The following is a 273,334-nucleotide window of genomic DNA, read 5'->3' on the forward strand; positions in this document are numbered from 1 at the left end:
CGCTGTGTCTCATCCTGGTGTCCTGGCAAAGAGCTGCCCCGGCCTCCGGGTCCCCCGGGCTGCGCCGCCGTTCTGCTGCCGCCCTCCTGTGGCCGCTGCGAGGCGACCTCCGGCCGCGCTGCGGGCCCCCTCCCTTGGCCGGTGACATCACCGCATTCCCGTCCCGGCTCCTCCCGCCTGCAGCTGCAGTGACAGGCGAGCCGGGCCCGGTGGCGAGAGGAAGTGTGGGGCCGCCGCGCCGAGCCCGTCCCAGCCGAGGCCGGCTCCCCGGGCGGCTCGGGTGACAGTGTCGCGGCCGCCGGGCGCAGCGCGGGGCACGCGCCGGGCAGAGCCGAGCGCCAGGAGGACGCTTCAGTAGAGACGCGGGGAAAATGGCTGATGACTTTGGCTTCTTCTCGTCGTCGGAGAGCGGGGCCCACGAGGCGGCCGAGGAGGACCCGGCGGCTGCCTTCCTGGCCCAGCAGGAGAGTGAGATCGCGGGCATAGAGAATGACGAGGGCTTCGGGGCACCTGCCGGCAGCCATGGGGGCCTAGCGCAGCCCGGACCCACGAGTGGGGGTGAGTCAGTGCAGGGGCCTGGGAACTGGGGGCCCTGGGGCTCGCACCCGGGTACCTGGCGGCGCAGACCCGGCCTCAGGGCCCCGCGGGGGAGTGAAAAGGGCCTGGTGTGGCCGGTCAGGTGCAGGCCTGGGGCTGCGTGTGTTTGAGAGGGACCTGGTGGAAATGGGGAGGAATCTTCTTGGAGAGCTTCATCTGAGGCCCTGCCTGGGGCTGTGAACCCCGTGGCTCTGCGCATAGGAATTTGTCATGACATTTCAACCCAGGGCCAGTTCCACCACTGCCTGGCTCCGAAATACAACACAGTCCAGCTCTAGAGTCCCTCCCCAGCCGCCCGTCGGTCTGGTCGTCCCAGGCCCCCAGCTAAGCCCTGTTGGTCGTCCCAGGCCCCCAGCTAAGCCCTGTGGGTATGGGCAGAGCCACAGACCTCCCAGCCCCTCAGTTTTAGCTCTTTCCTACAGCTGGCAAAGCAGGGGACACTGGGTGCTCCAAGAGCTCACAAATTTGGGGGACCACCTGCATCCTGCTGGACTAGGCACTTTATTTACATTTAGTCACTTCATATGCATTATTAAACCCATTTCAGAGAAGGCAAAACCGAGGCTCATAGGGTACACTACTGAAGCAACTAGTAAGTGGGCAGTGAGGATTTAACCTGTTTCTGTCAGACCGGAAACTCAGTCTCCTCTTGACCACACTGTCTTCCATATGCCTGGCTCTGGGTTAGAGACCAAGGCGGGGGGCAGGGGCACAGATGACCTCAGTTAGATGTTGTCCTGCCCTCCTGGGGTTTCTAACTGTCCATTAATGGTTGTCTAAAGGTGGTCCAGGGCTACTGTGGCTAGCTTTAGATCCGTGTTCAGGGCCTGCTCCCTGTGATAGCATGTTTATCAAGGATTTTCCTGTTCTGGTTCTGGCTTGAAAGGACAGTTTCTTAAAATATTTAGTTAAAGAGTAGATACCTTCATGGGTGCGCCCCAAACAGCCTGTGCTTCTTGTTAATGTTGTCGTTTTGGTGGGTGTTTATGGGCCTGTTGGAATGAGTGATAGCTTACATATTAAAAAAAAAAAAGTTTATAAGTTAGGTTCCTTATAGTCATATTTGTATTTATTCAACTTTTATTGAGTGCCTACTGTGTGCCAGGACCCCTGGGGATACAGAAATGAATATGACAGTTTCTGTGGCTTGAGGAGTTTGATGTATCTTTATATCCCTTGATATAAGACATGTAACAAGTGTGGGCACCTGGGTGGCTCAGTCAGTTAGGCATCTGCCTTTGGCTCAGTCATAATCCCGGAGTCCTGGGATCAAGCCCTGTGTTGGGTTCACTGCTCAGTGGGGAGCCTGCTTCTCCCTCTCCCTCTGCCTGCTGCTCCCCCTGCTTCTGCTCTCTCTCTCTTTCTCTCTGTGTCAAATACATAAATAAAATCTTAAAAAAAGAAAAGAAATGTAACAAGCTTTTTGTAACATCTAAGAAACTGGAGGCCCAGAAAGCCTGAGTGTCTTACTCAAAGCCACACAGCCATGAGTGACGGATCTGGGACTTGAGCCTAGCCTTCCCAACTCAGGGCCCCATACTCTTTCAAACACTGTAACAGTCACCCTAGGAGGTGATGGGCTGGAGGGGTGGCTTTTGCTACCCAAGCAAGCCAGAAGTGGAGGGCTTCTGTGGTCAGCACAGATCTGCACACATCCCAGGGAATTCAGAGGAAACGCCGGCCTCTAGTCATTATTCACTAGTCCGTACCGCCTTTGTGAAACCACCAGCTTTCTTGGTCTAGCTTGGCCTGGAGGAGGCCCCACTGAGAAGGACTGATACCAGAAGCCCTTGAGAGAGAAGGGCAGGTAGAGCTTAGGCTGAGCACAGTCAGAAGCATCTGGGAGTTTGAGCAGGTTGTGGCCTCTCCCAGGACAGTGGGGTTCCAGGGGGTGACAGCCTAGATGGGAGTTTCCCTCTGTGGCAGGATTGGCCCCAGACCACAGAGGGTAGGGGGAGAAGCAGAGACATGGCCCTCTGAAGGTCTTCCAGACCTATACCTGCTGAAGCTGCCAAAGTTCAGGGTCAGGGAGGTATTACAAGATGGTGGCTCAGTAGGTGGCCAGACAGGATGGAACTGATCTGACCTACCTAGGCCTTGAGGGTGCTGAGCAAGTAATCTTCCTTGACCAGTGGTGAATGCCAGAAGCTCAGATGGGGTGGAGAGACAGTGCCTTGGCCTGCTGGGAGCTGGGAGAAGCTGGCTTCCGGAGCTGCTGCCCATCAACACAGATGAGTCTGTTCTCCTAGACGATGCTCCCGTGCCAAGTATCCCCCTATGGGGCTCCCTGCTACACCAGGGTGCAGGGAAGAGATGTCTGGTCTAGATCAGAGCCTGAGCCGCATTGAATCTCTCCTCTGGAGCTGCATCTGGGGCCAGTCAAAGCAATGGACACTTTGTTTCCATTCATCAGCCTTGGGGAGGGCCTAGCAGGTTTACATTTTCACACCCAGATTTCTGGGCCCCAGCCTGGCTCTGCCTCTGACTTGCCCAGTCAGTTCCTGGCAAGCCTGTTTCCCCTGCTGGGGAAAGCTCCCAGGAATGTTCTGGACCCTGTCTACCCTTGTTCCCAAAAGGGGTCAGGAATCCGAGGGAAGCAACGCCCACGGGGTTATCCGTGGCACTTGTATCTGCCGCGGTCCTGTTCTGCAGGCCTCTGACTGTGGACGTGTGATTGTAAATGTGCAATAATCAGAAAGCACTGTGGGAACAGATACTCGACTCTATGTGTGGGTAGGTGTGGATTCTCAAAGCGGCTGAGATTTCATCTCTAGAGGAATGTCCACAGGACTGAGAAACCGAGGCAGAGAGACTTTCTGAAGACCAGGGGAGACACCGAGACTGTGGACCAGGGGCCCAAGACTGGTCCGGTCAGAATGGGGTGGGGTGGGGCAGCTTGCACGTCAGGAAGGCCAGGCGTCCCACCTGGCACATCATCGTGAATGGACACTGATAATTTCAGGCCCTGAGGAGGTGCCCCAGGAGAAGAAGCCCCTTTGCAGATGTTGCCACTAAAAATCCCATGGTGCCCCCCTTCACCCCCTGACTCAGAGACCAGGCCGCCTGTGCAGGAGTAACCCCAGCTGAGTGAGCAGGGATGACAGGAGACATAGTTGGTCAAAATCAATCACTGTTTGAAAATTTCTATCAACCGGGGATAATTTCCATTAGATTAAGGATCCCTCCCTTCAGTCCCCAGGCCGAAATCAGTGTAACTCCTACTCACAGCCCTATCTGGCTGGAAAAGGGGTGCTTGTCCGTCTGTCGGAAGCTCATGTCGCTTCCTGTGGCTCTTTGCTGGGAGGCATCACGGTTTCTGAGAGGCCTTAGGCAGGCTTCCAGGTCACGGTAGACTCCCAAAGAGGTGTCATCGTCCATTTAGCCAGCATGCCCTGCTCACCTGTTCTGCACAGGAGCCCTTAGGAACTGAATAGGATACAGAACCCGGCTTGATAGGGAGTGTATGACCCTTGGGAGGTCACAGATAATTGCCTAAGAGGGTGGGGAAATGCTGTGCCATATTGTGGGATATCCCAGAGGTGAGGCCTTTCTTCAGGGCCTGGAGAAGCAGGGGAAGTAATGGAGGGCTTCCCAGAGGAGATGACTTGTGAAGTGGGTCTTGAAAAATAACTGACTCCAAAAGAGCGTTGGAGTGTTGAGAGAGAAGGAGAACAAAATGCATGGGGAGCAGACTGGTGTGTTTGGGGAAGGAGAAAACCAGAATAGGTTGTTGTTGTTGCTAAAGAGTTTTTTAAATTTATGTATTTGACAGAGAGATAGAGAGAGCCAGAGACCACAAGCAGGGGGAGCAGCAGGCAGAGGGAGAAGCTGGCTCCCCGCTGTGCGAGGAGCCCCATGTGGGACTCGAGCCTAGGATGCTGGGATCATGACCTGAACCGAAAGCAGGCACTTAACCAACTGAGCCACCCAGGCACCCCCCAGAATAGTTTGTTTTTTTTTGGTTTTTTTTTTTTACGATTTATTTATTTACTAAAGAGAGAGAACATGAACGCTTAGCAGGGAGTGGCAGAGGGAGAGAGAGTCTCAAGCAGACTGTGCCCTGAGCACAGAGCGGGATGTTGGGCTTGATGTGCTCAATCTCACGACCCCATGATCATGACCCCAGCCAAAACCAAGAGTTGAATGCCCAACCGACTGCACCCCTGAGCCGTCCCCAGGATAGCTGGTGAGAGGGACTTGTGGGAAGCAAGGCAGGAAAATGGGCAGGGCCAAGGGGTAGAGGTTCTCACGTGCTATGGTCTGAGGTTTGGTGTACTCATTCAACAAGTATTTATTGAGCCCAGCTATGTGCCAGGCACTGTTTCCGATGCTGGGCACTAGCACTGGGTGAAACCAAGTCCCTGCCCCTCACGAGGGGCCATTCAAGTGGGGAGGATAGATAGTAAGCCCCTACACAAAGAAGCATACCAGCCAGTGGTAAGTACTATAGAGAAACACTGCAAGGGTGGGAGGGAGGGTCCCAGAGCGGCAGGTGTCCCAGAGGGTCTGGGGAGGCCTCTGCTGAGACAAGGTTTGAGCAGAGGCAGAAAGGAGTGAGGGAACAGCCCACATGGTGTGGGTAGGAAGGCCTTCCAGGCCGAGGGAAAGTACCTGCTGGTCCCCAAGGCAGGAGCCGACCCTAAAGGCCACTGTGGTCCGTGGGAAATGGGTTTCTTTTCGGCTTGCTGCAGTGACATAGGTAGCTGTACGCTTTACAAAATATCAGTGCTGGTGGCTGGTTTGAAAGAGGGCTGGGAGAGGGCGAAGATGGAGTCAGGGAGGCCTGTGAGTGGATAAACGCCGTCCGTTCTTTTTCTGCTGCATTTATCCATGTTTGTTTAACACATACATTTCCGAGCTCTTACTGAGTAGCGGGCGCTGGGTACCCGTCTGGAAAGGACAGTGGTGAGGAGCAAGGACCCAGGTCTGGCCTTCTAGGTGTCTGCCACTAGCAGGGTAGACTGACTGGACAGGGGACAGAAAGCAGAGGGCAACTTGGAGGGTCACTGTTGCAGCAAAAGCCACAGGAATTTGTGACTAATCAGCTGTCAGGGAAAAGGGACCGGGAGGAGTTATTGTTGAGGGCATAAGAAAATCCTTTTGGGAGGAGCAGAGGGAGGAAAAATAGGCCAGGTGCTGCCTGGTGGGGGCTGCCGTTCCTGCTCTCCCAGGCGGAGCAATTGCTCGAGGCACCGCAGGGACAGGCAGCAGCGCGCTAGGCCCCTCTCCATAGCACACGCAGACACCGCCCTGAGCCGACAGCCCTCTGCGGGCTCACTGGGCCCAGGCTCCACGCACAGTCAGGCCATTCCTAGCCATGGCCAAGCGTGAATCACTTTCAGGTAGGTGAGGGGCTGTTACTGGCTGGGTGGCTGTTGGGAATCACCTAGCCTCTCTGAGCCTCAATTCCAGTATCTGTAAAATGGGTAGATAACTTCATCACAGAGTAGTGGTGAAAATCACATGTGACAATGGCTGTGAGAAGGCTTTGTGAACAGTCACGGCTTGAGTCCAGCTTATTTATGTATCCAGTATGTCTACATGGGGAGCGGGTGTTATGACACGCCTGGACATAGACGGAGGTTGGCTGGGGCACTAACGTAGGACCGTCTGTGTTTGCTTTAAACTGCACAATGAGTAATGCCATTTCTTTGTTCTCTTTCCAGCTGGTTCTGAGGACTTGGGGACCACAGTCAATGGAGACGTGTTTCAGGTAAGCAAGATCCTGCCGTAGCAGTGGTAGGGACTGACAGCTGGGACTTGCTAACTTATGGCCCCATCACTGGTAGTATTAGGGCTCCAGGTTATTCTGTTCTGCATTGGAATGGGAACATAGGCAAGGGTTTTGACATGTTTTCTTTTCTTTTCTTTTCTCTTCTTTCTCTCTCTTCTTCCTTCCTTCCTTCCTTCTCTCTCCCTTTCTCTCTTTCTTTTCCTTCCTTCCTTTCTTCCTTCCTTCCTTCCTCCCTTCATTCCTTCCTTTCTTCCTCCCTCTCCTGTTATGTAGGGGAAAGGCACAAAGAATAAGGACCACTATAGACTGGGACTGATGGCGTGTGGTCTCAGGTTGCCCATGGTGATGTCTCGCAGGGAGAGAGAAAGTGGCCCAGAGTGGCATGCATGCCACTGGTGGGAAGCAGAACTGAGTGGCCATGTCCGAGCATTTTAAGTGGGCAGGCTTTTGATCCAGAGATTCCACTTAGAATCTTCCCTAGGGAAAGAATTAGCCAAGGACTCCCAGATTTTTGTGGGATTATTTACAATAGCAGACAGACTATGTGGTGAGCATAGCATGACATACACAGAAGTTGAGTCACTATGTCCCTCATGCAATTAATGTAACATTGTATGTGAACTGTATCCAAATAAAAAGGTAAAAAAAAAAAAACAACAACCCAAAACCAGACAAACTGCAATGACTTAAGTATCCAGTGTCAAGGGCCTGGGCCGATAAATTGGAAAACCGCACTATTATTCAAAAGAGCAATCAGAGCTTTCAGTATTGACGTGAAAAGATGCCCACGATATAGCAAGTGGAAAAGTCCCTTGCAGAATAACTTACACAGTTTTTTACTTTTATTTTATTTTTATTTTTTTAAGATTTATTTATTGATTTGTCAGAGAGAGAGAGAGAGAGAGCGAGCACAAGCAGGCAGAGTGGCAGGCAGAGGCAGAGAGAGAAGCAGGCTCCCCGCTGAGCAAGGAGCCTGATGTGGGACTCGATCCCAGAACCCTGGGATCATGACCTGAGCCGAAGGCAGCGGCTTAACCAACTGAGCCACCCAGGCATCCCATTTTTATTTTTTATTGGGCCAGTTTTTTATTTTAGAAAAATGTTTGCGCAAAATCTCTGAAAGGATGTGCCCCAGCTGTTAACAATGGTTAAGAGTGGTTAGCCCCCAGGTTGGGGTGGGGAGGGGTGAGATAAGAAAAGGAAAAGGCTTTTACTTTCACTGGATTGTTTTAAAATTCCTCATAATGATCTTATACTACCCCCCCACCCCAACACACACAACTCCTAGTAAGGCTGTTTCTAGTTAAATTACTTCTATCTGGGGGCGCCTGGGTGGCTCAGTGGTTTAAGCTGCTGCCTTCGGCTCAGGTCATGATCTCAGGGTCCTGGGATCGAGTCCCGCATCGGGCTCTCTGCTTGGCAGGGAGCCTGCTTCCTCCTCTCTCTCTCTCTCTCTCTGCCTGCCTCTCTCTCTACTTGTGATCTCTGTCTGTCAAATAAATAAATAAAATCTTTAAAAAAAAAAGAGAGAAGAGGCACAAAGACCTCACTCTCTGCAAAAAAAAAAAAAAAAAAAAAAAAAAAAAAAATTACTTCTATCTGTACCCACCTCCTCCTTCCCCACATTCCTACACAAATGGATTTAAGAGTCCTTACACTGGGAGACCTTGGACCACAGATGGCATCCTAGGATCCTGCAGACAAAACAGTCTCCCCCTCCCCCATGCTTGGGCAGCATGAAGTCTTCACTGGATGAGACTTACTTCCCACTGGACTGGGCAGAAGACCCTTGACGCCTGGGGCTGCAGCTTCAGGATCTCCCGAGCCCCACCCCATCGAGGAGCTGGCCTCCCAAGTCCTCAGTGGGGAATAAACAATACTTTCTTATGTAAGAGGGCTAGGCTGGTACCTTACACGGGGAACCTAGCCAAGTCCCGTTTCTGGAAAATTACTCAACTATCAGCAAGCTAGAAAAGTCAGTCTCCAAGACTTCGGGGGCTTTGTGTCTCCTTGGGCCTGAGAGCACCCGGTAAGCAGTGTTTACTTCTCTACAGTCCGGTAGATCATGGAGACCTGGGCAGCCCCTATCCTGGGCACACTCAGAAGGACTTCACTTGACCCAGAAGGTCTATATCCTAAAGTGGACCTGGACCTGGAGGTACACTTAGAACTGCAGAAATATCTAGAACACTGTGATCAACCTAGTTTCCCCTTTCTGTAGCTAAGGATCTTGAGGCTTCTTCGACCCTGACCCCCCCTCCCCCGCCGCCAGCCTCATTTTGTATTTGGTAGATACAGGGAACCCCGTGCCTCCTTTCCAGTGTCAGTGGGAACTCTTATTCTCACTGCTACTCATAACCCACGTGTGTTTATTTGCAAATCATTCCACTCCATGCCATCCTAGAATCCTTACAGGCAGGGGAGGGGTCAAGAATGAGGTGAGTCACTCGGGAACTTAGTGATCAAGCTCAAGTTCTCTTAGATCTCCTGCCCCTGATCTGGTGCCCTCTGTCCCACCCCTTGGCTGGAACTGGCCAGCCACAGCAGCTGGATCTTTCATAGAAAGTCCCTGCAGACTTTTGTAGGATTGACTGTAGACCAGGGTCTGGTTTGTGCTGCCAGAGGTGGGTGGGGGGAAGCCTTGCGTGGACATGCCAGCACTTTCAAGGGTCTTGGGCAGAGCTTTCTTGCTACATTTCTTATTCTATCCTGGCAACCTCTGGGCCGCAAGGGGGTTCAGCTATAACCCTGGTCCTCGAGTTGTAAGGGTAAGTCTGCCTACACCTATTCCAGTCCCATCTGGCATTGCCAGGGACAGGGATAGAAAGCCCCTGCAGGCCTCCCTCCCCCTGCACAAACTCTCTCTCCCCCCACGCATTGCCATCATCCCCCTCTGAGCTACTTAGGGGAATCAACAGCGCAGCTTAGCTTTAGCTGGACAATCCCAAAGACGGATATGCCTCATCCTCCTGGCTGTCTCTGGAGCCGCCAGCCTGCCCCACGGAGGCTCTCATGGTTGTGTCCAGCAGAGGGGTCCCCCAGGAGGGGGGGTGCTAGGGAATTGGAGCAAGATAAGCCTGGCCTGACTGTAGCCTTTTGGTCCCAACCATTCCTGCCCCCTTCCCTGTTGAGCTTGGGGACTGAGGGGAGAGGGGGCGCAGTGCTCAGAGCATTCCTGCAGCCCCTGGGGAGCCCGCCTGGGCTGCCAGACTGTAGCTGACCAGCTTTCCTCTCTGGGGCACTGAGTGATTCAAGAGGAGCCCTGCTGTGGCCCCTGACCTCAGTGCTCACTGGCAGGGGCTGGGGCAGGAAAATGAGTCCAGCGGGGCCAAAGAAGAGGAGCCAGCAAACCGCTTCTCAGGACTCCGTGCACCACCCACACGGCTGTGCTGCTGTGCTCTTCCTAGCCCGGCTGCAACTCCGCCCAGCGGGGTGGCCGGGCCTGCTGGGGGGGGGGGGGTTTACTGGGCAAACGGTGAGCCGCACAGCCCCGCGAGCCCTCCCCGGGCTCGAAGGAGCCCGTCCTCTGCAGCTTAACAGCCGACCCCACTTCTCACTCCCATTTAATAGGCGATGAGACACAGGAGCCCAGGGAAAGGACTTCTCAGAGGTCACCCATCCACTGAGTGGCAGGAGGGGACCTAAAGCCCAGACCCTCTGATGCTGCTTGTGGTGGGCTTTACAGACAGCCGCTGGGCCCCTTCATTTCGTCAGCTCCCAAGACGTGAGTGCCGCGCACTGTGCTCGGTGGATGTAGGCAAATCCCCCATTGTCCTCAAAGAGCTGGCTTCTGACAGAGGACAGAGCCCTGGACAGAACTGATAGTAGTGCAGGAAGGTAAGGGCTCGGATGCAGGGGTGGTATCAGGAGCTAGGCGTCTGAGTTCTTAACAATGTGTCAGGCATCACCCAGGAGCTCTCCGCGGATGCGCTCATTTCATCCTCCCAGCACCCCCATGATGGAGATTCCGTCTTTACCCCCATCTCACAGACCAAGAGGAGGATGCCCAGGGAGCTTTCATAGCTCGCTGTCGTTCCGCAGCAGGGCAGAGCTGGGACTTGAACTGGGATCCTGCTCCAGGTGCCGCACTCACTCACTCAGCGTGTGCCACCGGGAGAGGCTGCTGGAAGTGGGTTTCCAGGATGCCCAGGGGCACATGGGTGTTCTTGGCTGGTAGGAAAGCACGCGCAAAGGTACAGAGGGTCACAGGCACTCTCTGTGGACCTGGCCTGGGGCCAGTGGAGTGCTGGGGGATCCCAGAGAGGCCAAAGCCTTGGGGCTTATGTGATGCGAGCGGAGGACCCCTCACCCCTACCGGCCTCGCGGGGCACAGCTACCATGCAGAGCCTCTTAGTGGGCCCTGCTGCCGATGTGCAGGTAGGGGAGGCCCATCTAGCTTGGCCAAGCTTCACACCCTGGGCCTTGGGCATGGCTGCCTCTGGGTACCGTGTGCTTGAAACTACACTGAGCAGTGCTCGGGGATGGGTGGTGCCCTTGGATGTGCTGCTCCAGGGCCCAGGAGAAGCACCCATGGGGGTCCAAGTGGCTCCTTGAGGCTGCCCCCACACCCAGGCTGGGGTGCTGTGGTGGGCTGTGGCAGAAGAGTCTGGAGTGAACCAGAAGGCCCGGGCTTCAGTTTCTGGCTCTTCCCAACCAGAAGGGCTACTCTCAGACTGCCCTCTGAGTTGATTTCTCACTTGTCAAAAGGGGATTAGAGGCCCTGCCCTGCTGTCCCCCACTGGCTGCTGGGAAAGGTGCTCTGCCACCCAGGGAAGCTTCTTCTAAGTTCCTGGCCATGCTTCTCAGTGAGCTGAGGGGTGGTAGTGTGTGGGTGTGAGACATGGGGGATGCGGCAGGGGACACTTGGAGGAGCAGGCACCCTCTCTGATCTTGGGGAAGTAGACTTATCAGGGAGCCAGAGAGTGTGTCACAAACCACACGACACAGAAGTGACTTTGGTCCCTGCTGCTATGTGGCCAGTATGTTTCACATCCTGGAATTCAGTTGGAGTCTCAGTGTTGCCAGTTCCCAGGCCGGTGACCTTGGGACTCTGGAGCTAGACTTTACCTATAAAACACTGATGATAAAACCCATCATGCAGGGTTGTAAAGATCAAAGAGAACTGTTTAATTGTGATTTCTCTGCAAGTTTTAAAGCACTATAACCTGGGCATCTTAATTTTAGGGTAAGCTTTATAGGGATGGTGGGCCGGAAGGATACCAGTGTGACCAAACTCCCGCCAAAGAGACCCTTCTCCAGCCCACATACCCCACCCCTTTCCCTCCCACACCTGGAAACATCGCTGTACTCAAGAGTTTCCCACGGGGTGCCTGGGTGGCTCAGTGGGTTAAACCTCTGCTTTCGGCTCAGGTCATGATCCCCGGGGTCCTGGGATTGAGCCCTGCATGGAGCTCTCTCTGCTCAGCAGGGAGCCTGCTTCCCTTCCTCTCTCTCTCTGCCTGCCTCTCTGCCTACTTGTGATCTCTATCTGTCCAATAAATAAATAAAATCTTTAATTAAAAAAAAAAAGAGTTTCCCAAAGAAACAGGCCCCCCGGGTCCTTAGGCTTCCAGTCTGGTCTTTCCTGGTGTCTTCCCGCCCTACTCTGCCCCAGACTAGAATGACCTTGTGCCCGGTCTTTAGCTGGCTTGTTTTATAGCATGTACCCTAGCCATGGTCCTCGCTTGTGAGAGACATTTCCTGCCAGACTCCCCGGGGACAGGTGGTCTCGTTCATCCATGGCCCAAGCCTGAGCAGATGCTAATTCATTCAAGAAATGTTCTAGAGATCCTCCTACAGCCATTCCTTCCCTGTTCTAGATACTATACAAAGACAGGTGGTCTCAGTCCTTATGGGGCTCCTTACTTGTGGCTGGTCGGGGGAGGTCAGTGGAGACAGAGAGTAAACATGTAAACAAGTCATTTCAGATAGTCAGAAGTGCCACGAAGAACATGAAACATAGCCCCTTAATAAACACATATACACAGAAGTAACTGCCGTTGTCTGCAGATGGGACATCCTATAGGATGCGCCCCCTCCCCCCCCCCCCCCCCCCCCCCCCCCCGGTGGCCTGGCCTCAGGACAGGGTTGTTCCCGGAAGGGAGCAGGGTGGGGCACCCTCATAGTCAGTGACCAACTTGGGTTCTCCCGATTAGAGCCTTGGAAGGGCCCCTTGGGTGTGGTGAGAGACTGTCTGAATTGAAGTGTAGTGCTGTGCCAGAAAGAATAGGGCGGTGCTCCAACCCTCCCACCCAGGGGTGGGCCTGACCCCAGAGACGTGCCAGGCTACCCGCCCTGCCCTGGGCCCATCCTTCCCTCTGCCCGGAGACAGCTGGAGACAGCAATCCTCCCATTCCCGCTGTGTGCTCCTTCACCGGGCTGCCCACACTCCTTTGGACAGGCATTTACCCAGCACATCTGGCTCCAGGGGTATGCATCTATGAAGCTACTGCTTACTGAGCACTGGTGTGTGCCAAGGACAGTGGGGAGCATCCCTGGGCGGAGGGCGGCACCAGACACTGTCTTGTGGGGAGAGGATATTAAACACCAATGTTCCTGACTTTTTTTTTAAGATTTTTTTTTTTTTTATTCATTTGTGAGAGAGCACAAGTTGGGGGGAGGGGGCAAAGTGAAAGGGAGAGGGAGAAGCAGACTCCCCTTTCAGCAGGGAGCCTGATGCGGGCTCGATCCGAGGCCCCTAGGATGCTGACCTAAGCCGAAGGCAGATGCTTAACCCACCGAGCCAGCCCTCGGTCCCTGTTGCTGACAGTTTTGATGAGGTATTGAAGGAGGAGCACAGGGAGTGGTGAAAGGATGGGGCAGGGGTTCAGAGACTATAAATGAGGCCCTGCTCTGCCCACCAGGAGCTCCTGGTCCAGCAGGGAGACTCGAGCAGAGCGTGAAGGCTGTAACAGAAGCACAGAGAAGAAGGAGTGTGAAATCTGCCGAGGGGGGGTGGATATCCTAGAGCTGGCAACTCTAGACGGTAGAAGATTTCATCAGCTGCAAAAGGGAGGGGAGGGCAACAATTGCAGCTAAAGCAGGAGGAGCCAGAGGCTTGGGGCTGCAGGAGTGTGTAGGGTGTGTGCAGACTGGAATGTGTAGGGGCGGAGTGTCGGGAGGGTGGGGTGGCAGGAGATGGGGCTGAACTGGGAAGGGCCCATGGCTTTGCAAGACCAGAGGGGAGTCACAGCCTTGCTGGGTTGAGCTCTTAGTCCCCAGAACTTGGTAGTGCCTAGCTCTGGCAGGGCAGCCCAGGGAAGTGGGCAGAGCCCTGGCCTGGGAGTCAGAGACCTGGACACGGGCCACGACATCATGCCATCACTCCTGGCCTCAGTTTCCTCCCCTTGAAGATGAGAATGAATAATGATAATAATTCTAGCTACCACTCACGGAGCCATCACTCCACACCAGGCCCGCTTCTAGATGTCCTACAAAGACGGTCCTGTTGAACCCTCAGAACAGCTCTTAGAGGTGGTTTTATTATTATTCTCATTTGGGGATGAGAAGACTGAGGCTCAGCAAGGTGGAGCAACTTGTCCCTGGTATACGGGCATCTAGTCAGCTGTGGAGGTGGGATGTGGACCCAGACCGTCTGCCTGCAGTCTCAGCCGTGGCCATCCTGCCTGTCCCAGGGCTGCTCACTCACCTAGCAGATGTTCATTGAGTGTCTTCTGTGTGCCAGGCTGAACAAAGGGGACATGGCGATGAGCAGGCTAGACAAGGACCCTGCTGTCATGAAGGTAGACAGTGGACCAGCAAACATAAAGTGAGGTCATTTCAGACTGTGTAAGTGTTAGCGGGTTAATAAGACAGCAACAGAGACTTTAAGAACAGTAACACGAGGGACTCACTGTGTGCCAAGAAGTGTACAAGGTTCTTTATATATTCAAATTCCTTGCCTCCTCCTATCAGCGTGAAGGGGTGGCTGCTCTTACCGAGCCTGGAGCCTGCTTCCTGACCAGGTGAGGCACACAGAGGCCCTGTCACTCGCCCAGGTCCTCCATGGGGGAGCGTTGTTGGCAAAGGGCACAGCAAATAGAAAGGTGGGGTACGGTCCCAGGAGGTAGCAGGTGGGAGGCTGTTGGAGCCGGCTGAGGCAGCCACACGTTGGGGGTATCCAGTGCTCAGGCAGCAGTGGCAAGAGGGCGGGTGCACAGGCTGTGCACGCTGCTGTGTGTTTGTGCCCTAGGAGGCCAACGGTCCAGCAGATGGCTATGCGGCGATTGCCCAGGCTGACAGACTGACTCAGGAACCCGAGAGCATCCGCAAGTGGAGAGAGGAGCAGAGGAAACGGCTGCAGGAGCTGGGTAAGGGCAGGCCTGAGGCTGGGAGTGGCTCCCAGCTGGGTTGGCTGTTTGGGACATGTGGGACTGGGGCAGCCTTAGGGTACAGGGTCACCCCCCTGGCCCCCTGCTCACACTGCCTTAATATGGGTATTGGGTGAGCATGGGCCCTGAGGCTGCCTGCCAGGGGCTGAGGGGAGGACTAGCCAGGACAGCTGGGCCCTCACATTCCTCTGGAAAGCTGCCACTTACTCTCCTGTTGGGGTCACAGATGCTGCCTCCAAGGTGACAGAACAGGAGTGGCGGGAGAAAGCCAAGAAGGACCTGGAGGAGTGGAACCAGCGTCAGAGTGAACAAGTCGAGAAGAACAAGATCAACAACCGGTGAGAGGCGCTATGGGGACATGAGAGGCGCTGTGGGGACACGAGGGGACTATGAAGACATGAGGCCATGTGGACAGTAAGGGAAGTTATGGAATGGGGACTGTCTTGTGGATGGGTGATTTGGGGGCAAGAACATAGAGGCAAGAGGGGCGCCTGGGTGGCTCAGTGGTTTAAGGCTCTGCCTTCAGCTCAGGTCATGATCTCAGGGTCTTGGGATCGAGCCCCGCATCAGGCTCTCTGCTCAGTGGGGAGCCTGTTTCTCCCTGCCTCTCTGCCTACTTGTGACCTCTCTCTCTGTCAAATAAATAAATAAAATATTAAAAAAAAAAAACAAAAAAAACATAGAGGTAAGAGAAGCTGAACCCCTAAGGGTTGCTTCCTCAGTTGCCTGTGGAGTTCAGAGCCCTCCAGAGGCGGGACACTGTTGAGCTGTCATCTCAGCATGACAGAGAGAAGCAAGTTCTGCGGTCAGCAGAAGAGGTCTCAGGACCCCGGCATGGGAGCCAGGCTGCCCGGGGCCCCACAGTTAGTGTCACAGAAAGCACAGGCCTGGCCGGGAGGGAAGAACCAACCCCGGCACAGGATTTTACTGCTTGTAGAAGTGGCAACACTTCAACCCAGAGAGGCTAAAGAATAAAAGGAAGTTGGTGGCCTGTATGACCCGAAAAGGCCAGGGATGGGCCTGCAGGACTAGACTTGGGGGCTCAGACGATGTCAACTGGCACTCACTTTTACTGTCTCTCAACGCTGCTTTCCTCTCTTATCTGGAATAGAACAGGGGGCTGGGGGGGACAGATGGCCACCATCAGCTCCAGGCTTCTGCTATACTCTTTTGGCAAACTCTGTGAAAATAGCGTCTTGCTCCCAATGGTTCCACTGGAATCCTCGACCTGACCCTCACTGGTTTGGTGTGGGTCTTGTGCCCATCCCTGAGACATACCGGGCGAGGGACTCTCTAATGGATCCAGCCTGGGCAATGGTGCCATTTCCTGGGTTGTGCATGGGGTCAGTCTCACCCAAACCCCAGGGGCTGAAGTGGGGCCAGCCTGATCCTGCCAAAGGCAATGAGGTTGCCCTTCCTGGGAGGAAGGGGCTGGATGCTGGGCAGGCAAAGACAGTGGATGCCCACCAGAGAGCAATTTCAGGGAAATGGTCTCAGACCACTTCTGAAACCCTGGCCAGCTGCTTTGCCTTTGGAACTGTGTCCTTCGAGGTAGTTGGCTGGCCTGGGAAGGCAAGGCTGGCCCTGGGAAGCTGTGGGCCAGGCTCTGGGTTGGGACCGGGGAGACTGATTGGGGAAGGATGTAGTCTGTATCCTTAAAGAGCTCAGAGGAGAGAAGCACACACGTGCACGTGAACTCGCCAGTAGGACTTTCTACAGGAAGGCTATGGAAGCAGGGGGTGTGGGTGGGGGAGGGACCTCTGTGTCTAGGACCTGAGCTTTGAAGGATGACTGGAAGTTCATTAGGGCAGTCTTGGACGAGGGTGTTCTAGACCAGGGACCAGCATAATGTGAAAAGCTGTTGTCTTGGGCACTGGGGAGTGGTAGGAGAAAAGGCAGCAATGAGGAGTCCCATGGGGAGGGCCTCCAATAATGGTATTGGACAGATGGGGGTTGGAGCCTTGGAAGGCTTGTGAACAGGAGAAGTAACATGATCAGGGCAGTTTTAGAAAAGGTGTTCAAGCTGGCCCAGAATCCGTGCTCTCCTTTCCGGGTCATGGATGACTGCTGAGACTCACAGGACTATGCTTCCTAACGCTCTCCAACTGGAAATACTAATGCTGTCTCCTTTCTCTTTAACCCTCTGCCTGTCTGACTGCCATCTGTCTTCCCCCACCTAACCCTTTCCCCTCAAGGATCGCTGACAAAGCATTCTACCAGCAGCCAGATGCTGATATCATCGGCTATGTGTACGTGTCTTCTTTGCTCCTCTGTCAGGGGGAGTGGGAGAGGGCAGGGGCCCCTGTGTATGCTTTGAGTGTCCTACTCGTGGGGTATAAATGAGTGTGGCCAGGCGGGGAGCAGGGGGCGGGGATGGGGCAAAGATCAGAGCAGGAGGTAGTACAGGCACCCACCTTCACCCCTGTCGCTGCAGCAAGTGTTTATTGAGGATCTATTCCGTCTGAAGTCAGCTTTGCTGAATCAAAGCAGAGCAAAGAAAAAGAATGCACTGGCTATCTCAGGTGGGAGGGGCAAATGGCAAACAGCCCAGATCCGTCCTTCTGAGATGCCTCTTAGGGTTGGGAGGTGGGGTTGAAGGAGTCTTTTGTTGAACAAAATATCGAGTGCCAGAGGCATAAAGAAGAGAGGCTCCCCCAAATAACCCCCGTATTCTACTCCTGCCCCCAATGCACTGCTCCTCCTCAAAGCCTCAGGCCAAATTTGGTGACCAGACCCTGCCTAGACCATGGTGGGCCCCTCTCTCCTGTTCCTGTTTTGGGGGCTAGCCAAGACTATGCCTAATCTGGATCTGAGATGGCAGATGGGGCCCCCGTTGATGGGTGGTTGACAGCCTGAGGGTACGTTGGGATGGTGAAGGGGAAGGAAAAGCAGGGATGAATGAGTGATGCCCGCCACGGGTGCATGTGCCAAGTATTTGGTGTCCCTCACTCTGGGGTCACCCTCAGCAGGCCTCTGATGCTGTCTAGGCTGGCATTTCTCTCGCAGGGCACAGGGCCCACCAGAGAAACAGCCTCGTGTTCCTTCCTTCTGTCCACTGTCCCATCTGTCCAGTACTTAGTGGGACTTGCCCAATGCCAGTCTGTGTTGGAACAGGAATAAGACATGCCCTGTCCCCACAAGTCGCTCATGGTCAGGACAGCATTGTCCTAAGGGCCGTGTGGAAGGACACACTGAGGCCTGCGGGGGGAGCCAGGGCAGGCTTCAGAGAGGCAGGCCCTTCAGCTGGACCTTACAGTGTGAGAAGGGATGAGCTTGGTGGTGATGGTGGAAAGAGGGCAGGGACAGCCTCTCTGAGTGGGGCGTGGGGCCATGGGGATGGCCGGGACTGAGGACAGGTCAGCTTGGGGCTAGTTGCAAAATGCCTGTTGGGCGAGGTGGGCCAGCTGGGGCTCGATCCTGAAGGCAGTCAAGATCTACGGGAGGCTTCTGACGGAAGAGTCAGGGTGACCGGAATATCGGAGCTGGGGAATACGCTATATGGGGGATTCAGTGCTCTCGCTGCACTTGAGGAAATACCACCTGGGGGGTCCTGTAGAGGGGAAGAGCCTGGACCAGTGCTTCTCAGACTTTTCTGTCCCCTAAAATCACAGGGGGACCTTATTCAAAGGAGATTGGGATTCAGTAGGGCTGAGGTGAGGCCTTGAGTCTGCATTTCTAATGAGCTCCGTGGTGAGGCCAATACCACTGGTCCATGCATCACACTGAACAAGCAGGTTAGAGGACAGTCTCCTACTGATCTAGCAGGGATGGCTCCTAAGACAGCACCCTTCATCCCACCGGTCATCCAGCTCCACACAGTGCTTTACTCTTTCCCAAGCCTGCACACACCTTGCCACTCTGTGAGATTCTCAGGCTGGTGAGACAGATCAGCAAGGCAGAAGCTCTGCTCCTCTCTCTACAGGTCAGGAAATGAGGACGCAGAGAGAAAGGAAGATCAGCAGGCGGTGGCCAGGTCACACACCCCCACCCCCAGGGCCAGCTCATCCTTGGCACAGCCTGTGGGGATCACTGGGAGAGCTCCCTGCCTGGCATATGGCAGAGCTGATCCTGCTTGATACACAGAAGGGGCCATAAGGAGAATGGGGCTTTCCAGGGACCCTTGCTGGCCAAAGAGGACACAGACCCAGCCCTCTTCATGGAAGATATTTTAATTGTTTTCCTCTTAATGAGTCCCGCATTTGGGTTTGCACTCTACATTCTATTTCTCCATTGTTCCTTAATCAGTGGCTTTTATAACTGTCCACCAGAACTACTGATGAAGAAACCCCCAGTTTTCAGCCTAACCTTATTCCAACCAAAAGCAGATACTTCCATGGAGCATTCCCCAGGCTGTGGCTCCACGGAGATGAGTCATTCCGGGCTAAAAAGAGTGCTATAGTCAAATATACTTGGAATGTGGTGGATTCTGTCTGCATCTTACAGTCTGCCTGGGAGGCTCGGGGTGCACCCTGGCACATTAGAGGCTTTGGAAGTTTTGCTTTGAAGATCCTCTTTAACTGAATTTTCCATGTGTATTTGACCACAACCCTTTTCCGGAGAACACTTACAGGGTCCACAAGGCAATGCTGAATCAGGTACTTCAGTTAGTAAGGTGGTTAGTTAATGTCCTACCTCTGCTAAGTTTTTGGAAATGTTTAAAATAGCTAGGTACTGCGTTAGTTCCTCCAAGGGTCTTTAGGTGTTGGGATCCCCAGGTTGGGAACTCTGGCTGGAGAGGTAATGAACAGAGTGCTAGGCTGGGCAGGGGTAGGGGAGAGTGAAGAGGCTACCGTAGCTAGGCTGGCAAGGGAAGATCATTCTGAGAAGGTGAGGCCTGCACTCAGACTTGAATGAAAAGAAGTGACAAGCTATGAGCAGGTCTGGCGGAAAGCATTCCATGGAGAGGTGACAGCAAGTGCAAAGGCCCTGAGGCAGAACCAGAGTAGGCTTCCTCTGATGCCAGGGCTGTTCCTGGGGGCCTGAGGTCACAGGGCACAGGGCTAAGAACTCTGGATAGACTACCTCAGAGTAGGCCAGGCAAAGCAGCCTTCCTCAGTGGGAGCAGAACATCACTGATTCAGGGGAAAGGCAGACAGCAATGAAACCTCTGTCCTGTCTCTTCCTACAGGGCATCTGAGGAGGCTTTCGTGAAGGAATCCAAGGAGGAGACACCAGGCACAGAGTGGGAGAAGGTGGCTCAGCTCTGTGACTTCAACCCCAAGAGCAGCAAGCAATGCAAAGATGTGTCCCGCCTGCGCTCGGTGCTCATGTCCCTGAAGCAGACACCGCTGTCCCGCTAGGTGCCTGTCACAAGCATGGCCACAAAGCATGGGCTGGGCCTGGGCACAGGAGGAGCAGCTGCTTCGGCCAGGGTTGGGGGACAGCGCCTCCAGCAGCTGCTACATACAGCCTATCTGTTCCTCCCCATCTCCCAGGGCTGGGAAGGGGAACCCTCCCCACTCTCACCCCATTCCCTCCTGGCCCTGTGGCCCAGCCCCTCACACCTCCTCTCAGTCCACAAAATTGTGACTGTCCCTCCTGATGTATTTTTTTTTTTTTCTTGGCTTAAAGGGTGTGTTGTTAACTCTTTTTACACTTATTTATTATCATTCTCATTTCTCTGGAAGCCATAACTGGTGTCAGGGCTGTTTGTGCTTAGAATTTTTCCCAGCTTCATGGCCTTGAGAGACGGTGAAGCTAGCCTCCTGGAAACCGTCCCAGCTGGAAGTAGGTGTCCCAACTTGTGTATGTCTGTTGCCTCCCTCTCCAGGAAGAAAGACAACCTCTAGTGGAATGCTTTTGCAAACTTGATCCTTTCTGATCTTTGAATAAGCCTGTGAGGTAGGGACTCTATTGTCGTCATCACATAGCCATGGATACCAAGGCTCCCAGAGAGTAAGAAGGTTTAAGTGGGAGGAAAGAGGCAAGACCAGAGGTTCCGTGTGGTGGCTCCGTCTAAGCCTGGGTCAAGGCTGGTGAAGGTTGCTGCTGCCAAACTCCTTTCCTTGGGTCTGGCCAGTACCCTCTGGATGTGGAAGGCTCTTTGCTTTCCTTCCTTCAGATAGCTGTCCCCCCTTATAGATTTGGGATAAATACTCAGTGACCATACCTTCTTCAGCAACCTCTACTGAGGTTAAACAGGCTGTGTTTAAGTCACTGTGACCTGTACAATGTTTAAAAAGATTTGAGTAACTGCCAACTGTCTTTATTTTATTAGAGCTGCCATAACAAAGTACCACAGTGTCTGGCACAGAACAACAGAAATTTATTGTCTCACTATTCTGGAGGTCTGAAGTCCAAAATCAAAGTGTCAGCAGGGCCACAGTCCATCTGAAGGCACTAGGGAAGGATCTGTTGTACAGGCTTCTCTCCTAGCTTCTGGCAGCCTCGGGCATTCTTTGACTCGTAGGTGCATCTCTACAATCCTGAGTTGATCTTCATATCATCTATGCAGTCTATCTTTATGTCTAAATTTCCCCTTTTTATAAGGAAACCAGCCAGAATGGATTAAGGCCTACCTTAATGACCTCATTCTAACTTAATTACCACTGTAAAGACCCTATGTCTTTTTTTTTTTTTTAAGATTTATTTTTTTGACAGATAGAGATTACAAGTAGGCAGAGAGGCAGGCAGAGAGAGAGAGGAGGAAGCAGGCTCCCAGCCAAGCAGAGAGCCCGATGCGGGGCTCGATCCCAGGACCCTGGGATCATGACCTGAGCCAAAGGCAGAGGCTTTAACCCGCTGAGCCACCCAGGCGCCCCCTTTTTTTTTTTTTTTTTTGACAGAGACACAGCGAGAGAGGGAACACATGCAGAGGGAGTGGGAGAGGGTAAAGCAGGCCTCCCGTCAAGCAGGGAGCCTGACGTGGGGTTCGATCCCAGGACCCCGGGATCATGACCCGAGCCAAAGGCAGCCACTTAACCACTGAGCCACCCAGGGGCCCCAAAGACCCTATTTCTAAATAAGATCACATTCTGAGATACTGGGTTAGGACTTCAACATATCTTTTTTAGGGGAATACAATAACACCACCAGCTAAAAATAATGGCCTTCCTCTTTAGAAGTGCCATAGTCCTCCCCCCTTCCTATCGAGTCCTTGAAGCCATCACCACAATGTTCTGCTTCACATTTATAATCTCTGTCTTACAACTGAGAGACCATAATGGGAGCAAGAAACTTAGCGGGACCCTACCCATACACTTCTCCACTTAGAAAGCTAGAGGGTGTTAGGGGGCCCAAAAAGTGAGTGTGTCTTCCTTACTTCCTCTTTCTTTTCTGGCAGCTTGCAGCTGTTGTTGAAATTGATGGAGTCACACATGGAAGGAAACTGGGTCCCGAATCAACACTTTAGATCTAACCACAGTCCAGGAATACTTGAGACTTTGCATGAATGAGAAACTCACAGGTTGCCTCTTGTAGAGTTCGCTCAAGTTCTCCAGCCCCTTTCCTTCCTTAATCCTAAAACACTAGATACACAGACCAATGGCAAGCTTTGTGACTACGATCTTACTACTCCACCACGCTGCATTCTCTGAGCCTGTTTCCTGTTCTTTAAGATGCATCAAGAACCAAGTGGGGGTGGTCTACATCAGTGGAGCCTAGATGCTCTCAGGAGGTGGGAGTGGGGTGAGGAGCAGAAGCAAAGTGGAGGGCAGAACCTCCCTGCCTGGGACAGGGCCATGGCCAGCCTCATCTGAAGGAAGGGTTTCCTGTTGAAAGTCTGAAGATTGTTGGAAAGATTTTTTTTTTTTTTTTTTTTTTTTTTTTTTTCAAAATAGCATCACTCTACCGAATATCTACCTTTAACAAGTTCCCCCGGGTGATTGTTACCAGAAAAGTTTGGTAATCATTAGACTATAGGATTTCTAAGGGCCCCTATAATCTTTAGACAATCTCCTAAAACCAAAGATCAAAAACCCTGGGGGTGCTAGATTGAGAATGAATTCACCAAACTACAAGTGGATCAGTTTATTAAGTAGGAAGTGAAGAGAGTGGGGCACAAATACACGTATGCAACACCCAAACTGAACCGAATCCGAGATTCCTGAAAAAACATCTGTCAGTTACACAATTGGCCACTTCCTCCCCCGCTGATAGGGGGCCTTGTCAGGGGAGACGAAGGGATAAGTCAGGTAGTGGCGCCGGCGGTTGCTCCTGGGGCCGGGAATGATCTCTGTGTAACGTTCAAGGCCAGGTCTCAGACTCAGGATCGAGACCTCATAGCAGATGCAGCCAGACCCAGCAAGATGGCTACGACCGTGAAGCCCTGGGCAGCGATCCGGGTGCGCATCATGAGCTGGGAGCGCTGGCTCTGACCCCGGTGAAAGCAGTAGAGGCCGTAGGTGAGGGCGGCCGCCGTGCCCAGGCAGCCTGAGGAGGGGACAAAGTAAGAGTGGGGGAGTGGCACGTTCCTGCCCTGGAGGCCCCTCCCCGCTGTGGGCCTCGAGTACTCCGGAGTCCAAAGCTCTGAATAACAGCGGAGGCAAGGGGGCCTAGTGGGAGGGTCTGGTCGAGGAAGGGTCCTCCCAGTTACAGGACTCGCCCCATCTCAGCCCCCCAATCCCGCCCAACTCCTGCTCCAATCAGGATCACCTCTCACCGCCCGGCCTCGGTGCCACAACTCTGGTCCGCTCTCACTCCCTTCCCTCTTGGCGTTCCCGGTCCTCCCCTAATTCATTCCCTCAGACATCACTATCCTCTCCGTCCACAGTTCCTACGACACCTGCTTACCTATGGGTACCATTGGGTTCTCGCGGGTCTTGCGAATAAATTTTTCCTTGAAGCTTTCTTGAGTGCTGTAGATACTGGGGCTAAAGCCCTCAATGACTGGGGGCTGTGCTGGTTCAAAGGGTGGCCCCGGAGTCACAGGACCAGGAGCCGCCATGTCGTGGGAAGCTGCTTCGGGGGAAAAAATGCGAACGCTAAGCTCCGCCTTCTGATGAGGTCATTGAAGGGGAGGGGTAAAAAGGTATTTGCTGAGCTTGTACGCAGGCGCCAACCGCTCGTTGCATTCTGGGAGTCGTAGTCATTATAGTAATCTGCATGATGTCTCTATGGGGTGGACTACATTTCCCGAAAAAGCCCGCAAACCCTTGCGACAATCCACAGGAAGTAGTCTGAGACACGAGGCGCGGCGTGTGAGAGGCACCCAGTTATAGTTGTCGGTTCGGTGGTTAAGGAAATGCCCAAAGCCAAGGGGAAGACCAGGAGACAGAAGTTCGGTTACAATGTTAACCGGAAGCGGCTGAACCGGAATGCTCGACGGAAAGCAGCGCCACGGATCGAGTGGTGAGGGGACCGGGGTTTGGAAGGCAGGGGACCTAGGCTGGGACGACCGGCGAGATGACGGTTCCGCGATCTCTTTCTCTTTGCCTGTAGCTCCCACATCCGACATGCCTGGGACCACACCAAATCCGTGCGGCAGAACCTGGCCGAGATGGGGTTGGCTATGGACCCCAACAAGGCGGTTCCCCTCCGTAAGAGAAAGGTACGGACATGACAGGGTCCCCGCCCTTCACCCCTGTTTGCCACCATACTTGGCTGAGTTTAAGAACTTCTTCCGGTGAATTGCCACGCTTACGCCTTTCCTGGGTTTGCGACCTTCCTATAGCCAGCTCCGGCAGCTTGTACTGACTGTGGTTGAAGGGCTCTTTACTACTCCCTCCTACTTCCCATCACACATTCGACCTGGGTTGGAGCTCCCCTCTTTTCTTCTCCACTCATTTTCTTTATCCCTCCGAAATGAACCTGTTGGGTCCCTTGGGATCTCAATGGTATGTCTCAGGATTTATCTTTTTCTGCCCTTCACTTTCCTAATAAGGACTCCCCAGTCCTTACTAGGAAATCCCCAGGGATTTTTACTTACTCTTACACCTTCCTCCAGTCATCTAATTATCCTTGGTCCTTGGCTTCCTTAGTTTCTCCCAAATAAGTCTTTTCTGCACCACACTTTAAAAAATAGAGAACTCTTTTACCCAGTAATTTCTTTCCAGCTTTAACTCATAGCACCTGTAAATAATTGATGGTGTTTTATATATATTTATTTGTTTATTGCATGTGCCTCTTTCCCTCAACAATCTTCTTGGGGACAAGGACCTTGTGTTTTGTCCAGCGGTGGTTAGAATGTGACTAGTGCTCAATAGTTAACCTAATGAATGGACTTTCTGATTGGATTTGTCCCATTGCTTTCATTTATTTGTTTATTTATTTAAATAATTTTTAAAGATTTTATTTATTTATTGCGAGCCAAGAGTGGAGCACGGGGAGGGCAGAGGAAGAGGCAGACTCCCTGCTGCGTAGGGATCCTGACACGGATCTCCATCCCAGGACTCTGAGATCATGACCTAAGCTGAAGGCAGATGCTTAACTGACTGAGCCACCCGGGCATCCCTGTGCCATTGCTTTTAGATAAGTTTCTTCTTATCCCTTCATGCCAGAGGAAAATGGCACTACTGTTTCTTGATCAAATGTGAAGCTGTAGCCAAACACTGTCAGGTTGCTCCTCTTCATAGAGAAGATATCTGATATCTTTTCATTGTAAATTATAAAGAGCTTTCATGGGCATTGTTTCATTTGATTAGCACACATGAGGTGAGGTAGGCAAGGAGCATTATGCCCATTTTTTAGATAGGCACAGAAAGATGACTTGCTTCCTTGAGTCCCTTTTGGAAACGACAAGGCCTCCGGGGCTTTGGTTCTCTCAGTCATCTGTTCCTGCCTGAATATGTGTAGGGATTCTCATGGATAATCAGTTGTGTTGGGATGGGCAGAAGCCTCTAGAATTTTCCCTCATCTAAGATTCTTCCTTTGCCTACTGGTCTCACAGGCTCTGTTCTCTGCAGGTGAAGGCCATGGAGGTGGACATAGAGGAGAGGCCTAAGGAGCTTGTGCGGAAGCCTTATGTGCTAAATGGTGGGTGCTGTCCACATTCCTCTAGGTCTCCATGCTGCACAGTCAGGGCCAGAAATGGCCCTCAGATGTCTTCATTGTACAGATGGAAAAACTGAGGTTAGGAGGGAAGAAGGGAGCTGGTCCAGGGCTCACAAAGTTAAGACTGTCTCTGACTGGGATATTTTCAGTCTACTTAATAAACTCAAACATGTGAAGTGAGGCCAGAAATGTTCAGGGAGGATGCAGCCAGGTGCCCGAGAGGATAGAAAAGAAACCAGTGTCTCAGGCACATGTTCAGCTTGTCATGAATTTAAGGATGAACAGATTTTTATAGAGTTTCCACCGTCTTATTTAATCTTTTCAGTGACAAATCGGTTTCATGTATATTAATGCTGTAGAGATTGAATATTAAAAACAGAGTAAATTTTGCAGGGAAGCAGGAATACTCTGGAATTCTCCACTCATCTTCCTCTTACCTGTCCAATATGTTAACGGTTCTCCTGAAGTTAAAAGGGTTTTAAATGGCCAGACATTTGATAGAGAATTTCTTGAGTTCCTATCAGTGATTCTCGTAAGAATTCTCATTAAGAATTACTGCACAGGGTTGCATGAATAAAATCAGGTGTATTTTCTGTCAAATTTCTAAACTTTTTACTTCTCATTTTTTAAAAATTGTATTTATTTTTTACTTCTCATTCTTTAAAGAGTTTTTAAAAATTGTGGTAGAAAACGTATCACGTCAAGTTTACCATCTCAATCATTTTTAATTATATGGCTCAGTAGTGTTAAGTATGTTTATGTTTTCATGCATTAGATCTCCAGAACTTTTTCATCTTCAGAAATGGAATGCTACCCATTAAACAACTCCCCATTTCCCTGCCTTCCTCCCACCCCAGCTCCTGGCAACCAAGTCAAAGATAATTTTGACTATAAGCAATTTAGCACTTGACCACCTGGATAACATTTGACCACCTTGTTTCCCTGAGCTGTTTTTCTCCTACTTGAGAAATGGGGAGTGTTTGCCTACCTATTTAATTAAATTAATTAATTTTAAAGATTTTATTTATTCCAGGGAGTGAGGGAGAGAGTGAGAGTGGGGAGAGGAGTAGAGGGAGAAGTACACGCAGACTCCAGATTCCCACACGGGGCTCAATCCCACGACCCATAAGATCATGACCTGAGCTGAAACCAAGAGTTGGATGTCTAACTGACTAAGCCACCCAGATGCTCCTGCCTAGCTATTTTAACAGTGAAGCCACGACTTGTGGTAGACAGTATACCTTCACTTTTGTCCCCAGGACCCAGTACTAAGTAGAGATTATTAATTTGGTCCCTGCCCTTTACCCAGCTGGGACCCAAAGAGAGATGATTTACCTTTTAGGTAGTTGCCACAGTGATAGAGATGATTGTGTCATAGGCAGGGCCTGGAATCCCAGAGGCTGAAGAGCACTGAATTTGGGGCTGGAGAGGCAAAGCCCATCTAATGGCCTTGGTTTGGGATGGGGAGAAAGGGTGATTGGGCAACTCAAAAAGTACGGGAGGCAAAACATCGTTTTCTGTGTCCTGGTTTCTCTCACCCTAGACCTGGAGGCAGAAGCCAGCCTTCCAGAAAAGAAAGGAAACACGCTGTCTCGAGACCTCATTGACTATGTGCGCTACATGGTGGAGAATCATGGGGAGGACTATAAGGTGAGTGGTTCAGGCCTGGCAGGAAGTACCACTTGGGTCTGTTAGGAAGGTGCCCTGGACCATTTGGGGTCTGATCTTGTCTCTTGCCTGAGACTGAGTGCAAACAAAGGAAAGAGAGACTTTAGGAAATTGATCTCATGGACAGATGCTTGTAGCCAGAATAGACTGGCCTGTGGTTCATATTCCACTCAGACATGTAGTTTCGTTTGCATGGTATTTTTAAAGAACTTGAACTAGGTGCCATTTTAATTATGAAAGTTTTCGAATTAAAGTTAATATTTTTGATAAAAATTGGAAGATCTGGCTGCACTGGGTTCTGGTGCCCAAGTGGGATCAGTCAGCTATGGATGGAGCATTAGCCACTCATATCCTGCCTGGTTCCCAAGGGCATTTGCACTCATTTCCCCACATACACCATGGTTTTTGAGGTGAGGAACCTGACTTCAGGGACACTAAGTGGCTGCCCAACTCAAGCAGTACTAGGATTTGAACCTTTGCTTGTCCAGCCCTCCTCAAGTGGCTTCTCCCTTCTTAGGCTATGGCCCGGGATGAGAAGAATTACTACCAAGATACCCCGAAACAGATTCGGAATAAGATCAACGTCTATAAGCGTTTTTACCCAGTGGAGTGGCAAACCTTCATTGATTCTTTGCAGAAGAACAAGATGGAGGTTGAATGATTGGCTTATGCCTGCCCTAGGCTGAGGTCTCCTCCTGGACCGGAGAAGCTCAAAGCCAGGGTTTAAGGCAAGGTGGGGCATGTGGCTAGATGAGGCTTGTCAAACCTCATGGAATCAAAGGTTACACACACATGCACATGCGTGCACACACTCATACTCCCTTTCTGAAGGGAAGGAACCGTCTCCAAGAAGCTTCTGAGTACCCTGAGAAAAGCCAGAACCTACTGTTTCCAGAGTGGGTGGGTGGTTTATGTATAGCCTGTACATAATAAAAGGACTATTTTACTTCTCTGGTGGTTGTGTGTTCCCTTCCCAACCAAGCTCTGGGACTGTCCCTGTGAAAACCCACTCGACCGGGCAGAGAGACCATCCAGCCCTTAATGTGCCACAGTCCTATTCCCCTCTTAGGTGTGGCCTCCCTCCTCTTGTCCCCTGTTCCGGTTCCATTGCTCTGCTTGGTTTCCTGCACAGCATTAAGCCTTCTACACCAGCCTGCTGCTACCTTGGGCTGCTTGGGAGGTATGTCTCAGTAGATTGGCTCAAGGGCCAGAGGGGAAGTAACTGGATTGCTGCCTCCTTATGACTGGCCTTCACTACTCGTCTTGAGATTGCTTGCTCTGAAAGGACCCGAGGCCCCCAGGTCCGCTCAGACTGGTGGACTGCTGAATAGCATCTGTCTGCCGGGTACTGGGTACACACTGTGTGACCCTTCTCTGGGGCAGGCCTGCCTAATTTGGCGATATGAGATGATGACACATAACAGGATCACAGGTACACTATGGGGTGGACACTGGGCATTTTCTGCTCTTGAAACTTTGAGCTATTGTAATACAAAACCCCTCTCATTCCTAATGTTTCACCTCAAATCTGTTTCTCCTTATTCCTCTTAAAACAGATTTGGTGTTTTTATGTAGATCATTTCACATAAAGTCCTGCAGGGTGTGTGGCTTCACCATTTACAGGAAGGAAACCGAGGCTTGAGAGGCCAGTGTGAGGTCTGAAGTCAAGTCAGTACAACCGCTAAGCCTGGGTTTTCACCTGCTATCCTCCCCATCAGCCCCTGAGAAGGCAGCCCATCCATCCCACGCTATCAGGGCAGGCTGGAAACGGCCCCAGAAACCCCTCCTATGCTGGCTTAGCCCCCAGCAGTGAACTGGCCCTTGTAGCAGTGTGCACACAGGCTGTGGAATCTAGTCTAGTAGGGGATTCTGTATTTTCTTTCAAGTATGCTCCATGTCCAATGTGGGGCTTGAACTCGTGACCTTGAGATAAAGAATTAAATGCTGTACCTACAGACTGAGCCAGCCAGGCACCCCACTCGTGAGGGCCTTTATTTGGCCTCATAACGTCCTCCATGGCATTCCAAATTCAGGCCTTTGACAGCTGTCCCTTTGTTTCTTTACCCAATTCAGGTGCCAATTTTGGAAAGGCTTTCTGCCACAATCCCCATCCTTATGCTGTGTAAGTGTCCCGCCCCTATGCCCCAGCCTTCCTGTAGCAATACATACCAGTTACAACTGCTTTTTAATCAGCTTGACATCCCCTGGCCAACTGGGCTTGAGTGCAGGAATCTTCCCTGGGCATCCGGAGCTGAGCCCAAGGCAGGTGGAGGGGTAATGCTCCATTCTGACTTCTGGCCCCATCAGCTAGAACTCCCAAGGAATGGCCGCCAGGTACAGATACAAATGATTTTGTTACTGAAACTTCTGGGACCATCCCCCATACCTGCCCCTCACTGGAACTATAAGCACCCAGGATATACTCCTCAAAATCAGAATTCAAATGAAACCATATTTGAGTTTTTGGCATTTATTGTGGGTCTCAAACAGCCACTGGCTCTCCCTTATGCAATCTGTCCTCGGCAACCCTGTGGGTCTGGGTTCACAGGGCTTGGGCTGGGATAGCAAGGCCTCTTCACTTCCAGATCTTCGATGGGAATTCTCCTTATGTACCTCATGGGCCCACCTCGCAGAGGCAGCAAATGAGGAAAAGTTGGAGGTTCTTCGCACAGCTGCTAGAAACAACTGAAGATGTGTGAGCCAATGAATGTGACAGGAAGATGCTCAGACTATTCCAGGCCTGAGATGTGGGCAGGTGCGCCAGGATGAATACCACGGGTAAGTTTCAGCAGCTAGTTCAAAGTGCTGGCAGTTGCTATTAAGCAAGCTTAAGAACAAAATGTTTTCCATAGACAGGTGGAAACGTTTTGCAATCTAGTGTTTCATCCACGCAGACAGGCAAGAGTCCTCAGATTTTTTTTTTTTTTTCTTTTTTTTTTTTTAAGAGTCCTCAGATTTTCATCAAAACCTCTCCGTGGAGGGAGGGGAGCGCTGTGACGGGCTGATTTCACCACCCACCCCTGTCCTTAACAGCTGGATACCAGTGTGTCAGTGCAAGAGGTACCAGAGGAGGCTCCTTGTGGATAAGCAGCCAGTCAAGGTGGTGGTCTTGGAGACTTCTTGCATAGACCATTCACATGACCAAGCTTTGGGCCAAGTCAGCCTCTCCTCAGAGGGTTGGCAGCAGGTGAGAGGATGGAAAATCAGAAGCCACATTGCATTAATTCTTAAGATCAGAAGCCGTCAGTGCCAGGGTGAATGATCAGGCATCGGTTCAACAGGCCGGCAGAAGCAGAAACTTCTTTTCGATGTGGAGTGCCCACCTGCTCTCTCAGATCCAGAGCCTGCCTTCCAGTTGCCTTCCTTAGAAAAGGAGAGGGGCTGACATTTGACCCATATCCCATGTTCAGGTAGGCTGGGAGCTATAGTGTTGGGGCAGTCTTGGGGGGAGCAGTGTCACCCAGGCTAGCTCAGAAAACTCACTTTGAGAACTCCAGATAATGGCTGGTTCCCAGGAGCAGGTGATCTGGGCTGGTGAATCAGAAAGTCACATTCAGGAGCAACTGGGTAAGAGCAGCATGGGCCAGGCACTCGGCTGTTCACAAGAGAGGCCCATTCTCTACTCTGCCCAGTCCTGGCAGAAACCAGAGCGGTTGAGCACTGTTGGCACTCTGCCTGGACGACAGGCCAGCAGTCCTGCCAGAGGAGTGCAGCAGTCAGCCACAAAAGCCATGAGGCACACCCACGGGTCAAGAGAACATCTATATTCTGCACAAGCATCAGGGTGGTACTCTGGACCTTTAGGCACCCTCAGTGGTTTGTGTCTTCCGGTGTACCACTGGGACCCGTCAGTTCTGGGAGTGGTCTTCAGAGGTCACTCAGGTAGATATAACTATTCAAGTTCACTCCCCTCACTGCAGACTTTGAAAACTGTATTACATAACAATACTCATTAGACCAAAGGGAGATCTTAATTAGAAAAGGGTCCCCCACAACGATGCTGGTTCCAGAGGTAAATGTCAAGCACTGGAGAACAAGGTGAAGTTTATAGAACAAAGACGTAAAGTTTCACAATCTTTAAATGTCAAAATGAAAAGCTGTCGGCAAAAGTTCAAAGGGTACTCTAAAAGTCAAGTCATTCCTTAAATATTTAAGATAAAAGCAGACAAATCACTTCTTTCTTCTGCAGAAAGTTAATTAGAATTTCAAAGGACAGTGATTCTGTCATACACCCACAGCCCAAGAGCACAGCAGGCCACCGTAACTTGTCACACTTCTGGATTTCTAGAGCGTCCATCCCACCTTCCTCCCTGTGCCTCCCCGTGTAGGCCGCAGCATGGAACTGAGGCATGCTGAGTCAATGTCAAGTGAAATGAAGGCACATCATCTCTATTCTCAATTAAAAAGCAAACTGAGTTGGCTATCTCTGCTAAAAAAAAGTCCATCTGTGGCTACTGATTATTCAGCAGCAACAAAAGGCTCCGTCCTTGGCCTGCACTAAAGTGTCAGCATACAAATAAACTGTGAGTGTGCACTGGAGAGAATAGAAATTCTGTCCAACTTTTGGCTGGTGAATCAGCAGGTCAGAAAGACTAAGGTACCCAAAGCCTCAGGTATCCTACTGGCTGATCTGCTGATTCCCATTTTTGTTTACCTGGATTTACATGATTGAAATGTCCTCTCCTACAGTCACCAGTTACACAGGAAGGGGTTGTGTCCTTTTGACATACTGGGCCAAGTGGCGGAGTTTTATGTTCATGTGGGTCACCGTAAAGGGGGATGCCGATTATAGCTGTAAATGTTGGGGAAAGCTAAAGCTTTGTCTCCACTGACAGGTGTTCACATATCACATGTCTCACAATTCCAGCTGTTTTCCTCAAAGACACAAATTTTCCATTGCAGTCATCTGGGGCTTTGATAACAGCACCTAGAAACAGAACCTGAGACTTTGGTCTGTTCCTTGTATAAATAAATAAATAATTAGAATGCAGTTCTGAGGCCAAAAACCAGCTCTAGGTGACCGTCTTCTCCCCAGGGACACAGGCTCCTTCCCCAGACTTCTGTAAACGTAGGCACTAGCACAGAGCAGCAGTTTCTGTCTCCAGACGAGGGGGAGGAAAGCCCTCTGTTTCTGCTCAGGGCTGAATACCACTCGATGCTGTAGTCTGGCAGGCAGGCCTTGGCTTGCAGAAGCACGGAGGTTTCAGAAAACTCCTTGCTAGGATCTCCAGGTTCATCCCAGCCCTTCTTATCTTCATGGCTGGAAAATCTATCTCCAAGTGAGAAAAAACCATGGAAACCATCTCTTTAAAAATGATGGTCCCAGGGCCAGAGAGGCAGAGATAGCACAAGGCCTCGAGCCAGCCTGGCAGAGCTGGGGCTGCAAGACATTGTGGGCCCTGGAGCCAAGGCTAACTGTGTGCTGCCCAGAACCTGCCTGCGTGACGGGCATGAGGTCACCAGGAGGGAACGGTTTTAGACTGGGAGTACTTCTGACACTGTCCCGGTTCTCAGTCACTGGGACCTGCAGAGAGGAGAACCAAGCCCACTGAGCACCTTACTGTACACATCAGAGAAGGAGGTGCCTTCAGTGGTGAAAGCCCGATCCACTTCCAGCCTGGAGTGAGCCAGACACTATGTTCTTCCACTATCTGCCTCACCCGCCTCCCCACTTCAGCCTCACGGCCACCTCACCGTTGGAAGGTTTCTGTGCGGTTCCTGGCCTTGCCCAGGCCCTGCTCTGGAGGGTGGGGGGAGAGAAGGGCAGTTCTGCTACATGGCTCCTGCCTCGGGCCCACACTGGCAGTAGACAGGAGGAGTGGCAGGACTAGGGTCTTCAGGGTTGGGTGGCAAGCTGGTGGTAGCCGGCCTAGGAGAGAAGCTCCAAGAGCAGTCTCCAGATATGCACGGTGCCAGGGTTTTCAAAGCCGGGTCCTGCAGGGGCGATGCTGGCTGCCAAGAGGAACACCTCCCGCTGGCTATCGAGAGCCCGCAGGCCCAGCTCCTGCTGTAGCTCCACCATATTCATGGACTCACTCAGGTCCTGGGATGAGACAGAGAAGCCAGTTGGAACAGAGCTCACAGTTTCCCAGCACCCACACTGTCATCCATGAGAAGTGTTCTTAGCTATCCTGGGGCACACTGGGGCCTAAGTTCCCAGAGGTGGCCTCTGGGCCTCTTGGTCTAAATTCTCTCATCTCTGACTTTCCTTTGTACCAACCTCTTTTCATACTACCATTAGCCACTGCAGTGAGAAACAGCTCTTCCTATAAGCCAGGCATTGTGAGAGGCACTTAGACTTATCCTCATAATTATAGTTTATAAGTAGAATGATGATGTGATTTATCATCCAAACCAGGGTACTTCTGAGACTTAAAGTGGGCACTATTAATAATTATACCAGAACAGTCATAAATGGGGGCCATCCCAGGCAGACCAGGACATATGGTTACATGCTTATAACTGATTGTCAAGGATATCCTGATAGGCAGAGGAAACTGGGATCAAAGACATATAGCTTGGGCGCCTGGGTGGCTCAGTGGTTTAAGCCACTGCCTTCGGCTCAGGTCATGATCTCAGGGTCCTGGGATTGAGTCCCGCGTCGGGCTCTCTGCTCGGCAGGGAGCCTGCTTCCTCCTCTCTCTCTGCCGGCCTCTCTGCCTACTTGTGATCTCTCTCTCTGTCAAATAAATAAATAAAATCTTTATAAAAAAAAAAAAAGACGTATAGCTTCTCTCCAAGTCAGGTTGGAAACAAATGCCATGGCTCTCAAGAACGTGGGCCAGGCCACAGGAAAAATGACAGAACTCTGTACTGTGGCAAGGTTTTACCTGGCATGTATTGAGACTGGCACCTTCAGTCTGTGATGCTGAGGGTGGCTGGGCCAAAGGCCCAAGGGAAGTAGAGCATGGTTAAGAGCAGAATCTTTGAGGAAGATCTGAGTTTAAGTCCTGGCTTTGCCACATACCAGTTTTAACTTTGGGCACTGAGGATAATAACAAGGCCTATCATGGGGTTTTGCAGGATTTAAGCCAGGTCATGACTATCAGGCGCTTAGCCTGGCACACTGTAAACACACTTATAAATGTTATTTGTTATTATTTGAATATGTTCCACTTATCACTTCCCAGCTTAGGACTTTGATCTAGAGCTGAAAGTCACAAGGACATGGCAGAGTGGAAAAGGCACAAGTTTTGGAGTTAGACATTGCAATTCCACTATCTTCCAGGTGTATAATCTTGGGGAGATAACAGAACCTCTCTGAGCCTCAGATTTCCAATCTGTAAAATGGATCCTGTTGGATCAATTAGAAGCATAATGTGAAATGTCATTCAAAACCATACCTTATATATAGTGGATGCTTAGTATTTTTCTCATTTCTTCAGGATAGTGGGTGACAGGGAGGCGAGGAGGAAGGCAGACAGAGAATGAGGATCAGGGATGAGGAAAAAGCACAGGTAGAAGAGTTGGGGACAGTGTCTCACCCGAGTGCTCCAGATCACAGGCCTGGGCCTGAATCTCTCTCCTGTGCTCCCTGCCCCTGCCCAGGGATCAGTGGATCAAGCCCAGCTGGTCTAAGCCAGCCTCCCTCCCATGGTCCTCACCTGCTTGTTGGCCACCACAACGACAGGCAGGTCAGGGTCCTTGTCCAGCAGCTTGTGCAGTTCCTGCCGGGCCCAGGGCAGCCGCAGTCGGTCAGCTGAGTCCACCATGAACACCAGCACGTCTACTTCATTCACAAACTCCTTCCAGTAGAAGCGTAGGTTCTGGCTGCCGCCGACTGAGGAGAGGCCAGGGGCCAGCTCAGAGCCTCCCTGGGCCCCGGCTCTCTCTGTATAGCCCCATACCACCCCACTTACAGCTTCCCAAGGCTCCACCAACCAGGGGCAAGGAAGACCACAGGTTCTGGAGCCAATCTGGTTTAGCTCTGGCTCTGACAGCTGGGGCTCCCTAGGCAACTCACTACCTTCGAGCAGCAGCGTTCTCCTCACTGAACTTACCTACTAACAGGTTGCAACAAAACCCAAAGGTACCATACACAATGCGCCTTTCACAGACCACCATACAAGATGCCCATTAAATTGTACTCTCTGGTTCTTTTTCCTGAGCTGCTTCCTGCCAGTTCCTAGCTTTCTCCCCCAGACAGTAATGGCGTGGTCAGAAGCCAAGACTCCCTGCCCAGCCTGTACATAGTCATTCCCCATTCAGTGTTTCATGTTCAGTCTGGTCACCGCACTTTCCTTCCTTGAAAACAGCATACTCAGTCCTACCACCACATGGCTGCCCACATAGTACCCCCAACCTGGGTTGCCTTCTTGTCTCTCTACACAGTCCCCATTAGCTACACTGTATCCTAGAGTTTCTGGATATACTTCTGACACTTGAGGACTCTGTGCTCTTTGAGAGTTAGAGCTGTTTACATCTGGATCCCCCCAAAGCCCTCAGCACAATGCCTGGCACATAGCAGGCACTCAACAAATATTTACTGAGTGCTTACTAGGTGCCAAGCACTGATCTGGGTGCTGGGGATACAGAGGTGAGCAAGGCAGACAGGGCCCTGCTCTCAAGGAGCTCCCTCTGTAACCAAGACAGACACAGCAATAGCACATAAGCACATTTCAGAAAGGAAATAAAAAAGAAAAAGTGAAAATGGCTTGGGGTGGCTTTGGATTACGTGGTCTGGGAAGGTCTCCCTGAGGAGGGAGCATGTGAGCTGAGTCTGGGATAAGGAGAAGGAGCTAGCTAAGGGAAGAGGGAGAGGAAAGCATTACAAACAGAGTGAAGAGCAAGCTCAATGTGTCTGAAACAGAAGACAGCCAGGGTGGCCAAGGCAGTGCCAGAGGGAGAGGGGAAGAAGCCACAGCTAACAAAGCTGGCCAGGGCTTGACCACATGAGGCTGTCAGGCTACAGTGAAACTGTGGGGGATCCCCTTAAAGGTTTTATGCAAGAGTGACATGGGTTTCTGAAATATACTGCTGGCTGACAGTAGGGGACAGAAGTGAAAGCAGGAAGACCCATAAGGAGGCTATTATAGTACTGAGATGATGGTGGCTTGGACCAAGCAGGCAGTGGTGGACGTGGGGAGAAGTGGACAGATGCAAAATCTATTGGAAAATAAAGCTGAAAGAACTAGCTAATCAAATGGGTAGGATATAGGAAGTGGGGCAAGGAAGGGAAGAGCCATCAAAGATCAACAAAGGGCTCATGCTTGGCTGGCCTCCAGGGCAGGCACTGTAGACCATAGCCAAGCGAGTGTCATGGGAAGGGAGAGTTCCAGGGCTTGAATGGGAGATCTGGGTTAGAATCCAGGAGTGACTCTATTGAACCTTAGACTCCTGGGTAACATGAAAACACCAACCCCCTTCTCCTAGGTTTGGGGGGTACTATCTCTGCCAGAGTGGGAGTCAAGTGCAGAATCCCACTTGACCCTTCTGCATCCCTGGCACAAGAAAGGGAGACCGGTAAAATCTTGTTTAAAGGACCAAATTCCAGGTGAATATCAATGTTTGCACAAGCAGGGAGGAAAGATATAGCCAGGCCCTCAGAGTCTGATCCCACCAGCTGCTGCTTAACTAAACCCACCTAGTCTTTATGGTCTGAGCCCTTTGGCTGACAGGAAGTCCACTACTCTCTTACACCCAGTCTGCAGTTGGACACAGGTGGCTAAGTACTGCTGTCTTCTGAATAGCCCCTCTGCCAACCTCTCCTGGAATCCCAAGAAACCTAACACTGAGGACAGGGGCGGCCCAGACCCTTTCTGATCACTCACTCAATGAGCTCTCCCAGTTACTTGCTTGAGGCTGGGCACTCGGGACCAAAGCTGGATCAGACTCATCTGTGCCACAGCAGCTTCGTCAGGGACATCAGCTGGTATGCGGCAAATGCCAGCTCAGAGGAAGAGCCCCTAACCTAGCTTGGGAATCAGATAAGGATTCATAAGGATATCATGTTTGATTTAAATCTTTTTTTTTTTTTTTTAAGAGTCATTCTTTGTTTTATTTTTAGTAGACTCCACACCCAATGCGGAGCTTGAACTCCTGACCGTGAGATCGAGTTGATGCTCTGTGGACCGAACCACCCACGTGCCTCTGATCTAAATCCTGAAAAGAGGTGTAGTAGTTTTTGAAGGGAAGAAGGGCTTTCCAGACTGAGGAAACAGTGCAAGCACAGACAGAAGAAAGAAAACAACAAGTACCTTTCAGAAACAAGCAATGTAGCAGCATGCTGCTTAAAATCAAGAGCCTCCAGCCAGAGAGTCTGCATTAGCAGACTAGCAAGCTGGGTGAGCCAGGATTTTATTTAACTTGCTGGGCCTCCCTTTCCTCATGCATGTAACAAGGGTAATAACTGTTTCCAGTTTTTTGTGGAGTTGTTGGGAGGATTTTATTAAGTAATGCCTGGCAGATGTTTGGACATTTTAGCTTTTGGAATCTCAGTGTTAGGCATGTGAGCTTCAGCTAGGGTGAGGGACAGGCAGTGACCAGGCTGGAATTGCCCAATCATGAATGGCCCATCATGACAGAATACAGAGTGTGGACTGTATCCTGTGCCCCCAGAGAGGCAGGGGAAGAATATCATACAGGGATATGTCCTGCTGAGATATACATGCTGGAGACACACCCAAGCAAAGACCCGGCTTGGGTCCAACTGAGGTGATGGGGAGACGGTGTGTGTGTGGGGGGGTCTGCTCACTCTCTAACAGGTCCACCTCGAAGTCCTTGGTGGGCAGCCTCACAGAGTTGAAGCCCCAGGTGGGGATGTGGCCTTCCAGCGGTGGCTTTCCGGACAGCACGCGTAGGAACGTGCTCTTCCCTGAGCCGTCCAGCCCAAGCACCAGCACCTCGCGCTGCTCCAACTCCTCCAGCGCTGGCTCTTCGTCCTCCTCGTCTTCAGGCTGTGGGCACAGGTCAGGTTGCGGCCGGCACCCTCCTGCCGGACCCTCCCCGAGGGAAGACCGAAGACACCAAAGCACCCATCCCCGCCCTCCACCGATCAACTGGCAGGAAGTCAAGGCCTGGTGCAGTGGGACCAGCGCTGCCTTCGGAGTCCTGAATCCCAAACCCCGTTCTTCTGGCTTCTCCAGAGTGACCTCGGTGAAATTTCTTCCCCTCGCGAAGCCTCAGCCTCCTCAGACTAACAGTTCCTACATCCCAGGGTCGCAGGGGACACCAAAGGGGATAAACTCGCATCCGCGCCGGGGAAGGGGGCGGCGGCCTCTCCCGACATGCCCTGGGCCGCGGGCTGTGCGCACTGCGCAGGCGCCGGGCGAGCGCGGGCTGGACCAGGCGCGGGCTCGACTGAGCTCCGGGGCCGCGCCCTCGGGGCTCCGGCGCCCACGAGGAGGCCCGGGTCTCGCGGCCGCGCAGGGCGGTGCCGCACACCCTCCGAAATGCCCACCCATCTCTCCGTTGTGGGGCTCACGACGGCCCGGCTACCACTGCGCGCCCTTTCGCGAGGGTCTGCGGGCTGTGGCGCCGAGTCCCCGACCCAGGCGCTTCTGCCCTCGCGGGGCGTCACACCCCTCAGCCGCACACGCGGAGGCCCAGACCCTCGCCCGGCACTCACGTCCCACTCGTCCCACTCAGGGAGGCGGGCAGTCTCCGCGCCCCACCAGGCCTCGCCCCGGTCCCAGCGCCGCTCGCGTCCGCGCCCGAAGTAGGCCTTCCAGAGGATGAAGAGTACTGAGCCCAGCACGGCCGCGGCGCCACCCAGCGCCAGCACCAAGGGGCTCAGCGGCCTGGGAGCCATCGGACAGGGCAAGGGGCACGGGTGCGGGCTGCACAGGCCGAACCAGCCGGCCCGCCGAAGATGGCCCCGCTGCGACTGCGGCGGCCGCGCCCACCCACCCAACCCCAACCCCACACTACAAGCCCCACAATGCACCACTGCCGTCGCGACTGGCGGCTCGCGCCGGGGCTGCTGGAGTGGGGGGCGCTGACCCGAGCGCTGGCACGTCCCACTCCCACTGCTACGTGCGGCGGGGAGCTAAAGGATGTACCTGGGCGGGACCGGAGTCGGTGATGTTGGCATCTCCCGAGCACTTGCTGTATGCCTAGTGGTTAGCTGACCGGTGTTCTCGGTTACTGAGTAAAACGGTGTTGCCTAGAATGGAAAGCGGAGGCCCAGTTGCCACCGTAGTGCATTGGTATAGCCGGCACTCAAACCCCAAGCGATGTTTCCTGGGCATCTCAAGACTTCGGGGATCAAGTTGAGGCAAGTAACACGGCTATCGGGTGTCAGGTTATGGAATGGCAGAGACGGAACTGGAACCCGGGCCGCTGACTTTTAGAACTCCACCCTCTCTTGGCTGCTTCTCAGACCCCAGGAGTTCTGCTCTCTTGGGATCCTGGGCATGCTAATGAAGCAGGCAGGATTAGGGGTCAGTGTTTAGATCTCATCGCCTAGTCCTATTCGACTTTCAGTGGCTGCCAAGGTTTCCAGGTGTAGCAGGAGAAACAGCCTGAGGTACTTCAAAGGAGGACTAGATGAGGGACTACAGAATGGATAGGTGTTTTTATTGTAAGCAAACCCAAGCCATCTTGATGACCAGGAGGGACTCTGGGTTCTTTTCCGGTCATTTGCGGGTAATGCTCAGATCTCTTTTGTTTCAGGAAACTGTCCTCCCTCACTGGTACTACCTTTCCTTTTCATTGCAGTCCTACTTCGGATAATGTTCATTTCCTATTCTTCACCCAACCCACCCAAGGAAACTGCTCTCACCCAGTCTCTAACAAATGCTTCCCTGTTAAATCCGTTGGTAACATCTTAGTTCTTATTTTGCTTGACCTTGCAATATTTAACACTGTTAAATCTTAGCAAAGATGCCATTCAAAACCTGGCCAGGGTGCCAGCTCATTCCTTGAGGGATCACCTCCCTGGTAAGACAGGAGTGCAAGGTTCCCAAAGAGAAAAATTAGCACCAGTGAGTATCTGAAACTTTGCAGTCGGAAAATTAAAAAAAATATATATTTTTAAAGGGATTTAGTCTTGGCATTCATGTAAGTTTTACGTCATTTCAAAATAGAGAACCTTTATCCCTTGAGCAATAAAGGCTCCTGGAGGTCTAATTTGGCCTTACCTGACCTTTCCTGCCTCCTGACACACAGTGGGTGATCATCCCCTGTCTCTCAGCTGGAATTCAGTCACCCTGGGTGGTCACAGTCTCTGCCTGAAGATGTCTGTCATTCCACTTGAGGATGACAGACCAGGCCTTTGTCTTCTTGGGGGTCTGATGTGTTCAGTACAAGAATGAGGCCCAGAGTTCACACTTAACATATATTTGGAGAATTGAATCAATTGCACATTCTCCTCCCTTGGCCTCTATGACACATTCTTTTCTTGATCTTTTCCCTCCTCTCTAACCAATCCCTTTCAGTCTCCTTTTGCCTGGCATTGGCTGCCATTAGCTGAAACTAACTGGACCATTTGGCAAGGAAACTCTGGAAATGAAATTGTCGGGACTTAGCCCCCTGTCATGCAGAGCAGAGCAGGTGAAGGGTGAGGAATGGAGCTTTAATTAAACAGACATATGGCCAGCACAGTCCACCCTTTTGCATCCAGTTTTACTCTTCTTTTTTTTTTTTAAAGATTTTATTTATTTATTTGACAGAGAGAGATCACAAGTAGGCAGAGAGGCAGGCAGAGAGAGTGAGAGGGAAGCAGGCTCCCCTCAGAGCAGAGAGCCGGACGCGGGACTCGATCCCAGGACCCTGAGATCATGACCTGAGCCGAAGGCAGCGGCCCAAACCACTGAGCCACCCAGGCGCCCCCATCCAGTTTTACTCTTATGTCCATTTTTAACTTTGTGCTTCCACATTCCATGATGTAATATCCATTAGAAAAATAGTCACTCTTTACCTTCTGAAAAAAGAGAAGACAAAGTCCCAGCTGTCAATATGTCCATCGCTGGGTGATGCTAATTCCTCTTCAGTCATGACCCCATCTGGATATTCTACAATTAAAGATTAAATTATAGGGGTGCCTGAATGGCTCAGTTGGTTAAGCATCTGCCTTCAGCTCAGGTCATGATCCCAGGGTCCTGGGATCGAGCTCCACGTCCTCTCCCTCTCCCTCTGCCTGCTGCTCCCCCTTCTTATGGTTTCTCTCTCTGTCAAATAAATATAACCTTTAAAAAAAAAGATTAAATGGGGTGCCTGTGTGGCTCAGTTGTTAAGCGTCTGTCTTCAGCTCAGGTCATGATCCCAGGGTCCTGGGATTGAGCCCCACATTGGGTTCGGCAGGAAGCCTGCTTCTCCTCTCCCACTCCCCTTGCTTGTGTTCCCTCTCTCGCTGTGTCCCTCTGTCAAATAAATAAATAAAATCTTTAAAAAAAAATTAAAAGATTATAAAGATAACCACTGCCAACTTCACTTATACAGTCCATCTTCCATATTGCTACACAGCAGTCTTTACAAAAGAAAACCTGGCAATGTCATTTTCAGGTTAAAATTCCTCAGTGGCTTCCCATCTCCACCAGGATAAGTACTACAAGTCTCTGATGATGGAGCAAGAAGGGCAGCAGGGAACTGACATTTAATCAACTAGATATCAACTGTACATTAGGCTTTGTTCTGGTGTAAAATGTACTGCTGTGCAAACATTTGTCTGTCTTCATCTTCTGGGAATAGTTTTCCTAATGATTGAATTCACTGAAAACCTGCCATTTTTCTTTTTTTAAGATTTTTATTTATTTATTTATTTATCAGAGAGAGTGAGCACAAGCGCACAAGCAGGCAGAGGTAGAGAGAGAAGCAGGCTCCCTGCCAAGCAAGGAGCCCGACGCGGCACTCAATTCTAGGATGCTGGAATCATGACCTGAGCCGAAGGCAGTGGCCCAACCGACTGAGCCACCCAGGCATCTTGAAAACCTGCCATGTTTATATGACACTTGGCATGAATAATTAGTCCAAGGGTAATGACTTGGATCAAGCTGAACCAAGGAGACTGTTCCATGGGATTCTTAAATGTGGTACCCAGCATCTTGAGATCCGTCTGTCTTGGGTGGATTAAGAAATAAAACTTACCAGCTATAGGTAACCATTTCCCCACATATAAAGAAGAAGGCTTGAGGGCGAAGAGGCTGAGGCAGAGCAGGAAAGTCAAAGTCAGAAGGCAGAGCTGGAATCCTGGTGCCATTTGCATCCGTGGGTACTGTTATTCCTAAAGTCCAGGGTATATTTGTGTTCAACCCTTTTGAAATTCCTTCCTTCCTTCCTTCTTTCCTTCCTTCCTTCTTCTCCCATCACTATCTGAGGGATCAAGTATGCCCCATCCACAGGGTGCAGTCACAAACAACATAGCCTCCAACGAGGGGAACTGCTTTACAGTGAGAGGTGCAGGAGTGGCTCCCTGACCACGGCGTCCCCTGGCTATATCATGTGCCATGCTATCCAGGGATAGCCAGCTTCACAGAACACTGGCTTAACCTTCTGCTTTTCAGTTATTTATACCTTTGTCATGCCTTTTAGGGAATTTTCTGAACCTGGTCTTCCACTTGTTTATTTGGTCCTTGGCTATACCCACTCTGCTATTCACCCCAGTCTTTCAGGGCTTTATTTCATCTATAACATTTTTCATGTCTGGTTCTGTAGTTGGTTCCTTATGATTTCTCGTTTCCCCCTTCATCTTTCCAAAATCCTCTCTCTTCTTTTTTAGAGTAATATTTTAAATGCCTTTTTATTTTTTTTAGATTTTATTTATTTATTTATTTATCAGAGAGAGTGAGCACAGGCAGACAGAGAGGCAGACAGAGGCAGAGGGAGAAGCAGGCTCCCCACGGAGCAAGGAGCCGGACGTGGGACTCAACCCCAGGACGCTGGGATCATGACCTGAGCCGAAGGCAGCCGCTTAACCAACTGAGCCACCCAGGCGTCCCTAAATGCTTATTTTCATTCGTTGTCCTGCCAAGTCCATTAACTCTGGTGTGTCTGGATAAGGTAGTCCTCTATGGCATCTTTTCTCTCATTGGGTGTGTGCCCCTCAGGCATCTCTTATCTGCCCCTGGGAGCTCCTTTCCTTGGGGCCAGGACTAAGTGCCTGGGGGAGGTGGCATAGCCCAAGTGTAGTGTATTGCTGGTGAGTTTGGAAGGAGACTCTCTGGGGTACAATCTACATCCCTAGTTTGTACTGTGCTGAGCAGACAACTACATCTCTGGAGAAAGTCCTTGTTCCTTTCGGCGCAGGTAAGTCTCTTTCTAGAAGCTGCCACCCCCATTGCTATAACTTAGTGCTTAGGTTACAGGGAGAGGGAAGAGGAGTGGTAGGAGAGGGAAGAGGAGTGATGGGAGAGGCTGCTGAGGTGCCGGCCAGTCACTGCACTGGAGTTTGTTACTGACTTCCCCACCCAGCCACTACCTTCTCAGCCCTTGGTAATGGTGATAGGACTGGCCAAGGTCTGCCCAGTGCTAGGTGCTAGGCAGGGAAGAAGTAAGGGTCTATCTGTCCGAGAACCAACAGGGCCCGATTCCCTTCTTGGAGCTCTGTCTTCGGCTCTGGGTTGCCATTGTCCACACCCAAGCCCAGCCTTTTGCTGATGGCCACAGGGCTGGTCTCTCTGATCTGCCAGCTTCCCTTTGATTCTCAGGTATCCCTGGATCTGGGGCTGGTTTGTGCTATCTGCCATCTGGTCAGCTTATCTCCGTCTCATAAAAGAGAAAATCAACATGAGAGAGGGGGTGATTTCTCCAAGATCATTTAATGAATAAATGAGGCAGCTACGATTTGAACCAGGTCTGTGTGTCTTGAAAACCATGCTCTTAATATCTTGTATCCCCCTGTACAGACCCTGGAATCTAGGTCCACTCATTTTATCAAACTTTTCTTCTGAAAAAGAAGGAAAACTCAAGGGAATGGCTTTGAAATCTCTCACATGGGTCCTCAGTTGGATTTTAGGATGTTTCATTTTCACATAGATGAGCTCTTGAGTTGTTCATCATTTTAATTAATTGGCTCTTAATGTTTTTAAAATTATTAAATGTGTCAAACAAACATGTTCAGATACCCCTGTATTGACTGAAACTTGAGAATTAGCCTTTTGCTGTATTTTTTTATTAAAAAAATTTCAAGCATAAATGAGATGGTATTCCTATCTCCAGAGATAATCGTGATCTCCAAGTTGATGTGTATCATTCCCATTTATGTTTTTATACTTTTATTACATACATATCAAAATATTTTTTGGTTTAATAATATACATAAATGGTAATGTGGCATATTCTGATTGGATGGGGGCGGGCGCAGGCGGTGAAAGAATACACCCAAGGCAGAACCAAAGAGAGAAGAGTTTATTGAATATACTGCAAGGGAGCAGAAGGCAGGACAGCAAAGGAGAGATTGTCTGCCATGAGGCAGTCATGAGGGGCTATAGTTATAGGGTGGGGTGAAGTAAGGGACTGTATGGAATTTTCCCTTTTCTTGTAACCTCTGGAACTGTGCCTGGTTGTAATTGGTCAGTTAGGGCTTATGGTTATTTTGAGGTGGGTCCCTTGATGAGCCTGTTTCAGCTTGGTGGTCACTGTGGGCCCTTTTGCCTTGTTTATGTTTCCACTGCTCAAACCTGTTGCCTAAAAGTGACCTCTACAGGGGTGCCTGGGTGGCTCAGTCAGTTGAGCGGCTGGCTCCTGAGTTCGGCTCAGGTCATGATCTCAGGATCATGGGATTGGCCCCATGTGGGTCTCCATACTCCGTGTTCAGTGCGGGGTCTGCTTGAGATTTTCTCCCTCTCCCTGTGCTCCCCACCCAGCACTCGAGCTTGCGTGCTCTCAGTCTCTCAAAATAAATAAAATCTTAAAAAAAAAAAGTGGCCTCTACTGGTAACATACTATTATCTTTGTTTAACACAACATAATGTTTTTGAGATTGACCATGTTGATACCTGGAGATCTAGTTCATTCGTTTCTGATGTTGTGTAGTATTCCCTTGCGTGACTATATCACAGTTTACTTTATTATTTTTCTGTCGTCAAAATGTTTGCTCTCACGAACAGTGATGCAGTGAAGGTTGTTATAGGTGTCTCCTTGAGCACATTTGTGAGAACTTTTCTAAAGTATATTCTGGGAAGGGAGGCCTGGGTGGCTCAGTTGGTTAAGCATCTGCCTTTGTCTCATGATCCCCGGGTCCTGGGATCGAGCCCTGTGTTGGGCTCCCTGCTCAGCGGGGAGTCTGGTTCTCCCCCTCCTGCTCCCCTCCCCTGCTTGTTCTGTCTCTCTAATAAATAAAATCTTTAAAAAAAGTCTTTAAAATAAAATAAAGTATATCCTGAGGAGTGGAATTGCTGTCATTCTGTTGTGCATCTTCAAAGTTAAGATTGCCAATTTGCTCTTCAGAACGGCTGTCCTAATTTGTAATCTATTCTAAGAACCTACTGAGTCTCTATTTCCCCATATTCTTGCCAACATATAGTGTCATCAAACTTAAAATCTTTTGTAAATCTGACAGAAATGAACTTAAATCTCTTGATTGGTATTTTTCGCATTTGGAGTGAGGCTGAGCAACTTTTTATATACATATTTTAAGATTTTATCTATTTGACAGAGAGAGAGACAGTGAGAGAGGGAACACAAGTAGGGGGAGTGGGAGAGGGAGAAGCAGGCTCCCACTGAGCAGGGAACCTGACGCAGGGCTTGATCCCAGGACCCTGGGATCATGACCTGAGCTGAAGGCAGACGTTTAACTGACTGAGCCACCCAGGTGCCCCCCAGATTTATTTGAATTTAATTACCCTTTAAAGACTTTATCTCTAAATACTGTTCTGTTCTGAGTCACCGGGGTTTGAGACTTCAACATGTGACTTTTGGGAGGACACAATTCAGCTCATAACAGGCAGGGGCAGTGTCCTCTTTCCCAGGGTATCCCTTGTGCAGGGGCTACGCTCGTCTCTTCTGTATCATTCCAATTTTAATATATGTGCTGTTGAAGCGAGCATATCCTCCCTGGTGGATCTCATGCTCTGAGCATCCTGCCTGACGTTAAGTAAGACACAAGAACACTTTTTCTATTTAATTCACTGCTAACTGTGTGACATGGGCCTGGTTCTTCTATCCTCTGTACCTTAGTTGTGCCACCTGTAATAATACCAGGCTGGGGAAGTTGTTCTCTAAGGACCTTCTTTTTTTTTTTTTTTTTAAAGATTTTATTTATTTATTTGACAGAGAGAGAGATCACAAGTAGGCAGAGAGGCAGGAGGAAGCAGGCTCCCTGCAGAGCAAAGAGCCCGATGCGAGGCTCGATCCCAGGACGCTGAGATCATGACCTGAGCCGAAGGCAGCAGCTTAATCCACTGAGCCACCCAGGCGCCCCCTCTAAGGACCTTCTTGACAGTTGACACAACCTCCTTTAATTAATCTCTTCAGTGAAATCTTTCCCCCTCACCACTAGAGGGAGATGTGGCTTCTAGTTTTTTTTTCTCTGTGGGTGGTGCCTTCAACCCTCCTGTCCCTGGGATATTAAAAGTGGAGGAGCTGAGGCCAAGGACACCCAGGAGCCAAGCAATCAGCAGGGTGTTCAGCCCTGGGATTGAATTTCACCTCTGCCGTTTCCTGGCTGAGGTATCTTTGCCAAGGTCCCCTTGAGAGTGTTAGTTTTCTCTGCTGCTGAGTGGGCAACGGGAATGCCTTATCCATGATGATATGCGGGGCAGGCTTCCAGATGGAGCTAGCTCCCAGTCTAGAAACCCCAGAAATGCAAATGCCCCACTTGCTTCCTTCTCAGTAAACAAGTTCCTGTCTGCTGATGGGTCGTTGAGAATGTTGGCAAGTCTGTCTAAGGAATGGGCCTTTCTGAGGGCTTGGACTGGCCAGGGAGGGCAGATGTCCAGAGGAAGGCAGGCAGGCAGGTTCGGTCCTGCTGCCTGCCTCCTCTCCCATGAAGCAGGAATGTAAGATGCTTTGGCACGGGGCGCCTGGGTGGCTCAGTCGCTGAGCGTTTGCCTTTGGCTCCGGTTATGGTCCCAGGGTCCTGGGATCCAGCCTCGCATCAGGGTCCCTGCTCAGCAGGAGACCACTCCCCCTGCTTGTGTTCCCTCTCTGTCAAATAAATAAATAAAATCTTTTAAAAAAAAGATGCATTGGCGCATCCAGTGTGGATCTCTCTCTGTCAAATAAATAAATAAAATCTTAAAAACAACAACAACAACCTGATGCCTTATCATTCATATAAGGGTGCAAAGTCCTGTTTCTCCCCCTTGACTGAAATGTGCCTTGTAGCCTATCCTCTTGATAGAGGAGGACTAGGGGACAGCTTTACTTCTGCAGAACATAAAAAATTATAGCATATTTTTAAAATTCCAGATTAACAAAAGTAACATTGGGCGCCTGGGTGGCTCAGTGGATTAAGCCGCTGCCTTCGGCTCAGGTCATGATCTCAGGGTCCTGGGATCCAGCCGCATCGGGCTCTCTGCTCCGCAGGGAGCCTGCTTCCTCCTCTCTCTCTGCCTGCCTCTCTGGCTACTTGTTAGCTCTCTCTCTGTCAAATAAATAAAATAAAATCTTAAAAAAAAAAAGTAACATTTTTAATTTTTAAAAACATTTTATTTATTTTTGTGGGGTTTTTTGGTCTTGTTTTCTAAAAAAGATTTTATTTATTTATTTTTTAAAAGATTTTATTTATTCATTTGACAGAGAGAGAGAGAGATCACAAGTAGGCAGGGAAGCAGGCAGAGAGAGAGGAGGAAGCAGGCTCCCTGCGGAGCAGAGAGCCCGATGCGGGGCTCGATCCTAGGACCCTGAGATCATGACCTGAGCCAAAGGCAGCGGCTTAATCCACTGAACCACCCAGGCGCCCCTATTTATTTATTTATTTGAGAGAGAGTGAGCAAGGTGGGTAGGAGGAACAGAGGGAGAACGACAAGCCTACTCTGCGCTCAGGGCAAATAGGAGGCTCCATCCCACAACCCTGAGAACATGACCTGGATCCAAATCCAGACTTGGTGGCTTCACTCACTGAGCCACGCCCAGAGTAACACTTTGTTTTCCCAAAGTAACACTTCACACTCAAAAAAAAAATCACACTGCAAATAAATAAATAAAATAAAAATCACACTGCAGTATAATTGTGCTTTTCATAAGCGAATTCTAGAATCATAAAAGACTTGAATTCATGGTGCACTCAAGCACTGTGGTTTGGTAATGGCACTCAAAGTTTAAAGTTGCAGGAGTGAAGCCTGTGGGGCCTGCCAGTAGGCCCAGCAAAGGTCCCAGGCAGAGTCTAAATGTAAGATCCACCCCAGTCCTCAGAGGCCTCCTGAGATGAGCCCTGATGGCAAGCTTTGGACGTGGAGTAGAAACCAGGATAGGGGCGCCTGGGTGGCTCAGTGGGTTGGGGCCTCTGCCTTCGGCTCAGGTCATGGTCTCAGGGTCCTGGGATCAATCCCCGCATCGGGCTCTCTGCTAGGTGGGGAGCCTGCTTCCCCCTCTCCCTCTACCTGCCTCTCTGCCTACTTGTGATCTCGCTCTGTCAAATAAATAAATAAAATCTTTAAAAAAAAAAAAAAAGGAAAAGGGGATAGATTTCTTTTTTCATCTTCTTTTACTTCCTCAACCTTGTTGTTTTGTCATATTTGTAAACACATTAGGGGGAAAAAGAGATTTCTTTCTTCGGAATGTGACTTTTTTTTTTTTTAAAGATTTATTTTTTTGACAGATAGAGATCACAAGTAGGCAGAGAGGCAGGCAGAGAGAGAGAGAGGAGGAAGCAGGCTCCCAGCCAAGCAGAGAGCCCGATGCGGGGCTCGATCCCAGGACCCTGGGATCATGACCCGAGCCGAATGCAGAGGCTTTAACCCGCTGAGCCACCCAGGCGCCCTGGAATGTGACATTTGATATGTCATCTCTCCAAGTGTCACTTTCCTTAGTGTAAAAGGGAAATGATATTAGGACCACGTCACCGAGAGGAGAGCAGGCGCTCCTCTCGGAGCTGTTAGTTGTGCTGTTAGTATGAACTCTGCCTAACCCAGCTGTTTCTGGAAGGGGGTGCCTGCTCACTTCACCTCTTCTCGGTCAAGTGAGGTCTTATCTCTGGGCCCCAACTTCACCTCCGCGAAACGGGCTTAAGGGTGTCACTTTGCAGTGCCACTTCCATCTTCCTCAGCCTGTCGCAGACCAAGGCAGAGGATGGTGGTAAAGGGTCGCTTTTCTTCAGGGAGTTGGCTGGTTCTACACTCGGAACTGTAGTCCTCCAACTCACCCTGCAAATGAAGTCGCGGAGCCTTCCCGACCGTGAACTACAGCTCCCAGCATGCCCTGAGGGCCTCTCGGGCCAAGTCTCGCGTAATGTGACGAGACCGCGGAAGGCTTTACGGGAAGGCTGCCGGCTGGCCCGGCGGCCAGTGTTCGCTTGTTGGTACCTGGGGCTTTCGGTGTCGCCACGGGCATAACGCTGCTCACATCATGGCTTGGGTCCATACTGTGCCACAGCGTCTCGTGAGACGTGGGTCCTCAGAGCCTCTTTAGTGCCAGAGCTCGGGCCGCAGGCAGCCCCGCGGCGGCGGAAGAACAGGTAATCAGACGGGGCCTGGACTTCCTTGGGGCTCTGTCCTTCGAGCATCCGAAGGGGCGCGTCTCTGGATCCTTCACCGAGGCGCTGACCCGGGCCCTCTCGGTCCCTCTCCTTTCTTCACTCCCCAGGCGCAGAGCTCGGCCCGGCCTCCCCTGGCCTCTCTTGCCCCGCCTTCTTGGGTCTCCCAGTGGGACTTCTCTCTGCGGGTCCCCCTGCATCCCCAGTACCCGGCGTAGCGTCTGCTTCCTCAGATTGGCCTAGGCCGGGACCTCCTCGCCGTCACCCCCATGCCTCCGCCTTGCCCTGCCCTCGGAGGACCTTCCGCTTGTGCCAGGGCCCGGCCTTAATCTCCTTTTCCTTAGTCTCGCGGGGTAGGAGGGGGTTGGCCTTTCAAATCCTAGTGGGTTTGTTCCGTATTCCGTGGAGTCGCGTGAGCTCTGCAGGGGAGTGGGAATAGGGAAAGGGAAGGGGAAGTGGAAAGGATGTATGTGGGTCGGAATGTTTCCTGGACCCGGGGGACGGGTGAACTTTGATTTTTGTGATGCTCTTTAATGAAGAACTAACTAGTTTGTCCCCTGAACTTAATCAGGTGGAGGGGCAGTGTTGCAAGCTGAAAAGCAAATAACTTGGTTTTTTCAGGGCTTTGTTTCAATTCCCCTGAAAATGGGGGTGAAACCACCGGCCTTGCAGATCGGCTACTTATCTGTGACCTTGGACAGATCACATAATCACATCTCCTGATTTTTAGTTTCCTCCTTTTAAAATTTTAGGGGATAAATAATGTGTGCCTTGCAGAATTGTTGCAACGGTTAAAACACAAGATAAGTGTTGTCTAAAACCCTTAGGAGTATTAGTGTTAGCAACAAAGAATGGGTTTACCCATTATGGTAAGTAGCCTCTTACAGTTGGTTAAGTAAGTCCTAACTTACTTAAAAATGGGGGGTATAATCACTCTTGCAAGGTTGTGGGGAATACATGAAGGTCAGGAAGGTGTTTGGCAGACTCTGAAGGGCTATACCAATGCTGGTTGTTTGTCACTCTTAGAACCTCTGAAATGGATGGACTCTTCCCGAGCAGCTTTACTAATGTGCAGCAGCTGGACAATGTTCCTCGTTAATACCTGTCTGTCATCATAATCAATCATCACATCATTTCACTCTGGTAAGGTGACTTTTCTACCACGTATAGTGTCTTTGTTATATCACAGGTGTTAAGATCAGCCACAGGTGAGACCTTTGATTTTCTCCTTAAAAAAAAAATTTTTTTTTTTAATCTCCTTTGGCATGTTTGTCACCCATTGGCTCTGTTATGTGTGCTTCAACCGTGTAAACAAGCCATAAAACTCTGTGTGCCTGTCAGAAGAACAGCACTGGGGCTATTCTTTGGTGTTCACTGTAAGAAAATGCCCTTTGTTATTTTTATTAGGTGGCAGGGACTCAGCTCCGAATTCTATATAGAAAAAGCATCTGGATCCCAGTCTTTCAATGGCTTCGAGACAACCAGAAGTGCCTGGTAAACTTAATTCTTTTTGATAAAGTCTTACTTTGCCCTTAATGTTTTAAGCTAAATAGAAACCACTTTTTTTCTCAACCGTGTATTGGTGGTTACTTTCTGCCACCAGGCAGGTATTTAAATCTAATAGATTGGCATCATTTAAATATTATTTTATTAACCACCCAGACAGGGTATGAACCCAAACCCTAAACTGAAAGAGAACAGTCATTTCATACTTAAAGTTATGCCAGATTTGTCACTTTCCTACAGATATCAAATAAGAATCCAGAATAAGTTGTGTAGTTCTTGTAATATGTACCAAAGCGATTGTATGTATTCCCCTTTTTGGAGGGGATTGGGGGTGGGCAGAACAGAGGTCTGGGCAAAAAGTCTCCAGCCTAATTGAAAGGCAGATTAAACTTGGGGAATTAGGAAAGTGCTCACGGTAACATTTAATGAATCCTGGGTTTGTGTAGGGCAGTACTTTCTGCGTTACTGAAGTCATTGATTCCTCCCAGGACTGTTTTAGTGGGAAGGGCCAGTGATTTTTAATGAAATCTGCATCATTCACATTTTGATTCTCAGTAAAGATAGTGCCTCTCTCTCAAGGTTGCTCTGAAGATGAGCATTACATACGTGGAAATGTGAGTTAAAAGTTAATGATGAATATATATTTACTGCTTAGACAATTTTTTTGGTCTCTGTCTGTAGGAGTATATTACTTACTGAATTTTAGCTGGCTTTATTATTTTTAGGAGGGCTGTCGGATGGCTGCTGGGAGGAGTCTTTAGGATGTTTCGAAACTACTCCCAAATTAAGTGGATTAATAGAAGAGTTTCCCCCATGTCTCCTGATGTGTATCCATCTCTGGTCTCTGACATCATCCGTTTGTGTTTTAGTTTGTCTTTCACTGTTGCTGTGGTTACCATAAATTCCCTATAACCCCCTGGGTCATAGGGTTGCGCTCAGAAGGTTAAAGCGTTGTAGTGTGGGGAGCATGGAGTATTGCATGTAGAATGTGAGCACTGGCTTAGATCTGTTATGCCGGGTGTCACTTAAAACCTATTCTCAGTTTTCTGAGCTGGAAAATGGGAAGAATAACTGCTTACTTAGGATCAGGTAAGATGAGGGCTGTGGCTGGCCAGCAAGGAGGGGTATTTGGTAATCATTATTTGCTGATGCCTTTGTTTTAATTGAGAGAATACAAATGTCATAAAATTCCCATTTAAAGTGAACAATTTCGTGATGTTTAGTATATTCCCACGGTTGTACAACCATCACCACCATCTAATTCCAGAACATTGCATCACCCCAAAAAGAAAAGCCTGTGCCCATTAGCAGTGACTCTTTATCTGTCCCATCCCAGTCCTTGGCAACCACCAATTCTTTATTTCTATGGATTTGTTAATAATTATTATTAATAGTAATAAAAATAGTAGCTGCTTGTTCCCCTTCCTGTTTAAATGAAGTGTCTTTGCGGGTTTGGGACTTACTGCCATTTGAAGTTGATGCCTTAGGTTACGGTATAATTTTAAGCAGGAAAACATCATGCTGAAGGCAGGATCTGGACTGATGTTCTGCTATAAAAGGATTAGCGGGCAAGCAAAATGAACTTTGCTTCCTGGTCTGGCAGAACTGAGAGTGCCCTTGAAGTGGGGTGCCTGCGTCACCATGGGACATTCGCCAGTCCGTTCCAGTCAACTGGAATGGCAGGATTGCCTGGCAGTGTTCTGTGAGAGTGGTTGTCAGCAATTTCAGTGATGGAAATTGGCTCTAGTGTTTAAATCACACAGAATACTCGAAACTAGAGGTGACACTGGACAGCAAATTTTTAAAAATATTTCTTGTAATAGCACTTTTGTTTTTGGGGTTTTGTTTTGTTGTGTTTTGGTAGAGTTAGATAGGGAAAGCAGAAGATTCGCAGTTGAGCCCCAGCTGGCTACTTTCTGTATGAGCTTTGGCAAATCACTTTATACCGCTGGGGCTAAGTTTCCTTATCTATAAAATGGGATCAAGAACTTCATATCTTTAGTCCTGCATGAATCGAGAACCTTGGCATCGCGTGGGGTGGCTTCTGTGGCATAAAGAACATAAGCTTTGAAGTCAGATAGGTTTAGATTTGGATTCCAAACTATACTTTGAAGTTGTATGAGTTTGCTCAAGTGAATTTAAATGGAATTTTGTTATTCTACTCCATAAAAATGTATTAGGGCTTCTGAATAGGTAAAGTGGAGAATTCAAAGTATCATTCATAAAGAAAGGACTTAGTACTGTTACTTTTCCTTGAGTGGATTAGCTATTCCAGAATGAGCTATGGCTCTGTCCTAGCATAAGAGTGTTTTAGAGCTTTCCTGCCTAGAGATGAATTTAAAGATATTAGCATGTTCAACTGCTGAACCCATCCTGACAGGTATCTCTGTTCTTAGCTCTTGAGCCTAGTGGGCCTCTAGGCAAGATGTCCCTGCCCATCGGGATGTACCGCCGGGCATTCAGCTATGATGATGCCCTCGAGGACCCTACACCCATGACTCCTCCTCCATCGGACATGGGCAGCATCCCCTGGAAGCCAGTGATTCCAGAGCGCAAGTATCAGCACCTCGCCAAGGTACCTGACTCCACTGACTGCTTCTGGCAAGCCTGACCTCTTTGTTTTCCTTCCTCTGCTCCGGAAGCCTTCAGTGGCCCTGGCCCTCATAGAATTGGGCGGTCACCAATTCTTGTATGTTTTCAGTGCCTCAGCTGGAGTTGGTGGGCCTTTTTTTTTTTTCTTGTGAATTCAAATGAAAATGGTCATGTCTGCTACCTGAGACTCTTCTGTGTCATCCCTCTGCCAGGGATCCAACCATGCGAATTATTTAAGATTTCTTGCACTTACTGGGTATCTTACGCCTCTAAGCCTGGTGTCACACTGCTCGTTGTCTGGAATGTTTATAGTCCCCATCCTGTTCTTTCACCCCTCTTCCCACTCCAGCGGCCTGATAAGTGGTATCCTTTAAGTCTCAGCTCAGATGCTCAGACGTCTTTTCTGTGAGGGTTTTCCTCCATCCTCCCGATAAGACTACTGCCTTTCCCTTTGAACTCTTCCCTATACCACAGACCCTTGTTGTAATCCCTACATTATTTTATCACCTCCCATTAGCTTTTTGAGGTCAGGGCCGTGGCCAATTTTGTACTCCAATCGGCAGTACCTAACAGAGGACCTGGCATAAAGTGGGTTCCCAAAAAAAACTTCATTGGGTAACTGGGGGAAAATTGGCTCTTTTCTGAACACATGCTGTGCTTTTCCTCATGCTGTTCCTCCTGCCTCAGGTGCTTCTTCCCACTGCCATCTTCCGTAAAAGCTTCCTCTTTCGGGTAACTGGGTGGCTCAGTTGGTTGAGTCTGCCTTTGAGTCAGGTCATGATCCCAGGGTCGGGCCTCACATCGAGCTCCCTGCTCAACGGGTGTCTGCTTCTCCCTCTGTGTTCCGCTCTCCTGCTTATGCGTTCTCTCTCTCTATCTCTCTCAAATAAATAAATAAAATCTTAAAAAAAAAAAAAAGCTGCATCTTTCCTAAGGCCCAACACACACACACACACACACACACACACACACACACACACACCCACCCATCCTCCCCTAAACACATCCCTAATTGCACCTTGATCTGCTTTCCAGTGCTTTTGTGCAGTTTGGCTTCATAGGTTCTCACATGCTCGTGCAGACTTGCTTCCTGCCTGCAGGGGCTGTGTGTCTCCCTCACCTCTGACTCTCCAGCCACCAAGCATGCCTGAATAAACCAGGCCTGCCAAGTTCCGCGAGGCCATTTAACCTGCAGCTAGTTTGACTGAACTTTGAGCCCTGTGACAGCTCAGGGCATGGCAGGAAGTACACAGTAAGCAGCTGCTCAAGCAGACCTGGGTGTGAGTCCCCTATGGGACTATGTACTAGCAATGACCTTGGGGACACAGCTTTGCCCCCAAGTCACAGTGTTTCTCATCTGAGAGCTGAGAATACTTTATGGCATGGACGTGTTGTGGGGATTACATAGAAGAGGATTAGAAGGCTTGACATACTGGGTGTGTAGCTGGTGGTGTGACTCCTGTGACTTGCTAAACTTTCACTTGGTAGAGCTGTATTTAATCTTCCTTTTCAATGAGGCCCCCTTCCCTTGCCCATGAAGCTTTCAAAATAGGGAGCTTCTTTCTACAAAAACGTCCCTTACAGCTCTGAGGGAAGTTTTCCGAATCAATTATCTACTGAAATCTGACCCAGTCATTTGTTGAAGAGAAACCATTTCCTGTTGAAAGTCCAGGTAGTGCTAGGGAGAAGGGGCCTGGCAGCCTGGCTGTGAGGCCAGAGCAGCAGACTCGAGGGACAAGGGCAGAAAACAAGCATAGCTTCTTCCTTTTTTTTCCCTAAAGATTTTATTTATTTATTTTAGAGAGAGAGGCATGAGTGGGGGGAGGGGCAGAGGAAGAGTGTGTTTCAGGCAGACTCAGTGCTGATGGAGCTGGACTTGGGGCTTGATCTCGTGATCTCGTGATCCCGAGACCATGACCTGAGCCAAAACTAAGAGTCGGATGCTTAAGTGACTCAGCCACCCAGGCGCCCCAAGCATGGCTTCTTAGAGTGCTTTGGCGGAGCACACCCATTTCATGGTAAAGGCTACTGCTTATTCCACTGGGCAAGGGATGGGCTTCCAGTTTTCTCTTGTGCCGTAGCTGGAACTGTTGACAGTTTGGAACAGCTGCTCTCTCAAAGGAAAGCTTGGCTTGACTCATTACATGCATTCTTTTATTTGTCCTGACGCTCCATTGCCAAACTCAACCATGCTGCAAGTAAGGAAGCAGAGATCCCTTTTATTCAAGTAGGGTTACAGCTAAAAGATGTAAATCCTATTTTGTAACAGGGTTGCAGCATTTCAGGACGTTCTTCTGCTGTCCTCCTTTTGGACCATCTTTCTCCTCAGGTCCTTTGGAGAAGCAGAGAATGGAATAAACACAGTTTTTTCCCCTGCTACTCCTGAGCCTGGTGTCCAGTGTTTAGATAAACAGAAGGTGCTATGTCTCAGCTCTCTCATGTGAAAGATTGGGAGCTACTTAGATGATGATGATGATCATTATTTTGGTTTGTTTTGAAAGACCATTACTTGAACCTTTTGGTCTTGGGCACCAGCAGCATTAGCATCACCTGGGAATTTGTTAGAAACATGAATTCTTGAGGTGCAACCCCCCGCCCCCCAAAATCAGTTCTGGGCTATGGCCAGCAATGTTTAACAAGTCCTCCTGTGGGATTTTGGTGCTCAGCAAACTTTGAGAACCACTTAGTAAATGCACTGATGAAGCAAAAGCCAGCACAGTGCCTGGTACATGGTCAGGGCTTCGTAATGAGAGTTTCTTCTGCATTCTTAGGGACACAGTAGTATAGGATATTGGACAGACAGGGGCTGGGAAGGTAGTAGACCTCAGAGTTTCAAATTCTGGCTTTCCCATGTTTATAGATTCACACTGTGCGTATAATGTCTTTGTGTATTGTCACTAAAGATAATACCTATGTAAATAGGTGGAGACAGCCAACCCCACTTCAGATATTTCCTTATGTATCAGATGAAAGGTAGTTCAGTACTTCTTCCCCAAAGGAGTAAATCTGGTTGTGTGACTCCCCTGCCCAGCTCAAGCGCCTCCTTACCTCTCTTGAACAGGCGGAGGAAGGGGAGGCCAATGTCTCCTCCCCTGCCATGACCGTGTCATCGGCCACTGACAGTGCGGACAAGGCCCCTGTGGTGAAGGCTAAAGCGACTCATGTCATCATGAACTCTCTAATCACAAGTAAGCACTTTGTGTCCTCAGAATAGAGGGCCGTGGGGGTGGGAGGAGTTGGGGCTTCCTGCAAACTGGCTCTGGGGGATGGCGCAGCGTCTGCGCCTTTGCGTGGCATGGCCTGACAGCCTGGCGCTTGTCAGCGTGCTCGCTGACGCACCGGTGCTGGAGATGCATTTAGGTGGAAGATTGGCCCAATATGAAGCATCTCGGTTAATTTAGGTTCCCTCCCGGTGCTCTGTCATTATTTTCCCGTATGTGTCAGTATGGCATTGGGCAAGTGACTTAACTTGAGGCTGTTTCCCTCTCCATGAAATAAGGAATCTGGTGCTTGGTGGCCGGGAGCCACTGCCATGACTCCTGGTCTGTCCTAGAGAAGGAGACACAATGGCCTCTCCCACCTGCCCTGCCTGCACCACCACCACCACCACCACCACCACTACTACTACTTCTCCTCCTCCTCCTTCTTCTTTTTTTGTTTAATTGAAAGGCTCCAAGTTGTTTCTCTTTCTGGACCTGAGGCAAGTTCCCTCAAGCGTTTTTAGCCTTAAGAACGAGTGGTTTGCGGTTCTGGAATAAGAGAGCCTGCTTTTCTTTTTCTTGCTTTTTTTTTCTTCCTCTCTTTTAAAACCTTGTAACAAGTTAAGGGAACTTGTCAGTTCTGGAGGGCGCTTCTGGAGGCTGTGGGAAGTTACCATCGATCAGATGCACAGCCCTGCCTTTCTGCAGTAGCTCGCACGGCATAGGGAGGTGCTTTGGTTGGCTCAGTTTCCAGGTCGGAAGCTCTTGTTCATCCGCTCCAGGAGGGCATCTGCTTGTCTCGAGCAGTTCTGGAGAATTCACTGAAGAACCGAGAGTCCAGACTCTTACTCAGACTCTTGTTTTTTCCAATGTAACGGCACCATTGGACTCGGCAGATAACTCTCTGTGCGTTGCCGGCTTGAGGACATACCGTGGCAGGGCTCGAGAGCTCAGCCTGTGCTCTCTTAGCACAGGGTCACTCGGTCATTGAAAACACTGCCCCTTGCTGTACGGAATGTGCTGGCAGCCCAGTGTGCTGTGTCACTCAGATACTTGCCTGGTCTCGTCGCTTCCACTTTTAAACGTATTTTTATATGGTCACAGGTAGAGTAGACTTACCATCCTATTTTTCTTGACTAGTATTTCCATGAACTTTGCTGCTCTGGTCTTAAATTAAAAACAAAACAATAACTTGAATTTAAAATCCTGGTACTCATTAAATCCTTTCCTGCTTTTTACATCTTCAAGTGGCTACCTGGTAAGACCGGAAAACATCTTCATGCCTTTTTTATCCCTTTGCTTCGATTTCTAATGATCATAAAAGAGTTCCTTAGGAGGGGAACGACTAAGTCATAAAGGACATCTAGCATCTAGGCTTTGGGTCCACAGCCACCACATTCCTGTATGAAGGGGTGGATTACGTAGTGTGGGTGCTGTGGAAGCAAAAATGCGGCTGTCTGTCATTCCACAGGCTCGCTGACTTACTGGTGAGCTGTCAGGCCAGACTGAGCTAACACTGAGTTCGGCCCGTCTGTTACGCCAGGTGCTGGGATGGCAGAGCTCATACGTGAGAAACCTTGGCCAGTTCAAGGCATGTTCTCTGTGGTTTGGATCTCCTTGGTATGTTGGTGCCACGCAGCTGAAATGTGGCCCGTTTCTCTTTGGTGGAAGTCTGTGTGTGGGTGGTGAGTTGAAGCTGAGGAAGCTTTGCGCTTGGAGAACTTGGACTTTCCAGAATGTCAGCTGCCTTCTCCATGTGTTTCCAGTACATGTTCCCTTCTCCATGTTTGTTTCTCAGTACAAAGAAAATGTCAGTGCACCAATAAAGGAGGGTGAGGAGTGTTTCCCTGGAGGTTACCTGACACTCCCTTTAGGAGTAACCTGTTCTTAGCATGGTGTAAGGGAGGGCTTCCTTCTCGTTAGAGAACTTTTGTACAAGGTTCATTACTGCTGTGATGCTTGTCTGGGGGACCCCTCTTCCTCAGGTGGTCAGTGTGGTTGGTCTCTTGCTTCTGGGGAGAAAAGTGGCTGTCTGTCTTGAACTCCCCCAGTTTGTGGTGGGAGGGGGGATGGGTATGACCATCATCTCCTCTGTTCCCAGAACAGACCCAGGAGAGCATTCAGCGTTTTGAGCAGCAGGCAGGGCTGAGCGATGCTGGCTACACACCCCACAAGGGCCTTACCACCGAGGAGACCAAGTACCTTCGAGTGGCAGAAGCGCTCCACGTAAGCTTGTTTCTTAGGAAAAAGCCCTCCCTGTTCATAGCTTGAGGTGTGTCTGTGGCTTAGACATTACTGGCTCGCTTAGCTGGGGGATGTGGAGAGCAGTGGAAAGAATTAGGCGAGCAGTTCAAATCTGGTTTAGTCCCACCATGGGGGCGCTTTCTGGTTGAAAGCTCCAGGGCTCTTAGTCTGTGGTTTCCGCTTACCCGTCTATAAAGTGGGGGGATCTGCCTTGTTTCCTTATGGTTTGGAGGAGCGGCTGAAACTTGGAGCTTATATGTATGCTGTGTGTGAGGACGTTAGGGCCCACAAAGCAGGTACTTGGTGTACCAGAGTAACCAACTTTGAGGGAGAAAGGAGAACTGGATAATGTTAACAGAGGTAACACTTCAGCGGGAAAGGAAGATCATGCTCTGTGTTTCCTTTTTACAAAATTAAAATCAGATGTAGAATGGAAATGTTTTTGCCTTTTCATTTCTAAAATTGTAAACGAGTGAAAAATAATTTTTGGTAAGGTTAATAACGACCAGTCGATGGATGACATAGTTTCAAGGCATTTTCTGTCACGGAATACCAGTTGGTACTTCATAGTGATCTGTGAGGCACTTGGGTTCACTTAATCTTTGTATTGATCCTGGAGGGAGATACTATTGTTTATATCTTATAAATGCAGAGACCGATCCAAGGTCATATATTTAACCAGTCATAGTACTAGAACTCAGGTCTCCTGTTTCCCTATTTCCTGGTGTTCCCCTCCCCCCCCCCCCCCGCCATATTCCAAAGTTGTCTGAGAGTCTGGCTCCTGAAGGGGCTCCCAATACACAATATATAGAAGGCTCTGCAATAATACGGATCTGGTGGCCCATGGCCAAGGATAGAAGACATTGTGGACTGTTTGCATTTCACAGTGAGCATCTCAGATGATTCTTTGCATTCTGTGTTTAAAAACCACTGCCGCAGGGCATTAAGGTTGGGTTGCTGACCAGCTCAATCTCTCAGACAAGACAGAAACTTCTGGAGAGGGACACTCTCAGTCTTTGAGAACTTCCCAGGAGAGGTGTGAGTCAGAATTCCTCAGTTTGGCAGTTCACTCTGTATAATGGTAAAGTTGACTTCGGCTCATTTTCTGCATCTTGGCCACACGAGTAGAACACGAGGATGGCTGAAATGCCAGCTCACGTAAATTGATATGGTGCATGTTTGAGAACATTTAGACATGTTCATTTGTTTGAAATACAGCTTGGGCTTACTAGACATGGAGCACAGAGACAGTGAGGGGGGCGGGCTTGATCTAGAAGAACTGAGAGGTTGACTTGTGTCTCTCATTCTAGACAGCTAGTCTGTATGTCGGAGGCATGTTTACAATGCCTAGGGAACCCAGAGTCACTGGCTGTGGGAGGGAAGAGGGAGAGAAGGGGACAGGCACCACAGAGAAAGCATTTAGCTGGAGAGGAATAGCATGCCTGAGTCTTCTTGGCTTTAAGACTCTGGGAAGGTCAGCGCTTGTACTTGGTAGAAGCAGCAGCCTAAGAGCTCAAGGCCCTACTTAAGAGGCCTGCAAAGTCTCCAGCTTGAGTTCTGGTTCTTCCACCAAGTAGGCAAGTATGGAAAAATTAGTTCTCCAAAAGTAAAAGCTCTAGTGTGATATTTAGTACAGAGCTGTTTGAGATATGTTGTAGAGTGAATAGATTTTCTTAAAGATGGAATTTTGTCTAGTATGGCAAAATCAAGGAATATGTGTTCTATAATCCAAAATTATTCTACGTACTAATGTGGTTCCTTTTGCCTGAAGTTGAAACGTGAACCAAGTTATTTACACCCAAAGGAGCTATTTTATATTTGCTTTGATTTTAAAAGAGTTTCTCTTCTTACCCATCTGGACAGAAACTAAAGCTACAGAGTGGAGAGATAACGAGAGAAGAGAAGCAGCCGGCCTCAGCCCAGTCCACCCCAAGCAGCAGCCCCCACCCTTCCCCTAAGCAGAAGTCCAGGTGAGCCCTTCTCATGAGCCTCCCGTGCTGCAGTGTGCGTCTAGAAAAGCTAGTGCTGCATACAAAAGTGGACTTTAAGCCTAGTGGTTTCGGGGGGCAGGGGGAGTGGAGTTCTCAGTCTCTCAGCATGAGACGCTTCTAGAGGCATAGGAAGAGGATATAACGATATGCATTATTCTTTGTCTTCCAGGGGCTGGTTCACTTCTGGTCCTTCCACAGCCTTACCTGGCCCAAATCCTGGCACCATGGATTCTGCAGGTGGGGACAAGGACAAAAACTTGGCAGATAAATGGAGCCTCTTTGGACCAAGATCCCTCCAGAAGTCTGATTCAGGTAATGCAGCTCCTTCCAAAAACACCCATGTGGATGGCATTTTACCGTGTCCATTGCGGGTTGCCTACTAATTTAAAATAATTTGCTTTTTGGTTTACTTCTGTAGGAGGTTTTGCCACCCAGGCTTACAGAGGAGCCCAGAAGCCTTCTCCAATGGAACTGATCCGTGTCCAGGCCACCCGAATGGCCGAAGATCCAGCAACCTTCAAGCCACCCAAGATGGACATCCCAGTGATGGAAGGGAAGAAACCACCGGCACGGACCCATAACCTCAAACCCCGTGACTTAAATGTGCTCACACCCACTGGCTTCTAGAGCGCTTTGTATTCCAGGGACTCTGGATAGAGGGTATCTTGTACCCAACTCCCCTTTTACCTTGGCTTTGACATAGGAAAGGTTTTTGTTTGTTTGTTTTCTTTTAAAACCCTTAAACCAACGCTAGAGCTGGAGATATACTTGGTTTTTGAGAAATGTTAGTGCAAAGCTTATCCTTGTGTGGAAGAAGCCATGTTATATGGTTTGAAGTTAAATAATCCTGGCAGTGATGTACGGGGGACCTCATTACTCATTTTTGTATCATTTACCTTAGACAAGAACTTTGATCATTGCTTACTAGGTAAATAACGTTTGTGTTGTTACGGAACTGAGGTTTCTTGACTTCTTTACCACTGTAAACATGTGCGTGGCCTAGTCATGGAATCGAGCTGTGCCCGAACTGAGACTTTGACCCTCTTGACTGTGCACTTCTGTGTGCTCCAGTCTTGTCAGCTGGGGGACCTGAGATCTGTTTGGTGGCCAGACTTGGCAGGGACCCCACCCTTCTGGGGCCGAAACTGGAGCATTCTTGTGTTTGGTAGCCTTCCGGGTCACTTCACCTGTAGCCACTTCTGGCCAGTGCTATTGGAGGGATGCTTCGTTTTTTTGTATCACAGAATAAACACTAGTCTTGCATATCCTATTTTGTACTTTTAAAATGAAAATAATTTATCTTAAATTTGACTGAAAACTTCCTAAGGGAGAAAATTCAGTCTACTGGTTTGGTATAGATAAATGGATGTTAAACTTTTTTCAGGTATGCACAAGGCGGCACCTACATTTAGGTGGTAGTCTTGAGGTTCCTGTGAAACTAGCGTCACCCTGTTTTGATTTTCTTGTTCAGGTCAGGCATAAAACTTTTTTTTTTTCTGGGAAGTGCAAGAATATAAAATTTTCCTGTATGAAATCATTGCCCCCCAATAAAGAGCTGCATAGTTTTATAAATACGTAAGTTACTGAGGGAAGGAACTAAGGAAGCCACTCTATTTCTCTTCACCATGTATGTGTTCAGTCATTGTCTTAAATGCGGTCTCAAACTCCCACTGTTGGTTTTTTTTTTTTTGGATACTATCGTGTCTACATAAGGAGCTGAGCTGACCTTTCCATAGAGAAGCCCTGGAGTCTAAAATGATCAGAATAATTAATTTATTTGTGTCTTCTGTTATGCTTGTATCTCTTATTTGTTTCGACAATAAACTTCTGAAACTGCTTTCTCAAATGTGGATAGCCTTTTTTTTTTTTTTTTTTAATTTAAGAGTTGTTCTTACATTCTGCCTACTCACAGCCATAGAACCTAAGCACGGTAATCTTGGTATTTTGAAAAACCATTGCCTTTTTATTGTATCCTTTTAACATCAAATTATTTGTAATACACTCAGTCCTTTTGTTTCTACCCCCCACCCCCATTACATTAGATCTTAACAGACTGGCCACAAAGTCAAATTCATAGGCAATATAACAGCTCTAATATAGGATTGTTTGTGTTCCATCAGGGATAAATGAGTCTGTCTTTCTCTTCTGAAACAGGTTGTCCGTACCTCAAATGACATACACTGATGTCCAGAATTTGTTCAGCAGAGGGCTTCTTTTTTCACATATTGAATGGAAATGTTAAACATATAGTGCATATAGTATTAGCTGTTTCAAAAAAAGTATAGACAAATAATTTATGAAAAAATATATACACCTTGTATATTTAAGCCATATCTGAGAATGGGCTAGGATAGAATATCAAAAAAAGATATTTACTAAAGAGTTAGAAAGTCATTATAACCTACAGATAAATAAGACAGGTTTGGTCCTCTAAGATTTTTAACTACTTCAGATACTTCTAGAACTTCCAGGTAGCTGGAGCTAGAGTTCAGGAGGTATTCTTGGTGTTCAGTGCTTCGAAGGACCTCAGGGGCTGCTCCAGTTCTTCGGAGGAGGCTCTGCGTCAGGGTTCAAGTCGGCAGCATAGAAGAGCAGGAGCTTCAACAAGTGCACCTTGTCCTGGAGCTGGGGTGCCAGCGGCTCGCCCAGTATCTGGGTCAGGCGGCCACGGAAGGCCTCGATCTGCCTCTCCACGTCCAGCGCCGTGATGTCATCCCCTTGCTGGGGCTTGGGCTTAATCCTTTTGATGATCAAGTCTTTCCGATCAATCACTGAACTCCGCAAGTGCTCTGCAAGAGGGGGAAAAGTCAGTGGAATCTTCTGAACTGCTTTATATTCCTTTACTACTTAAGATGAAGTCCAATTTTAGTAGGTAGGGTCTAGGCAAAGACTTAACTGGTGGTTACTGGAGTACACGTCAAAGGCCATTTGAATATCTGTGGTCACTCAATTTCTAAAAGGTCCTCTGTTCTTGGTTCTCTCTGGTCCTCAAGTTTTGCACATTAAAATTGTACAAATTAAAACTGTCTTAGTTTTCTCCCTTTGTGGACTTAAGCAATGAACCTAGATTAAACAGTGCAACTATATACTTCAAGTTAATATAACCACTTGAAAAAGACCCATGTGAGTTTTTAATATCTTCTGGGAGATTGATTCTAAGTATAAAAAGAATTGCAAAGAAATACTGAATTAGCTTTTTAGTTTAGTGTTGGTCTATCATAAAACATACACAAAATTGTTTCTTTTAAACAGAATTACTACAATATGTGTATGTTGTATGGGAGACCAAATAAATATATCCATGTTCAAAATAGGGGTTCTTGCTGTGGGAGAAGAGTGATTCAGTTACGGAATAGGAGGAGAGGAAGAATTCTGAGGGAGTGGAAATTGAGGAATTGTTATGAACACCTATTTCTTAAAAAATTACGTAATTTACTAACTCTGTTGTTGGAGGGCCTAGAAGCAGGTCCCCAGTAGTAAATTAGCATATTTAGCACCCAGATCTTGATTTCTTAATGCTTTTCCTCACTCCTTGCCAAAAGAAACCAAAATTTTTTGGGAGGAAAGGGTGATTCTAGGACCACAGAAAGGAAATAATAAGGTGAACCTGGAACATCTTTTATAAGAAAGTAGGAATGCTTAAAAACAAGGTGGGGGTAAAGCAAACGTACACACACACACACACACACACAGAGGGGAACACATCAAAACGATAAAAAAGCCAGCACGATCATGGCTGGCTATGTTTGGGGCACGATCATAAAAAAATAACGACAGATATGGATTATGCACATTAACTTTTATAAAGTGCCAAGTCCATAATAAAAAAGGAGGGGAGGAAGAAGGGAAAGTGGACTTCAGTCATTCTGCTCCAGTTGGCAAGGCCTTGGATTTAATGCTTTGGTAGGCATGGGAGGTCTTAACATCAGAGGCTGTTGGTAATACTGTGTGAGGTGATTTATGTAAAGGTTTTAGCACAATGCCTTATACAAGATGTTCTGGCTCATAGTATTACTGTTAGGTTCCCAGATCAGGTTCCCAGGGGTAACTATTATTATTACCATTTTAAAATTAGGCTATTTATTTACTTATTTATAGTAGAGGGAGAGGGAGAGAGAGACTCTCAAGCAGACTCCATGCTGAGTGCAGAGCCCAGTGTGGTGCTTGAGCTCACAGCTCTGAGCTCAGGACCTGGGCCGAAACGGAGTCAGAAGTTCAACTGACTGAGCCACCCAGGCGCCCCCTAGGGGTAACTATTATTATTTTATCATCATCACTATAGGAATCTCCAACACAATAGCCACACCCCACTTCTCTCTAGATCTATATCTTCTTTATCTTTGCTTACTTCTCTGTAGATCCTTCTCCATTTATGTCCTTGTCTGCAATGGCAGAACCTTGGAGCCACATTTCAGACTCAGTCACCAAGGCCTGAGAAACTGATCTTCAAAGTGCATGTGTCCCATTCACTGCGTTCCCTGCTGCACACAACCCACACCCTCACCAACATGATCCACCCCCCCCAACCCCCCAACACACATCTCTGGTCTACCAAACGACTCGGCCTGAGGGCAGAGCAACCTTACGCAAAACCACTTTGAGGGCTAATCTTCACTCTTGGAATTGAGTTGGCATTTCTTAACATGGCCCAGAAGGCCCTACTATTCTAGTTTCATCTTGCTATTCTCCCCTTGCTCTCTACATTCCAATCTTACTAGCTTGTTATATGTTCTTTAGACTCACTAAATAAATTCTTGCCTCAGGGCCCTTGGTCATGCCATTTTTAATTTTTTGGAAAACTCTGCCCTAGGTGTCTGGCTAACAGCAGTCCTGTTTTTTTGTGTTTTTAATTTTTTAAAAATTTTATTTATTTATTTGACAAACAGATCACAAGTAGGCAGAGAGGCAGGCAAAGAGAGAGGAGGAAGCAGGCTCCACATGTAGCAGAGAGGCTGATGCGGGGCTCCATCCCAGGACCCTGGGACCACGACCTGAGCTAAAGGCAGAGGCTTTAACCCACTGAGCCACCCAGTCGCCCCTGTTTGTTCATTTTAAAGATTTTATTTATTTATTTGAGAGACGAGAGTGAGTGGGGGTGGAGGGGATGGGGGAGGGGCAGAGGCAGAGGGAGAAGCAGATGTCCCACTGAGCAGGAAGTCCATGTGGAGCTCCATCCAGGACACCACCCCCCCCCACCCCCCCCACCCCCCCCCCACCCCCCCGCCGAGATCATGACCCGAGCTTAAGCTTAAGGCTTAACCGACTGAGCCACCCAAGCGCCCCACCAGCACTTCTTGGCTCAGCTGAAGTATCACTTCAGGGAGGCCTTTGCGGGTCCCTCCGGAAATAGATTAGGTGCTCCTAGTTAACTTCTCCTTTCCTTCGGAGCATTTATTTTAATTGTGATTATATGTTATTTATGTGATTATCTGTTTAGGGTCAATCTCTTCACAGTGAGCTCTGTGAGGGCAGGGGCCGTGTTAGTCTTATTCACTGAAGTTTTCCCAATGAGCCAGGCACCCAGAGGGCATTTTGTAAGTATTTATTGCCTGGATGAATATATGGCTTGACCTGATCATGCCTGCATCTGCTTTTCTCTCTTCTCTGGATAGGGCTCCTTGTAAAAAGGCTGTGTGTGTCTCTCCTCAAAATGAACTGAGGTCTGACTTCTGTAGGCCATCCTGCCCAAGTTGTAAAGCCAACTGGAATTCAGGAGAAGGAGATGTTTTTCTTCCTTTAAATACTGTATGTTAAAACTTCTAGCATTCATAGTTTCAAAATAAGAGGCATTAATAATTCACAAATACCAGGAAAACTGATGGCATAAAGCAATTTGCAATTTCGCTGAGGCTCACACTTGAGCTGCATGGCTGTGGAACTGCTCTCTCAGCCAGACAATGTGAGCTTACCTGGCAGCCTAGCATCTATGCCTCCACGGGGCTGCTCTGCCTTCTTTGGAAATATTTACAAAGTATGGGGTTTCGGGATATACTTTTCCCCATGCAAAAGTAGTTTAACCTGTACAGAGAGTTTAGAAGACAGGGAGTTGGAAATTCCTTAGACTCTCACCTTCTAATCTCATCCAGTGATTTCATAGAACAATAATTCCTTCCAGTGTGTTTTCATTGCACACAGACTTTGGCAACAGACCTAGGTTTGAATCCTGGCTCTGCACATACTTTTCTCTCAGCCTTTTGTTTCCCCATCTATGAAAAGGGGATGATACCTTCACCAGGTCACTGAATTACATACACCAGGGTGTGTGAATTTCCCTAGCCATTCTTCTTCTCTGCCCCCATGCTAAGATGTTCCCCCAAACAAAGGACAACCTTGGGCTGCCCAACCTCTTCCCTTCTTCTCCTTCCTGTGGAGCTGGACAACTCAGGCTGACCCAAAATGCCTTCAACAATGTCCTTAGACCACTTGCGGAGGGCAGGGATGACTAAGGAGCCCTCCCAGTAAAAAGCCTACTGACAGGGATCCTGATGATTTCAGGGTACCATTTAGCTGTCTTCTTTGGTCTCCAAAGAAAGTGGAGAGGATGGTAAGGCTAAAATAGCATTGGAACACACCTATTTATTCTTGGCCAATGTACACTGGTCTAAGGCTTTCCTCTCCTTTGTTAGAAGCATAAAGATATTCTGGAATGAAAGTGGATCCCATGTCCATGTTAAGTCACTATTGCCCAAGGACCAGCTGTATTCCCTGGGAAGCAAAACAGAAGTAAACAAGGAGTGTTAAAGGTGAACTTTCAATGAAACCAGTCTGCTTTAATATTAACCTTTCTGCTTGATTTCCAAAAGAACAATTATGTAAACCTTGATGAGGTTAAATACAACATGGAATTTGCCTCTGGGGCTTCGCTCTGAGAAGGATGTGTACCTTTCTTTGAGGGTGCTAAAAATGCACAAACAACACAACCACAAATGTGATGGCCTTGAAAATGCACTTTTAAGTTTTGGTTACAAGAGCCTGAAATGTAAAGATCTAGTAGCTTACTCCGGGCTGAGCAAATAGTTAGTCTGAGATTTCACTAACACCGATTGAGTGCTCACTATTTTTTCTCACATCTATTAACAATCAGTCTTGAAAAGTTCTATATTACCATCTCCACTCCACAGAAGAAAATGAGGTTTAGAGACATAAAGTTAGCAGAGTAAGTGGTGGAGTTGGGATTCAAACCCAGACCTTCTGTCTTAAATTCGGTGCTGTATTTTTTTATTTCTCTACAACAGCTTCCTCAGTTCTAGGTCCAAAAGGGTATAAGGGCTATTGTACCTTCCCCAGTGCCATTACTGAGCTAAAATCAACCTCAACATGATGACGGCAAGTAAGTATAAAATGTGGGGGCACCTGGGTGGCTCAGTGGGTTAAAGCCTCTGCCTTCAGCTCAGGTCATGATCCCAGGGTCCTGGGATCAAGCCCTAAGTCAGGCTCTCTGCTTGGTGGGGAGCTTGCTTCCTCCTCTCTCTCTCTGCCTGCCTCTCTGCCTACTTGTGATCTCTGTCTGTCAAATAAATAGATTAATATATATATATATAAAAATGTGGATTATATAGAAATGCATAAATTTACATATAGTTACATATAAATACATACTATCCCACCCCACTGTTTGAGAAGAAGTTGAACATTGTGCCCTTCTACCCCTCAGTACTTCATTCTGGATTTCCCAAGACTGAGGACAATTATTTTCACAGCCAGGTTTGTTATCAAGAATAGGAAATTTTAATATTAGTATAATATTATTTAATCTATTTAAATTTCATCAGTCATCCCAATAACATACTTCATAGCTTCTTTTCCCTGGTTCAGGAGCCCATCCAGGATCATGTTTTGCATTTAGTATTAATGATCTTTAGTTTCTTTCTAATTTGGGACAGTTTCTTGGTCTGTCTTTGTTTTTAAGACACTGGCACTTTTGAAGAGCACAAACCAATTATTTTGGAGAAGGTGTCTCCCGTGTGAATTTGCCTGATGTTTCTTTGTGATTAGATTCAGGTCATGGATTTTTGGCAAGAACACTACTTAACTGATGACGTGTCCTTCTCAGGACATCATATTGAGAGGAATGTGTTTTCTCCCCTAAAAAGTTACTATCTTTTGGGGCATGTGGGTGGCTGAGTTGGTTAAGCACCTGACTTGGTTTCAGCCCTGATTGAGCCCCACTTTGGGCTCCGGGCTTAGCGGGGAGTCTGCCGGAGATTCTCTCTCTCCCTCCCCCTGCTCATGTGTGCTCTCAAGTAAATAAATAAACCTGTAAAAAAAAAAAAAAAGTTACTATTTTTCCTTTTGGAATTAATAATTTACATCAGTAATTGGGAACAAGGGTCTTATTGATCTTTGGCTAATAAAATCATTCTCATTTGAAGCAGCTATTTCATTATTACACTGGTCAATATTCGCTTCCTGAGTGTTAGTCTAACTCTCCTGGATCCTCCTTGATCACTGGCTCCACCTGGGACTGGAGCAAAGCCACTTTCACAGTCTGTAGAGTGTCTTACAACTTCCGCGAGGTGTATGCTTTTTCCTTCCCACTGATTGGCTCTGGGTTTGTATCCTACTGACTGATGTTGATAATGTCCACAGTCACTGAGCAAATGACCCAATAAAGACTTCGCAGTGACGGGCCAGGGCAAAATGCTAGGTCTAATCAGGTCATTACAAAGTACTTCTGGTATGATGGCTGCTGCTTGCCGGTACAGCCTAATAATTGCAAGAACCACCATATTATCTGCCACGAAAAAAGTACGTGATTTCTTCTGTTTTATAGCAATGACGCCAAAGAAGTCATTCCTTGCTCCTATAGTTATAACCAAGGAACGATGCTTTCCTTAGGCTAACAAATTAGAATCCCCCGTGTAACTTCAATCCATGACAGTGGCCGCTGTGAGACTCCCATACAATCTCGGCTGCTTACCTCTTAACACGTGCTGATAGCTGGACAACAGGAACTGCAGGTGCTCAACCAGCTCGTCCCACATCTGCCACTGGGTTTTATCTGACTGCGGAGAAGCGAAAGCAGTTGGTAGAGGGTGCCTTCTTCAGTTACATGCTCAAGGGTGAGGGGGAAGGTGTTCTAGGCCTCCCGGAGGCAGGGAAGCTCGTACCTGACACTTGAGCAGTGACGTGGAATTGTTCAGAAAGTAGAGGGCCTGGGCCAGAGACAAGGGCAGGCGGGTGGGCGTCTCGCAGCTGTGGAGGAATATGATTTCTAACACTTTGCAGCGCAGAAGGTGGCTTTCCATGGTAGTAAAGAACATCTCCCTGAGTGGGAAAGAGAAAGAGGGTAACTATCACTGCTGTCACTTCAAGGAATACACACCACAGTCCCCTCTGAAAGCTCTAACCTTTGCTGCCCTAAACCAGACGGCTAAGAAGGAATGTGATAGAGACCTACAAATTCGCAAACCTTGTGAACAGGACAGAGGTGGGTTTGTTCATGAATTAACAACTGCCAGGAGGAGGGAAAGGTCCTTGATATTTGGAAAAGTTTAGGACATATTAAAAAGATTAACTTCATATTAGCAGATAATTAATACTGGGAATAAATATTTCTAAATGTCCACAATGTGCCAGACACTGTTTGGCACAGCAAAGAATATGAAGATAAGTAAAAGAAGGCATTTCTCTCAAAAAACTGACTGTTGACCAGAAGCAAAAGGTATGCTTTTTTTAATTTTTTTATTTTTTAATTTTTTTTATTTCATTTAAAATTTAAAATTATCATTATTTATTATGCTTTTTTATTTCAGTGGGAACTGAAATAAAGTGCAGGCCCGGGCATGCGGGCTGCCTGTGGTGCTCCAGAGATACACACGGGAGAGAGTACATTTGGTCAGGGGACCAGAAGGGGCCTTCTAACGGAGGAAGAGGCATGGGATGGTGGTCTAGGAGGAGGAGAAAAGGCTCAAGGCAGGAGGCATTTCACCAGAGGGGAAAAACCTGGACAAAAAGGAATAAGTAAAAAAATACACAGCTGTGGGCATTGCACCTTCTTAAATTTCAAGTCTAGGACTTGAGAGTCCCAGAGGGACTCTTGCCCTTGACTTTGTCACTTTACCTAGCACAGGACTTGACCAGCAAGTGGTGGGCTGAAGTATATTCAGTATATTCTGAACCTGAGAGAGGAAGAGCTACAAAACTGCAGCTGTGTTTCAGGAAGGTTAATCAAGCTCATTGTTCTAGGGTCTTTTAATTATTTTTTTCTTAAAGTAGGCTCCATGCCTGGCTTGGAGCTTGAACCCCTGGCCCCAAGATCAACACCTGAGCTGAGATCAAGAGTCAGTTGCCTAACCGACTGAGCCACCCCAGGTGGCCCTCAAGCTCATTATTCTAAAAGCAATGTCAGCTTCCAAAGGAATGTTAGAAATCGTGCATCTCTGGACCGCCTGAAGGTGTAAGCTTAAAGGTCTGTTTGTCAGTCCTTGTCAGGTCTACTGGTCATAGCAGTTCCAGGAGAAGACAGCTTGTGAGCACATAAGGAGGTGCAGCGATGAGGAACAGAGCTAGCCCTGATCCAAGAGGGTTTTCTCCTATAACATCTTGCCCCTTTGTAGTTTTGCAACATCTGGAAAAATAAGGGGTTCTTCGTGCCACTGCCATTTACAAAAATGATAAATCGTAAAGTATCTATTCATTTCTCTTTTCTCCCTTTCCCTTTGCTTTTGCACCAAGCACATACATTATTTGTAGAAAAGCAAAGTTTATAAAGCAAAATGAGTATTTTTAACTTTTCCCTCTTACTATTCAAAAGTTTTGAAAAGTCTACACTTTTGTGAAAATCCATTTTATTTCTTTAACGATGCAAAAATCACTGTATACTTTCTCTGACAAATTTTCTTCTTCTTCTTTTATAAGTAGGCTCCACACCCAGTGTGGAGCCCAACACAGGGCTTGAACTCACAACCTCAAGATCAAGACCTAGACTGAGATTTGCAAGATATTCCCCAAATTCTTTTAAAATTTCAATTTCTAGGGGCACATGGATGGCTGAGTCGGTTAAGCATCCAGCTCTTGGTTTTGGTTCAGGTCACTATCTTGTGGGTTGTGGGACTGAGACTCACATTGGGCTCCAAGTCCAGCGAGAAGTCTGCTTGAGATTCTCTCCCTCTACCTCTCCCCCTACTTGTGTGCTCTTGCTCTCTCTCAAATAAATAAATGAAATCTTAAAAAAAAGAAGTCAAATTTCGGGGCACCTGGGTGGCTCAGTGGGTTAAAGTCTCTCCCTTTGGCTCAGGTCATGGTCCCAGGGTTCTGGGATCAAGCCCCATGTCGGGCTTTCTGCTCAGCGGGGAGCCTGCTTCCTCCTCTCTCTCTGCCTACTTGTGATCTCTGACAAATAAATAAATAAATTCTTTTTTTAAAAAGTCAAATTTCTATTCTGTATTTGGCCTATTTCTCTTACAGGAGAGTTTTTCTATTCAATAACCTTTTATTTCAAACTGTATTTTCTCTTCTAATTTTATTTCCAGTGCCTGTGTTTGTCTTATGAGGTTTTTTTTTTTAAAGATTATATTTATTTATTTGACAGAGATCACAAGGAGGCAGAGAGGCAGGCAGAGAGAGGAGGAAGCAGGCTCCCTGCTGAGCAGAGAGCTCAATGTGGGGCTCGATCCCAGGTCCCTGGGATCATGACCCAAGCGAAGGCAGAGGCTTCAGCCCACTGATCCACCCAGGCGCCCCGTTTGTCTTAGTTTTATAATACACAGGTGGCAAACTCAGAGATATACAAAGGACAAAAAGATAATTTTAGTGCATTGGCCATAGTAGGAAATGGAGTTACAAAATCCATAGTAATTCAAATTTGAATTTCAAAAACAAGATAAAGAGGAAGGCCAACATCCAGATTTACAGAATACTTGGCATTGGATTTACCCTCCTGTCATAAACAATTATAAAACTGGAGAAATATATGCAATAATCATTTTCAGGCATTGGACCAGCTGCTTCGAAGTACTGTTGTGAAAAGAAGGGAAGTAAAAGTGGCAAACCCCACATTTATCCCGGATTTCTTATGAGGGGTATTTTCTAAGGCAGAGGAAAGTGTGGGTCCCAAACACAAAGCAGTGGGCTTGCTGGGCAGAGCAAAAAGAGACTGATGGTCAAGACAGCTGAGGCTGGAATTTGTGTTAGAGGAGGAGGAGCTCAAGAAGTGTGTGTAAAGGGGCCCTTGGCACACGTGCAGGAGGAAGCTCAAAAGCCCGAGAGAGAACAGCAACTGGAAGGCTGGGAGCCGAGTGGAGATTCTGGAGATCTTCCAGTGCGAAGAGACACCGGGGTTTCGGTGAGCCAGAGTGGAGAAACCTCACTGAACACCTCGGGCCTCCAGTTGAGGCCCCAAAAGGACTAGGCCTCAAGACTCAAGCCCTTTAATAAGGGCTGCTTTAGAAGCACCCTTACAAATCCTAGAAGCAAGCCTCAACAGGAGAAAACTAATCTGCCAACAAGTTGATCGCCCGCCAGAATAAAACTCAACACTCTTTAAAAAAAAAGGCAGCAAATTTCAGACCCTCAACAACACAGCATTTATAATGTCCAGCATAGAACAAAAAAATATTAGCCAAGGGAAAAGGCAGGAAAATATGACCCATAACAAGGAGCAAAATATCCAGAGAAACAAACAAACAAACAATATCCAGAGATGTTAGAATTAGTAGACAAGGCCTTTAGAACAGCTATTATAAATATGTTCAAGATTAACCAACAGACCAAGATGTATATAATGAGTGACTAGGTAGAGACTATCAGCAGAAAGAAACAGAAACTATAAAAATGAACCAACTGTAAACTCCAGATCTGAAAAATACAATATCTGAAATGGGGGGGGGGGGGGAAATGACCACTGGATAGGCTTAACAGCAAATTGGGCACTGTGAAAGAAAAGGTCAGGAATCCTGAAGTCTATTCAAACTGAAATAGAGAAAAAAAATCAAGACAAAACAAAGCAAAACAACAATAGAAAACATCATAACCTTAGTGATCTGTGGAACAGTGTCAAGCAACCCAACATACATGTACTCGAATAAGGTAAGAGTTTGGGGCAAAAAAACATGGTCAAAATGTTTCACGATTCGGTGAAAAATATCAAGTCACAGATTTAAGAAACTCAATAAACCCTAAGCAGAATAAATGTAAAGAAAACTACATGTAGGTATCATAATCAAATTGTTGAAAATCAAAAATAGAGCAGCCAGAGAAAAAAGACACATGACATATAGGGAAACAACAGCAAGATATTCTAAATTTAAAGCCAGGACTTTTTAATCCCAAATTCAATGTTCAAAGGAAGCAATATGCTATAGCGGTCAGACCAAAAGAAGTGTACATAAATGTCATGCTTGCTCTGTCACTTTGTCATGAATATTTCATTTGGGTCCAAATCCCATACTGTTCATTCAAGCCCAGATTCTTATGAAAGATGGGAAGTCTAAGGAATGGGTAACTATAAACACATATAGACTTAACATTGACAAAAATGTAACTTCTCATTAGCAAGCTAGGAGAAGATGGAACATCTTTAAAATAAAGAGGGGTGCCTGGGTGGCTCAGCCAGGTAAGCGTCTGCCTTCCGCTCAGGTCCCGATTCCAGGATCTTGGGATCGAGTCCCGCATCAGCCTCCTTGCTCAGTGGGAAGCCTGCTTCTCCCTCTGCCCCTTCATACTTTTCACTAAATGCTTATCACATCTTCTCTATCCTTCTCTTTGTCTTTCAACTGTTTTCTCTGAACTACCTGAGAGTAAGTTGTAGACATGATGCCCATTCACCCCTAAATACTTCAGTGTATAATTCCAAAAAACAAGGACATTCTCTTAGATAACCAGATACAATGATCAAAATCAAGAAGTTAACTTTACTACAATTCACTACTATTTTATTATCCATAGACTTTAAGCAGATTGTTTTCATTGTCCACATGATGCTATTTATAGCAAAAGAAAATCGCAGATTACACATTGCATTCAGTTGTCCGCTTTTGTAAGTCCTTTGATCTGGGACAGTTCTTCATCATTACTTTGTCTTTCATGACATTGACATTTTTAAGAAGTGCAGTTCGGTGTTTTCACAGAATATTTCTCATTTGGGATTTGTCTGATATTGCTCCACAATTAGACTGAGGTTATACATTTTGGGGGAAGAGTACTGCAAGAACTATATTTTGTTTTTCTCAGTGCATCATATTAAAAGGCATATGATGCCAACTTGTCGCATTGTTGGTGTTAACTTTGAACACTTAGTGACGAAGGCAGTGCCTTCACTATAAAGTTATTACTGTCCCTATTATAATTAATGAGTATCTTGTAGCAATATAGTATGAGATTATGAAAATACCTTGATACTCCACAAACTTGCACCATTTTAATATCCACTCATACCTTAATGAACTATCATGATGGTTATCTTGATGGATGAACTTGTGATTTCTTCTCACATTTATTAGTTGGCTTTCAACTGTAAGGAAGAGTGTCCCTTCTCTTCCTTCCTTCTTGTATTAGAACCGTACTTTCTTATTTTATTTAATAGTTTATAGTTTTTTATTGTCAATATTTATTTTGATGCTCAAATTATCCCAGATTTGATAAGCAGAAGCCCTTTAACTTGACATGTTCTGAACATTCTTTGACAATTTCCTTACTTTCTTAGCACGAGATGTTCCAGGTTCATCTTGTACTTTTCCCTACGTCACCTGTGCAAATATCTTTTTCTTCAAGGAACTCTGGTTCCTTTTAGGGTAAATTGGTATTTAGAAACAAATTCTGGGTACAAGGTGAGCTTAAAAGGGTGATTATTTCTATACTCTCTCAATGGGTAGGAGTAGGAACAAGGTGTATGAATAAATAAATTCCTTTATTTACCTATATTTATTAGAAACACCAAGTTCATATTGATATCTCCAATTCCAATCCAGCACCTCAGGGTTCCTTCTATCCTTCCCCCTTTTCATATGCGTAATTCTCTTCTCTGACAGTGACAACCCTGCTTCTCATTATCCACAATACATTTATTTGTTTAATCCTAGAATACACATAACGTAGTTTTTGAATTGTTAACTCATACCTCTGTGAAAAAGATATCCACTAACTAGAGTTCAAAATTTATTGACAGTTCATTTTTCTCTTTAGCCTGAGAATACTTAGTCCAAATACTGTGTTTTAAGTTACTTGGACAGGTTAGTGGTTGCCAGGGATTGGGGAAGATGGACAGTGTGGCCATAAAAGGAAAGGGCTCCTTGGGTGATGAACAGTTCTGTGTATCTGGATTGTGCCGGTAGTTACATGAATCTACACGTGTAATCACACGGCACACAGATGAGTGCATATAAAATGTGTGAAATCGGTATACGTTCTATGGATTCTACCAATGTTAATTTCCTATTGGTGGTACTGTACCATAGTAATGTATGATGGAATCACTGGGAGAAAGCAGGGTGAAGGTACATAGGATTTCCCTGTATTAGTTTTTGCAGCTTCCTGTGAATCCATAATTGTTTAAAAATAAAAACTGAAAAAGAACTTACTTGGGCTTGTTCTCCCTCATACCCCTTCCCTTACCCCAGTTATGTTATTTATTAAAACAGGTTAATTTGCATCTGTAGTAAATGTTAGGCCTTCCCTTGATAGATCTTTTAACTCCCTTGTTGATTTATTTTCCTTTTTTGAGACTATAAACACTGATATGGTTCCCAAATTCTAAAAGTTATAATTATACAAAGAAGTACACTTGGAAGTATTATGCCACCATTAACACCATCACCGCTTCGGCCCGTACCTGTCTCCTTTCCAGCCCATTCCCATGTACCTCTTGTATGTAGGCAATTTGATTAGTGTGCCATTTATCTAAACTTTGTTTCTTTTTTCACATCCTATCATAATTATGTACATGTTTAAATTCTCCATACAAAAAGATACTTGTATTGACTATGCATACTCTTTTGTATTTTGCTTTTTTGACTTAACGATGTTTTGGAAATCAGCTCAGAAATTTTGCTCCTATTTAAAAAAAATTTTTTTACAGCTGTGTAATACTCCATTGTGCAGATGTACTATAGATATTCAACCACTGCCCTATGGATGGGCATTTGGGTAGTTTCTAATATTTTACAATTACAAATAATGCTGTAGTGAACATCCTACATATTGTATTCTCATACTGTTAGAAGGGTGTCTTCAGGGCAAATTCCTAGAAATGAGATTGCTGGGTCAAAAGGTAAATGTACATTTAATTTTCCTGATAGGTTTGTACCATTTTGCATTCCTATCAGCAATGTGTATCTGCTTTCTTAAAACCTCTCTGATGGAATGTATTTATTGTTCTTCAAAATTCTTACTATTTGGATAGGTGAGAAATGGCATCTCACTGTAGTTTTAATTTATATATATATTTTTAAAGATTTTACTTATTTATTTTGACAGAGATCACAAGTAGGCAGAGAAGCAGGCAGAGAGAGAGGAGGAAGCAGGCTCCCTGACAAGCAGAGAGCCCGATGCGGGGCTCGATCCCAGGACCCTGAGATCATGACCTGAGCTGAAGGCAGAGGCTTACCCCACTGAGCCACCCAGGCGCCCTTAATTTATAATTCTTTAAAGATGGATGAAGTTGAGCATTATAAGAAAAGGAAATAATAGATCAATATCTCTATAAACATAGATGTAAAAGTTCTCAACAAAATATTAGTAAATGGAATCTGTCAATACACAAAAAGGTTAACATATCACAATGAAGTGTAATTTCTTTATTCCAGGAATGGAAGACTGGTTTAACATTAGGAAATTAATCAGTGTAATTAATCACATCAATGGAATAAAGGAGAAAAATTATGATTATCTCAATAGGTGCAGAAAATATTGTATTACACAAATTTTAATACCTATTCTTCATAAAAACACTCCAGTCAGTAAACTAGAAACAGAAGGAAGCTTCCTCAATCCGACAGAGGACTCCTATGAAAAGTCAACAGTTAACATTATACTTACTGGTCAAAGACTGAATGTTTCCCCCCTAAGAGCAGGAATAAGGCAAGGGATGTCTGCTCTTATCACTTCTTTAACATTCTATTGGATTACTTGTCCATATAATAAGGCAGGAAAAAAAAGCAAAAGGCATATAGATTGGAAAGGAAGATGTTAAGCTGTTTTTATTTGCAGACAATATGATTGTTTATGTAGAAAATCCCAAGAAAACCACAAAAAAATTCCTAGTAGATATAATAAGTGAATTTGGCAAGGCTTCAGGGTTTCCATGTACTATCAATAAGCCACTGGAAAATGATAGGTCACATGAGTTATGTTTTTGTCAAAATCCATGGAATACTTATGTAAATTAGTTATATGATTTAATTTTATGCACACTTACCTAAACTTAAAAAATTTTAAATAAACCAAGGCAAAGGGTATATAAAGTATATTCTAGTATAATTTGGGTGCTTGCCAATTTGCCCTCTCTGAGTTTTAAAATAGGGCCAGGCTTTATTTAAATTATTTTTGTCAATGTTAAGTCTATATGAGTTTACAGTTCCCATTCCTTAGACTTCCCATCTTTCATAAGAATCTGGGCTTGAATGAACAGTATGGGATTTGGACCCAAATGAAATATTCATGACAAAGTGACAGAAGCATGACATTTATGTACACTTCTTTTGGTCTGACCGCTATAGCATATTGCTTCCTTTGAACACTGAATTTGGGATTAACAAGTCCTGGCTTTAAATTTGGATTATGAATCTAATTAGTTGTGCAAACTGGATTAATTACATCACAATTTTGAGTATTTTTCTCATTTGTTCAATAGGAATAACATCATAGTTTTATGAAAATATGAGAGTTAATGTGACAATGACAGCCACACAGCAGGGACCCAATAGATGTTTTTCTTAATCTTAGTGGGGGTATTTTCATTAAATCTCTATTACAGTACTATGTAATTTGACATTTTCTTCTACTAGAGGAACCTGAACCATATAATAGTCTTGGCTGCCAACTGGGAGTTTAGGGGATGGGCGTGAGAAGTCTAACATAGAGCTGACAGCGATAACTTCCCCGAAGGTCACTGTCATACAGTGGCTTTCTCATAGTTATTTCCTGTGCTAGCAACTATTCGTGAATTCATATTCATTTAATTTCCTCTCTAGATTCTAAAATTACTGGTTAAAAGGAGGAATCATTGGTTAGAACTCTGTTTCTTTATCTCCTAAGGGAATACTTCACTAATTCACTCATAGAGAAACTGGGTTCCTTCTTCGTAAACTCCATCTGCTTTCATTCTTGGCTCACCACTTCTTCCCCTAATATGGGACATGCCTATTTCATTCACCCATCAAGACTTTAATGAACATTTTTATCAGGCTCTGTAGTTGTGGATCAGGGAATAGATGAAACTTGTGGCATAATAAGGTTTTTAGCCAAATGAATAAAGTAAGAAACTGTAGGCTCCAGTTATGGTACCCAGCCTGTTTCAAGAAATTATGCCTTGGTTGCAAATAATTTGTTGAGAACCTCTTTTTTTAAAAAGCTTAAAGAGACAGAAACTATCTCTCCACCTCTTACCCCCCCCCCCCAATTTAACTACTGTTTGGAATTTTCTTTTGAAATTCTGTTCCCAGGGGCACCTGGGTGGTGCAGTCGGTTGGGCATCTGATTCTTGGTTTCAGCTTAGATTGTGATCTCGGGGTCGTGGGATCAAGCCTCCAGTTGGGCTCTGCGCTTAGCACAGAGTCTGAAATTCCCTCTCCCTCTGCCCCTATCCACCACCCTGCTCACCCTCTCTTTAAAATAAGTAAGGAAATCATAAAAAAGAAAGAAAGAAAGAATTTCTGTTCCCAGAACCTAAAACAGAAACAAAACTAAGACTCACCTCTGACTCCTTTCAGGAATGTCCAGCACAAACCCAAACATCATCTCGGCAATTTTATTGGAGCTGCATGTGGGGGTCCTGTCCACCTCTACGGCTATGGACAGCATCCTCTGCAGCTGACACACAATCCTGTGTCCAGAACACAGAACATAAGTAAGTGGGAGAATCTGGCAGGAGCCACCCGGCCAGCTGGGAGGTCCCCACCCATGTACTAAATGATCTTGTGAAGCACACACTAGGTCACAAAGAACTACTCAAGCCATCAGCGTGCTTTTATTTAAAAGTCTGATGCACTACCGACTGAGCTATCCGGGCTCTTAGCTTGCTTTTATTTAGCAGTTTCACCTACCTGAATCCCTCTTGCCAGATCATACTATCTGAACCTCTCAGAACCTGTGGTTGAGCTGGAAAAGCAAGCTACTTTTAAATTCAAAAACAGAAACATCTGATCTTAAGGACCTAGAGAACTTTAAGGATCATCTAGTCTATAACTTTGCTATTTTCCAGATGAAAAAACAGGTCCAGAATGACTATTAGTTATTCAGATTTCTTTGATACGGAAGAAAATACATATTTACCATATGGTTTTCCTGGCATTGGTTCCTTTACAATTATCTTTTACTAAGTTCAGTCTCAGAGCTTCAACTGGTGGACTGTGACCCTCTCTCTCATCCGACCTAAATGTGGGAGAAAGCCAGGCTGATGTGCCAGAAAGAATCTAGGCTACCCCTCAGAAAGGTGGGCCTGGCCTGAAGCCAGCCTTTTTAAACATGCATAATTATCTGTGACAGAAGAAAGGGCTCTGTTTTCAGAAAATCTGCAGTCAGTAATACAATAGGTGGCCCAGGGGGTTTGGCATCAGATTCTGGCTCTGCAATGACAAGCTGGTCAACTTTTGACAAATTACTAAACTGCTCTGAGCCCAGGTTTTCTCCTCTCTAAAAAAGGGAGAATAATACCACCTATTTCATAAAGTTGTGAGCGCTATGTGAGATATTGGCAGATACGCACTCATTAATAGTAAACGGTAGTGCCTATTGTTGTTAACATCATGATAAATTGACTTTTAGAGGACCTTATTTTTATTTCTAGTAATATTTACTTACAATAAATAAAAATATTAATTTAGATTATAATAAAATAATTTAGATTATAATAAAGATTTTTCTCCCATTGAAGGAACAGTGTCTGTCTCTCTCTTGGGTCTGTATACTGGGGTTCTAGGATAACCCAACTTTAGGGCCTCCCCCACTCTGTCAAGCAGATGCTTTATTGTTCTAAACATTCTCCTTTTACATACAAGATTGTCTCTTAAGTTAGTTAAAAACCATAGACTTTATATGAAAATCAGTTTGGTGCAACTAGATTATAAAATAGTGTTGTGCATTTAGGCACAAATGCTGTATTTGAAGTACCAAGTATGACTGGCTTTTAACAATATGACTGACATGGCATAGGAGGTTACTTGTGCAAGGACAGGTCTGGATCCTACAATCCTGGCATCTCTCAAAAAATGCCAAAACTACTCCCAACTCCCAAAAGAAATGCTAGGAATCTCTTTTCAGTGTGGCCTAAAGTTATGGGACCTTCCCTGGTCTGAGCCATTGTTGTTATAATCTGTTAGAATCTGCAGGTTAAACTGCCATTCTTCTCCCAGGACTGGAGGAGAGACACGAAGGTCCTTGAGGACTAGAGGCTGCTGGAACACCTACTATCCACGACTCCTTCTTTTCCATCAGTGGTTAGCTGAAATGATGAGTAGCTGTGAGCTGGTACTGTCTCCTGGAATCAGGAAATGGAATCCCTCCTCCCCCCCTTTTTTGGTTTCACTTTAACTTTGTAAACTTATGTTCATTTAGTTAAGTCCTATTCATCTGAGAGGGAAAGCATCTGCTTGTTTAACTCTGGAATTAGAATTGAGCCTGTAGCCAAACTAAGATAGTCTTTAGTAAGAATCAGCCCATGTTACAAGAGCTTGTTAATTTTGTGGAAACTTCTTTAAGGAATGCTGCTGTTCTCTAAAGCAATAAATCCCAACAGCCCTGGGAAAGACAACTTGTGCCTGCCCCTTACAGCTGATTGGTGTTCTTTGTCAGGTTGGGCTGGGGAGAAGGATGGCTACTGCTGGCCTTCAAGATTCCTGTTCCTGAAGAGGTTTGATTCCCATTTGGGGACTGAGTTAATCCGTCTTCAGTTACTACTTTGACCAGCCACTTGATGACATCCCTGCAACGGAAAAAAGATATAAAAAAAGTTTAAACTTCTGTCCTTTTTAAAAAAAAAAAAAAGATTTTACTTATTTATTTGACAGAGACGGACAGGGAGAGAGGGAACACAACAGGGGACAGAGGGAGAGGGAGAAGCAGGGTCCCTGCCAAGCAGGGAGCCCGATGTGGGGTTTGATCCCAGAACTCTGGGATCATGACCTGAGCCAAGGGCAGACACTTAACGACTGAGCCACCCAGGTGCCCTTTAAACTTCTGTCTTATTGTATGGTGCTCAAAACTGCAGCCTTAACCTGGGCTCCGAGACCCCTAGATTTCCCCAAAGGCAACAAAGAGGGTTCTGAGGTGATTTTCAATATTTAAACAATCTAACGGAAACCCCACATTTAGTTGTAGTAAGGTTACAAAAGCTAAAGAAATATCAACATTTTTCTGAGTTATTACTGAGAGGTACCTCTGGGGTCAAAGAGTACTATCCATGGCTTCCTGATTAGGAACATGCATTGAGCAGACAGAAAGTTAGACTGGATGACCACAGAGATCCTTGCTGGCTTTCTATGATTAGGTGTCATCTACTAATGCTAATAACTAAAGTTTACAGTATATGCAATGGAGTCATACTTTATGCAGGGTGAAGGCTCTAAAATTTAGTAAGGTAAAAACATCTCATATAGTCAAAATTACTTTTGAAGATCATTTAGGTAACCCAGGTAAAAATGGTGGATTTAATACACACTTCTAATTGTGTTCCTTCCTAAAATCCCACTGATGCTACTGTCAATAATTCTTTTAAAAATCAACAAGGAAGAGGAGAAAAGGAAGAGAGACAATAACAGTGAAATTTTAGAAGATGGAAGGGAAATGAAGTATAATCACAGTAGAATATTACATAGTACTGAAAATGATACAGTGATAAGTAACAGTATGGACAAACCTTAGTACTCTATAATATAAAGTGAAAAATTAAAGTCCCAACAGATGATGTATAGCATGATATCCTGTAATATACAGTAGGAAGGAACTAAAATATAAACATATACTTTATAGGCATTTAGATATAACAAAACTGGGGCGCCTGGGTGGCTCAGTGGGTTAAAGCCTCTGCCTTCGGCTCAGGTCATGATCTCAGGGTCCTGGGATCGAGCCCCACATCAGGATCTCCGCTTGGCGGGGAACCTGCTTCCCTCTCTCTCTCTCTCTCTACCTGCTTCTCTGCCTACTTGTGATCTTTCTGTCTGTCAAATAAATAAATAAAATCTTAAAAAAAAAAGATATAACAAAACTACACAAAAATGGAAAGGAAATGATGAACATACAGAATGCTGATCACTTTGGATGCAGGAAGGTGCAAAAGTAGGTGATGGGGGATGGATGTGTGGTTAGATGCAGGTAATTGTCAAGGTCCCAGCCTCTAATTTGGGGGGTGGCTTAAGAGATGCTGATTACAAAACCAGGAGTGACCAATTAACTAGATAAGGCAAGTATGTCATGTTTTAAGGATGATCTTTTTTTTATTTATTTGAGAGACAGAGATCACAAGTAGGCAGAGAGGCAGGCAGAGAGAGAGAGGAGGAAGCAGGCTCCCCAATCAGCAGAGAGTCCGATGTGAGGCTCGATCCCAGGACCCTGGAATCATGACCTGAGCTGAAGGCAGAGGCTTTAACCCACTAAGCCACCCAGGCGCCCATGATTTTTTTTTTTTTTTTTTTTTTTTTTTAAGAGAGGGAGAGAAATGGGACGGGGGCAGAAAGAGAGGGAGAGAAAGAATCTTAAGTGGGCTCCATGCCCAGCACAGAGCCCGATGTGGGGCTCAATCTCACAACCCTGAAATCATGACCTAGCTAAAAATCAAGAATCAGATGCTTAACCGACCTTGTTACCCAGCTTCCCCTTCAAGGACGATTTTTTTTTTTAATTAACATATAATGTATTATTTGTTTCAAGGGTACAGGTCTGTGATTCATCAGTCTTACACAACACCCAGTGAGAGACAGTAAGAGAGGGAATACAAGCAGGGGAAGAGGGAGAGGGAGAAGCAGAGTCCCCGCTTAGCAGGGAGCCTGATGTGGGGCTTCATGTGGGGCTTGATCCCAGGATCCTGGGATCATGACCTGAGCCAAAGGCAGACGCTTAACCAACTGAGCTACCCAGGCATCCCCAAGGATGATTCTTAATCTAAGTCTATGACTTTAGCAAAGGGATGGATTTTAACTGACTCAGCAGAATTGAGAAAGCTGAATCGTAAACCAGCAATAGAGAAGAAAAAAAGAAAAAGAAAAAAAGAATCTTCAATAAGCTGTGCAAATGGCAGTACAAAGCTTCTTTGAAGGAGAATGAAAGGATATAAGGGAAAATAAGCATGGATGGTTTTTACACTCTTAAAGAACATTTTAAACTCTCTACTACAGGTTAACACTGTGGAGCAATTAAACAGAGGGTCTTAGGACTAGGACACCAGACAGAGCTGGGAGGCAAGGGCACCAAAACAAAAGAGCAGCATGAAGTGAACACACACATGCTGAACACAGAGACCCTTGCTATTTCCCCACACTTGTCTTCCAAAAACCTGGCATCCCAGTCTTTACCCTTTCTGTAGGAGACTGGAAGTCTTTTCTGAAAAACCCATCCAGCCCAAGAGGAAAGACCTAGACACCGAAGGTATTTTCTAAGAAACGGGCAGTCAGTTCCACCTACAGGGAAGTACAGAAATGACAAGTCCTCCCATGTACTTGGAGCTTTCATCAGCGGTTGTCTGTCACCCTTAAACTTGGATAGACTACCAAGGGTTTACCAGACATGTATGGAAATGTTCTACTATGAGAGACAAAGACCAAAATAACCAAAGCCAACTCTCCTCTCCCCCTAAAAAAAGCAACTTGGGCGAAAATAAGACTATGCAGAGAATAAACAAAAACAAAAGCCATCATTAGTATCACTGAAGATAAGAGAACATATGGATCCATGAAAGAAGAAAGAACAGAATACTATTAATTAATTTTAAAAAGGAACATTAAAGACAAAGTAAAAAAAAAAAAAAAAAAGCCCTTGGAAATTAAAAACACAATAATGGAAATAAAAACTCTATTTTCAGGAATAAAGGATGTTTCTAGGCTGAATGCCCAGAACAATGGATGAATTACAGACCTACAACAAGCATACTGGGCACAAAGATTCTAAAAATTTTCAGAGTTAAAAATTAGGGCATATACAAAAAAATCAGTAATCGAAGTAACTTATGACTTCTTAACAGTAATTGTGGAAGCTAGAAGAAAATCAAAGATTTCCTTCACTGTTCTGTAGAAAAGCTATTTCCATCCTAAATATCTATACTGTTATCAATCAATATATGAGAAGATAAATATTTTCAGACATATAAGATCTCAAAAATTTTACTTCCCACACCCATTTCTAAGAAGCTACTGGAGACTGGGGCGCCTGGGTGGCTCAGGGGGTTAAGCCTCTGTCTTCAACTCAGGTCATGATCTCAGGGTCCTGAGATCGAGAGCATTGGGCTCTCTGCTCAGCAAGGAGCATGCTTCCCCCTTTCTCTCTCTGCCTACTTGTGAACTCTGTCAAATAAATAAATAAAATCTTAAAAAAAAAAAAAAGAAGATACTGGAGACTGATCCATCAAAATGAGGGAGTAAACCAAGAAAGAGAAGATATAGGACACACACACACAAAAGATGCAACTTTGGAAAGAAGTAAAGGAAATTCTCACATTTATGATAAAAACTGGCAAAGAGGACAACCAATCCAGACTGAAGGAGGTCTTTAAGAAGAAGAAGACTACCCAGTGCTAATGAACATCTTTAGGGGAGATTTAGACCAAACAGAGAATTTGGGGTTGACTTCCAATATGCATAAAGAATACAGGGGAGCTAAAAATAAGGCAATTATTAACTCTAAGGAAACACAAAGGTATAAATGAAAGGAAAAGTAATCATAGTTTAGCACTTGGCTCAACTCTGAGTAGCACACATAGTCCGGTAATAGAAACATTGAATATTTATCTGAAGAAAATTATGATATAAATCAATTAATAGTATGGGAGCTGGGAAATGTGTGTGTCAGGGAGGAGATAGGGAGGAAAATGAGCTAACTTCTTATCCTTCACGTAGAAAGTCAACAAATAATAGCTTATAATGAAAAATCAAGAATCAGCAACACAAGCACGTTATTTAGTCAAACAGAGGTAAATATCAAAAAAAATCACTTAAATGAGTAAAGTGATTACCCTTGTGGGAAAGGAAAATGCAGGGGAAGGTACTTGGGAACTAGTGTATTTCTTAAATCTTATAGAACTAGTTTACTCTTCGTATGCACAGTTAAAAAAGAAAAGAAAGCCCCATATGAAAGGGTACTACAGGGACTGACTTGCTAGCTCTCCCTCTTTTTAAAAACTACTATCTTTGAGACAAGAAATAACAAATGTTAGTGAGGTTGTGGAGAAAAAGGAATCCTCATGCACTGCTGGGAATGTAAATTGGTACAACCATTGTGGAAACAGAATGGAGGTTCCTCAAAATTTAAAAATAGACATACCATTATGATCTAGTAATCCCACTACTGGGTATTTAAAAAAAATGAAAACACGAATTCAAGAAGATACATATACCTGTTCTGTATGGATAGATGTTTTTGTGATTTCTCCTACATAACCGACCATCTGGACATGCATATACACAGGCAGGCTAAAGAATGTTGTTTGTGAGACTTATGCTGTGTGAATAGCCTTGGGAGCCTGGTTGTTGGACATACATTTTCTGGCCTCTGGGTCACAACTGGCTCTTCTGTTCTGGACACCAAGGGCTACAATTCTTGTCTCACATGCCCTCCTACTCTATGCTGGGCTGGCTTCCTGGAATGGAATCCTGGAGGGGAGGCAGAGACACAAAGCCCAGGTTCCTTGAAAATACAGAAATACGGTAACATGGAAATGCGGCTTGCTCCAAACCACATGTAGGCAAACAAATATTTAACTTCAAACCCTGTTATTTACCCTATAAATCTGGCCCTTATGGGAATGGTCAGTTAGAAGTTTCGCCCAAGGGGAGGATGCTCTGCCCAGGCTTCTCAGTTGGGACGCCAGCCTGGCTGTTTCCATGGGGCTTCCCCAGCTGATGAGGCTGGATGTTGTTAAGTACCTGATCTGATGGGACTTTGCCTTATTCTCATGTTTTGACTATTATTACCTTCATCTATGCATAGATCCATTTCCTTTTCTGTTTCCATTAGGCTTCTATAATAATAATAATAATAATAATAATAATAATAATAATAATAATAGTTTTCTTTCCTTTTTGAGAAGGAAACATGGCTGCTGTGAATCTTTTGTTCAAAACAGCACCCCTATGTTCTATGTAGCATTATTTATAGTAGCTAAGACATGGAAGCAACTCAAGTGTCCATCAATAGATGAATGGATAAAGAAGAAAGAATGAGATCTTGCCATTTGTGAGAACATGGATGGACCAAGAGGGTATTATGCTAGATGAAGTAAGTCACAGAAATACAGATATCATTTGATTTCACTTATTTGTGCAATCTATAAAACAAAACAAAAAACCAGAAACAGACTCATAAATACAGAAAACAAATTGGTGGTTGCCAGAGCACAAGGGGTGGAAGGATGAGGAAAGCAGGTGGAGGGGGTTAGGGCGTACGGGCTACCAGTTTTGGAATGAATGAGTCACATGGCTGAAAGGTACAGCATAGGGAATGTAATCAGTGATATTACAGCAATGTAGTGTGGTGACACATGGTGGCTACACTGTGGTGAGCATAGCACAACATACAGACATGTCCAATCAGTACGTTGTACACCTGAATCTAATACAACATCATGTATCTGCTATATCCCAATTAACAAAAACTCACCTTTGAGGTTTACGTACAATAAATTGCACACAGGTTTTTACTTGATAAGTTTGATAAATATATGTATATATCTGTGTAACCACAACCTCAATCTAATATTCATCTCTTAGTGAATCAAAAACGACAGGTTTTTCCTCCATCTGAACAGATGATTATTCTCGTTGATAAAAAGCAAAATAGAGGATCTGGCTTGACTATGAAGCCACAAATGCCTATCTTTAAACCTTAAACCCAAGATCATACTCTGCATAGTGCAAAGTAGAAACGAAAGCAGCTGACATGAGTGGGTCAAGTAGGTCTGTCCCTCGTCTTCCACTCAGTCCAGTGCCTAGGCTCACAGAGCAAAATGGTTGCTAGAGTTGCTCTCATTAATTAAATTGTCATTTTTCCATTTAAAACACAACTATGCTATTCTGTGCTTTTTGTAGATTCTCTACTTACTGTTTTTTTTTTATCCTACAATCATTAACATCTAAGCTACATAAAATGCCACATCTCGGAAAATGAATACAGCCATGCAAACTAAGCAGGGAATCTGGATGATGCTCAAAACAATATGAAGGTTCCTCCTTTTCTTTCTTTTTTTTTTTTTGGTTCCTCCTTTTCTATTAAAGTAATTATAATAGTTAATATTCTACACTGGCCCATAGAATACTATTTTTAACAAACATGCAAGAACATATGGGAACATAAACATGAATGGAAGAGTTTCAATGATGCTGGTAAAAGAAAGGATGCTAGTACTTCAGTCTGGTGAAAACCATTTCCAAAAAAAGCAAGAGTTGTAGTTCGCAGAGGAAAATTCCAGCCTGAGATCACCACCCCAGAAATCACATTTTCTCCCACTGATATAAGGATATGGTGTCTCCCTGCTCTGAAGCTTCCAGAAGCTCTCTCTTGCCCTGATTGTACAAGAAAGAACACATGCTTCCTAGCTACCATTTTGTCCTGGATTCTTAGCCACATGACCTATTATCATATATTACTTTTCAGAAACTAGTAGTGACAAATAAGTTATTTTGAGTTACTCAGGAATATGGAAATAAATTGAGGTTTATGAAAGCTGTGAAAAGTTTTTTTTTTTTTTTAAAGATTTTATTCATTTATTTATTTGACAGACAGAGATCACAAGTAGGCAGAGAGAGGAGGAAGCAGGCTCCCTGCTGAGCAGAGAGCCCGATGCGGGGCTCGATCCCAGGACCCTGAGATCATGACCTGAGCCGAAGGCAGAGGCTCAACCCACTGAGCCACCCAGGTGCCCCCGAAAGCTGTGAAAAGTTTTGCATAGTTAGGATCTCCTGGACAATTCTGAAATACTCCAAAGAACATATGACGGTCTTGAGAAAAACCACGAAGGCTGTGGTGCCTAATATAGAGCTGGTATAGAGAGATTTTTCTTTTAGGATCACCTATAGTTTTTTTTTTTTTTTAAGATACTTATTTATTTATTTCACAGAGAGAGACACATACAATGAGAGAAGGAACAGAAGTAGGGGGAGAGGGAGAAGGAGAAGCAGGCTTCCCACCGAGCAGAGAGCCCAATGCGGGACTCGATCCTAGGACCCCAGGAACATGACCTGAGCAGAAGGCAGCAGCTTAGTGACTGAGTTGCCCAGGCACCCTATAGGCTCATCTATAGTTTTTGGTTTTTTAAAAGATTTTATTTATTTATTTGACAGAGAGAGACACAGAGAGAGAGGGAACACAAGCACGGGGGCTAGGAGAGGGAAAGCAGACTTCCCGCTGAGCAGGGAGCCCGAAGTGGGGCTTGATCCCAGGACGCTGGGATCATGACCTGAGCTGAAGGCAGACGCTTAATGACTGAGCCACCCAGGCGCCCCAGATCATCTATAGTTTTAATAGCTATCCCTGTTATACTATCAAGTGACTCTAGTCTCATCCCCTCAATGTTCTCGAGGCTTGAGTCGCTGCCCACCTATGTTCCCAACCTCTCGTCAGCCCCAGGCTCAGATGCTGGTTACCTGACATTGTGGGGCTGCTTGTCACAGGACAGCACAGTGCTTGCAATGGACTGTTGTAGGTGCTGTCGCTGCCTCCTCAGGATCTGCTGGAAGTCATCTTCCAGGGTCTGTACCACATAACGCAGAAAAAGGACTCGCCCAGGCAGATTCTGTCCCTGTGGGGAAAAAAAGAGAAGTATTTCCTCTCAATTTCCTGATGACAGTGAGTATTGGGCTCTCATAAATACGAAGTCCAAGGGAAGGCCATGCGGCAACAAGTTTGTACCTAAAAGAAGTTCCTGAGAGCAGGTGGTCTACGTCATTAGAAAAAAGGGAAAATAGGGCAGTCTTGGAGCCTGGAGCCTCAGGACTATAGGCTTCCTAATTTTAAGAGACAGATAGCCATGAGAAGTCAGTCTCTCACCGAACTTGACCATCAGTCTCAGGATAAGCCCCAAACTGTGGCTATCAGAACAGAGAGACAAAAACTGGTTCCCAAATGACCCTCCTGAGCTGCTGACTGAGCAGTCAAGATGTCCATACCACTGCTAACCTTCTAGTAATGTGAACTGATGCATACTGTCATTGTTCTAGCAATGAGTTAGGTTTTCTGTTACAGTGAAATGATCCTAACTCAGAAAGCCCAACTGATGTAGATAAGAATGTAGGCTTTGGGGGCGCCTGGGTGGCTCAGTGGGTTAAACCGCTGCCTTCGGCTCAGGTCATGATCTCAGGGTCCTGGGATCGAGTCCCGCATCGGGCTCTCTGCTCAGCGGCGAGCCTGCTTCCCTCTCTCTCTCTCTCTGCCTGCCTCTCTGTCTACTTGTGATCTCTCTCTGTCAAATAAATAAATAAAATCTAAAAAAAAAAAAAAAAAAAAAAAGAATGTAGGCTTTGGGGGCGCCTGGGTGGCTCAGTGGGTTAAAGCCTCTGCCTTCGGCTCAGGTCATGATCCCAGAGTCCTGGGATCAAGCCCTGCATCAGGCTCTCTGCTCCGCAGGGATCCTGCTTCCTCCTCTCTCTCTGCCTGCCTCTCTGCCTAGTTTTGATTTCTGTCAATTAAATAAAATAAAATTAAAAAAAATAATGCAGGCTTTGATGGCACACAGATCTTATGTATTTATTTTTGCTTGACTGTTTTAAACTCAGATCCACACCTTATTCAACTTGCCCTTCTGAGTCTCAGTGTCTCTATGATTTACATGGTGATAACCATAACCATACCAAAACCACTGTAAGGACCTGTGACACACCAGGCAGACATACACCATTTGTTGGTTTCCCTTTTGTGGGAGACAAGTGCTGGGACCCAGGTTCAGGAGCTCAGGCTTTGAAAATTCAAAGGACAAGGCCCTAAACCACTGCTGGACTCTTAAGGAGCTTTTCAAACACTAGGGGGTATGCATATACTCTGAGAATATATACTCAGGGACTAGGGTATGGTTTAGTCAGCAGGAAAAAGAATAAACATGGTAAGCACAAAAAATTTTTTTCTTTTTGAAGAGGAGGTGGGGATGGATAACCTTGTCTTCCAAATGTGCATATTTTTTCTCTTATCTTTATTAATTGGTACAAATGATTTTTTAAAAATCAAGTACTTGTGCTAGATTTATGGTGAAAGTCTTCCACTAACACCACTCGCTCTCCACTACTGCTTGCTCCCTGCAGTACCTTAGAGGGAAATTTTAAACTCTTTCTTCTGAAAGTTAACCTAATAATCTCTAAAAAGACCCTCCTACACTGTTGGTGGGAATGCAAGCTCGTGCAGCCACTCTGGAAAACAGCATGGAGGTTCTTCAAAAAGTTGAAAATAGAGCTACCCTACGACCAGTAATCGTACTACTGGGTATTTACGCCAAAGATACAAATGTAGTGATCCGAAGGGGCATGTGCACCTGAATGTTTATAGCAGCAATGTCCACAGTAGCCAAACTGTGGAAAGAACCCAGATGTCCATCAACAGATGAATGGATAAAGAAGATGTGGTATATATATATATTTACATATACAGATATACACATACACACAGTGGAATACTATGCAGCCATAAAAAACCCTGAAACCTTCCTATATGCAACGACGTGGATGGAACTAGAGGGTATTATGCTAAGGGAAATAAGTCAATCAGAGAGCAACAATTATCATATGATCTCACTAATTTGAGGAACCTGAGAAACAAGACAGGGAAGGGAGGGAAAAATGAAACAAGACGAAACCAGAGAGGGAGACAAACCATAACAGACTCTTGGTCTCAGGAAACAAATTGAGGGATGCTGGAGTGGAGAGGTGTGGGAGGGATGGGGTGGTGGGGTGATGGACATTGGGGAGTGTATGTGCTATGGTGAGTGTGCTGTGAATTGTGTTAAGACATGATTCACAGAGCTGTTCCCCTGAAACAAATAATACATTATATGTTAATTTAAAAAGGGGCAATGTCAAATAGAAAAAGAAAAAAAAAGATGCTCATCACTATTTCTTGATTTATTAACTTTAGACATTACCTATTGGCTTCTGCTGTGCTAGATAAGGATTTAACTCACTATGCCACTTCCCTCCTTCTCTTCCTAAAATAACTATTTCAATTTATGTTCCAACATCTATAGATAGTATCTCTTGACTCCCCACTTGGGATAGAGATAAAGATGTTATAGCAACCCTACTATTCTCAGAGATCCTATCCCTTTTCATCCCCTAATCTTTATCTTCTATGCTTTTCTGTTTTCCACTGTCAAGGCTAATAAAATTCTTTAATGCCTTTTTTAAAATTGATTCTAAATATTACAGTGTTTACAGTATGAATACTATGTTAAAATTATTTACTATGGCACAGGAGAGAGACTGCTGGCTATGATTCTGAGAGAGGGAAACATCTGGGTTACAAGGCTTTTTATGTGGGGACTAGCAGTCTTCCATGGACTGATGATGGAAATCTATATAATAGTATACTAGGAAAATCATTCTTTTCTTCTGAAGCTTTTTGTTTTTCCTAAAATTTCTTTTTTTTATTCTCTATACACTGCCTACAGCGAACACTTTGCTTCTTTCAACTCCTCAAGAATGTTTAATCTTGAGAATACTCATCTTTTCCAATTTTTTTTTCATTTTTAAAAAACTTTATTATAAAACCTCAACAATTTACCCATTTTAAAAGTACAATTCAGTAATTTGTTGTAAGTTTATTGAGTTTGGCAGCTATGAGCATCAATTTTTAGAACATCTTCATAGGGGTGCCTGGGTGACTTAGTTGGTTAAGTGTCCAATTCTTGGTTTCAGCTTAGGTCATGATCTCATGGGTCATGAGACTGAGGCCCATGATGGGCTCCATGCTCAGTGTGGAGTCTGCTTGAAAATTCTCTCCCTCTGACTCTCCCCATATTCATGAGTGCTCACTTATTCTAAAATAAATAAATGTTACAAAAGAACATCTTCGTAACTGAAATAAGATTCCTCATGCCTGTTTACAGTTCATTCCCATTCCCACCTCTAGCCCCTGGTATAAACACTCCTCTACTTTGGGCTCTACTGCTTTACCCTTCTGGACATTTCATATATGCAGAATTATACAGTATGTGACCTTGTGTATGTGGCTTCTTTTTACTTAGCTTAGTATTTATTTTGAGGTTTGTCCATGTCATAGCATGTATCAAGAGCTCATTTTCAAAAATTATTGCGTTGTATCCCCATGTATAAATATAGCACATTTTGCTTATCCATTCAACTGATGATGGACATTTGGCCAGTTTCCACTTTTTGTTAGCATGGATAATGCTGCTATGAACATTCACATGTTAGCCTTTATTAGACATATATTTTCATTTGGGTGGTAAGTATCTGAAGTGGAAGAGCTAGGTCATATGAAAAGCTTATGTTTAATTTTTTTTTAAGATATTATTTTTATTTATTTGACAGAGAGAGATCACAAGTAGGCAGAGAGGCAGGCGGAGAGAGAGAAGGAAGCAGGCTCCCTGCCGAGCAGAGAGCCTGATGTGGGGCTTGATCCCAGGACTCTGGGATCATGACCTGAGCCAAAGGCAGAGGCTTTAACCCACTGAGCCACCCACCCAGGCGCCCCTTATGTTTAATTTTTAAAAGAAACTGCCAAACTGTTTCCTGAAGTGGCTGTACCATTTACATTCCCACCAACAATTTATGGGACTTCCTGTATCTCTACTTTCTTGGAAACATTTGTTATTTCCTGTTTTCTTTGTAAATTAAAAAGAATTGCGGTAAAAAACATGTAACAAAGTTTACTATTATAACCATTTTTAAGTGTACAGTTTAGTCTTGTTAAGCATATTCACATAATTGTGCAACAGATCTCCAGAACTTTTCCATCTTGCAAGATGAAACTCTACATACATTGAAAAGTAACACCCAATTTCCCCCTCCACCTAGGCCCTGGTAACCAACATTCTATTTGCTTAAAAAAAATTTTTTTTTAAATTTAAGTAGGCTCCATGACCAGCACAGAGCCCAGCGTGGGGCCCAACATGGGGCCTGAATCCACAACCCAGAGTTCAAGACCTGAGGTGAAATCAGCAGTTGGACGCCCAACCGAGTGAACCACCTGGGAGCTCCCATTTCTTTTTTGTATTAATATAACTACTATAGACAATTCAGGTACATCAAATTATATACTATCTTTTTGTAACTGGCTTATTTCACTTAGTATTTTGTCTTCATTAGGCTACCATCCATGTTGTAGCATATGGGAGGATTTCCTTCCTGTTTAAAGCAAAATTAATGTTTCGTCTTATCTGTATTACCGCATTTTGTTTACCTAGTCATCTGTTGATGGACACTTCAGTTACTTCCACTTCTTGGCTATTGTGAATAATGCTGCTATAAACATGGGTGTGCAAATATCTCTTCAAGACCCTTCTTTCAATTCTTTTACATATATACCCCTGTGGGAATATATGAAGTGGGATTAATGGATCGTATGGTAATTCTATTTTAATTTTTTTAAGAAACACTATATAATCTTCCATAGGGGCTATACTATTTTATAATCCTACCCACAGTGGGCAAGTGATCTAATTTCTCTACATCCTTGGCACTATTTATTTTCATTAAAAATTTTTGTTTTAATGGTACCCTTTCTGATGGTGTGAAATGATATCTCATTCTAATTTTGATTTGCATTTCTCTGTGATTAGTGATGTTGAGCATCCTTTCATATGCTTACTGGCTATTTGTATATCATCTTTGGAAAAATATCTATTCCAGTCCTTTACCCATTTAAAAATCAGGTTAGTTTGTTGTTCAATTTTTCCTTTACTTCTGTCAGTTTTGTAGTAAAATGTTTAAATGTTGTTAAGTTATAGGAGTTCTTTGTATATTCTGGATATTAATATCAGATGTGATTTTTAAAAAATATTTTATTTATTCATTTGAGAGAGAGAGCACAAGCAGGGGCAGCAGCAGGCAGAGGGAGAGGGAGAAGTAGGCTCCCAGCTGAGCAAGGAGGCTGATGTGGGGCTCGATCCCAGGACCCTGAGAAGGCAGATGCTTAACCAACTGAGTCACCTGGTGCCCCCAGGTATGTGACTTTAAAATATTTTCTCCCATTCCATAGGCTGCCTTTTCACTCCTGACTGTGTTCTCTGATTCACAGAAGTTTTAAACTTTGATATAGTTCCATTTGTCTGTTTTTTATTTGTTCATGTCTTTGGTGTCATACCAGAGAAAACAATGCCAAATCCAATGTCATGAAGCTTTCCGCTATACTTTCTCCTTAAAGTTTTATCATTTTTGGTCTGATGTCAGAGATTTTCATTCCATTTAGAGTTAATTTTTGTATATGGTATTAGAGAAGGGTCCAACTTCATTCTTTTGCATATGGCTATCCAGTTTCCCCAAAACCATTTGTTGAAGAGACTATCTGTTCTCCATTGAATGGTCTTGGCACCTTTGATAAGTATCACTTGACCATACTCACAAAATTTTGGGGGGGGGGCGGTTCTCCATATTATTCCATATGTCTGTATGTCTATCTTTACGAGAGTACCACACTGTTTTGATGACTGTAGCTTTATATTTAAAATCAACAAGTATGAATTGTCCAATTTTGTTCTCCTTTTTCAAGGTTGTTTTGGCTATTCAGGGTCCTCTTAAATTCTATATGAATTTAGGATAGATTTTTCTATTTCTGCAAAAAGTACTGTTGGGATTTTGATAGGGACTGTGCTGATTCTGTGCATTACTTTGGGTACTACTGACATCTTAACAATAACAATTCTTTCAGTCTATGAGCATGAGATATCATTTATTTATGTCTTCTTTATTTTCTTTCAGTAAAGTTTTATAGTTTTCAGTGTACAAATTGTTCATCTCTTTGGTTAGGTTCACCCCTAAGTATTCTATTGTTCTTGATACTTTAGTTAATAGAACTGTTTTCTTAACTTCCTTTTCAGATTGCTAGTATACAGAAATGCAATTGATTTTTGTGTCTTGATTTTGTATCCTGCAACTTTGCTGAATTTATTAGCTCTAACAATTTTTCTGTGTCAAATCTTTAGGGCTTTCTTCATATAAGATCATGTTGTCAAAAAAAAAAAAAAAAAGATCACGTTGTCTATGAATAGAGATAATTCTGCTTCTTGCTTTTCAATCTGGTTGTCTTTTATTTCCCTTCCTTGCCTAACTGCTTTGGTTAGAACTTCCAATACTATGTTGGGTGCAAGAGACAAAAGTAGGTATTCTTACATTATTCCTAATCTTAGAGGAAGAGCTTCAATATTTCACCACTGAATATGATGTTTGCTGTGGGCCATATAGTACTTTTATGAGATAGTTTCCCTCTATTCCTAGTTTGTTGAGAGTTTTTATGATGAAATGTGTAGAATTCTGTCAAATGCATCTTTTGCCTCAACTGAGGTAATCATGTGGTTTTATCTGTAATTCTGTTAATGTAGTGTATTTCATTGATTGATTTTTGTAGATTGAACCATCCTTGTATTCTCAGATAAATCCCACTTGATTATGATGTTTAATCCATACAATACGGTGTTCAATTTGGTTTACTAATATTTTGCTGGAGATTTTGCATCCCTGTTCACAGGGATATTGGACTGCAGTTTTCTTCTAGTGTCTGTATCTGGCTTTAATATCAGGGTGATGCTGGTTTCATAGAATGAAGATACTTTATATGGTATCTATCTTTTAAAATCTACTGGGACTTAATTAGTGGCCTAACACATGGTTTATCCTGGAATATGTCCCATGTGCACTAAGAAGAAGGAGCATGCTGTTATGGTAGAATATTCTGCATATAACTGTTAGACCTGGTTGGTTTATTGCAGTGTTTATTTAATTTTTTCTCTTTCCTTACCTATCTTCTATTCTGGTTATTTTATTCATTAATGTGAGTGGGGTACTGAAGTCTCCAATTATTTATATAGAACTCTCTATATTTTCTCCTTCAATTCTGTCAGTTTTTGCTTCATATCCTGATTGTCTATCATTAGGTACATAAATATTTATGATTATTTTATCTTACAGCTGTATTGAATCTTTTAATTAATATATAATGTACTCCTTTGTCTATTGCAACATTTTCTGATTTAAAGTTTATTTTGTCTCATATTAGTACAGCCACCTGTTTTGGTTACTGTTTCCATGGAATACCTTTTCCCATTCTTTCACTTTCAACCTACTTATGTCTTTTGATGTAAAGTGAGTTTCTTGTAGATAGCATGTAGTTGGATCATCATGTGTTTTTATCTATTCTGCTAATCTGTGTTTTGACTGGAAAGTTTAATTCATTTACATTTACAGCAATTACTGATAAGGAAGGATGCACTTCTGTTGTGCTGTTTTCTAAATGCCTTACAGCTTTTTTGTTCCTTATTTCCTGCATCATTGTCTTTTGTCTTAGTTGATATTTTTATAGTGAATATTTTAAATTCTTTTGTCATTTTCTTTTGTGTATTTCTATAGCTGTTGTCTTTATGGTTACCATCATGACTGCCTTTAATATTCTGATGCTCTAATTTGAATTCATGCAAGTTTAACTTCAATAACATAAAAATTGTTCCTTTATAGGTCTGTCACCCTTTTGATTGTTGATGTCACATAACTATATCTTCATACAAATAAATTAGTAATTCTTTTAAATGCATTATTATCTTAAATTATGTAGAAAGCAAAATGTGGAGTTTCAAAGTTTTAATAATACTAGCTTTTAGACTAATAATTATGAAACTTGAATTAGTCACTTAACCATACACAAAATCAAATGTTATAAACTGTTGTTATAATAATAGTAGTTTTTATAATTGCCCATATATTTACCTTTACTGACACCTTTATTTCTTCTCATGGCTTCAAGTTACTATCAGTGTTTCATTTTACTCTGCAGGACTCCCCTTAGGCTTTCTTGCTGGGCATGGCTGGTGGAAATGAACTCCCTCAGCTTTTGTTTATCTGGGGATGTATTTCTGTCTCACTTTTGAAAAATAACTTTGTTGAATAAAGCAATCTTGGTTGAGTTTTATTCTTTAGCGCTTTGACTATATCAGCCTACTACCTTCTGGCTTCTAAAACTTCTGATGAGAAAGCTGCTGATTATCTTATTGAGATCCTGTATGGGATGTGTTGCTTCTCTCCTGCTCTCCCTCATTTTTGAAGGATGGCTTACCTGGATATAGTATTTTTGGCTAATAGCTTTTTATTTTTCCTCCAGCACTTTGAATATCTCATTCTATTGCCTTCTGCTTGCAAGGTTCTGCTGAGAATCTTCCGAAAATCTTATGCAAGCTCTCTTGTATATGGTGAGTCACTTTTCTCTTGCTGTTTTCAAGAGTCTATCTTTAACTTTTGACACTTTGATTGTAACATGTCTTGGTGTGAGTCTCTGGTTTAACCTCATTGGAATTGAGCTTCATGAAATTGTGTATATTTCTTTCCTCAGATTTGGGAAGTTCAGGGTCACTATTTTTTCAAATAAGCTCTCTGCTCCTTTTTCTCTTCTCTTCAGACTCCCATAATGCTTATATGGTCCACTTAATGATGTCCCATAGTCCCTTAGGCTCTCTTCAATTTTCTTCATTTTGTTTTCTTTTTGTTCCTCTGTCTCAATGATTTCAAATGACCTTTCTTCAAGTTCATTGACTGTTTTCTTCTGCCTGTCAAGTCTGCTGTTGAATCCCTCTAGTGAATTTTTCAGTTCAGTTATTATACTTTCCAGCTCCAGAATATGTTTGATTCTAATAGTGTTTTAATATTCTCATTTTGTTCATCCATCATTTTCATGCTTCAGTTAGTTGTCTATCCCTGTTCTCTTTTAGCTCCTTGTGCATTTTTAAAGATTTATTTATTTATTTTAGAGAGTGAGAGTGTATGCACACGTGTGCATGCATAGGAGCAGGGAAGTGCAAGAGCAGAGGGAGAGAAAGAATCCCAAGCCAACTCTGTGCTGAGCACAGAGCCTGTTGCAGGGTTTGACCCCATGACAACCTGAGCCAAAATCAAGAATTGAACGCTTAACTGACTGAGCGCCCCTCCTTGGGCATTTCTGAGATAGTTTAAAAACATTCTTTGTTAGGAAGTTGAGAGATCTGTGTTACTTTATGGTTGGTTTCTGGAGCTTTATTCTGTTCCTCTGACTGGGACATACTTTCCAGTTTCTTCGTATGCCTTGTAATCTTTAGCTGAGGCTTAAGCATTTGGAAAAAACAAACACCCTTCTCAATCTATTCACTGAGTTCATGCAGGGTAAGATCTTCTCCAATTAGCCTGAATAAAGGTTCTGGACTTTCTCAGAACTTTCCTGGGGATATGTTTTCTCTGGGCTTGTATCTGTACTTTTATCTGTCTTAATTTCCTAAATGGCTTGCCTTTGTTTCTTCTCAGGAATGCAGCCTTTTGCTCCCCTGGTACTTGCCTGTGGAGCTACAAAATTCCTGAAGCTCTAACATGTGGCAGTGCTCACCTCTCTTTTCAGCAGCTTTCAAATTATACCACTATTCCCATCAGTAATTTGAGTCAGGTGAGACAAAAACTATCCGTTGGGAAGCTCCCTAATAAGCCAGGGCACTGGACTCAAAATCCACTCTTTTGTTTCCACCTTGAGGGAGGAGCTGTGGTGTGTGAGGTTTCCTACCAGTTGCACCATGCTAAGGTGTGTAGAGGAGGGGCACGGACACACAAAATAACCCCAATTTCCTACTCCTTGCATTGAGTCCTTTCTTGATTATGTATTTTCGTGGGTACTAGAGATTCTCAATTATCTCCAGAGTTTTCACAGAAGTATACTGGTCCATATATTTTTCTTAATTTGGCATTTCCATTGGAGAACAATAGCATGGAGCTCCCTTGTCTATCATCTTGGTGATGCTTCCCAGATAATTCTTAAAGCCCTAAGTTATTTTGCTCCAATCCGGACTGAATGCTCTCTAGGTCTACTATTCAACATAATTTTAGGAATTCTATTATTCTCTTGGAGATATCTCGTGTTCCCTGGATCCTGTGCCTCCCTCTTTATTACTCCTCCATTCTCATTCTTTTGATGCATACCTTTAGGTAACCAAAGAAATGAGGCGTTGGAGTATTTTTTAAAGTTCCTACATGTCTTTATGTTACACTCACACTTGAATAATAGTCTGGTTGAATTTAGAATTCTAAGTTGAAAGTAATTTGTTCCATCCAAGCGCTTTGGGTGAGCAGACAGACAGCTGGCAATTAAGTTTAAGGATCCCTAGAAATCAGAATGCAGAAGAGTTTTCCGGGAATACCAACTCTACTAGATGCCTTCGTTTATGACAGTTGGTTCATTCAATGTTTTTAGACAATAAATCCTCTGACTTTCCCCCTGAAATTAGGTAGACTGATGACTGAACTTTCTGTACTCAAGAATGGAGAGGATGTCAGTTCTACCTACAAACTTTTAACAAAGTTATGGCCTATCTCTGAATCCAACCCTCTTATATATATTGTGTTTCTGAGTTGAAAACTCTCTGCTCTAAAGGGTAGATTTCCTCACTTCTTGGCTGCATGTATTATAGCCTGTGGCTTTCTCTGCTTAGCTTCACCAGTAACAATCTTACTAGTTTTTCTAGTTTTCATTCAGATCTGTTGCCCTTCCCCTTATCTTCATTGCCATGGATTTATATCTTTATCTATTCCTTTACTATTCTTTTTAATGGAATCTTAAGAAGGGGAAGGATAAGAGAATGCACTTAATTTTCAAGTAGAAGAAGCATATACCATTTTAATAGGGATTTTTTGGTGGGGATGGGAGTACAAGGAGGGAATAAGGTCAAGGACTTTACTAGTAGATTTGCCATCACTTCTGTTTCTAATTAAGACTTGTTCAGAAGACACACACTCATAATTGTTATGTTACCTCTTCCTCCATGACATAAGTGAGCAGTTTCCAGTCCCACTCCACTGTCTTGGCATTAGCTGGATGTAGCCTGAAAGTCAAGTGACACGAATTAGAATTCTAGAGAGTTCAGTGGAAGAGGGGATGGGATGTGGAAGATGACAGAAACAAGAAACCTCCTTTTATTCTCACTACTCTTGCCTATCCTTTGACATGATACCATGTCACCTGAGGGTAGTGGAACTTTCACTATCCACTTCTCTTTTGGAAGGCATTAGTAACCCAATTTTGCCTTGAAGAAATCAATACTTTATTACTCTAGCCCATTAGCTTTATCTACCAGGATCCGATGATGAAGCCTATGAAGCATATTTAGCCAATCATGATATTCTATCCTTCAGTTCACAGTGATTGGTTAAAAAATGAGCTCATGCCCCATGTTATGGCAATTAAAGCCTATAAGACTCAACTTCAGAAATCTTGTGTGATTATAAAGGAAGTGGACTCTCTGCCTCATAAAAGCTGGAAGCTGGAAAGACTACTAAGTTGATCCTGAAAAGAAGAGCAAAGTGGGGCTGAAAAATGGATCCTGGTAACAATTTTGAACTGAATTAAATCTTATTCCTAGGTTTCTAGTAACATGAATAATCAAATTCTCTGTTATCAGCTGTTAAAGCTAGTTTGGATTGGCTTTCCTGTCACTTGTAGCCTAAATAACACTGACATACTAAGTCACACTCTTGAATGGTTAGCTGAGTCAAACTTAGGCAAGAGAAAGCTGTGCCCTGAGTCCAGGTTCCCTAGGGGAGTCACCAACATCTAAGGTTCATACTGTTGAATTTTCATGAGAAGCATATAGGCCTCCTTTAGGACATCCACGGTCTCAGAGCCACTGAGCAGGATTTTCTGGATGATGTGAGCCACAATTTCTCTGGGTGGGTAATGCTGGGGTGACACAAAGTCCATCAAAAACTGCACAGTCCCCAGGGGAAAATTTTCTTCAATGGTGTTTGTTACCATTCTTAGTCTTCGATGAGGAATGGGTTCTAATTTTTGACCCTTACTCTGTAGAGATAAAAAGAAAGAAATTAGGATGGGTTTCTACAGACATAAAAACAAAAGGTTCTGAAACAGGTTGAAGACAGCAAAATTTTCCATGCATCTGAAATATTCATAATTAAAAAAGAAAAAGACTGAAAAGCCTTATCTAAAAAACTTTAAAGGACATGGGAAAATACTTAATATTAAGTTAAAAAATAAGAATTTGAAGTTGTACATATAATGATTGCATTTGTGCTAAAATATAGCATAGAAAAGAAAGTACAAAAGAGTCAAGAGCTAGCCTAAGTTGATTTCAGAGTGAGGGTGAGAAGATAGTTAGGGGTAGTTATGATACTATATCAGATACCGAAATAAAGAGTGAAGAAAGATGTTTTAAAGTTTAAAAAAGAATCCCATTTAGTTGATTTACTGTCAACAGTAAATGTTAGGTTACTTCCCCTATACCCCCTAAAAGTAAGTATCTAAAAAGACTGGGAAAGAAGGGGCGCGTGGGTGGCTCAGTGGTTTAAGCCGCTGCCTTCGGCTCAGGTCATGATCTCAGGATCCTGGGATTGAGTCCCACATCGGGCTCTCTGCTCAGCAGGGAGCCTGCTTCCCTCTCACTCTCTCTGCCTGCCTTTCTGCCTACTTATGATCTCTCTCTGTCAAATAAATAAATAAAATTAAATTAAAAAATCTTTAAAAAAAAAAAAAGACTGGGAGAGAATATGTGAAAAGTGGTTTTCTATTTTCTGGGTGGTGGTGGAATAATGGATGACTTTCCTTTATATGCTCTTTTGCATTTTTCCATAATAGATACATATTAGTTTCAAAATCAGAGGAAAAAAGTTTTGACAGTGGAATATAATAACAACAATAAGAATAATTTTTGAATATTTGACTTATCCTCACTTAAATTCTCACAACAACCTAATAAATACATACTATTATTATTCCTATTTTTATAGATAAGGAAACAGATTTAGAGAGTAACCATTTGGCATGTAGCAAATGGCAGAACCTGATTTCACATATGGGGTGATATAACCCCAGATCTACCCTCTAAATTCACACTACTTCTAAACAATAAAAGTAACAATAACTATATTTTTGTTAAAAATATCCATTATTAAAAAATTTAAAATGCTTATGTATAAAAAGGCAACTTAGCAGGAAACACACCAAAATTATTAACAATAATAAATGCTGACTGATAGCATAATAAGTAATTATTTTTTAATGTTTTAAAATGTTTTATACTGGGGCGCCTGGGTGGCTCAGTAGGTTAAGCCTCTGCCTTCGGCTCAGGTCACGATCCCAGGATCCTGGGATCAAGCCCCGCATCAGGCTCTCAGCTCGGCAGGGGGCCTGCTTCCCTTTCTCTCTCTACCTGTCTCTCTGCCTACTTGTGTTAAATAAATAAATAAAATCTTTAAAAAAATGTTTTATATTAGGGGCGCCTGGGTGGCTCAGTGGGTTAAAGCCTCTGCCTTCGGCTCAGGTCATGATCCCAGGGTCCTGGGATCGAGCCCCACATCGGGCTCTCTGCTCTGCAGGGAGCCTGCTTCCTCCTCTCTCTCTGCCTGCCTCTCTGCCTAGTTGTGATTTCTCTCTGTCAAATAAATAAAATATTTAAAAAAAAATTCTGTTAAAAAATGTTTTATATTAAACAAGCATGATTTTTTTTTAAATCTGAGAATAAGTATTAAATTTAAAACATCAACTAAAGATTTGACAGCTTAGTATTAACAGTAAAACAGCAATGGCTAGAATTGTCCATTCAGAAAATCTACATGAGTCCAGTGAGCTTTCCTTATGTCTCAAATCACCTGAAGGTTACCCTGATCTTACTGACCAAAGATCAATACCGTATCTGGCAGGTAATGAAAATTAAGAGCCAGAGAAGAGAAAAACAAAAAATCTTGCTTTGGTGACTATTTTACTTGTGAGGCACTTTACCTATATTTGAACTTAATCATTTCTTGCCTACAAATGGGGACATCTACAAATAGATAAAGTTTACAAAATCTTTTGATGCCCATATACTTAAGGGGAACGAATACTTATAAAACATTTCTTTAGGACTTGAAAAGCGACTTTGTGCTTTATGTGTTTTTGGTTTTGGTTTTTTTAAAGACTTTATTTATTTGACAGAGAGAGACAGCGAAAGAGGGAATACAAGCAGGGGGAGTGGAGAGGGAGAAGCAGGCTTCCGGAGGAGCAGGGACCCCAATTCAGGGCTTGATCCCAGGAGCCCCAGATTATGACCTGAGCCAAAGGCAAATGCTTAATGACTGAGCCACCCAGGCGACCCTGTGCTTTATGTGTTTACTTTTAAGTCAAACAACTTTATGATATGGTCATTATGACTTATTTTAGAGCTAAACCAAGACTCAGAAGATTTAGAGGCAATTAATGATATGTATGTGGCAGCATGGGGACTGGCTAAGAAGTTCTGTGGGAAAATGACCTAGTGAAGAAGTACTTATTAAAAGCCCTAAAGAAATCATAGGAGAGACAGAAAAGATTTACAGGTGAATGCTAGATGGCCAAGGTTCTTTAAAGTAAGAAACTGAGACAAAAAAAAAAATCCCTTTTGTTTGGCCTAACCATCATCTTTTTACCTAAGCTATATTTACATAGAAAGGGAATGTGGTATCCCCATTTACATCTACTGGTGGCTTCTCTAGTTGTGCAGCACCTACAAAGCACTACAGCCTTGACTAGGGAAACACAACCTCTCTCAAGTTCCCCAAATGCTCTTTATAATGGCCTAATGTAGCACCAGGCAAACCCAGAGGAAAAAAGAGAATGAGCTAGTGGCTGGGGAGAATCATTCAGAAGAAGACCTAAAACATAACAAAAGATATAACAACAATAAAAATGAGAGAAAAAAATTCACTCTTCAAGGCCAAATCGACGTGAATGCCTGATACATACTATGCCGGATTGCTGATTGCTCCAAGAATGCACCTTTTGAATTCCTGTCCTACCTCAAGCCAGTCCTCTTAATGTTGACAGTAAGGTTATGAATAATGAAAAAATAGCTTCTATTGTAGGACTCAGCCACAATTTTTTTTCCCTTACATCTGCTAAGACAAGCATCTGGTTTAGGTTTCTTAACTAAATAAAGACCGATGGGAAGTAGCATTCCCATTAAAATCTTAAAATTGGGGAGGAGTCAAGATGGCAGAGAAGTAGCAGGCTGAGACTACATCAGGTAGCAGGAGATCAGCTCGATAGCTTATCTAAACATTGCAAACACCTACAAATCCAACGGGAGAGCGAAGAGAAGAAGAACAGCAACTCTAGAAACAGAAAATCAACCACTTTCTGAAAGGTAGGACTGGCAGAGAAGTGAATCTAAAACGACGGGAAGATAGACCGCGGGGGGAGGGGCCGGCTCCCGGCAAGCGGCGGAGGAACGGAGCACAAAATCAGGACTTTTAAAAGTCTGTTCCACTGAGGGACATTGCTCCAGAGGCTAAACCAGGGTGAAGCCCACGCGGGGTCAGCGTGGCCCCAGGTCCCGCAGGGTCACAGAAGGATCGGGGGTGTCGGAGTGTCAGAGAGCTCGCAGGTATTAGAACGGAGAAGCCGGCTGCAGAGACAGAGCCGAGGACTGAACTCTCAGCTCGGGGTTACCTTGAACCGGTCACGGGCTGGGTGAGCTCGGAGCGTGGCTAGAGGCTGGGGATACGGGAGTGATTGGGTGCTGTCCTCTGGGGGCGCACTGAGGAGTGGGGCCCCAGGCTCTCGGCTCCTCCGGGCCGGAGACTAGGAGGCCACTATTTTCATTCCCATCCTCCGGAACTCTACGGAAAGCGTTCAGGGAACAGAAGCTCCCAAAAGCGAACCTGAGCCGATTACTTAGTCTGGCCGCCGGTAAGGGCGGTGCAATCCCGCCTCGGGCAAAGACGCTTGAGAGTCACTACAACAGGCCCCTCCCCCAGAAGATCAACAAAATATCCAGCCAGGACGAAGTTCATCTATCAAGGAAAGTAGGTTCAATTCCTAAGACAGCAGCGCAATTCCAGAGGAGGAGAAAGCAAAGCACGGAACTCATGGCTTTCTCCCCATGATTCTTTAGTCTTGCGGCTACTTCAATTTTTTTTTCTTTTTTCAATTTTTTTTCTTTTTTCTTTTTTCTTCTTCTGCTAAATTTTTTAAAACTTTTACCCTTTAATTTTTTAACGTTTTTTGACTAGTTTATCTAAATATATATATTTTTTCTTTATTTGTTTTATTTTTTAAATTTTTTTCTTTTTTTTTCTGAACCTCTTTTTATCCCCTTTCTCCCCCCCACAATTTGGAGTCTCTTCTCATTTGGTTACAGCTCCTTTTTCTGGGGTCTTTGCCACCCTTTTAGTATTTTTTTGCTCCTTCATATCCTCTTATCTGGACAAAATGACAAGGCGGAAAAAATCACCACAAACAAAAGAACAAGAGACAGTACCGAAGGCTAGGGACCTAATCAACACAGACACTTGTAATATGTCAGATCAAGAGTTCAGAATGACGATTCTGAACATTCTAGCTGGGCTCGAAAAAGGCATGGAAGATATTAGAGAAACCCTCTCTGGAGATATTAAAGCCCTTTCTGGAGAAATTAAAGAACTAAAATCTAACCAAGTTGAAATCAAAAAAGCTATTAATGAGGTGAAATCAAAAATGGAGGCTCTCACTGCTAGGATAAATGAGGCAGAAGAAAAAATTAGTGATACAGAAGACCAAATGACAGAGAATGAAGAAGCCGGACAAAAGAGGGACAAACAGCTACTGGACCATGAGGGGAGAATTCGAGAGATAAGTGACACCATAAGACGAAACAACATTAGAATAATTGGGATTCCAGAAGAAGAAGAAACAGAGAGGGGAGCAGAAGGTCTACTGGAGAGAATTATTGGAGAGAATTTCCCTAATATGGCAAAGGGAACAAGCATCAAAATCCAGGAGATGCAGAGAATCCCCCTCAAAATCAACAAGAATAGGCCCACACCCCATCACCTAATAGTAAAATTTACAAGTCGTAGTGACAAAGAGAAAATCCTGAAAGCAGCCCTGGAAAAGAAGTCTGTAACATACAATGGTAAAAATACTAGATTGCCAACAGAGTTATCCACAGAGACCTGGCAGGTCAGAAAGAGCTGGCATGATATATTCAGAGCACTAAATGAGAAAAACATGCAGCCAAGAATACTCTATCCAGCAAGGCTATCATTGAAAATAGAAGGAGAGATAAAAAGCTTCCAGGACAAACAAAAACTGAAAGAATTTGCAAACACCAAACCAGCTCTACAGGAAATATTGAAAGGGTCCTCTAAGCAAAGAGAGAGCCTAAAAGTAGTAGATCAGAAAGGTACAGAGACAATATACAGTAACAGTCACCTTACAGACTAATAATGGCACTAAATTCATATCTCTCAATAGTTACCCTGAATGTTAATGGGCTAAATGCCCCAATCAAAAGACACAGGGTATCAGAATGGATAAAAAAACAAAACCCATCAGTATGTTGCCTACAAGAAACTCATTTTAGACGGGAAGACACCTCCAGATTTAAAGTGAGGGGGTGGAAAACAATTTACCACGCTAATGGGCATCAGAAGAAAGCTGGGGTGGCAATCCTTATATCAGATCAATTAGATTTTATGCCAAAGACTATAATAAGAGATGAGGAAGGACACTATATCCTACTCAAAGGGTCTGTCCAACAAGAAGATCTAACAATTTTAAATATCTATGTCCCTAACGTGGGAGCAGCCAACTATATCAACCAATTAATAACAAAATCAAAGAAACACATCAATAATAATACAATAATAGTAGGGGACTTTAACAGTCCCCTCACTGAAATGGACAGATCATCCAAGCAAAAGGTCAACAAGGAAATAAAGGCCTTAAATGACACACTGGACCAGATGGACATCACAGATATATTCAGAACATTTCATCCCAAAGCAACAGAATACACATTCTTCTCTAGTGCACATGGAACCTTCTCCAGAATAGATCACATCCTGGGTCACAAATCAGGTCTCAACCGGTATCAAAAGATTAGGATCATTCCCTGCATATTTTCAGACCACAATGCTCTGAAGCTAGAACTCAATCACAAGAGGAAAGCTGGAAAGAACCCAAATACATGGAGACTAAACAGCATCCTTCTAACGAATGAATGGGTCAACCAGGAAATTAAAGAAGAATTGAAAAAATTCATGGAAACAAATGATAATGAAAACACAACAGTTCAAAATCTGTGGGACACAGCAAAGGCAGTCCTGAGAGGAAAATATATAGCGGTACAAGCCTTTCTCAAGAAACAAGAAAGGTCTCAAGTACACAACCTAACCCTACACGTAAAGGAGCTGGAGAAAGAACAAGAAAGAAACCCTAAACCCAGCAGGAGAAGAGAAATCATAAAGATCAGAGCAGAAATCAATGAAATAGAAACCAAAAAAACAATAGAAAAAAATCAATGAAACTAGGAGCTGGTTCTTTGAAAGAATCAATAAGATTGATAAACCCCTGGCCAGACTCATCAAAAAGAAAAGAGAAAGGACCCAAATAAATAAAATCATGAATGAAAGAGGAGAGATCACAACTAACACCAAAGAAATACAGACAATTATAAGAACATACTATGAGCAACTCTACGCCAACTAATTTGACAATCTGGAAGAAATGGATGCACTCCTAGAGACATATAAACTACCACAACTGAACCAGGAAGAAATAGAAAACCTGAACAGGCCCATAACCAGTAAGGAGATTGAAACAGTCATCAAAAATCTCCAAACAAACAAAAGCCCAGGGCCAGACAGCTTCCCAGGGGAATTCTACCAAACATTTAAAGAAGAACTAATTCCGATTCTCCTGAAACTGTTCCAAAAAATAGAAATGGAAGGAAAACTTCCAAACTCATTTTATGAGGCCAGCATCACCTTGATCCCAAAACCAGACAAGGATCCCACCAAAAAAGAGAACTACAGACCAATATCCTTGATGAACACAGACGCAAAAATTCTCGCCAAAATACTAGCCAATAGGATTCAACAGTACATTAAAAGGATTATTCACCACGATCAAGTGGGATTTATTCCAGGGCTGCAGGGTTGGTTCAACATCCGCAAATCAATCAATGTGATACAACACATTAATAAAAGAAAGAACAAGAACCATATGATACTCTCAATAGATGCTGAAAAAGCATTTGACAAAGTACAGCATCCCTTCCTGATCAAAACTCTTCACAGTGTAGGGATAGAGGGCACATACCTCAATATTATCAAAGCCATCTATGAAAAACCCACTGCAAATATCATTCTCAATGGAGAAAAACTGAAAGCTTTTCCGCTAAGGTCAGGAACACAGCAGGGATGTCCATTATCACCACTGTTATTCAACATAGTACTAGAAGTCCTAGCCTCAGCAATCAGACAACAAAAAGAAATTAAAGGCATCCAAATTGGTAAAGAAGAAGTCAAACTATCACTCTTCGCAGATGATATGATACTATATGTGGAAAACCCAAAAGACTCCACTCCAAAACTGCTAGAACTTGTACAGGAATTCAGTAAAGTGTCAGGATATAAAATCAATGCACAGAAATCAGTTGCATTTCTGTATACCAACAACAAGACAGAAGAAAGAGAAATTAAGGAGTCAATCCCATTTACAATTGTACCCAAAACTATAAGATACCTAGGAATAAACCTAACCGAAGAGGCTAAGAATCTATACACAGAAAATTATAAAGTACTCATGAAAGAAATTGAGGAAGACACAAAGAAATGGAAAAATGTTCCATGCTCCTGGATTGGAAGAATAAATATTGTGAAAATGTCCATGCTACCTAAAGCAATCTACACATTTAATGCAATCCCTATCAAAATACCATCCATTTTTTTCAAAGAAATGGAACAAATAATCCTCAAATTTATATGGAACCAGAAAAGACCTCGAATAGCCAAAGGAATATTGAAAAAGAAAGCCAAAGTTGGTGGCATCACAATTCCGGACTTCAAGCTCTATTACAAAGCCGTCATCATCAAGACAGCATGGTACTGGCACAAAAACAGACACATAGATCAGTGGAACAGAATAGAGAGCCCAGAAATCGACCCTCAACTCTATGGTCAACTAATCTTCGACAAAGCAGGAAAGAATGTCCAATGGAAAAAAGACAGCCTCTTCAATAAATGGTGCTGGGAAAATTGGACAGCCACATGCAGAAAAATGAAATTGGACCACTTCCTTACACCACACACGAAAATAGACTCCAAATGGATGAAGGACATCAATGTGAGAAAGGAATCCATCCAAATCCTTGAGGAGAATGCAGGCAGCAACCTCTTCGACCTCAGCCGTAGCAACATCTTCCTAGGAACAACGGCAAAGGCAAGGGAAGCAAGGGCAAAAATGAACTATTGGGATTTCATCAAGATCAAAAGCTTTTGCACAGCAAAGGAAACAGTTAACAAAACCAAAAGACAACTGACAGAATGGGAGAAGATATTTGCAAACGACATATCAGATAAAGGGCTAGTATCCAAAATCTATAAGGAACTTAGCAAACTCAACACCCAAAGAACAAACAATCCAATCAAGAAATGGGCAGAGGACATGAACAGACATTTCTGCAAAGAAGACATCCAGATGGCCAACAGACACATGAAAAAGTGCTCCACGTCACTCGGCATCAGGGAAATACAAATCAAAACCACAATGAGATATCACCTCACACCAGTCAGAATGGCTAAAATTAACAAGTCAGGAAATGACAGATGCTGGCGAGGATGTGAAGAAAGGGGAACCCTCCTCCACTGTTGGTGGGAATGCAAGCTGGTGCAACCACTCTGGAAAACAGCATGGAGGTTCCTCAAAATGTTGAAAATAGAACTACCCTATGACCCAGCAATTGCACTACTGGGTATTTACCCTAAAGATACAAACATAGTGATCCGAAGGGGCACGTGTACCAGAATGTTTATAGCAGCAATGTCTACAATAGCCAAACTATGGAAAGAACCTAGATGTCCATCAACAGATGAATGGATCAAGAAGATGTGGTATATATACACAATGGAATACTATGCAGCCGTCCAAAGAAATGAAATCTTGCCATTTGCGACGACGTGGATGGAACTAGAGCGTATCATGCTTAGTGAAATAAGTCAATCGGAGAAAGACAACTATCATATGATCTCCCTGATATGAGGACATAGAGAAGCAACATGGGGGGTTAGGGGGATAGGAGAGAATAAATGAAACAAGATGGGATTGGGAGGGAGACAAACCATAAATGACTCTTAATCTCACAAAACAAACTGGGGGTTGCTGGGGGGAGGTGGGATTGGGAGAGGGGGAGGGGGTTATGGACATTGGGGAGGGTATGTGCTATCGTGAGTGCTGTGAAGTGTGTAAACCTGGCGATTCACAGACCTGCACCCCTGGGGATAAAAATACATTATATGTTTATTAAAAAAAAAAATTTGGAAGGGGAGGCAAACCATAAGAGACTATGGACTCTGAAAAACAACCTGAGGGTTTTGAAGGGTCAGGGGTGGGAGGCTGGGGGAACAGGTGGTGGGTAATAGGGAGGGCACGTATTGCATGGAGCACTGGGTGTTGTGCAAAAACAATGAATACTGTTACGCTGAAAAAATAAATAAAATGGAAAAAAAAAATCTTAAAATTGAATTTCCTCCCCCAAATCAGAAAGTAATGATTTTGGAGGCACCGAAGTATCCAAAGTATCACATCAGGAAGGGGAAGGCATAGGAATTGAAGAGAAGTAATTGATGAAGGCCTAGAAGGAGCCCAGACACTCTAATAGGCACGCTCTCTCTCTCTATATATATATATATGTTATGTCATTTAATAATCCTGTGATGTGTGTTCTTATCTCCATTTTACATCTAGAAAAGCTAGGGCTCAGAAAGGTACAGTGACTTCTACAGTACCAATTGCTAATTGAAATTTGAACCCAAGTCTGACTCTACACTAGATGATTCCACAAGAGGAAAGATAAAAATTTCAAATTTATCCTGGGCCTGTTCTCTCATGCATAAACTCCTTACAGCATAGTGACTTCATGCGAGGCCTATACACAGGACACCTAATTTCTTGGGGAAGATATGTTAGCTCACCTCTCTTGTGTCTTTATCTGGTATTAGTGTCTGGAAGAAGAGGTGATGCACTGGAGGTCGTAAGAAGTACTTCAGTCTATGCAGGCATGGTCTGTTGTATAACCCACCTTGTGGTGTTCGTGCTTGTACCTGGGCAGACCCGGGGTTAGCAGGCTCTGACAGAGATCTCTCTTTTCTGGCTGGAGTTTCCGTGATGGGGAACCAAGGAACTTTCTCTAAGGAAGTTTCAGACTGTGAAGACTGTGAGCTGGGAGAGAACCTTGGTGAGGATGGAGCTGAGACTTCCATAGGAGTGTCATGGTTCTGTACATCATTTTGGAGAGAGAAAGACCTGTCTCGTGGTAAGTGAGGCAAGTCTCCAAGTGAATGTGGCATGTCTCCAGGCAAGCATGGCATGTCTCCAGGTGAATGGACCATATCTCCTGGGAAGTCTGGGACTTCTCCAGGGGAATGCGGCACACTTTCTGGTGATTGCGGCACGTCTTCTGGTGACTGTGGCCCATCCACTGGTGATTGTGGCACGTCTGCTAGTGACTGTGGCACATCTGCTGGTGACTGTGGCATGTGTCTTGGTGACTGTGGCACATCAAATGATGACTGTGGCATATTTTGTGGATAAGATATGTTTTGCGGTGGGCCTGGAACATCTTGAGGTAGGCCCCGAGAGTTTTGAGGTGGGCACAGTGATTCTTGAGGTGGGTCAGGTGAGTGCTGAGGTTGCCACAATGAGTCTGGAGGTGGGCTTGGCACATTCTGCTGAAGGCATGGCATAACTCGAGAAGGGCAGGGAACTTCTTGAGGCAGGTGAGTCAAAGCTTGTACTTGGCACTGCACAGTTTGTGATGGGCATGACAAAGCTCGTGGTGGGCATGACGAGGCTCGTGGTGGACATGGTGAGGCTCGCAGTGGACATGGCAAGATTCGCAGTGGGCATGGCAAGGCTTGAGGTGGGCAAGGCACATCTTGCTGTGGGCATGGCAAGGGTGCTCTCTGATTGCTGCTGCTACCATTATTGCTTGCTGGGGAGAAGGAGCAAATATCTGAAGATAGCTGTAGGGTTGCCAAGAAGCCAAGGTCACCTTTGAATGATGTTGAGCTACAGTTTGGCTCTGCTGGATAAACAGAGTCCCCACTGATGGATGTAGGGGGTTGTGGACTTTCAAATGTGGTTTCTTCCAGAAGGTCCAAATCCACAGGATCGCTGTTAATGATTCTCCGTGCTGTAGGCCAAGAGCTTCTGTCTACCCGCCCTTCTGTCACCTCTTTGCTGGAGAGGCTGGCACATGTCTGAAGACTGGCTGGCTCTTTCTGGGAAGGAGCAACAGGTTCTAGAGTCAAGTCAAGAGTGGCAATAGGCCTGTTTTCTTCCTCAGTTCTTGTCAGGTCAATCACACAGAGTCCATTGCGATCCTTTGCCCTTGGTCTGGTTTCTCTAGTTAAGTCAATGAAGTCCTGTTAAAGGATTGTGAGAATATAAGAGGTCAAGTATGGAGACTTTGCTTTATCTAAGAAGATTTAAATCTGAGCTTTTAAGGATAATCATATTTTACCTTTTCAATTCATTGATAATTTATACATTTTATATAACATAAGCATTAATTTATTTCCTTTGGTCGAAATTTTGCTACTGTCAATACTGCCAATTTCTATACCTTCCTAAATTATCCAAGTGCCACATGCATATAATTGAGGGCATAGTGGGAAATTTTCTCTGATCCAAAGTAAACAGGGGAGAAGTTGGGAAGATTTCAACCTTAAGTCACAAGGGAAAAAGCAACCTTTGTTTCAAAAACCAAATACACAAGATAATTTGCAACAGTGACCACAGAAGGAGGTAAGGTAACATAAGAGAATCTACTATGTACTAAGAACATATTGAGTGTTTTCCTGTATCTTTAATTTTCATAATATTCCTACCAGGTAGGCATTATAATCTCCATTATACAGATGGGGAAAATGGAGTTCAAAGGGGTTAGGTCATTACCTAAGGATTATATAATTAAGTCACAAAGACAGACATTCAAATCCAGGTCTGTATCCTTCTTTCTCTGTACAATTTCATTCAACATATAATCAGTCAGATATATAGAATAATACAATAACTGTTGCAAAACCAACACAGTAAGTCTGAATCCTAACTAGGTTAATGACTGGAAAACCTCCTATCTTTACCTCCATTCCTTGCCAAAATTATTAGGCAGTTCATAAATCCTGATGATGCCAGCCAACAGTACTATAATCAATCTCTATGCCATAAGCCTGGAAAAATATTATACTCCCTTTCATTCTCAAAATTGTCTCAGTGTGCAATGAACACTGTTATGCTGTAAATAAACAAATAAAAATATAAAAAAAAATTGTCTCAGTGTGGATGACAAATAATATCACCCTAATTACTGATCAGTCTCATTGACAAATATGAATGTAAATATCCTCCATAAAGTATTAGCAAATTGATTCCAGTATTAAAAAAAAAAATAGCTCCATTTCTGATCAGAAGGGCTAGCTAGATACTCTGATTACCAACTGAATAAAAGCTAGAATTGATATATAAATGTAAAAACAAGGGAGGAGATATAACAAGAAAAAAACAACCAAAAGAAAGCCAATATAGCTATATTAATATCAGACAAATTAGATTTCAATGAAAACAGCATTACTAGAGATAAAGAGGCCACTGTACAATAAGACTTAGTTCATCAAGATATAATAATTTCAAAACTGTAAGCCTAGGGGTGCCTGGGTGACTCATTTGGTTAAGTGTCTGCCTTCTGCTCAGGTCATAACCCCAGGGTCCTGTGTAGGGTTCTTTGTTCAGCAGGAAACCTGTTTCTCACTCTCCCTCTGCCTGTTACTCCTCCTGCTCATGCTCACTCTTTCTCTCTGGCAAATCAATCAATCAATCAATCTTTAAAACTGCATGCCTAATAACATAATCTTCATAAAACAAAAATAGATACAGGTACAAGGAGAAAAAGGAATATCCATAGTTATTGTGAGAAATTTTTGCATGTCTCTCTTGACTGCTAGATCATACAAATAAAAAAATTATTATGGATACAGAAGATATGAACACATTTTTTTTTAAATATTTTATTTACTTGACAGAGAGAAATCACAACTAGGCAGAGAGGCAGGCAGAGAGAGAGGAGGAAGTAGGCTCCCTGCGGAGCAGAGAGCCGGATGTGGGGCTCAATCCCAGGACCTTGGGACCATGACCTGAGCCGAAGGTAGAGGCTTTAACCCACTGAGCCACCCAGGCGCCCCAGATTTGAACACATTTAACAAGCTTCATCTACAGGACTCAGATAGTTATTCACAAGTACATCAAACATTTACAAAATTTACCAGATACCAGGAGTCAAAGTACATCTTAATCAACATCAAAGATTATCACTCAGATCAAAATACTATTAAGTTAGGAAGTAATACAAAGAAGTAACTAGGATGAACTCCATATTGCAAATTAAGAAATATGACCAAATAACATATAGGTCAAAAAGGAAATCATAGAAATTAGAAAAATTTTAGAACTGAACAATAACAAAAATACTAGGTATTTCTGTGTTACATGCAGCAAAAAAACTGTATAAAAAAATTCACACTTAGACATTAGAGAAGGAAAATGGAAGAAAGTTAATGTTCTAACCACACACCTTTAGAGAGCAGAAAAAGGACAGAATAAGCCCAAAGAAAGCAGAACAGAGGAAATAATAATAGTGCAGAAATGAATGAAGCAGAGAACACGGAAGAGAACTGCAACAATGTCACAGGTTTGTTCTTTTAAAAGATTATTAAAATTAGCAAAATTAGCAAACATGATAAGAAAATTAAGACAACAAAGGCACAAATAACCAATATTAAGAATGAAAAAGGGACAAAATTACATACATTTTTAAGATTAAAAAAAGATGAGAAGATGTTATGAACAATGCTGTCAAAAAAGCTTCGGATCTTGGATGAAATAGATAAATCCTTGAAAAAATAAAGCTTACCAAAACTGACTCAAGAAACTGGATGATGGGTATGTGGGTGATCATTATATAGGTTGCTTTATTTTTCATGTTTGAAATTTTTCATAGGGGAAAGTTATTTTTCAAGTTGACTTAAGAAGAAAGAAAAAATCAAAATAGCCCTTTAACCAATAAAGAAATGAAAACAGTAGTTGAAATTTTTTCCTTCAAAAAATTCCAGACTAAGGTGATTTTAAAAGGAGAGTTCTGCTAAAAACTCAAAGAAAAAAATGATTCTACTTAACATAAGCTATTTAAAAGAATTTAAAAAATGAAGGGATACCTCCAACTCATATTATGACTTAGCATAAACTTGATCCAAAATCTGAAAGTACAAGGAGGAAATATGTCATTATCACTTCTGCACACAGACATAAAAATCTTAAACAAAATGCTATAAACTTGGTCCAGCACAACCAAGGTGAGTCTACCTAGGAACCATACCTAGTTTAGCATTAAAAAAATTAATATAACTTGCCACATAAAGGAGAAAATCATATGATCATGTGAAGAGGCCAAAAAGCATTTGATAACAAATTCAAACTCTAGTCTTAAAAAGAAAAAATAAATTCTTGGGGCACCTGGGTGGCTCAGTCAGTTAAGAATCCAACTCTTGATTTTGGCTCAGGTTGTGATCTTGGTCCTGAGTTAGAGCTGTGCACTAGGCTCTGCACTAGGTGTGGAGCCTGCTTGAAATTCTCTCTCTCCTTCCCTCTCTAAAAAAAAAAAAAAATCTCGAAATAGAAACAGAAGAAAACATCCTTAACTATTAAAATTTACTTACAAATCACATACAGTAAACATTATACTGAAACACTGAAAATATTCCCTTTAGGAACACAACAAAGGTGCCTCTGTCACTAATTCTATTTAGTACTGTACCAACGCTATACATACAATGCAGGAAAATAAGAAAAGATATAAAAAGTAGAAAGATTAGAAAGACTAAAAATGTCCTTCATGAATGATTATTTATATAGGAAACTCAAAATAATCTCTAGAGAAATATCAGAATAAGAACATTCATCACGACTGTTGGATATAAAAATTACATTTTTTTACACTTCAACAACAGTACCACCATGTTGCATAATTCCCACATCACACAACTTCAGGGGAAATCATTCCTATATTCTCTATGAATTGCATCCTCTAGGGCAAAACTCTAGGCAATCCACACAGCAACAATACGAAAATCTTTATATACATGCATACATGTGTTTTTTAAAAAATTCTTATTTATTTATTCATTTGCTAGACAGAGAGAGCTAATGAGTCCAACAGGGGGAGCAGCAGACAGAGGGAAAAATCAGGCTCCCCTCTGAGCAGAGAGCCCAATGAGAGACTTGATCCCAGAACTCTGAGATCAAGAGCTGAGTCGAAGACAGACACTTTTTTTTTTTTTTTAATTTCTTTTCAGTGTAACAGAATTCATTGTTTTTGCACCACACCCAGTGCTCCATGCAATGTGTGCCCTCCATAATACCCACCACCTGGCTCTCCCAACCTCCCACCCCCCGCCCCTTCAAAACCCTCAGGTTGTTTTTCAGTCCACAGTCTCTCATGGTTCATCTCCCCCTCCAATTTCCCTCAACTCCCTTCTCCTCTCCATCTGGAGAAGACAGACACTTAAACTGACTGACCCATCCAGGCATTCCATATGTTTGCTTCTTTTTAAAAGATTTATTTGTTTTAGAGAGAGAGAGAGGGAGGGGCAGAGGGACAGAGAGTCTTAGGCAGACTCCATGCTGAGCATGGAGCCTACCCGGAACTTGATCTCACAACCCTGAGACCACCTGAGACAAAATCAAGAGTCAGTTGCTTAACCCACTGAGCCACCCAGGTGCCCCAATATGTACACTATATATATTTATGAGTGCGTATGTATATATATCTATGTATACACACACATGCATGTACATGGGTACACACACACACACACACACACACACAGTACATGTGGCAGTTATTTTTGTGGGCTGCCAAACATTTCCAGTTATTTCCTTAATGGTACATGGTAGACTATACTTCCTGAATCCTGTGATTAGGTGGGGTTATGTGATTAATTCTGCCCAATAAATTATGAGTGGAAGTAACATGTATTACTTCTGGGCTGGGCCCTTTAATTTCTGGATGCAGACACTGCAAAGTCTTCTTTTCCCTCTGATATGTCTCATGCCCATGTTTAAGATAGTGGCAGCTCTGTCAGCCTGTGTCCCCAAATGACTATGATATGTGGACATACTTCTTCCTCTGACCAATGTGTAAAGGACAGTGGTAATGTAAATGAAAATAAACCTTGTTTTAAGCCACAGTATAACCTAGCTTATCCTGACACACACAGTACTTGGGAATAAATTTAACAAGAGATGTGTAGGACCTGTGTGATAAAGTATTACAGAAATGTACTGAAGAACACTAAAGTAGGCCTAAATAAAAGTATATACCATTGTTCATGAATTAGAAGACTCAGTGTCATAAATATTCCAATTCTCTCCAAATTGATAAATGAATTCAATACAATTTCAAAGTCCAAACAGGTTTTATTGAGGAACTTGAGAAATGAACTCAAAATTTGAATGGAAAAACAAAAGACCAAGAATAGCTAAGACATTTCTGAAGAAGACAGTGTGGTACTGGCACTAGACAGTCAAACAGATAAATGGCACAGAAGAGCAAGTTCACAAATAGAGTCATACATATAAGAAAATTTGATTTATGTCAGAGGTGGCATTAAAGATTAGGAGGAAAAGATGGAACTTTCCATTAATGGTACTGGTTATGCATTCGGGGAAAAAATGAAATAAGATCTTGACTTCATGCCAAAATCATAAATCAGTTTCAGATTTATTAAAGACTTAAAATTAAAAAACCAACTAAAAATTTTTAGAAAAAAATCTGAGAGAATATCTTTATAATCTTTGTGTAAGGAAGAATTTCTTAAAATACAAAGTAGAAACCATAAAAGAGTAAGTGGCTACAGTAAAATTAGAAATTTCTGTTTATCAAAAGCACCATGAAGTTGCAAAATAAGCCATAAACTAGAAGGTTCTTGGTAGCCTGATTTGGGAATACTATGTAGAGAAGAAAATAATTAAAGTCACATGCAATAACACTGATTAACTTTATAAGCTTAATATTGAGGCCAAAAGAAAAATAAAAGAGAATAACGTACTGTTATTCTGTGATATGATGTAATATGATTCTGTGATAGTGGACTGCAGGGGATACATTCCAAGACCCCCAGTGAATGTTTAAGACCACAGATGGTACTGAAGCCTATACATACTGTTTTTTCTATACATACATACCTAAGATAAAATTTAATTTATAAATTAGGTAAAGTAAGAGATCAACAATCATAACAATAAAATGAAAAAAATTATGACAATATGCTATAATAAAAGTTATGTGAATGTGGTTTCTCTCTCAAAATATCTTCTTGTACTATACTCATTCTTCTTGTCATGGTGTGACAGGATAAAATGCCTGTATGAAGATGAAGTGAGGTGAGTGACAGATATAGGCATTGTGATGGGAGTGTTAGGCTATTATCATCCTTCTAATGATATATCAGAAGGGGGTCATCTGCTTAGAAATGGCAGTTGACTGGGTCACTGAAACCTTGGAAATTGAAACTACAGATTAAGAGGGGACTACTGTCTTGGTCTTCATCCTTGGCTCCAAGGAGAACTCCAGTAAACATAATTTGCTGAGTAAAAGAGGAGGGTCTTTTGTTATTCATAAGCCCCTTTCAACCATACCTCAGTTTGCTAATGACTAATGACTGAAATCCCCTCTGTAAGCTTTAGGATTGGGGCTAGTTGTTACAGGAACTAACCATGTGTTTAGAGGGTTAGAATTTTCAGGCCCACTCCTTCAATCTCTGAGAAGGGGAGAGGAGGTGGAGACTGAGGTAATCACCAACAGCTAATGATTTTAATCAATCTGATGCATGTCATGGAGTATGCATAAAAATCCGAAACAAGAGTTTTGAGAACTTCCAGGTTGGTGGATGCATCTATGTACCAGTAGGGAGGTGTACCCCAAACTCCAGGGGGACAGAAACTCCTACACTCAGCACCCTTCTGCACCTTGCCCTATGTCCCCCTTTATCTTCATTTGCATCCTTTATAATAAAGTGGTAATAGTGAGTAAAGTGTTTCCCTGAGTTCTATGAGCTGCTATTATCAAAACTAAGGAAAGGAGTCATGGGAACCCCCAATTTATAGCCAAGTTGGACAGAACGGTGGGAACAAGGGCCCAACTACTCACAATTGGCATCTGAAGTGAAGCCACCTGGTCCTGAACTTCTGGGTTTGGTTTTTTTTTTTTTTAGGAGTTTTTTGTTTATTGATTCAACTTCTTTGCTGGTTATCAAGTCTGTTCAAGTTTTCTATTTCTTTCTGCTTCAGTTTTGGGTTTTGCATATAGGTTATAAGTTTCTAGGAATTTACCCATTTCTTCTAGGTTGTCTAATTTGTTGGCATATAGTTTTTCAAAATATTCTCTTGTCATTTTATCTCTGCAGTGTTACTTCTAATTTGCGATTTTGAGTGATTTCTCTTCTTCTTGATAAGCTGGTACTAGAGTTCTATCAATTTTATTGATTTTTTTCAAAGAACCAGCTCCTGGGTTCACTGATCTGTTCTACTGGTTGTGTTTTGTTTTGTTTGTTTTAGTTTCTGTATCACTTATTTCTGCTCTAACCTTTATTGTTTTCTTCCTTCTGCTGGTTTTGGATTTTGTTTGCTCTTTTTCTAGCTCCCGTAGTATAAAGTTGGGTTATTTATTTCATTTTTTCCTTGCTTCTTGATGTAGTCATGTATTGCTAATTCCCTGCCACTTTTGCAACATCCCAGAGGTTTTGGACCACTGTGTTTTCACTTTCACTTGTTTCCACATAATTTTTTATTTCTCCTTTGATTTCCTGGTTAACCCACTCATTGTTTAGTAACATGTTGTTTAACCTCCATGTATTTGTGGTCTTTCCAGATTTTATTCTTGTGGGTGACTCCTAGTTTCATAGTGTTGTGGTGAGAAAAGATGCATGGCATAACTTCAATCTTTTTGAATTTGCTGAGGTTTGTTTTGTGGGCTAATATGTGATCTATTCTGGAGAATGTTCTGTGTGCACTTGAAAAGAATGTGTATTCTGCTGTTTTAGGATGGAATGTTCTGAATATACCTGTTAAATCCATCTGTTCCAGTATGTCATTCAAAGCCATTATTTCCTTGTTGATTTTCTACCTAGATGATCTGCCTAATGATCTAAGTGGGGTATTAAAGTCCCCTACTATTATTATATTATTATTGATTAGTTCCTTTACATCTGTTACTGTTTTATGTATCTGGGTGCTCCTACGTTGGGTGAGTTATGTGATTTTTTACAGAAATGTTCATTTTTACTGCTTTTGTGTTTCCTACCTTTACACTGTCATTTTTGGTCCTTCCTTTCTGCTCAGACTCTCCTTTAATATTTCTTGCAGGCTGGCTTAGTGGTCATGAATTCCTTTAGTTTTTGTCTGGGAAATGATTGATCTCTCCTTCTATTCTGATTGATAGCCTTTCTGGGTAGTGTATTCCTGACCACACATTTTTCCCATTCAGCACTTTGATTATTATCATGCCACACCTTTCTGGCTTGGAAAGTTTCTGCTAAAAAATCCCCTACTAGCCTTATGGATTTTTCCCTTGTAAGTTACTGTCTTCTTTTGTCTCATTGCTTTAAAAATTTTTTATCACTAGATTTTGCCAATTTAATTACAGTATGTCTTGCTTTGTTTTTTTTTTTTAAGATTTTATTTATTTATTTGACAGACAGAGATCACAAGTAGGCAGAGAGGCAGACAGAGAGAGAAGGCGGAAAGCAGACTTCCTGCTGAGCAGAGAGCCCGATGCGGGACTTGATCCCAGGCCTGAGCTGAAAGCAAAGGCTTCAACCCACTGAGCCACCCAGGCGCCCCAGTAGTATGTCTTGCTTTGGATCTGCTTTTGTTGATCCTGTTGGGTGTTCTCTATGCCTCCTGGATCTGGATATCTGTTTCCCTTCTCAGATTAGGATAGATTTCAGCTATTATTTCTTCAAAAAATTTTCTGTCCCATTTCCATCTCTCTTCTTCAGGGACTGCTATAATATGTTATTATGTTTGACGAAGTCACTGAGTTCCCTAAGTCTGTTCTCGTTTTGCATAATTCTTTTTTTCTTCTCTTTTGTTCAGCTTGATTACTTTCCATCACTCTATCTTCTAGGTCATTAATTCTTTCCTCTGCTTCTTCCAGCCTGCTGCTTGTTCCACGAAGGGTGTTTCTCATTTCATTTATTGAGCCCTTTATCTCTGCTATGTTATTCCTTATCTCTGTGTTAAGGATCTCAGTCATGTCTTCTAATCTCAAGTCCAGTGAGTATCATTATGATCATTACTTTAAATTCTCTATAAGGCATGTTACTTTTATCTGATTCACTTAGAACTTTGGCAATGGCCTTGTCCTTGTTCTGTTCTTTCATTTGGGATGAATGTCTTCTCATTTTGTCTAAGTCTCTGTGCCTGTGTCTGTGTGTTAGGTAAGGCAGTTATAGCTCCCGTAAGGACCTATGTCTCCTGAAGATAATGGCCTTAGGAAGAAGAGGTGCTGTAGTGTCCTGTCATGTAGTGTCCCCTGTTCCCCAGGGCCTGAGGTTTCTGGGATTGTCTTTACCATGTGCTGTATATGCTCTGCTGTTTTATCCGGGCCACTTTATCTTTCAGGCCAGTCATCTGCAGAGGCGCTCTTTGCCTGTAGTGGGCAGTGTTTTGTCCATGGCCTGAATATGGCTCATTTTAGTTAGGTGTGCTCTGGTCTGTTTGTGAGATAAGACCTGTCACCACTGGCACCAAAACTGAGGCTCTGCAAAACTTCTGAGTTGGGAGGCACAGTGTAAAGAGGGGTTTGGCCCAGTCTTCTTGGGGAGGGAGCCCACTGTGCTGGGAGCGAGCCAAGTGTGACTGGAAGTGGTGGTTCCACTGGAGTGTGTGTGTGGGGGGGGGGCTTGTTGTAAGCAAGTTGCGTAGTGAGTGTTGGCACTGCTCTGGTTCTTCCATGTGGCTCTGTGTTTATGTTGAAGGGCAGGGGAGGGAAATGGTACCAGCCAATTCCTTTGTTTCTAGAAGGGTCTCTCCACTGACAGTCTCTCTGGGATGTACTCTAAGATGAGCGAATAACATGCCACTGCGTGCCCCAGGTGCTCTTCTGATTGCTGTTTCCATGCTGTACGTCTGTGGGTTTTCTGCCTGCTTTATCTCCAACAGCAGAGCAATGCCCTCTGGGTTCTATCCCAGACAAACCTGCTGACCTTAAAACCCCAGGCTTTAAGCCCCACTGGTTGCAAGAACTCATGAAATTTGGACCTCTCACTTTCTAAGGCAATTGCTAACTATGGGATTCGTTTTCCCTGTGAGCTCTTCTGTGTCCTAGGCAGTTGCTCACCCTTCTCTGTGACCGTGGCTCCCTCCCCACTATAGCAGCCACTGTTTCTGTCCCAAACCAAGTATCTGCACTTCCTACCTTCTTCAATGTGGCCTCTTCTCTAATTTTAGTTGTGGAGTTTGTTCTGCCAGTCTTCAGGTCAATCTGAGATTTTAGGATCATTTCATAGTTATCTAATTGTATTCATGGGATGAAGTGAGTCTAGGGTCCTCCTACTCTGCTGCCATCCTTCCCACCCCATTTTTTCCCTTCAAGATTTTATTTAAGTTCAAGTTAGTTAATATGTAGTGTAGTATTAGTTTCAGGAGTAGAATTTAGTGATTCATCACTTACATATAATACCCAGTGGTCATCACAAGTGCCCTTCCTCAATAACCATCACCCATGGTGCTCTACAGTTAAGAATCTCTTATGGTTTGCCTCCCTCTCTGTTTTTATCTTATTTTTCCTTCCCTTCCCCTATGTTCATTTCTTTTGCTTCATAAATTCCACATATGATGAAATTCTACGGTATTTGTCTTTCTCCGACTGACTTTTCTCAGTTAACATAATACACTCTGGTTCCATCCATGCCCTTATAAATGGCAAGATTTCATTCTTCTCGAAGGATGCATAATATTCCAATGTGCATATACCACATCTTATAGTCTTATAAGAGATGTCTAGAAACACATCTTATAATACAAAATGACATTTATTTTTATGTCTTTTGCACATTTCTTAAACTCAATTCTTTGTTTTTTGGGTGTTGAGTGTAGTAAAATCTTTATAGATTTTGGATTTTAGCCCTTTATCTGACATGCCAATTGCAAATATCTTCTCCCATTCCACAGGTTGCCTTTTAGTTTTGCTAATTGTTTCCTTCTCTCTGCAGAAGCTTTTTATCTTGATGAAGTCCCAATAGTTTATTTTTGCTTTTGTTTCCCTTGCCTCCAGAGACGTGTCTTGTAAGAAGCTGCTATGGCTGAGGTCAAAGAGGTTGTTGCCTGTGTTCTCTTCTAGAAGTTTGATGGATTCCTGTCTCACATTTAGGTCTTCATCCATTTTGAATTTATTTTTGTGTATGGCATAAGAAAGTAGTCCAGTTTCATTCTTCTGCCATGTTCCTGTCCAACTTTCCCAACACCATTTGTTGAAGAGACTGGTTTTTTTTTTTTTCCCCATTGGATATTCTTTCTTGCTTTGTCAAAGAATAGTTGACCATATAGTTATGGGTCCATTTCTGGGTTCTCTATTCTGTTCCATTAACCTAGGTCTCTGTTTTTGTGTTGGTACCATTCTGTCTTGATGACTAGAGATTTGTAATATGGCTTGAAGTTCAGAATTGTGATGCCTCCAGCTTTGGCTTTCTCTTAACATTACTTTAGTTAGCTATTTGGGGTCTTTTGTGGTTCCATACCAATTTTAGACTTGTTTATTCTAGCTCCGTGAAAAACGCTGGCACTATTTTGATGGGGATTGCACTGAATTTGTAGATTCCTTTGGGTAGTATAGACTTTTAAACAATATTTCTTCTTCTAATCCATGACTATGGAATGTCTATTTCTTTGGGTCTTCTTCAATTTCTTTCATAGTGTTCTATGGTTTTCAGAGTACAGGTCCTTTACTTCTTTTGTTAGGTTTATTACTAGGTATTCTCTTGTTTCGGTGCAATTGTAAATGGGATGGATTCCTTAATTTCTCTTTCTGTTGCTTCATTATTGATGTGTACAAATGCAACAGATTTCTATATATTTATTTTATATTTTACTGAATTCATGTATCAGTTCTAGCAATCTTTGGGTGGAGTATTCCAGGTTTTCTACATAGAATATCATGTTGTCTATGAAGAGTGAAAGTTTGACTTCTTCCTTGCCAATCTGGATGCCTTTTATTTATTTTCGTTGTCTGACTGTTGAGGCTAAGACTTCCAGTAGGATGCTGAACAATAGTGGTGAAAGTGGACATCTCTGTCATGTTCCTAACCTTAGGGGAAAAGCTCAGTTTTTCCCCACTGAGGATGGTATCGCTGTGAGTCTTTCATATGTGGCCTTATGATGTTAAGGTATGTTCCTTCTATCCCTACTTTCTTGAGGGTTTTTACTAAGAAAGGATGTTATATTTTGGCAAATGCTTTTTCTGTATCTGAGAGGATCATATTGTTCTTATCCTTTCTTTTATTAATGTGGCATATCACTTTGAATGATTTGCAGATACTGAGCCTCCCCTGTAGTGCAGGAATAAATCACACTGGACTGTGAATAATTCTTCTAATGTACATTTGGGTTTGATTAACTAGTATCTCACTGAGAATTTCTGCATTGAAGTTTGTCAGGGGTATTGGTCTCTAATTCTCCTTTTTAGTAGGGCCTTTGTCTGGTTTTGGAATCATTCCTCATGGAATGAATTTGGAAGTTTTCCTTCCACTTCATTTTTAGGAATAGTTTTATAAATTTTTTTTTTTTAAGATTTTATTTATTTATTTGACAGAAAGAGAGATCACAAGTAGGCAGAGAGGCAGGCAGAGAGAGAGGAGGAAGCAGGCTCCCTGCGGAGCAGAGAGCCCAATGCGGGGCTCGATCCCAGGACCCTGAGATCATGACCTGAGCCGAAGGCAGCGGCCTAATCCACTGAGCCACCCAGGCGCCCCTTAGGAATAGTTTTAGAAGAATAGGGATTAACTCTTTAAATGTTTGGTAGAATACCCCTGGGAAGCTGTCTGGCCCTGGCCTTTTGTTTGTTGGGTGATTTTTGGTTACCGACACAATTTCTTTGCTGGTTATGGGTCTGTTTAAATTTTCTATTTTTTCCTGTTTCAGTTTAGGGGTTTATATGTTTCTAGGAATTTATCCATTTCTTCCAGATTGTCTAATTTATTGGCATAAAATTGCTCATAATATTACCTTATAATTGTTTGTATTTCTGTGGTGTTGGTTGTGATCTCTTTCATTCATGATTTTATTTATTTGGGTCCTTTCTGTTTTCTTTTTGATGTCTGGCTAGGGGTTTATCAATTTTGTTAATTCTTTCAAAGAACCAACTCCTAGTTTCGTTGATCTGTTCTACTGTGGTTTTTGTTTGTTTTTGGTTTTGATATCATTTATTTCTGCTCTAGTCTTTATTACTTCCCTTCTTCTTCTGGTTTTAGGCTTTATTTGCTGTTTCTTCCTCAGGTCCTTTAGGTGTAAGGTTAGGCTATGTGCTTGTGACTTTTCTTGCTTCTTGAGGAAAGCCTATATAGCTATATACTTCCCTCTTATGACAGCCTTTGCAACACCCCAAAGGTTTTGCACTGTTGTGTTTTCATTTTCTTTCGTTTCATGTTTTTTTAAAAATTTGTCTTCTTATTTTTAAAGATTTTAATTTATTTATTTGACAGACAGAGAATAAGCAGAGGGAGCAGCAGAGAGAGAGGGAGAAGAAGGCTCCCCTCTGAGTAGGGAGCCTGATGTGGGAATTGATCCCAGGACCCCAGGATCATGACCTGAGTTAAAGGTAGATGCTTAACTGACTGAGCCACCCAGGCATCCCTCTTTATTTAAAGATGTTCCATTTTCTCCTGGCTTGCTAGTGAGACGTTATTAGAATATCTTACTTTTGTTTCCCTATATGTCATGTGTCTTTCCTAAGTATGTAAGACTAGTTCAATACTTAAAAATCAATTAAGAGTGGGAGGAGTTAAGATGGCGGATTAGTAGAAGGGACCCTGGGGTTGCCTCCTCCCTTGAACACAGCTAGATTGGCTTCAACGTATCTTGAACAACTAGGAAATCAATATGAGGATTAAGAGAACAATCTCCTGATTGAGAAGAGTTTTTTCTTTCCACATAATTCTAGATGATTAAAATGTTAGACTATTAGATTTGGCACAAATCTAATTAGTTTGATAATATCCAGTTGGCCACAGTATAAGAAAACAGGTATTTTCATATATAGTTTGTATAAGAATATATGTTATAACCTTTTGGAAGTGTAATTTGATGGCTATGTATCAATCAGTGATTTTAGCTATAAGCATAAAATGAAAGAAATCACCCCCCAAAACCCCTCTAATTTAACCACAAAAGAACTTATTAGAGGATAATGGGTAGAACTTAGAATCCAGACAAGAGCCTAAAAATTAATCTTGGAATCTACATGGCCAAAATCTGGTACTCTGAACCATGCTGCACAACTGAATACCCCATTATCACGGTCACTGGGCATAAACACCCCAGCTTGTATGGCCAGCAGCACAGTGTTGTACCCTGCCACCAGAACCTTTATAACTGCTACATGTCATTGCTGATGCCATCTCACCAAAATGGAGTGCACTGACTCTGCTTCTTCTCAGCACCAATTCTAATTTAAAATTTGGAGTAAGTATGTCTGACTGGTGTCTGAGACTGAAGCCTGAGAATGTATCTGGCATTTCAGCTTCTTTAGAAAGAAACAGACTGTATCTCTTAAGGTGGGAGATCTGCAAACATAGTTGAACTATGAATAACTAGAATCCCACAAAGAATGACACAATATCCACAAAAATGGTATACATTAAAATTATAAATACATACTACTCTTTAACTCCAAAATTCTGCAAGGAACTTGTCCTACAAACATGTAGAGAGCTCATCACATCATAAGTCTATAATAGCAAAAAAATTAAAATCAGTAAGAGGCTGGTCCCATAAATTATGGTATTTTTTAGAATATTAGATAACAGGAAGCTCATAAAATATTTATTAAATGAATACTATTTGTCAAGAATCATATTATACACTAGGAATACCACTGTAAGCAAAATGGGCAGTAGTCTGAGTGAGGTACCAATATTTTTAAAATTTATTTATTTGTCAGAAAAAGAGAGAGAGCACAAGCAGGGGAGCTGCAGGCAGAGGAAAAAGCAAGCTCCTGCTGAGCAGGGAGCCCGAAGCAGGACTCAATCCCAGGACCCTGGGATCATGACCTGAGCCAAAGGCAGATATTTAACATCTGAGCCACCCAGGTGTCCCTTTTACTTTATATTTTTAAAGATTTTAATTGTTTGAGAGAGACAGAAGTGAGCGTGAGCAGGGCGGGGCACAGAGAGAGAGAGGGATAAACAGACTTCCTGCTGAGCAGGGATCCTGATATGGGGCTGGATCTCAGGAACCTGAGATCACAACGTGCGCCTAAGGCAGCCACTTAATCAATTGAGAAACCCAGGAGCACCCCCCACTTCCTAAAGATTTTATTTATTTGAGAGGGAGAGAGCACCAACAGCGGGAAGGGTAGAGGGAGAGGGACAAGTAGACTCCCTGCTCAGCTCTATCGTAGGACCCTGAGATCATGACCTAAGCAGAAGTTAGATGCTTAACTGACTGAGCCACCCAGGTGCTCCAATGTACTAAAACGTATGTATTTTTTAATGCCTAAAATATATTTAGAGGTAAAAAAATTAGTGTAACTTTATTAGGGAAAAAAAGACGTTTATGCATTTTTTTTTTTTAAATATTTTTTATTTATTTGACAGAGAGAAATCACAACTAGGCAGAGAGGCAGGCAGAGAGAGAGGAGGAAGCAGGCTCCCGGCAGAGCAGAGAACCCGATGTGGGGCTCGATCCCAGGACCCTGGGATCATGACCTGAGCCGAAGGCAGAGGCTTTAACCCACTGAGCCACCCAGGCGCCCCCGTTTATGCATTTTTGTGTAAACAGAGAGAAATTTCCTGGAACAATACACAAAAACTGTTGGTTATCTCTGGAGTAACAGTGGATGGGGGAGTTTTTTTTTCTGATACCCTGAATTTTTTTTACCTCTATTTAAAATTTTAAAAATACCTTTTATAATTTAAAATGGAGAAATTTTATTTTCAAATGATATGATTGAGTACCTTAAAACAAACAAACAAAAACAAAGAGAACCCATTGGAGAATATAGGGTTTCTTTCTGGAGTATGGAAAATGTTCTAAAATTAGACAGTGGTAAGGCTTAAACAACTCAGGGAATTTTATGGGTGATTTTTATGTAAGGTATGGAATTATATCTTAATAAAGCTGTTAATGGAGAATGGGGGAAGTGATCTTCAGGCCTGTGTGGGAGCTGTCCCTGATTTAAGATTTGAATTAGTTTGGCATTTGATGTTTTAAATTCAAAATGTAGGTGAACTTTGCCTTTTACTCTAGACATATACATATTTTTTGTTCCAAAAATCTTTATTAGTCTGGGGAAAAAATTAGCCTGGGATAGGTTCCATATTTATCCTTTGGCTTTCCCATTACAGAAGGTTATTTTGATATAACTGTAACAAAACTTACCAGGAGAAAAAGATTCCTCAGAAAACCAGTAACAAGAATTCTGTTTCTCCTTGAACAGTTACTGAGCACCTATTCTGTTCAAGGCATTAAGCTACTTGCTGGGGATATGGATGTGTCCAACAGTGAACTTATTATTTAGGGGGAAGAGATTGAGAAAAAGATGATTTTAAAAAATATTTTCAAGTAGATGATGGAGTTTTAAAAAACAATTTTGGATAAAAAACCCCAATGGTGGGCACCGGGTGGCTCAGTGGGTTAAACCTCTGCCTTTGGCTTAGGTCATGATCTCAGGGTCCCGGGATCCAGTCCCACGTCAGGCTCTCTGCTCAGCAGGGAGCCTGCTTTCCCTCTCTCGCTGCCTGCCTCTCTGCCTACTTGTGATCTTTCTCTGTGTGTCAAATAAATAAATAAAATCTTAAAAAAAACAAACAAACAAACCCCAATGGGCCTATTTTTACAAAATGACACATTTAAAGAATAGAATTATATTTTATAATTCGCTTTTTTCAATTATCCATTTATTTCTAGCATCTCCAGAGGATGTGTCCTTGGAAACCTGGTAACAGGTTTGCAAGTTCACCTCAGGATTTTCAAGATTGAGAGTAGTGGTGGTAAACCATCTCTACCAGTTAGCACCTGGTCAACCCTGCCTCAAATTCTTCATCTACCAAATAGGGGTAATAACAGTATCAACCTTATGAGGCTGCAGTGAAGATTACATGAGTTAATCCATGCAAAGTACTTAATTAACATGCTGCCTGGCATAAATGCCAGCTATTCAGCTATTCTTACTATGTGAGGCTCACCGTAATTAACATGTTCAACCCTAAGAGGCAACCAGTCATTCAGAATCAAAACATTAGCTCCAGGAAAAGAAAGGCACAGGATTCAAAGAAAGTTTTACTGATTGCCAAAAAGTAAACCCCATAAAATAAAAGTTAAACCATGTTTCTAATTAGGAAGACAGTATTATAAGGATATTAGTTCTTTCTTAATTAACTTCTGAATCTGAAGTAGTGGTTCTGAACCAGTGGCAATTTTGCCCTCCAGGAGACATTCGGCAGTGTCTGGAGACATTTTTGGTTGTCACAAGTGAGGGGAGAGAAGGGCCGCTGCTGGCTGGCATCTAGTGGGCAGAGACCAAAGATCCTACTAAACATTTCACAGTGCACAGGAAAGCCTGCCACAGAAAAGAATTATCTAACCCAAAGAAACCCTGATCTAATGTAATCCTTGACAAACTGATTCCAAATTCTTTTGGAGGACTAAATGGGCACAATCACCAAGAAATTTTGGGTAAAAAAATAAGGAGAGGTGATTGCTCTATTAGATAACAAAAAAATTACCAAACTACAAAAATAAAACATTAGAATTCTGTCACTGAGAATAGACAAATCAATGAAACATACACAAAAAAAAACCCCAAGAAACAGACACAAGTGTGTAAAATGATTTGGTGTTAAAATGTGTTTCAGAGGTTGCCTGGGTGGTGCAGTTGGTTGAGGGGCTGACTTTTGGTTTTGGCTTAGGTCATGATCTCAGGGCCCTGGGATGAGCCCTGAGTTGGGCTCCAGGCTCAGCAGGGAGTCGGTTTCAGGATTCTCTCTATCCTTCTACCCCACCCCACTTACTCTACCCCCTGCTCGCTCACATGCTCGCTCTCCCTAAAATAAATAAATAAATTGTTAAAAAAAGATTTTATTTATTTGACAGAGAGAGACAGCAAGAGAGGGAACACAAGCATGGGGAGTGGGAGAGGGAGAAGCAGGCTTCCTGTTGAGCAGGGAGCCTGACTAGGGGCTCGACCCCAGGATGCTGTTATCATGACTGGAGCTGAAGGCAGGCATTTAACAACTGAGTCACCCAGTCGCCCCTAAATAAATATTTTAAAAATATGTGTTTCAAATAAGTGGAGAAAAGATAATTATTTGAGAAATTATTCTCAGACAATTAACATCATATATTATAAACTCTAATATCTAAAATATTTCCCCCATACATCTAGAATCAGGGTACATCTAAGAGTTGCTCTCACATTTCATCTGTTAGTTTCTTTTTTCCTGAAAAGCTGTTTATTTTAAGTTAACAGCAAATCTTAGATTTGATGCTATCGTAGAAATATGGTAATAGAGTATGTGGAACATGGTAAGTATACTTCACACCATCTAAAATCTTAGGACAACAAAGATCTCTCTAAACATTAAACAAACAAACAAAAAAACCCATAAAGATAAAAGATGCACAGATACATACATAAAAGTGTAAAACTTCATTAAATAAAACACCACAAACTATGGATTTCTCAATTTAGTGTAATCCCAATTTTAGAAGGAGAAATTGTTTGGAAGTTGACAAAAGGACTTTAAAGTTATCTGACAGAATAAATATATAAAAACTAGTCAAAAAATTCTAAAAAGAGCAACGAAGAGTTTTTTCTATTTATTATCATTATTATTATTATTTTTGTTTTAAGTAGGCTACATGCCCAAAATGTGGCTTGCACTCATGACCCTGAGATCAAAAGTCATGTGCTCTGTTCACTGAACTAGCCAGGTTTTCTAAGCCCCTCTTCTGTTTATTATTAAAGCAGCACTGGAGCACCTGGGTGGCTCAGCTGTTAAGTGTCTGTCTTCAGCTCAGGTCATGATCTCAGGATCCTGGGATGGAGCCTCACATCGAGCCCCACATTGGGCTCTCTGCTCAGCAGGAGCCTCTAACACTCTCCCTGCTTATATTCCCTCTCCCTCTGCCAAATAAATAAATAAATAACATTAAAAAAAATAAAGTAGCGGGGCGCCTGGGTGGCTCAGTGGGTTAAGCCGCTGCCTTCGGCCCAGGTCATGATCTCAGGGTCCTGGGATCGAGCCCCACATCGGGCTCTCTGCTCAGCGGTGAGCCTGTTTCCCTCTCTCTCTGCCTGCCTCTCTGCCTGCCTCTCTGTCTACTTGTGATCTCTCTTTCTGGCAAATAAAAAAAAAAATAAATAAAAAAAAAATAAATAAAGTAGCATGTACCAAGGCCAGAAGAGAAAGTCCAAAAATAGATATAAAATATAGAAAAATTTACCATTTGATAAAGGTAGTATTTCAAACCACTGAGTAGACACAGTAAAAAATTCAATAAACAATGTTGGGACAAATAGCTAACCATCTGGAAAGAAACTATTAGATTACTGTTCTCTGTCTTTTTTGAAACTAATTCCAGGTGGATTAATAAATTAAATGTAAAAATACCTTTATAATCTTAAGAAAAAAGCCTTTCGAAGGAAAAAAAGTGATAGGACGGACTACATAAGAACTTAAAACTTCTATAAAGGGACGCCTAGGTGTGGCTCTGTTGGTTAAGCATCTGCCTTTGGCTCAGGTCATGATACCAGGGTCTTGGGATCTAGTCCTGTACTGGGCTCCTTGCTCAGTGGGGAGCCTGCTTCTCCCTCTGTCTGCCACTCTCCCTGCTTGTGCTCTCTCTCCCTAACAAATAAATAAAACCTTAAAAAAAAATAAAACTTCTGTAAAGAACCCAAAAGAAGTAAAAAGGGGGGGGGAGCAATGTGTATGACACAGGGAGCTGTATTATTTTCCTAGCACAAACTACTGCAAACTAGCTTAAAACAGAAATCTTTCCTCTCACAGTTCTGGAGGCTTAAAAGTAAAAATCAAGGGGCGCCTCGGTGCTCAGTGGGTTAAAGCCTATGCCTTCGGCTCAGGTCATGGTCCCGGGGTCCTGGGATCCAGCCCCGCATCGGGCTCCCTGCTTGGCAGGGAGCCTGCTTCCTCCTCTCTCCCTGCCTGCCTCTCTGCCTACTTGGGATCTTTGTCTGTCAAATAAATAAGTAAAATCTTTAAAAAAAAAAAAAAAAAAGTAAAAATCAAGCTGTATGCAATGCCACGCTCCCTCAAAGTTGCTAGGGAAGAATCTGTTCCAAGCCTTTCTCTTAGCTTCTGGTGCCACCAACAATCCTTGGCATCCCTTAATTTGCAGTTGCAACTCCCATTTTTGCTTCCACTGTCACGTGGTGTTCTTCTGTCTTCATGTCTTCTCATAAGGGCAGCAGTCATATTGGATTAAGGGCCCACACTATACTGTATGATCTCATCTTGAATTATAACATCTGCAACTACCCCATTTCCAAATAAGGTTACATTTCTGTAGTGGTGGTTAGAACTTCAACATTATCTTTTTGGAGGACCGAAGTTAACCCATAAAAAGTCTTTAATATGTAAGGAAAATGTACAAATAACACCCCAATAAGAGAGCAGGTAATTTTCACACGCATACACCATCTCCACCGCTATGTGTATATATATACCCAACATGTCTATTGGCGATAGAGCTGTGCAGCTCTACCACGTGCTGAGCACACTCTCTATCTCCGACCTCACTAGCTGCTCCTCCTTCCCTTGCCTTCACCTGAGGCAGACATTGTGGTGTGTCCTACCACTGGGTCCAGGATGCTCTTCCTCTTGTAGATTCTTAGCCTAGATGATCTCACCCAGATCAATGATTTTATTACAGTCTATGTGCCAATGACACCAAATTGTGTCCCAAGTCAGAACTTCTCCCCTGGTCTGCAAACTCAGTACAAACAATACACCTTGCATCTCTAGCTGGCTATTCCATAAGCATCTTAACTTATAACACCTTCAAAACAGAACTCTTGAATCTTTCTTCCAATCCTGTTCCTCCTCATGTCTTCTTCATTTCCGTTAATGACAACAACATGCATCCAGTGGCTCAGGCCAAAACCAGGGCATCATTCCTGATTCCTCCCTTTCCCTCACTATCCCCATCCAAGTTCTCAGGACTTGATTTTACTTCCTAAATATCTACTAAATACTTCCAGTAACCCAGCCCACTCTATTCCAAGCTACAGTTATTTTTGGTCTGGCCTATTACAGCAACCTCAAAAAATGATTTCGCTGATTCCACTTTGGTCCTCTTACAGGAACATGATTATACTTCTGGTTTGTTTGGGGAAGTTCCAGTTTTTACCTGTTGCTTGACCTTCCCTCCAGTCAGCACCCGCTTCATTTTCAAAATGATTCCCATTTGAATACTACATTATGTGATCACCTTACCTTACAATCCTATCTTCTCATAGTAGCTAAAGTCACCTTTTAAAAATATAAATCAGATCATGTCATTCCAGTGCCTCGAAACCCTTCAAAGACTTATTATATAAGGATAAAATCTGAACTCCTTATTGTGGTCTACAAAGCCCTAAATGACCTAGCCCACCTATTTCTCATCTCTCAGGGACTCTGTTGTGCAGCCATTACATTCAAGCCCCACTGGTCTTTTGATTCCTCCAACTGGTCATGTCATTTCTACTTCCAAGACTTTGCTTTAGCTGCACCCTTTCCTGCTACCTTATTCCCTTAGAACTTCTCATAACAAATCTGTTCTGTCATTTCGTTCTCAGATCAAATATGAACTCTTCAGAGAGAGGTCTTCGTTGAAAACACATCTAAATGTTCCCAACCCCACCCAAGTTACTATTACATTGTTCACTTATTTAATAGTTGTTTATTACTTATATTTCCCCACTAGAATGTAGGTCCCTTGTTACCTTGTTTACCTCTGGTCCACAGGGTCAGAGCATGTGCTCAATATGTATTTACAGAAAGAATGACTTACAATCAAAGAAAAAAATTAAAACTGTAATAGCTCAAAGAATTTGGCTATCATACCAGCAAAGAGTAAAAGAACAATAATGCCTATTTTCCTTTCTAATGCTTTGCATATTGTCTGAAATTACATTTGTGTGATTATTTATTGTTTGTCTCCCCCTGACTAAAATAGAACCTCCACAAGGCCAGGGACTTGGTTTTATTCACATCTGTATTCTTAGCACCTACAAGTGCCTGGCATATAATAAGTATTCAGTAAATATTTACCAAAAAATTGACAATATCTGGGGTGACTAGATAGTAGAGAAAAGGGTATGGTGAGAATATAATTGATGCATAATTTCTGTAGGAAATTTGGCAATGTATATCAAAAGCTCTCAAAGGGGACATACCTCTTGACTTCACACTTTCACTTCCAAGAGGAACTTATCCTAAACAAGCAAATGAACAAGGGTACAAAAGTTACTTATGAGGGACTTTATATTGTGTTGTTTATGACAGAAAATTTAGAAATGTCAGCATGATATCCTTTAATAGGAGGTTATAAATATAATTGTAAATCTGTACAATGAAATACATTAAAAATATTTCAGAGGAGGAGAACCTGGATGGCTCAGGTCATGATCTCAGGGTCCTGGGATCAAGCCTCTTGTTGGGCTCCCTGCTCAGCAAGGAGACTGCTTGTCCCTCTGCTCCTCCCCCCGCTCATGTTCTCTTTCTCTCTCTCTCAAATAAATTAATCTTCATAAAAAAGTTCCACCTTGTTAAAAAAAAATATTGGGGAGGCATGTATATATTGGTGCAGCAAGAGATAAAAAGTATATTAAAGGGCAAGCTAAACAACCCCACATGTAGGGGCACCAGGGTGGCTCAGTTGGATCAGCATCCGTCTTCTTGGTTTTGGCTCAGGTCATGGTCTCAGCGTCCTGAGATGGAGCCCTGTGTTGGGCTCCTAGTTCCAAGTGGAGTCTGCTTGCAATGCTCTCCCTCTTCTCCTTCCCCTGCTCTCTCTTTCTCTGTAAAACTATGTAAATAAAATCTTAAAAGAAAACCCCACATGTAGAGCAAAATTTCATTTTTGCAAAAACAATGTATGGGAAGACACATGGCATTATGTATGAATGTACACACGCATTTACAGGTAAGTTTGGACAGAGAGACTTCAAAATGTCAACACTAGTGATCTTTGGGTGGTGAGAGTAATGGCAATTTTAATTTTCTTCTACATACATTTCTAAACTTTTCATAATTAGGTCAACAAAATTACCTATGTTCTGCTTTTTAGGTGGGAAACAAAAAGCAATTAAGTATTATGGAAAACACAGACACACTTCATAAACTTAACGAAGACTAGAACCCAGGTTTAGAACCATGGGTTCAGAAATGTTAACTCCAGTATTGGAGATGATTTTCTGATTTCCTGAGTTCAAGCAAGTTGTTTTCTCAGTCAATATTTGTAAAAAAGAAAAAAAATAAAACTTGTTTATTTCATTGCCTGCCAAGCTTGAGAAGGTCAGGCTTGATTGAGAAATAACACAAAATGTAGCAAAAGCTACCATTGATCACTAGGCATTTTCCTTGCATTGCCTCATTGAAAACCTTCTAATGGTCCTGCAGGTATCAACACTCTCAAGTGCAAAAGCTGAGAGAGGTGACAGAACTCGTCAAAGTTTTCCTAGATGCTATGTGGAAGATCCTGACTTGAAGAGGTCTCTCTGGGAGCACCTGGGTGGCTCAGTCGTTAAGGGTCTGCCTTCAGCTCAGGTCGTGATCCCAGGGAAGCCTGCTCCTCCCTCTCCCACTCCCCCTGCTTGTATTTATTCCCTTTCTCACTGTCTCTCTGTCAAATAAATAAATAAAATCTTGAAGAAGAAGAAGAAGAAGAAGAGGAGGAGGAGGTTTTAGAAGAAGAAGAAGAAGAGGAGGAGGTCATCTATCTGACCTCAAGGCCTTCAGGGAAAGTTAGACAAAGGAGCTTTAGGCTTTAACCTTGCAAGTCTCTTAATGCCTCTGATCGTTTACATGGCTATCCCACTGCCCTATTTAATTTGCAAGAACAATAAAAGGAGAAGAGCCTGGTGTTTCTAAGAAAACTGGAGTAAATATATGGAGAAGCAAGATTTACAGTGGGTACTACTCAAAAGACTCAAGGTCAAAATGCTTGGTTGGGTAGTTATAGGGGAGAGGAGCAGTTTGAGAGTGTACCCACGTGTGTGTGTATGAAGGGCCACAAGAGACACCACAGAATGGGATAAGGATGACATCTCCGCACTTGAAGGGAGCTGGGCCACGATGAGGGAAGCTGGACAGTACCTGGGAGGAAAAGGAGCTGGTAGACTGACAGAGTGTAAAGAATTGAGAGAAGTTGCAATAGGAGAGAGGAAGAACTAGGAGGAAAGGCAGTTATAAGTTATTCTGCAGTACTTTTTCCTTCCACCTTTTTTTCTCCCTTTAGTCTCTTCCTTGCTGGTCTCAGTCACAATTCGGCCCTCAGTGCTCTTTTCTATCTCGATGATTACCAAATCTCTCCAGTCCTGACCTTCCTCGAGAGTTCCAGAGTCCCCTCCTCTGAGGTCCAAAATGAATGCAGCATCCCTTATACCTCAAGTCTGCTCCTACCCTTGTACTTGCTCTCACTTAATCAAACATGTTCTCTCTCCTCTCTTCCTTCAAGCATTCTTTCATCCGACAAACATTTACTGTGGCTCTATTATGTCCTACACACCGCCATTAACTTACCAAGTTGGCTCACTTCTACTTTGAAAATCTTGTCTGTCCATCTCATCTAAATTCTTACCTGAGATTTACTGAGAAATCCTTCATGCTTCAGCCATGGCTACACAGGACTCTAAGTTAATTGGTTTGCATGCCCTTCATTTTGTAATGACCACCTAGCGCGCATAGCATTATACCTGGGACACAGAAGGGGCTCGCAGTGGAATTACCGACTGCAAACTAGTTGGGATTGGAGGAGCAGAAGCTAGGAGATTTGGCTTGAAGGATTATTTGCATATGAAGAAAGATGTCTTCCTTAAACTCTTGGTTACAGATCTGTACAAATAACAGCAGCGTCAGAATTCTTTTATTTCTGGGGTGTGGCCATAGGAGGCTGGGAAGACCGCTTAAACCTGATGTTGAGAGTCTTCTGATAGAAAACCTGTCCTCCTCCCATCCCTTGAATACTCAATAGTCACTTGTTGAATCTATCACCTTCCATGAGAGGAACCACGGATATTGTGTTCTCCTTTGTATCCCCAGCGCCTAGCACATCGAGCCCACATTAGGGGTTCAGTAAATATCTGTGGAAGATTCGAGAAAGGCAGGGACCATAGATATTTCATTCATCGTCTCAGGAAGGACAAAGACTAAGGGGCTCGAGGGAAAAAGAAACAGTGCAAGATATTTCCCTCCCTATTCCTTTAGAGGTTGGTAAATGTTTGCTAAGCAAAATAAATCGCCCTCTTGCACAGCTTCAAAATCGGGCCCCTCGCTCGGCTGCCAGGCCCTGGAGCGCGGCCACCATCTCTGGCTCAGGCTCAGGCCCGCGCTTCCCTCTCTCCCAGCTCAGGCTCCTGTTACCTCCCTGCACACATCTGTACTCAGAACAGGCCCAACAATTACACGCTCCCGCGGCCCTGCCTCGAGATCCGGGACAGCCCCCAGGACCGCGTCCCCTCAGCCCCCCGCCCCCCACCCTGTGTCCCGGGGAGCCTGCGGCCCGGCCTGAGGCCGCCTACTGCAGCGGGTTCCCGCACCCCCAGCCGCAGGCGCGCCAGACTCGGTCCATGTGCTCGGCCGCCGTCGCCAGCCCCGGCCCGCTGCGGCTGGAGCGGGGAGCCCGGGAGGCCTGGCCGCCGCGGCCCTGGCCCGCCGCGCTCCTCCGGGCGGGAGAGGCCTGCGGGCGGGAAGCGGCTGCAGCTGTGAGGCACCAAGGGACGGGAGGCGGGGGCGCAGGGAACAGCGGGCCAAGCTGGGGTGAGGGGGCGGCACCCCCGCCGCGGTGGGGCTTGGCGAGCGGCGGCTCGCTCACTCACCACAGTTCGGCGGGGCAGCGCGCCGGGGGTCCGGGACAGGGCCCGGCGGAGCCTCCGTGCCCTGCCCGAGCGGGCCCCTCCGGAACTCTCGGAGCCGCTGTCGTCCGAGATCACGATGAAGTCCTCCATGGCTACGGGCCCTAGCCGAGGCAGTGCGCGGGCCGCCGGCGACCCGGGCGGCGGCGGCGGCGACTTCGGCTCCCGCTGCTGAGACGAGGGCAGCAGCGGCGGCGGCAGCGGCAGCGGCAGCGGCGGCGGCGGCGACAACCGGAGCCATCACCCCGCCGGCCCCGCCCCTTCCCGCCCCGAGCCCCGCCCCCGCCGACCGGTCCCGCCCCTCCTGAGCCTGCCCCCACTCCGTCCCCAACCCCCGCGGCAAGCGGCGGGCGGCCGGGTCAGGGACGCGGGCGCCGGTCTCGGCGGGGGCGCTCGCCCTCCCTTCCCCGAGAGTAAAAAAAGAGAGAGAGAAAATCAAGTCGCAGCCGGCTTGGGCCAGTGTTGCGGGTATGCCTGCGTGACGCTAAGGCTGCAAAGGCTTCCCCACCTGCTTACAACCCACCCAAGTGTGAGGTGAGGTGTGAACAGGCCTCTGACTGAGCCCGCGCCCCAGGGGAGGGACTTGGCCTCCGGCAGAGGGATGAGGAGACCCTGAATGACTGAGGGTAGATGGCCTGGCTTGTGGCCAGGTGGGGCACAGAGGCCCCACTTCCTTATGCCCATGTGCAGTAGGTCTGTAGGATAAATTCCTAGAGTGGGATTACTGGGTCAAAGGTGATGTTTCTGCTGTTTGAATAAATGATGCCAAATTACTTCTAAGTTGTACCAATTGGCAGTTTCACCAACAATCTGTGTCACTCAGGAATTTACGCTGTGAGATCTAGACACTTGTACAGTTGATCAAAAACTGTATCAAAAAACAGGATCAGAAACTTGAAAAAAGGCACAAAGGGAAGCCATGAGGTGGCACACATCAGGAATGATAAGGTGTTAAGAATGAGCAAAGCTATAAAGATAAAAAGAAAGAAATACCCCATAGAGGGCGAAGTGGTAGGTAGTTGACTGGTTGTACGTTACCAACGTTAAAATCAAGATAGGATCTGTGTTACAAGAAACGTGGGGTATTGACAAAAATCCTGTGGCTCATGTACCAGCAACTTGATAATATGTGTTGACAGATCCAAAGGGAAATTGTATTTACCTGAAGAGGGTTTGGTTCTCAAAGGAATTGTCATGTGCTACCTAAGCAGTGTCTAGGGCAGTGATTCTCAAACTTTAGAGAGCATCATACTCATGAAGGAGAGTTGCTCAAACACCAACTGCTGGGCCTCACTCCAGAGTTTCTAAATCTGGGGTAGGAGGTATGAGGCTCTGAATTTGTATTTCTGAAATTTCCCAGGTAACGTTGATGCTGCTGTTCTGGGGACCATGCACTGAAAATCACAGGTCTGGTGGGTGAGGAGTCCACGGCCAATGGATTTCAAGTTCTGGTCAAATGACTGAAATCATCCCTTTTGTGAAGGGCTTTATTAAATTGTCTGCACCAAATGCCATTAGACATTTGGTTTATTTAACTCTTGGTTTACTTAACTTTCTTTTTTCTTCTTCAAGTTTTTATTTATTAGAGAGAAAGAGAGTGAGAGAGAGCATGAGAGAGGAGAGGATCAGAGGGAGAAGACTACTCCCTACGGAGCCTGAAGCTGGACTCATCCTTGATCCTTGGACTCCAGGATCATGACCTGAGCAGAAGGCAGATGCTTTACCAACTGAGCCACCCAAGTACCTTTAACTTCCTTTTTCTTGAAACACCGTCTTCACAAGACTTCTGTGACTCTGCATCTCTCTTACCACTTCTTTTTAGTCTCCTTCGATGACTCCTGCTCCACTACTCACTCCTTAAATCTTGATGTTCCTCAGAGGTCTGACATAGGCCACTGGCACACACCTCGCCCTACACAATGTCAACTATTCTTGGGGCTTTAAATGATAATTTTCATGCCGATGACTCCCTAGGTTTATCTCAGGCCTGTTCTCAAAGCTCTAGATATGTATATCCAAATGTGTATCAAATCTCACAGGCAACTCAAGTTGAAAACCGAACCCTTGTCCTCTCAAAAAAACCTGTTTCTTCTTCTTTGTTCCCCATCTCATTGCATGGTGGTACTACGAGCCAGCAAATGCTCAAGTGAGAAATCTGAGCATTATGCTTGATTTCTACTTCTTTCTCACCAACAAGTCCTGTCACTTTATCTCCTAAATATTTTTTGCACCCCTTCACTTACGATTCTTTCTCCTTCCCTACGCCCCTCCCTCCCCAGTTTGAGTGCACATTCTCTCTCTCTTAAAAAAAAAAAAAAGAAAAAGTGGGGTGCCTGGGTGGCTCAGTGGGTTAAAGTCTCTGCCTTCAGCTCAGGTCATAATCCCGGGGTCCTGGGATGGAGCCCCGCATGGGGCTCTCTGCTCAGCAGGGAGCCTGCTTCCTCCTCTCTCTCTGCTTGCCTCTCTGCCTACCTGTGATCTCTGTCAAATAAATAAATAAAATCTTAAAAAAAAAAAAAAGTGATAGGACTCTAGGGGTACAGCAGTGTTCTGATTTTATATATCTTTCTCATCAGCCATCCAGCCTGAAACTCAGGAAACACAGAGTCCTTGGTTGTGTAATAAGAGTATACTTGAAAAGTACCCTGACCTTATCTGACAACACAGATGGAAGAGTACTGGCCCTGAAGCTGCTTTTCTTAAAACTGTAAGTAATGTTATTTGGTCATACTGGATCTGTCTTGAAATATTCTGTTTACCCAAGGCTTCCAAATGATGGTGTCTTTTTCAAAAACTAGTTTGTGTGTGTATTTTCCTCTTCTTTTTTTCTGGGTGACTTGTCTTATTTTATTTTTCCAGATTTATTGAAATACAGACATATATTTATTGAGATATTGACATATAACATTGTATAAGTTTAAGATATATAATGTGATATATTGGTGTGCCTGGGTGGCTCAATCGGTTAAATGTCTGCCTTGGGCTCAGGTCAAGACCCCAGAGTGCTGGGATGGAGCCCTGCATCAGGATCCCTGCTCAGCAGAGAGTCTGCTTCTCCCTCTGCCTCTGCCCCTGCCCCTGCTTATGCGCGCTCTCTCTCTCTCAAATAAATAAATAAAATCTTTAAAAAAAGTATAATGTGATACTTTAATACATACATATTATGAAATGTTTGCCATAATAAGGTTAGTTAACACATCCTTTACCTTGCATAATTATCATTTTGTTGTTGTTGTTATGGTGAGAACATTAAAGCTCTACTGTTATAGCAACTTTCGAGTATAATAGAGTATTACTAACATTATCAACATGCTGTAAATTAAATGCCCAGAACTTACTCATCTTAAAACCGAAATTTTTTTCCAATTGATTAATAGCTCCCCATTTCCACCACCCCCACCAAACCTAGCAACCACCACTTGCCTCTTTGTTTCTGTAAGTTTAATGTTTTAGATGCCACATATAAGTGAGATCATAGAGTACTTGTCTTTCTCTGAATTATTTTACCTAGCATAGTGCTCTCAAGGTCCATCCATGTTGCTGCAAATGGTAGGATTTCCTTCTTTTTAATGGCTGAATAGTATTCCGTGTGGGTTTCAAGGTAATACTTCTTCATAGACTTATTCCTCTTAATTCATGCATCAATCCCATGTACATTGAGAGGCTAGTGCAGTAGTCATTTATCTACCCAATGAATACTCCCACTTTTTGGAAGTTTCACATTATACCGCTTTGCTTTTATGGATGACCTACAGTAGTATTTGTTTTGCTAACCAAAAGAAATCTGAATAGTATTTTTCACTCTTTTTTTTTTTTAAGATTTATTTATTTATTTATTTGGCAGAGACACAGCGAGAAGAGGGAACACAGCAGAGGGAGTAGGAGAGGGAGAAGCAGGCCTCCTATGGAGCAGGGAGCCCGATATGGGGCTCGATCCCAGGACCCCGGGACCATGACCCGAGCCGAAGGCAGACGCTTAATGACTTGCCACCCAGGCGCCCCAGTATTTTTCACTCTTAACGAGAAAGGCAAAAAGCAAACACAGTGTTCAGCACTGGTTTTTCAGCCAGCCATTATGGAGACAGCAGCAGCCCCAACAGTGAGAGTCACCCTGCCGAGCTCTGTCCCTGGCAACCACACTCAGCATCCCAGCGTCCAGCCACTGCAGCTTCGAACTATATCTTTGAGCATCTGTGTTTTCTCTCAATTTATTCTGTTAACTTGTAGCAAGATGTGTCCTGTGATAATAGAAAAGCCTAAGAGAGGTTATTTTTTGGGTCTGGGAATACTCAAAATATTCCGTATAAATTAATGGTAATTGCTTCTTTGCTTTATGCCACTTCAGCTTACAAAAGGTTTCAGAGGAGCACTCCAGTTTTGGGTGGCAGGAAAAACTTGTAGTCCTGAGTGCCCTCTGGGTGCCAGGCACCTTGTTAGGGGCTGGGAATAAAACTGAGCAAGATAGGCGTAGCCTCTTTCTTAGAGAGCGTAGCAGCCCTAGTTTGTGAGTGCAGAAAACAAATCTCAATCCCTTACTTTCTTTCTTTTTTTTTACTTTAAGATTTTATTTATTTATTTGACAGAGATCACAAGTAGGCAGAGAGGCAGGCAGGGGGGCGGGGAGGCAGGCTCCCTGCTGAGCAGAGAGCCCAATGCAGGGCTCCATCCCAGGACCCTGAGACCATGACCTGAGCCAAAGGCAGAGGCTTAGCCCACTGAGCCACCCAGGCGCCTCCCCTTACTTTCTTTTTTTTAAGATTTGATTTATTTATTTGTCAGATTGAGCACAGGCAGACAGAGTGGCAGGCAGAGGCAGAGGGAGAAGCAGGCTCCCCACGGAGCAAGGAGCCCGATGTGGGACTCGATCCCAGGACGCTGGGATCATGACCTGAGCTGAAGGCAGCCGCTCAACCAACCGAGCCACCCAGGCATCCCCCGCCTTACTTTCTTTTAATTAAAAACTTGGATATGAAAAAAATATGTGAAAATGGAAGTCAAAACCATTTCACACCCATTACAATGGCTATTATTTAAAAACTATGGAAAACAAGTTTTGGCAAGGATGTGGAGAAATTGGAACCCTTGCTCATTGGTGGTCGGAATATAAAATGGTGCAGCTGCTGTGGCATACAGTTTGGCAGCTCCTCAAAAAGTTAGACATAGAATTATCATAAGATCCAGCAGTTCTACTCCTGGGTATCTACCCCAAAGCATTAAAAGCAGGGAGCCAAACAGATACTTTTCCACGTATCTTCATAGCAACATTATTCATAGTAGCCAAGAGGTGGAAATAACCTGTGTCCATCAGCAGTTGAAGGAATAAACAATTCTATTCAGCCTTAATTGAAATTATGACACATGCTACAATATGGAGGAGACTTGAGGACATCATGCTAAATGAAACATGTCTGTCACAAAAGGACAAGTATTGTATGATGCTACTTATATGAGCTAACTGGAATAGGCAAATTCATAGAAAGAGAAAATGGAATAAAATTATTGGGGGTAGGGGAAGGGAGAATGGGTGCTATTTAATAGGTGCAGAGTTTCTGTTGGGAAGATGAAAAAGTTCTGGAATTGGATAGTGGTGATGGTTACATGATATTGTGACTATATCCTAATGCCACTGTATATTACACTTAAAAATGGTTTAAGGGGCACCTGGATACCTCAGCCAGTTAAGCGTCTGACTCAGAATCTCAGCTCAGGTCTTAATCTCAGGGTTGTGAGTTCAAGTCCCATATTGGGCTCCATGCTGGGCCTGAAGCCCACTTAAAAAAAAAAAAAGAAAGAAAGAAAAAAATGCTTAGAGTAGTAAATTTTAGCGTATATTTTACTACAATAAAAATATGTGAATATTTTCCTTTTATCAAAAAAATGAAACACTATGGACAATGTTAAAACCTCCTTTGACCACCACCTCCATCCTGATCCCAGTTCCCCTTCTTCATTGGTTCTGTTTCCTTCTCTAGAGCTTTTCTATGTATTTGCTTGCATTCATAAGTACTTAGAAAAATGACATATATTTTTAGCTTTATCCAAAGTGCATGTCTGCTTTATCATGGAGATTTGGAACCATCATTTGTAGTAAAAATGTTCTGAGCAGTAGGGCTTTCTGCCTTATTGGGGATTTTTTTTTTTTTTTTGATGGATGTACATTTTTCCAAATTGTGATTTTCTTTCATTTTTCTTTTTTTCATTATGTTGCAGGGTCAGTGCCTGTGGACCTCTTTTGTTTATGCTACAGCTAGCCAGCTCAGATTTCTCCTGTGCCTTAGAGAACACTCTGTCCTTCCCGCTGGATTCCAGGTATAATCTCCCAGTTTTGGGTCCCTCCTAGCTTTTCCACTGGACTGCTTTAGTAGGCAACCTCTCATTGTACACAACTTAAATAATTTTCTTATTCTTTCCGTTTACATCCCTGTTTCTAATTTGCTGAGATACCAAGTAAATGTGAAAATCTTCATTAAAATTTTTCTTTATCTTCTCTGTTCAAAGATGATACATCCTCATTTTGAGAAATTTAAAGCAATTTAGAATGCTTATAAAACAGAATGTGTAACCGCATCACCACTTGGATAACATCTTTCTAGACGTCTCTGGTGATTACTCACAGGTGCACACAATTTTACAGAAACAGGATCATACTGTGCATATTGTATTGCAATTGGCTTTCTTAGTTCAAAAAATATTTCCTTACAGTTTGCTGTGTCAGTGAATATAGATCTACAGTATCCATTTTATTGGCTCATAATAATAGTTTTTAAATAGTATGACATGTTTCTTCTTATTTAATAGAAAAGCACAAAGAAGCAAACAAAAAAGTGTATCACATTCTCTCAACCCTGATATCCTACATTGAACAGTTTGTAAAATTAAAAGAAACATATCTATGAGATTAGCAAATTCATGCTACAGAAAGTTACAAAATAAAGAGTGCAAGTTGAAAGACACCCTCCCTTTTCTAGTTCAGTCTTCCCAAGGCCAGATGCTTTTATCAGTTTCTTGTGAATCCTTCAAAACATACAAAATTACTTACATATCTGTATTTCTTTCTCTTTTTTGTGCATTTTAACACACACACAAAATCACATTATTATATAGAGTTTTTTACTTTGCTTTTTTCATTTGATATATTTTGGGGATCATTTCTTAACTGTAAGGTAAATAGGTCTTTTTTAATACCTGCATTTAAAAAAAGTCATTTTTAGGATATGCCATAATTTATTTAACCAATTCTTTGTGGTAGATATTTTTGTTGTTTCCAGGGTTTTGCTTGTTTGTTTATTATGCAGTTTTAATTTTACTATTACCAGTAATGTTGCAAGAACATCTCTGTACTTACCTTAACAAGGCTTGCCAACATATCCATAGAGAAAATCTTAAGCACTGGGGACTGGGTAAAAGGGTGTATGTGTTTTACGTGTGGGTAGAAATTGCCAAATCATCATCCAGAAAGGTTGCACCAAATAAAACATTATGACAAGTGTTTGAGAGCACTTGTTTCCTAAAATTCCACAAGCATTAGTTATCAAACTTTCTGATTGTTGCCAATCAAATGAATTAAAATTGTTTTTTGTTTTGATTTGCATTTATTATTATGAAGTTGAGATACTTTTCAAATGTGCATTGTCTGTAGTTTTTTCCTTGAAACTGTTCATACACATTCACCATTTTTTTCCTCCTAGACTGTTCATCTTTTTTAATAGCTATCAGTAGAATTTGTGTGAATAGATAAGATATTATTGAGCAAGGCAATATTACATTGCTTGGGTAATGTATTCAACTAGTTCCCTAGTAATGAACAGTTAGAATGTTTACAATATCATACTACAGTTTCAAACTTCTTGTGCTTGCATCTTCGTGCTCTGAATCAAATATCTCTTTAAGTTAGATTCCGGAAGTAGAATTGCTCATTGAAAGCCGAATTCTTTGTCAAAATTTTCAAAATAGTGTTGTTTGATGGGGGATTCGTCCAATTTGGGGAGTGGGAGAAAAGAAAGAAACTAAATAAGAGCTTCTGATAGGAAGGCTAATCTGCTCTAAATTAGAATTGAAGTAAAAGGCTAATTGGTGATGTTATTTATCATCCTAGCTGCTTTCATCATAAGCTTCTTAAAATCCTAAATCTCCTCCATTTGGTGCCTGGACCTCCTGGGAGTCTGCAAATTCTCCGAAGGGAAAAAGAAAAAAAATGTAATTTCCAAGTGAATAATAGTATTAAAACATAATTATGAGCACATTTTGAATCCTTGTATGGCCATGCAATTTTGGTGCTGGCTTTACATTTCTGTTTACAATTATCTGAGTGCTGCCTACTGTTTGAAGGAACCTTTGGCATTATGGTAATTCATTAATTTAAATTGAATGGAAGGAAGTAGTGGGAGACTTCAGTCGGCTTACCTACAAGACTGGTGGCCTCCTGCTGAGCTGAATTCACAAAGAACCAGTGCAACAAAGCAATCCATTAAATTAGAATAACATAGGAAATGATTTGGGGGAGGATGAATTGCTTAAATGTTGTCTTTGTACCTAACAACTTGTTTATTAGCAGTTAGTGTCTAGAAAATAGAGTGATGAAATTTACCTTTCTGATTGGAGTAGTAATTGGATTAGGACACCCATTCAGTCCAAATTGCATTAATGGCCACAAAGCTAGCCTTAGTTTTACTAAGTTTATTAGGTGACACTGCATTACACTAGGCATTCCAGGATTGCTTGGGCAACTTTGACCAAGTATGAGGTCTGCCTCAGTATCTGCAAAGTTAAAGAAATGAAGTGAGTCACACTGATGAGGGAGCGGAAGGCGAGCTGAGGACAAAGCACAGGCTGACACCCTGCGGCCTTCCCACCCCCTTCACTCCCAGGTGGGATCTGTGGGACACTCCTCAGGTATGCCTCGCTGCCCTAAAACTAAGGGAAGGGAAAAACAAATGGGTAACTGATAGAGATCACTGTCCTGCAAGACGTGAACCTCCATCTGTTTACCAATGGCTTTGTGATTACCAGGAAAAAGCATTCTGATCAATAGTCTAGCTTCCAGAGACCCATAACTCAATTTCCTGGAACCCTAATATCACCCTTCCTTCCAGGAGTGCTGTGGGAAACAGAAGCAGAAGAGAAATTAAACAAGTTTCTTTATGACCTGCAGCCTATTAACAAGGACTTGTAATAGGCAGAGTATAGCATTCCTCCAGAAAGGTCCCACATATCCTAATGTTAGTGCCTTACTGAAAGGAAAAACAACCTTAGCTTGACAATAGCAAGGACTCCAGCATCCTGTAAATCTTCTTTAGTATTTGAAAGTTCTTTTGAATACCTCCCTTTTTTCCTTACCTCCCCCAGCTCCCAAATATATAATAAGTCATTCCCCCACAACCACCATGGAACAGCTCTTTCTGCCCACGGGTCCTGTCCCGGTGCTTTAATTGAAATCACCTTTTTTTTTCCCCCACCAAGGACGTCTCAAGGATTCTTTCTTGGCAGTCAGCTCTGGACCTCACTAACATCCAAAATTACATCAACACCAATTTGTACAACATAATTATCCGAACAGACATTTTCTGTGTTAGTATTTTGACAGACAAAAATAAACAGACGAAAATTGGTTTGCTCTCATTTTTTGTTCTAATATGCATTTATATGATTATTATGAATATAAATATGCACATACATGTAATGTTAATATTATTTTTCTTTTGAAAAAAAAATCCTAGATAAAAATCTACCATTTAGGGGCGCCTGGGTGGCTCAGTTGTTAAGCAGCTGCCTTTGACTGGGGTCATGATCCCAGGGTCCTGGAATCAAGCCCCGCACAGGGCTCCCAGCTCTGCGGGAAGTCTGCTTCTCCCTCTCCCACTCCCCCTGCTTGTATTCCCTCTCTCGCTGTGTCTCTCTCTGTCAAATAAATAAATAAAATCTTTTTTTAAAAAACCCTACCATTTAAATTTAAATTAAAGTTTTCTTTTATCTTTGTTACTTTTACCAGCATAGTCAGTTTTATGTATTTGCAACGATGTTATGTTATGTTAACATGGCATTTCTTTCAACATATACCATAAATGTTTTCCCGTTTTACGAATCTGTTTTTATTCTTGTTTCTCTTTGCTTCATGCACTTCCCCTTGCCCACTATCATGTACCCAGTGTTTGTGCAGGTATGTGAGCTCACTCATTTTTCTCCATAACCATGTAAGCCTAGTAGAAAAGACATACAGATACATGTGTACACATATAAATAAATATATAAAATACATATAAAAAGTTGTGAGTTGTCATTCGCTTTTACAAAAGCGAGATCATAAACTATATGTATTTTTCACTTACATCTTTTCATCTTTAATTCATCAGGGCAGACTGCTGGGTCAGTAGCCACAGATCCAAGCTGATTTTTTAACAGCAACTTAGTTACCCATACTGTAGACATACACATTATTTATCAATAGAGAATCCCTCTGCTGACAGACTTTTAAGTTGTTCTCAAGTTTTGTGTTATTACAAACAATGCCACAATAAATATTCTCATAGATTTGTTCTTAGATTGTTAGTAGTGGGATCACTAGATGGGGGGGGTATGTGTATATACATCTATACATTTTATTTATTTATTTATTTATAGAAGGAATGGGTGGGAGGAAGGGCAGAGGGAAAGGGAGAGAGAGAATCTTAAGCAGGCTCCACACCCAGCACAGAGCCCGATACGGGGCTTGATCTCCCGACCCTGAAGGGCTTGATCTCCTGACACGGAGATTATGACCTGAGCTGAAATTGAGAGTTGGACACTTAACTGCCTGAGTTACCCAGGAACCCCTATATTTCTTGTTTTTAATGTATAATGCCATTTTACTTTAGAAAGCTGCACGTGGATCTTGTCTGGACCTTGATTCAGGTAAACTATAAAATTAAGAGGGGTATTTATAAGACAATTAGAAATTTGAGCACTGACTAGATACTTCATTAAATTAAGGAATGGTGGGGACTTTTTAAGATGTGATATTGGTAGAGATACATACTGAAATATTTATGGATGAAGTAAATTGGTTCAGAAAAGTATTAGAGGGAGAGAAGTGGATTGAAGCTGATATAATGGGAATTCATTATACCATCGTCGTCTTTTACATATGTTTGAAATTCTTTGTAATAATAGTAATGATAATGAAAGCTATAACAATTCATGCTATATAATGTATGAGAAAACGTATTTCCTTACATTTCCCATAGCACTGGGTATCAATCTGATGTATGACAAAAGATATTTGTTGCTAGTTTGTGTTTACCTTACTATTAAGGAGGTTGATTATCTTGAAAAAGTGTAAAGCAGCTAGCAGCAGGCCATGGTGTTCCCAAATTAACATAAACAATACTAAGGGACCCTGGGTGGCTTAGTTGGTTAAGCATCTGCCTTTGGTTCAGGTCATGATCCTGGGGTCCTGGGATGGAGCCCTGTTTCAGGTTCCCTGCTCAGTGGGGGGTTTTCTTCTCCCTCTCCCTCTGCTTCTCCCTGTCCCCATTCATGCTCTGTCTCTCACATGCTCTCTCTCTCTCTCTCAAATAAATAAATAAAATCTTTTTAAAAACCCCCAATACTTCTTGGACTATAAATAAACTGTACACAAGACCACTCAGTGACTGTTTCTAGAACAAGACAGAGAATGACCGCTTTGCAACCATAAAAAACAATAGAACATCCCCCACTTCTGACTGAGTCACAGCAGGTTCTTTACTAATGACAACTTTAGCCTTGCTTTAATCCTCCTACTTCCTAGATAAAAACTATTTATTTAGGGGCGCCTGGGTGACTCAGTGGGTTAAAGCCTCTGCCTTTGGCTCAGGTCATGATCTCAGGGTCCTGGGATCGAGTTCCGCATCGGGCTCCCTGCTCAGCAGGGAGCCTGCTTCCCCCTCCCTCTCTGCCTGCCTCTGTCTACTTGTGATCTCTGTCAAATGAATAAACAAAATCTTTAAAAAAATTATTCATTTATCCAGTCACTAAATTGCCCCAACTTTTTGACAACCTTCAATCCATAGCTGGTCCCTACTTCTTTGTCTTTTCTGGGAATAATCCAGCCTAAGTCCCAATACTGTGAGACGCCTCTTCCAAGGTCCTCTAGCTGAGGCCTCTACAGTTCCCCTGGAGTACTTTGTCTCTTGTTGTAGGAGAGTAAATCTAACTTTTTTATATGGATATGTTCCTAGAGGAAAAAAGCCCTAGTGGGCTTTTTGAACGTTTATTGTCTATTTCTTCTTTGGGATATTCTCCCAATTCAGTGGGTTTTCTGAAATTTTCCCTTTTGGGAGTCAGTACCTCTGTTTACCTCCCCCATTCTTCTCTAGGAGCCACAGGCTCTACTTTCTTAGAAGAGGTAAAAGAGGGGCACCTAGGTGGCTCATTTGGTTAGGCACCTGCTCAGGTCATGATCCCACACTCCTCAGATAGAGCCCCACATTGGGCTCTCTAGGCAGGAAGCCTGCTTCTCCATCTCCCTCTGCCCCTCCCTCTGCTCATGTGAGCATGCTTTATCTCTCAAATAAATAAATAAATACATCTTTTTTTTTTTTTAAGAAGTAAAAGATAATGATACTTTTTTTTAAAAAAAAGATTATTTATTTATTTGACAGATAGGGATCACAAGTAGGCAGAAAGGCAGGCAGAGAGAGAGAGAGAGAGAGAGAGAGGAGGAAACAGGCTCTCCGCTGAGCAGAGAGCCTGATGTCGGGCTTGATCCCAGGACCCCGGGATCATGACCTAAGCCGAAGGCAGAGACTTTAACCCACTGAGCCACCAAGGCACCCCAAAAGATAACTATTCTTATCTGAGTTGGATCACTCCAAGTTTGATGCTATTAGCAAGAATCTTCAGGATTTTATTAATTCACCAGTAATGCTAGTGGGAGCTAAGTGAAGTTGGACCTCTCCATTTGCTCCAGATCCTTCTGGTTATTTTCTTGACCACCAGTCCAATTTGGCTAATGTTGACAACATGTGTGTGTATACCATTTATTGCTCATTTCATTAGGTGTTAGAGGAGAAAATTCATCCTCTTAACTTAGAAGTCTGGCATTTATATTAGATTTTGATCTATTTACTTAAAAGCTCTGATGTGATATGTAAAAACTTAGTACTTCTTTTTTAATTGTTCTTTTACTGATATGAAATATCACTGTTTGTTCCTTTTAGTGCTTTCCATCTCGAATTCCACTGTTTGTTACATTAACATTGTAACACACGTAACATAATCTTTTGTTTGGTGTGCTGGGAAAATATTTTGATATTTAAACCCATGTGTTTTTTTTTTTTTAAGATTTTTTATTTATTTATTTGACAGAGAGAAATCACAAGTAGACAGAGAGGCAGACAGAGAGAGAGAGAGGGAAGCAGGCTCGCCGCTGAGCAGAGAGCCCGATGCGGGACTCGATCCCAGGACCCTGAGATCACGACCTGAGCCAAAGGCAGCGGCTTAACCCACTGAGCCACCCAGGCGCCCCTAAACCCATGTGTTTTTATCCAGTATGTAACTCTCTATTCAGATGACTAGACTGTGAGTCGTCCTTTGCCTTAAGGAAGATTGTCTCAATAGAACCAGAATACAAAAGAGGCAAATTCTTGACTTGTGGATTTCGAAGCTGGGGTTCAGGTGTAAGACACCCTGAGCCAGTTTCTTCCCCCTGGCTCATAGGAGAGTCATGTTCTGTTTGGTCTGTTCTATTTCCTTAGGAGTTACTTCTTTCTTTTCTGGGGTGCGGTATTTCTCATTTTTTATATTAAAATATTCCTCAAATGTTTTGTCATTCTTGGTTGGGTGCTCATCTTAATTTTTGAAGTTCCCTATTAGCCCACTACATGTGGGTGCTGCATCCATTTATCTTGTTGCCATTAATTTCAGGAAAGAATTTGGACTTGCTGCTGTGTTGGGGAATATTCTTTAATATCTAGAACTGGAACTGGGGACAAACACATTATTGCCATGGCCATGGCAGTGCCTTGACTCTTTGGCTTAGGTGCTTATAGGGACACTCACTTTTCTTACTGCCAGTTGCTTGACAAAGATACGAAGGTAATCCTCCTCAGCTGCCCATGTCTCATTCCTATTTTCCCATATCCCCTGCCTCTCAGGCTGGAGAAACTCCAAGTTGTCCTCAACCTTTTGATCAATTTTTCTTTCAGTTTCTCTTCCTCTGGAAATTTGAGGTTATGATTTTTTCCTTTTAAACAAATTTTATTTGTTTATTTGTTATTTATTTATTTATTTATTTATTTATTTATTTATTTTAATAGTAGGCTCCATGCCCAACATGGAGCTTGAACTCATGACCCTGAGATCAAGAGTTGTATGCTTTCTGGACTGAGCCAGACAAGTGCCCCATGATTTTTTTTTCTTTTAATCTGATACCATTTGCTTTCCCTTTTAAGAGATTTCCTTATAGGGGCACCTGGGTGGCCCAGTGGCTTAAACCTCTGCCTTCGGCTTAGTTCATGATCTCAGGGTCCTGGGATCAAGTCCCACATCGGGCTCTCTGCTCAGCGGGGAGGAGCCTGCTTCCTCCTCTCTCTCTCTGCCTACCTCTCTGCCTACTTGTAATCTCTGTCAAATAAATAAATAAAAATCTTAAAAAAAGAGATTTCCTTATAATTTCTGCAGACTAATATGATTATCAACATCATATCAGCCCTCAACACTCTGCATGATTCTCCATCTAATCAGTTTGATTTTCCACTCTCTGCAGTTATTTATGTCACATTTACTACTCGCTTTAAACTTCTGACTATTCCAGCTCCCTTCATACTGTCAGAAACCTTGCTATTTTTCACACGAAGAAAAGTAAAACCATCAAATGGGAACTCCCTCATCCTCCCCAAGCCAAACTCCAATAGTGCCCACAATCACATCCATCCTCCTTCTGCCGTCTTGTGGCACTAGGTGTGCTGTTTCTCATCGCATCTAAGGCTGGGCTCTACAGCTGTGCTGTGCACGCAGTTCCCTCCCATCGTCCCCCAAGCTTACAGTCTCACAGGATTTTCCCCCTACCCATGTATCCTGCTACTCCTTCCCATCTCTGTCCTTCCCATGCTCTTAAACATGAATAAGTCTGTCCCACCTTAAAAACAAGCACAACCTGAACTTTCTTTTCATTTCACTCGCTCTCTCCTCTAGCTCCGATCCCATTTCTTTTGTCTCCTTCATAAGCTTTCAGAAAGAGTCATCTACATTAGCAGCCTCCATTTCCTGGCCTCACATTGACTTCTCAACCCACTCCAGTCTGTCCCTCAACACTCCGCAGATAAAGTGCTCACTTAGATCACCTGCCATTTGTGGTCGTTTTAAAATATGGCCACAAATTCTTTAAAATTCCTCCTTTACAAGGTAGAGTCTAATCCCCCTCTCCTTAAGTGTGGGTTGTACTTGTTTCCAGGGCATTAAATATTCTGGAAGTGATGGTGTGTGACTTCCAAGGCTGAGTCACATTGTAGCTTCAACCTCTGTTTGCTCTGGGGAAGCCAGCTCTGTCCTGGGAGAGGATCCTGTAGCACAATTAACCCCTCAGATGACTGCAGTCCTGCTGACATCTTCACGCACCTTGTGAGAAACTCTGAGCCAAAACCATCCAGCTGAGCAGCTCCTGGCTTCCTGGCTTTCAGGAATAGCGTGAGTTAATAAACATTTATTGTTGTAAGCTGCTGAAGTTTATGGTATTGTTACACAGCAATAGATAACTCATATAACCTCCATTTGTTAAGTCTAAAGAACTCTTTGACTTCTCAGCGGCGTTGGACACTGTTGATCTCTCCCTCTCTGGAACACTCTTCCCTTTGATTTCTAAAGTCTCCTACCTACCTTCCCAGAATCCTTTGCAGGCTTTTTCTCTTCTGCTAGCTATGAAACATTGTGCTCCTTAACATCCAGTCCTAAGCTGTCTTCTCTTTTTAATCTTCTCTTTCCCCAAGGGTTTCACTCAGCCTCTCAGTAAATATGCAGTTGACCCCCAATTTCTTCATCCAGCCCAGACCTCTCCCCAGGACTGTTCACCTATATATCCAGCTATTTGCTTGTCATTGTTCTTGATTATCCCCAAAGCAAATCTCTGTACTCTAAGAACAAACTATTTTTCCTCTGAGAACTGGGTTTTCTTTTTGTGTTTTCTATTTCAGTGAAGAGCACCATAAACATCTGTCCAGTTGCTTTTGACCGTCTAGGTACTTCCCTCTCCCTACTCATACTTACCTAATCAATTACCAAGACTGTTGATTTTTAACTTCTAAATGTCTTGTAAATCTCTGCCATCCAAGTCATTCTTTCTTGCTAGAACTATTGCAGTAGCTTTCAAACCCATTTCTTTTTTTTTTTTTAAAGATTTTATTTTATTTATTTGACAGTGAGAGAGAGAGATCATAAGTAGGCAGAGAGGCAGGCAGAGAGAGAGGAGGAAGCAGACTCCCTGCGGAGCAGAGAGCCTGATGTGGGGCTTGATCCCAGGACCCTGAGATCATGACCTGAGCCGAAGGCAGCGGCTTAATCCACTGAGCCACCCAGGCGCCCTCAAACCCATTTCTTTATGGTAAGGCTGTCCTATAGTCTGTTCTCCACATTATTGTCTGAGAGATTTTCAGTATTTTTAAAATGATGACACAGATCTGGTCATGTTTCCTTTCTGCTTAAAAGTCTTTTAAGGTTCTCCTATCCGCCTTTGAATGAAGCCCTCAAATTCTTTTTTATTCAAGTGTTTATTTATTTATTTTAAAGATTTTGTTTATTTGAGAGAGTGAGAGAGAGAGCACATGAGGGGAGAGGGTCAGAGGGAGAAGAAGCCTCCCCTCTGAGCTGGGAGCCTGATGCGGGACTCCATTCTGGGACTCTGGGATCATGACCTGAGCCAAAGGCAGTCACTTAACTGACTAAGCCACCCAGGTACCCCTTTAACTTTTTATTTAACTTCCAGTTATTTAACATATAGTGTTATATTAGTTTTGGGTGTATGATACAGTGATTCAGCACTTCTGTACATCTCCTGGTGTTCATTACAGCAAGTGCACTCCTTAATCCTGACACCTATTTTACCCATCCCCCACCCCCTCCTGTCTGGTAACCATCAGTTTGTTCTCTATACTTAAGAGTCTGTTTCTCCAGTTAACAAAACCAAAAGACAACTGACAGAATGGGAGAAGATATTTGCAAACGACATATCAGATAAAGGGCTAGTATCCAAAATCTATAAGGAACTTAGCAAACTCAACACCCAAAGAACAAACAATCCAATCAAGAAATGGGCAGAGGACATGAACAGACATTTCTGCAAAGAAGACATCCAGATGGCCAACAGACACATGAAAAAGTGCTCCACGTCACTCGGCATCAGGGAAATACAAATCAAAACCACAATGAGATATCACCTCACACCAGTCAGAATGGCTAAAATTAACAAGTCAGGAAATGACAGATGCTGGAGAGGATGTGGAGAAAGGGGAACCCTCCTCCACTGTTGGTGGGAATGCAAGCTGGTGCAACCACTCTGGAAAACAGCATGGAGGTTCCTCAAAATGTTAAAAATAGAACTACCCTATGACCCAGCAATTGCACTACTGGGTATTTACCCTAAAGATACAGACGTAGTGATCCGAAGGGGCACGTGTACCCGAATGTTTATAGCAGCAATGTCTACAATAGCCAGACTATGGAAAGAACCTAGATGTCCATCAACAGATGAATGGATAAAGAAGATGTGGTACAGGGCGCCTGAGTGGCTCAGTGGGTTAAGCCGCTGCCTTCGGCTCAGGTCATGATCTCGGGGTCCTGGGATCGAGTCCCACATCGGGCTCTCTGCTCAGCAGGGAGCCTGCTTCCCTCTCTCTCTCTCTGCCTGCTTCTCTGCTACTTGTGATCTCTCTCTGTCAAATAAATAAATAAAATCTTTAAAAAAAAAAAAAAAAGAAGATGTGGTACATATACACAATGGAATACTATGCAGCCATCAAAAGAAATGAAATCTTGCCATTTGCGACGACGTGGATGGAACTAGAGCGTATCATGCTTAGTGAAATAAGTCAATCGGAGAAAGACAACTATCATATGATCTCCCTGATATGAGGACATGGAGAAGCAACATGGGGGGGTAGGGGGATAGGAGAAGAATAAATGAAACAAGATGGGATTGGGAGGGAGACAAACCATAAATGACTCTTAATCTCACAAAACAAACTGGGGGTTGCTGGGGGGAGGTGGGATTGGGAGAGGGGGAGCGGGCTATGGACATTGGGGAGGGGAGGCGAACCATAAGAGACTATGGACTCTGAAAAACAACCTGAGGGTTTTGAAGGGTCAGGGGTGGGAGGTTGGGGCAACCTGAGGGTTTTGAAGGGTCAGGGGTGGGAGGTTGGGGGAACAGGTGGTGGGTAATGGGGAGGGCACGTTTTGCATGGAGCACTGGGTGTTGTGCAAAAAGAATGAATACTGTTACGCTGAAAAAATAAATAAAATGGGAAAAAAATTTGCAGTCACAAACTAAAAAAAAAAAAAAGAGTCTGTTTCTCAGCTTGTCTCTCTCTCTCCTTTGTTCATTTGTTTTGTTTCTTAAATTCCACATATGAGTGAAATCATATGGTATTTGTCGTTCTCTGACTTATTTTGCTTAGCATAATACTCTCTAGCTCCATCCATTTGGTTGCAAATGGCAAGACTTCATTCTTTTTTACGGGTGAATAATATTCTACTCTGTGTGTGTGTGTGTGTGTGTGTGTGTGTGTGTGTGTGTGTACATATATATATATACATATATATATGTAATCCCATACCTTCTTTATCCATTCATCAATTGGTGGATACTTAATGAAGCCTCAAAATCTTAGTATGGCCTGCCTGTCTCTGCATCCTTTTATCACAAAATATATCTTTAACCTAATTATGCCCATTTCCTACTTGTTGAAATTCAGCCTTTCAGCCTTTCTGATGTGCCATAGCCTTTGTAGGAGTCTTTCCGAAATGCTTTCTTTGATGGTTGATCTCAGCACAAGTATCCCTGGGTCAGGGAAGGGCCCCCCCTTCCCATTCTTCCAGGCTACATCAAGTTTTTTTCATATTCTCCTGGAGAATTGGGGCCCTTTTCTCTAGAGCATTGCCTAATTAATAATTGAGCCTAGAGACAATACCCTTTGATTAATATTTGCCTCACTCCATTTGATTATAAGTGCCATGAGAGCATTGAGACTAGTACAGTGCCTGGCACAGGGCCCAACACATGTTGGGCTTTTGATAAGCAAGTGTGGACTAACTGTTCCTTGAAAATTTGGAAGGATTGCAGATACAATTCTCTGGTCTAGTGCCTTTTTTCTTTTCTTTTTTTTTAATTGTGGTAAAACATGCATAACATAAAATTTACCATCTTAACAATTTTAGAGTATAAATGAAAAGTTCAGTGATATTAAATATGTTCATAATGTTATGCAACCATTGCCACCATCCATCTCCAGAACTCTTTTCATCCTGTAAAACTGCAATTCTAGGGGCACCTGGGTGGCTCAGTGGGTTGAGGCCTCTGCCTTTGGCTCAGGTCATGATCCCAGGGTTCTGGGATTGAGCCCCACGTCAGACTCTCTGCTCAGCCGGGAGCCTGCTTCGTTTCCTCTCTCTGCCTGCCTCTCTGTCTACTTGTAATCTCTGTATGTCAAATAAATAAATAAAATCTTAAAAAAAAAAACCCTGCAATTCTATACCAATTAAACAGTAACACTCCATTGCCCTTTTCCCCTAGGTTTCAACAACCACCATTCTACTTTACATTTCTATGATTTTGACTACTCTAAGTATCTCATTTAAGTGAAATCACACAGTATTTGTCTTCTCATGACTGGCTTTTCCACTTAGCAAATGTCCTTAGGATTCATCTATTTTATAGCATGTGTCAGAATTTCCTTCCTCTTAAAGGTTGAATAATATTCCATTGTGTGTTTGTAGGTGTGTGTGTGTGTGTGTGTGTGTGTGTGTATGTGTATATATATATCACATTTTGCTTCTTCATTCACCCATTGATGGATACTGGGTTGCTTCTATGATTTAGCTGACGTGAATAATACTGCTGTGAACATAGGTATATAAATATCTCTTTGAGACCTGCTTTTAATTCTTTTGTGTATAGTCAGAAGTGGAATTGCTGGGGCCCCTGGGTGGCTCAGTGGGTTAAAGCCTCTGCCTTCCGCTCAGGTCATGATCCCAGGGTCCTGGGATCGAGCCCCATATCTGGCTCTCTGCTCAGCAGGGAGCCTGCTTCCTTCCTCTCTCTCTGCCTGCCTCTCTGCCTACTTGTGATCTCTGTCTCTGTCAAATAAATAAATAAAATCTTAAAAAAAAAAGAAGTGGAATTGCTAGATCATATAATAATACTATTTTTAATTTTTTGAGGAAACCCTGTATTGTTTTCCATAGGGGCTGCATCATTTTACATTCCCACCAACAGTGCACAAGGATTCTAATTTCTCTACACTCTCACCAACATTCGTTATTTTCTGTTTTAAGTTGTAATGTTGATGGAGTCTCTCAAGTTTTTCTTTTATGGATTGTGCTTTTTGTGTTGTATCTGTGGACTTATTTTTGGTCCATGGTCATAGGGGTTTTCTCCTGTGTTTTCTTCTATAAATCTTGTAGTTTCAGCTCTTACATTTAGAACGACGCTTTATTTTGAGTTATTTTTTGTGAATGGTGTGACAAAAGGACATAAATTCATCTTTTTGCATGTGAATATTCAAGTATCCCAGCATTATTTGTTGAAAATAAAGTTTGTCCCCTGTTGAATTGTTCTGGCATCTTTGTTGAAAATGCTCAACTGAGCATAAACAGAAGAGTTTATTTTTGGACTCTCAACTCTGTTCCACTTGTCTATATGTTTATCTTTTTTTTTTTTTTTAAAGATTTTATTTATTTATTTGACACAGAGAGATCACAAGTAGGCAGAGAGGCAGACAGAGAGAGAGAGGAGGAAGCAGGCTCCCTGCGGAGCAGAGAGCCCGATGTGGGGCTTGATCCCAGGACCCTGAGATCATGACCTGAGCCGAAGGCAGCGGCTTAACCCACTGAGCCACCCAGGCGTCCCACTATATGTTTATCTTTATGACAGTACACTGTTTCAGTTTCCTTAGATTTATAATTCATTTTGAAATTGGGAACTGTAAACCCTTCAACTATGTTCTTTTGCAAAATTGTTTTGACTCTGCCAGGTCTTTTGAATTTTTATATGAATTTTAGGATCATCTCATCAGCTTCTGCAATAATGGCAGCTGAGATTTTGATAGGATTATATGGAATCTACAGTTCAATTTGAGGGAGAATTGCCATTTTAAGAAGATTGGGTCTTCCAATCCATGAACATGGAATGTCTCTCCATTTATTTAAATCTTCTTTAATTTCTCTTAGCAATATTTTGTAGATTTTAGTGTATAAGTCTTATTTTCTTTTGCTAAATTTATTCCCTAAGTGTTTTATCTTATTGATACTATTGTAAATGGAATTCTTTCCTTTTTTTAATTTTTAAAGATTTTGTTTATTTTTATATATTTGTCAGAGAGATGGAGAGAGAGAGAGAGAGTGAGCACAAGCAGGGGGAATGGCAGGCAGAGAGAGAATCAGGCTCCCTGCTGAGCAAGAAGCCTGATGTGGGACTTGATAACCAGGACCCTGGGATCATGACCCTAGTTGAATGCAGATGCCCAACTGGGCTACCCAGGTGTCCCTGGAATTATTTTCTTTTTTTTTTTTTTTTAGAGTAAATTTTTTTTAAGATTTTTTATTTATTTATTTGATAGAGAGAGATCACAAGTAGATAGAGAGGCAGTCAGAGAGAGAGAGAGAGGGAAGCAGGCTCCTTGCCGAGCAGAGAGCCCGATGCGGGACTCGATCCCAGGACCCTGAGATCATGACCTGAGCTGAAGGCAGCCGCTTAACCCACTGAGCCACCCAGGCGCCCCTGGAATTATTTTCTTTATTTCATTTTCAGATCGTTCATTGTTACTAAGTAAAAAAAGCATTGATTCTTACATATTGATGTTATAGTCTTTGATCTTGCTGAAATTATTTGTATCACACTATTTGTTTATTTAACTGAGTTTTGTTGTTAGTGCTGGTATTACTAGTTCACTAAATGCCCATCTGCTCTTGTCCTGACAAATTCCAGTGCCATTTCTTTTTTTTTTTAAAGATTTTATTTATTTATTTGACAGAGAGAGATCACAAGTAGGCAGAGAGGCAGGCAGAGAGAGAGGAGGAAGCAGGCTCCCTGCAGAGCAGAGAGCCCGATGCGGGGCTCAATCCGGGGACCCCGAGATCATGACCTGAGCCGAAGGCAGCGGCTTAATCCACTGAGCCACCCAGGCGCCCTCCAGTGCCATTTCTATTGTCAGTAAGGAACGCCCAGTTGTTTGTAGACCACTCAGCCTGATCAGGAGCCAATGCAGAGTTCATTAGGGGGGCTATAGCTAACCATCTCCCTACTTTTAATCCTCCTTTTCATCAGGGTTGGAAGTGCAGTCTGGGATGCCTCCTACCAGGGAAAGGACTAAGATGCTGAAAGAGTCAGTGGTTAAAACTGAACAGCAACCTCTCTGACCCAGTTCCACACTTGAGCAGTCCCAGGATCTGGATCCTGGGAATCTGAAGGTTCTTGGATTTTGTTCCAAATCCCTACTCCAGCTCCCTGAGAACTGAAGAACTCTACCTAGTACTCCAAGGATCTGGATCTCCTGGGGGAATCTGAAGGTTCTTGGATTTTGTTCCAAATCTCTACTCCAGCTCCCTGGGAACTGAAGAACTCTATCTAGTACTCCAAGTGTGCAGAATGTGGCTTGTTTTGGTAAGATATGTTTTCCTGGAGGAGGATCAAGGTGGGGCACTTTTCCTGTCTTGTCCCTATTTTTTCCAGCTGCATCTCTGTGACTGCTCAGCAGACATGACTCCCATCTAAGTTGATGTCAGCCTGCAGTGGTTGCTCTTCTCTTTGGGGGACCCTTGCTTTTTGGTTACTGGGAATTGCAGCTTACACTTGGGCACCTTTTTGTTTGGGAAGTTGAAATTGTAAATAGGCCAGATGGGTAACTGTGGGCCTTCCCCAGGGCCACGTATTAGCATTGCAAATACGATTCCTCAGTTCTAGTTAGTGAGGTAATGCCCAGAGAGAGAAGGAATTGTGCCAAATAAGGAACGAATTTTTTCTTATTTGTAATTTTTGCCAGCAGCAGAGGTTTTCAAAACATAGCATCTGTCTTGGAAGGCTCCATGCTCTCTAATTATCATAATAATTATTATAATCATAATGTGAATTTAAATTTCAGTCACAATCTCAGGTGTGCCTAAAGTGTAATTTTATTTATTTTTAATACGTCTTTTAATTTCTGACTCTGCATCCTCATTATGTATAATGGCAGATAGCTACTTGCTGGTCCCAGTTGACCCCAATCCTCTTGGTCAGTCTCTGCTGACCAACTTGGACAGTGTCCCTTCCCCAGATTCAGTGATAGTCTTTACTGGAGCCTGCTTCAAACTTTGCTCATTGCCATATAAAAGAATCTCAAACATCTAAGTAATTCCTTGCCCGATTTTTAGTTGACATTTAGACTTTTTCATCACAAGTTTACATAGTTATAAAAGATTTATTAACATAATGCATGTATTGATTTTTAAAAACAAAACTATTATCTCATACTTTTACATATATCCAAAGAAGTCTAAATACTATAGCAGTTTAATTTTGTCAAAAATGTTGTAATATTTTAAGATGAGGAACAAACTAGGGGTGTCTGCTTTCACCATTTTTGTTAAGCATTATACTTGAGGTCCTATCCAGAGTAATAAAAGGAGGTAAGGAAATAAAAGGACCACAGTTTGGAAAGAAAGAAGTAAATTGTCTTTATTCACAAATGAAGACCACCCAAGTGAAAATAGGCTGTTTATTCAGAGTTTGTTATATCACAGATAGTCGCTAACACTTGCCTTTGACAAGACTCAGGTCAGGTAGGAGGGAGGGAGAGTCTGTAGGTAAAAGGGAAAGCTTCAGGTCTGCACTGGTTAGAGGCTATTATCATAGGGAGGTTAGAAGTGGTGTCTTATATGATGGTTTGGGGAGCATGTTTGTGTTTTTCTGCTTGATCTTGAGTTGGAACCTGTGTCAAAAAATAGGGACCCTAGAAGTCACTGATCAAGTTCTGACCATTCTGGGTTGATTGCTTCAGAGGTTGCAATTTGGCTTCCTAGAGCAGTTGCTGCCTGGGGTGGTGGGTCAGAGTTCTGTTGTCACATATGGTCTGGCTGCTGTCTGTATAGTCAGTCCCTCAGACAACGTGAACATATATGTAAAAAAACCTAGAGAAATCTACAAAAACTTTAAGTTCTTGTCAACTCTAAAACTAAAACTCTATTTTGTAAAAATAAATGAGTTTAACAAGGTCTCATGATATAAGGTCAGTACATAAAAATTAATTCTACAGGGGCGCCTGGGTGGCTCAGTGGGTTAAGCCTCTGCCTTAGGCTCGGGTCATGGTCTCAGGGTCTTGGGATCGAGCCCCGCATCGGGCTCTCTGCTCAGCAGGGAGCCTGCTTCCCCCTCTCTCTCTGCCTTTCTCTCTGCCTACTTGTGATCTCTCTCTTTCTCTCTGTTAAATAAATAAATAAAATATTAAAAAAAAATTAATTCTACAGATAAATCCATAGAAATAGAAACAGATTAGTGGTTGCCAGGGTCTGGGAGAGAGAGAAATGGGGAGCAAATGCTAATGGGTGAGTTTCTCTTTGGGGTGATGAAGATGTTATGGAATTTGATAGTGGTGATGATTGTCCAACCTTGTGAATATACTAAAACCATTGAGCTATATTCTTTAAAAGGACAAATTTTATGGTATGTGAATTATATCTCAATAAAGAACATTTAATTGTATTTTTATATAGAGGCAATAAATGATTGAAATTGAAAAAGTAAAAAATCATGTATACTAACATCAATAGATATGAAATACTAAGAGATAAATTTTAACAAAATATATGCTAGACCTGTACACTAAAAATTTTGAACAGTGTAAAATTACAGAGAAATTAAAGAAGATATAAATAAATGGAAAAATACTTTATATTCATGAATTCAAAGATTCAATACTATTACGATGCCAATTCTCTCCAAATAGACTTATAGAATCAATGCAACCCTAATCCTGGCAGGCTTTTTTTGGTAGAATGATAAGCTGATTCTATATGATTTAGAATAGCAAAAACAAGTTTTGAAAAGAAAAGTTGGAGGATAGAGGGATCTGTATACGGGTAGCCAATTTCTACCTCTTATTAGCTATAAATCCTTGATCAAACTTCTTTGCCATCCTGACCTGCTTTCTTGATCAGTAAAAAGGGAATAATAGTATCCACTTACACAGGATTTTTGAGAGGATTAACTGAGATAATACATATAAAGCACTTAGGAAAGTACTTGGAACACAGAAGCCTTCAAGTGTATTGTTACTGTTGTTGTTGTCATCTCTGCCTTGACCAGTCTGGGAGCCTCTAGAGATGGAAGCAGTCTCCCCTGACTCCTTGCCCAGATGTAGCATCCTGTCCTTTTTACTCTATGCCCCTGTCCACTGGTACATCTGTGGACATCTGTGAGTACTACTCTCAAATGCCAGACAGGAGGTGGTACGTTTCTTATTCTTGGGTCCCTCAGATTTCAATTGGCACTTCATTGCCTCCTCCCTCTGCCATAAACCTAGATATAGGGAAGCTAGTGTGGAGCTTGAAGCTACTACATTGTTTCTAATTTTCTTTATTTGTTTTCTACACTCTCCCCTCTGTGGGACTTTGTAGTCTCAGGCCAGGAAGAAAAGCCAGTTTTCCCTGTTTGCATGGCCTCAAAAATTTCTGTCTCTTACCCACTAAACACTAAGAAGTGGTACCTTTTTGTTTTAATAGGGCAGTCATTAGCTTAAGATCCTAATTTTTAAAAACTGAATTGAAAATTTACATGCAGTGCAATGTGTTAATCTTCAGGGTATAATTCAATGAAATTTGACAACCAATACCCCAATAAAGATATAGATTTCCGTTGCCCCAGGAAGTTCCTTCATGCCTTATTATAATCAGTCCTCAACCCTCTTCTCTCAATAGGGAACCACTATTCTGATTATTATTGAAACTGGTGGTTATTGCTCCTAGATAAGGCAGCTATATCAGGTCCCAGGGAGCGATAATCCAGCTAATATTTTGAAATAAACCACAAGAAAACTACTACACTACTGTTACTGTGAGCCTTTCTTGATTATTTATTCTGTAACAATCACTTCAAAGAGCACTTTATGTGAATTCTCTCATTTAATCCTCAGGAGGGCTCCGTGTCATCCCCATTTCCCAATGAGAAAACTGAGGCTCTGGGAGGTTAAGTTGCTCGCCAGGTGTTTCACAGCTATTAAGACCCAGACCAGAGATGAAAATTTTGAACAAATTTCAAAACCAGTTCTTTTTATGAGGGGGACATAGATCTAAAACTTTCATATAATTCAAAACATGTCCATTACTAAATTAATAACTGATGTCACTTGTTTTTGTTTTAATGCTGATTTCTAAAAATTTCTTAGCATGATTTCTATTCTTCAGCAGAGTGTACTCTTATAAATTGTCAGCATGGTGTATCATGATGACTGGTCTTCCTCTTAAGGTTTTTATTGTCTTTCACATTTGGGGACCACCCTTCACAGCTCTGTAATCAGAATTATTACCTAATGAAGTATTTAAAGGACACTTATGGAACATGGAGAGGATATTACATTACAATAACAAGTGAATGTAAAGTGAACAAGTAAAAATTTAACTTGGGAAAATTTTGCAAAGCACATAAAAGCTATAGTCTTTCTTTTTGCCTGCTGGAGGATGCCCAATTTGGCAACTACATAAGCACAGTATACATAATTCACCCGGCCTGCTAGTTTTGAGATTATGTGATTCTTGGCAGATGTTTTAAATTGGGGTGGGGGAATTGCATTATTTCTATTTTCTGCATACAGTGAGACTTCATTAATACTTTAACTATGTTAATCTCAGGGTATATCATTTTAATTCAAACATAAAGTAACTGCCTTCTTTATGAAATGAGAATAGGAACAAATCGCTTAGAGAACAGCATGGAGAAACTGACCAACTTTCCATCTTCAGCCAAGTCTGTGAATACTGAACACATTTAGAAATGATTCCTACAAAAAAAAAAAAAAAGAAAGAAAAGAAAAGAAATGATTCCTACAAGTGAATGGGTAGTGAAATGTGTACATTTGCAGGACCAAGAGATTTTTCTGGATGGGACAGTCTCAAATCATATAAAGATAACTTGTAGGAATAACTTAAAAGAGTATTGGAGGGCAGAAAAATAGGGCTGGGGTGCCTGGATGGCTCATTTGGTTAAGCGTCAGCACTTAATCAGGTCATGATTCCAGGAGCCCCACATGTGGCTCCCTGCCTAGTGGGGAGCCTGCTTCTGCCACTCCAACTGTCTGCTGCTCCCCCGGCTTGTGCTGTCAAATAAATAAATACAATCTTAAAAAAAAAAAAAGAAAAATAGGACAATTTCCTGATGTTAGAGAAAAAGAATCCAAACTCTACTTACAAGATGTTGAATTTCCGATATCTGTTACGAGAGTTTGTTGAATGAAAGAGATATTTATAGTGTATTCCTGTTCTGTGGTACTATGCATCCATTAAAATCAGGAAGTAGATCTATGTGTGGTGAAATGGAACAACTTCCAGGATTTATTATATTGTGGAAACAGTGAGGTACAGTATGCCACACTCTGTATGTGTGTGAGTGTGCACGTGCATGCAGCATGCATACATGACGGTTTAGTAGAAGAATTTCTTGGGAAGTTTGCCAGGAGATTGGTAGCAATGTTGTCTCTGGGAAAAACTGATGAACTGGGCAGCAGGAGAGGAAGGGAGACTACTTTTATGCAACATGTTTCTGTTTTACTTTAATCTGTTTTGTCTATTTAAAAAAGCAGACAATTTTGTATCTTTTTTGCTTCGATGACTTGTAGATAATCTAAGGCAGGTCAATCAGAGTCAATGAAACATTTGCTGGATTTGTTAAACAAGCATGCTTTAATTAATTAATTAATTTTTTAGTGGAGTTGCTGAGAGGATAGAATATAAGCTTGAACTTGGTGACAACCATTTTTTCACCATGGCAAAACTGCTTGATAATGAGACGACTGTGGAGGAAATCAGAGAACAGAGATAAAGAGAGCAAGACTAATTCCTGAGGATGTCATTTGAATGTGTGGATCCAGCCATGCCTGACGGGTCCCATTCCTGAACTTTTCAATTCCGTGAGCTCATAAATGCCCTTTTGTGATAAATCAGTTGGAAATGGGTTTCTGTCACTTAGAAATGAAAAAGTATTGACAAATATAGAAGGAATGCTGCCTGGACGTTGTATTTCCATGTGACTTTTATATAAGTTCAGAATATTGCTTAAACCTTTCTGAATGTCCTAGACCTTTTTCATTAAACAATACTTTTGTATTTTGAAAAACTTAAAGTTTTAAGAATGGTGCCATAATTTGCAAGAATGGGGCAAAGAGCTCTCACCTAGAGTCACCAATCAATATTTTGCAAACTATTAACTATTAAACTATTAACTCTTAACTATAAACTATTAACTGCCTCATTGACTCATTACATTTTATTATTATTATTATTGTTGAAGCATTTGAGAATTAGTTATAAATATTATGAACTTTTACGTCTATATATTTCAATGTGTTTCTCCTAAAAAGAAGAAAATTCCCTTCTATAACTACATTGTAATGATCAAACTCAGGAGAATTAATATTGACACAGTATTACCATCTGGTATAAAATTCATATTCAAACTTTGTCTGTTGTTTTAACATCCTTCTTGAAAGTTGGAATATAATTCAAAGACTATAAAATCCTCCCTTTTAAAGTGTATAGTTCAGAATTTTTACGCTATTTACTCTATTTACTATACTGTCTCCCAGAATTTTTTTCATCATTCCTAAAAGAAACTCTGTACCTATTAGTAGTCACACCCTATTTCCCTCTCCTTTCCTAGCCACTAATCTATTTTCTGTCTCTATGGATTGGTCTATTGTGGACATTTTATCTGAGTGGAATTACATAATATGTGACCTTTTGTGTCTGGCTTTTTTCAGTTATGTTTTCAGGGGTCATCCACATTGTAGCATGTGTCAGTACTTTACTCCTTTTTATGACTAAATAATATTCTATTATATTGATATACCACATTTTGTTTATCCATTCCTCAATGATAGACACTTGGGTTGCTCCCATTCTATTGCTTCTTGAGTCACTTTTGGTAGTTTTTGTGTTTCTAGGAATTTGTCCATCTTCTTTCATCTAGGTTGTCTAATTTGTTGACATACATAGTATTTCCTTATCATTGACTTCGTTTCTGTAGGGTCAGTAGTAATGTCCCCTCTTACATACATGATTTTCGTAATTTGGATTGTCTTTCTCTTTTTTCTTGCTCAAGCTAGCTTTACTTATCAATTTTGTTGGTCTTTGCAAAGAACCAACTTTTAGTTTCCTTGCTTTGCTCTATTGCTTCTTATTCTCTATTTCATTGATCTTTTGCTCTAATTGTTATTTATTTCCTTCTGCTTTCCTTAGGCTTAATTTGCTCTCCTTTTTGTAGTATCTTAAGGTAGAAAGTTGTTGATTTGAGATTTTTCTTATTTTTATTTTTTTTTTATTTATTTTTTTTTTTTTAAGATTTTATTTATTTATCTGACAGAGAGAGATCACAAGTAGGCAGAGAGGCAGACAGAGAGAGGAGGAAGCAGGCTCCCCGCGGAGCAGAGAGCCCGATGCGGGGCTCGACCCCAGGACCCTGAGATCATGACCCGAGCCGAAGGCAGCGGCCCAATCCACTGAGCCACCCAGGCGCCCCCAAGATTTTTCTTATTTTTAAATATACATATTTATAGCCATGTAAATTCTGTAAGCAGGGCCTTAACGGCCTCTCGTAGATTTTGGTATGTCATGTTTTTGTTTTCATTTATAGCTAAGTATTTTCTAATTTTCCTTGTGATTTCTTCTTTGACCCATTGATTTTATTTTCTTAGGAGTGTGTTTAATTTTCACATGTTTGTGAATCCCAGTTTTTTCCTGTTACTTCTAATTTTATTCTGTTGTAGTCAGAGAACATACTTTGTATGATTTCAGTCCTTTTAAGTTTGTTGAGACTTGTTTTGTGACCTAACATATGTTTTATCCTGGATAATGTACCATGTGTACTTGAGAAGATTTTGTATTCTGGTTTGGATGAAGTGTTCTCTACGGAATCTGTTAGATATATTATCTTACAGTGTTGTTCAAGTCTTCTCTTTCTCTGTTGATCTTCCCATCTATTTGTTCTATTATTCAAAGTGGAGTATCAAAGTTTCCAACTATACTGGTCCACCTGTCTATTTCTACCTCCAATTCTTTCAGTTTTTATATTATGTATTTGACCAATAATGCTCTCTTGTTTGCAATGAATTGATCTTCACTCTAAATTTATTGTAATGAACAGACCGATGCTAGTTTGAGGTTATGTTGTTTTTACTTTTTGGTATTCATCAATCCTTTCTTCAACAAAATTATGAGAATAGTAAATGATGGCAGTATATATATTTCAGATATCTTTTACTTGGCAAAATGAAAGTTGACATCCCTCTACCTGTACTTTTCCTTTTTTTGTTTTGTGTTTAAATTTATAGTAGCTTTTTATAATGTACAATTCTATCAGTTTTAATACATGAACAGATTCCCGAAACCACCATTGTAATCAGAATCAGACCAGTTCTATCACTTTTTTATGGGTTGAATTATATCCTTCCTTCCCCCCCAACCCCCCACTAATATGTTGAAGTACTAACCTCCAGTACTTGTGAATGTAACTGTATTTGGAAAAGTCTTTGGAGATGTAATCAAGTGAAATTGAGGCCATTAGGGTTGGCTCTAATCCAATATAACTGCTGTCTTTTTTTTTTTTTTTAATTTTTTTTTTTTATTTATTATTTGACAGACAGAGATCACAAGTGAGCAGAGAGGCAGGCAGAGAGAGAGGAGGAAGCAGTCTCCCCACTGAGCAGAGAGCCCAATGTGGGGCTCGATCCCAGGACCCTGGGATCACGACCTGAGCCGAAGGCAGAGGCTTTAACCCACTGAGCCACCCAGGCGCCCCATAACTGGTGTCTTTTAAGGATTTTATCTCTTTATTTGAGGGGGGTGGTGGTGCAGGGCAGGGAGCAGAGGGAGAAGCACAAGCAGATTCCATGCTGAATGCAGAGCCCAGCACCAGGCTTGATCCCATGACCCTGGGATCATAACCTGAGCTGAAATCAAGAGGTGGGTGCTCGATTGACAGTGCCACCCAGGCATCCCAGTGTCTTTTTTTTTTTTTTTAAGATTTATTTATTTTAGAGAGAGTGAGGGAGCACATGCATGTGTGAGCACAGACACAGTGTGGGGGAGAGGGGTGCGTAGGGACAGAGGGAGAGAGAGAATCTCAAGAAGACTCCCCCTGAGCATGGAACCTGATGCAGGGCTTCATCCCAGGACACCGAGACCATGACTTGAGTTGAAATCAAGAGTCATTCACCCAACTGACTGAACCAACAAGGCATCGCAGTGTCTTTTATTTTATTTATTTATTTATTTATAATTTAAATTCAATTAGCCAGCATATAGGACGTTGTTAGTTTTTGACGTAGTGTTGAATGATTCATTAGTTGTGTATACACCCGGTGCTCATCAGAGTGCATGCCCTCCTTAATGCCCATCACCCAGTACCGCATCTGCTCACCCTCCTCCCTTCCACAACCCTCAGTTTGTTTCCTGGAGTCAAGAGTCTCTCACGGTTTGTCTCTCTTTCTGATTTCTTCCCATTCAGTTTTCTTTCCCTTCCCCTATATTCCTCTGCGTTATTCCTTATATTCCACATATCAGTGAAGCCATATGATAATTGTCTTTCTCTGATTGACTTATTTCACTTAGCGTAATATCCTCCAGTTCCATCCATATCAATGCAAATGGTAGGTATTCATACCTTCTGATGGTTGAGTAATATTCTATTGTGTATATGAACCACATCATCTTCATCCATTCATCTGTTGAAGGGCATCTCAGCTCCTTCCACAATTTGGCTATTGTGGACCTTGCTGCTATGAACATCAGGGTGCATGTGCCCCTTCTTTTCACTACATCTGTATCTGGGGTAGAAATCACTAGTGCAGTTGCTGGGTCATAGAATAGCTGTATTTTTTTTTTAAGATTTTATTTATTTATTTGACAGAGAGCTAGAGAGAGAGCACAAGCAGGCAGAGGGAGAGAGGGAAGCAGACTCTCCACTGAGTAGTGAGCCCAATGCGGGGCTCAATCCCAGAACCTTGGGATCATGACCTGAGCCAAAGGCAGCCCCTTAACTGACTGAGCCACCCAGGTGCCCCGAGTAGCTGTATTTTTAACTTCTTGAGGAACATCCATACTGTTTTCCAGAGAGGCTGTATGAGCTTGCATTCCCGCCAGCAGGGCAAGAGAGTTCCCCTTTCTCCATATCCTTGTTGACATTTATTGTTCCCTGTCCTGTTAATTTTAGCCATTCTAACCACCAGTCTCCTTTAAAAAAGGAGGAAAATACCATTTGATGTTAGAAGCACACATGGGTAAAGGCCATGTGAAGATAGATAGAAGATAGGAGTTGAGCTATGCTCTCACAACCCAAGGAATGTAAGGATGGGGCTACGAGAAGCTGGAAGAGATAAGTGAGGTCCTCTTCTAGTGGCATCAGAAGGAAGATAATACCTATCTTCAGTCTAATACCTTGATTTCAGACTTTTAACCTCTAGAATTGTGAGAGAATAATTTTGGTTGCTTTAAGACAACCAATTTTGTGGCACTTTGTTATTTATGTCAGCTCTAGGAAACTAACACATATCTCGAAACACTCCATTATGGACCTCTTTAAAGAGATAACCTCCCCTGGGGCTGACTTGGCAACCACTGAACTGATATACTTCAGTAGTTTGTCTTAGCACATGCATCATATAAATAGAATCATATTGTTTATAACCTTTGAGATGAGCTTTCAAATAGTATATCTTTTGAGATTTATCTAGACACTATTGATACATGCTGAGTAATAGTCCATTGGATGAATGTACCAGTTTATTCATTCACCTAATTGGAGAACATTTGGGTTGTTTTCAGTTTGGGCAATTTATGTTCCCCTGACAAGTACCTTGGATTGGACCCTACCCTGCATTCCTGAAGGAACACATACCTTTGACCCTTTTCGAACATAACCTCATGTGACAGGGAGACTCACTCCCCCCTTTCTTAGGCTCCCAGCCACTTTGTCTGCTATATTCTCTTACAAACGTTATTCAATAAACTCTGCTTTCACTTCCTCCTGGCTTGCATTTGGTTCTATCCTAGCTGAAACCAAGTATCTTCCTGGATGATCCTGTGAGACCCGGACCTGGCCTACCTGTGTCAGAAGCACTAAACATTTTAATATGTTTTAATGTAGTTTTCTTGTGTATGTATTTTTGATGTAGTTGGGATCATATAGTAGATATAATTTTATATCCTGCATTTTTTTTTAAATTTTATTTTTTTTTTATTTATTTGACAGAGAGAGATCACAAGTAGACAGAGAGGCAGGCAGAGAGAGAGAGGGGGAAGCAGGCTCACCGCTGAGCAGAGAGACCGATGCGGGACTCGATCCCAGGACCCCGAGATCATGACCCGAGCCGAAGGCAGCGGCTTAACCCACTGAGCCACCCAGGCGCCCATATCCTGCATTTTTTAACATAATAGCATACTGTAAGCATTTTCTACTTTAATTTTAATCATAATCCTGATACTGATTAAAAAAAAACAACTGAAGGAAGGAGAAATCATATATTATTTCAATGAACCAAAGAAATAAAATATTGGTAAAAATCAATCAATTTGCAAGGCAGTGCGGTTTAGTGGAAAGAATTATGTCCTTGGAGGCAGATGGGACTTATTTCAGAATGCTGGCTCCACTGCAAAGTATGACCTTGGTTAAATCACCTATTTATTTATATAGTGAGGTTGAAATTAATGCCTTACCAAACACTAATTAAAGGAGGCCTGGATAAATATGGAAACACATTGTGTTCATGGACTGGAAGACTCAATATTGTTAGTTCTTCCTAAACTGATCTAAGGATTTAAAGCAGTCCCAACCAAAGTCCCAGAAAGCTTCTTCTATGGAGTAATTATTTATGCTCTCAACTCTCCCACAATTCATATGTTGAAACCTAATCCTCAGTGTGATGATATTTGAAGATGGGGCCTTTGGGAAGGGATTAGGTCATGAGTGTGGAGCCCTCTTGAATGGAATTAGTGCCATTACAAAAGACACTCCAGATAGCTCCTTCGCCTCTTCTGCCTGTGCTGTGCGAGGACACAGCAAGGAGATAGCCATATATGAAACAGAAAGCGGTTCTCACCAGACAGTGAATCTACAGGTTCTGGATATTGGACTTCCCGGTCTCCAGAACTGAGAAGAATATATTTCTGTTGTTTGTAAGTCACCCAGGCTATGATATTCTGTCAAAGCAGCCTGAAAGGACTAAGATAGCTTCTTTGTAGATATAAGCTAATTCTAAAATTTATATGGAAAGAAACTAGAATGCCAAAACAGTTTTGAAAAAAGAACAGAATTGGAGGATTTCACTACCTGTTGTAAGATACACTGTAAAGCAACAGTTGTCAACACAGCATGATATTGATGAAAGGAAAGTCATATAGACAAATGAACTATATATATGATATAAAATCATGCAGTCAACTGATATTTGACAAAAGTGCAATGGTAGTCCAATGGACAAAAGATAGTCTTTAGCCAATGGTGCTGGACTATCCACATGCAAAAAAGTGAGCCTTGACCTACATCTATGTCAGCTACAAAAATTAACTCCAAAGGGATGATAAGCCTAAATGCAAGACATAAAACTGTGAAACTCTTAGAAAGAAACATAGCAGAAAATCTTTTTCCTGTTGAGTGAGGTAAGTATTTCTTAGGTAGGGTAACACAAGCTTGATCCATAAAGTAAGAGTTGATATATTGGACCTAGTGAAAATGAAAAACTCTTGCTTTGCAAATATTACTTTTTTTTTTTTAAGATTTTATTTATTTATTTGACAGAGATCAAAAGTAGGCAGAGAGGCAGGCAGAGAGAGAGAGGGAACACTCACATTTCTTGTAGGGATGCAGACAGTGCTGCCATTTTGGAAAAGAGCTTGGCAATTGTTTCAACAAGTGAAACATATATTTATCATGTGACCTAGAAATTCTACTTCTAGGGATTTATTCTAGAGAAATGAAAACTCACGCTTACACAAACCTCTCTCTGTGTGTGTGTGTGTGTGTGTGTGTGTGTGTGTGTGTGTTTATAGCAGAGTAACTTACAATCGTCAAAAACTGGAAACCACCCAAATGTCTGTCAGTGGATGGATAAACCAGTATATTCACACCATGGAATTAGCAATGAAGAGGAACACAGCGTGTACTGAGGCACACACAATGACATGAATGACTCTTAGATGTGTTAGTTAAGTGAAAAAACCTTGTCTCAAAAGGTTACATAATATTTTATGTGTATAACATTCTGGACAAGGAAAAAATATAGGCAAGAGACCAGATCAGTGGTTGCCAGGAGTTAGGGTCGGGAGTTTGAATATGAAGGGTCACCTACAAGGGAATGTTTTCCTTGGTTAGAATTATTCTATATCCTATCTGTAACAATGGTTATAAAAATGCATGCATGTTTAAAATCTCATAGAACTTTACACGAAAAAAAGCTAATTTTACTGTTTGCAATTAAAAATTTAAAAAGAAAGCTGTTTTGCTGGCTCGTCATTGGTGTTCAGTGAAATAGGATTCGTCTGATTCATAAAGGGCGCTCCACAGACATAAGCTGCTGTTGTTACTGTTCTCCTAGGGAGTAGAGAATAGGGGTTCAGAGCATGGGCTCTTAATGGCCTACATTCAGGTCTTACTCTGTCACCTAGTGGCTTGTGCTCTCTCTGTGCCTCAGTGTTCTCTGTAAAATCAAGTAATATTGTCTCTATCTTACAGGGTTACTAAGCAAGTTAAATCAGTTAGTGTAGACAAATACTTAATGATGCACACTTTTATTATTAACATTATTTATTGGTTTTTCTATATTGATTTCCATAGGAGGCAAGCTGAGGAATGTAGTGTTGGGTCTCTGACCTTGGCGTGCATTGGCACCCCAAAAGGCCTCTGCTGGCCTTTGCCTGTGATGACAAGATGGCAAATATGACAGCAGTCGGGAAGCGGGAAGTGTGAAGCTGTTAGGGCTTCCTAATGACTCTTGATAGAAGGCCCTTATGTAGGGAGGGGAGGCACTGGCAGAGGCCTTCCTTTGTGTATTTGATCTGTTCTCTTGGAGTTGGTAGGGATCTTAAGTATTTAAAAATTGGCTGCCTGAATATCTGTTCCAGGAGTCGGAAATTGCAACTTCCTATTTCCCCAGACTGACAGAGGCCCCTCGTTTGAGAATGGTGGCATAACGTTACTGCGGGATGATTGGCTGGCTGCAGCATTACGTACTGATTGAGGACCTCTTGAAATTCTATTCCAGGGTTTTGAGAGAATGGTTTTATTAGTGCCTCTGAGCTCTTTGCTCTGGAGTGAATTTGCTGGGCTTGTTACTGCTTGCATGTGTCAACATTTAGTGGAGTGGGTAGGGAAGGGAAGGAATGTGTGGTGTTTTTAAAATTAAGAAAGATATTCTCAAAATTTTATGTTATAAAATATGTGTTATATATAAATTTAATAATTATATAAATATAAACTATATAATATATATAATTTTGAGAATTGAGCATTAATAAAGTTGACCTTTTTTTTAACGATTTTTTTTTTTTTATTTGACAGAGAGAGAGACAGCAAGAGAAGGAACACAAGCAAGGAGAGTGGGATAGGGAGAAGCAGGCTTCCCGCTGAACAGGGAGCGTGATGTGGGACTCAATCCCAGGACCCTGAGATCATGACCTGAGCTGAAGGCAGACACTTAATGACTGAGCCACCCAGGTGCCACAAATTGACCTAATTCTTAGGCTTTTAAAATTTTGTCATTACAGGGAGATTTTGTGGTTTTGCATTTAAAAAATTTTTCATATTTATTTATTTATTTACTGAGAGAGAGAGGGGAAGGGAAAGGGCAGAGGCAGAGAGAAGGAATCTTTTTTTTTTTTTTTAAAGATTTTATTTATTTATTTGACAGAGAGAGAGATCACAAGTAGGCAGAGAGGCAGGCAGAGAGAGAGGAGGAAGCAGGCTCCCTGCAGAGCAGAGAGCCCCATGCGGGGCTCGATCCCAGGACCCTGAGATCATGACCTGAGCCGAAGGCAGTGGCTTAATCCACTGATCCACCCAGGCGCCCCTTTTTTTTTTTTTAAATTAACATATAATGTATTATTTGCCCCATGGGTACAGGTCTGTGAATCAAGCTTACACATTTCACAGCACTCACCACAGCACATACCCTCCCCAATGTCCATAACCCCACCACCCTCGCCCTACCTCCCTCCACCCCCCAGCAACCCTCAGTTTGTTTCTGTTTCATGAGATTAAGAGTCTCTTATTATGGTTTGTCTCCCTCCCAATCCCATCTTGTTTCATTTGTTTCATTTTTTCCCTCCCTACCCACCACAACCACCTGCCCTGCTGAGAGAGAGAGAGAGAGAGGGAATGAATGAATGAATGAATCTTAAGTGGGCGTCATGCAGGGCTCAATCTCACGACCCTGAAATCATGACCAGGGCCAAAGTCAGACACTTCGCCGATTAAGCCATGCAGGTGCCCTACATTTTTTTTTTTAATATCAGAAATAGAGTTTAAAGATGACTATATTTCTGTTATTAATGTTGTAACCAAGAACTCTGTGGAACCCAGGAAATGTGAAACGAAGTACATTGGCCACAATGATGCTTGAGAGTTGTCAGTTGTCTGTGTATGTATACCAGGCCTCATCCTCTAAGGGGTTTGTGGTGGCTTATGACAAACACTGAGGAACATAGTAAAATGTAAATTAGAAATATAAAACCTAGATAAGATGAATGTAAATTAGAGTAGAAAGTCAAGACTGGGGCAGGCAGAGAAATTGGAGAGAAGTGTACAAAGCATTGAGGACCTAATTGAATGATTGAATTAAAAATTTGGCTCTGAAAATAATAAGTAAATAAAAATTGGGCTTTGGGTTCCCCTGGCAAAGTGAAGAGTGTGTAAGTCAGTTTGCTAACTCTTATTATTAAAAAGAAAAAATACAGGGCGCCTGACTGGCTGGGTCGGTGGAGCATGCAACTCTTGATCTTGGGGTTGTGAGTTTGAGCCCCATGTTGGGTGTAGAGATTACTTAAAAATAAAATCTTTAAAATAAATAAATAAATAAAAAGAAAAACACATACCAGCTCCTAAGAGAAAGCAAAGCTTTTGTTAACTCTTAACTTCCAAAAGAAATGGCTCATGTAGGTTCGTTTGCTTTTTAGCATTTTGGTATAAAAAGAAACCAAAGTATGCATAAGTGAAGTTTGTAGAAAAGTGAAAAGAAAGGTAAACAAAAATAAGACAAAAACCATCCGTAAATACTGTTATGCCCGAGTAGACCACAAAGGAGCCAAGCACCGATGCAATCACACGAGGGTTTATTTAACAAGCTTAAGCTTGGGCCCAAGTATACCCCACACAGCAGAGTAGGGACTTGGACCCTGAGGTGCCATGCTTAAGCTTGGGCCCAAGTATACTCCATGCAGTGGAGTAGGGACTTGGACCCCGAGCTTAGTTAGGGCAGGGGTATTTATGGGTTCCTGTTACTAAAGCAGGGTGGGGGTCTCTGAAACTAAAGCAGGGTGGGGCTTCCTGAAACCAAAACAGGGTGGGGGTTACTAAAGCAGGGTGGGGGCAAGTTCAGCCCTTGGGCACAGGGGTCTGAGATGGCTGCCAGAGCTAAGATGGCTGTACTTATGTTAAGGCTAAACCTGAGGTGGGATGGCCTTAATTTTCTCGGCCTCCACAGGTCATACGCTTGGGATGATTGCTGACACTATCTTGGAGGTTTAGAGATAAAGTTTCACATTTCTCCTATCAAGTGTCCTTGTTAGTGTGATTTGGGTTTAGAAGAAATTTAACTTTATTTACATTTCCTTCTGCCTTAGCCTCCTTTAGTTTTATGGAGGGGAGGGTGACATTAGGGCTTGAGGAACTGAGTTATTTTTCTCTGGGAATTGGGCTATTGAAAAGATGGCTTCTTTGTTGTAAATCACTATGACATTTGTAAACCAAGGGAGACTCCTGTCTTGCAGGATTGTGATCTCTGCAAGTTAACTATTTGTTTTTCTTTTAGGGCAGCCAGGGGTGGCTGAGGAATGACACATACTACCGAGGGGAGGGGAGTGGGTGGAGAGGAGGTGCAAGGTGCCAGCTTTTGCTTTGCCAAGATGGCTGTACTTATGTCAGGGCTAGACTCGAGGTGGGTACAGCCTTGTTTTTCTTGGCCTCCACAAATACAGCTCTCTAAGATAAACACTACATCTTGGGGACGCCTGGGTGGCTCAGTAGGTTAAACTGCTGCCTTTGGCTCAGGTTGTGATCCCAGAGTCCTGGGATAAAGTCCTGCATCCCACTCCTTGCTCAGTGGGGAGCCCGCTTCTCTCTCTGCCTCTGCCTGCCACTCTGCCTGCTTGTGTGCTCTCTCTCTGACAAATAAATAAATAAAATCTTTAAAAAAAAACCAAGCCCAAAAACCAAAGTTAAAAAACAGTACATCTTGGTGTATATCCTTTCAGGATTTTTCCTGTGCTCATATTTGCATATAAAAATATATATTAGTGGGGTACCTGGGTGGCTCAGTGGGTTAAAGCCTCTACCTTCGGCTCAGGTCATGGTCCCAGGGTCCTGGGATCGAGCCCCGCATTGGGCTCTCTGCTCGGCGGGGAGCCTGCTTCCTCCTCTCTCTCTCTGCCTGCCTCTCTGCCTACTTGTGATCTCTCTCTGTCAAATAAATAAATAAAATCTTTAATATATATATATGTATATATATATATATATTAGTTTTTTTATCCTCATAAAAAATCTTTTGAGGGTAGACAAATCAAGTATGACAAAGTAAATCATGGGAAGTATTCAATACAATTGTAAGCAATCTGTAGCCAAAATATAAGCAAAAATCTAGTAACTGTTAATAGACCATTTTCATTTATTAGGCATGTCTTATGTGCTTGGACTATAATAAGCACTTTATATAAGCTGCCACTCAGTTGTCCCAACAGATCTCTCTCAAACTCAATTGTTACCACCATTTGATGGCTTTAGAGAAATTAAGTAACTAAAGGTTACACTGTAAGTGACAGTATTCAGAATCAGGTTTGTCTAAAACTGTATATTCTTCGTCCCTTTTTTAAAATTATTTATTTATTTATTTATTTTTGAGAGAGAGAGAGAATGGGGGGAGGTGCAGAGGTAGAGGGAGACTCAAGCAGACTCCATGCTGAGCATGAAACCTGACTGACTCTGAGCTTGACACAGGGCTCAACATGGGGCTCGACATGGGGTTTGATCTCATGACCCTGAGATCATGACCTTAGCTGAATCAAGAGTTGGACACTTAACCAACTGAGCCACCCAGTTGCCCCAGATGTCTATATTCTTCTATTGCAGTGGGTTAACCTGTCTCTGCAAGTATGGCCAATCTCATTTTACAGATGAGTAAACCATGGCTCTGAGAAGTTGACTGTTGGCCTAGGCTAGTGAACTCTGGAGCCATGTTTCCTGTATGTGAGTACCAACTTTGCAGAACAGCTCCTTCCCACCTTTCCCGAAGAATGTTGTTAACTAGCTCACGACCACTTTATAGTGGCAGGATACTGCTGTTCGGATGGGGGTGGAGCACTTACTCTCCTGTTTCTGTGAAAGGTCAATGAAAAGAAACTGGAATGTGTTTGTCTTGCTTCTGCAGTTATCCACCATTCTGATGGCTGCAGTTGCTCTATTCCTGTAAATATCCCCCTGGTTTGGGGAAATGCAAAGGGTGTAACCAAAACAAAGGAGACAAAGGAGAGTTTGTCTTGCTGATGATCAGGAAGCCAATTTAAACAACAACAGAAACAAACTGACCTGAGCTTTTGTAGTGCGGAAGGACAGGCTTATGTATCGGTGTGGCCACACCCAGAACAGTCCTGAACTCCCCACTCGCTAGCAAGTGAGGATTTTTAAGGGCAAAAATCAAGGGTAAGAGACTTGGGGTCAGGGGTTCCTCTGAGGGTCAGAGATTGGATAAACTTCAAGATTGATTGAGTCGTCTTTCCGGAGCTGGTCCATTTGGTTTCATCAAGATTGTGGTTAGGTGGTGAGGGGTTCCTTTCCCCAGTCTCGGTGGGCAAAACATCTCAACAATGTGAGATGTCAGTGGTGCTATTTTTGTCAGCAAAAGCAGAGGCCCTTCACCTTGTGACTATTGAAGACTGTGCAGCCTATTTCCTTTTTTTTTTTTTAAAGATTTTATTTATTTATTTATTTGACAGACAGAGATCACAAGTAGGCAGAGAGGCAGGCAGAGAGAGGAGGAAACAGGCCCCTTGCTGAGCAGAGAGCCCGATTTAGGGCGCGATTCCAGAACCCTGGGATCACAACCTGAGCCCAGGCAGAGGCTTTAACCCACTAAGCAACCCAGGCGCCCCAGCCTATTTAATTTCTTATTCCCTTGAGCTACATTGTTGTTCTCTCAAGCAACGCATCCTGTGTTTTTCCCCCAGTAATCTTTTTTTTTTTAAAGATTTTATATATTTATTTATATGTCAGAAAGAGAGAGAGAACACACAAGTAGTCAGAGAGGCAGGCAGAGGCGGAAAGAGAAGCAGGCTCCTTGCCCCCAGTAATCTTTTTTTTTTTAAAGATTTTATATATTTATTTATATGTCAGAAAGAGAGAGAGAACACACAAGTAGTCAGAGAGGCAGGCAGAGGCGGAAAGAGAAGCAGGCTCCTTTGCCAAACAAGGAGCCCGATGGGGGACTCGATCCCAGGACCCTGGGATCATGACCCGAGCCGAAGGCAGCGGCCTAACACGCTGAGCCACCCAGGAGTCCCTTCCCCCAGTATAATCTTTAACTATGGGCTATGTGGCTTTGTGCAAACTTAATTCTGTTGGTGGTTTCAAGGGTTTGGTCCAGGTATTATCGGATCTATTAACAGCAAAATATGGATTCTTTCATTTTCTTTTTCTGGCTGTGTGATAAGCAAAAGTAGCAAAACTTGTCCCTTCTCACTTAAACAAGAAGAGAGCCATCACCTTTTGATAAAGGAGCAAATATACCAATAAGAAAATTATTAATACACACATCAGCGAAGAAAGCCTGCGCTTGTGGCTGTCAAGATCAGGGTCCAGCACCCTCTTTCTTTGGCTACAGGATCCCCGATGGCTTGATACGCAGCCCTAGAGAGCAGCCAACAAAGAGTTTGGAGCTTGAGGCTCTGCCAGAGAAATGATTTATAGCGACTCAGACTCAGAACTCTCCAGTTTGGTCAGTTGTCCAATTTCTTCACAGTCACATCTGGCTATTTATTTATTTATTTATTTAATTTTCTTCTTAGAGAGAGAGTGGAGGGGTAGGGGGCGTGGAAGAGGGAGGGGCAGCGGGAAAGCTCCTGGGAAAGGAGACAGAGAGAGAGAGAAGGAGAGAATCTTAAGCAGGCTCCCGCGGAGCATGGAGTCTGCCAAGGGCTCAGTCTCATGACCCTGAGATCACGACCTGAACTGAAATCAAGAGTCAGACACTTAGCCACCCAGGCACCCCACATCTGGCTATTTATTGACTGGTCAACCTAGGCATACCCCATCATTTCTCTTCTAAACCTTTAGCTAGTAAGCTAGGAGGGATGGCGTTTTGTTTTGTTTCATTATGCTTTGTTTTTTGTTGTTATTCCTAGTCTTCTGCTGAGACCCAAGTATCTCTGTAGTCTATGATCCAGTAAAGGATGAACCATTCATCATGACAAATATGAGGTATGAGATACATGCCTGTGCGTTGTGGATTATTTCCTTCATGCTAACCTGTGTGGGGGTGAAGCTGAGTCACTGGGATCCTGGCGGAGGGCCTGGTGTGGGCAACTGGGAGACCAGAGCAGAAAGGCAGAGTCCTGGCCAGAGGCGGTTACATTCAGTGAGCAGGAAGCAGTAAGTTCCAAGGAGAACAGGGTTAGCTCTCCTCAGGGGAGAGTGCCATGTGTGGAATACCAGCAGAAGGAGGAGAGACCAGTTTGGGAGGGACCAGAGGGGAGAGAGAGAGAGAGAGAGTGTGTATGTGTGTGTGTGTGTGTGTGTGTTATGAGCTGCTTGGGGTGTGATGTGTCAGTGGTCTTTTATTTTAGAATGACCAGGAATGGGGTAGATAAACCCTTCCTCCCATTCCTGTTTCAAAGATGTGTATCACTCCCTAAGGGTTTTAATCACAAAAGGGACCACAAAATGACTTCCTTCTTTGGAAAGGAAAAAGCCCATGAACAGGGTTAAAAGGTAGGTCCTCTCTCTCAGAAGGGGAGTAGAGATCGTACACCTCGAAGAGCCTTGCACGCTCAGAAACACCTGTGTGTGGGTAAGTGCTACCTTCTCCGCTTCCTGTGACCCTGCGGTACAGTGAAAAGAAGGCTGGTTTCCTTGGCAAACGGAGTGGGCTTTGAGTCCTGGCTCCAGCAGTGACGGACCTGAGCCCACTTTCCTCGCCCATAAAGTGCGGTGATACAGCCTCCTGTCCTTGGGTTGTTTGGAGACTCAAAGGGTGTACTGTGTTTGTAAAGGGTCCAGCACAGCACCTGGCGTGCAGGAGATGCTTATCACATCCCTTCTGCTCAAGAAGGAGCCGCTTTTCAGGAGAACACGGAGGCTGGCTGCAGAGACATGTTGGCACTCTGTTGGCGTTCTTGGCTCTCAACGCTGGAGCTGAGCGAGCCCCGTCCATCATCGACTCTGCAATGACGAGAACGAAGAGAAGAGGCTCATCTGTCCCACTTGGGCGGGGCGGGGGGTTCGGAGGAGAAACACGGCGTCTGCTTTGTGTTGCGGTCTGTTCGGGGCCGTGACGGATCTGTGTGCGTGTGGACAAGCAGAGCCTCAGAGCTGTGCACTTGAGCGGGGCGAGTGAGAGGAGGAGGAGGGTAAAGCTCCCCTAAAGGAGGGGAGAAGGCTGGGCAAGGATTGGAGGCAGAGGAGGAGGACTCAGTGCCAGTCTTGAATGGGGGGGGGGTGTGACCAACTGGGGAGAGGACATGTGAGAAGGTGCTGCAGCTTGGAGGAAAGTGGAGGGGGTACCCGAGTTCTGGGCTGTGGAGGAGGTGGTCAGGTGGAATGTGAGGTGGGGTGAAGTGACACACACAGAAGACACAGGAAGAGGCCACTTGCCAAGGAGTACAGGCAGCCTCAGTAAACTGGGAAAAGGCAAGGAAATAGGTTCTCCCTCCTCAAAAAACTCGACCCATCAGTGGTCCCGGATCCTCTTTTCCACCTGTAGGTAGCCATGTGGGATTTGATAAGCTTCCTAACTCGTGTAAACCTCTGGGTGTTTCCTCATCTCTACGTGAGACACTGCCCACTTCCAAAGGATGTTGTAAGAATTCAGCGAGAGCATTCACAAGGCTCTTTACTATTTTTATTAAAACCAGCGAGCAGGGGTGCCTGGGTGGCTCAGTGGGTTAAGCTGCTGCCTTCGGCTCAGGTCATGATCTCAGGGCTCTGCTCAGCAGGGAGCCTGCTTCCTCCTCTCTCCCTCTCTCTGCCTGCCTCTCTATCTACTTGTGATCTCTCTCTGTCAAATAAATAAATAAAATCTTAAAAAAAAAAAAAAAACCAGCAAGCAGGTTGTCACAGAGGTGCTAGGGAGAGGTGAGGGAGAGGCTGAACGAGGCCAGTGGCTGAGGGATGGAGAGGAGGGGATCTGGTTTCTCTGAGAAGGCTCCAAGCCCTGTGATCCAGCTTTACCTCCTTCCAGCCCTGGGAACTGGGTTTAAACCCACAGGCGTGTCCCTGCCTGGCCACAAGAGGGCAGTGGAGGCAAGGCCGCAGGGAGGGAGGTGGGCGTCCAGAAGGTTGGCGCTGGTCTGTGTGTTCAGCCTTTATTCCTGCTCTGTGTTTGCATTGTGCTCTCCCCTCCCTCCTGCTCTGTGTATTTGCTGATGTTTTTGGAAAGCACTTGGTTCTCATTGCAGGGTCCCTCCGAGTTCCTGCTTATCCTGTGGCTGAGGATTAGCCCTAGCTAAAGCGTCCGTCCTGTTTTCTGGCAGCTGTGTTTATTTCTCAAGGGCACGGGCAGAGCAGAACATGGGGGCCTGGGCCCTGCAGCTCAGGAGAGCCTAGCATGAGCCACAGTTGTTCTTCTGCCAGCTCAGAACTTGGCCTGTTCCATCTTGCATTCCTCCCCCGCTCCCCAGGCCATGTCACTACCACCCAAATCACATGGACTAAAGTGACAGGTGGTGTAGTGTGCTGGATGTGATTCCTCAGAGATAACCCAGATGCAGGTAGAATGGATGTTTAGGCAAATTCACAGATGTCCATTCTAGCTACCACATGGAAACAGATTCACCAATTAGGAGCCCTGGCCCACGGCTACGGTTCCCAGAGAGAGAATCCCAGGTTCAGCCTTTACAAGTTGTGTGATTGTGGCTGGCTCACTCACTGGTCGGCCTGAGTCTCAGTGTCCCCACCTCCACTATGGGAGCAATGGATCACACTGTAGACTGGGATCAGTGTGAAAGCACCCCGCAGAGGGTCAAGTGAGCTCCAGCAGGTGTCACTCCAATCGGCTGCTGCACGAAGTCTACAGTCTCTGCATCGCTGCCCAGCCAGTTGTGGGATGGCTGTCCAAGGACAGGCAGCCAGCGACCTCTGGGTTCAGGTTCTCCATCTGCCACTCACTGGCCAGGTTGTCCTCCTCCCCGAAGTGAGGACCATCGCTCTTGCCCCCTGGATTGTTGGGAGAGGTGATGAGGGGACACGTAGACAGCAGCCAGCACATGCCTGTCTGTAATTAATGATGCCCGTGCCCTGGGCACAGTTAGTTCTCCAGAGTACGTTAGGAGTCCAGGTGTGACTCTGGCAGGACAGGCCACGTGCTGTGGGAACAAATAACCATCCTTCTGCATAGAGTGCATTTGGCCATCAGCCAGGGGCCTTGGGAGGCGTGGTGAGGCCTGGCCCTTCAGTCCTTCCTTTCAACTGGGGGGGAGGGTACACCCCTCCCTAGAGAGGTTCATGTTTCCCTGTTAATTACCCCTCAGGCTCTACACTCAGCCTGTCTTTTGTTTCCCCCACAAGGCTCTGAGCCAGACAGTTTGCACAGAATCTAATCTGGAGTGTGTTAACTTTTCTCCCCCGTTGTTGGCAGGGATCTGGAAAGGCTCTGCATCAGGACAAGTTGTAAATAAACACACATTTGCTTAACTGAGGCTCCTCCTCATAGCCTGGTCTTCGATTTGGGCAGCTTCAAGTCAGGGAACACAGAGTGTTTGGAAAAGACCCTGGAAATCATTTAATCCAGTCTACGCATTTTATAGAATAGTAGATTGAAGGTGTTTAGTTAAGTTGCTCGTGTTTACATAGACAACTAGAGGCTACAGACAGAGATAGAAATCAGATCTTCTGACTCTTAGTCCAAAACTCTTACTATAACAATCCATTACCTCATTCATTCATTCATTCATAAAATTTGTACTGGTTATCTAACTACTGATGTGTTGTCCTTTTGTGCATACTGGAAAAACAGATAAACAAGGAACAGTCTTCCCTTGGAGTGCTTATGAACCCTTTGTCCATTGGTCCATCCATCCATCTAATGCATATGTCTCTTCATTCATCCATCCATCTGTGCATTTTTCTATCTACCTTTCTCCTGTCCATCTTTATGTCCATCCATTAATCTTCATTCTTTTGTACATTTGTTCTGTCCATTCATTTCTCCATTTATCTCACCAGTGTTTATCTACAAATTGATTCATCTTTATATTTTCCTGCCCATCATCTGTTCCTGTATCCATCCAGTCTACTACTCTGTCTCTCTCTTTTAAAAGATTTATTTATTTTAGAGACAGAGAGAGAGAGAGAGAGAGTGAGCACATGTGAGTCGGGGAGGGGCAAAGGCAGAGGGAGAGAGAGAATCCTCAAGCAGACTCCCCTCTGAGAGCACAGGCTGATGGAGGGCTTGATTCTACAACCCTGAGATCATGACCTGAGCTGAAACCAAGAGCCAGACACTCAACTGATTGTGCCACCCAGGCGCCAGTCTACTTCTCTTCTGGACCATCCACTGGTCTCTTTATCTATCTAGATAGAGATGTAGCTATAGACATATATATATCTATAGACATATATCTATAGGCATATAGGTATCTATCTATCTATATATCTATAGACATATCTAGATATCTATCTATCTATATATCTATATCTATAGATATATCTATCTATATATCTATAGATATCTATCTATCTATCTATAGATATAGATATATCTATCTATATATCTATAGATTTATAGATATAGATATATAGATAGATATCTTTATCTATCTAGAATTTCTTGAGTGTCTATATGGCTCCAGATTTTTGGCTGGTACTCAGGACTGAGATAAGTAAGAAGCATTTGTACTGAAGTCTTTGTATGAACACATACTCACTTGTCTTTTTATTAAACACCTTGGAGTAGAATGGCTGGATCATACTGATGAAGTTCTAGAACCTAGGTGAGGTTCGGTGGGGTGAGGTCCGGAGCCGATGACCAAGAAAGAATTCTTGAGACATCTTTGGTGCAAAATGGTGGTTTATTAAAGCACGGAGACAGGACCCGTGGGCAGAAAGAGCTGCTGCCTCGGGGATGTGAGGAGTGGCTGATTATATACACAGGAGTTGGGTAGGTGAGGACAAAGGGGGTGCTCAGAAGGGCTATTGGGGTAAAGAAGACTGTCAGGATATTGAAGGCCTGGTTACTATCAAGCCAAGGCTGTTTTCCTCTAATGAGGCACTAACATAAAGACAATTGGGGAGTCTCCTGGTGGAATGTCACATTCCTGCTATCAAGCGTCTTTGTTTGTGAGATTTAGGTTTAGAAGAAATTTAACTTTATTTACTTTTCCTTCTACCTCAGCCTCCTCTACTTTTGTTTATGGAGGGGAGGGTGATGTTAGGGCTTGAGGAACTGAGTTATGTGCCTCTGGAAATTGGGCTATTGATAAGGTAACTTCTTTGTTGTAAATTTCTAGGACATTTGTAAACCAAGGGAGACTCCTGCCTTGCAGGATTGTGATCTCTGCAAGTTAACTATTTGTTTCTCCTTTATGGCGGTCAGAGGTGCCTGAGGAATGTCACATATATTACCGAGGGGAGCAGGTGGAGAGGGGGTGCAAGGTGCCAGCTTTTGCTTTGTCTTCAGCCAGCCTCCTGCTCCCTCATCAATATGGCCTATATTCGCTTAACGTTTTAGGAAACTGCTAAAATGTTTTCCAATGAGTTTTTACCCTTTTATATTTCTACCAGTTTCTCCACAGCCTTTCAAATTTTTTGCATGATCAGTCTTTTTAATTTTATCCATGCTAATAGGTCTAGTTTTAATTTGTTATTCCCCTATGACAAATGTTGGCAAGCATCTTCTGTGTGCTCATTTGTTATCCATATTTCCTTCTGGGAAGGTGTGTGCAAATCTTTTGTTCATCTAAGAAATTGAGTTCTAAGAGTTAAATATGAATTCTGGATTAAAGTTTTTTTATTTTTATTTTTTTAAAGATTTTATTTATTTATTTGACACACACACACACAGAGATCGAGATCACAAGTAGGCAGAGAGGCAGGCAGAGAGAGAGGGGGAAGCAGGCTCCCTGTGGAGCAGAGCCCGATGTGGGGCTCCACCCCAGGACCCTGGGATCATGACCTGAGCCGAAGGCAGAGGCTTTAACCCACTGAGCTACCCAGGTGCCCCAATTTTTTTTTTTTAATCAAATAAACACTTTATCAGGTAAATATTTTTTCCTCCGTATGTGGCTTGTCTCATCATTCTTTAAATAGTGTTTTCCAAAGAACAGTGCATGAATTTTGATGTCAAACTCAGTAATCTGTTCTGTTATGGATCTTTCTTTTTAAAAAATTTGTGCCTGGAACAAGCTATAGAGCCAATCCCTCCCTCCCTTCCTCTTTCTTTCCTCTTTCTGTTCCTTCCTTCCCTTCCCCCTCCCTTCCTTTATTCCTCCCTTCCTTTTTTCTTCTTTCTTTCTTTCTTTCTCTCTCTTTCCTTCCTTCCTTCTTTCCTTACCTCCCTCCCTTCCTGTTTCTTTTTTTCCTTTCCTTCCTTCCTTCCCTCTTCCCCTCTCTCCTTCCTTCCCTCCTTCCCCCTCCCCCTTCCTTCCTTCCTTTATTCTTTCCTCCTTCCTTCTCTCTTTCTCTCCTCCCTCCCTCCCTTCTTTCTTCTCCCCTCCCTTCTTTCCTTCCTCCCACCCTCTGTTCCTTCCTTCCTTCCCTTCCTCCTTCACATATGAAAATTGTTTAAACATCATTTGTTGAAAAGACTGCTTTCTCTACTGAATTGGCAGTTTTTGCCTCTTTGTTGAAATCAAATATTCACTCCATTAGCAATGAATGCACACCTAATGCCCAAATCTTGTTTTTTAATACCATTTGTTGATAAAAAGATCCAGGGCTCCGGGCGCCTGGGTGGCTCAGTGGTTTAAGCTGCTGCCTTCAGCTCAGGTCATGATCTCAGGGTCCTGGGATCGAGTCCCACATTGGGCTCTCTGCTTGGCAGGGAGCCTGCTTCCCTCTCACTCTCTCTGCCTGCCTCTCTGCCTACTTGTGATCTCTCTCTGTCAAATAAATAAATAAAATCTTAAAAAAAAAAAGATCCAGGGCTCCTTGGAGAAGCGGATGATTTTAAGACTGGGGCAGGAAACATTCAAAATGGACCCAGAGCATTTTGTAGCCCCAGAAATGAAGGAAGTGCTAAAAATAGAAAATCCTATATTGATGGGATTTTGTCAAAAGAACACAGCAGCCAACTGAAGGAGATCCCAACAGCCAATTTGAACAATTTGAGCAATATATAAATAAAGTAGTATTGGATTATAACCTAATGTACAAAATAAATATCCACGAGTTTATACTGATAAAATTATTGAATAAGTAGTGAGGGAGAAGAGAAAAATCTGTCTTGCAAGAGAATTTCAAATAATTTATGTAGATATTCCACACTTAAGTGGAGTATAACTTTCCATTCCCCAGGTATGGGCTGTGTGTAGTGACTTCCTTCTGAAGAGTATGGTATAGGGAATTGGAGAGGGGAAGAGTACTTTTATAGTGGAGAAAAGTGACAGACCCTATTTCAGCCAGGTGTGGAAGGTTAATCATCAGATAAATCACGTTGCCAGTATATAACATTGATACAACATAAGCACTTTATGTTTAAAGTATTCCTCCTCAAGATACATACTCTAGCCTAATGAAAACATCAGACAAATCCCAGTTGAGGGACATTCTACAAAATACTTGTCCAGTAATCCTCAAACCTGTCAAGGTCATCAAAAATAAGGAAAGCCTGAGAAACTGTCATAGCTAAGAGGAGCCTAGAGAGACATAACAACGAGATGTAATCTGGGTAGAATCCTAGAACGGAAAAAGATACTAGTTAAAACTAAGAGAATTTGAATAAGTGATGGATTTTAGTTAATAATGGTGTGTCAATGTTGGTTCATTATAACAAATATATTAATATAGGATGTTGGTAATGGAAATTGTTGAGAAGCATATAGGAACTTTATGTGCTATCTTCCCAATTTTTTGTAAATTTAAAACCATCCTAATAAATGAAGTCTATATTTTAAAAATCCATTGTTTGCGTGACTATATATACACATATATATTCAGCTTCATTGATCTGTTTGCTTTTTTTTGCCAACACCGCACTGTTTTGGTTACCAAAACTTTATAACGAGTCTTGAAATCAGTTAATATTAGTTTTCCAATTTTGTTTTTTTTTCAAAGTTGTTTTAACCATTCTAAGATTTTTCCATTTCACGTGAACTTTAGAATCAGTCTGTCAGTTTTTGCACACACACACAAAGCCTGCTGCATCTTGATTACGGAATTCATTTATCAGTTCTAGCAATTTTTTGGTGGAATCTTCAGGGTTTTCTATATTTCGTATGGCTGACATCTTGATTTGGAATAGAAGGGTGAGGAATAATTTTGTTGTTTTAAGCCACAAAGTTTATGGTAATTTGTTATGGCAGAAAGCTAATACAAGATTCCGAGGTATTGTCATGGAACACAGCTTGAGGCCCCCCCATGATCACCTTCCTCAGAGCATAGATATGACAACATTCATGGAGACGCTGACTTTGTGCTCAAAGATAAACCCGAAACACACTTCTTATGGGCATGGCTCCAGGGCTGTCAGTTGCCACAGAGAGGTGGGCTTGATCTGGTTGTGCATGCAAATGTGCATATGTGTGTTTGTGTCTGGTGGGGTGGGTACGATACAAATGATGAATATTCTCATTCTTCCCACTTCTGGTTCATTCTGATTTCCCTTCAGTCATTTTCCTTGTTTCCCACTCACTGTGCTACTGTTTTCCCTCATGCTGGCCACCACAGGCATCTGGGTCATCCTGTTGTCCTCACATGGAATATTTTACAGCAAGTATGTATAAAACAAAGAGGTCTCCTTATGAGTTGAACGTTTGCTCTAAGATGTATTAACACTGCAGACGTTAAAGATCCTTAAGTAGCAAGTACCCTTTCACTGTGTCTTGTTCTGCCCATCTCAGATTTTACTCCAACAACACCCTGAATATGTACTATGACCCAAAGTCCCCTCGGCTCTGTGTGACATTTAATAATTTTTCAAAAATGCAAAAAATCGGGGCGCCTGGGTGGCTCAGTGGGTTAAAGCCTCTGCCTTCGGCTCAGGTCATGATCCCAGGGTCCTGGGGTGGAGCCCCACATCGGGCTCTCTGCTCCACAGGGAGCCTGCTTCCTCCTCTCTCTCTGCCTGCCTCTCTGCCTAGTTGTGATTTCTCTCTGTCAAATAAATAAAATATTTTAAAAAATGCAAAAAATCGCTGTCCTGAGTTTGGGAAGTGAGGAGAAGTGACTCAAGACTGGAGTCAGTACTCGTCGCTCTAGCTTTGAATCCAATTCCACCACAGTCGGGGAGAGCCACCTGACGCTACTTGAAGACTACACAGAGACTTGCAAGCTTGTATACAGCACATTTTTCTCCCCTTCCAAGCTTTGATAAGACCTTCCCTCCCTCCCCTTTGTCATCATTTGTGGGAGCAGGGTCGAAGAACAAGGAAAACTGCTTTACCACCCCACCCCAGAGATCCATAGTGCTCAGGCTTAGTAGCCAAGGTCATTACATGCATGTTCCCTCTCACGCTCTCACACAGAGCTGTTTGTGCTCTCTCTGGGGTTGAGGGGGGTAGGAGGGAACCTGTGAACCCTTTTCATTTGGGACAGAGAGATGAACCAGTCCCCAGCAGCCTCCTTGACAATTGCTCTACAGGGAGTGAAAGATTTCTGAGAGAGATTTTCTTCCTAGGAGGGGTTGGAGGGGGACATTTTGGCTAAGCAGACATGCACTCAATCACTTCTCGGCCTTTTGGGTAAGATTAAGTGTAGGAGACCTGCACTCCCTGAGACGGAGCCCAGTGCAGTGACTGGCGCAGCCTGTGGAACCCGGCACCTTTGACTCCCTGGAACATGGAAGGAGCTGCTGCTCTTGAAATTCCATCATTTTCTCAGATTTTCTGTCTTTTTCTATGACTGGCTTGCTTCTTTAAAGATTTTTTTTTTTTTTTATTTATTTGACAGAGAGAGAGATCACAAGTAGACAGAGAGGCAGGCAGAGAGAGAGGAGGAAGCAGGCTCCCTGCGGAGCAGAGAGCCTGATGCGGGGCTCGATCCCAGGACCCTGAGATCATGACCTGAGCCGAAGGCAGCGGCTTAATCCACTGAGCCACCCAGGCGCCACGACTGGCTTGCTTCTGCTTAGAGATTTCAAAACTTCAGAGGCTGTGACACTCAATTGCTTTGTTCAAGGTAGGAGTTTCCGTAATTATAGGAATGTCCAGCTATGTTCTCTGCCTGGGCCTGGGGTTCCTGTTCTGACTCTCCTTCTGCCCACGAGACACATGCCTAAGCCACAGTCTCCCTTCTGGAATCAGGCCCTTGACAGTATCCTCACAACCCATAAAACCAGTTCTGGTTTGAAAAGGGCCTGAGCTCTGTACAAAGGCTAACAGCAATGTGGTTTTTTTCAGAGGACTTTGTTGACATTTGCCTTTGTCTTCAACTGAAGCCACTGAAGCAAATGACTCCTTCTTTGAACTTAACTTTTGTGAAGAGCCTGCCCCTTCTGATGCAGGATCTGGGGTGTCTTACTTCAATTAGCAATAATCGCACCTTGGATAAACCTCATTGGCTACGATACTGCCACTGCGCAAAGCTTGGGGTGTCTTACTTCAAAGGTCTCTGCTAATCAGCTGTCCAGAGCAGGGTGGCTCTTTCCACTGGTGTGGGAAGTCCCCACTCTTGCGTGTTCTTTTTTTTTTTAAATATATATTTTTTTAATATTTTATTTATTTGACAGAGAGAAATCACAACTAGGCAGAGAGGCAGGCAGAGAGAGAGGAGGAAGCAGGCTCCCTGTGGAGCAGAGAGCCCGATGTGGGGCTCCACCCCAGGACCTTGGGATCATGACCTGAGCCGAAGGCAGAGGCTTTAACCCACTGAGCCACCCAGGCGCCCCGTCTTGCGTGTTCTTATAGAGATTGACATCAAAAAGAGTGTGAGGTCATATGAGACCACCCTTTTCTTTACTCAGTGTTTACACTAAGAGAATGAGCAGCTGGGAATCACACTATCCTCTCTGTAGACAAGAGGGATGTTTATTATTCATGAACAATATGTCAGTAGTCTTCTGCATTGAGTTCATGGATCTCTGTGTTCTTTCCCTGTTATTCATTTTTTAAATGTGTAAAAATATTTTCTATTGATCCTTCTTTGAAATATTCAAATGAAAAAACTACTCTCAAGATGTGATTCTCGGGGCGCCTGGGTGGCTCAGTGGGTTAAGCCGCTGCCTTCGGCTCGGGTCATGATCTCAGGGTCCTGGGATCGAGTCCCACATCGGGCTCTCTGCTCAGCAGTGAGCCTGCTTCCCTCTCTCTCTCTCTGCCTGCCTCTCTGTCTACTTGTGATCTCTCTCTCTCTGTCAAAAAAAAAAAAAAATGTGATTCTCAATGACATTTCAGTCAGTTATCGTCTCCTTAAGAAGGGAACAGATTCTCAGATGTAGAGGTGCAGTTTGCTCTGTTAGGTAGGATTCTGGTCCTGGAGACTAGAGCCGAGTTTTTGGCATCCCTTCAGAGGCTGTTAGAAGATCATCATTGCTCTGCATTTTAGACTTGGCTGAGAGACCAAGATTCTGTATGGGAAGGGAACTGAAAAATAAGTTTTTGAGGACTCTGTCCTGCTGTGAGTATTCCAAATTTCTTGTTTTGTCTTTGAAATTTTATTTAAATTTGAGTTAGTTAATATACCATACAATAATTTCAGGAGAAGAATTCAGTGGTTCATCACTTACGCACAATACCCAGTGCTCATCACAAGTGGCCTCCTTAATACCCATCCCCCATCCAGTCCATCTCCCACCCACATCTCTCCATCAACTCTCCATTCTTTATTGCTGAGTCTCTTATGGTTTGTTTCCTCTCTCTCGTTCCCCGCCATATGTTCATCTGTTTTCTTTTTTTAAAGGTTTTATTTATTTATTTGACAGAAAGAAATCACAAGTAGGCAGAGAGGCAGGCAGAGAGAGAGGGCGAAGCAGGCTCCCTGCTGAGCAGACAGCCTGATGCGGGGCTCGATCTCAGGACCCTGGATCATGACCTGAGCCGAAGGCAGAGGCTTTAACCCACTGAGCTACCCAGGGGCCCTCTGTTTTGTTTCTTAAATTCCACAGAGTGAGATCATATGGTATTTGTTTTTCTGACTGACTTATCTCATTTGGCAAGTACATTCTGGCTCCATTCATGTCAGTCAAGTGGCAAGATTTCATTTTTTTGATCGCTGAATAGTTTTCCATTGTATATATATACACCACATCTTTTTATTTTATTTTATTTTTATTTTATTTTTTAAGATTTTTATTTATTTACTGAGAGAGAGCATGAGCGAGGAGAAGGTCAGAGGGAGAAGCAGACGCCCCATGGAGCTGGGAGCCTGATGCGGGACTCGATCCTGGGACTCCGGGATCATGACCTGAGCCGAAGGCAGCTGTCCAACCAACTGAGCCACCCAGGCGTCCCTACATCACATCTTTTTAAAAAAGATTTTATTTATCTGACACAGAGAGATCACAAGCAGGCAGAGAGGCAGGCAGAGAGAGAGGGAGGAAGCAGGCCCCCTGCTGAGCAGAGAGCCCAATGTGGGGCTTGATCCCAGGACCATGACCTGAGCTGAAGGCAGAGGCTTAACCCTCTGAACCACCCAGGCACCCCATATACCACATCTTCTTTATCCATTTATCAGTCGATGGACATTTGGGCTCTCTTCATAGTTTGGTTATTGTTGGTAATGCTGCTAACAACATTGGGGTGCATGTACCTCTTGGAATCTACTTTTGTAAACTTTGGGTAAATATCTGTTAGTACAATTGCTGGGTTGTAGGGTAGCTCTATTTTTAGCTTTTTGAGGAACCTCCATATTGTTCTCCACAGAGCATTCTGCTCCGGTTTGCATTCCCACCAGCAGTGCAAAGAGGGTTGTCCTTTCTCTGCATCTTTACCAACACCTGTCATTTCTTTTTTTTTTAAAGATTTTTTTTTTAAGATTTTATTTATTTATTTGACAGAGAGAGATCACAAGTAGACAGAGAGGCAGGCAGAGAGAGAGAGAGGGAAGCAGGCTCCCCGCTGAGCAGAGAGCCGGATGCGGGACTCGATCCCAGGACCCTGAGATCATGACCTGAGCCGAAGGCAGCGGCTTAACCCACTGAGCCACCCAGGCACCCAACACCTGTCATTTCTTGTGTTCATTTTAGTCATTCTGACAGGTGTGAGGTGGTATCTCATTGTGATTTTGATTTGTATTTTCCTGATGATGAGCGATGTTGAGCTCCTTTTCATGTGTCTGTTAGCCATCTGGATGTCTTCTTTGGAAAAGTATCTATTTATATCTTCGCCCATTTCTTAACTGGGTTATTTGTTTTTTAGGTGTTGAGTTTGATAAGGTCTTCATAGATTTTGGATACTAATCCTTTTCCTGATATGTCATTTGCGTTTATCTTCTTCCATTTTATAGGCTGCCTTTTAGTTTTGTTGATTGTTTCCTTTGCTGTACAGAACCTTTTTATCTTGATGAAATTCCTACAGTTCATTTTGGCTTTCTTTTCTGTTGCCTCCATGACATGTCTGGTAAGAAGTTGCTATGGCCAAGTTCAAAGGGGTCGCTGCCTGTGTTCTTCTCCAGGATTTTGATGGATTCCTGTCTCACATTTAGGTCTTTCATCCATTTTGAATTTATTTTTGTGTATAGTGTTAAGAGTGGTCCAGTTTCATTCTTCTGCATGTGGCTGTCCTGTTTTCCCAACACCATTTGTTGACAAACCATTATAAGAAAATACTATGAAACATTATATGCTAACAAACTGGACAATCTGGAAGAAATGGACAAATTCCAAACTTCTTAATTACCTAATCTAGGACCTCGGAAACCAGAGGTTTTTCCCATGGAGCCCTTAGATTTGACTGTGAGCTTTGAATAGAAGCCCTAGTTGCCACTCTAACCTCTGCTGGTCTATGCTGTTCCCCTAGAAGGATGATGTTCTAGTATTTTGGAAGAATTTCCATCTCAGTTATCCTTGCAAATGGTTTAGTAAAGGAAGAACAGATAAAACAAGAGTCAGTGTGTCCTGGAGCTTAGGTCTAGGAATCTCTTACTTGGTTTATATCTTTATTTTTCACAGATATTAATAAAACTGATTTCAGTTTTGGCTGCATGTTTTTGGTGGTCTCTCATTAGGTGCATAAATGTTTATGATTGTTATGTCTTTTAGCTGTATTGAAACTTTTATTAATACATAATGTCCTTGGCTCTTGTAAACTTTTTTTGATTTAAAGTCCATTTTGTTTGATATTAATAAAGCCAACATCCTCCCTTTTGGTTATTATTTTCATGGAATATCTTTCTCCATCCTTTCAATGTATTTATGTTTTTATATCTAAAGTAAGTTCTTACAGACAGCATATAGTTGATTCATATATATATATATTTTTTAAGATTTTATTTATTTATTTGACAGAGATCACAAGTAGGCAGAGGCAGGCAGAGAGAGGAGGAAGCAGGCTCCCCACTGAGCAGAGAGCCCAATTCGGGGCTCGATCCCAGGTCCTGGAATCTTGACCTGAGCCGAAGGCAGAGGCTTACCCACTGAGACACCCAGGCACCCCGATTCATATATTTTTATCCATTCTGCCAATCTCTGCCTTTTGATTGGAGAGTTTAATCTACTTTCACTTAAATAATTACTTATAAGGAGAGAGGAACACCTGGGTGGCTCAGTTGGTTAAGTGTCTTGACTCTTGATCTCAGCTCAGGTCTTGAACTCAGAGTTGTGAGTTTAAGCCCAGTGTTGGGCTCCACACTGTGTGTGGAGCCTACTTTAAAAAAAAAAAAAGGTAATTACTTATAAGGAGAGATTACTTCTGCTATTTTTCTGTTTGTTTTCTACCCACAGTTTTGTTAACCAATTCCTTGCAATAAGTCTCTTAATATATATCTTCTACTAGTTTGCTTCTGTGGTTGAACCCTGACTGATAGCCACCTACACGCTGAGGCTTTGCTTGGAATGACAGGATCCTTCCTTTTGTAACAACAGCTTTCCAAGTTCCCCTACTATCAAAGAACTTCTACTTCCAGCCGCCCTCTTTCTTTTCTACTCTTCCTGTACTACAGGATGTCTCCCTCACCCCCTGAATAGTTCCTCTAAACATCCTGTCATCTCTAGTTTTATTGTTTATGTCCTGATTCTGCCCCGAGTGACCACAAAAATCTAAAGACTCCCATATGTAAAAATATTCTTTGGAGTTTGAGCAAGGATCAGCTCCTGAAAGAGAATTTTTGGTGACAAAGGGACTATAATGATAGTCCATCAGCTATATTCTTCAAAAAAATGTGAATATTGGGACGCCGGGCTGGCTCAGTTGGCTATGCGACTGCCTGCGGCTCGGGTCACGATCCTGCAGTCCTGGGATCGAGTCCCACATCAGGCTCCCAGCTCCATGGGGAGTCTGCTTCTCCCTCTGACCTCTCCTCTCGTGCTCTCTCACTCTGAATCTGTCTCTCTCTCTCTAAAATAAAATAAATAAAATCTTTAAAAAAATGTGAATAGCATAATAATTACAGAAATCCTGGGGGATTTTTATAGATTCAAGGAGACTAAGGAGACAGGTTAACTTAATATAATATCAGATCCTAGACTAGATCCTGAACTGGAGAAATGCTCTAAAGGATATTACTGGCCAAACTGACATCATTGAGATACAGGCAGTAGATTAAGGTCTATGTTGCTGTTCAAGTTACCAAGGTTGATAGCCATACTGGGGATAGGAAACAGAATATCCTTGTTCTTAGGTAATATTCACTGGAAAATTTCAGGGTAGACTATAATAATATATGCAATTTACTTCCAAACATTTAGGCCAAAGATATGGATATGTATATGCTCTCTCTTTAGAGAGCGAGTGGAACAAAATGCTAAAATTAGGTGAATCTGGGCTGTAGGACTAGCAGCATTTTTATTATCTTTGCATCTTTCCTGTAAATTTGATTTTTTTTCTGAATACAAGTTTAAAAAATGGCCCATGCTCCTGTTCCCCTGAATTTTATTTCTCCTTTGAGATTCTCTGGCTTCAATCAAAGAGCCCCCACACATATGCTATTCTAACTTCAAAACAGTTGTATTAGGTCCTGTCTCAGTGAAGAGCAGCAGGTTGTACTTATCACAAATACAGAACACAGAAAAAGAACACAAGGGAAAGTGAAATAGAGAACACACATAATGTACAAAAATACAAAATTAATATAGAAATACAAAGAATTATGTTTGTAACATGGAGATTTCAGGTACTGAGAATCAGAATGTAGATTTAGTCATTAACAGCTGAGCTCTAATCTTTGCTCTGTCCAACAGCAGCCATGTGATCTGGAGCAGGACATTTTTGCCTCTTTGTTCTTTAGTTTCCTTATCTGGAACCCAGAGATGGAAATCCTCTGTGTTTGTAGGAAAAAAAAAATGCTAGCATATGAAGACAATACTTGAAAATAAAAGTTTAAGGAGGGAAAACTAGACACCAAATAGTCTCCTACCCTAAGATTTTAGCGAGCTTCTTTGATATTCCTTGGAGTCTAAAAAGCTTTGAAGTCTGTAACAATTCATGGCTGCAGTGGGGTAGAGAAGGGAAATGAGGAAAGAGAAGGGCCTCATTTACTAAAGCACATATGCTTTACATGTGGCCCCATTTAGTATTTAGGATATTAAGACACTCTCCTATGTTGCTGATGGAAATGGAGATTGTTAGAATGCTTTCGTAGATATTTTGGCAATATCTGTTCGAATAAAAAAGTGCATATGTGAACAATGAAGTTTGTAGAGGCATATTTACTGCAGTATTGTTCTAAAAGCAAATTCATGGACACTAAATATCCATTAAGGGGGTCAGTTGAATAAATTGTTATACATGCATATCATAAAAGACTACATCCATTAAGAAGAATGAGACATTTGCATATACTGATAAATTATTCATGTATGTTTACCATAGAAAACAAGTTACATAAGGAAGGCTACCATTTTTTTCTGGTGGTGTAGGAAGGATATACACAGAACTATAAGGATATACACCTCCCCAGAGGTGCTGATTTACACTTAAACTATCTCTGGAAGACCACACAAAAAAGTTACTAATATTTTTCAGAAGGTAAATTTGGGGGCACAGGAGGTAAACTTACTTTCACTCTATTACTTTTTTTTTTTTTTTTTTGGTAAGCATCTGGCTGCTTTCAGCTCAGAAACTTTTTTTTTAAAAGATTTTATTTATTTATTTGACACAGAGAGAGAGACAGAGAAAGAGTGAGCACAAGTAGGCAGAAAGACAGGCAGAGGGAGAGGCAGAAGCAGGCTCTCTGCTGAGCAGGGAGCCTGATGTGCGGCTTGATCCCAGGACCCTGGGATCATGACCTGAGCTGAACGCAGTTGATTAACTGACTGAGCCACCCAGCCGCCCCTTCCTTTTGTATTTTTTACATTTGTTACCCGAGTGCTCATATTACCTTTAATTTCTTTTTAAGTAGGCTTCACACCCAGTGTGGAGCCCAGTGAGGGGCTTGAACTCAAGACCCTAAGATCAAGACCTGAGCTGAGATCAAGATCTGGATGCTTAACTGACTGAGTCACCCGGGCCATCCCCCTAAAATTTGTTTCTCTAGCTACCTGCTTACCACCAAAACACTTCCCCAGCCCACAGTCCTTCTCCAGGGTCTTGGTTGGTGCAGGAAGCTCATCAGTGGTTTCTTCAGCACGAAACCACTGGACCTGTGGTTTAAGGTAGGCATGAGAAGGTTGGGAATAATCTGGGGGGGGGTGCCACAAATGGACATTTACTTTTTATTCTGTATCTTTTATGTTTTTGCATATCTAATCATGTGCATGTAGTGTTGTGGGATCATAGAACATGATGGTCAAGAAAGAATTCCTGAGGTGTTTTGTGGTGCAACTTAGTAAGTTCACCTAAGTGGCATGGGTGATAGGGCCTGTGAGCAGAAAGATCTGCTCTTTTGCTGTATGAAGCTGGTGGTTGTATGCTTACTGCTCAAGGGGGTCAGGATGTGCAGGCAGTATTAGATCATAAATGTTTTCTTCAAATTCCTACCCATGAAACTATTTTCGAAAGATTTCTCTGGTGCTAATCATTCAGCTTGATATTAACTATTGGTGAGATACACAGGCAGTCATAAGACCTTTTAAGAATGTAGTAAGCAGGGGAGCCTGGGTGGCCCAGTCAATTAAGCGGCTGCCTTCTGGTCAGGTCACAATCCCAGGGTCCTGAAATCGAGGCGCACCTCAGGCTCCCTGCTCAGCGAAGAACCTGCTTCTCCCTCTGCCTGCTGCCCTGCCTACTTATGCTCTATCTCTCTGTAAAATAAATAAAAAGCTTTAAAAAGAGAGAGAGAGAGAGCAGCCACTACGCATTTCATCCATTATGGAATATGCAGGCTATAGATCAGGCTTCCGGACTAAAGGTGAACATTTTTTTCTGCTTCTGTCCCTCATCAATAATACCTTTCAAAGACCGGAGAATTTGTTTATTTAAAGACATCCCAAGACTCCTTCTCAATCCCTCTCCTCCCCACTCTGGACCCCCACAAACCTCTAGTTCATCAGCCGGTCCTTCTCCAGCCAGAGAGTCAAGGGCCTTCTGTTCTAAGGAAGGAGACAGAGTGGTGGGGATCAACCCTTGAATAAAAGGTCTTTTCTTGATGGGGAATTGAAGTTTGGGAGGATATTGTTGGTTTTCCTTTTTTAAATTAAACAAGATATAAATATATCTTCCAGGCCGTAGGTAAGGGGGAAATAAGCCCTTAAACCTCCAGAATCTCTAACTGAAGGAAGCTTAAATTGTAATCATTCCTATTTGAAAAGGGAGCGCGCGCGCTGCATGCCGGGATCTGTAGTCCCTGCCCGGATGGCCCGCATTGCGGCTGTGCAGGAAAGAGCCTCTCTTCCAGGCGCATGCGTGCGGCGGCGGCGGCAGGACTGACTGCGTTAAGGTGGCGGTAGGAACGCGGCTTCCTGGGATCTCGCCATGGCGGTGGCGGCGGCGGCTATGGGGCCCTCCGCGCTTGGTCAGAGCGGTCCTGGTTCAATGGCTCCCTGGTGCTCAGTGACCAGCGGCCCAACACGCTACGTGCTGGGAATGCAGGAGCTGTTCCGCGGCCACAGCAAGACTCGCGAGTTCCCTGCACATAGCGCCAAGGTGCACTCTGTGGCCTGGAGCTGCGATGGGCGTCGCTTGGCCTCGGGGTCTTTCGACAAGACGGCCAGCGTATTCTTGCTGGAGAAGGACCGGTTGGTAAGCAGTCAGGGACCGGCCCAGGCCAGAGAGAGGGGCTGTGGTAAAGCCAGGTGTGGTGTTGGAGAGAATGCAGGATGGAGGCGAGGAGAAGAGAGGGGTGTGGGGAGAAGGGGGTTGTGTAGTGCACGCTGGAGGAGTGCGGGAGTGACAAGGGTAATGATTAGGGATCTGGAGGGAATGTGGAGGAGAAGAAGATGGTGGTGGTAAGAGGGAGGTGGGGGTGTGAGGGAGTGTAGCAGTAAGGAGGTGTAAAGATGAGCTGGGAGTGGAGACGAGGAGAGGATGAGGACTGGTGGTGAGGAGGGTAGATGGGACTCGAGTGAGGTGGGAGTATATGACAGGGGTAGGAAGGAGTTGTGTGGTGGTGAGAAGTGGTTAGGGGCTGTGGTGGTGGTGGCGTCCCTATGGTGGTAAGGAGGCTTCCTGTGGGAGTGAACAAGAAGATTGGGAACCTTGGTAGAGTAAATGTGGAGAACCAGAAAGAAGGAGGAAGGCCAGGGAGGGCAAAAGAATTAGGACATTGATGTGGAATCCAAATCTCAGAACAATTCAGAGTGATTGGAGAGGAAGGGAGGAGGATATTGGGGAAGGAGTTTAAAAGAATTTAAAAATTTTTTAAATTGTCTGGCTTTTTCTTTGCCACAAGGTACCTTGGTTTGAATAAGGTTTAGAAGTTACATGTGGAGGCAGGTACTTATGTGTGAAGTGGCATTTGGATTCTGTTCTTTCAGGTCAAAGAAAATAATTATCGGGGACATGGGGATAGTGTGGACCAGCTTTGTTGGCATCCAAGTAATCCTGACCTCTTTGTCACAGCATCTGGAGACAAAACCATTCGCATCTGGGATGTGAGGACTACAAAATGCATTGCCACTGTGAACACTAAAGGTGACTCTTGAGAGAGAGGGCAGTAGGAAGATAAGCTGCTTATAGTCATTCAACAAGCATTTCCCAAGTATCTTCTTTGTGTGTGGCCTTGTGTTAGGTGTGGGATATCCTGGGCTGAATAAGACAATTTCTAGCTCCCAGGACCTGTATTAGGTTTAGTGCAGGGAGAGAGACATATGTGTTAAAGAAAAAAACCTAACATGATATGATATGGTTCATCTTACACTGAAGAGTCTACAAGATGGATACCTAGAATGGAAATGCTTAAGTCTGACCCTTGCCTGTGGGGACAGGCAAGACCTCACGGAATTTGAGCATACTATTAGAATAGCTAATAGGGATTTAGTGGTCAGAGTACAGTGCATGGGGGATGGTTGGGGGGCAGCTCTAGGAAGGAGCTTCATGTGTAGATAGATGGAGAATTTAGGAAACGCTGATAGGCCAGAATGACTGATCTTGGGAATGAATGGTCTTGGTGGTCTGGGAGAAGATGACTTGGAAGTTGTACAGTACATTTACAGAATCTGTTCTTCACCAGGTATTGTCCTATAAACCTTGAGGTCACTTACTATGTTTTATTGACTAACGTGTCATTGATTATAACATGCACCAATATTTTATGCATTGTTAGGAAGGAAAATAAAGTTTTCTAGATAACCATCATACACCAAAAATTTTGAGATGCCTCCTAATGCATTTTAAGATATGTTGTAGAAAATAAAATGTGAAAATATATGCATAGAATTGATAAAGTTGGTGAAATTTTTTTTTTAAAGATTTTATTTATTTATTTGACAGAGAGAGATCACAACTAGGCAGAGAGGCAGGCAGAGAGAGGATGAAGCAGGCCCCCCACTGAGCAGAGAGCCCGATGTGGGTCTCGATCCCAGGACCCTGAGATCATGACCTGAGCCGAAGGCAGAGGCTTAACCCACTGAGCCACCCAGGTGCCCCAAGTTGGTGAAATTTTTAATTGACATGTTCACTGTGGGCCACTGGAATTTGTTTACAAGACTTGTCCCTGGAGTTGGAATCTTGTAGTGCTTTCTCCAAGTAGACAACTGGTGATGCTTGAGTGAATTAGGTAGCACGTGGATGAACATTAAAAACCGACTGTGTATGTATTTTAATGCCTACCAGAAAAGAAGAACTGGCCCATAGAATTTATTGCTAAATGGAAACTGAATTTATTTAACTGAAAAATTTTGAGTCACTTTTAAGAAAAGTCTTGAATAAAGAAATATAGCTGTTATATATAGCTATATATATATTTATATATACTTACAGCTAACATGGATAGGACAAAAATTGGAAAAGTGGTATGTGAATGACTAGAGTTTGGGAAATGCTGGTATGAGACTAGGGGGCTTTGGAGTCAAATCTGGTTTAGATCTTGGGTCTGTTACTTCATGGCTTTGACACTTTGGCTCACCTCTCATATCTTTCATATCTTCATATGTAATATAGGGATAATAAAGTGTTCCTTAGAGAATTATCATGAGAGTGCACAGGGGGAAATTTGTAGATGAAAGTGCTGGACTCATAATTGGTGAGTAAGTAGTCATTCCCTTCTATTGACTAGGACCTTGGTGAATGAGATTTGGAGATAGCTCTGGTCTTCATCGGATTAAAAAAAAGTTAACTGCAGGATTATAGGCAAACAGTAGCTTGCTGATTATATCTGGGTTTCCAGGGGAGAACATTAATATCTGCTGGAGTCCTGATGGGCAGACCATTGCTGTAGGCAACAAGGATGATGTGGTGACCTTTATTGATGCCAAGACACACCGTTCAAAAGCAGAGGAGCAGTTCAAGTTTGAAGTCAATGAAATCTCCTGGAATAATGACAACAACATGTTCTTCCTGACGAATGGCAATGGTTGTATCAACATCCTCAGGTGAGAGGGTTCTAGCTTAGGGACTGTCATATTTTTGTGCTGGGTGCTGTATGGATACAGAGTGAATTAGATGCAAGCCTGGCCTGAGGAGCTTAAAAGACAAATGATAATTAAGAATCGTAACCTCTGTTGAGCACCTTTGAGCCAGGCACCTTGTATTTACTGAGTCCTCAGAAATTCTCTGGGGTTGTTATTTGAGTCTTATTTGATAGATGAGGATCTGGGATTCAGAGAGTTTAAATTACTAGTCAACTAGATACACCTTGAATTATGGTTAATTTGTACCTGTAAAGTCTCTGCTTAAATATCACTTTCTCTCCAGGGCAGCCATCTTCACTACTTTCCTACCTCCCCAGCTTAAAAGCTTATTTTATGTACTTCTTGTTGGCAGCATTTCTCATTCGTATTATAATTAAATGTGTGTTTGTTTTAAAGATTTTATTTGTTTAGTTGACAGAGTATACAAGCAGGGGGAGCAGCAGAGGGAGAGGGAAAAGCAGGCTCCCCACTAAGCAGGGAGCCAAGTGCGGGGCTTGATCCTAGGACCCAGAATCATGACCTGAGCCAAAGGCAGATGCTTAACTGACTGGGCCACCCAGGTGCCCCTATAATAAATGTTTACTTAATCTGTATCTGCCATTAGACTATATAAATTCCGTGAAGGTAGGGACCATGTGTAACTTGTTTACTGTTGAAACCCTAGTTCCTACCTTAATACTTGCTACACAGAGTTAGGATCTCCATAAATATTTATTCTGTAAATGAATGAAATGTTGGAATTGAAATTCAGGTCTGTCGACTTTGTTCTTTCTGCTGTTCTGGGTGGGCAGTGCAAGGCAATGTGAAATAGGTTCTTTTAGAGAGGCTTGGAGTTTGCTTTGGAATCCCAGGCAAAGAAACTTATATTGACTATGGGAGTTGGGGATTGAAAGAGGCAGCTTCTGAGCTTGACCTTGAAAACTGAGTAGAATTTAAAAATCAGCAGAAGGGAACCATACAATGGGTAAAGGTGTGAATGAACATGGCCTATATGGAGAGTAGTTGGTAGATCAGAGTTGCTGGGAATAGTGTCAGATAAGGTATCTGAAGGGAGGGCCTGAAAATGGGAAGATAAAGTTGAAATATAATCTGGGACCAGATTGTATAAAAGGCTGGAAACCTGTGTTTAGCAACTTGAATTTTACTCAAATTGGTGTTCTATACTTTTTTTTTTTTTAAAGACTTTCAATTAGGAAATAAAACACATACACAGAAAACCACTTCAAACAACACATAGCTTAACGAACTATTATCTGTGTAACCCCGCCCAGGTCAAGAAATATTTGCTGTGTCCCAGAAGTCCCTCCATGTCCTTTGTTCTAGTCCTCAAAAGGAAACACTATTTCGATTTTTATAGTATTTCTTTATAGTTATAGCTACCAAATATGCATTTCTAGACATTCTAGTTTTGTCTATTTAAAAAAATTTGATGTCTTTTAAATGTGTTAAACTACTAGGTTGCTCTTCATCCTCTTTTACGTATAATATAGCTGTTGGAAAACTAGACTGTTAACCTGCAGAGATTCTCCTAGTCTGGATTTTGCTGATTCTGTGTGCTTATTTATTTGTTGGAATATAAGATACTTCCTCTCATTTACTGTTTTGTTATTTAATAATATAGTTCACTTAGAAAAGGCAGGATAAATCGTTCTTTCCCTTTGTCATCAGGTAATGAATTAGCTCCCCATCACCTCCAAAGATGATCAGCTAGGTTTTATTTTTAAGACTTACTGTAGGGGCGCCTGGGTGGCTCAGTGGATTAAGCCTCTGCCTTCGGCTCAGGTCATGATCTCAGGGTCCTGGGATTGAGCCCCTCATTGGGCTCTCTGCCGGGTAGGGAGCCTGCTTCCCCCTCTCTCTTTGCCTGTCTCTCTGCTTACTTGTGATCTCTCTCTCTCTCTCTCAAATAAATAAAATTAAAAAAAAAAAGACTTACTGTAAACTCTTGTACTTAAGCATGGTAGATGTGTTTCAGTCTATTGGAGTAATTATCTATATGGAAACTCAAATTATCCCTTCTTCAGCTAATGGGAGCCTCTTCAAGTTGTTCCTGAGTCTTTTTTTTTTTTGTTAACATAATCCAGGTAGTCTTCAGTTTGTTGCTCTCTGGTAGGACAGGATATCCCAGGTTCATCTTGTATGTTTCCTGGCTCAGACCTTTAATCAGAAAATTCTCTAAGAATCCCTGGATTTTTTTTCTGAGAAAAGGTACTGGAACTACAGATGTCCATATTGTTGGTTTGGTCATTATTTCTAGACCTTTCCTGTGGACAGAGCAAGGACATATAATTGTTTATTTTTAAAGATCAAAATATGTGAATTGTGAATTTATGTTGATAACATTGAACTAAAATTCAGGACTAGTAGAATCCTACTGGGGGCACCTGGTTGGCTCAGTGGGTTAAAGCCTCTGCCTTCAGCTCAGGTCATGGTCTCAGGGCCCTGGGATCGAGCCCTGTGTCGGGCTCTCTGCTCAGCAGGGAGCCTGCTCCCCCACCCCCCATCTGCCTCTCTGCCTACTTGTGGTCTTTCTCTCTCTCTGTCAAATAAATAAATAAAATCTTTAAAAAAAAAAAAGAATCCTACTAAACATCTTCTATATTATAAATAACTCTTTCCTTTCAAACTGAGTATTTGAGTATTCTGATTCTCAAGAACACTGGGATTATAGAATTAAAATATCCCATGATTGGCGCCTGGGTGGCTCAGTGGATTAAGCCACTGCCTTCGGCTCAGGTCATGATCTCAGGGTCCTGGGATCAAGCCCCGCATCAGGCTCTCTGCTCCACAGGAAGCCTGCTTCCTCCTCTCTCTCTGCCTGCCTCTCTGCCTGCTTGTGATCTCTCTCTCTGTTAAATAAATAAAATAAAATATTTAAAAAAAAAAAAAAATCCCATGATTAATTATTACCTTTCTCCATGTTACACATAGAGGTATCTCAGAATAATAGTATTACCACTACCACCACCAATGTGATTACTTAAAATAGTAAATTTTGCTTTTTGCATTGTTTTCCTCATTTTTCTTCCATTAAAAAAAATAGTTAATACTATATTATCAGAGTGTAGAGCTACTATGTACTATGCCTTTCTTTTATATCTATAGTTTCTACAAGAAGCTGTATATGTAATGCTCATCACCAGTCCCATGCTAAGTCTCTAGTCATTTTGATTGTCAAAGTTCATTCTTTAGATTCCTCAGGAAGGGTTCATGGGACAATATTCTTTAAGTTCATACTTATAACTTACATACTTATAAAACTTACAGATATTTAATTGTGTTTAGTAATTGAGCTCTTTGTAATTGATAGTTTTGCTAGATATAAAAATCCTTGATTCCTATTTTCTTGCTCGTATATCTATATATTATCCCATTTTCTTTTGGCATAAAGTCTTACAGTCAGAAAGGTCTGATGATAATCTAATTTTTTTTTAAAGATTTTATTTATTTGACAGAGAGATCACAAGTAGGCAGAGAGGCAGGCATAGAGAGAGGGGGAAGCAGGCTCCCTGCCAAGCAGAGAGCCTGATGTGGGGCTCGATCCCAGGACCCTGAGACCATGACCTGAGCCGAAGGCAGAGGCTTAATGCCCTGAGCCACCCAGGCGCCCCATAATTTTTTTTTTTTTTTTAAACTCCAGGAAAGTTTGTTTGAATTACAGTCTGATACTTGGTTTGTTGTCTTTGATTTTCTTCTTTAGTATCTCCTGTTGTCGTCTTAGTACCATAGTCCTCTTCCCATAGTTTAATTGCTGTCTGTCTTGTTTCTCAGCTACCCAGAGCTGAAGCCTGTGCAATCTATCAATGCCCATCCTTCCAACTGCATCTGTATCAAGTTTGACCCCATGGGGAAGTATTTTGCCACGGGAAGTGCAGATGCTTTGGTCAGCCTCTGGGATGTGGATGAGTTGGTTTGTGTTCGGTGCTTTTCTAGGTAAGCAGCTCTGCTGGCACTTTCCTTGTTGGATAAATTAATTTGACTTTATTTTGGATGAAATTGTGCCCTACACTTACTGGGTTATTCTAACATGTCCTGTCTCCACTCTGTTATAGGCTGGATTGGCCTGTGAGGACCCTCAGTTTTAGTCACGATGGAAAAATGCTGGCATCAGCCTCAGAAGATCATTTTATTGACATTGCTGAAGTAGAGACAGGTAACTGATACTCTCACTACCATAGTGAGTCTTCTGTCTGTCATCTGTTGGCCATCAAGACTTTTCCTGTCATGTGTTTTCATTAGACATTACTACTTCACTTGCATTAGCATAAATGAATTTTCTTCTTAAGACAGCTTTGTTTATTAGGACTATTATAGTCAGGTCATAAGGGAGCAAAGAGTTCAGAAAGGAGCAGGTTTGAAAAAAAGTGATTTAGGAAAATATTTTGCATTTTATTAACTTTTAATTCTTCTGTTATGAAATTTTTAAAATATGGAAAATAGGAGGAAGAAAAAAGTGGTACTTGTGGTCCACCTCTAAATACAATCTCTTTTAGTGTTGTGGTATACTTTTTTTTCTATATTTTACCTGTATGTGAACTTAAAATAATCTTAGGAATTAACAAAATACATGTGATTTGCTTTAAAAACAACCAGTAGAATTTGAAAATAGAAAAATGAGAGGAGAGTATTCATTTTACGAAAGAATTTCCTTAGCTTTACTTATTTTTATTAATTTTTTATTATCAAAGTATGATTGACATATGATATTAATTAGTTCCATGTATGACAGTGATTTGACAGACATACACATTAGTCATTGATCACCATAAATGTAGTCATCATCTGTCACCATATAACATTATTATAATATTATTGACTATGTTCCTGTTGCTATACTTTATATCTTCAGGTTGTATTTATTTTATAATTGGAAGTTTGTACCTCTTAATATTTCACTCATCACCCGAGCTTTCTCTCCTCTGGCACCCAGCAGTTTTCTTTAATTATGAATCTGTTTCTGTTGTTTGTTTATTGTTTTGTTTTTTAGATTTCATGTACAAGTGAAATCATATGGTATTTGTCTTTCCTGATTTATTTATTAGTTTAATAACCCTTAGGCCCACCCCATGTTCTCATAAATGGCAAGATCTCATTCTTTCTTTATGACTGACTAATATTCCATTGTGTATATATATATATATATATATATATATATATCAGATCTTCTTTATTCATTTGTCTATCCATGGATACTTAGGTTGCTCCCATATTGTGGCTATTGTAAATAATGCTGCAATAAACATAGGGGTGCACATACCTTTTTGAATTAGTATTTTGTTTTCTTTAGGTAATTACCCAGTAGTGGAATTATTGGATCATATATTTCTATTTTTAATTTCTCGAGAAAGCTCCATACTGTTTTCTACAGTGGCTGCACCAATTTATATACCCACCAGCAGTGTATGAGGATTCCTTCTTCTTTACATCCTCACCGTTTGTTTTTTATTATCTTTTTGATACTAGCGATTTTGGTAGGTGTGAGGTGGTATTTCATTGTATGTGCATTTCCCTGATGATCATTGATGTGAGCACCTTTTCATGTTTGTTGGTCATCTGTGTGTCTCCTTTGGAAAATTGTCTGTCTAGTTTTTTTGTCCCCTCCCCCTGCACCTTTTTTTTTTTTAAAAGACTCTCCCATTTGGGAGAGAGAGAACATGAGCGGGCCTGGAGGAAGGGGCAGAAAGAATCTCAAGCAGACTCCCTGCTGAGTGTGGATCCTGACATGGGGCTCAATCTCTGGACCCTGCGATCATGACCTGAGCCGAAATCTACCAGGCACCCCCATTTTTTTAATCAGCCTCCTTTTTTTGTTTTTGTTTTTTTTTTAGTGTTGAGTATAGAATTGTCTTATATATTTTGGATATTAACCTCTTATTGGATTTATTATTTGGAAGTATCTTCTCCCATTCAGTAGGTTGCCTTTTTGTTTTGTTGATGGTTTCCTTTGCTATGCAGAAGCTTTTTATTTTGGTGTAGTCCTAGTATTTTATTTTTGCTTTTGTTTCTCTTTGCTTGAGGAGACATACTCATAAATACATTGCTAAAGCTGATGTTCAAGAGATTGCTGCCTGAGTTTTCTTTTAGGAGTTCTATTGTTTCATATCTCACATTTAAGTCTTTAGTCCATTTTGAGCTTATTTTTGTGTATGGTGTAAGAAAAGTGGTCCAATTTCATTTGTTTGAATGTAGTTGTCCTGTTTTCCCAGCACCATTTTTTGAAGAGACTGTGTTTTTTCCATTGCATATTCTTGTCTCCTTTGTTGTAGATTAATGATCATATTAAGTGTGTGTTTATTTCTGGGCTCTCTATCCTGTTCCATTGATCTAGCATATCTGTTTTGGTGCCAGTGCCACACTGTTTTGATTACCATAGCTTTGTAGTATATTTTGAAATCTGGGATTGTGATACCTCCAGCTTTGTTCTTTCTTAACATTGCTTTCGTTGCTCAGAGTCTTTCTTGGTTCCATATAAATTTTGGGATTATTTGTTCTAGTTTTGTGAAAAATACTGGTATTTTGATAGGGACTGCATTGAATCTGTAGATTGCTTTGGATGGTATGGACATTATAACAATATTAATTCTTCCAGTCCTGGGCATGGTTTATTTTTCTATTTGTGTCACCTTCAATTTCTTTCTTCAGTGTCTGATAGTTTTTAGAGTATAGGTCTTTCCCCTCTGTGGTTAAATGTATTCCCAGGTGATTTATTCTTTTAGGTGCAATTGTAAATGGGATTGTTTTCTTAATTTTTCTTCCTACTACATCATTATTAGTGTATAGAAATGCAACAGATTTCTGTATATTAATTTTGTTGCCTGCAACTTTATTGAATTCATTTTTTCTAATACTTTTTGTGGAGTCTTTACAGTTTTCTATATATAGTATCATGTCATGTGCATATACTAACAGTTTTACTTCTTTCTTACCAATTTGGGTTCCTTTTTTTTATTCTTGTCTGATTGCTGTGGCCAGGACTTCCAAAACTGTGTTGAATAAAATGGTGAGAGTAGACATCTTTGTCTTGTTCCTGATCTTAGGGGAAAAGCTTTCAGTTTTTCACCATTGAGTGTGATGTTATCTGTGGGTTTTTCATATATGGTCTTTATATGTTGAAGTGTGTTTCCTCTAAATCCATTTTGTTGAGAACTTTTATCAACAATGGGTGTTTATTTTTGTCAAATGGTTTTTCTGTGTCTATTGAAATGATCATATGGTTTTTATCCTTCCTCTTATTGATGTGATATATCACATTGATTTATTTGCAAATATTGAACCATACTGGAATAAATACCACTTGATCATGGTGTATGATCTTTTTAATGTATTGTTGAATTTGGTTTGCTAATATATTTTATTGAGGATTCTTGCATCTATATTCTTCAGGGATGTTGGCTTGCAGTTTTTTGCTTTTTGTTGTTTTGTTTTTTTGGTTTTTTTTCGTAGTGTCTTTACCTGGTTGCGGTATCAGGGTAATGCTGGCCTCATAGAATGAATTTGGAAGTTTTTCCTCCTTGCCTATTTTTTTTTTTTTTAAGATTTTATTTATTTATCTGACACACAGAGAGAGATCACAAGTAGGCAGAGAGGCAGGCAGAGAGAGAGAGGAGGAAGCAGGCCTCTTGCTGAGCAGAGAGCCCGATGTGGGGCTCGATCCCAGGACCCTGAGATCATGACCTGAGCCGAAGGCAGCGGCTTAACCCACTGAGTCACCCAGGCGCCCCTCCTCCTTGCCTATTTTTTGGAATAGTTTGAGAAGAATAGGTATTAACTGTTCTTTAAGTGTTTGATAGAATGCACCTGTGAATCCATCTGGTCCTGGAGTTTTGTTTTTTGGGAATGTTTTGATTACCAGTTCAATTTCATTACTAGTAATTGGTCTGTCCAAATTTTCTCTTTCTTCTTGGTTTAGTTTTGGAATATTGTATCTTTGTAGGAATTTATCCAGTCTTTTGGGTTGTCCAGTTTGTTGGCGTATAATTTTTCATAGTATTCTCATATAACCCTTTGTATTTTTGTGGTATCAGTTATTTCTTCTTTCATTTCTGAATTCATTTATTTGAGTTCTCTCTCTTCTTGATGTGTCTGGTAAAGGTTTATCAAACTTGCTTATGATTTCAGAGAACCAGCTCTTAGTTTCATGGATCTTTTCCGATGTTTTTTTAGTATCTATTTCATTTATTTTTGCTTAATCTTTTTTGTTTCCTTCCTTCTACTAACTTCGGGCTCTGTTCTTTTTGTAGCTCCTTTAGATGTAAGGTTAATTTGTTTATTTGGGATTTTTTTCTTGTTTCGTAAGGTAGGCCTGTATTAGCATAAACTTTCCTGTTAGAACTGCTTTTGCTGGATCCCAGAGATTTTGGATTGTTGTGTTTCCATTTTTATTTGTCTTCATTTTAAAAAAAATTTCCTCTTTGATTTATTCATTGACACTTTGGTTTTTATGTTGTTTAGCTCTTCTGTATGTTTGTGTTTTTTTCCAGTTTTTTTTTTCTTGTAATTGATTCCTAGTTTCATACCTTTGTGGGTCAGAAAAGATGCTTGATAGGGGTGCCTGGGTTGCTCAGTCTTTGGGCATCTGCCTTTGGCCCAGTTCGTGGTCCCAGGGTCCTGGGATCTAGCCCCACATTGGGCTCCCTGCCCAGCGGGAACCCCTTTCCCACTCCCCCTGCTTGTATTTTGTCTCTTGCTGTCTCTCTCTCTCTCTGTAAAATAAATAAATAAAATCTTAAAAAAAAAAGATGCTTGATAAAATTTCAGTCTTAAATTCATTGCAACTTGTTCTATGGCCTACCATATATGATCCATACTGGAGCATATTCCATGTGCGCTTGAAAATAATGTATATTCTTTTGTTTTTGAATGGAATGTTCTGTATATATCTGTAAAGTCCATCTGGTCTAACGTGCTTTTTGTTGATTTTCTGTCAGGATGATCTGTCCATTGATGTAAGTATGGTGTTAAAGTCCCCTACTATTGTATTACTGTCAATTGCTCCTTTTATGTTTGTTAGTATTCACTCTATGTTTTTAGATGCTCCTATCTCCTATGTTAGGTACGTAGATACTTACAATTGTTATATCCTCTCATTGGATTGATTCCTTTATCATTATTTAATTCCTCTTTTTGTCTCTTGCTATAGTCTTTGTTGCAAAGTGTATCTTGTCTGATAATTTTCTATCTTTTTTTTTTTTTTTTTTTGGTGGACAGCAAGGCAAAGTTTATTGGGCAATAGCAAAGTGATAGTACAAAAGTCTCGAGGAGGAAGGGGGCCTGAGAGGGTTGCCTTTGTCTGATAAAAATATCACTGCCCCAGCTTTTTTTTCACTTCCGTCTACATGGAATATCTTTTACCGTCCTGTCACTTTCAGTCCCTGTGTGTCTTTAGGTTTGAAGTGAGTCTTGTAGGCAGCATGTAGTTGAGTCTTGTTTTTTCAGCCATCCAGTCACCCTGTATCTCTTGATTAGACTGTTTAGTCAATTTACATTTGAGTAATTATTCATAGGTATGTATTTATTGCCATTTTGTTCATTGTTTTCTGTTGTTTTGTGGTTCTTCTTTGTTCCTTTCTTCTCTTGCTCTTTTTCCTTGTGGTTGATGGCTTTCTTTAATGTTATGTTTGGATTACTTTCTCTTTATTTTTTTATATATCTATTAAAGGTTTTTGATTTGTGGTTACCATGGAGTCATAAATAACATCCTATGTGTGTAGCGCTCTATATTGTTAGTTGCTTAAGCTTGGACACATTCCAAAAAGCACTGAATTTTTACTCCCCCTCAACATTTTATGTGTATGTCATATTATATATCTTTTTATTTTGTGTATCCCTTGAGTAATTTTTGTAGATGTAATTGATTTTACTGCTTTGTGTTTTAACCTTCATAATGGCTTTATAAGTGATTAGTCCACTAACTTTAATCATATGTTTGCTTTTACTAATGAAATTTTTTCTTTCATAATTTTCTTCTAATCATGGCCTTTTCTTTTCACTTAAAGAATTTCCTTAAATATTTCTTGTAAGGCTGGGTTAGTGGTGATGAACTCCTTTTTGTTTGGGAAACTCGTTATCTCCTTCAATTCTGAATGATAGCCTTGTCAGAATGATAGCCTTGCCAGGTAGAGTATTCTTGGTTGTAGGTTCTTTCCTTCCAGCCCTTTGAATGTATCATGGCCACTCCCTTCTGGCCTGCAGAATTTTTGCTGAGATCAGCCTATAGCCTTATGGGTTTTCTCTTATATGTGACTGCTTTTCTCTTGCTGCTTTGAAGATTCTCTCTTTATCTTTAATTTTTGCCATTTTAATTATTATGTGTCTTGGTGTGAACCTTTTTGGGTTCATCTTGTTTGGAGCTTTCTTTGTTTCCTGGATCTGATGTGTGTTTCCTTCCTCAGATTCAGGAAGCTTTCAGTCATTACCTCTTCAAATACATTTCCTGCCCCCTTTCCTCTCTCTCCTCCTTCATGGACTCCTATGAAGCAAATGTTATCATGCTTGATGGTGTTGTAGAGGTTCCTTCACCTGTTCTCACTTTTATTATTCTTTTGTCTTTTTGCTGTTCACCTTAGTTGCTTTCTATTACCCTGTCCTCAAGATCTCTGATCCGTTCTTCTGCACCACCCAATCTGCTGTTGATTTCCTTTGGTGTTATTTTTCATTTCAGTTACTGTATTACATTTTCTGTCTCTTTGTTGAAGTTCTCACGGAGTTCATCCACTGTTTTCTCAAGTCCAGTTGAATATCTTTAGGAGCATTACTTTAAACTTCCCATCAGGCATATCACGTATCTCCATTTTGTTTAGTCCTTTCTCCGTGATTTTTGTCTTGTTTGTTCATTTGGGACATATCCCTCAGTCTCCTCAGTTGTCTAACTGTGTGTTTGTTTCTGTATGTTAGGTAGGTCAGCTACATCTCCTGACCTTGAAAGTAGTGACTTTACATAGAAGGGGTCCTGTGGTGTCCTGTATGGTATCTGCCCTGGTCACGAGAACCAGGCATGCTAGGGCTGTCCCCTCTATGGGCTGTGTGCACCTTCCTTCTGTGGTTGAGCTGTGATTGCTATGGGCATGCTGATGCGGGGGGGTGGGGGGGACTGGCTCTCAGCCCAGTTGGCTGCACTGACCTACTTTGCCTGCTGCAGGCGCACTGGGCAGTTTGCTTCCTGTACTGTGGAGAGGCCTGGCTACAGCTGCCATGGGCTCAGTGGTGGGTGGGGTTGGCTCTCAGTCTGCTGTGTGTAATTAGCCTGTGTGACAGCTGCAGGTACATGCAAGGGCAGGCCTTGTTCTTTGGGGAGCCAGCTAAGAGGCCCAGCTGTAGGAACTGTAGGCAAGCTAGTGCATAGGATTATCTCCCCTGTCCTCTGGGTGAGGAGTCACTTTGGTGGGGTCCCCGTCCCATGTGGGCCTGCCTGCTGGATATGGCAGGGGAGGAGCTGCCTTGGAGGGGTGCCTGTGGAGGCCAGTGGGCTGGGTAGGGTGGGTGGTAGGGGAATGCTGGCGTGGGGCATGTGTTGCTAACAAGGAGAGTGTTAGAATTGGCTTCTGCAAGAATCTAGCTATCTAGGCTCACGGTGGGCAAGAAAAATGGCACCTACCAACACTTTTTTATTCCTGGAAAAATCTGCACATGTTTGCCCTTCCTGCACACACCCTAAAATTACTTAGTAAATATCTCCATGTATACTCTAGGCGCTTTTAAAGCTGCGGCTTCAGTGCCATCTCCGGCTGAGATACTTAGTAGTGTGCTGCTGGCTCTTTTGCCTGTCAGTTCAACCGGAGTTAAGCCGCGCTGATTTCTAAAGCTCCTGCTGATTTTCAAAGCCAGACATGATGGGAACTTGTCAGCGTAGGTCCTTAACAGCCAGTATTGCCCTGGGTGGGATCTGATCCCTTTCACTCCTCCATGCTTGTGATGGCTCTCCTGTTGGCGGTTCTTTGCACAGGGGTTTGGTTCCCGGCCATGTCTCCACCCCTTCTACCCTTTCAGTGTGGCCTTGTCTCTGTGGTCAGCTGTGGGAAGATCTCTTCTGCTGGTCTTCAGATCATTTTCAGAGTTAATTGCAGTAGATGCACTTGTTGCCTTAGTGTGTCTGTGGGAGGAGGTGAGCTCAGGATCCTCCTACTCTGCCATCTTCTGTCATTACCCTCAGATTTGTTTTGTATTGTAGCTTTATTGTTTTTGGAAATACATGATGCTTTAGTAAAAGCATTTAAACTGTATAGAAGACTTCAAAGAGCAAAGTAAAAAAAATTGAAATTCCGCCATTTAAAAATGCCACTGTTGACGACATTGTGCTAAGTTTTGTCCAGCCATTCGATACGCAGCTCCTCTGTGTCTGCCGTATTGGTGTGATGTGTGGACCCTCTCCTGCTCCAGGCTGTGCCTGCCCACCTAGCATGTTACAGTTTCGTAATGTCAGCTTTGCCGTCGCTTGTAACGCAGTCCCGAACCCCGCTGAATATGTCAGGATGTTCTCAGACTGCCGGTCTCTACTTACTTAGCCTGTGGCTGCTTCAGTTGCCCTGCTCTATGGTGGCTGCTCATCTTTGCACCATTATAAGTAAAGCTGAGGGAAATATTCCTTATGGACTTCACTTTGGGTCATCCTTTTGGGGAAACCAGTGAAGTGGGATTGCTCCTTGAGTCCAAGGTACTGACATTTTGTGAAGGACCAAACCACGTACAGAAAGGTTATTGCAGTGTTTGTTCTTAACAACGCATGCACGCGCATGTTTTTCCCATGTCGTCCTGGCACAAGTTTGTCTACCTCACCTCATACATATAAAATGTGATTTATTTTATTTTTATTTTTAAAAAAGATTTTATTTATTTATTAGAGAGTGTGAGTGAGAGAGAGCACAAGCCGGCGGGGGTGGGGGCGGAGAGCAGCAGAGGCAGTGGGAGAAGCAGACTTCCTGCTGAGCAGGGAGCCTGATGCGGGGTTGATTCCAGCACCCCAGGATCATGACCTGAGCCGAAGGCAGATGCTTAACCAACTTAACCAGCCAGACACCCCTTATTTTTTATTTTTTAAGAATTGTTTATTCACTTTAGAGAGAGAGCACAAAAGGGGGCAGGGGCAGAGGGACAGGAGGAGAGAGAATCCTCAAGCAGACATCCTGCTGAGCATAGAGACTACCATAGGGCTTGATCCCAGGATCCTGAGATCATGACCTGAGCTGAAATCAAGAGCCGGCTGCTTAACCCTCGGAGCCACCCAGGTGCCCCTAAAATATGATTTAGTTCACATATAATCTCTCAGGAATATATCAAATATGGCTGTATTAATTTTTCTAAGTAGTTCAGACACGTACTTTTAACATGTTTTTTATTTTTTTTATTTTTATTTTTTTATAATTGCAGAACAGACTTCTGCTTTTTTTTTTTTTTTTTTTTTTTTTTAAGATTTTATTTATTCGGGGCGCCTGGGTGGCTCAGTGGGTTAAGCCGCTGCCTTCGGCTCAGGTCATGATCTCAGGGTCCTGGGATCGAGTCCCGCGTCGGGCTCTCTGCTCAGCGGAGAGCCTGCTTCCCTTCCTCTCTCTCTGCCTGCCTCTCTTGTGATTTCTCTCTGTCAAATAAATAAAATCTTAAAAAAAAAAAAAAAAGATTTTATTTATTCATTTGACAGAGAGAGATCACAAGTAGACAGAGAGGCAGGCAGAGAGAGAGAGAGGGAAGCAGGCTCGCTGCTGAGCAGAGAGCTCGACGTGGGACTCGATCCCAGGACCCTGAGATCATGACCTGAGCTGAAGGCAGCGGCTTAACCCACTGAGCCACCCAGGCGCCCCATTAACATGTTTTTTAAAGATTTTATTTATTTATTTGTCAGAGAGAGAGAGAGAGTGAGCACAGGCAGACAGAGTGGCAGGCAGAGACAGAGAGAGAAGCAGGCTCCCTGCCGAGCACGGAGCCTGATGTGGGACTCGATCCCAGGATGCCGGGATCATGACCCGAGCCGGAGGCAGCCGCTTAACCAACCGAGCCACCCAGGCGTCCCTTAACATGTTTTTTATTTTTTTTTTTATTATTATTATTTTTTTATTTGACAGAGAGATAGATCACAAGTAGACAGAGAGGCAGGCAGAGATAGAGGGAAGCAGGCTCACTGCTGAGCAGAGAGCCCGATGTGGGACTCGATCCCAGGACCCTGAGAACATGACTTGAGCCGAAGGCAGCGGCTTAACCCACTGAGCCACCCAGGCGCCCCTTAACATGTTTTTTAAATGTTTTTTAAAATCTTTTCTATAACCTGGGCTAAAAATTAAAAGTCAGATGATTATCAAAGGGAAGCACAGTTATATTTATAGCATTATTTCATACATAAAAGGGAAATAGTCTCAATTTCATTATGAAGACTGATTAAATAAGTTGCGATACATCCATATTACAGTGTGCCAGGAGAAAAACATAGCTCCATATGTGCTGAAATGCAAGACTGGCAAGGCATTTTACTGAATGAGCAGAGCAAGTAGCCAATCAGTGCACATGATGTGTTCTCACTTAGGTAAAGAAACTAAAGCTAAAATAGTAGAAAGACTTTTGAAAGAATTTATTTCAGACTTAGAAGATTGGGAGAAGATAAATTTTACTTTAAATTATGATCTTAAGTATTATTACTGAAACCAAGTAGATAAAACGAAAAATTCAGTTTTTTAGTTACCTTAGGCGCATTTTAAGGACTTAAGTAGCCACATGTGGCTGATGGTTTCTGTATTGGATAGAACAGATGTAGTATGTTTCCATCACAGTGCTGTTTCCCAGTGCTGCTCTATACCCTGGTACTGTTTGAATTTTATGCAGTAAGCATGTTTTTGTATGTTGGTTTGTAAAATAGTATATATGCTCAGTATAGAATACTTGGAAAATGCTGGCAGTTAAAAGGAGAAATTAACAATCATACATAGGTCCATAATTTGGAGATCGCTAATTCCTAACATATTAGTATATTTCCTTCCAATCTTTTTTTATATGTAGATATATATAAATATCTATATCTATATAGATATTTATAAATATCTATATAGATAATTTATAAATTTATATTTATAAATTATTTATAAATTTATATTTATAAATTATTTATAAATTTATATATAAATATATTTATATATATTTATATATAAATTTATAAATATTTATAAATATAAATTTATATTTATATTATAAATAAATAATTATATACTATATAATATATAATTATAAATTTATATATAAATTTATAAATAATTTATATATTTATAAATTTATAAATATCTATATAGATATTTTATATATAGACATTGATTCATCTGTGTGTGTATACATACACTATACTATGTATAGTTGAAGTCATATGTTAAATAAGGTTTTGTGTTTTATATATTTTTAATGGTTAAATGTAAAAGTAAGAATTAATTTTATTTCTGATGACTTTCTTTTTTTAAAGATTTTATTTATTTGACAGAGATCACAAGTAGGCAAAGAGGCAGGCAGAGAGAGGAGGAAGCAGGATCTCCGCTGAACAGAGAGCCCAATCCCAGGGGCTCGATCCCAGGACCCTGGGATCATGACCTGAGCCGAAGGCAGAGGCTTTAACTCACTGAGCCACCCAGGCGTCCCGATAACATGTATTTTAACAGTCCACTTAATTTCGGCTTTTTAGACACACCATACATATTGCACCGAGTCTTTTAGAACTTCAGTGATCTGTCATGTCAGTCCCAGATAGCACCTTATTTATCATTCAGAGATTAAACTTTCCAATAAAACTGTCAAGATGTTAAAGTTTATGAAGCCACATCGTTATTTAGGAAACGTTTTAGGAGGCCTCTTCATGTCTGCTCTGGTTTTCTCGAACTGTATAAATTTCTTTATTTTAACCAATCCCACATGACGGACAAATGGTGCCATAAAGGCCAGAAGAGAAGTAAAAGGAGGGTAGCAGCCTGTGAAACTATTCTTTATGTTTGTGTAATATAGAAATTTGCTCAGACATATAGCTAGACTGCCAGATATTAGCATCATGAGAAGTGGTTAACTGTCCCTGAAGTAGGATTACTTAACAAAGAGGGTCTCTCTTTGTCTCTCTCTCTCCACATACATATGTGTGCATATTATACATATATTTTAAACAGCTTTATTAAAATATAATTTACTGTATAGTTGACCAGTTTGAAGTATATAATTTAATGTATCCTGCAACTTCAAAATAACACTACATTATTAATGTTTTATTACATTAATCTTAAGATTCATTACATGAATTTTAACATAAAAGTAAAGTGGGACTAAAGGAAAAATGGCTTTAGAAAAGTCATGTTTAATTTCAAGTAAGAAGAATGACATTTTTGGAGGAAAAAAATCTGTTTGCAAAGCATTGTGATTTAGTAGAAAGACCTGTGGCTTTGGAAACAGACTCACTTCATATGCTGACTCCTATGAGGTATGACTTAACTGTTCAGTCACTTGTTCCTTTATAAAATGGGGTTTAAAATCATTACTTGCCTTGCTGCATTGTGATTATACTTTACTTATAAAGTATAATGCATCTGATTCCTAAGTGGTGCTCAACAAATATTAACTGCTGGTACTGTTTTCCTAGGGAGTACAGAATAGGTTTAGCTCATAGGCTCTGCATTCAGATCTTGCTCTGCCACCTACTGGCTTGTGCTCTCTCTCTGCCTCAGTGTTCTGTGTAAAATGGGGTAATGATTGTATCTGTCCTATAGGGTTAATAGGTGGATTAAATAAGGGGCACCTGGGTGGCTCAGTCGGTTAAGTGTCTGCTTTCAGCACAGGTCATGATCTCAGGGTCCTGGGATTGAGCTGCATGTTGGGCTCCCTGCTCAGCAGAAAGTCTGCTTCACTCTCTCCCTTGACCCCCCTGCCCACAACCCCCGGTTCCTGCTCTCTCTGTCTCAAATAAATAAAATATCCTAAAAAAGGTGGATTAAATGAGTTAATGTAGGCAAGTACGTAATGAATGTGGTTTCTTATTAACGTATTGATTGGTTTCTCTATATTGATTTTTATAGGAGACAAGCTATGGGAGGTGCAGTGTGAGTCCCCGACTTTCACCGTGGCTTGGCACCCCAAAAGGCCTCTGCTGGCGTTTGCCTGTGATGACAAAGATGGCAAATATGACAGCAGTCGGGAAGCAGGAACTGTGAAGCTGTTTGGGCTTCCTAATGACTCCTGATAGGAGGCCTTCAGGGAGAGGAGACGCTGGCAGAGGCCTTCCTTTATGTATTAGTTTGGTCTCTTCTCTTGGAGTTGATGGGCTCATGAAGTGTTTGTAAATTGCTATAAATTATACAGGTCTTGTCAGTCTGCCAGTCTTGTTAGTCTTCCAGTTCCCTTGTTATGTGAACTCTTCCCGTTCTTTCCCCTCCACAGGAGGCTTCTGCACGATAACACCAGCATATCTTGTCCTCTGGGTACTTCCTGTCTTCCCTGCCTTTGCGTGTATGGTAGACTTTGTTGGGTTTGCTTCTGCTTGGACAGTACCTACCTTGGGGGTGGGGTAAGTGAAGAAGGTGAGATGGGGATGGAGATTTTTTACAGTAAAAAGGAATGTATATAATTTTGAGATTTGAGCATATAATAAAACTGACTTTAATTATGGGACTTCTACGACTTTAAAAGTTATGGTATGTTTGTTATTATTGTTGCAGATATTGGGAGATGTTGCAGTTTTGCATTAAAAAAAAAAATCTCAGATTGGATTAAAGGTTGACATTCTATCATTTAATGTCCTAACCAAGAATTCTGTGAAATGCAGGGACCCAGCATGAAGTGTAAGTGCAATAGCAAGCCTTAAATTCTTCAGCTTAAGTGTACCCTGCCTTAATCTACAAAGGATTTGAGGACAAGAAATTTATGGTAAACATTGAGAAAAGCGGTAAAATATAAACAAATCCAAAATCAGGAGGAGACATACAGATGAGAATACAAAGTTGAAATTGGGGAAATTAAAATAGAAATACGCAAAGAATGAGGACCTGACTGATTGAACTAAAATTTTGGCTGTGCCCCCTGGTGGCTAAGTGAAGAAGGGAGAAGTCAGTTAATTCTTTTTTTTTTTTTTTTTTTTTTAAGATTTTATTTATTTATTTGACAGAGAGATCACAAATAGACAGAGAGGCAGGTGGCGGGGGGGGAGCAGGCTCCCCACCGAGCAAAGAGCCCGATGTGGGGCTTGATCCCAGGACCCTGAGATCATGACCTGAGCCAAAGGCAGAGGCTTAACCCACTGAGCTACCCAGGGTTCCAGAAGTCAGTTAATGCCTTTTTTTTTTTTTTAAGATTTTATTTATTTATTTCACAGAGATCACAAGTAGGCAGAGAGGCAGGCAGAGAGAGAGGAGGAAGCAGGCTCCCCGTTGAGCAGAGAGCCCGATGTGGGGCTCGATCCCAGGACCCTGGGATCATGACCCGAGCGGAAGGCAGAGACTTCAACCCACTGAGCCACCCAGATGCCCCAAGTCAGTTAATTCTTAATGAAAAGCAGAGCACATGCCAGTTCCTCAGGGAAAGCAGAACTTTGTTAGCTCTTACCTCCAAAAGAAGTTGCTCAGGTAGGAGATTACCTGTGAGCAATGTCTTGATTTGCATTGTATTTTAATGTATTTTGGCATTAAAAATACAGAAATAATGATGTTTGTAGAAAATTCTGGAAAAAGCAAGTAAGTGAAAAGAAAAAAAAATCGTTTTTTCTCCTCCTAGGAGATAGTCACTATTAGCATTTTTGTGTGCATCCTTTTAGGAGTTTTCCTATGTTGTATTTATGTTAGAAACATGTTTATACAAATCTTGCAGAGTAGACAAATCAAGTATGGTGACATAAAGCATGTAAAGTGCTCAATACCATGTTAGGCAGTATTAAAAACACTCAGTAAGTCTTAATAGAAATTTTTAGTAATTAGACCTTCCTTAGTCTTGGTACTGTAATGAGCACTTAATTTTTGCAACAGCCTTCTGCAGTTGGATGTTATCATCATTTTACTACTCCAGGGAGTTTAACTCAGTGTTATTCATTAACTGACAGTATTCAGATCTTGATGTGCTTAGCGGTCCATATGCCTTCTATTTGCAGTGGCCATTCTGTTTCCACTTGCCATTCCCATTTTACAGATGAGTAAACCTTGACTCTGAGAAGTTGACTCCTGGCCCAAGTTAATGAGTGATCGGTTGAGTTCAGTCTTCAGGCTCAGTAGTGTTTCCTTCAGCCTCCAGAATAACCGCTGCCTGCATCCTTCCCTGAAGATGGTCTTTTTAGTTGCAAACCAGCATGCCACCTCATTATGTCAGAAGTTCAGTGTTGCTCATGTCACCGGGAGTAAACTGTGGCACACTGTTCTTATTTTTATGGTTATCTGTCATTCCTGGAGTTGTTGCTCTCTTTTTCTGTATATCCTCCTTAGCATTGGAATCAGACACCAAGTTTTAGTCTAGCTCTTAGTATTTGATCAGTTCCCTCCTCTTTGATCCATGTGGATTTTTTCCCTCTGGGTTTGTGTGAGGTAATGATCCGCTCAACTTTTCACTAAGAGATTTGTTCCTTTCAGCTAGCTTTCACTTTTAGTGACAGAAAAACCCTTATTGGAAAGAGCTCAAGCTTGTGGCAGCTTTTGCTTACTGTCAGGACCTTGTTGACAACATTTCTGTGCCTTGACTTCAGAGTCCTGGGGAGGCTTAGAAGATGGGTCCTTCTTGGAGAAATGTAAAATTTGTCTCAGACCTGATGCCCTTATGGCTTGAGTGAGTTGTCCGATTCAGAGCAAGAAGGGAGCCATTCATAGTCACCCAGCAATTGATGGATTCAGTCAGTCTAGCCATGTTATACAGTTACTGGTCCAAACACTAGCAAGTCAAAAGAGGGTGGTGAGTTCTGCTCTGAGCTATGCTGTGGTTGGTAAAGAGATTTGGAATTTGCTGTACCAGTGACCCATTGCTATGTAGACTTGAGTTACAAGTCAGGCTAAGAAACAGGTAGTGAAGGCTATAGTATGTTTTGTGCTAGGATTCTGGTTTCTCTGTGGCATAAGATACAGGGAAGGATGAGACCTGCCAAACGTTAAGCTTGTGTAAGGTGTATGTGTGTACCTTGAGGATTATCTCCCTGCCCTAAGCTGTGGGGGGTGGTGTCCTGATAGAGGGGGCCGGGAGGCTAGTGCAGGGAGTTTTGATGAGAGGCAATTAGATCCAAAAAAGGAATCAGGAAGAGACCAGTTCTGTTAGGTCCAGAACTGTGTGTGTGTGTGTGTGTGTGTGTGTGTGTGTTATGAGCTGCTTGGGGTGTGATGTGTCAGTGGCCTTTTATTTTAGAATGACCAGGAATGGGGTAGATAAACCCTTCCTCCCATTCCTGTTTCAAAGATGTGTATCACTCCGTAAGGGTTTTAATCATAAAAAGGACCACGAAATGACTTCCTTCTTTGGAAAGGAAAAAGCCCATGAACAGGGTTAAAAGGTAAGTCCTCTCTCTCAGAAGGGGAGTAGAGATCGTACACCTCAAAGAGCCTTGCACGCTCAGAAACACCTGTGTGTGGGTAAGTGCTACCTTCTCCGCTTCCTGTGACCCTGCGGTACAGTGAAAAGAAGGCTGGTTTCCTTGGCAAACGGAGTGGGCTTTGAGTCCTGACTCCAGCAGTGACGGACCTGAGCCCACTTTCCTCGCCCATAAAGTGCGGTGATACAGCCTCCTGTCCTTGGGTTGTTTGGAGACTCAAAGGGTGTACTGTGTTTGTAAAGGGTCCAGCACAGCACCTGGCGTGCAGGAGATGCTTATCACATCCCTTCTGCTCAAGAAGGAGCCGCTTTTCAGGAGAACACGGAGGCTGGCTGCAGAGACATGTTGGCACTCTGTTGGCGTTCTTGGCTCTCAACGCTGGAGCTGAGCGAGCCCCGTCCATCATCGACTCTGCAATGACGAGAACGAAGAGAAGAGGCTCATCTGTCCCACTTGGGCGGGGCGGGGGGTTCGGAGGAGAAACACGGCGTCTGCTTTGTGTTGCGGTCTGTTCGGGGCCGTGACGGATCTGTGTGCGTGTGGACAAGCAGAGCCTCAGAGCTGTGCACTTGAGCGGGGCGAGTGAGAGGAGGAGGAGGGTAAAGCTCCCCTAAAGGAGGGGAGAAGGCTGGGCAAGGATTGGAGGCAGAGGAGGAGGACTCAGTGCCAGTCTTGAATGGGGGGGGGGGTGTGACCAACTGGGGAGAGGACATGTGAGAAGGTGCTGCAGCTTGGAGGAAAGTGGAGGGGGTACCCGAGTTCTGGGCTGTGGAGGAGGTGGTCAGGTGGAATGTGAGGTGGGGTTGAAGAGAAAAGGAGAGAGGGTCTCGGGCTCTAGTGATGTCTGTCTGTGTTGGTTAGCAGTGTGGCCTGCTGAGTAGGGCAGACTTGGATAGAGCTGGGTTCAAATCCTTGTTCTGTTGTCACTAACAGGGAGACTTGGGCCCAGTTACTTACCTTCCACGAGCTGCAGTTTGATTATAATGTCTGTAGTAATGAAAACCTTATGAGGGTTAAATGACTTGCCACATGTCAAATGCCTGGTGCATCATGGATGTTGAAGAAATAGCTATTATGTAGGTGTTAACGCCAAATCTGTGTGCAATATAAACCTCCTTATCTTATGAAGCTTCACTGTCTCCCAAGCGTGTCACATTCTGTGCATTAAAAGGTGGGAAGTAGGATGGGGTGGGGTTTAGAGAAGATGAATATTTAAGTTATTTTTTATTGTTAACCTTTTTTAAGTAGGCTCCACACCCAGTGTGGAGCCCAGTGTGGGCCTTGAACTCACAACCCTGAGATCAAATCCTGAGCTGAGATCAAGAGTTGGATGCTTAACCAACTGAGCCACCCAGACACCCCTTAACAGTTATTTTTAAATACCCATTTATAGAGCTAAGGACCTGTGGTAGTTAGGGATATTAAACTGAGAACTCTTAAGCCAACAGCTGCAAATTTACTAGAGTTTACGCGTTTGAAATTGTTGCTGCATGGATCCACGAGCTGATGAACTTCAAGGCATCCAGGACCTCCCTTTGGCAGAGCAGGCAGAATATGCTGATATGCCTATCCAACCAGCAGTGTCATAGCACACTGGGTGTAACTTGCCATGGCTGCAAAGCCATTGGGGACCACTGGGGCCAGCATGGATTTGCCAAGAGCAAGATACTAAACTCATGTTGCTTCCTTTTACCTTCTTGTTGAGGCTGCTAGGATACAGTTCAGGCAATGGTGCAGGTAGGGCAAGGAATCTGACAGAACATCTCAGGATGTCCTTGAGGACCATAGGAGATCTGGGCTAGGCACAAGCCCGTTTGTACCTGGTCTTCAGTTATACCTAGAATGGGGATTAAAGTTAACTTGGAGAAAAGTTTCTTTCCTAAATGAGGCACCATGGAGTTCAGATTGAAGATGATCAGGCCTGTGCTTATTTATTGAACATTTGAACATTGAACATTTATGATGGACTGCATCTCCGTGATGGTGGCGAAGTGCCTTGTTCAATGCATGGTGGAGTTCCTGCCCTTTTACCCTGTTTGTAGAAAACAGTCTTTTGTTGGATTGACTACATGTCTGAGCTTCCTGTGAGTGTTGGGCATTGTATGAGAAAGGGGGAAATCAGACTAGCTTACCTTGGACCCATTTTACAGATGATAGTTGAGGCTCAGGGTTGGGGAACTCATCCGAGGTCCCCTGGTCAGTACATTTGTTTGAAGCCCTGCACATGGGTTCAGAATTCCAGCTGTTTAAATTCAGTCCAATCTAGACGTTGCTTGCCAACCACACAGATAGAAAGCCTTGGGAGTTTTAGAAGATTGTCCACCATCAACATTTTGGTTCTTTGTGGCAAAGCTGCCATGATGCTGATAGGTAGAAACTATGAGGGGCAAGGAGGTTCATTCAGCCAGCCACATTACCGCCTACCCTGTGGCAGGCCTGGGCTGAATGCTGAGGGTGCAGATGTGAAGATCAGCCAGTCTCTGCCCCTGGGAACCCACAGCCTGGTGTGGAGATGGTGATAATTCAGTGTGACAGTGGTTTTGTAGAAGAATAAGTCAGATTGTGCCTCTCCCTTGCTGAAAACACAGCAGCAACTTCCAATTGAACTTTACCCAGATCCAGTCATTTCAGGCTGTGTTCCCTTCTGTGTCTAGGTCTTAATTTACCTCCTCTTTAAGGTAGCCTTGCTTTATCCCATTGCCCAATCTCTTCTCACTTGTTATATTGAGAGTACTTCTTATCATCAGAAGTCACTCTTTTGCTTATTTTGTGACTATCTCCTCAACTAACCTGTCAGTGTCTTGGGACCTTTTCTGACACATTCATTGCTTTATCCTCAGTCTCTAGCATGGTGCCAAGTACTACCAAGCAGGTGCTCAGTACATTTTTATTAAATAAATGACTGATGGGAAAGTGGTTTGGGTAGAATGCCAACCGGGCTGTTAATACTTGCTTTTGTGAAGGGTGGGGCCTGTGGGGAGAGCAGAGGAGGGAAGGGAGTGGGGTCATGGGGGGGGGCTAAGAAGGTTAAATCCTCATTGAACCCTCACAGTGACCTGGAGAGGTGGGTGGTATAACCCCCAATTCACAGCATATGAAACAGGTTTGGGAGGGTTGGTTCTCTTGCTCAAATGGTATGGCTCTCTGGTGGAGGAGCAGGATTAAAACCTCTGTGTGAGACTCAGAAGCTCAGGTCCTGCCCAGTAGGTCAGTTTTTCTGGTCCCTTGATGGTCAGGCCACCAGACTCCTCAGGGAACTCTAACAGCCTGCGTGGTTGAGAACCGCTCCCTAGGCCCTGTGGTTTCTTCAGACTACAGTAAGGTGGGTGGTGGCACAGGAGTGCCTGGAAGTGTGGAGGAAGAAGGCGTCCTGAGAAAGGTACACGAGTTTGGTTCTAGAGGAGTGGGTAGCGTTGGCCAGGCAGTTCTTGGACAGGGTTTGAGGCAGCAGGGCTGTATTGGCAAAGGCATGGAGACCTGGACCATTCTGGCCTAGTGTGGCTGACAAGGAGCCTGGGCAGCAGTGGGGAACGGTGGTGGGATAGGCTTTCCTTTAATAGTCCTTGTGCCGAGGAGAAACGGTTCACCTAACCTTTGGACTGTTGTGCTTTGTCATGATCTAACTCATCTGCTCTGGGTCTGGTAATGGGAGGGTCCTATTAGGGTTTTGGCCACTCCAAGCTTCTGTCCTCCTATTACTAGAGTCACAGAGAAGGTGGTTAAGACTGGGATTTGCTCACGAAGGGCTTTTTGGATAGAATGAGGTGGACTTTGGCCTGGTAGCTCCATTAAATAAAGACCAGAACCTGTTTGGGAAGCCTCTACCCATTGAGACATCAGAGCCTCCAGCATGGGACTGCAGCCCAGCTTCCTAACCACTTTGATCCTGTCCGGCTTGGAAGTGCTGGGTCTGTGGTGTCACATAGTACCACGCTCTTATCTGGGCCTTGTCACTTGCTGGCTACATGAACAAAGGCACGTCTTGACACTGCTCTGAACTTTAGGTTCCCCGTTTTGGGCACTTCGATTTTAATGCTGGTGAGGAGTGAGTATCGTCCTGCATGCTCAGTGCTAGGGGAGAGCTTGCACATAGCAGAGGGTGCTTGATCAGAATTAACTCTCCACCCTGCTCTCCTTCTCTGTATTTAAAGAAAAGGTGAAAGAATGGGGCTAGAGAGGCAGACTGGAGACAACTGTGAAGGGGCATAAATACTAAAGAGAGACTCAAGGCCTGCCAGCATGGTTTTAAGGGCTTTAGGCAGCTGAGAGTTGTATTTTAGGAAGACCTCCTGGGGTGGCGTGGTGACTTGATTCAGGGAGTTCCTTAAAGCAGCATGGTGGAATGCAGAGGAGTCCCCAGCAGGGCCTGTTAAAGCAAATGTTGCTAGATCCCACCTCCAGAGTTTTAGTTCCCTACAGTGGGGTTGGGAGCCTGAGAACTTGAAGCTCTAACGTTCCTGGGGCCTGCTGCTACTGCTGGTGAAGCTGTATGTTATCTGATTCCAGCCCAGAGTGCTGCTGGGTTTGAGGCCCGGGTCTCCCCCTTTGTAGTTAGCCAAAGGGCCTGGGCCCAGTCCTCAAACTCATGTGAGCCTCTGTGTGTTTCCTCATCTCTAGGTGGGACACTGCCCACTTCCAAAGGGTGTTGTAAGAATTCAGTGAGATAATGGCGTGTAAGGGCTCAGCACAGTGCCTGCAGTCAGCATTCATTAGGCTGTTTATTATTTTTATTAAAACCAGGGAGCAGGTTGTCACAGAGGTGCTAGGGAGAGGTGAGGGAGAGGCTGAACGAGGCCAGTGGCTGAGGGATGGAGAGGAAGGGATCTGGTTTCTCTGAGAAGGCTCCAAGCCCTGTGATCCAGCTTTACCTCCTTCCAGCCCTGGGAACTGGGTTTAAACCCACAGGCGTGTCCCTGTCTGGCCACTAGAGGGCAGTGGAGGCAAGGCCGCAGAGAGGGAGGTGGGCGTCCAGAAAGTTGGCGCTGGTCTGTGTGTTCAGCCTTTATTCCTGCTCTGAAGCCTAATCGTGTGTTTGCATTGTGCTCTCCCCTCCCTCCTGCTCTGTGTATTTGCTGATGTTTTTGGAAAACACTTGGTTCTCATCGCAGGGCCCCTCTGAGTTCCTGCTTGTCTTGTGGCTGATGATTAGCCCTAGCTGAAGCGTCTGTCCTGTTTTCTGGCAGCTGTGTTTATTTCTCAAGGGCACGGGCAGAGCAGAACATGGGGGCCTGGGCCCTGCAGCTCAGGAGAGCCTAGCATGAGCCACAGTTGTTCTTCTGCCAGCTCAGAACTTGGCCTGTTCCATCTTGCATTCCTCCCCCTCTCCCCAGCCCTTGCCTGCACCCTTTGATCCCGTGGGTGGAGAAATAAAGGGAATTCCAAATTCTTAATCCATTTTGAAGGCTGGCTGGAAGCAGGGCTTTCTAGGGGCCTGGTAAGCAGCACTGGTTGAATCATTTCAGAGAAGTGTGGGTGCTCTTTCAAGGTCGTAGAGTGTGGTGAGGGAGGGGAAAAAACAAAACGAAACTAGAAGCACATTTATAGTATTTGATGATATACCTTGTGCCAAGCCCTGTATATTGATGAGTTGCTTTATTCTCTAAGAATAATAAAAGATACCAGTGACAGCAATCTGCTTTTATTGATTGTGCTAAGCAGTATTCACATATTTGCTCTTTTAACCCTCAGACCTGCCCATGAAGTATTATTAATCCTGAAGAAGATGAGACTTAGAGACTTTAAACCAGGATACACTGGGCCAAAGAATGGTACTATTAGAAATTCAGACCAGTGTGTCTCACTCTAGAATCCCAGAGATCACAAGTAGGCAGAGAGGCAGGCAGAGAGAGAGAGGGAAGCAGGCTCCTTACCGAGCAGGGAGTCTGATGTGGGGCTCGATCCCAGGACCCCAGGATCATGACCTGAGCCGAAGGCAGCGGCTTAACCCACTGAGCCACCCAGGCACCCCAAATGATTCCATTTTAGACTCTGTACTTAGTACTCCTCAGTCAAGTGGAGAGGTCAGTCATGGGCACTCATTACTGCATAAGGTAGAAACATTCCATGGAAGACCCAATGCAGGTAAGAGCACTTTTGGAGTTAGATAGGACGGTGGGCCAGTTTCAGTGGAGACAGCCTTTGAATTGACTTTAAAAGATGGGTAGAGGAGGATGGAAGATTGGGCCAGGCCAGAGAAGTCAGTCTTCTTGGGCCTGAGTGCCTCCAGCTTCACAAAGGATCATTGAGTCAAGCTGGGTTTTTATTCATTCTACAGATACTCATCAGGCATGCTTGGAGTCAGGCACTGAGACCCAGTGGTGGCCTTGACAACTTCTGCCCTCAAGTGACTTGGGTCTAACCGGTCAATAGCCAAGGACACAAGTGATAGTTCAGTGTGATGAAGGGCTATATTGACTCAGGGCTTCTTAGGTGCATGTGAGAGACACTAGACTCCAACTGGTTCAAGTAGAAAGGCCATTCATTGGCTCATGTACCTCGAATATATTAAGGTGTGGCTGGATCTAGGTTTCAGAATAGGTCCTTAGAAAATTGTGTCTCCCTATCTCTTGCCTGTTTTTCTCTGTGTTGTCTTTACCCTCTGGTGGGCTATCTCTTTGTGATGTCTCAGGTGGCTCTTGGCAGCTTCTGGCTTCCCTTTTACCAGTTCAGAAACCCTAGCAGAAAGAACATGCCACTTTCTCAATGGTTTGCTCTGATGTCATGGGACTTAGTCTCATTGGACATCTTTGGTCCCATGCATTCACTGGGACCAAGGGGGTCATCTGCCCACCCTGCATGGGGTTGGGAAAGTATAGGGCATATAGTTCTGCCCACATCACATGGACTGAGTTGGTAGCTGGTGGGGTGTGTGTGTGAATCCCCAAAGAAATCTACATGTAGTTACTGGAGGCAGGTAGAATGGGTGTTTAGGCAAATTCACAGATGTCCATTCCAGCTACCACATGGGAATAGGTTAATTAACCAGTTAGGAGCCCTGGCCTGCGGCTCACCTGTGACCGGCTCACTCACTGGTTGGTCTGAGTCTCAGTGTCCCCACCTCCACAACGGGAGCGGTGGATCACACTGTAGACTCGGATTGGTGTGAAAGCACCCCGCAGAGGGTCAGGCGAGCTACAGCAGGTGTCACTCCAATTGGCTGCTGCACGAAGTCTACAGTCTCTGCATCGCTGCCCAGCCAGTTCTGGGGTGGCTGTCCGCGGACAGGCAGCCAGCGGCCTCCGGATTCAGGTTCTCCATCTGCCACTCACTAGCCACGTTGTCCTCCTCCCTGAAATGAGGACCATCGCTCTTGCCCCCTGGATTGTTGGGAGAGGTGATGAGGGGACACGTAGGCAGCACCCAGCACATGTCTGTCTGTAACTAATGATGCCCGTGCCCTGGGCACAGTTAGTTCTGCAGAGCACGTTAGGAGTCCAGGTGTGACTCTGGCAGAACAGGCCACGTGCTGTGGGAACAAACAACCATCCTGCATAGAGTGCATTTGGCCATCAGCCAGGGGCCTTGGGAGGCGTGGTGAGGCCTGGCCCTTCAGTCCTTCCTTTCAACTGGGGGGGAGGGTATACCCCTCCCCAGAGAGGTTCATGTTTCCCTGTTAATTACCCCTCAGGCTCTACACTCAGCCTGTCTTTTGTTTCCCCCACAAGGCTCTGAGCCAGACAGTTTGCACAGAATCTAATCTGGAGTGTGTTAACTTTTCTCCCCCATTGTTGGCAGGGATCTGGAAAGGCTCTGCATCAGGACAAGTTGTAAATAAACACACATTTGCTTAACTGAAGCTCCTCCTCATAGCCTGGTCTTCGATTTGGGCAGCTTCAAGTCAGGGAACACAGAGTGTTTGGAAAAGACCCTGGAAATCATTTAATCCAGTCTACCCATTTTATAGAATAGTAGACTGAAGATGTTTAGTTAAGTTGCTCGTGTTTTACATAGACAACTAGAGGCTTACAGACAGAGATAGAAATCAGATCTTCTGACTCTTAGTCCAAAACTTTACCACAATAACCTAGTGCTTCAATCATTCACTCCATCCTTCAGCAACACAAGTTGAACATCTGGCCGTATTCTAGGCACTGTCAAATGAGTTGGATAAGAAGAAATCTCTGCCCTTGAAGTGCTTATGACCTCATCTGTCCATCCGTCCAGCCATACATTATCTGTTCATCTTTTTGTCAGTCTCCTTTTCTGTCCACCCATCCATGAATAATACATTTGCTTATCTCTTTATCCAGTTGTGTGGCCATCAGTGTGTCTGTACGGTCCCCAGTCCTGTGCTGGTGCTAGGGATCAAGATAAGTAGAAATCAGATAAATAAAATTCTGTGGGGTTTCACATATTGTGGAGGAGGACACAGAAAGCTGCCTCTGAAGTATGTGTGATGGGTTCTGGTTATATACGAAAGGGGACTTGCAGTTCTTCCTGTAACTTCAGAGAAGGCTCATTCTCAGGGTAAAAATAGAGCTGCACCTTGGGTAGGAGTTTCCTAGTAGGGAAGATAGGAAAAAACCCTAGGCTGAGGGAACAGCAGGGCAAAAGTGTGAGGGATACTTGGTGGGCTTCGGATGGGGAGGACTTCCATTTTATGTCATAGCTTCTTTGAGGCGTGAACTGGCTGGCTGATAGTCGAGACAGGATGTTGAAGGCTGCTTCAAAAGGACCTTGAATATCCTACCTGAAGCCATGGTGTTACCTTGCGGGTATTTGGGAACCACTGTAGTTTTTAGGAAGGAGGAAGTAACTTAGGGCACTGGCCAGTTTAGAAAGATCGTCTTAGGCAAGAGGGTCAGGAGGAGAGACTTGAAGTACAGGAATGTTTAAGGCCTGTTCTGACAGCCCTAAGAGAATTGACATCAGGGCCTGAGTAAAGATGTGGCAATTGAGATGGGGCCTAAGGGGTGGGGTTTGAATGACAGGAGGAGAAGAGTTAGCAGAATTTGATTGGTCTCTTACTGTTGGTGGTCCCTAAGAGAGAGAGGAGTCCGAGAAGACTCTGAGATGTCTGATGTGTGCTGGGTTTGACAATACCTTTGGTAAGTTCAAGACCATAGGAAGAAGATTTTTGGGGGGTGCAGGGACAATTATGCATTCATTTTTAGTCATGCTGCTTTTGAGGCATCTGTGAGCTAGCTGGGGAGACATGGCGGATACAGTTAACTGTAGGATCTGGACTAATGAGAGATGACTGGGGAGGACATGGTGAACTGTCCGGAATGTGGAGTGTTGGTTGCATACAGAGCAGCGTAAAGCTGGAGCCAAGGCCTAGACCTTCTTACTGGGGGGACTGGTTTGTTGGACTGCAGCAGGCTTCCCAGAGAGGAAGACAGAGTGGAGAAATTGTGTGCATTTTGATAACTGTACCATGCTTATGTAAGTTGTTAACATCAGGGGGCTGGGTGAATGATATTTGGAAACGATCTGTACCATCTTTGCAACTCTTCTGAAAGTGTAAAATTATTTAAAAATAATAATTAAAAAAGACCTGAAGTGAATTGTACTGGATGTAGCAGTAATCCTTTATATATGCATTATCTTTTTTTCCTTACAGCTTTTTTGATGTACACATTGCCATACAATAAGCTACACATATTTGAAGTGTGTAGTTTGCTAAATTTTGGCATATGCATTCTCTCATGAAACCCATCACCACAATCAAAGTAGTGAACACACTCCTCACCTACTAACAGTTCCTCATGTCTCTTTATCTCTATTCTCCAACTTCCTGCCATGTAACCACTGATCAACTTTGTGGCGTTACAGATTAGTTTGCATTTTTTTAAAAGATTTTATTTATTTGACAGAGAGAGAAACATTGAGAGAGGGAACACAAGCAGGGGGAGTGGGAGAAGGAGAGCAGGCTTCCCACTGAGGAGGGAGCTTGATGCGGGGCTTGATCCCGGGACCCTGGGATCATGACCTGAGCCGAAGGCAGATACTTAACCAACTGAACCATCCAGGCGCCCCTCTTTTCTTTCCTTCTTTCCTTCCTTCCTTCCTTTCTTTCTTTTTTTTTTTTTAAGATTTTTATTTATTTGAGAGAGAGAGACAGAGAGAGAGAAAGAGAATGAGCACACCAGCAGCGAGGAGGGGCAGAAGAGAGTGAGAAGCGGACTCCCAGGGAGCCTGATACTGGACTCCATCCCAGGACCCTGGGATCATGACTAGAGCTGAAGTCAGACATTGAACTGACGGAGCCACCCATGTGCCCCATAGTTTGAATTTTCTAAAGTTGTAGGTAAATAGCATTATGTAGCTCTTGTTTTGCTTCACTCAAACAGCATAGTTATTTTGAGATTGAGCCATGGTGATCTTTGTATAAACAACATTCCTTTTTGTTGATAAATAGTAGTCCATTGGATAGATGTAGCATACATTGTTTATCCATTCACTTATTGATGGTCATTTGCTTTGTTTCCAGTTTTTGGCTATTACAAGCAAAGCTGCTCTGAGTATTTGTGCATAACTCTTTGTATGGATATTTATTTCCTTTTCTCTTGGGTAAACACTTCAGAGTGGAATGACTGGGTCATATGATCAGTATATGTTTAATTTCACCAGCATGAGAGTTCTGGTTCTTCCACCTCTCCACCAACACTTGCTGTGGTCAGTCTTTTTAATTTAAGCCATTCTAATGGACATGTAATAATATCTCACTGTGATTGTAATTAGCATTTCTGTAATGTCTAATGATGTAGAGCATCCCTTCGAGTGCTTATTTGCCATCTGTATATCTTCTTTCGTTAAGAGTCTGTTCAAATGTTTTGCTCATATTTTTAAAGATTGGGTTGTTTGTTTTCTTACTGCTGAGTTTTGAGAGTTCTTTATTTATTCTGGATAACAGACATATGCTTCACAAGTATTTTCTCCCGGTGTGTAGCTTGTTTTTCTTTTCTTTCTTTCTTTTTTTTTTTTTTTAAAGATTTTTTTTTTTTTTTTTTTTTTTTTTTTTTAGATTTTATTTTATTTATTTGACAGAGAGAGAGATCACAAGTAGGCAGAGAGGCAGGCAGAGAGAGAGGAGGAAGCAGGCTCCCTGCGGAGCAGAGAGCCCGACGCGGGGCTCGATCCCAGGACCCTGAGATCATGACCCGAGCCGAAGGCAGCGGCTTAATCCACTGAGCCACCCAGGCGCCCCTTTATTTGTTTATTTGACAGACAGAGATCACAAGCAGGCAGAGAGGCAAACAGAGAGAGAGAGAGAGAGAGAGAGAGAGAGGAGGAAGCAGGCTCCCTGCCGAGCAGAGAGCCCGATGCGGGGCTCAATCCCAGGATCCTGGGATCATGACCTGAGCTGAAGGCAAAGGTTTTAACCCACTGAGCCACCCAGGCGCCCTGCTTGTTTTTATTTTCTTAAAAGTGTCTTTCAAAGAACAGAAGTGCTTAATTTTGATGGAGTCCAATTTATGTATTTGATCTTAATGGTCATGCTTCTGGTGTTAGATCTAAGAACTCTTTGATATGCTGTGTTACCCAGGGCCATGAAGACTTTTTCCTATGTTTTCTTCTAGATGCTGTGTAGTTTTAGGTTTTACCTTTAGTTCTATGATCCATTTTTTAAAAATTGAGATATAACTGACATACAACATTACATTGGCCCCATGTGTGCAACATAATGACTTCATATCCGTATGTGTTATGACATGTTCACTACAGTAAGTCTGGTTAACATCCCTCACCAGGCATAGTTACAACAACATTTTTTTGTGTGTTGAAAACTTTTAAGATTTACTCTCTTAGCAACTTCCACATATGCAATACAAAATTATTAACTCTGGTCACCATGCTGTATGTTACATTCCAATGACGTGTATCTTATAACTGGAAGTTTGTATCTTTTGACTCCCTTTGCCCGCTTAGTCCACCCCGCCCTGTCTCTGGCAACCATCAGTCTTTTCTCTGTATCTATGAGCTTGTGTGAGGGGTAGATGGAGAGGGAGAAACACACTGCCCACTGAGCAAGGAGCCTGATGTGGGGCTCGATCCCAGGACTCCGGGATCATGACCTGAGCTGAAGGCAGACGCTCAACTGACTGAGTCACCCAGGCTCAGTATTTTTGTTTTTGTTTTTGTTTTTTTTTTAGATTGCACATACAAGGGAGATCATATAGTATTTGTTTTTTCTCTGTGTGATCCATTTATGAGTTATTTTTGTAGATGGTAACAAGTATGGATCGACAATTTTTTTTTTTTTTTGCATATGGATATCCAGTTCCAGTATCATTTGTCAAGAAGGTTATCTTTACTGCATTCCCTTTGCACCTTTGTCAAAAGCCCGTATATGTGTGGGTGTATTTCTTGACTCTTTTCTGTTCTACTCATCTTTGTGGCTACTTTGATGCCAATACCATGCTGCCTTGATTAATGCAATAATTCTTGAAATCAGGTGGTCTTAGCCCTTCAACTTTCTTTTTCAGAGTTGTGTGTGTGTGTGCATGTATGTGTGAGAATTCTAGCTCCTTTGCAATTCTGTATGAATTTTGAATTAGCTTGTCAATTTATACAAAATCTTCCTGATATTTTGATTTGGGCTGTGTTGATATATGCATCCATTTGGGGAGAATTGACCATTAATAATATTGAGTAGTCCAACCCAGTAACACGGTGGTATATCCCTAGGTTTACAGTTTTTCCTTTAGTATTTTAAATATTTTGTCCATTGTCTGTCTTCTTGATTGCATTGTTTCTGATGAGAAGTCTGTTCTTCTTATCTTTGGTTTCCTATAGGTGATGTGCTTTTTTTCTCTGTATTCAGATTTTCTCACTTACTGGTTTTGAGCGGTTTTATTACGATGTGTCCTGGTATAGTTTTCTTGATGTTTCTTGTTCTTGGGAGTTTGTTGAGCTTCTTGAATCTGTGTGTTTTCTTCAAATTTAGAATATTTTGGTTGTTGTTTCTTCAAATAGTTTTCTGTCCATCCCTGTATTCTTTAGGAATTCCAGTTGCACATATAAATATGTACGTATGCATATATGTGTATATATATCATCACTTAAAATTGTTCCATAGTTTACTGACACTATTTCATTATTTAAAACTAGTTTTTTGGGGCACCTGGCTGGCTCAATTGGAGGAACATGTGACTCCTGATCTTGATGTTGTGAGTTCAAGCCTCATGTTGGGTGTAGAGATTACTTAAAATCAAAATCTTTCAAAAAATTCGTTTTTCTTTGTATGTTTTATTTTTAGATAGTTTCTATTGCTGTATCCTTAAGTTTACTAATATTTGCTTCTGTAATGACTGATTTGCTCTTAATCTCATACAGTATATTTTTCATTATTTAGTATCCATTTTTAAAAATTAGGGCCTTTTAAAAATATATTTAAAAAATATGTTTTCCATGTCCCTAGTTAACTTTGTGAAAATATGGAATATTAAGAAAATATACTATATCAAATACTTTATAATATGTTATATTTTGTGTTTATTATATTACATATAAATACATAAGTGTGAATTATATATATTTTAACATAATATTGACTATTATAAAGTACTAATGTAATATATATAATATATAGTTTAAAAAATAATTGTTTTAATGTCCTTCTTTGCTTATTCTAACATTTGTGTCAGTTCTAGATTGATTTTGATTGATTTTTCTCCTCATTGTGGGTCATTTTTTCCTGCTTCTTTCCATGCCTATAAATCTTTTATTGGATGCCAAACATTGTGAATTTTACTTTGTTGGTTGCTGGCTATTTTAATATTTCTACAAAAAGTCTCGAGCTTTACTTTGGAAAGCAGTTTAATTACTTGAAAACAGTTTATTGTTTGTATCTTGCTTTCAAGATTACTACACAGGGGGCGCCTGGGTGGCTCAGTGGTTTAAGCCTCTGCCTTCGGCTAGGGTCATGATCTCAGGGTCCTGGGATCGAGCCCCGCATTGGGCTCTCTGCTCAGTGGGGAGCCTGTTTCTCCCCCTCTTTCTGCCTACTTGTGACATCTCTTTCTGTCACATAAATAAATAAAACATTAAAAAAAAAAAAAAAAAGATTACTACACAGCACCAGAGTGCATGTTAGTGAAGGGCTAATCGTTCTTCATTATGAAGGCAGTGTTCTACCCAGACTCTGAAGCTTGAGGCTTTACAGACCGGATGGTAGGAGCAGGCACTATTCCCAGCCTGTGCAAGGACCCACAGCTGTCCCTCTAGCGCTGTCAGAGAGCCAGTGCTTCCCGGCCTCACCAGGTCTCCTCACACACTCACATGCACGGCTCAGTGCTCTGCCACAGGCTCCAGGGGCCTCCAGAGTTTTCCCCATGGGCTCACTCCTCTCTGGCATCTGTGCTTCATCCTGTGGACCCCAAGTGTCTCCCAGCTCTCAGCTTTGTCTCCTCAGTGCAGCTGTCTGCCAACCGGTGTCTCCCTGCTCCCTGAGTCACAGCCTGGACTCGCCCTCCAGGCAGTGAGGTAAAGCAACTGGAGGGCTCACTTCATTCATTTGCTCTCACAAGGGTCATTATCCTTTGTTGCTTTATATCCACTGTCTTGAAAATGGTTGTTTCATATTTTTACTGTTTTGTTGTTGTTGCTGTCAGATGGGAAGTTAAATCTGTTCCATTATTCTGACTTGCTGGAAGCAGAAATGTTCATTACCTTTTTATTCCATTATTTTGTTTTCAAAATCCATCTTCGAAGAAACCTTCCTCTGTGACAACCGACAGCTTGACAAAGTGTGTTCCTAGCTTCCTGTGATTTTCTTGCTTCTCAGAGCAAGCCTGTGAGGCGAGTGTCAGATCTTTCCATTTGACAGATGAAGGCACCTAGCCACAGAGAGGCAAAGGGACTTGTCCAACATCACACAGTCTAAGAAGGATTACGTCTCATCCCCATTCATTGTCCTGCCCTCATAGTTCCCAGGAGGGGAAACATAGTCACATAAAGTAAGGCTTGGTGTTATTGTATCTTTAGAAGTATTTATTGGGAGAGGCTAAATATGTGGGCTCAGAGAGCATAATTTCAAGGTCACAGAGCTAGTGAGCATAGAGCTTGCAGAGGGTCAGGAATCTCAGTGAGTGGTCTTCCTACTACACTGCCCCTCAATGCACTTCAGAGAATCTTCTAGCTAATGACTCCTGCCAGGCAGGAGAATTGGGCTTTTTGCCAGGGCTGGGGACCTGTAGGTCTGGAAATTGGCCTGGCTTTGTGAGCCTTCTTGGGCAGAGGGTGAGGGGAAAGTAGTGGGGACTGGAAAGCACCGGCTGCTCAGTGTGGGAGTGATGGGAGGGATTGGGGAGGCAAAGGGGACACCAGAAGGCCAGAGGTGAGCTAGTGGGAGCTGTGGGTAGGGGCATGGCACCAGGGGGCAGGGGCTGTGTCCATCTAGTTCTCAGGGTCTCCTGCCTTGTGTGATTCTCCCTGCTCCTACCCTTCTCTGAGTGAGGAAAGTGGGGAAATAAAATAATAAGGAAGGTGAGGTGTTAGACAGACAGCTTGGCGGGCTGGGCAACACAGATGACGAGGATGGGGGGGGCGGTCTGGGAGGGGAACGTGCAGATCTGAACTCTCAGAAACTGGGGTGGAGGGGACTCAGCCTGGGTGTGCAGAATTGCAGGTAAGGGTACTGGAGGGTGATACCAAGGGACAGGTGCTCCCTGGGAAGAGGGTGATGTGGTCTTCTCTTGGCTATTGGGGAGGTTTTACATGTTCTTGGACAATTATTTTTAGTGAGATTGCCTTTTGACTGGGCTTTTAAAACTATAGATGGACACTTACTAAGTGGCTACTGTATGTTCTGAGCCCATTTCACATGTGTCAGTTCAGTTCATATCACAAGGACTTTCTGAGGTAGGGGCGGTTACTGACGCCACCTGACAGCTGACGAATCCAAATCTCAGGGACATGGTGGCTCACTCAAGCGCCTTCTGCTTTGATTTACTTGTTTCAGACAAGAGAGATATGCACAGGGGAGCCAGAGCCTGCTTAGAACTCACCTATGGGTTTTTTGTTTTGTTTTATTTTCCTAGGACCAGCTCTTCAGCTTGGCAAATTTGGAGCTGGAGGGCTGGGTGAGGGTGGGAATGGCTTGGGGAAAAAAAAAAAGGAACTGAAGACACATTGGATGCCAGAGGAAAAAAGGAAACTTCAGGTATATTCTTGCAACAACCCTGCCTTATAGATATGATGGAGGTTTCCCGTTATTTGGTCTACACACCCCAGCACCTGCTGCTGTCCAAGGTGGGGTCCATGTCTGGCCCTAGCTGTGGCAGGCAGATGTGCCCTCTCCTTGGTCACAGTGATTGGGTCATGGGGCAGCATATGACCTAAACCAGGCCAATCACATCCTTTCATAGGATTCTTATTTTTTTAAGTGGAGCTGACAACCATGTTGTTTACCCCCTTAGCATAGCATAGCACAGCACAGCTATCATTTGACAGACACATTCTTTACCCCGTGGAGACACTGACTTGAAAGAATGAAGCAGACATGCAGATAGACGCAAAGGGAAATAGGAAGTTCTAATGACATTTCTCTTTCCCCCTTCTGAAGGCCTGATTTCTGTTTAGAGGACTGTGTAGCTCTGAACACACTGACTCCACTCAGCTCTCTGACTCCAGAAGGGCCACTTGACCTGGGCGAGGCTGCGTAGCACATTCCCCTCCCCTACCACAGAAATTGCCAGAGATGGGCAGTACCAAAGCTGTCCAGTCATTTTACCTTAATCACCTCTTTAAAGGCCCTGTCTCCAAATACAGTCCTGTTTGTAGGTCCTTGGGGTTAAGGCTTCAACATATGAATTTTGGGAGACCACACAGTTCAGCACAAAGCACTCTCTCAGATGGAATTTTTTTTAAAAGATTTTATTTTTTATTTATTTTTTTTTGACAGACAGGGATGATAAGTAGGCAGAGAGGCAGGCAGAGAGAGAAGGAGGGGAAGCAGGCTCCCTGCTGAGCAGAGAGCCCGATGTGGGGCTCGATCCCAGTACCCTGGGATCATGACCCGAGCTAATGGCAGAGGCTTTAACCCACTGAGCTTCACTTCCTCCAAATTTTATTAACTTTGATCTACTAAAAGGTCTCATTGCTAGACACAGTAAGACTGGGTGAAAGGAAGGAGAAGGTCTTGGGGAGGACTACTGGCTGTGGAGTCAGGTAGAGATCCAATCTTGACATCACTCCCAATGCCAGCTATGCGACTTTTGGCATATGAATTGGGTCTCAGATTCTTTATGTGCCAAGGGAAATAATAATTGTATTGGTCACAACTCTAGTTACAAGTCACAAAACTTGAGCTTGAGCGAAGGTCAACTTTTGGTCTGACATGGTGGGTCGAGCAGGTGCACGTTCCTCTGCTCCCTCACCACAGGCCTCTGCAGCGACAAAGAAAGCTTTAAGGGCTATTCACTCACAATGACTAGAGAATGGGAGAGGATAGGAGAGCATCAAAATTATGGGCCCTGGAAAGAAACTGGCTGGATGATGACTATCTTAGCAGACCAGAAGGAACAGAAAGCTAGGCCATCTGTGGGGGGAACCCAGAAGCTGACCAGTTAGCACCGTACATCTCCAGCGAGGCTCTGGGATTAAAGGCACCAAGTACCTCTGCGCCTCCGTCTTGTCTGCCAGCTCTGCAGTTTGCAGAGTAGTGGACACTGTGTGCCTTTCCCGAATCCAGCTCTTCTTCCTACTTTCTGACTGGGGCTTCAGCCTCTAGTTGGGCATCCGTGGCCAGCTGAACAGCCCGTTGCAGGGGCCAGCGCACTGCAGTGGCCGTTTCCCCTCTTTGTCACTGTGTGCTCTGTGCAGTTCCTTGGACAAGCACATTACAGCCCTAGCACTTTTGGGGTGTCCTGGTCCACACACGGCAGTCTTCGGGTATCTGACATATGGGCCACCCCTCCGCACATGCAGGCCAATAACCAGCTCAGGACCTCCCTTGTGGACACCTCTTTCTCCAAACCTTTTTCTTGGGATTGTGGATGGAAGTTTTTGGTAAGGAGTGCCTGCAGTGTGCCAGGCTCTGTGCTAGGCCAGTGGGAGGCAGAGGCGAGTCCACCTGGCTGTAATCCCATGGTGAGGGGAGCTTTCTACATGGGAAAGTGGCACTGTGAGAGGGTTTGGCATAATGGGATTTGGCTCGAATTATCCTTGAAATCCTTAGGCCTGGGTCTGTAGAATGCTTTCTGTAGCTGAAACTGAAACAGTAAAACAATTCGTGGCACTCGCTGGGGATGTCTTGGGAAATGTTTCCAGGACTTAAGTGTTTCCTGAGGGCTTTCACTATTTCATTTGATCCAGTCTGTTAAATGAACAATAATCCCATTTTCCTGGTGGGTACAGCCAAGGCTCATAGAATTAAGGACCTCAAAGTTGCACAGGCTGGGACAAGGTCTCTTGAGTCAAGTCCGTCTCCCCTGCTTGTCACACAGCGGCTCGGGTAGGTTAGGATCAGTGCACGTGGACAGTACTTGATCAGCAGATGATCGTGCTGATGTCCTTGGATCCGCCGTCAACCCTGTGAGGTCAGCCTCACCATCCCCACCTCAGTACGGTGACTGGGGCTCAGAGGGCTGAGGGGACTTGTCCAGAGACACAAGCTAGGAAGCTCAGGAAGGCTACTGCAGGGTATCCAAGAGCTCCTTGCAGTCATCTGCAAAGTGGTTACATTTGCACTTCTGTCCCTTCTTCAGAGTGAAGGGCCTAAAACTTTCAATAGATCCTCAAAGATCAGTGATCCAAAATGATAAAGAAGCACTAACTTAACTTGAGGTCTTTCTGATTCCAAAGCGTGTGCTCTAAGGCCTCCTCCATTTGATCTTGGTGAAAATAGCATCCTTTAAAGTCAAAGTGATGAGCTTTGGGACTATATCCTGGCTCTGCCACTGACTCTTTGTGGGACCTCATTTCCTTATTTGTAAAATTGGGATTTATTTATTCAACAAATATTTTTTTTAAACATTTTATTTATTTATTTGAGAGAGAGACAGCGAGAGAGAGTATGAACGAGGAGAAGGTCAGAGGGAGAAACAGACTCCCCTTGGAGCTGGGATCCTGATGTGGGACTCGATCCCAGGACTCCAGGATCATGACCTGAGCTGAAGACAGTTGCCCAACCAACTGAGCCACCCAGGTGCCCTTCAACAAGTATTTTACTTTGACTCAGATATTGTTGTGGGCACCAGGGACACAATAGTGAATAAGACACAGTATCCCTGCTGTCACTGATCTATTGTAGTGAACAAATTAATATTTGGCGGGGAGGTGGTAAGTGCTATGGAGAAAAATGAAGTTGGGGACGGGGCAGGTGTGCTGGGGCGGGGGGTCGTGGAGCTATTGTTTTATATGGGAGCTTCAGGGAAGCTCCTCTGATGGCCATTAAGCCGAGACCTGAATGAAGGGGACCATCACATGGCCATCAGGAGGGAGAGCATTCCAGGAAAAGGGGGAAGAAGGGTATGCCATAAATTCACTCATTTAAAGTATGCAATTCAGTGATTTTTAGCGATCCGAAGAATATGCCACCATCTCCACAGTCAATTTTAAGACATTTTCATCACCTCAAACTATATATACCTTTTAGCTATCACCCCACAACTCCCCATAATATCCCCCTTTCTCCTGGCCTAAGCAACCACAAATTTACTTTCTGTCTCTATGGACTTGCCTCTTCTGGACATTTCATATAAATGGAATCATATAATATGTGGCCTTAAAGACTTGAGGGTTCTCTCCATGGTCTGGATATAGATTGTTCTAAGTCAGTTACGAGATTTGCAAACAAACTCTCCCAAGTATGTGGTCTATATATTCTCTTAAGTGTCTTTTGAAGAGCAGAAATTCTTTTCATGATGTCCAATTTACCAACTTTACTCAAGTCATTGTTATAGTGTTATAGCTAAGAAATCTTTGCCTAGCCCATGATCGAAAAGATTTTCTCCTATGTTTGTTCAGCGAGATATTTTTTTCTAAAGAGAGACCAGAAATATGTTTTTCATGTGAAAAATCTCAGTTTGTGTGTGTGTTTTTTTAAAAGATTTTATTTTATTTATTTGACAGAGATCACAAGCAGGCAGAGAGGCCAGCAGAGGGGTGGAGGAAGCAGGCCCCCCGCTGAGCAGAAAGCCCAATGTGGGGCTCAATCCCAGGACCCTGGGATCACGACCCAAGCTGATGCTTTAACCCACTGAGTCACCCAGGCACACTTAGTTTGTGTTTTTAAAAGATAACATGTCTATGGGCTAGAAAAGGACCACAGGCTACCAGTGTTATACATTAGTTTATATTATATGCAAAATTATATTGCAAATAGGTGCTTATATTTGGCTGTTTTTGATCTCTTAAAATGGAATTTTCAGGGGCGCCTGGGTGGCTCAGTGGGTTAAAGCCTCTGCCTTCTGCTCAGGTCATGATCTCGGGGTCCTGGGATCAAGCCCCGAGTTGGTCTCTCTGCTCAGCAGAGAGCCTGGTCCTCCTCTCTTTCTGCCTGCTTCTCTGCCTACTTGTGATCTCTGTCTGTCAAATAAATAAATAAATCTTAAAAAAAAAAAACAACCCACAGGAATTTCATATGCTTCAACTGAATGCTCTTTGTGCATTGCTAAATTATAGGCAACCAACTGAGTCCCAGATGTCTGTGTGTTACAGTGGTACACCTTGTCCCTCCTCCCTCCCTTCCTCCCTACCTTCCCTCCTTCTTTCCTTCCTAAGATTTTATTTACTTATTTGGGAGAGAGAGTGAGTGAGAGAGAGCACAAGCTAGGGAGAGAGGCAGAGGGAGAGTGGGGAGGCAGACTCCCTGCTGAGCAGGGAGCCCAATGTGGGACTTGATCCCAGGATCCTGGGCTTGTGACCTGAGCTGAAAGCAGATGCTTAACCAACTGAGCCACCCCGGCGCCCCGTCCTTTGTTTTTTTTTTTCTTTAAATTTCTATTTCTCTGGTCAGGTCCATTGAGTTTGCTAAGCCATCCCTCCAACAGATGAAAAAACCAACACCTAGTGAAGTAAAACGTCTTGCCTGAGACACCCAGCAGGGCACCACCCGAGCAGACAGACTAACCCTCAGATGTCACCCATCACTGCACTCTCCAAAGCAGAGGCCTCCGCAAACACACTTGAACTTCACATTTTAAATAAGTTTTACTGTTTAAACATTGTAATAAATGCAGCAAGAGCCTCAGATATGAGGCATGCTTAATATTAACATTGTGGAGATGACCAGTGTAGTTTCTTAAGTTATCTGTTAACTGAGGTATGTGTAGGCTTGACCCAAAAGTTTCTCCTTTTATTTCTGTTTGTAATTGAAAAGAATACTGAAATTACAAAGCAAATTTTTAAATACCACTGCCATGTCCAACTCCTTTTCATTGTAACCAGAGATTATCTTCATATTTACCTTTTAAAAAAGAGTAAGGCTTTAAAAAGTCATTGCTGAGATCGAAACATGACTGTGTCTGTCATTGTAATACCTAATTTCCTACTCTTAAAAAAAAAAAACTTCCTTTTCTTTTTGATCCATTAAAAAAATCTTATTGTTCTCAGTGACTGACCTTGTAATAAGTAAATGGTATAGAGTTTGTGGCAGCAATACCAAAACTTGTGTCTTTTACTGGCAGAGGAGGATTATATTTCTGAGAGTCCCTTCCATTTGAATGGAGGCATGTGACTGGGTGCTGAGGGCCACCAGGATGTGGGCAGAAGTGGTGTATGCTCTTTTTTTCCTTCTATAGAGGTGTAAGGACTTTATCACTGCAGAATCATAAGATAGTAGGATAGTGGGTCACTGACTGGGGGAGCTAGGGATCTGCCACGAAGAGCTTCCTGAACTTCATGGAATGGTTACATGAATAAGAAGCAAGACTTTGTGTGTTAAGCCAGTGAGGTGTTGGGGGTTGATATTACAACAAATCCTGGCCTACCCTAATATAGGATTAAACAAAGTTTCTAAGAAAACATAGCTCTTATCTCTTCTGTATTGGGATCCATATATTATTAATTGAAAAGTAAAAATTGCTGCTACTATAACAGATATAAAAGTTGGTGATTGAGTTTGATGTCTGAATCTTACAGATGAGTCAGAGAGGAGCAGTGGCTTGTCCAATAGCATGTAGATGAAGTAGGGCTAGAATCCAGTGTAGGGATATCTGTAATTTTAGCCTGCCTTGTTAGTAATGGCTGTTGAATTTCCCCATCATACTCAGGCCATATGCTTCATGTGGGATTCATCCTCATCTCTCATCAGGGCTAATCTATATAATCTATCAGGCCTCATTGATTAGCTTGATCATGGAAATATGACCCAGTCAGGATCAATCAAAACCAATCCCTGGATTTTGCTGGAACTACTGGAAAATAGTCACTCTTCACGGGTTGTTGAACCACTAGGGTATGTCTCAGGTTGCTGAGGCCATCTTAGTACATCTAGCTTGAGAATAACACAGGGGAAAACGGAGTTGAAAGATAGAGAGATACAGATGATATTTGATAATGTTGTTTGAGCACCTGGATCCAGCCATGCCTGAAACCTGAGCTTTTAGTCACATGAGCCAAGACATTTCCTTTTTTCTGTTTAGGCGACTTTTGATTGATTTTCTGTCATTTGCACCTGAAATTACTCTATCTTATACAAACTGTTTTGTGCTTTTTTTTTCATTAACAGACAGGAATTACTATATTTTCTATTTTACTGATAAGGAAGATTCAAGGCTTGGTGACTGTCTTTTCTCTTGGGAATACCCCGTAGGGGAACTCTTCATTGCCTCCAGTGCCCACTCAAGTATGGACAGACTATTCTAAGTTTCACGAGAGGTTATTGAACACATATCCACCACAGAGTAGGTGCTCAAACATTGTTGAAATGAAGCAAAGACAGAATACCCCCACAAAAAAGTGTACAAAGTATATGAAGAGGCAGTTCACAGGAAAGGAAATACAACAAATGCACACCTGGAAGACGTCCAGCCTCACTAGTAATTAAGAAACACAAGTAAAAATGAGATCTATTTCTCTCTCATGAATTTGTCAAAGAGCTAAATGTTGCCTAACCCCTGGGGATGGGGAAACAGACACTTCGATGAGCTGGCACATGTCTCTTCAGAGGGTAAGTTGACAATGTCTATTGAATATGAAAATGCACACACTTCCTACTTGGAATTTATTCTACAGGTAAACACCAACAGATATGCAAAGATGCAAGAGACTTGCTCAGTGCAGTATTGTAACAGCAAAAACTGAAAACAAATGCCCATTGAACAGGGGACTGTCTAGGGACGCCTGGGTGGCTCAGTCAATTAAGTGTCCGACTCTTGGTTTCCATCTCAATGTTGTGGGACTGAGACCCACATCAGCATCTGTGCTAAGCACAGAGTGTGCTTAAGATTCTCTCCCTCTCCTTCTGCCCCTCCCCCACTAGCACACACTTGCTCTCTACGAAAATAAATACTCTTTAAAAAAGGGGACTGGGGACACCTGGGTGGCTCAGTGGGTTAAGCCTCTGCCTTCAGCTCAGGTCATGATCTCAGGGTCCTGGGATCGAGCCCCGCATCGGGCTCTCTGCTTGGCAGGGAGCCTGCTTCCCCCCTCTCTCTGCCTGCCTCTCTGCCTCCTTGTGACCTCTCTCCCTCTCTCAGTCAAATAAATAAAAAAATAAAAATAAAATAAAAATAAAAAAGGGGGACTGTCTAAATGAATCACCGTACATCCAAACTATGGAATAAATTTCAGCTGCTGCTAAGAAGAATGAGGCGGCCCTGGACATGTGGGTGTGGAAAGGTGTCTGGGGTATACCATATTGGTAGGGGAGAACAGGATGTGTGGCACGATGCTGTTTGTGTTGAAACAAAAATGAAATCTTACCAAAATTAAAATGAAGTTCAGTTGGAAAGTAGGAATAAAAAATCAAGGGATTTTACTGTCAATGTAGTGACTCGGGGCGCCTGGGTGGCTCAGTGGATTAAGCCACTGCCTTCGGCTCGGGTCATGATCTCAGGGTCCTGGGATCGAGCCCCGAATCGGGCTCTCTGCTCCGCAGGGAGCCTGCTTCCTCCTCTCTCTCTCTGCCTGCCTCTCTGCCTGCTTGTGATCTCTCTCTCTGTCAAATAAATAAATAAAATCTTTAAAAAAAAAAAATGTAGTGACTCTTCTTTACAATTAGATTTTTTAAAATTCTGAACATACATTACTTTACAATTTTGTTCCCTTATTTGACTGCCTTTAATTTGACTACCATTAATAATAATGTGCAAGGCAAAAACATCCAAAAGGCACAAAGGAAGGTGTACAGTTACCCTCTCCAGCTACCTGATAGAGAAGTAATGTATTCTTAGCATGTATTTATTATATTTGGACAGAGGAGGGGGAAGAGAATGAGTAAGAAGGGTGGAGGGCCTTGGCTGCTTACTCTGTGGCCAGGTCTTGGGCTGCTCTTCTCAGGGTCATTCACTTTCTTTGGCTTCCAGGCCTCAGGCCCCCTGGAAATCCCACTGAGAAGCTGGTGAAGACCTTCAGGGATGCCTTGGCTATGGGCCTTCTGGGTCTGGGTCCTGAGCTGCAGGGCCCGAGGGGGTGAGGTGCTGGGGTCCCGCAGGGTTGGCCCCATCCCTGCCAGGCCCCCTTGGGCCAGGCTGCCTGGCGGATGCCCAAACATTCATTAGGCGAGATGGGGCTGTTGGCAAATATTTATCCCTGTGCAGCTGCGGGCTAAGTGGAGGCCACAGGTGCTGGGCAGAGTCCTGTTTACCCAGCACTGAGCCAGGCAGGCACTGCCTGTTTGCCAAGCTCTATTCCCGGCCGGCTCAGGTGCCCAGAGGAAGCTGGGGCAGCAGAGGATATGGTAGGTGGGAAGTCGGGAGTGTGTCCTTGGCAGCCAAGCCCTGTATAGGCCTCAGTATAAATGAGTGGGCCCCTAGAGTAGTGTGAGACCTGCCTTTTCCTTTCTCCTCTTGCAGACATCCCATGTGCTGCTCCCTGGGGGCGTCGGGGGTGGGTCATTCTTTTCTACACCTCTGCCTTGGGCTGACTCCTAGTCATTATTGGGTCTCCCTGACCACCTCCTCCTCTATGCTGGGTAGAGCCTAGAGGAGCTAGTTAACTGCCCTGTTAGCTGTAGCTATGGCTCCAGAGCTCATGGAAATCACCTACTCATGTCCCCACACTTTCCCCGTTAGTGTTTGTCTTCTCTGCTAGATACTGGAAGAGCGGAGACAGAGACAGTTTTGTTCCTGATAGTTTGCCCAGCACCTCCATAGTGCCCGGCACCTGGTGGGTACTCACTGAGTATTTAAGTGTTGGCCTGAGTGAAGCCGGGTGGTGGGGGAACTCCATGGGCAAAGGCACAGAGGTTCAGTGATGGAGGGTTGAGAGGTGGGAGGGGGAACAAAGAGACTGGAGGCTGGAAAGTTATATGGGGGCTGGGACTCTGAAAGGCCTTGAATGCCATGCCAAGGAGTTTGGTTTCATCTAGTCAGAAACGGGACATTGTTGGAAGGTAAAGGGCATGCAAATAATACAAGTGAGAAAGTGATATGCTAGATTCTTCTAGTTGAACGGTATAAATTCTGAAGTTCTTATGATGGCCTGCAAGGCCCCCATCATCTGCTATCTCAACTGTACCCCTTTCCTGTGTCACCTTCCTCTCACCCCAGCCACACTGGCCTTACTGTTTCTTGAACACCAAAGGACTGCTCCAGCCCCAGGGCCACTGCACTTGCTGTTTCCTTTGTCTGGAAATTTTCCCCTCGGAATCATGATTTACCTCCTTACTTTGTTTAAATCTCAGCCTCCAATGCCTCCTCACCAGAGAGACCTTCCATGATACCATAGACAAAAGAGCCTCATTCCCCAGTGTCCTTATCCTGCTTTATTTTCTTCTGTAATGCTTGTTTCTGTTTGCCTACTGACTGTTTCCTCCACGGTGATGTCAGCTGCAGAAAGGCAGGGTATTACCTCTTCTGTTCACCACTGTGTCTTCTAAGCCTGGAACGTGTACCTTTAGGCTTTAGGAATGTTGAGTGAATGAATGAATGAATGAATGAATGAATGAATGACTATTTAATGTTAAGCCAAGCCACGCATGTTCCAGAATGTCCACATGCGCTAGCACTTTCCTGTTCCCAAAGCCCTCACGCAGCCATTAGTTCCTTTGATCTGCCCATCAGCCACGTGGGAAGCACAGGACAGGCATTAATATCTGCCTTAAAAGTGATTATCTGCGGCAGTAGAACATCATGGTCACATGGACAGAAATCAGTGAAATGCCTGCAGGCTCAAGACTTTAATAAATCAATTTTTTAAATTCGATGTGCAGGAATTGTAGCAAAGAGGAAAGCGTCTGCATTCTGAGTCAGGTATTCCTTGCCTTCAATTCCCAGCGTGGTTGTTTACTTCCTCTGTGACCTGGGAAAAAGCCAGGCCCTTCTCTGAGCCTTGGTCACCCATTCCGCAAATTGGAGATAAGAATCCCTTGAGGAGGTATGGTGCAGAGGCATTTTTGACACAGGCATACCCTGGGCCATGTGTGCATCCTTTTCGGAGGCTGTGTGGTATCCCACAGGCTTGACCAGTTGACTGTTGCTGGACACGGTGCTGGTATCTACCATTATTGAGGGCTTGGTCCTGCTGGGTGCCAGGCCAAGCAGCGCATCTTCATTAGCTCATTCAGTCTTTACTGCTACTCAGGTAGAAGTGTGTTCACTCTCGGGGCCCCTGCATGGCTCAGTTGTTAAGTGTCTGCCTTCGGCTCAGGTCATGATCCCCAGGTCCTGGGATCGGGTCCCGCATTGGGCTCCTTGCTCAGCCAGGAGCCTGCTTCTCTCTCTGCCTTCCAGTTCCCCTGCTTGTGCTTTCTCTCTCTCTCTGTCAAGAGCTCTGTACCAGGGGCGCCTGGGTGGCTCAGTGGATTAAGCCGCTGCCTTCGGCTCAGGTCATGATCTCAGGGTCCTGGGATCGAGCCCCGCATCGGGCTCTCTGCTCTGCAGGGAGCCTGCTTCCTCCTCTCTCTCTGCCTGCCTCTCTGCCTACTTGTGACCTCTCTCTCTGTAAATAAATAAATAAAATCTTTAAAAAAAAAAAAAAAAGAGCTCTGTACCAATTAGTCAGCAGACATCCGAGGCTCCAGCTGGGACCAAGTGGGCTGGACTCATTAGTGCAGAATGACATTAATATCCAAAAAGTTTTGAGGCAAATGCAATGATTCAGGGCAGGCGCCTGTGTAGGGATGGCTCAGAAGTTGCTGTGGGCAAGGGAACCATGCTAAGAGGAAGAGAGGCAATAGTGCCGATGTAGGGGGAGGAGAGCTAGGCCAGGTCCCCAAGATCCCTTGTGGGAAGGGAGGAGCAAAGCAACTCTTGGGCAGGGTCTGTTCTCTTGTGCTGTCCGACTCCTCTCGCCCTGGACTGTCCAATAAAGAATTCAGTGGGACTATAATGCCTCTTCCCCAATGGGCCATTGTAACCACAGGCCAGTTGGAGTGGCAACGCCGTGTGGTGGCCGGGCCCCAGCTGTGTCTCTCATCTCTCATGGTGTGGCCTTCTGTAAATCACTCCATCTCTTTGGGGCTGTCTCCTCTTCTGGACCAGGAGGTAGTAACAGCAGTCCTTCAGGTCTGGTGAGAGGCTCGTGGATGTGCTTTGTGGACTGTGAACCAGAGGGAAGGGATGCCATATTCATCATCTCCTTTTGCTTCTCTTTCAAGATTGTTCAACAGCAATGCCCTGTGCCTTTGGGGACAATGGGAGTCAAACCAGCCTCCACTGGGAGCCTTAGAAATAGAACTGTTTTCTAAGTTGTTCATTTCTTCACTTAAATATTCACTCCATTCATTCATTTACTCATACATTTACCTACCGTTTCTCCTGGGCTGCTGTTGACTCGGTGCTGGGAATATAATGGTAAATGGGACATGATTACCACCTTGGCGGGACCACCAGTTGAGTGGGGGTGCCAGTAAAGGGAGAGACCATGGCCATGAATTTGGGTAAGGAGGGCTGTTGATTTCAGGGATCCTGCAGCCTGGATTTTGTCCCGACATTCCAATTTCAAACCTCCTGTCTTATGGTTCTCCTTAACACATTGCTAATCTCCATCACTGTGTTATTGTTGTTTTTAAGATTTTATTTATTTATATGACAGACAGAGATCACAGATAGAGCAGCAAGCAGAGAGAGAGGAGGAAGCAGGCTCCCTGCTGAGCAGAGAGCCCAATGCAGGACTTGATCCCAGGACCCTGAGACCATGACCTGAGCCGAAGGCAGAGGCTTTAACCCACTGAGCCACCCAGGCGCCCTTGTTCTTTTTGTATTAAAAACGTTCTTTTTATTTAGGAAATGTGGCCACACACCTATAGTTCTTTGGTGCTGTGGGGGTGGTATCAGCCGGGACGGGCTAGGTTATACCGTGGCCATGGGCAGGCCAACCCCTGGGAGTCTGGTGAGGGGCGACATCCTCTGCCTGGGGGCACATGTGTGTCATCAAGGAGAGCCTTTCAGAGGAGGGGATGTGGAGCTGTCCCTGCAGTTAGAGATGTTGCCATGTAGCCTGGGGGTGGGACAGCGGGGACATCATTAATGAAAAACATTTTATTGACACCTACTACATGCCAGGCAGTGTTCTAAGTGTGTGGATACAATTGTGAACAAAACAGACACACCTCTGCTTTCAAGGGAATGACTTTCTGGTGGGGGGGTGACAGTGCTGGGGGGAAAGGCAAAGCAGAGCAGGGACAGTTCTTGCTGTTTGGTATCCAGTGCTCAGGCTAGGGATTGGTGACGGGTGTCACTTGAGTAGAAGCCTGGAGGAGGCAAGGGAGTGAGCAGATGGAGGTTTGGAGGAAACTGTAGGCAGAGGGAACACGGCGCACAGTCCCCGAGGTGGAAGAACCTTGCCGGGCCCTGCGAGAAGCCAGGAGACCAGAACTGCAGGGAGGGTGGTGGGCGTGCAGGTAGGGGGGAGCAGGGGCGGGCCTGTGCATTTGGCTGCTGGACAAATACAGAACGCCCAGTTAAATTTGAATTTCACATCAACAAATAATTTTTTTAGTAGAAATATTCACCATGCAAAACTGCCTTTCTCTGAAATTCATGTTTAACTGGGTGTCCTGTATTTTTATTTGCTAAATTTAGCCACCCTAGTGTTGCACTCTCTCTGTAAGACTTTGGCTTGACTTTGAGATAGAAGGCGCTGGAGGATTTGGAGCAGAGCAGGGACAGGATGTGACCAGTTTTAAAGGGATCCTTTGGGTGCTGTGCTGTGATGCCGTAGGCAGGGTCAGAAGCTGTGGGGCTCATGGGAGGTGAGAGATGGGCGCCAGTATGGAAGTGCTGAGGGGGCGCCAGACATGTTTGGAAGATGGAGGGGACCCCATTTGCTAGTAGGTTGGCTGCAGGGTGGCAGAGAAAGGGAGGAGTCAAAGAAGACTCAGTGGCTTTTGACCTGAGCAACTGGAAATACTGAGACCGTGGTAGGAGATGTGTACATGTACGTGAGTGCGCACCTTTATGTCTGGACATGTTAAGATACCAACTCTGCAACCAGGAGGGGTCATCCAGTATGTGGTTGGACACGTGGTCCTGGGCTTCTGGGAGAAGACCTTTGTTTGTCGCCAATATTGATGTCATGGAAAGGGGTATGCCTGGCTGAGAGTGCCAAGGTGAAGTGTAGTGGGAGCAGCCCTAATCTAGCCACCTGCAAAGGCCCGAGGCTTGAGATTTTGGGGTATGCTCAGGGTGCCAGGATGGTTGAGTGCCAATGGCAAGGCCAAATTGGTGTGGAAAATGAGGTTGGCCCAGCCTTGAGGACCAGAGGCCAGGGAGGGCTCTACGCAGGGGAGTTCTGTGCCAGGTCTGTGAGTTAAATCTGGAGCAGGGCAGAGCTGGGAGGGCAGTGAGGACACTGGGGTGCCAGTCTTGCCAAGAAGTAGTCCTGACCCCAGGACCGCAGTTGGGGGCCAGAGCCGGGGCCCCAGAAGAGAGGGGGACTGATGGGACTGGGTGCCAGGCCGGATATGGGGAGTCAGAAGATGCTTGTCCAGAGCCTTCAGGCTCTCACAGGGCTGTGGGGGCAGGGAAAGGAGAGCAGAGCTTGTGCCCCCCACCCCCCAGCACCCCACCACCGCTGCGCTTGTTAGCAAGGAACACTCCTTAGAGGGAACATATGTGCTGTTATTTTTAGGTGATTAGCCACACGTCGTGGAGCGTTTGTTTGCCAGTCGTGGATAAACAAAAGCTATTTGTCAAAATGAGATGTTCCAGCCTCATCCTCCCCTCACAGGCCAGTTGCCGGCTGTGAATTCCTGTTGCATCAGCAGCGAGGCTAATTAGCTCCGCCGCTCCTGAATACTAATGGCCGTGTTCCCACAGAGGTGTCTGCGCACCAGGAGCCATGCAGAGGTGCACGCTGTGAAGCTGCGTGGCAGGTAGACAGACCCCTGTCATGGCACAGGTGCATCCTTATTGGTCCCATTTCAGAGTTGGGGAAACTGAGGCTGAACATCCCCATCCCAGGAGTGGAGACTGGGCAATGCCACCAGTCCCTCTGGAGCAGCTTAGGTAATAGGACCAGAGCAGGGAATTCCATCAGGAGGCTTGCTCTGTGTCTCCCCTTCTGGGGCTGACTTTCGGGACCTCTTGGTAAAAGGGCCAGTGAAGCTGTAGAGGAAGGAGCATGGCTGGCCTTTGGATGAGGACAGCAGTGGGTTCTCGGCTTGTCTTTGCCACTCAAGGGCAATGTATGGTCTGGGGCTGGTCTCTGCGACACAATATATAGGGGGTTACTAGGAAATGATCTTGAGATGAGTATCTTTGATATTGGGGACAGATACAGGATTGGGCAGAGGCGATAGCTGACCTCTGATGCTGTCTTCACAGAAGCTCGGCTGGCCCTGCATGGGGTTCTGAGAATAGGATGGCCCTTTGGGACTGTTCTGAGTTGAGGCAAAATGGCTGGACCTCTCCACCCCCTGTTGATCTTTCATTGTATGTGGGCCACTCTGGGAATGGAGCATGAGGGGCTGGTGACCATCTGCCAGCAGCACACCCAGCAGCAGGGGGAGTAAGTCCTTTGTGCCTGCAGGGGCACCGGGGTGGAGCCTCACAGAGCCCACCACAGGCTACTCCTTGGGCTTGTCCTGGGAGAGGCTGCTCTTGGAGGGAACTTGAAAAGGAAGGCTAGTGAATGAACTACAGCACTCCTTCCCCTTCCCACTGTAGCTCTTGCGGTATGAGGGTGGTTACCAACGTCCTTCAGCTTCCTCCTCCATTAACCATGAGAGATCCCTGTCACTCTCAGGTGACATCTCTGTGGGGACTGAGTCCCTTGTCACCATGCCCATTTCAGGCCCAATGGCTGCATTTGTCAATTTATCATCAAAATGAGCAAGGGAGCACCAAGAGTCACCCCAGGGGATCACCTACGTGTCACCATATTCTTCCCTGTCCGACCCAAGTGTGACTTCCTCCTGATGATCATCAGGTTCAATTGCTCTGACCAATATGGCGACTCTCCTAGTTTGCTAGTTCCCTGACACAAGGAACCCGAAGTGCCAAGGAGGCACCTGTACCCTAGAGTTTAAGGGACTTTTCCTATGTCCACTGGCAAAAGTACCCTCCCTTTGGGAACAAGGCACCCACAGAACTCAGAGTTGAGGGATGGAGAGACTACATGGGTCACTGGGAATGATGATAAGGTAGGCTCCTTTAGCTTCTGCCCCTTGTTTCTTAGGCCTGTGTTTCCCACCCACTGGGGACACAGTGACATAGAATGTATTTGATTTAAAGTGATACTACATCTTGGAGGATGATACTCAAGCCTCATGACGTATTGTTTCTGAGGTGGCTTTTCAGCTTGTCTCAGCAGGCTGTTACACTGCTCCATCCAGCCAGCAGCTTCTGGGTAACGGGGTGCACGATGGCAGCCCACTCTCCTACCTCCTGGGTTATTGCCATAAGATGGGTGGTTTGGTCTGACGTGATGTTATACGGAATCAAGTGCCTGTGGATTCAACTCTTCATATGCCCTCAAGTTGGAAGCTGTGGGCACGGAAGGGCAAGCTCTGTCTGGAACATGTCTCTATTCCTGGTATTTCCAGGGTGGAAGGCTCCAACGTAGTCCTCTGCCAGATAATGGCCCAAACCAATTTAAGGTTTTGTCCCCCTCTGCAGCTAATGGCTCAGGCTCCCTGGTGGGGCCATTTGTGTGAGCTGGAGAGGCCAGGTCAGCAATGGTGGATGACACGGGTCTTTCTCCCTGCTGTACAGCTTGTTGGTGAACCTAAGTCCTGCTTGTGTACAACTCAGGACATACCCACTTTCTGACTTCGTGGGTCTGCCAGACCCCACTCATGATATGGGCAGTTCTGGTACATGATCCCCCGGTGTCTCCTGATTGGGCACTCTGTCTCAGCCAGAGCCAGGAGCATACTACAACCTGTTTTCAACAGGTTGGCTGCCCATCTGTGTTGCTCCGAGGGATGCCATGTTCTAGTAACTCCATGACCCTCCACAGGTCAGGCTCTCCTGACTGTTCCTCCATCTGATTGCTCATCACGAAGTTAGATCTTCCTGCCTTCAGGTGGCTCCCATGTTTTCAAGGCTCTATCCTCCCCCACTGCTACGAGTATCCTCCCCACTGCTACGAGTGAGCTGGTGTGTGATGGCACCTTCTACTGCCAGCCCCAGCCTAGAGAGAAGAGCCATCCTTGAACCCCCAAGTGATGCTGGGACCATTCACCAGTTGTCCCCCTGACAGCCTGGTAAGCGGTATGTCTTCTGGGCCCCTATGTGCAATACAGGCCTCTGGAGGGAGCTCTGGTCTTACATAGTATAGGACATCTCCTCTGTAGGGAGAGGCCTGTGCAGTCCCAGGTGAGGAGGGAGTGCCAGCTCCCTTGGCAGGGCAGACCTGTCTTGGCTGGAGTTGAGCCTAGAATGAGTTTTCACATTTTCTGCCCTTCTGTGGCAGGAGATGACAACCTCTCTAAACTCCAGCAGAAGGGCTTTCCCATTAAATTTTAAATTGCTGATTAATCACACTCGGCTCTTGGCTATATTTTTCTGGTTCAATGAGGTTTAGTGATAGCTACGCAGTTCGATTGTCCTCATAGTTACCAATTCCTCCATGTTTCTTAAATATATCATACCAGTTAATGGATCCCCTGTCACCAGTCTTCCCTCCTAGTTTATCACTCAGCCAGCTGGGCGGCAGGTGATTCAGCTCCAAACTCCCATCCTGGTGTCTGCTTCCCTGAGCTACTTTTGGTACCAACTGTATATAACAGGTTGGGTTCTCAGAAAGCAGACACTGTGACAGAACTCAGCACGTGGGGGTATTTATTAAGAATTATTCTTAGAATCAACACTTGTGGAGGGGAAGAGACAGAAACAGGATTGAGCAGAGAGAGAGAAGTCAGGTTGCCACATCCGCCAATTGAGGCCTCAGCTTCTGCCCTACAGCGAGTCCTGAAGGTGAGTATGATCTTTTAGAGTTGTTCTGGGTTGGGGCAGAAGGCCCTGGACGCCCTGGAGACAGGGTGTCACCTTGGGTGAGATGATGGTCTGCTGCTGAGGCAGTTGCTGAAGGTACTGATGGCCGAGGGCTGGCTGGCTAATGCTGTGATTTCTGCCATGGGGGTGATAGGGCCTTTATTCCTATCATAGTGTCTATCCCAAAACCTGTGAGTCCACTTGTCTGGAAGACAGGGATAAAAAAAAGTCCTAGCTACTGCCTGACTGATTAATAAGGACTCCATAAATGGTAGCTCTTGCATACTTTACAGGTAGTTACTTGAGGATATTTATAAGTGATAAAACTTCGACTCAAGATAATTCAAGTAATGACAGGAATTTACATGTTCACATAATTGGCAACATGCACTTGACTTCAGGAGTGGCTGGAGGCAGGGACTCAAAGAATTTCATCAGGATGGGTCTCAGTCTCTTCACACACACACACACACACACACACACAGACACACACACATCTGTCTTTCCATCTCTAAGTCCTGAATTCCTCTGTGTTGGCTTCATTCTCAGGCAGTCTGCCCTTGTGGAGATAAAGATCATCCCCAACAGCTCCGGGCCAACATCCTGCCAGCTCAGGAACACAGGCAGAAAGAGGGGGCCACCCTCACTGCTCTCCCTCCCCCCACAGTGAGGACTCGTTAGGGTAAATCCCAGGGCTGACATTTACTGACCTGGCCTAGATTGTGTGGCCATTTCGAGAACTGGGAGGATGAGGTCTGCTCCTCTTGATGGGAAGTTGGGGATAGGAGGTGTTTCAAAGAAAAACTGAGATGCTGTGAGCAAAAGACAAAGCAATAGATACTGCCCCCCCCCCCAAAAAAGAGAGATCCACACCCTGTCCACTTGGAAGACCTCTTTTATTCCATCTAGAGGATGGAAGGGCATCATCCCTTAGCACCTGGGGGGGCAGGTACTAAGCTCAAGAATATGTCTCACATGTCTACATGTGGCTGCATGGAAACACTCTATGGCCCACTAGCCATGATTTTCAGGTGCATCTGCTGGGTCCAGGGGCTGAGACTGAGTCCAGGTGGATTGAGAGGCAAATTCTAACTCCAACTTGTCTTCTAGATCATTCCACATGCCACTCTTGCATCCATTCAATACACCGTTATTAGCATCTACTTTGCTGGCCCCAGCACTGGGGTAATGTCTGACAGCCTCTCCCGAGTGAGGTCCCACGGTGGCTGAGGACCTGGCCACATTGTGTGCTATGGGACATGGCAGCAGGAAGCTAGATGGCCAAGGGGGGCCAGGCCCAGCAGCCCCGAAACCTATCAGGCTCTCAACTATGTTCTCTTTGGCTGAAAAATGTTAAAAACATTTATTTATGTTACCATTACTGTATTGTCTCATCATCTCTGAGACTTATTGCAAAGTATGCCTCCATTTTAGGTACCATTAAGGGGAAAACATTGATGAACTCTGATATGCCAGCGATTGTAAGATGAACCCCCAAAACTTTATGATATTAACATACGAAAAAATATGCTGCTGAGTAATGATGAAATATGGTAATTGCCAACATTTAAAAATGGGACTGTTTCACATTAGACTTCTGTAGTCTGGTTTCTTTTGAATAATTGCAAATTCCCGCAACCCAGGACCTGTACCTTTGCATGGTAACAGTCAGCTGGAGATGAGTGGGACTTACCCTTTTTGTGATTTAATTTTTTATCTGTTTTAAATAGACAATAATACATTCTTTGGTTCAAAATCAAACAATACGAGACAGTATAGAATGAAAAGTCTGACTCCCACACCTGTTGTCATCCACTCTATTCTCAGCCCCTCACCATAGATAAAGCCCTGCATTAGATTCTCCTGTATCCTTGCATTTAAAAAAAAATACAGATACAAACAAATATGAATAGGTATATCCTCAACTCTCTTTCATTTATAATAGGTTCTGCCTTTGTTTTGATCACTTAATGATGTGTCTAGCAGATATTTCCAAATCTGCAGAGAGATGCTGGTGCTCCAGAGGGGACAGGTTCCCCATTAACTGAAGTCTCCCTATACCTGCTTTCTTCCTTGCATGCGCAGTGGGCCCCTGGAGGCATTAGACTTCAGTCTTCCTTGTCTATCCTGCAGACACTCAGCAAATGCCAAGGCCTAAGACGGGGGCAAGCAGGTTGGGGGTAAGAGGGGGCGAGATGAATAGGAGGTAGTACTTGTGGGCTTGGTTTCCAGCATGTGCATGGATGCTTTGGTCTGGCTTAAAAGCTCTCAGGTGAGTAGATAGGGACGCAGGGATGAGCAAGGTCCAAGACTCAGAGTCTTGTTGGTGGTAGCAAGAGAGCAAAATGAAGCAAATGGATAATTCTAAGACCAGAGTGGAGGGTATGATCTTTGCTGTCAGGCAGATTAGTTAATCTCTTCGGGTTTCTGATATCTCATATGCAAAAACAGGGCTATTTTAGTTTCTGTCTTTTAGGACTGTTGTGCAGGTTAAATGCAACAGCACCATGCCTGGCATATAGTAAACACCCAATATGTGTTATCTCTGTGGAGGCATAGTGGAAGGAATAAGGTTGCTTGGAGGTGACTGTGAGTGGGGCTTTGAAGACTAAGTAGGAGTTCCCAGGATAGAAAGTGGGAGTAGCACATTTTAACACAGGAAATAGTGTTGGGTCTCCCAGCTTGCCTTCAGGTGTGCACTCCATTTCAAAGAAAATGTAACCGAATCTCATATAGAAGATGTGGCCTGCCCAAAACCAAGCATGCAGGAATACAGAGCTCCACAACCAGTTCTGTCTGACTCTGAGCCCAGTGGTTAACGCTCACCTCAGAATGTGAGTGCTAGCACACTCAAGACCCATTTGTGTTGCAGCTCAGGGCTGATGAGCTGGGTTGCTGTGGCTTGTGGGGCGGCATGGGCATCTGAAGGAAGAAAAGCTGCCTGGTGCTCAGGGGCACAAACCAGGGTACCATCACTCAGCTCTGTTTTCCTCTGTGAGCTCCCCTCCCAGGTGGGTTTTCCCCATGATGTGGCAAGATAACTCCTAGCAGTTCCATGTCCTCACTGGGCCAGGAGAGCCATTGCAAAGGAGAGAGAGAGAGTATCTCTTTCCCAGTGGTTTCAGCTAAAGTCCTAGGGAGGTTCTCACTGGTCAGGCTTGGGTCACGAGGCCATCACCAGGCCAGACAATGGTTAGGAGAATGTGGTCTTATCAATCATCACACCTAGGTTATGTAACCATCCCTGAACCAGTCAAGTAGCTAAGAGGATGTGACCCTCTTTTTGGTCACACCTAGGTCATGTGACTATTCCCTGAACCAATCCAGTGTCTAGGAAGATGTGGCCCTCTCCTTGGTCACACCTGGGATCATCCACTAACAATCCAGTGGCTAGGGGAATGTGGTCCTCTCACTGATCAGGCGTCTCACATGACCACACCCGCAGCCAGGGGAGCTGAGCTACAGGGGCCTAGAGTGAAGGAAGGGTGGTCCCTCAAAGTGATATTGGGGTCCTGTACCCAGAAAAAGGGGAGATGGCTGGCTGGCGGACTCTGTGGGTGTTCCTCACAGAGCCTGAGAGGATCCCCACAACCTGGGGTGTGGAGACAGACCCGCCCCTTGGTCTCTTATGAATTGGGGTTGAGGGAAGCCTGGGGCACCTGAGCTGAGGGTCAGGAAAGCTGTTCTGGAGGCCTCAGGGAAAGGCATCTGGCCCCAGGCAGCAGCACGCATGGCAGTACTATAGTCTCTGACAGTGGAGGAGCTATGCCAGTGAACCTGGTTTGGTCACGGTCAACTCCTTGGGTGGGGCGGGCAGCGTCCTGTGCCCTTCTTACACTGTCCTGATTGCTCTTTGGAGTAAGGAGTTGTGATGGAAGCATCTGAGCCTTCATGCTTCATGGGGCAGCCATCAACTCCACCTGACGGGGCCCACCAGGCATTCTCAGTGGTTAAGCAAGAGGAGGAAACGAGTTTTACAAATTAGTGCCAAGCAACACCTGGAGGGAGAACCAGTCCAGGGAAACCCAAGGAGGGGAATCCAATCCCCACAATGGCCACTGACCCTTTGTACAGAGAAACCTCAGCTTCCTGGGGCAACCACCACATCCTGATTGGACACCTCACCTTGCCAAGGAGGGCAATTTGAAACATTCTGGCATATAATTTATTGCAAACATTCTGTGGCCCAGGCCCTGTGTCAAGGGCTTTACAGATATGATTTCCTTTCTTCTTCCCTGTGAGAGGCAGTGTCATTGTTCCCATTTTATAGGCAAAGGAACCAAGGCGCTAGGAAGTTAGGAAACTTGTCCCAAGGTCACATACTAGGAGGGAATGATGCCCGTTTGGCGTCCAAGTCCTGGTTCTTCTGAGCCGGGGCTCCTTTGATGCTGGGGGCCAGAGACCCAGTTGCAGCCTGACACCCCCAGAAACAAGGCAGGTGGGCTGAGCTGCTTGTCTCCCACAGCCGTGCAGCAGATGTTCAGAGGATGCTCAAAAATTAGGCACAGAAAGGGGCTTCTCTTTCTGACCCCAGGGTCTCCTGCCCTAGACAGTTCCCTTGCAGCCTCTCCCAGAGCCCAGAGCTCCCTTTCTCATCTAAAGCCTGGCCATTTGGGGTCCAGATGGAGACCCTTAGGTCTGAGCGCTTCAGTGGGGGAGGATGGGAGGCTTCAGAGAAGGACACAAGGGGTGGGAGTAGGTGGGGAGGGGTGGGGCTCAGAGCCAAGGCCTCAGAGGAGGTGGGAGGCAGGGAGGCAGCTTCATTAGTCTGTCCCCAGGGGACTTGGCAGCCAGTTATTAGGCGCTCCCTAGGATGGTGAGCTCGGAGGGCAAGGGAAGAAAACAACTGTGGGAGTCGTGGGGGGGGTGGGCTGGGATTGGTTCTGCCTCTTCTGGACCAGAGGACCCCTTTCTTTCATCATATGAGAGGAGAGCTGAGGTTGGGGGTTCTCCAGGGCCTAAACCTGTCACCAGAGTGTAAGCCCCTCTTTGGCAGTAGGGATAGTGTCATGGACACCTTTGGGTGTAGGCCAGGAGCTGGATTGACCCGAGGGCCCCTCCAAGCCCCCAACCTGGGGGCTTCTTGGCTACTATGGTGGCTGGGCTGGGGCTGTGGTGTGTTTTGGACCCTCACCCCTGTCCTGTTTCTGAGAAGGCCACCAGTTCATCCTCAGACTTGTAAGTCTTGAGGACGCATACTGTTGTTCCCATACTATAGACCCATCTCCCATATCATTTTCCCTTTTCTCATGCAGACAGTAATGTGTTAAGTTCCCCCGAGACTTCTCTTCTTTCCCACCAGCCCCTTGGGCCATCAGCTTGTAGAGCCTTGAAAGTCAGCAGGGAGGACCCAAGCCCTCCCTCTGTCTCAGATTCCCTGCTGTGCAGCTGCCTCCTGGACATCTCCTGGAGCAGGGCAGGGTGGGGGTCTCCCAGGCCCCACAGACTCCGCCTTTTCTCATCCCCCTACCCTGCTCTGCCACTGTGGCACCCCATCTTGGAGAAGGGCTCTGCTACCTGCCTGCTGGTGCAGACCAGAGCACAGAGTCATTCCCAACCCATTCCTCCCTGACTTGGCACAGGCAAGCCAAACCTTCACTAGCTTCCCATGGTTTCCTTCCACTCCCTTCTCATGTCTGTGCTCTGGCTGACACAGCTTTCCTTTTTTCCTGGAGTCTCCTCGTTTGCCTCTGAGCCCTTGGTTGACCCTCCATGCTGCCTGTCCATGTCTCTTTCAGCTTAAAATTCTCAGCAGCTCCCCTGCACCCGTGCATGAAATCGGTATTCCTTGTCTTGGCATTCTGGGCTCCATGTGGCCTGGCCCCTACTGCAGCCTCTGCTTCCACACCCCCTTCCAACCCTTTGCATGCTCCAGTTCTCACAGTGTGTCATGTTCCCTCCCACTCTGAGCCTTTGCTCATGCTGTTCCCTCTCTCAGGAATGCTTCACCCCACTTTTGGTTGTTAGCTCAGCTTTTGACTCCTTCAGGAGATGCTCCCTGAACACTGGCCCACCTTCAGCAGGTCTATGTATCTCTACTGTGGGCTCCCATAGCATCCCACACGCTTAGCACTCTTTTTTTTTTTTTTTTTATAAGATTTATTTATTTGACAGAGAGAAATCACAAGAGAGGCAGGCAGAGAGAGAGGAAGGGAAGCAGGCTCTCCGCTGAGCAGAGAGCCCGATGTGGGACTCGATCCCAGGACCCCGAGATCATGACCTGAGCCGAAGGCAGCGGCTTAACCCACTGAGCCACCCAGGCGCCCCCGCTTAGCACTCTTCATCAGAGTTGACTGCAGATCTGTTTCCTGGCCTCAGCTAACTGTGGGAGTCTGGAGGGCCAGGGATGGGTGTCTTATTGGTCTTGCTCTTTCTAACATCCAGCCCAGAGTCAGGCATATTATAAATGCTTAAGCAGGGCTTCAGAAGAAATGAAATGTCAACCATACTCTTAAGCCAACGTCAGGGTCTTTTGATGTGTGTATTAGTTTCCTATCGGTGCTGTAACAAATCGCTACAAACTCAGTAACAATGGAAATTTAGTTTCCTACAATTCTAAAGATCAGAAATCTGATGGGGCTCAGTGTCATTGTGCCATTATCAAACTGTGGGTGGGTCTGTATTCCTTCTGAAGGCTCTAGGAGACAATCTATTTCGTTACCTTTTCCAGTTCCTGGGGTCTTTTCTAGTTTCTTTGGTTTCTGGGCTCTTTCTCCATCTTTGAAGTCAGCAGTGTTAGGCTGAGTCCTTCTCATGCTACCATCTCTGGGGTTCTTTCTTCTGCCTCCCTCTTGCACTTTTAAGGACCCTGGTGATTACATTGAGCCCACCTGGAAAATCCAGAATAATCTCCCTATTTTAAGGTCAGCTAAATTAGCAACCTTAATTTCATTTGCAGTCTTAATTCCTCTCTGCTCTGTTAGGTAACAACACATTCATGGGTTCCAGGGATTAGGACATGGACATCTTTGGGTGGCCACTGTCCTGCCCAATACATTAAGGAAGGAGCGGGAGAAGCCAGTGCCACATGAGGAGAGGTACCCATTTGTAAGAGTCTAAGAATGGAGGAGGACCAAGGGCAAAAGGACAGTCAGGGTCAGAGGATGATTTGATGCAGGTAAGAGAGTTTTAGGGAGAGCCAGAAAGGGATTCCTGTCTGTAACGGTCAGTCCTGCAAGTGACAGAAACCCAATAAAACTGGCTTTGAGCACATGATTTACTGACCCATGAGACTAAAATGTCACAGGTGAGAATTCCTCCAGGTATGGCTGGGTTGAGGTTCAGAGGATGTGCCACACCTCCATTATCCTCTATCTCTCAAGGCTCCCCTCCCTCCTGGCATCTTCAGCCCACATGAGATGGCAACATGACAGCAGCCATGGCCACTCCTGGTGCCCCAGGTGTAAGTTAACCAGAACTCCTGTCACATCTCAGCAGGCCCCCCTGCTCCTCCTTGCCTTGCCCGGGTCTTGTGTCTAGCCTCCAACCAATCGCGGGGCCAGGGGATTGGATTTCATCCAAATCCTGGGTAAAGAACAGAGGAAGAGTGGGTTCCTAGAGGAAATTCTGGTGGCTGTTTTCCCAGCTGGGTGATGCTCCCTATGTTCTCTGAGGGAGGAGGGATGGGGTAGCAGAGAGGGCACTGAATTAAGAAGAGACCTGGGTCCCAATTCTAGTTCCACTGCTAACTTGCTGCTGTGTGACTTGGAGGCGGGTTACTTATTAACCTCTCTGGGCCTGGCTGTAGAATGAGGGGGTGAAGTGGGATGCCCTCCAAGGGTCCTTAGCACTCAGAGGCCTTTCCCATCTGTTTAGCCCATCTGTTTTCTTGGGCGTCTCGATACTAGTAGTAAAGATCCTTAGAAAACTGGTGGTTTTTCTGTAGGGGAAATTGCACAGAGTAAAGCCAAGTTTGGGATCTGAGGCAGGGCCAGGGAGGTGGGCGAGAGCACATGAAGTGCTGGCTTCGTGGGAGAATTGGGGACCTGAGCAAATGGCCAGGGACTATTGAGATTTAAGGCTTGTCTGTCACCGGGGTCAAACCTCACTCTGCTTGTGTCGGGCTTAGCGTGTGTCCATGGTTGGGGTGATTGTGTGAGCTGGCTGTGGTCCAGGCTGGGAATCAGAAGCTGGTCAGCACTAGATGGGGCAGATGCCATCAGCTGGTGAACAGGGAACTGGCCACACGTGACTTTTCAATTATTATCGTCTAACATATTATGTAGTTCACTTATTCTTTTGTTTTTTGTCTGCTTCCTTGGACTAGGATGTCAATTCCATGAGGACAGTCACTTTCTCTTTGTTAGCTTGAGCTCCTAGAACAGTGCTCGGCACATCGTAGGTGCTCAATAAACAATCATCTGATTGATGCAGAGATAGGTGCATGCAGGTGAGGCCGATGCTATGTGCATTGGATTATCAGTTCACCCATCTTGACGCCCATTCAGTCCCCCTGGAGAGCTTGTAAGAACCCCGATCCCCAGAGTACAGCCCTTACCGATTGAGTCAGAATGTCTGAGGGCCCAAGCCAGGCATCGGCATTCCTAAAAAATCCCCAGAACGTCCCACTTGCTGCAAAGTTTGAGAGGCACTCACTGTATTAGACCACGTGAAGTGTGGGGCGCGGGGGGCATGCTGCTTCGTGAGGACACACACAGCGGTTCTGGGTGGTAGGATGGAGACTTTTTGTCCTAGATCTCTATCACATTCTCTGGACACCCGCCACGGAGGTGATTACTTTGCTCTCAAAATGGATTTTGGCCGCGAGTCAAGAAGAGCTCTCACTTCCCAGCTAAACGATGGCAGATCAATTTGAGGTCTCGGCTGGAGCTGCTGATTAGGGCTGGCAGCCAGGGAGCCCTCTGGCTGTCAGAGCCACAGCAGGACTCAGCCAGGCCTTTGAGAGGATGTGGAAGGCAGGAGCTGGGGGCCAGCCTTGGGGTCCAAGAGCCCAGCCTTCTCTTGGGGGGGGGGGGTCTGGGAAAACTGGTTGGGGCTGCTGTCCAGTTTGGAAGTGCAATCTCTATTTATTAGGGCAGCAATATTAATGTAATAGTGTTAGTCATTGTTTACTGAGAATTTGCTATGTGCTGGGCGCTTTAATGCATTTGTGGCAAAGCTGGGCAGTGCAAGTATTATAATCCCTTTGTATGGAGGCCCTGAGGGGTAAAATAATGGGACCAAGATCAAATGGCTTCAACATAACCAGTCAGACTTGTAGCCAGGTCTGTCTGGAAAAACCCGGTGTTTTCTCATGATGCTCCGTTGTATGTCAGTGTGTGTGTCTGGACTCTGAGCTCCCATGATCATATCAGGTTGAAGTTTACAAGGCAGCACGTAGCCCAGTGTTTGGCCATGGGGAGGTCCCCTGGGAGGAGTTTGATGAAGGCAGAAAGGAATGAGGACCGGTTTGCCGAGTGGATGGATGACTCAAGGAGTATTTGCTGATGAGGGGCTAAAGGTGGGCTGAGATATGCACTGCAAGTCAGGCAGCCTCCTGGATGGCCCCCAGCCTTCAGCGATCTTCCCTCCTGCTGTCCATGTCCTGTGAGGTATACTCCTGCATGGAATCAGAGCTGGTCTGTGTGACCAACAGAATACTGCAAAAGTGGTGGTGTGACTTTTGAGGCTAGGTCATAAAAGACAGTGCATCTTCCACTTCGCTATCTTGGACTACTCTGGGAGAAGACCAGCTACCTTTTTGTGAGGACACTTAAGAAGCCCTTTGGAGAGGGAGCCTTCTGCCACTCAGCTGGTACCAGTTTGCCAGCAGTGTGACTGAGCCATCTTGGAGGTGGATCTTCTAGCCCCAGTTACGCCTTCAGATGAGACCACAGCCCCAGCTGAAATCTTAATTGCAACTTTGTGGGAGACCCCAATCTGGAACTACCCAGTGAAGCCACTCAGAATGTTTGACTCTCAGAAACTGTGAGAGAAACATAAATGTTTATTGTTCCGAGCCACTAAGTTTTGGGGTAATTTGTTATGCAGCAACAGATAATTAATATACATTGCTAAGTCTCTTTTGAGCTGATGAGGGCTTCCTGGAAGAGGCAGTTGTTCCCTCCTGTCCCAGCTTCTCACTTGTGACCCCTATCTCTCAGCTTCTTTTCTGTGTATTATGTGAAAATACATAAGAGTTTGTTTTAAATCCAGGTTATCAGTTTACTATTTGAATGACTTGAAGATTTTTTTAAATTTAAACTTTATTTTATTTTTTCAGTGTTCCAAGGTTCATTGTTTATGTACCACACCCAGTGCTCCATGCAATATGTGTCCTGCTTAATACCCACCACCAGGCTCACCCAACCCCCCACCTCCCTCCCCTCCAAAACCCTCAGTTTGTGTCTCTTAAAAGGCTTATTTGAGAGAGAGCAGGGGTGGGGCAGAAGGAGAGGGAGAGAGAGAATCTCAAGTGGACTCCTTACTGAGCATGGAGCTCAACAGGGGGCTTGATCTCATGACCTGAGCTGAAATCAGGAGTTGGATGCCCAACTGACTGAGCCACCCCGCTGCCCCTGGATGATTGTCAATTTTTATTGAAATTAACTCTTCTCCTTATCCTTTTTTGGTCCTTCTCTCTCCTTTCCTATTATCCTCTTCTTGTTTGTCTTCTTCAGTCTTGCCCCATAGTAGTAGCATTTTGTTGCAATGGCTATCATTATTTAAGTACCTGTTATGTGCCAGGCACTGTGCTAGGAGACCTACAGACTTATTTTATTTAGTTCCCTTAATGCCCGCAGGGGTGGTGATGGGGGGATGAGGTATTATTATAGTCTTTTATTTTATTTTTATTTTTATTTCAGTATATATAACATACAGTATATACTCACTTGTTTTAAATAAATAAGGAAACCAAGATCCAGAGACGCATACGTTCAAGACCAGACAGAAGGAATCAAGATTCCAAGCCAGGGTTGTCTGAAAACCAAAGCCTATACTCATGCCCATTATATGCCTGTACTAATGAGCCCCAGTGTTGTCTTCTATAAAATGGGCATAATCCTGACCTCACAGATTCTGGTCAGGATGAGCAGAGGTGGTGCCTTTAGAGCACCAACCCTGTTATGGCATGGCGCGGGGGCTTAGTGAATGGAGGCTTCCTCGCTCTTCTTCCCTTTTCTTCCCTCCCCTCTTACGTATATTAAGATGGGCTACTTTAACCCTCATATAGGCAGGGTCATGGTCATTGTCTGTGAGAGAAGCAGGGAGTTGAGGAGATTAGTGGGCCTGCCCTAGGATGGGGTGGGTGCCTGAACTTGGAGTCCAAGGAAATGGTAGCACCAGCAGGTCTGGGCCTACCTACTGAGGCTCCCTTGTGCTAGCCCTGTGCCTGGGGCAGAGAAGTGATCGCCCAGCTCACACAGAGATGAAGGAGGGGCTGGAACCTGTATTCAAACCCGGGTCAGAGCCTGTGAAGAGGCTATCATGTAGAGATGGCTCCAGTTGGAGGATCCCAACTGAGAAAACATTGTCTGGGGTGGTGAGGGGTATTGAAATATCTCTTAGATCAGGCAAGAAGCCCCAATTAATTACGAGTGCTAAGTGAGTGACCTGGAAGCAGAGTTTTGCAGTCAATTAAAGGGATGCTGGAGGAAGCTTCATTAACCCCTGGCTCCTGGCAACTTTTGGTTTAGGAGAAAGAAGGCCCGCGTCTGACTTTAATGAGCTCTCCCACACTGTGGGGAATGCAAACAGAGAGTGCCCTCTACCAAAGATGGCATTAGAGGTACTCCTGGATTGCATAGCAGGATGGATTCTTGACTTCCTCTGCTTTGGAGCTTGTGGTAAAGAAAGTAAATGGTCAAGAAATTGCTCCATTGGGGGCATACAAAGTACAGTTTGTGGTTTTCCTGCCTTTCTCTGGCATAGACATAGACGGGTCACTAGACTTCGCCTCACCCCCAGGTGCCTCAAATCCAGAAGCCCCAAAGCAAACTCATTATCTTCCCCCAAACTGGTCTCCACCAGCTTTTTAGATCCTGGAGAATGGAGCCTCCCAATGTAGAGACAGACTTTGACCCTTCCTCCTCCATGCCTCACATATCCAATCCTCAAGTACTACCAATTTGGCCTCCTGTGTAGCTCCCCCCACCCCACCCCACCCATTTGTCTGCTTCTTCCAGGCCCTTTGCCATTGCTTAAATCCAGGCCTCACCATCTCCAACCTTGACATTGTACTAGCTCCTTCCTGGAGACTAGTTTCTCCTCCTCACAACCCTAATGATCTTCCTTAATCTGCACATCTGATCATATCACACCTCTGCTTAGGATCCTCCCATGGCTCCCTATGGCATGCAGGGAGAGCCCAAGCTCCATCTTCTGGCACCCTGGTTGATGTTTCAGGCTTTCAGCTTTTTACCAAGAATGTAATAAGCTCTTGCAGATGTCCCCTGCTTCTCCCTTCCTGACACCCACCACCTGCGTTGGACTACTTTTGTCTCCTTTATCCTTTGCTTATGCCAGGCCCTCTGCTCAGAGTGCCCTCCTTTCCCACCAGATTGACTTCTCATTTAAGACTCATTTCAGACGTTGCCTTCTCCAGGGAGCCTTCCCCAAGCACCCCAATTTACCTGCATCACTGCACATGTTATAGTGGCTGATTGGCCTGTTTCTTCCATTAGCAGGTAGGTTCCTGGCGGAAGGAGCTATGTGATTGGTGTTCTTGGTGCCTAGTACAGTGCCTAGCCAAGTTGTGGGAGCTCAGTAAGTGCTATTTAAGAGGGGATTAGGACTGTGAGGAGAAGACCTTCAGGACTGAAAGTGAGAAGATGCTAGCATTTCCCAACTAGGCTACAGGGCACTGTGGGGTGCCACTGAGTGGAAAGGAGGGGCAAGGCAGACAGAGGAGAAGCATCTGAGTGTCTGGGGCTGGATTATTTACCAGGGACCTGGGTCTTGGGAAGACAGTGCCTGGCCTGCTGAAAGAACACACATGGACTTCCAGGGAAGCCCAAATCTCTCATGTTCCATTTCTTTCCAATCTCCAGCCTTGGAAGGCCCTCAGAGCCCAGCCCCTGGCTCTGGGAATGGTCTCAGTCTCACAGAAACCTGGGGGGAGCCCACTGTTGGCCCTTACTCTGCTCCAACACTCTTCTTCCATCACTTGGGACCCTACGGTAGATGAGATTTGGTTCTGGCTCTTTGGAGGCCCTGCTCAACTCCTGCTTCTTTGTAGGGAAGGTGGGGAGTTGCTTCAGCCTCTGAGAGGGCAGACCCTAAGATGTCCTCCAGTGATCCCTGCCCTGCTATTCACATCCTGTGTAACCTTCTTCCTATAGGCATGGCAGGGCCTATGACTTCTAACCAATGGAATATGGCAAAAGTAGTGGAACATCACGTCCCCAGTCAGGTTACATAACACTGAGGTTTCCGTCTTACCAGCTCTCTGCCTACTTGGCTTGCGTGCTTTGATGGAGAAAGCTCCCCTGTTGTGGGCTGCCCTAACGGAGGGCCCCACATAGTGACAAACAAAGGGCAGCCCCTGGCCAATAGCCAGCCAGGGATTGAGGCCCTCAATTCAACAGGAGTTAAATCTTGGCAGCAATCACATGACCTTGGAAGTGGTCCTTACCGTCTGTTGAGACCCCAACCCTGGCCTGCACCTTGACTGCAGCTTGGCGAGAGGCTCTGAAGCAGAGGGGCCAGCTCAGTCGTGCCTGGCCTCCTGTGAGAAACTGAGATAATAAACATGTGTTGCTTTAAGGCACCAAGTTGGTGTAATTTGTTAAGCAGTGGTGGATACCTCATGCAGCGTCCTGTTGCGCACGGAGCTCCCCTGACTCTAAGAGTCTAGGAGACTACCCTGGGGGTGCTAGCCCAGAGTGATGGGCAGATCTAGGAGAAAGGCAGGATGCGTGATGTTAGGGCATAGCAGAGAGAGGGGTCAGGTGCTGCCTCCCCTCCCCCTACCATCCAGTAGGTGCAGAGAGCAAAAGGAGAAGTGACTGTGGCCACCAAGAAGAGTTGGAGATTGGTCACTTGGACCCTGAGTCAGCATTGGGGTTCCTGAGGACCCACTGCAGGCTAGACTCTGCAGTGGGTGCTGGGAGGCATCGGGACACCAGTCAGGACAGCACCTATAGAGCTCCCAAGTCAGAGGGAGACACTGCAGCGACATAAATTACAGTAGAATTTGCAAGGTGCCATTCATTGAATGCTTGGCACACAGTGCTGAG

General features: G+C 43.9%; 7 protein-coding genes, 1 non-coding gene and 1 pseudogene across 11 annotated transcripts; 4 read left to right on the forward strand and 5 right to left on the reverse strand.

The window, feature by feature from the left end:
* The first annotated feature begins 209 nt into the window (after positions 1-209).
* Positions 210-20,245, forward strand: CLTB (clathrin light chain B). Of its 2 annotated transcripts, XM_046000433.1 has the most exons (6): positions 210-558; positions 6,264-6,310; positions 14,523-14,640; positions 14,888-14,999; positions 16,857-16,910; positions 19,790-20,245. In XM_046000433.1, exons 1-6 carry the CDS (start codon positions 372-374, stop codon positions 19,959-19,961), a joined length of 690 nt encoding a protein of 229 aa, XP_045856389.1. In that variant the 5' UTR covers positions 210-371; the 3' UTR covers positions 19,962-20,245. The 2 variants fall into 2 exon arrangements, with proteins under 2 accessions (XP_045856389.1, XP_045856391.1); XM_046000435.1 differs by lacking the exon at positions 16,857-16,910 and having other exon boundaries at positions 217-558.
* Positions 20,246-22,614: 2,369 nt separating this feature from the next.
* HIGD2A (HIG1 hypoxia inducible domain family member 2A) lies at positions 22,615-23,582 on the reverse strand. Its single transcript, XM_046000127.1, has 2 exons — positions 23,392-23,582; positions 22,615-23,031 (listed from the first exon to the last, which is right to left on the reverse strand). The coding sequence occupies exons 1-2, from the start codon at positions 23,543-23,545 to the stop codon at positions 22,865-22,867; spliced, it is 321 nt and encodes a 106-aa protein (XP_045856083.1). The 5' UTR covers positions 23,546-23,582; the 3' UTR covers positions 22,615-22,864.
* A 157-nt stretch (positions 23,583-23,739) lies between these two features.
* On the forward strand, positions 23,740-28,210 carry NOP16 (NOP16 nucleolar protein). The gene is made up of 5 exons (XM_046000126.1): positions 23,740-23,949; positions 24,040-24,148; positions 25,503-25,572; positions 27,134-27,240; positions 27,776-28,210. Exons 1-5 carry the CDS (start codon positions 23,843-23,845, stop codon positions 27,917-27,919), a joined length of 537 nt encoding a protein of 178 aa, XP_045856082.1. The 5' UTR covers positions 23,740-23,842; the 3' UTR covers positions 27,920-28,210.
* Positions 28,211-29,723: 1,513 nt separating this feature from the next.
* On the reverse strand, positions 29,724-39,105 carry ARL10 (ADP ribosylation factor like GTPase 10). The gene is made up of 4 exons (XM_046000125.1): positions 38,825-39,105; positions 37,952-38,153; positions 34,863-35,038; positions 29,724-33,301 (listed from the first exon to the last, which is right to left on the reverse strand). Exons 1-4 carry the CDS (start codon positions 39,005-39,007, stop codon positions 33,128-33,130), a joined length of 735 nt encoding a protein of 244 aa, XP_045856081.1. The 5' UTR covers positions 39,008-39,105; the 3' UTR covers positions 29,724-33,127.
* A 6,969-nt stretch (positions 39,106-46,074) lies between these two features.
* Positions 46,075-46,181, reverse strand: LOC123939533. The gene has a single exon (XR_006817902.1). It is a non-coding gene; the product is annotated as a U6 spliceosomal RNA (small nuclear RNA).
* A 3,358-nt stretch (positions 46,182-49,539) lies between these two features.
* KIAA1191 (KIAA1191 ortholog) lies at positions 49,540-63,147 on the forward strand. 3 transcript variants are annotated; one of them, XM_046000121.1, is made up of 9 exons: positions 49,540-49,750; positions 50,795-50,911; positions 51,176-51,262; positions 53,671-53,849; positions 56,928-57,054; positions 59,168-59,292; positions 61,174-61,280; positions 61,471-61,613; positions 61,720-63,147. In XM_046000121.1, the coding sequence occupies exons 3-9, from the start codon at positions 51,235-51,237 to the stop codon at positions 61,926-61,928; spliced, it is 918 nt and encodes a 305-aa protein (XP_045856077.1). In that variant the 5' UTR covers positions 49,540-49,750; positions 50,795-50,911; positions 51,176-51,234; the 3' UTR covers positions 61,929-63,147. The 3 variants fall into 3 exon arrangements, with proteins under 3 accessions (XP_045856077.1, XP_045856080.1, XP_045856078.1); XM_046000122.1 differs by lacking the exon at positions 49,540-49,750 and adding an exon at positions 50,291-50,637; XM_046000124.1 differs by lacking the exon at positions 51,176-51,262 and having other exon boundaries at positions 49,541-49,750.
* SIMC1 (SUMO interacting motifs containing 1) lies at positions 62,936-140,400 on the reverse strand. Its single transcript, XM_046000120.1, has 10 exons — positions 140,134-140,400; positions 112,736-114,187; positions 102,376-102,608; positions 101,565-101,634; positions 90,239-90,393; positions 82,225-82,377; positions 80,152-80,280; positions 70,412-70,568; positions 70,222-70,306; positions 62,936-64,090 (listed from the first exon to the last, which is right to left on the reverse strand). Exons 1-10 carry the CDS (start codon positions 140,260-140,262, stop codon positions 63,828-63,830), a joined length of 2,826 nt encoding a protein of 941 aa, XP_045856076.1. The 5' UTR covers positions 140,263-140,400; the 3' UTR covers positions 62,936-63,827.
* Positions 140,401-193,641: 53,241 nt separating this feature from the next.
* On the reverse strand, positions 193,642-193,726 carry LOC123939465 (annotated as a pseudogene).
* Positions 193,727-202,085: 8,359 nt separating this feature from the next.
* Positions 202,086-222,893, forward strand: THOC3 (THO complex 3). The gene is made up of 6 exons (XM_045998706.1): positions 202,086-202,410; positions 203,145-203,301; positions 204,995-205,199; positions 209,010-209,171; positions 209,291-209,391; positions 222,254-222,893. The coding sequence occupies exons 1-6, from the start codon at positions 202,144-202,146 to the stop codon at positions 222,415-222,417; spliced, it is 1,056 nt and encodes a 351-aa protein (XP_045854662.1). The 5' UTR covers positions 202,086-202,143; the 3' UTR covers positions 222,418-222,893.
* Positions 222,894-273,334: the final 50,441 nt, after the last annotated feature.

The sequence above is a fragment of the Meles meles genome, chromosome 3 (assembly GCF_922984935.1).
Source record: "Meles meles chromosome 3, mMelMel3.1 paternal haplotype, whole genome shotgun sequence".
Taxonomy (NCBI): Eukaryota; Metazoa; Chordata; class Mammalia; order Carnivora; family Mustelidae; genus Meles; species Meles meles.

Coding starts and splice junctions, on each gene's coding strand:
- CLTB (XM_046000433.1), top strand. CDS start 372: ATGGCTGATGACTTTGGCTTCTTCTCGTCGTCGGAGAGCGGGGCCCAC. Junction 559..6,263: donor GCCCGGACCCACGAGTGGGG/GTGAGTCAGTGC, acceptor TTCTCTTTCCAG/CTGGTTCTGAGGACTTGGGG. Junction 6,311..14,522: donor TCAATGGAGACGTGTTTCAG/GTAAGCAAGATC, acceptor TTTGTGCCCTAG/GAGGCCAACGGTCCAGCAGA.
- HIGD2A (XM_046000127.1), bottom strand. CDS start 23,545: ATGGCGGCTCCTGGTCCTGTGACTCCGGGGCCACCCTTTGAACCAGCA. Junction 23,032..23,391: donor GAACCCAATGGTACCCATAG/GTAAGCAGGTGT, acceptor TCCCCTCCTCAG/GCTGCCTGGGCACGGCGGCC.
- NOP16 (XM_046000126.1), top strand. CDS start 23,843: ATGCCCAAAGCCAAGGGGAAGACCAGGAGACAGAAGTTCGGTTACAAT. Junction 23,950..24,039: donor GCAGCGCCACGGATCGAGTG/GTGAGGGGACCG, acceptor CTTTGCCTGTAG/CTCCCACATCCGACATGCCT. Junction 24,149..25,502: donor TTCCCCTCCGTAAGAGAAAG/GTACGGACATGA, acceptor TGTTCTCTGCAG/GTGAAGGCCATGGAGGTGGA.
- ARL10 (XM_046000125.1), bottom strand. CDS start 39,007: ATGGCTCCCAGGCCGCTGAGCCCCTTGGTGCTGGCGCTGGGTGGCGCC. Junction 35,039..37,951: donor CGAGGTGGACCTGTTAGAGA/GTGAGCAGACCC, acceptor GCCTCTCCTCAG/TCGGCGGCAGCCAGAACCTA. Junction 33,302..34,862: donor TTGTGGTGGCCAACAAGCAG/GTGAGGACCATG, acceptor GTCTCATCCCAG/GACCTGAGTGAGTCCATGAA.
- KIAA1191 (XM_046000121.1), top strand. CDS start 51,235: ATGGCTTCGAGACAACCAGAAGTGCCTG. Junction 59,293..61,173: donor GAGTGGCAGAAGCGCTCCAC/GTAAGCTTGTTT, acceptor CCATCTGGACAG/AAACTAAAGCTACAGAGTGG. Junction 61,281..61,470: donor TCCCCTAAGCAGAAGTCCAG/GTGAGCCCTTCT, acceptor TTTGTCTTCCAG/GGGCTGGTTCACTTCTGGTC.
- SIMC1 (XM_046000120.1), bottom strand. CDS start 140,262: ATGGAGGACTTCATCGTGATCTCGGACGACAGCGGCTCCGAGAGTTCC. Junction 82,378..90,238: donor AAGCAGCCCCACAATGTCAG/GTAACCAGCATC, acceptor TTTCCGTTGCAG/GGATGTCATCAAGTGGCTGG. Junction 64,091..70,221: donor CTATCAGCACGTGTTAAGAG/GTAAGCAGCCGA, acceptor CCCCTCTTGCAG/AGCACTTGCGGAGTTCAGTG.
- THOC3 (XM_045998706.1), top strand. CDS start 202,144: ATGGCGGTGGCGGCGGCGGCTATGGGGCCCTCCGCGCTTGGTCAGAGC. Junction 203,302..204,994: donor TGCCACTGTGAACACTAAAG/GTGACTCTTGAG, acceptor CTGGGTTTCCAG/GGGAGAACATTAATATCTGC. Junction 209,392..222,253: donor CATTGCTGAAGTAGAGACAG/GTAACTGATACT, acceptor TGATTTTTATAG/GAGACAAGCTATGGGAGGTG.